Below are 288358 nucleotides of genomic sequence, written 5' to 3'. Positions count from 1 at the left end.
TGGTGGGAGTTAGCCACAGATCCCTTATGACCACCCAGCCCACGCCGTGTACTGCCTTTGCCTATGAACAGTAGTAGTTGACTGCAGTGCCTGGCCGAGGAGGTGGAGGTTCCCTGGGCCCGGGGAGTCCGCAGGACCGCCACTTATATTTATAAAGTTGTTTGTCCTGGGGAGGTGGTAGTCCCGAGGGTGCGCAGGGGCCACGTGGTCTCCCTGCATACTTACAAGTCATAGCAATAGGGGGGTGGCTATGTCCGGGGGTGTCTGCAGGCCCTCTCCTTATATTTACTTAGTAGTTTGCTCCAGGGAGGTGGTCCTAGGGGTGTGGGGGGAACGTGCAGTCCTCCTGAATACTTAATATTCATAGCCCCGGGGATGTCCTGTTTGAAGTGCTGGCAGCCAATCAGATCTCTGCGCGAGATCAGCAGTATTCGCGAAATCGTTGCGACCCTATGTATACAAATTTGGATTTCCTTTTTTTATCCTAAACTACAGAATGGATTTTCATCAAATAAAAACAAGGCTCATCTGTACATCAAAAGCTACCTTTCTGCCAAATTTGAAATAATTCTACAGAGCCGTTCCGGATGCAGGTATGTCTAACGTGTCTATGGGATTAACATGGGAAATACACTTTTTTGGATCCCTCCTTTTTCTCGGACCCCTCTTGTCGGATCATCCCGAAATTTGCCATGCACAACAAAACCTTAGAGGACACTGTTTTTGAAAAACTTTGTGAAGATTCGTCAAATAGTGCCAACAATACAGGCAAGTGAAAAACCTATTTTTCCATGGAAACGAGACCCAAACTATAACTGTCAGAAACCTCTGGAAGGTTTTATATATATATATATGTATATATATATATATATATATATATATATATATATATATATATATATATATATATATACACACACGCATATATATATATATATATATATATATATATATATATATATATATATGTAGCTACAGCAAATACTCTGTTTGGTGTGTTTGTGTGTGTGTGTATATGTGTGTGTGTGTGTGTGTGTGTGTGTGTGTGTGTGTATATATATATATATATATATAGACACAGAGAGAGAGTTGAACTGCTCATACATTAATCTGATTACTTCCACCCACGGGCCGGTGTAGTTCAATAAAGGATATTTTGGTTCATGGCTAGTTTAGCAAAGGAAGCAATAGCACATGGCTACAGAAACAAAGGGGTTCTTTCAAATGCGGAAAGTGAAAAGCCTGCAGGCATAGCACAAATAAGAAAATGTATACACTGCCCACTGGTAGAAATGCAAAGATAAATAAGTTTATCAATTGTAACAGTGATTATGTGATTTATGTTCTGAACTATGTAGGAAGTATGATCTTTCCTGTTAAAAAAGTATTCTGGAACACTATTGAGCTATCTCTATCATTATCCTACCTACCCGGTGGCAAGACACTGGCACAAAATACTTGAACCGAGCACTGAAAAAATCTTTTTTTTCGGTATTGACAGGGTCCCATCAAATATCAGAGGAGAACACAGAGAAAGAATTTTGAGGAGACTGGAATATAATTTTGAGGAGACTGAATATATAATCAAGCTTGGGAGTATGTTCCCTGGAGGACTGAATCCAGACAAAGAACTTCATGTACACTTGGGGTAAAAAAGTTATAATACCTCTCCATGGAGGTGCCATCTACCGCTATGATTCCCCCTATGACTTGCCTCAAATATGAGTTGATTTCAAGTGATGTTATTTTCTTAGGGTTTGGAATGAGGGTTAATAGGTTTCTGTTTTTGGGATAAATGTGGGTTTTGTAAAAGGTTTTTTGTTAATTTTCAACATATCTATACATTTTGTTGACCCTCTTATATCCATGGATATTCCATTAGGTTTGAGATATACTCTTTCTTTAGAAGGTTTTGTGGTTGGATTATTTGTTTCATCTGGTCCTTTGTCTGGGCGCCTGCCAAACAATTACGCAGTGCTATGGAAAAAAACGCCACTTGGCTCTGCAATATATGTGTGCTGTAGGAAGTTGGCTCTGTATGCACTATTTCAAAGTAAGGAATAGTATGCACAGAGGCCAAGGGTTCCCCTTAGAGGTAAGATAGTGGCAAAAAGAGATAATACTAATGCTCTATTTTGTGGTAGTGTGGTCGAGCAGTAGGCTTATCAAAGGAGTAGTGTTAAGCATTTGTTGTACATACACACAGGCAATAAATGAGGAACACACACTCAGAGACAAATCCAGGCCAATAGGTTTTGTTATAGAAAAATATATTTTCTTAGTTTATTTTAAGAACCACAGGTTCAAATTCTACATGTAATATCTCATTTGAAAGGTATTGCAGGTAAGTACTTTAGGAACTTTGAATAATCACAATAGCATATATACTTTTTACATAAAACACATTTAACTATTTCAAAAGTGGACACAGTGCAATTTTCAACAGTTCCTGGGGGAGATAAAGTAATGTTAGTTCTTGCAGGTAAGTAAACCACCTACGGGGTTCAAATTGGGGTCCAAGGTAGCCCACTGTTGGGGGTTCAGAGCAACCCCAAAGTCACCACACCAGCAGCTCAGGGCCGGTCAGGTGCAGAGTTCAAAGTGGTGCCCAAAACACATAGGCTTCAATGGAGAAGTGGGTGCCCCGGTTCCAGTCTGCCAGCAGGTAAGTACCCGCGTCTTCGGAGGGCAGACCAGGGGGGTTTTGTAGGTCACCGGGGGGGGGACAAGTCCACACAGAAAGTACACCCTCAGCAGCGCGGGGGCGGCCGGGTGCAGTGTGCAAACAAGCGTCGGGTTTGTAATAGGAATCAATGGGAGACCAAGGGGTCTCTTCAGCGGTGCAGGCAGGCAAGGGGGGGGCTCCTCGGGGTAGCCACCACCTGGGCAAGGGAGAGGGCCTCCTGGGGGTCACTCCTGCACTGGAGTTCCGATCTTTCAGGTGCTGGGGGCTGCGGGTGCAGGGTCTTTTCCAGCCGTCGGGATTTTAGAGTCAGGCAGTCGCGGTCAGGGGGAGCCTCGGGATTCCTTCTGCAGGTGTCGCTGTGGGGGCTCAGGGGGGACAACTTTGGTTACTCACAGTCTTGGAGTAGCCTGGGGGTCCTCCCTGTAGCGTTGTTTCTCCACCAGTCGAGTTGGGGTCGCCGGGTGCAGTGTTGCAAGTCTCACGCTTCTTGCGGGGATTGCAGGGGTCTTTAAATCTGCTCCTCTGGAAACAAAGTTGCAGTCTTTGTTGAACAGGGCCGCTGTCCTTGGGAGTTTCTTGGTCTTTTCGAAGCAGGGCAGTCCTCTGAGGATTCAGAGGTCGCTGGTCCTTGGGAAAGCGTCGCTGGAGCACTTTTCTTCTGAAGGAGGGAGACAGGCCGGTAGGGCTGGGGCCAAAGCAGTTGGTGTCTTCTTCTCTGCAGGGGTTTTTCAGCTCAGCAGTCCTCTTCTTCGTAAGTTGCAGGAATCTGAGTTCCTTGGTTCTGGGGAGCCCCTAAATACTGAATTTAGGGGTGTGTTTAGGTCTGGGAGGGCAGTAGCCAATGGCTACTGTCCTTGAGGGTGGATACACCCTCCTTGTGCCTCCTCCCTGAGGGGAGAGGGGCACATCCCTATTCCTATTGGGGGAATCCTCCTTCTACAAGATGGAGGATTTCTAAAAGTCAGAGTCACCTCAGCTCAGGACACCTTGGGGCTGTCCTGACTGGCCAGTGACTCCTTCTTGTTTTTCTCATTATCTCTCCTGGACGTGCCGCCAAAAGTGGGGGCTGTGTCCACGGGGCGGGCATCTCCACTAGCTGGAGTGCCCTGGGGCATTGTAACACGAAGCTTGAGCCTTTGAAGCTCACTGCTAGGTGTTACAGTTCCTGCAGGGGGGAGGTGTGAAGCACCCCCACCCAGAGCAGGCTTTGTTTCTGTCCTCAGGGAGCACAAAGGCTCTCACCGCATGGGGTCAGAAACTCGTCTCTCAGCAGCAGGCTGGCAGAGACCAGTCAGTCCTGCCCTGAACAACTGGGTAAAATACAGGGGGCATCTCTAAGATGCCCTCTGTGTGCATTTTTTAATAAATCCAACACTGGCATCAGTGTGGGTTTATTATTCTGAGAAGTTTGATACTAAACTTCCCAGTATTCAGTGTAGCCATTATGGAGCTGTGGAGTTCGTTTTTGACAGACTCCCAGACCATATACTCTTATGGCTACCCTGCACTTACAATGTCTAAGGTTTTGCTTAGACACTGTAGGGGCATAGTGCTCATGCACCTATGCCCTCACCTGTGGTATAGTGCACCCTGCCTTAGGGCTGTAAGGCCTACTAGAGGGGTGTCTTACCTATGCCACAGGCAGTGTGAGGTTGGCATGGCACCCTGAGGGGAGTGCCATGTCGACTTAGTCATTTTATCCCCACTAGCACACACAAGCTGGCAAGCAGTGTGTCTGTGCTGAGTGAGGGGTCCCCAGGGTGGCATAAGATATGCTGCAGCCCTTAGAGACCTTCCCTGGCATCAGGGCCCTTGGTACCAGGGGTACCAGTTACAAGGGACTTACCTGGGTGCCAGGGTTGTGCCAATTGTGGAGACAATGGTACATTTTTAGGTGAAAGAACACTGGTGCTGGGGCCTGGTTAGCAGGGTCCCAGCACACTTCTCAGTCAAGTCAGCATCAGTATCAGGCAAAAAGTGGGGGGTAACTGCAACAGGGAGCCATTTCTTTACATGTGCATATTCTTTTTGTTTCTTTGGTACAGATGTGTGCATTTTATTACCATTTATATCCAGCCACTGGGCTCCGATGGATAAGCTTTGTTAAGTAAAGTTGAACAAATATTATTAATTGGACAATTTTTGTAAAATGCCGTCTGACAGACGAAATAGTAAGTTTTCTTATGCCGGTTATTGTTTCTTGGTTTAAAATATGCATGAACAGTGATTATTATTGAGGCTACTGTGCTGAGATCTGAAACTAAAAAAGCCACTGTGCTCGGGCACAGGAATGGAGAAGATAATGCCGATTGAATAACAAAAGGCTGTATTATAGCCTAGAAAGCGATTCGCCTTCCCCAGGCTTTCTTTGGTTTTTTTAGTGGTGATACATGGTTAGGTACATTCCTGATGTGTTATAATAATTGTTTTGAGGGCAACGAAGTAGGTTACATATATATACATATATATGTATATATATATATATATATATATATATATATACCCCTCTGTGTGTGCTTGAGTGTATGTGTGTATATATATATCTACATATATATATATATATATATATATATATATATACATATATATATATATATATATATATATATCTACATATATATATATATATATATATACACATATATATGTGTGTATATACATATATAGATATACATATATATATATATATATAAATATATATATGTGTGTGCGTGTGTGTATGTTTGTATATATATATACACATATATGTGTGTATATACATATATATAGATATTCATATATATGTATATGTATATGTATATATATATATATATATATATATATATATATATATATATATATGTAGCTACAGAAAATAGTCCTGTTCTTGCCCCCGGCAGTTCAGTAACCACATCCTTGTTTTATATCTGGGCTAAGGAACTAGGCCGCACAGCACTAGCAAAGCAGCAAATCCTTTTTATTTCATTTTCTGTTTAAAAAGTGCAGATTGTGCAGTAATGGTATATATAACACCCAAACACGTGTAATAAATATATATTTGTCTGAGTGGATATAAAAGCATAGGCAGTTTCTAATAGCTCATTCTATTGTGACAGTGGGAGCTACAAAACTAAATAGCAATCTGCATACCTATCCCTGGACTCCACCTGCTGTTGGTCTCCTTCCTGCACATGTTGAACAGTTACAGAGGGCAACAGGAGGATCTTCGTAGAGAAACTGCATTATTATAAAACGTTATGTGAACAAAAAATAAATTCCCCTTTTTGATGGAGAATCATATAGTCTGCCAGGAAAAACAGGTTGTGATAAATATTGATGCATGATAAACAGCTAGATTCCTGTTTCAAAATATCCATATGCGACCTCTTGCTGGGAAATTGGTGGGAGGGTGGCACTTGAAACTGAATCGCGGGATGAAGGATTCTAGATTCTGAATTCTTATTGACGCTGTGGCAAATCATTTGCCTAAAGTTCTAGGGCATGCAAGTAACTGCTCTTGGTAAACTTGAACAGACGGTGTGTGAACTAAGAAAATGTCCATTGCGACAATTAGAAGGGGTAGAACAGTGCAATATTAGGGTTCAACTTGAGTAAACTTACCTTTTGTGAAGGACATTAGAAGACAAGTCCAAGGTGGGCAAGTACACAATTTGATTATGAGTGAGTTCACTCTCGGCCAATTACATTATCACATCTTAAGAAGGATTCTTATTGTTCAAACACAGCATTGCATCAACATTTACGTTTGTTTGACGGTATGTCTGTTAGAAAGCCTTAAGGAGTTCTGGGGTGACTGTCCAGTCCCTACCTCAAAAGTAAATCTCAAACGAATATGCAGTGAAAGATCCTCATTGTGCTTACTAGGCTTGTTTGCAGTGGCAGCCGGCAGCTTGAGGAGGGAGTGGGGCGGGCTGGAAGCACACACACACACACACTCTCATTCTTTCACACACAGACACTCACGCACGCACGCACATCCATTAACAACAGTCATAGCATTCAAACATGCACCCATGCACCAAACATTCATTTTAAAACCACACACACACTCATTCTTTCACACATGCACACACATCCATTAACGCTCACAACATTCAAACATGCACGCACGCACCAAACATTCATTTTAAAACATCACACACACACACACTTACCTTCAGCCTCGAGGTCCCAGGAGGGTTGGGACTGCTGCCTTCTGAGGGAAGGCAGCAGTCCCAGCCTCGTCACAGAGTGGGATGGGGTCAGTGAGACTGCTGACCCCACCCCACTCTGTGACGAAGTGTCACTGATTGACACTCGCCCTGGGCGCTTCAGGGCTTAAACCTGATGCGCCCAGGTCGAAGTCAATGGGTGATGCTTTCCTCATCACCCAGGGGAGGGCCTCGAGGCACCTTTGCTGAGCCGAGGAGGTTACGCCCATAGGAGCTGTGACCTCCTCAGCCCAGCAAAGTTCAGCTCAGGCAGCCAGGAGTCTGCCCAAATCGCGCATGTCTCACTCCTGGCTGTCTGAGCTGAAAATGAAGAGTGTCTGTCAGGCTGACCTTTGTTCAGCCTGACAGACACTCTTCATGAGGGGCAAAAGGTTGGGGGGGTTGCCCCTCTGCCTAAAGGACTGTCCGCTCCTGCTTGTTTGTGACTTTCAGCAGATCCTTTCACAGTTCTTTGAACCAATGCAGTTATTCCACATTAATAGTAAGCATGAGCGTGGAATACTGCATTGCAATCTACATGCTTGAGCGTCCGTAAATGGTCCTTCATCAGAAGCAAAGTTTCACACATGTCCATCTTCTTAAACTGGCTCAATATAGATGTAGAAAACACAGAAGTGATGTGAGAATGCTTGCAAAAGTCTCCAAGACTAGCAATTACTCTTGGCCACAACAAATTCATCGTTTTTAGCAAATTATACCATTTCAGACAAGGACCACTTTGCTTTATGTTATTGAAATTTCCATCTTTTATAATTACACAGAAACATGAGGAGTAACAAGTCAGATACATAAGGTGCAAGAAGATAGCATTGCATCCAATGTGACAGAATTTGGGCAAATGCACCTCCAGAAGACCAGATTGTGACCATCGAATCGAAGACACATGAGGCTACAGAGTGGTGCACCCGAGATACAACCACCACTTTCCTCAACTGGATGGGTTCACCACCAAACGAATGCCACTTATCACATTTTACTTGACAACACCCCATGGGGTACCACATGTCCTAAATCTCCATAAAATCAATTTGCAAGGGAATATCTGCCTACTTCCCAGACCATCAAAATAGGACTTTATAATCGGTGCATCTCAGACCTTATAGGAGATAGGAACAATGGCTGATTTGGCAGGTAGCTTCCACCCACGTGTAGTACCATACCAGAATCTTTAGTATCAACACCAGAATATTTGCAAAGATATTGTCAGTATGGAAAATATGCTCATTATGTCAGAGAAGTGTATCCACCATAATCTCAAATTCAAGATTAATGTCTTGGCAGCAAAAAAGAAACCTTGGTGAACCTAATCTATGAAAACCTTGCAAACTGTTCCAGTTAGGAACATATGTCAAGCAAAGGGTTAATATAGGAAGCTGAAAACAAGAATATAGATAGTTTTGTAATCAAAATGTTTGGTACTTAAAAGGTAGTGGCAGTTGGACAGACTACATGAATTGTGATTCAGAATTAAATGTTTCTCAGCCAAACCTAGGGGCATATTTATACTTTTTGATGCAAAACTGCACTAATGCAGTTTTGCATCAAAAGGTTTAGCACTGACTTGCACCATTCCTGAGCACCAGCCGGGCGCCATGTTTATGGAATGGCACAAGCCGGTGCAAAGGGCGGGCTAGCGTAAAAAAAATGACGTCAGTCGGGTGGGGCAGGCAGTATAGGAGAATGGGGTTTTGCACCAAAAAATGACGTTAGGCTGGTTAGAGGCAAAAAAAAATGCCTCTAACCAGCCTAGCTTCATTTTCAGATGCAAAACCATCATTACCACATGACTCCTGTCCTATAAAAGACAGGAGCCATGCCCACCACCCCAATGGCATGGCCATTGCACCCTGTGCCATGCAGGGGCCTCAAGTTGGGCTCCCAATGGCACTTTTATTTAATTCTTTTTAAAAGTACTTACCTCTACTTACCCTACTTTCCTGGGATGGGGTCCCCCATCCTCCGGTGTCCCTCTGGTGTGGGTGGGGTGCCTGGGGCTTGAGGAGGGAACCTGTGGACCCATTCAATGGTGTTTAACCATGGAAAAGGGTCCACAGGTCTCCTAACACCAGGTGTGACCCAGGCGTTAAATAATGGTGCAAAGCAAGCTTTGCACCGTTATTTAGCCCCTCCTCCCACCCGTGCGTCATTTTAGAACGGGGGATAAATATGGGGCTATGGGGTTAGCACCATTTTTCAGATGGGAACGCCTACCTTGCATCTCATTGACGCAAGGTACGTTCACGCATCTAACAAATGGTGCAAACTCAAATAGACACAGCTAATGTCAAAATATAAATATGGAGTTAGTTTTGCATCAAATTTGGGTAAAAAAAAATGACGCAAATTCGGTGCACATGAAGTATAAATATGCCCCCTAAAGACTGCCTTGTAAAATTATGTCACTTTAAAATCAAGAGTAAACATGCAGAAAACAGGAAGGAATCTTACCTTGAGATCAACAACTCAAAGGAAGGAAAAAAAAGTGCTCCAAAGTTGATCATGAAATGGAATGCTCAAGGAAAACGGATGTAAATTAAAGAAGAAAATGTATATATTATATATTAATAAATATAATGGCAGAAGTTACCTGCAACATTTTAGAAACATTATGAGCACTCTAAGCACCCAGAGGCATATTTACTTAAATGGTGGCGCAGGGTACCACAGCAAGTGACCTTGCTGCACTACCCAGTGCCAAAGTGAAAGGGAAGGGATGCGCCATATTTATCCAATATGGTGCATTTCTGTCCTTCCCACCTGTGCTGGCACCCTTTTTTCTGCCTGAGCCAATGTAGGCACCTTTTCACCATGGTACAATGGTGCCTGCAATGCGGACTGGATTTTTTTTATGCAGGAAAGGACACCTTCCTGCACAAAAACAATCCATGCTGGCCTTTTTTCTCTTTCTATGTGTGATGCAGAATGCAGCACACATAGAAAGAGAAAAAACACAAAGTGAAATAAAGACATTTCTCCTCGTTACTCCTACCCTAGGGAGGCATACGGTTTTGACGCATTCTCAGGTTTACACATCCTTGTAAATCTGGGAATGTGTCCAAACCATGGGTGATGCATGGGAAAACGCACCAAAACACCCATTGAACACTCCACTGATGCAGAGTAAGGCAACACACTGACTTGCGCTGCTTTGCCTCACTCCATATCTATAAAGCCATGAAATGTCACGCAAATTGACTTTGCATGGCCTCGTAGATATGGGTCTGCAGTGTGTCCGCCCTCCAAGCATTAAAAAAGGGATGCTCCAGTGGCTCACGGGGCTTGTAAATATTCGCCTAAGTAACTAAATCTTCCTTTGCATATGATGGGACACCATGATAGAGCAAACCCAGGCAGAGAGAGACGAGCCCCAGTCACCCTATAGCAAGCAGCTGAAACTCTATGATAAAAACTCCGTGTGGAGCACTGAGCTCACCAAAAACTCTGCTACCTCCACCAGATGAGTAGAGCTCACCTGGTGCACACTGCATTCCAGCTATGGACTACACAGTGCAAGCACAGACAGTCTGCGCTGCATAGCCCATAAATGGGCTGCAGTGTGCACCAGCTACGGAATAGGAGGGCCAGGTCTTCCTGTGACAGCAGGGGAGCTGGGTGCAGAAATAGGCTGAGAAAGATCCAGGCCGCTGGTGGAAGGACAACGAGGACACAGGTAAGTCCTCACCTCCTATTTTCCTTTTTTTTGTTGTTTGTGCACACTGGTGCACAAACAAGGACTGAAACTGCAGCATTCGCTGCCTTCGGCCCTGGCCTGAATTCATGCCAGGGCTGTAGGCAGCAAAAGCTGCAGTTTCAGGCCTATTGTGCACCAGCCTGCCCATAAGCAGTGCGCACGGGACAGGCCAGTGAAAAAGAGGCCTAAAACTGCAGCTTTCACTGCCTATGGCCCTCTACTGAATGCACCTGATGTCGGAAGCGTCAAGCAGGGTTTGGCCGGGCTAACCAGGCCCAACCCTGCTTAGCACTTCAAAGACTGGGCGTATTCAGGACTTCGTGTGTCACAGAACTTCACCTCTGTGGAACTCCATAGAGTTCTTAACCAACTCTGAGTAATTCTGTGAAGTCAAACTCTATGAACTCTGCCCAGGCCTACTCTGTGGTAGGAGCTGTAGCCAAAACTCCAGCAATCAACTAGGAAGTTCCACAGCACCCACCCAGAGGAACTTGGCACAAGCTTAGATGCTGCAGGAACCATGTGTGGAGAATTTCTCCATGCCCTTTTGTAACAGGGAATGACTATAGAAGTGTTCCACTGGAATAAAGATATGTTCCTGTACAATGGTGCCAAGGCCAAAGCGTCTAGTCTCTAGAGTCAATGAATCTGATTAAATAGTGTTTGACTAGTGTTCGAATACTACCTTCCACTACTCATATGTAAGGATGCTATGGATTCTGTATGATACAAATCTTACTTTCATTCGCTATGTTAGATATATGGCTAAGAATCTCACCTTGCTACTCTCTCGGGTTTGTGAAATGACTCATTCCTCCACGCTGACTATAGAGTTCATCCCTTCCATTGTCATGTCTCCATGACTGTAACATCATCTACTCCAGACTCCAAAGGCCTCAGAATTGGGAAGTCAAAGTTTGCCTTTATAATTGGGACCACATCATACCTGTCTTTAAAGCACTCCACTGGTTCCCTAGCAAAAAAAGGATAAACGTAAACATTTTGTTGCAATGTAAACATGCCATATCGACTGAGAATAGTACATATATGCCCCAGCCACAGTCCTTCTCTCAATGGATCACCCAATGATCCATTACAAGGATTAGTCATGAAATAAGGTTTCTTTTATATACCTGGTTGCAATTTTAGTTACGCTGGTAAAATTCACACAATTCACGAAAACGTTTGCACTAAGGAAGATTACATAACTTTGTTTAAGTGAGCGTGCATCTCGCATAAAAGAAGTATCACTAAATGCCAGAGGAAGCCTCCTTTGTGCAGGAAATGCCTCCATGAAAGATATTTCCTGCTTGGAAGAGTTCCTTGCCATAGTCTCGTATGGCTTTTTACAAGCGTTGTGAGCTCACATAAAAAACAGTCAGGCAAGATTACAGCAACCCGTATGTCTTTCATAAAGCACAATTTCACTGCATCCTGTTAGTACCTCATGAATTAATGCAAAAAATGCATTTTGGCACTCCCATATACTCTGGAACACCCTCAGGCTGAATTTGAGATTCGAATTCAACCACATGCTTTTCAAGAAACAGTTCCCTGCTATCACATTGTCTCCTTCCCACCCCTGTAATATGCTCTGAAACAGGGCAGGCTTTAGCACTGGAGGCTCCCAGTGCGACAATCATTCTTACCACCTTCCCCCCCCCCAACCCCCCCGAACACCCCTCATGCCCCCCCACACGCCCATGACCTCCTCCTCTGAAAAAGTGCCCCTCATCTCTCCATAGTCCTCCTTTCACATACATTTAATTTATGTTTTAAAGAACTGGCAAAGGCTGGCTTTACTAATAAGAATTAATATCTATCCAAACCCTTTTAGCAGGTAATGAAATACTGGGGAAAACAACATAACGTCCTAACCTATTTTATGCAGTTTGCATGCAGCGCTTTGATGAGAGTTCGTAACAGTCAGTGTCCTATATTAGGGTTGTATCTTATCAACTGCTGTAACAAAAAATCTCTTTGACAAAAGCTTACTCCACTCAGCTATCCACATAAAATACAGACCTGTGATCTGCAGGTACGTGTTCTTTGCAGCAGGCATATTTACCCTGTGTGTTACTTTATGGTGAGTCAAAACTGATACTAGACTCCACTATCTCTCTCTCTCTAGCAGGAACATTAATCACAAGAGATATCTTGACATTTTTGCTGCTGCCTGAAAGCTGCAGCTAGTGGTTTAAAATTGCAAGTTATTGATAAACACAGTGCCCCCTCATGAGGTCAGCACCCCCCCTCCGCAGGTCAGTGCCCAATGCAGCCGCACCAGGTGCACTGCCCTAAAGTCGGCCCTGTTCTGAAGTAATCAACAGAAAACATGTGGCACGTTCTGAAATGTCCTACTGAATTACTAATGAAATAAATAAGCACAAGTGCTTTGGCAGTGATTCCTAAAAAAACCTTTCCCCACTTGATTACAACCCAAAAGGCTCTTTTCAGACTTGCAGTTAAGAATGTGATTGACTTCATGACTGGAGTTCATAGTTCCTGTCTTCTAAAACCTAGAAAACTCCAAAATAGAGACGTGGGTACTCTCTTAGAGAATACAAGAATAAATTAATAGTGCCTGTGAATGATATACCTATTACAGCAGAAACCACACTTCTTTGTTCTCGCTGTGGTGCAGAAACTGAAGATGCTCCAATCTCTAGCTAGCTCTAACATGAGAAGATAGTAGATATTGACTCTATCCCAATGACCAATATAATTATGTTTTCAGGTGAGCCTCTACAAGCATCTTCTGTCTAGTCATTTAAGTGTTTATCAATGTTGGTAAAAGCTAATATCCTTAGAGTAATTATCTTGACAAAACGCTCGGGTCAGTGCTTTAAATGGGAAATATAGAAGTGCATGTACTCACTGGTCAGAGTACCTGACTGCTCCCAGGAAGTGCCGGTAGTCTCCCATTAAAAGTATTGGAGCAGTGCCAAAAAGGGCGGGTACGCTCCCTTTGAAATAAAAGAAGTGCAGGTACTCAGTACACGATGGTGCCTGCCCGTTTAAAGCACTGCTCGGGGTTTACAATATATAGAAAAACAGTGGTGTGATACTGGGGAGGACATGGCAACAAGTACTAGCAAAACAGCAAACTTATAACAAAAAGAGGCACGGTACAAGAACACTCTGAATGATCTCATTCCCTTTTCAGCTGCAATTCTTTCCAAATGTGCCAATAGATTTTCACAGAAAACTTAAACAAACTATGTTATGCATGTCTGGTTACTGTGCTCTAAGGTGTAAATTTTCTGAAAGTTGTACTCGGTACCATGTAAAATATATGATCTTTTGGTCACTGGCCTTTAAGGAGTTACCATGCAAAGATGTGTAGGGTTTGAAAAAAACATGTCTTCAACTTGTGAAAGGCCCAGATAACTCTCAACATTAATTTATCCTTTGGACGGAATTTACACAGTGATCACCAATCAATGACAATGCTGTCTTCTAAGCTCTGATAGACAAACATTTCTCAACACAGATATAAATAGGTGCTATGACTGCTGACCACAGCAAGCGAGGAGTGGGGTTTTTCTTTTGTATTTGACACACAATTGTACTTTATGTAATGGAAACTAACACACATTTGAGCTGCATTTGTATTAATTTAGTGTGTTAATAAAATATATTTATACAGGAAAAATCCTTTGTATGTTACCTAGGAGAGATTATTGCATGTTTGGAACAGATGAAGGAGGTCAACAACTAGTCTGGCGGGAGATTTTTTCTGCATCAGGTTGTGCCAACAACAGACTACAGAACGTGTACTACCCATGGCTTTTCTCGGCACGATGAAAGATACTGGATTATGAAAAATACACATAAAGGTTAGTTATTGCTCACTTGGCATTTTGAATCCATACTAGCCTGGCTAATCCCCTCTAACTCAGGCCCGTTGTTGAAGGAACAACTGGTAGAAATATTTTTAATAAAACTGACGCACATTTCATACTTTACTTTGGGCATCTCGCTATCATCCAAGTACATGCTCGTTGCAACGTGGAAAAAAACGGATAAACAGCTATTCCGAAATGGCTGTGGGGGTTCAGGAATGTACTAACAACTTACACATTGCTTAATAAATAAACACCATACATTTGCATCAACTTTAAAGAACATACCCCTTAGAGAAAACAATCCTTGTCAGCAATGCCGTTCGAATTTCAAATTCGAGAGGGGCAGAATTAGTAATTAATATATATTTTTGTCAATTGTTTTTGTTAATGCCAAATTTTTTACGTTCGTGCTCGAAGTTATTTTTATAATCTTGGTAAAATGAATACGGAAAATGAAAGCGTTTTGCTTCGATGAACGTTTTGTACTTTCATTTGGCAACAATGATTTGGTGTTTTGGGCACTACAAATGCGATCTGTCCCTCTTATAATGTGGCACATCTCCGTTGCGCGGACTCAAACCACAAAGCCTTAAATGGAGAGAGGTTGATGTGAAAGGACCCCAGGACAAGTGCGCTTTGTAGGGCTAGGGGATGCATAGATTGTGTTTTTTAGGCTTTTTTTCTGGCCAGCGCCATGGAACAAAGAAACTCCTTTGTTTATGTTGATGAATACAATTTCTTTAGCCTTTATCATTGCGTGGGCCACCTCGTAGCAAACAGTATGAAACAATTTATGTTTAGTGTGTACACAAACTGTCAGTGTGCAAATTTCTTTTCTACTGCGATTCCTGGAGGTCAATGCAAAGGTCATCCAAGGGTAAATGACCTTTAAGGCTGTTTTGTTGCTTCAGGGCTTTATTTCCTGTTGGTTGCTAGAAAACCTTGCAGAGAATTTAAGCGAGTTTGGTTTATAAGACAAAAGTGACCAAGATCGTGTGGGACGGGATGTCATTAGCAGATGCTTGAAACTCTTCTCATTTTCGAACCTGTGAGGTCGAGGCCATGCCCTCATCAGTGTCCATGGCAAAGACATGCAGGAGAGGGAAGAAATGCTAATATAAAGGAGGGTGAAAAGGGCATTCAAGTGTGCAAGAAGCAAGACCAACCTAACACTCTTGCAGGATTTTGTATGATGCCAGAATAGTTTAACCAAAATTTCGCCTGACAGAAATAGTGTGTCCTAAATATCATATACAAAAATCACGTCCCAGTGGAGTCAAATAATAAAATATATACATAATGGCCCAACACTTTTCTTAATGTTATTCGGGGATCGATATTTTAGTCAGATGTTATGTTTGCCACCTATATTCTGACAGACTATCCCAGGATTCTGTCTGAATTTTCAACCAAAGAGCTTGCATTAAGAAATAATAGTTGAAAACAACTAAGTTGAAGCGGCTCTGGGCTTTCGACATTTCTGGAGAAAAGTCTACAGAATGTCCATCTGTTGCGCAGTTTGATTGTGCTCTTTGAAGAATTCTATAAAAGAAAATAGACACAGAAATAATTTACAAGTCATATTAGTTTAAGTGCCTATATTTTACAGCAATTGTGTATATCTAACACAAAGAAATTGAAAAAGCTGCAGTGACTGCAAGGGTTTCGCTTATCTTACAGGGCTCAAAGTGCATTCTCAAGAACTGATAATGTTTTACCCTCAGTGATTGCACTGTATAACTTATTGCGGCAAGTTGTCATGACCTGTATGTCTCCTAATCCTTAGACACTATAACCCAGTATATCTATTGAACATATAAATTGTATAACATATATAGCCCAAAGCACATAGGTTTCATAGTCCACAGATATCGTCTTACCATCTCATATAATAATTCATAGAATACACATTTTATCAACCTGATTAAGTATAGTTTGCATGGATTATAGGAAACATAATGTATAGGTCTCACAGACCACAGATTTCATAGCTTTTATATCTAACAGTTTATAGATCTTCTATATTATAGATCTCAAAAGATTATAGGTCTCTCAATAGACTAAAAGGCCTATGGATCTCATAGCGTTTATAGCTTATATGTATGGCTTTGCTGATTTCAAGCCTTGGATAAGTCACTCTTCATGTGCATCGTTTATTACCAGAGCTAATTATAACTTGCACCCACCATGCACTGCTTATGACCTCACATATTACATTACTCATGACATGATCTATGGCATCATTTATGACATCACTGACATCTCAAATTACATCATTGATGATATCACTGATGACATCATACAATGATTTTGTTAGTTTGTTTTATCATGTACATCATGGCCGATAAATACCACACTAATTTTCTACCGTATTTTGAACAGCCAGTGTCCAGTTAATGGGTGTAAGTGTTTTCAAAAGGCATGTGCTTCTAATGCATCCCAGGTGTGCAGAGATATTTAACATGTTAGAAATCTTTGAACTGAAGAGTAACTCCGTGTGCAGATGACAGTTGACAACCTGTGTCTAGTATGTTCCACACAGGTTTTTTTGGTTCAGCAGAAAAAGTTTCTAACAGGGCAGATTCTACGTAGTAGATACTAACGGCGAGATGTACTGATGTTATTGTTTGCGATTATCAGTAGCAAATGTTTGCTATTCACTATTTGGTAATTACAAACACAAATGTACTAAGGTGTGTTTAACACTTTTTGCAGTATCCCAGTGGGTCGCAAATAGACCTACCTCATAAATTTTAATGAGGTAGGTCTCAGTTTGCAACCCATTGGGAATGGCAATAATGATAGGGATAATGCCCTGCTGGGGTCAACAGACCACCATGTCTGTGATTGCTTTACCATAAAGCAATCTTTTCTTCTGAAATGCAGCCCATTTTCCTCAAAGGAAAATGGGATGTATTTCAAAAAGAAAAATGAAAACATTTCTTTTAATTTTTTTAAGAGTAGGCAGTGGTCTCTGGGACCAATGCCCACACTTGAAAATATTTTTCCAACCATTCTCAAAGGGGACGGGACCCCTCCCCATTTGCGAATGGGTTGCCAACAAGTGGGTGGTAAAATGTGAATGCTTTGCGACCACATGTTGGTTGCAAAACATTCACACATACCACTGCGATTCGGTATTAGGAAGGGACTCCATAAACATGCCTTTTCCAAATACCGACTCACGAGTCCCATTTGCGATTCGGTAATAAGTTACAAAACTGCAAATAGGGCTTGGTACATGCCAAAAAGCATTTTTATGGTTGCAAACAGCCCGATTCTGCAAATTGGGCCGTTTACAACCAGAAAAATCCTTTGTACATCTGGACCCAATTATTGTAAGCAGCCATGAGTTTTAGAATTGTCTCAGCATGACAATTTTTACATTACATAGAAGACTGTGTGCTAACCTATGTACATGTGCTTCTTTTGCTTCAGGAGATGGCTAGCTGTAAAGTTTTCACTACAGTATGAAAGCTGCAGGTAGTATGATCAATAGAACATTCAAACCTTGGTTATTTTAAGCGACGTGTCTTTTTTGATACGTGTTGCATAGAGTGTTCACTGTTCTTGGTAGATACTTTTTAATACTCTGTAATGTATTTCTTATGAGAGCTTCACTGTCTGCATACAGTGGGGTACAGGGTAAATCTCTCCATAGAGTAAACACTGTTTAGTGTGCCCACTGTTATACTCATAACAACTTAATTTCTCAATGTAGGTTCAGTGACTGTGTGGGTTTGATACAGATAAAAGCTGTCCGTAGTAGAGTATTAATTTTGTAACAGACATTAGGTATCTTGAGGAACTTGGCTTTCTCTGAACAGTTGTATACATATTGAACATTATGTGCCACAAGGGTTTCTAAACCTCTGTGGCTTGTTAATGTTATGAACTAGTTGCTCAATTGAACAATCAGAAACCAGAAAACCTGGTATTAATCCCGGCTTCCCCAATTTACCAAATTGTACAATACTAGGCAACAGTTTGTGTTGGACCTGGCCCTTTTGCAGAGTCATCCCTAAACTTTATGCCTCCTTCCCCCTATTTTTTCTGACCAGTTTTTGTGGGCTCTCGGGCTCCGGGCACTTTACCACTGCTAACCAGTGCTAAAGGTCATATGCTCTCTGTGCAAATTGTATTGTTGATTGTTTTATCCATGATCGCCCTATTTGATTTACTAGTAAGTCCCTAGTAAAGTGCACTAGCGGTGCCCAGTGCCTGTAAATTAAATGCTACTAGTGGGCTTGCAGCACTGATTGTGTCACCCACATGAGTAGCCCTGTAAACATGTCTCAGACCTGCCACTGCAGTGTCTCTGTTTGCAGTTTTAACCTGCCAATTCAACTTAGCAAGTGTACCCTCTTGGCAGGCCTAAACCTTCTCTTTTTATACATGCAAGGCACCCTAAGGTAAGCCCTATGCAGCCCCATGGGCAGGGTGCAGTGTATGTTAACGGTGGGACATGTACTGATTAGCTGTACATGTCCTAACAGTGAAATACTGCCAAATTTCACTGTTGCAAGACCTATCCCTCTCAGAGGTTAATATGGGGGCTGTCTTTAAATATTTTTAAAGTGCAGATTCCTTTTGACAGCAGATAGAAATGTGGAGTTTGGTGTCTCTGAACTCACAATTTAAAAATACATCTGTAAATGAAGTTGGTTTTCACATTGTTAGTTTGACAAGGCCACTTTTAGAAAGTAGGCACATTTTCTTGCTTAAACAATTCTGTGACTCTTCTTGTTTGTGGATTCCCTGTCTGGGTCAGACTGACAGTTGGGCTTTTTGTGAATCACCTCTAGACAGTGACATATTGGGAGCTGGGATGTAGCCTGCACATCCTGATGACCTATCTGAGCTAGAGTGGAGGGACGAGTGGTCACTTACACCTGAATGGGCTGTGCCTGCCCTCACACAATGTAGTCTTCTTCTCCCTGGTGTGTGTCTGGGGCCTGGCCTGGGAAAGGTAGGATCTTGTGAACCACAGAGACTTTCCTTTGATGTTTACCTACTTCAAAGGCAGAAAGGGATATAAGTAGTGGACCCAAAACCCCAGACTTTAGATCAATTTTGGAACCAGGAGGAACCTCTGCCAAGGAGAAGAGTTGAAGAGCTGAGGAGAAGTGCTGTCCCTGCCTGTGACTGTGCTTTGTTGGGCTATCCTGCAGTTGCTGCTTCTGCCTGTGAAAGGGGACAAGGACTGGAGTTTGTTGAGCATTTCTGCTTGAGAAGAATCTTCAAGGGTTTGAATTGAGCTTGCCTCCTCTTTTGAAGTCTCAGGGCCATGAAAGACTTCCTCTGCCAGCACCTGGACTCTCTGCTGAAATTCCTGCCCTGCCAAGTGGTGCCCTATCCAGTCCCTGGGCCCTTAAAAGGTGATGTTGGCAGAACAAGGACTGAAATCCATGCACAGAACTCAGTGAGGGGAAATTTTCAATGCAACATCGGCAACGCGTCTGATAAACAATGCACCACCCGCTTTGCGGCTAAAATCGATGCTCCACCTGCATTGCGGTTGGGAGATCGACATATCGCGGCTGGAGAAACAACACAACACCTTCTTGCGGCTGCTGATAACAACACAAACAACAGGCAGCCTGGTTTTCTAACACCGTGCAACCGGATTTCACATGCATCGTCGCTGGGCATCAAAGTCATTGTGAACCTGCTCGGATCTGAGGTGCCCGTCTGGAAATGGATGCATTGCTCTCTTGCGGGAGAGAAAGACGACGCATCGCCTACCTGACCAGAGAAGAAATGATGTACGGCCTCCCTTGCGAGGAAGGAATGGATGCATCGCCAACTTTTCCGACGCACGCTCGCCTGTGCGGCTTTATTTTTGATCTAAACCAGGTACTTTGTGTAACATCAAGGTTTCCATTGTTTTATATGGAGTAAGACTCTTATTCTTTTGAAAATTCATATCTTGACTGGTGCACGTTGGATTTTTGTAGTTTTGGTCTTGTTTAAATTAGATAAAAATTGTCTATTTTTCTAAACTGGTGTGGTGTCCATTTTGTAGTCTTTTCACTGTATTACTGTGTGTGTTGGTACAAATACTTTACACATTGCTTCTGGGTTAAGCCTTTCTTTTGTGCTAAGCTACCAAGGGGATGAGTGGAGGTTAACTAGGTGTGTTTCTCCTTTGCCCTGACTAGAGTGAGGGTACTTGGTTGGACAGGGGGTAACCTGACTACCAACCAAAGACCCCACTTCTAACAGTAGTTTTATTTCACTTTCCCTCATTTTTCTTCATTATTACATATGAGAGGACCTCAAAATGCATGACTTCAGGATGTGAGCTGTACAAAACCTTCTCCTGCATTTGATTTAATAAACTAAAATGTTATTCACATATAAAGGAACGCAGGCCACCCAAAGCAAATAACTACTGACTTGCCTCTTTAGTTCACTACTGGCATTGTTATTAGGGTAAGGGGAAGAATTAATGTTTCTAAATTCATGTTTAAAACCTATCACTCTTAAATTAATGGAATACTCTCAACGCACTGATATAATCAGTTGTACTAAAGTGAACACTTTCTGCGTGTTAATTAAATACACGTTTTGAATTTTGAAAAGGATGTCATATTTTTACATTTTTGCTCCAAAATGTGTTTAAAAATGAACCTGCTTCTGAAGTTAAGGGGTGCAGGACTCCCTAGTTACTCCTTTCTTTCATAGCAATTAACCTTTAAATAAATGCTTGCCTATTTATTTAACATCATTTCATTGTGAATGCTGAGTCAAGTAAACAGCAGTCCTGTGCTCCTTTTGACCAGGGGGCCCCATCTAAAGGTCAGGAGGGCCACATGTGGCCCTTGGACATTACTTTGAGTATCAGTGGTACAGGGTCAATGTTGCATATAACACATGTTTGCTACACCTAAGGGAGTTGTATCTGTGGTGGCATTAATGATGCTTCATATTATTCTGAGTAATTTTGTACACACTTTCGAGCCTCCAATGCCATACTAATTTATCAAGTAATGTGCACAAATGAAGCTTGGGTGATGTCATCAGTGGTGTCATCAATGATGTCATTTGAGATGTCATGAGTGATGTCTTGTAACGTGGAATTACTAAAATAATTCCACTGCTCCACTGGTGAAATTCATCAGCACTCAGTGCTGAATAAGTGTTTATTCATTGGCACAGAGAGTTACAGACTTGAAGAGCGGTGCAGTGCCGGGAGGTAGGCGCCCTGGGACTGCCTCCTCAATGGAGAGGCGGAATGGCTCATGGAGTAGCGGAGTCTGTCAGAAGTTCAGAAACCCAGCACTTCCTGAAGCCTTGCTTTTGGTGCAATTCTCGGCTGCTTGGTGCCCTGAGCCTTTGGATGCCAAGTGACGGTTTCTGAGCAGGAGAGGTGGGATTCCGGGTAACACGAAAGCTGCAAGCAGCAATCCAGGCCTCCGGGTGTGGGGGCGGCACCAAAGCACGTTTTCCATCATACGCTCACTGGAGGAGAAGGCAACCATGCAGCGGTAGGTAGGACAGACAAATATGCTTCATAGCACCCAGTATGCAGGGCTCTGTGTGCACTCTTCAGGACACCGATTTTTTATTTGTTGTCAAGTTCAAAGTTGTGCAGTTATTTCAGTGCATCAGAAAGGAGTGGCACTGGCAGTGCGCCTCCCCAAACAAACCCCTAACCCAACTGTGACCCGTTCAGAGCTGCGCTTTCAGCCCAACTCACTTTCCACACATGCACTGCTTGCTCTGTGGGAGGGAAGTAATGTCAGCTGACTGAAAAATAAACTGCGTGCACATGCAGGGGGAGTTTGCCAGCTCTGTCTGTAGTGTTGTGAGGTGTTGATGGTACGTCTGCTGTGGAGGACGAGTGAGCGGGGGCTTAGAAAAAAGCCTTTGCACCTATTTTCTCGTTACCACCCTAAAACAACTCGCCTTTCCACTCTGGAAGGTTGTCAGTCTTTGAGGAGACATTATGGTGTCAGGTTATTCCAAGTGCTGGTTTACACGAGGCACACCGGCTGATGTTGTGTTTCCATTTCTAAAAGCTGCAGAGGTTGGATTTTCCAATTTATTCTATACTACTTAGGGAGCATAAACTGCTGGTGCTAATTAGCAGTGCCTTGTTTTGCATAAAGAAATACTTTACAGAAGTGTTTTTTTTTACATAAAACAAACTATGCCGAACTGGACAACATTAATTTCGCAGTAGAAAGAAATGAGATGCTAGATTGTACCAATCATTCATGCCATTGCACACTTCCTGAGAGCATGTCACTGATGTAACACTGGGGAGGTGGTCGTTATACACTGCAGGTCAGTCCTTCTTCCTCAGGAACTACAATGCTCTGTGCTCCACACACTAATTGTAGGGTTCTGAGCAAAGAAACGGCTGCAGACTTCCTGTTAAATAAAAATAACAATTCCATATGCAAACAAATCAGTCAGTATGCAGTGCGCTTAGGTGTGCCAGATCTCTCACAGGACACCGAAACATCTTGTTGCCGCATACCTTCAGGCAAACAGCACAAGTTCCCCTCCACATTGAAGGAAAGTTTAAATCTTTTGGAAAATGACAGCATAGTTTAAACTTAAAGACAATTGAATGTTTGGAACAATTACAATTCATCACAAATTTAGCAGTTTCTTTCACTGTTTAACAAAGAAATGCTGGCACTGAGTGCTTTTGAAATATAATCGAAAACATGGTATCACGTTTTAACGGGTCACGCCTGCAGCTAGAGGGGTGGGTGGAACTCAGCAGAATCTCACAGAGTTTTTATGTAACTCAGTGGAATTCCACAGAGAAAAACTTTCTATTTTCCACTTTTAAATGTTGATGTATTCTTTGCTGAACAAGACTGCAGCTTACACTATAGAGGGTGTGAGAGAGGGGTGTGAAAGTATGGGTGCGCAGAGTGTGATTTTGGAAGAAGAATGGAAGGAGTCCTTTTTGAGGAATCAAAATTTGAATTTGGTTAAAAAATGTTTAAGAATGAATGGCCTGAAGAATGTAAGCTAAGCAAAGGTTTAGCTTTGTTTTCTAAAATAATAAATTAATTGATGACTTGATTTTATTGTGGTAAGGGGTGACAAAATAGCTTCTCCTCAGAATTTGAGGAGGAAAATATTTTCATTAGCTCATCAATGTCATCCTGATATGTATGTTACCAAATGGAGAGTTTGTGAATTTTACTGATGGCCAAGGACTGATGGCATGATTGATGGTTGGGTGAGGGATTGTGTGCCATGTGCCGGTAATGATAATTGATAGGGAAAAAGTGTTCCAGATAAAAGTGTCTGGTTTTTCCCCCAAAATGGCATCCACAAAAGGTTTGCTGTATTAAAGTCACTATTTTCCCAGCTTTCAGGAACACGCAGGGCTGTATAAAAAAAACAGTTCATATTACAGTTTTAGTATTTTTTAAGAGCAACCTATTTTCCCTATTTTTGTGCTCTCACCCAATTTCCAGTTTGTGGTGGAAACCAGTATGAAACCTATAGGTGAACACAGATTTCGGAACTAGATAAAAATTTAAATTCAGCAACGGGTCATCTGTATAGAGTTCTCAAGTTTTTCCTAAGGAAAATAACTGTCGAAAAAAATGGATATGGAAAATGGGTATGAAAAACAGACATTTTGTGACAACATTTTCATTTGTAACTTTTTGTCAAAATGGCAGATATGACAAAAGCAATATAGCATTATGCCCAGTAGACCCTTCTGGTAGTGGTGATATATAGGGTTTGTAGGTTCTCCAAGAACCCAAGGTACCCAGAGCAAACAAATGAGCTGCACCACACAAAGGCTTTTCATTGAGTACTGTGTATAGACCAATTCTTATATCGAAATAGGCAGAGTGAAAAATTAGTATCAAGGAAACTTACGTATTTCGGAACAGGCATAACATATAACTTTTAGGAGCAGTGGTTACATCTATATCACTGAATTTGTGGGTACCCATACTTGCGTGTGATTTGGAGGGTATTTTTCAAAATGTAATCTTTCTTATACACTGGCTCTTAATTGAAATACACAAATGCAGCAAAATCCAATTGGTAATTACCAATGCTCCTACACGTCTCCTGATAAAATGGTACCTCACTTGTGTGGGTAGTCCCAGTAACCACAGCAAGAAATTGCCGAAAACACAACATGGATGCATCGCATTCTTTCCACTGAAAACCGACCCTCTTTTTCCAATGTGCGTAGCTCTAGATCTTGGACCCTAGCTCAGCTGGCACCTAGGGAAATATAGCCAACCTATACATTTTTTAACACTTTACACCAAGGGGTATCCAGGGTAGGCTGACATGTGTGGCTATCATCACAATTTTCCTTGCAAATCTCAAACTTTGACAGAAAAAACACATTTTCCTCATATTTCTGTGATGGAAAGTTTGGGAATATATGAGGAGCCACAAACTTCCTTCCACCCAGAAGTCTCCCAAGTCACCTGATAAAAATTGTACCTTACTTGTGAGGGTAGACCTAGTGCCCGCAGCAGGAAACTGGCAAAACACAACATGGCTGCAGCACATTTTTCCACCGAAAACTGACCCTCTTTTTCCAATGTGGGTAGCTCTAGATTTTGGACACTAGCTCAGCCGGCACCTAGAGAAGCCTATCCAATCTGTACATTTTTGAAAAACAGACACCTAGGAGAACCTAGGATGGTGTGACTTGGCTGGATCCCATTAGTATTTTTTTAGCCACAATGCCCTGTAAACCTCTTCTTTTGCCTGAATTCACACATTTTCCTTACATTTCTGTGATGGAAGCTTCCAGAATTCACAGGAATCTACAAAATTCATACCACCCACAACTGCCCCATTTGTGCCGATAAAACAGCTGCCCCAGTTTATGTGGCCGGGCCTAGTGCTGCGACAACAATGGATCAAACCAAGAAAAATGGGAACCCTTGCGTTGAGACTCATATTGACCTCGGTTGGATACATTCTTGTCACTGGACTTAGGCCCAGCCACACAAGTGGGAAAGAGTGTTTATCAGCACAGGTGGGTCAATGCTGGGTGGTAGGGAGTTGTTTGCCCTTGGTATGAGATGCTTTAGTCTGCAGGGGGAGTAGAAAGCCTGTTGCCCCCTGCAGTTGGGCTGGGGGTATAACCATGCCCACGGTGGTAGGCATCCCCCACCCCTCTATTTTGTTTGTTAATTCCCTGGCGTCTAGTGTGCTATTTGCCCCTTACCCCATGGGGTGGATTTAGGCTAATTATCAATATCTGCCCCTCATGGGGACAGAAAGACCTTGTCCACATTTATTTGGGGTGGGGGCATGGCCATGCCTATGTCCACGGGGGACAGGCCCTAGCCTGCTTTAAAAAAAAAAAATCTTCCTTGTAGTCTAGTGGGATTTATGCTCTCATGGGGGCAGATCGGGGTAATAATCCCCAAAGACTGTGCCATTGTTTGGGGGAAGGTGTGGGAGCATTGCTATGCCCATTCTGGGTACTCTCACCCCTAGATAAATAAAAAGAATCCATGGTGACTAGTGGCCCTTCTGCCCCCAGGGGGGGTGAAAGACTGTGTGTATTCTGTGGGAGAGGTGGGGGTATTACAATGCCTATTCTGGGCAGCCCCCCCCCCTAGATGCATAGAAAAAATTAATCCCAGGTGCCTATTGGGCTTTCTGCCCTATCACCTCTCGGAGGCGGAAAGACTATGCTGATTATTTGGGAAAAGGTGGGATGAGAGCATTGCAATGCCCAATCTGGGCAGCCCGTACCCCTAGATGACTGAAAAAAAATCCCTGGTACCTAGTGGACTTTCTGCCTCCCTGGGGTGGGGAGGGCAGAAAGACTGTGCCATTTTTGTTGGAGGGGTGGGGTCATTGGAATGATCATTCTGGGCAGCCCCCACCCCTAGAAGTATTACAAAAATGAATCTCTGGTGCCTAGTGGGCTGTCTACCCACCTGGGGGCAGCTCAGGGGTGTTGCCCCCATCTCCTGGGTAGGGTGAGCAGAAAGACTGAATATGGACCAAAAAAAACCGGGGGGGGGCAAAAACCCTTGCCCTAGAGGCTGCTCCTCCTCTCTCTGGTGCCTAATGGGTGGATCCCTACTTGAGGATCACCCTCCTCTGACGATCCCCAAGCAGGGATCCACTAGGGAACAGTACCATCAGAAAGGGAAGATCCTCCCCTTTCCGATTATACCTCTCCCATCTGCCTCGGTGGTCAGGGCTGAGATAGCCCCCTAAGCACTGAGGCAGTGAAAGTGAAATGAGCCAATCGGTTAATTTCACTTTTGTTTTCACTGAAATGACATCAGCACGTCTTGGGCGCTGATCATCATTTCAGTGAAAACTAAAAACAGCCTCGGAGGTGGGAAAGCTCTTTCCAAGCTCCTGAGGCTGCTTTTAGAAAAAGGAAATCCCTCTGCTATGAACAGCAGAGGGAGTTGGTGGTCATGTGAGCGCATAATGGTTCCCTCCTCAGCATACCACCACCATGGCTGAGGAAGTAACTGTTAAGCCCTCAGCATCAAACGTGTTAAACACTGTGTTGTTGAAATGGAACCAGTGGAGTGTGCTGAAGGGATGTGGAGAAAGTTGGGAGGAAGTTCTTTGTCAGTTTGTAGTCTTGCCTAAAATTTGCTTTTGCTGTTGTGTTGACAGATTATTTTTCATAATGGCTAGAAGTAAGGATGTGTGAGAAAGTGGATTCTAGTTGTGTCATTGAATTTCCGGGTGAAATGTTTTGCAGAGAAGGATTGCCTGAGGAATTGTTATCAATCAGTGGTTCCCAGTTCACAAGTGAAGGCTTTTGAGAGTTTTTTGGTCAGGTGTGGGGTGGTGCACAAGAGAGTGTCCAATTATCATCCCCAGGCTAAGGGTCAGGTGGGTAGGTTTAATAGAGTGGTCAAGGAATCTATTCAGCTAACGACTGAAAGAGTATTACCTTAGAGGGAAGGAATACAAGCTACATTGTTGTCATATAGAACTTCTCCCAATTTAGTTACCAGTATGTCTCCTTATGAAGTGTTGAGAGGTAGAAAACCTGGAATTAAGCTTATTCCACGATGGCTTAGGGGAAAAATGACTATGATGTTACAGTTGATTTTAAAGAGAGAGTGGAGGCCACCAAAGGATGATGACTCACTCTTCTAGGAGAAGTGGTTCAGCATGTTCTAGTGTAAAAACTGGGGCTCTGGTGAGAATAAAGATTCCTATGTCGGTGAGTAAGAGGTTATCCAAGTGATTAAATCCCATGAGAGTGATTGAGGTTTTCAGCAAAGCTGTGGATGTAGAGGTGGAAAAATGTGGACTGTTAGGAGAGTTTCGGTTTTCAAAGGGAAGTCGGAGAGTGGTGAAATACTGGTACCAAATAGTTGTGAGAGCAATGTGTTTTTGGAGCTACGTAGTGACGCGCCGGGTGATGAAGTTGGAAATTCTATGTTACCGGAAGGTGTGACTGTGAATGTTGCAATTCAGAGAAGGAGTGTCTTGTGACTGACTCTATGCAGCATAAAAGTGTAAGAATTGTATTTAGCAATAATTATGGAAAGTGTTGATTAATCTCTATGTTGTGAAATTGTTATTAGTAGGTGCTTATGGATTTTCATAAGGGGAGGCCAAAGCAATACAGATGGAGGGTGGGAGTGAAGCAATATGGACAGCACAGAGGAGTAAAGGAACAAGGTGGACAAAGCAACGTGGTGGGGACGATGAAGCAGGTACATGAGTGAGACTGCTGGAAAAGATATGTATTTTAGTCAAGTGCTTAAGCAAGAATAAGAAAGCAGCACTCGATTAAGAGGGCAATGGGAGGACACAAGTACTTGGTCAATGCTCCAGTGGAAGAACAAACACAAGAGGCAAAAGAAAAGCCCAGACACCCAAACAAATTTCAAGCGAGGAAATGAGAGTGACAATAAAGCCAAATAATGGTTAGCAACGGGCTAGGTTTAGCAACTTGTATGTAAACTGACCGTGCATGCACTGAAAAATCACATTATCTTCCTGGGTCTTAAGTTGTACACATGTCTTAATAAACTATACGTATGTGTAATGAAAAAAGAAAACAAGCAACGTGCTCTGTAGAGAGCCCTGCTGCTTCTTAGAGGTAGGTTACCCGACATGAAATCTAAAAAATACAATGCAAGGGTAAAGCTGAAGGCGACATATGGCCTGATTCTGAAAAACAGAAAATGCACTGACAGTGCGAATGTGGTGGTCCAATGCTCAGCATCTCTTGAAACGAGAGTGAGGTATTGTGTCTCAGAGTTGGAGACTGTCTTTCCGAACAGGGACTGCGCGCCCTAGGCTGCGTTGCTTCTGTCTGCCACAACAGCGAGCACAGCAATCACGCGTCCTTTGTGCGAGAGGCTGGTCTTCCAATAACGCCCATTTCCTTACGAAAGATGGCTTTCAAATCTTTTTCGTGAGATTTACGAGACTCCCTATTTATTTCCAACCGAAGTTTATGGCTCGTAAAAGTGTTCAGGACTGTCAGCTGTGACACTCTTAGACCACCATTCATCCATATAAAAAGGACAGCTTGGACAAACGGCAGTCTCTCTGCCTCGGTGTCTCGGCAAGTATTGTTCTCTTAGATGATGAAAGAATAAACTTATGGATTCAGATTCACCCTTGTTTCCGTGAGGGCAACGTACGTGCAAGTCGCCATAAGGCACAAAAATTGTTACTGCGCTTGTGAAAGAGCAAAACTGACTAGCCAAGAGGAAAATAGGATAACTGGTGATGGTTATGTATTTTTTTTATTTTATCTTAAATTTGTATGAAGCACACGTTATTTCCATGTGGTTTCTTTGCTCAATAGAGGAAGAAAGCAATGCCTTTCAAACATCAGTAGGGCTGAGGTGGTGTTGTCGCCGTGCAATATTATGTTGGTAATGTGTATGAAACTTTATCAAGCACAAGGTAGGGACTTTCCAAGTCTTCATAATCTACACATTTTACAGATTCTGCATGGACTTCTAAAAATTTGGAAGTTACCCACGGATTTTCTAAATCTGCCAAAATTTTCAAACAGAGAGTACCCGTGCAGAAACATCAGAAAAGGACATATGACGTGGGCCCAATGGGCAGAACTGCAGTGGCAGCTACTAACACCGACTAGTAATCCTGCATGCAGTGACACTGTTGCAGTTTTGCATCAAAAAGTATAACACCAGCTTGAGTCATTACAGAGCGCCAGCCAGGTGCCAAATTTATGGAATGCTGCAAGCCGGCGCAAAGGATGGGCTAGCATAAAAAAATTAGCCGGGTGGGAGCAGCGGTATGGGAGAAGGGGGTTTTGCACCAAAAAATTACATTTGGCTGGTTGGAGGCAAAAAAAATGCCTCTAACCAGTTTACCATCATTTTCTGATGCAAAACCATCCATACCACATGACTCCTGTCTTATAAAAGACAGGAGTCATTCCCATCACCCCAATGGTCAGCACAGGGGACCAGTGTCGCCTGGGCATGGCCATTGCACCCTGTGCCATGAATGGGTTCCAAATTGGGCCCCCGATGGCACTTTAATTTAGAAAATAAATACTTACCTATACTTACCTGGGATCGGGTTCCCCATCCTCCGGTGTCCCTCTGGTGCAGATGTTCCTAGAGCTTGAGGAGGTCACCTGTGGACCCATTCTATGGAATCCAAGTTTTGCACCATTATTTAGACGCTCCTCCCATTAATATGGGGCTATGGAGGTAGCACCATTTTTAGATCGGAATGCCTACCTTGCATCTCATTGACGCAAGGTAGGTCCACACATTCAGAAAATGGTGCTAACGCTAATACTTTGATGCTAGACGTGTCTAGCATCAAAATATAAATATAGAGTGAAGTTTGCGCCAAATTTGCATAAAAAAAAAGGCTGCAAATTTGGTGCAAACATAGTATATATATGTCCTATGTGACTGTTTGGAAGTAGACTGAAGCAGGAACCATTCGGGTACTCTAAGTATGCGGACATGCAAAGGTGAGCCCAATAAATGGTGTGTAAGGGTGCAGGTACTTTGGCATCGGAATACAGAAAAGTTTCTGGAGATGTGTGTGGAAGACTTACACCATCAGGACTTAAAAAAGGTAGGTCTAGAGAGATGTGTGTGATGGGAGCGGAGACCCAATTTATTTTGATTAGCTTGTTTTCTAATCATTTAGGAATGTAGGCAATAAACACAGTGGGTGCAGTTTAAATTATTTAACTCACATTTGGCGTTGGTCTAAGAAGTATTTTGATTTTCACTGTATTTTCTGCAGTTTACATTATTTTCACAATTAAGAAAATATTTCCATATATTCTCACATAATATTTCTGCAGATTGGGACCGTCTTTCCCCTATTGTCTCTTCAAAACACTGAATGGAGCATGGTTGATGGTTAGGAGAGATTCAAATTAGAGATGATGAAAGAAAGGAAGGAAGGAGAGAGAGGGACTGAGGAGAGAGCTTTCTGGATTGAGTGCGCTTCTCCAGAGCTATAGATCCTCACTAAATGGTGTTGCAGTACACAGTGAGTAGCCAGCCTCCTAGTCAAATGTCGGATAATGTTTTATTTATTTATCCCACTTGCTGGCTGACATTTGGACCACTGTCTAATTCAGGACTCAAGCCTTTTCAGTGCATTAACAGAAGCTCCCTGGATGCTTCAGGCTAACATTTTAATTGCCGATGGTTGTGGGCCAGATATATTTTGTGATGTCTGAACTATATCAATTTAACTTGCAATTTTTATTTAACCACTGAATGCATTTTATTCAGTTGAATATACCCAGACCTATATCCAAAAATCCATATTTGCCAAGTGTACGTCCCGTTGTTCTAACTCTGAGCCCTGCACTCAGTGGTCCTGCTCCTTCTATGCCATCTACCCATGCTCCAGATCACCTAGATCTCTTGCCCGACTCTTGCATCTCATGGAAGATGGTTATCCTCAAGGTCTCTGGAACCTCTATGGTATCAAGGTAAGTAGTGGCCTGTCGCTGCATTAGCCCCAAGTGCTACACCTGTGTCAAGAGTTTACCTAAGGTGGCGGGTATGTCGGGGAAGATTCTTAGAGGAGTGTTTTGTGACTTGGGAGGAGCATCGGGCAGACTGCAGAGTTCAGAATTGGGCAAAAGATGTCAAAGTCTTAATTTGTCTCATTGTCTCCATGTGTGAAAGAAAGGTGTATGGCTAAACCTTATGACATGCTCTTTCAAAGATGGCATTCAGGGATTATTGTATGAACTTCCCAATCGAAGATAATACTGACTCTTCTCCTGTCATGTCAGTTCCTGTTTGCATCATATATTAAGTATGTGTTAAGAGGTGATGGACAAATCACAGTGCTTTTATTTTCTTATTATCTGTGATGTTCATCGGCTACTTGCTATTGTTTTTGAACCAGATGTTTATTATTTGAGAGAAATCCTTTTGATCTTCCATTGAATATTCTGCTTGGCTCTTTGCTGTGCTTTTCGGGGGAAGTTGATACCTTGATTGTCTACTTCTGCATTCATTTTCATCTTCAATCAAGGGCTACAAGATTGCCAAGCGGGTGTTTTGTCCTTGTGGCATTTATCTCACAACTGGGATCCTCTTAAGAAGACACTTGACACCTTTCACATGTAGTATATCAGCCTTCACATGTACTGATATGTGCATGATGGTACTGTTGCTACTGGGAAGAGAACACTTTCCTTAGGTAGTCAAAAAGGAAGCTTGACAATATACATTCAGTGACACCAAGGTCATACTGGATTCAGCACTCACAGACCTACCTGGAATGAGTGGGATACTAATGGTAAACAGACTGCTGAATCTACGCAGTTGCCTTCCCTGGTTACTAGTCCAGTATTTACCAGTGTATCTCCCCATGTGTCCTTTGCATGAGATAATGATGTACACAAGAAAGCAAGATATACAAAACAACCACTAAAATGTTATCTGTAGGCAGCTACTGAGAGCAATTGGCTCCTGTTTTCACCTCCTGCATTCAATGGCCAAGTTCATGCAATGTAGAGAAGCGCCTGTGAAAGAAAATGGCAGTGCTTAATTTCTGCTTGTTGTTTCCGGTGCAGAGCACTGGCACTTGTTTTTGAGGGCCAGCACTTATTTATCTATCTCAAAAGATGCATATAGGAAAGACGGAGGAAGAGAAAACCGAACAGCGTCACAATGGGAGAAAGCAGAAAGCTGCAAGAGTGAGCTGAAGGGGCAGGGAATGTCTTTAGATGGATTGAAGAGGCCCAAGATGGTTTCAAGGTTACGGTGCCTCAATATTCCCTGTTTGCACATTTAATTGCAGCAGCCGCATGTTTAAGAGGAGGGCTTTGGGCACCGGCACGTTTTTATTTACAATTGAAGCATTGTGGAATGGGGAACATCCGGAACGACGACTCCGGAACCATGACATCGTGAACGCAAGCAGAACCACGCTTGCGTTAACTATGACTCCCTTTTTGTCTGCCTTAACCACGCATGTGATGAACAATGCATATGCATGGTTAAGGCAGAGAAAAAGGGAGTCAACATCGGGAGAGGACGCGGTCAGGTAAGTGGGGCTGAGGCAGGGTTGAGGGTAGTTTTTAGGGGTAGGGGTGGATTTTGGGATGGGGATGGTCGCGGTAGCTTGTTTTTTTAGGGGCGGGGGTTCAGGGTAGTTTTATTTTGGGGTGGGGTTGGGGTACTTTTGTTTTTGGGGGTGTGGGAATCGGTAGTTTGTTTTTTGGGAGTGGGGGGCAGGAGGTCGGCATAGTTTGGTTTTTGGGGCTGGGGTCATTGGTTTTTGGGGTTGGGGTGGGGGTCGGGGTAGTTTGGTTTTTTGGGGGTGAGGTGGTCAGGGTAGTTTGGTTTTTGGGGTGGGGGGCCAGGGTAGTTTGGTTTTTGGGAGTGGGGTCAAGGTAGTTTGGTTTTTGGGAGTGGGAAGTCGGGGTAGTTTGGTTTTTGGGGTGGGAGATCGGGGTAGTTTTTTGGGGGGGTCGGGGTACTTTGGTCTTTGGGGGTGAGGTGGCTGGGGGTACTTTGGTTTTTGGGAGTGGGGAGGTCATTGTTTTTTTTGTTGTGGGGGTCGGCGTAATTTTTTTTTTAGGGGCAGGGTAGTTTTATTTTTGGGGGTTGGTTGTTTGTAGGGCAGGTGGGGAGCTTGGGTAGGTTTTAGGGCTTAGGGTGGGTGGGGGGTGTCGGGCTAGTTGTATTTTTAGGGCGGGTGTGGGGGATGGCATGCAAAAGTCAAACATGCTGTTACACACATGCCTTTACTAGGCATGCCTTTGCAACAAAAAAGTGTTGTAAATCATATGTGGTAAAGGCATTCCTGGAAACAACGCAGTTGTTGTTCCGATCGCGTTGTTCAGGCATGCATGGTTAGTACATGCGTTGTTCCACCATCATACATTCCTGTGGAATACACACATTTTCTGGACGAGCCTAAGGCTGCAGAAGAACCTATAGGAAAACCTCATTCCTTCCTTACACCCCTACCTCAGGTCAGCAATACCACCACCCGGAGAAAAGTAGCAAGGGAAAAATGAGGAAGGTGTGAGAGAAATAGATACTGGGCACAGTAGTTTCTTCTCAGTGCATTCGGTCTCAAGCAAATTGTTAGCCTCAATTGTTTCTATTGTTTGTGGTAAAGACAAACAGTGTCACTTAATTAGTAAATACATGTAATACCAATAAACAGGTAAGTACAGTCTTCCTTTTCTCTTCTCAGCCTGTCTACGTGCAAATGCAATGAATGTAGGGGAAGACAAGAAGTTCAATCCAACATCCTCTTTGGCTGGAGAGCTAAAACAATCCGGAGTTGCTGACATAAATTATGATTACCATAGTCTAGGGCAGACAGAGAACCCAAAGGGAACTGGAGGGAAAAACAAAACGAAGGCGCTGAAATGGTAGGCTGGGTATGACTTAGAGTAAAGTGCAGATAACCCATAATTTCCTTGAAGCATTACCAGGCACAGAGTCTCTGTATTACTACCTTTGCTCTACCTATTGTAAGGCAGACGTGAACTCCCACCACACAAAAGCGTAATTCTGGCTCCATCTCCTAGTATTCTAAAACTTACATAGCCTACGATGGATTGTAAAGCATAAGTGTATGATGAGCGTCAGGCCAAAGTGCAATTTAACCTTAGATACAATCATAACTGGTCCCTGTATGCCTGACACCTGTGTGTGCACTTGCCTGGTGAGATCATCTGCAATCCTCATCCTCTTTGGTGGTTATATTTGAGTTGGTACCTTCAACACAGCATCCCTTAACACAAATTTCCTGAGATCTTTGGGAGTTTGTGTTACTCCTTTACGCAAAGCATGGTCAGTCAGACTCATTCTGACTCCACACACACTGCCGGTCAGCAGCTTCATAGGACCTCTCTTCATCACAATTTGTACCTATCTTGTTCAAAGTCATCTGCCCACCTACTCTGTTTAACCCTAATTCAATGTTTACCTCTTTGGCATCTTAATTGTCTTCTCTGTGCTCCTGCCTGATAAAACTACATTCACCCACTTATTAAATACTGACTTTATATTTTAAACCGGTGCCTCACCAAATGTTGGGACTCTTACATGATTGTTCCTGAAGTTTCTTTCTAAAAGTAAAAGTCAGTTTTCACCTCTGTAGTCTACCGCTTTGTTCTGGATCCGATTTCTGGTACAGATTTTACCAGACTTTCAACTTCACACTCAAACTTCGGTGTGCTCTTTTTTTTTCAGAATACAACAAAAACGCCTCCACCACAGTGAATAGGTACTTGCTTACCATTAAACCTGACAGATTGCAGTGTATCTAAATGAACACAGCTTGTGTTGTGTTCATAGTTGTTACTAGTTTGCAGATGATTGGCCAAGACCTGAATGCTGTGCAAGAAGACCATTGAGCAGAGAATGTCAGATTATTGGCCAGTAAGAAGCAGTATCGGAAGATAATATGCACGCACTGTAAACAGCCAATCAAAAAGATGTGATGCTCCAAAAAGGGTGCTCGAAGGAGAATTTTCCATTGTGTCACTGAGTTACAGTTCCAAGGAATATTCCCTTTAGGATATACAGACTTCACCCACTGAGGAGGCATGTTTCATCATCGCATAGTGTGACGCATGGTGTGGGGTGTGTAATACCCAACAGGCTCCATGTGAAGCACTTTTCAGAGATCTTTGGTGCATCGATATCAATGTACTGTCAGATAGGGATACTTGAAGATCTTTTTTTTTTTTTTTTTTTTTTTTACACAGGGTGAGTAAAAGTGGCTTCATAATTTCCTGTGGTTAGAAATTTTAGGTAGTTTATTGTTTGTCAGTTCGTACTATCCATGGTAAGGTTAAAAAGTGTGTGTACTTTCAGAAAATAATCCCTCACCACCTGCCCGTCAAGTACTGTGGTGCTTTCTCATGGGCCTGTTAAACCATTATGTTGTCCAGAGTTCCTCTCCAAAGACCAGTGAAAGCCATGTGCTACCATTGAGCAGTCAAGAGTATTAAGTGCAACAAATGCCCACCATAAGACAGTTAGAGGCATATTTATACTTTCTGATGCAAAACTGCACTAACCCAGTTTTGCATCAAAAGGTTTAGCTCCGGCTTGCGCCATTCATGAGTGCCAGCCGGGCGCCATATTTATAGAATGGTGCAAGCCGGTGCAAACGGTGGGCTAGTGTAAAAAAAAAAAGCCAGGTGGGGGTGGCAGTATGGGAGAAGGGGAATTTGCACCAAAAAATTACGTTAGGCTAGTTAGAGGCAAAATAAAATGCCTCTAACCAGCCCATCGTCACTTTCTGAAGCAAAACCATCCATACCACATAACTCCTGTCTTAGAAAAGACAGGTGTCATGCCCACCACCCCAATGGCCAGCACAGGGAACCAGTGGGGCCCCAATGGCACTTTAATTTTATTTTTTAATTACTTACGTATACTTACCCTACTTACCTGGGATGGGGTCACCCATCCTCTGGTGTCTCTCTCGTGTGGGTGGGGGTGTTTCTGGGGCATGAGGAGGGCACCTGTGGACCCATTCCATGGTGTTTAACCATGGAAATGGGTCCACATGTCCCCTAATGCCTGGTCTGACCCAGGCATTAAATAATGGTGCAAAGCAAGCTCTGCACCATTATTTAGCGCCTCCTCCCACCCGTGCGTCATTTTAGCACAGGGGATAAATATGGGGCTATGGTGTTAGCACCAATTTTTAGATGGGAACGCCTACCTTGCATCTCATTGATGCAAGGCAGGTTTACACATCTAAAAAATGTTGCAAACTCCAATATTTTTACGTTAGACAGGTCTAATGTCAAAATATAAATATGGAGGTAGTTTTGTACCAAATTTGTGTAACAAAATTACTCTAATTTGGCGCAAATGGAGTATCATTATTCATTATTCATTTTACGAATCAGGTATATTCTTCAGTGCAGGGGATTACACCATGTGCCAAAGGGTTCTCCTCATATTGCCGTAAATGCCATGTTGCGCCTAGGTATTATAGGAGAGCAGAGTATTGATGTTAAATGTGATTTTGCTTTCACAAGGCTCCAAACAATGTTACCCTGAAATACAAACCAATGTCTTTGAAAAAACTCTGGCTTGCCATTGCAGCTTTGCACAAGCAGCCAGGTTTCCCGCAGATAATTGTCTGCAGTTTATATGCAACACATAGCCAAAACAGCAATACAGTTAAGCGAAAGGGGCTAGGTGTACTAAGCTCTTTCATAGTTGAAAACTCCTCTATTCACAAAAACACTGGGTTTGCGACTGCAAACGGGCTATTTATAATTTACAAAAACAAATTGTGAGTCATATATTTTTTTCTGACTAGTAAAATGAGTTCTGCCACCCATACTGAATTGCAATTTGGAAGGGGCGTGAAAGAGACATCTCTTCCTCTTTGCTTTGTTGACAAACACAATTCGCAGTTACCACCAGTGTCACACTGGTGGTAACTCATTCGCAAAAGGGAAGGGGTCCCCATGGGATCCCTTCCCCTTTGTGAATGTGGTCATAAAAGGTTTTTCTGAGTAGGCAGTGGTCCAATGGACCACTGCCTACACTAAAAATATGAAACCAAATGGTTTCGTAATTTTTTTCATTTTGCAACTCGTTTTCCTTTAAGGAAAACGGGCTGCAAAATGAAAAACAAAAAAACTGCTTTATTTAAAAAGCAGTCACGGAAGTCTGCTGACTTCAGCAGGCCACCATCCCTGTGAGTGCAGGGACTCGCTATGGGGTCGCAAAATGCGACCCACCTCATTAATATTCATGAGGTGGGTCTTTGCGACCCCATAGCGAGTCGCAGACGGTGTCTGAGACACCGTTCTGCATCCGATATTGCGACTCGGAAATTGCGAGTCGCACCGACTCGCAATTTCCGAGTCGCAATATCAGACTTTGCTACATGTGGCCCTAACTCCTCAAAGAAGATAGTAAATGATTTGCAATGGGGAAAAGGTCCCCTATGGTCAACTATTTAGCAGATCCAGGGGAGCAGGCAGTAGTCCAGGGTACCACTGCCTACCCTCTAAAAAAACATACAATCACAGGGATGGTGGCTTGCAAGAGACAACAGATCATCATCCCCGTGATTGCATTCCAAACAGAAGACTTAGGGCCAGATGTAGGAAAATTGCAAATTGCGACTTGCAATTTGCAATGCAGAACGGTGTCTCAGACACCGTCTGCGAGTCGGTATGGGGTCGCAGAGACCCACCTCATTAATATTAATGAGGTGGGTCGCAAATTGCGGCCCCATACCGACTTTAGGCACTCGCAAACATGGAGGCCTGCTGTAGTCAGCAGACCTCCATGTTCGTGACTGCTTTTAAATAAAGGAGTTTTTTTTTTTTTTAAGTGTAGCTCGTTTTCCTTAAAGGAAAACGAGCTGCACTTAAAAAAAAACACGAAACCTTTAGTTTCGGTATTTTTTCAGGGCAGGTAGTGGTCCCTGGGACCACTACCTGCCCTGAAAAAATAGTTTTGGGTCCATTCACAAAGGGGAAGGGGTCCCATGGGGACCCCTTCCTATTTGTGAGTGGGTTACCATCCACTTCAAGTGGATGGTAACTGCGACACCATTTGCTACCGCATATGCGCTCGCAAATGGTATTGCATACCACTACGAATCGCAAATAGGAAGGGAACACCCCTTCCTATTTGCGATTCTGAAATGCATTTTGCGAGTCGGTCCCGACTCGCAAAATGCATTTCTGCATTGGAAACACGCATTTGCGAGTCGCAAATGGCAGATTTTGCCATTTGCGACTCGCAAAGTGTTTCCAGCATCTGGCCCTTATTTTTTTGAAGCAGCCCGTATTCCTTAAAGGAACAGGTGACTCTTTAATTAAAAAAACAGTTTTCCATTCTGGAATATGTTCACAGGGATGATGATCTGCTTTCCCTTGAAGGCCACTATTCCTGTGATTGCAGCCAGTTTCAGTGTGGAGCACAATGTGGCCTGTGATGAATATTAATTAGGCAGGGCATTTTTAACCCATCCCTTTTGCCCCCCACATTTAGTTATTTTTGTGATCCAACCTATAAGTAGTTAAGTCTGTTTGTAAAATACAATTCCATTCGGAAAAAGTTGGAGCTTAATTTGCTACCACTTTTTGGAAATGAAATAATAATACACCTGGCCATTAAAAACGTATAATTTCTATGCCAAGTTAGACAAGATGAATATATTTAATGAGAAAAATGCCCAAAAAACAAAACTCAAATGTGGTTCCAAAAAAAGTATCATTAAAAACAATGCTAAACTAAGCATCCAAAGCTGGTTTATGGGATGTGAAGGGCCTAGTCCCCTATGCAGAGAACGTAGGATTAACTGATGCTAGGTAAAAATAAGTGATTCATCTCCAATGGACCGCAGCCAAGTGAATGTTGGTGGTTCTTCTTGGTCAGAAGTTCCACCAACTTAGGTCGTAGCCTAGTATAGCTCCTTAAGGTCAAACATGTTCTGGGCCTTGCTGTGCAGCCTCAGAATACACACCAAACAGCTCTCAGTGGGAAAAAACGTCCTTAATGTGGAGGGTATAAATTCCTGTGGAAAGGCCCCAGTGCTGATGCCATAGCTTTTACAAAGAAATTGACATTTCTATTTTTGGACTCCAATACTTTTTAGGACTGCGTGTTTCCAACTTGTAATTGAACTTTATCTGCATCAGCACTAGCTTCCTTTGGCAAAAGCAGGCAGAGAGAGAGAGAGACACACACAAACACAGGTGCCACTTGTCTTCTGTGCATCCGCAAGGAAGCCGCCAGCCTCAGAAAAGGTGAGAATCTTGGTTACAGACAAATATACAATTAGCCACTGAGCAAGTACATAGAAATAGCCACGCCACAAATTTTGCATTGAGCATTTCTTACCAAACCCTTTGGTGGACTGCGCTATTTCAAGCCACATAGCAACCAGGAGACAGACATGGAACCACAGGATGCCCGGAGAGCCAGAACATCACTAACACAAGGGATACTGAATTTTTTTTTAAAAAGAGTGAATCTTAACACAGTACTGAGCTGGATGATTCTAACATACAGCAAAATGGAAAGTTTCCAAGTAGGTTCCAAGTGCTAACCTCATACCTAAATACACACTGCCTAGATTGCCCTGGAAATCATTGGCCTAACCTGGAAGCAGGTATACTAACGAGTTAGTGGTCTAGTTCTTGAGCTTAGCTTCCATTGTCTGGTTTTCTCCAGGTTCCTGTCAATATTACAGAACGTTCTTCTGTTATCTGCAAGTGCATCTGGGATATTATTAAAATGGAAGCTGTGTAGAGGAGAGCTGAACATACCAACAAAAGACAATATGGCTAAACTATGATCTCCATAGTAAAATAAGATTACAGACTGAAAGTATTACGGTGGTGCCCACCAAACTGACACCCTTCTACCTAGGGGTCTTGCATGATTGAATGGAAGCAAATGTCAAAGAAGACTATAGAACAGACAGAATGGAGCACAGTATATGTGAAAAAGGCCATTATAAGCCAAAAGTAGTTTGTTTTGTAGATTCTTTATATTTCTTGATGGCTTTTAATCATTCTTGATTGCCATATATTCATTAACAGTCCCTTCGGAATCAGCCAATGCATGTTTCATCCACATTGGCTTTACCACGGCTATTTGTGGCAAATTGCTGTTGGATCTTTAGCAAAAAGACTGGTGTAATCAGTGAATTATGACTTCTAGGTCAAAAGCGATAGTGGATGTCTAGCGATAAGTTAGTTCTGGCCATACATAAAAATAAAATAATAAAACAATGTGTTTCAACAAAAATGGCACTCACATGTTAGTAGACCTAAACCTCTGCCCTAAGAGCCCCAGCCACAATGATATCAGGATCCTTTGTAAAATGTATTTGGTCATGAGTGTACACGGATCATGTGTATACGCCATGACCTAGGCTTGTCTCATGGATTGTGGTCAGGTTAGGGCAGGAGGAGCGCACCACGCGCTACCCTCACAGTGGTGGAGAGCTACCACCCTTACCGGGAGCTGAAGAGCATGGGTGGGGTGTTGGCAGCATACCATATTTATATATTTTTTTGTAAGCAGATTTTATTAACATTTTCAAGATATACAACAGCATTTGTGAACAATGCCAAGCAGTGGTCTTTCAATACTGAAAAGGATAGGAAAGTGGACAGTTACATTTGTCAATAGCGAACCAAGTCTAAAGGTCAGACAAATCCAGGAGACAATTTCCCCTGACTTCGTTGTTACTCTTCCCACCCTTCCACCTCTTAACCCTCCCCCGAGTCAGCATTATAATAGCAACAATAATCGACAGAGTAAATGGATGCAGTAGTTCATGTGGATGGAGTTCCTTCTGTATATAGAGTTTATAAACCCGGCCAGCTATGAAACCAGCCACCCCTTATAAATCTGGGTCTTTCAGGCAGGCAAGTATCAGCTCCCACGACTGAACTATCTCCATTCAGCCTATTCCCTTGCGCGCCTCCCTACGCAGAATAGCCCCCTCACACTCCTCCCATCTCTCCATCTCTCATCAACAGGAAAGTAAGCCAGGCCCCTTGGGATCCTTCAATTTTCTAGTTATCTCTCGCTTAGAGAGTATTAGCCCAGTTCCTGAAACTTACTGGTTACCTTGTTTTTGGAAGTGTGGGGAAACCACTGTAATAGGCAGTGGGCTGGGGTGATGGGTGCCGGCTTTTCTGTGATTGCAGCCAGAAGTCCAGGGACCTCAGTTCACTATGGGGTCATAACTGGGCATGTCCATACCGTGTGTAAAAAGGTGGCCCCTACAGTCCCACACAAGGGGCATGCCGCCTGCGCTGTGTTAAAGTGTCTAATGATCTTTTCTGAAGACAAATATGCCCTTTGTAAAATATAGAAGCTAATGTTTAAATCTTGCGTTTCTGGAGACCCTGGGAATTCTCTCCCTTATGACCTCCAAAGCCATTTCCGGAATAGGGACACCCAGGTCTGCCTCCCATTTGATCCGTAGTCCATCAAGGGGCGAAGCATCTGGATTTGTACATAGCGATAAAGGCAGGTGATTGCCTTGAAGGTCCATGCCACCTGAAGGACAAAGGAGCAACAGAGATGGGAGCGGGGTTCTGCATCCCCCATTCTCCAATGCCTGTGGATGGCCATTGATGCTGCCCCATGGAGCAGGAAATGTCCACCTGGAAAACCAAACGTGTCCCTCAGGGCATTAAAGGGGACCAGAGTGCCGTCTTGGAACAGGTCCCCCAGCTTGGTTATTCCTGCTGCGGCCAAGTTCATCAGTCCTTCCCACATATTCCCACTATTCAACAACAGGAGGATGGTAAGGGGCAACTCCAGTGAATACAGCACTCTAATGCCTTATTTTCACATACATTTCGCCCGGTATTTCTGCATGGTTTTGTGGGCTTGTGTGGACATTCTAGTGGAGTTATTTGCCAGTATCAGTTGAACCTACGTTTTTTGAGCTGGAGTGAATCCGTCAATGGGCCCGTCCAGGTTGCGTCTACTCGCCAGCCATCTAGCCAGCCATTGCAGCAGGGCTGCCAAGTAATACAACCCAAAGTCTGGGACTACCAAACCACCTTGAGACATCGGATGCCGAAGCGTGGACAGCGGCACTCATCGCCGCCCAGCCCTCCATGTAAAGGCTGTATTAAAAGTGTCTATCTCTGCGAAGAAGTACTGAGGTACCCATAGTGGGAGAGTCCCAAAGAGATACCAAAAATTGGGTAAAGCCACTATCTTGAGGAGGGCAACCCTTCCTGCGCTGATAGTGGGAGAGCCTGCCAGAAAGTGACAGTCGGCTTCAAGTTCGGAGCCATCACATAATTCCCATTGAACCTATCATTGGTAGAGTGTACATTTTTACCCTCAGGTATGGTAAACAATGAGACTCTACTTCTAAATCTCAGGGGGGGACTCTCGGGCCTTGTCTTCTCTGAAAGGGAAAACTTATTCTTGGACCAGTTTACCCTCAGCCCAGACACATCTGCAAATCACTCTAGCAAAGATCTGGCTTCCTGCAAGTCCTCCTCCATATCCCATAGAAACATAATGAGGTCATCAGCGTACAGAGCTATCTGCTGCATTGCATCCCCCACTCTAATGCCCTCGTAGCATGTCCCTGATCTAGCTATACCGCTGGAGGTTCCAGAGCAATGCCAAATATCAAGGGGGATAGTGGGCACCCCTGTCATGTGCCCCTCTCTACTGTGAAGCTCTCTGACATGTACTGGCCCGTCTTCAATCTGGCCGTGGGACTATTGTATAGAAGACACGTCAGGCTATAAAGCCCGGGCCTATTCCCATGAGACCCATGACATCGGATAGATAGTGAGATTCAAGGCTGTCAAACGCCTTCTCAATATCAACTGCTAACACAGCAGCTTTTTTCCGATCGTACGAGTCATCTTCAAGGATGGCCATGAGGCATCTGATATTAAAGGCAGTGTTGCGTTTGGAAATGAACCCCGTTTGGTTGTGATGAATCAGCTCTGTCATAAAGGGGAGGAGCTGGGATGCCAAAATCCCACTCAAGATCTTATAATTGACGTTGAGAATGGATAGCGGGCAATATGCTCCTATCTCTGTTGCCGGCTTTCCGGCTTTAGCAGGGAGACTATCCATGCCTACCTGCTAGTTGAAAGGAAACACCCATTGGCTTGCGCCTCATTATATAACTTCACCAACCGTGGGGCTAATTCTGCTTCATAGGTGCTGTAAAACTCGACTGACAAGCTATTTGAACCTGGGACTTTGACATTCTTTTAATTGCCCAAAGACCTCCGGTAATGTGATCTCCTCCCCCATGACGTTAGCTTTTATGGGATTCAGGCATCAATCAATCAATCAAATTTCTTAAGCGCGCTACTCACCCGGTAGGGTCTCAAGGTGCTGGGGGTTAGGGGGAGGGGGTGTTACTGCTCGAAGAGCTATGTTTTGAGGTGCTTTCTGAAAATTAGGCGGTCCTGGGTCTTGCGTCTGGCATGGAACAACAATGGCCCAGAATAACCAAACACATCTTGGTTCACCCAGGGGCAATCGACTGGTGTAGAGGGATGGTAAAAAGAAGCAAAATACGCATTAATCACTTCTTGTGTCACTAGGGACTCACCGCCATTCGTGGTCAATTCTACTATTGGGGAGCCTCGCCAGGCTGGATTAGCAAGCCATGCTAATAGTCGCCCTGCCTGGTCCCTCTCAGCATGCGATCGTTAGGTGTATGCTTGTAGTCGTAGGAGCGAAGTCGCTCTGTGTGCTCTGCGACCTCCTCCCGAGCCTCCAGCAGCCTCTGGTTAAGGTCTGGGTGGTCTGGCCTGTCCCTTTCCAAGGATATGAGTCTAGACTCCGCACGGGATCTCTCATAGAAGGGTGGACAATGTCCTCAGATCACCACCTTAAATGCTTCTCTCTCTGAATGGAAGTTCAAAGCTGATTCCACGTTGTCAGTAAAGTAATTTATTATCTAACGACGAATAGCATCCCTAAATGGGTGGTCCTCAAGAGCCTCCAGATTCCACCTCCAAGTTAGGATTGACGTGACATGCCTGCCCCATGCCAGTCGAAGCAATACTGGGCTGTGATCTAATAGCATGTAGGAGAGGTACCCATTTTCCTCCACCGCAGCATATGCATCTGGGAAGCATAAAAAGAAATTGAGTCGCAACTCATGCATCGATGAGAAGAAATAATAGTCCCTTTCCACTGGGTGGAGGGTGGGCCAGCTGTCTTGGAGACCCCAGTATTCGCACCAATCACATAATACTCTTGCTGTCCGATATATGGGCGAGTTTGGCAAGGGGGGAGTCGGATCGATCTAGGCAAGGATCCGACACACAGTTAAAGTCCCCCCCCGGCAATCACCTTCCCCGCCAGTACATGAGAGAGCCAGGAGGTCAGCTGATCCAAAAAGGCAGGCTGATTAGTATTAGGGCCACACACATTAATCAACAAAAAATCCTGCCAGTTTCATTTGCCCACTATGACCACAAACCTCCCATCTGGCTTTACTTCAGCATGTGCAAGTGAGAAGGGCAACCCCGCCTTAATCCATATTAGCGTCCCCCTATCGTATTCTGAAAATGTTGTATAAAGGAGTTGCTCTTACCAGCGCCGTTGTAGAGCTGCACCCTCCTTAGCAGTCATGTGTGTTTCCTGCAGAAAGGCAATGCTGACTCCTCGCCTTTGCTGGTACGCAAACACGCTATACCACTTGGTCATGGTACGAATGCCCCTTACATTCCAGGATATTAGTTGACAACAGTGCCTCTGAGCCATAAGTAAATCATTATTGGCCCACGTAGAGGTCTCCCCATCCATGTTGTAAGTGGATAGAAAGCCTTTACTCTGAACATAATATTTGTGACCTCACATTTCCGAATAAGTGGGAACTCCAAATATCAGCTAGTAAAAATTCAACCCAACTCCCGCACCCCAGGACAGGGAGAAATACCCCATATATCTAAACTGCATACCAGTAACTAGTTATTTTCATTAGTAAACTTTTGGGGAGATGGCATTGAGCTGCTCCCGGATCCAGAGTTACCGGCCCCCACCCAACCATTCACAATGCTGTACTTCATATATACCTACTCAACTCAATCTCAGGGAAAAAGGATCATGTAGTTTAAAATCATGCCCCAACACCCGTAATACATAGCAAATAACTTTTCCCCAGTTTAGGAAAGTCAGTGACCATTTCCAGGGATTCCATATCAATTCATCAGCTGTCCTGAGGGTCATTTATGGCAATTCTATGCTGGATGAATCTAACTCGCAGGAGTTGTTCTCTGAGTCAGATTTTTCCTCACTCTCCTGCTGTGATAGGGTCCGTTCTCCAGGCGCCATTCCGCCAATTGAGGATACAACTCCGACCCCTCTCTGACGCTCACGTTGGGCCTTAGCCACCGTGGGAGACCCAAACAATGTTGATGGCCTCCGCCATTGGGAGCTTAGGTGGTGTCTTTTCTGTTGGGTGCCTGGCTCCCTGCTCGGGCAGGTCTAGGCAGGCATTCTGACCACCACCAAGCCTCTTGGGGAGAGGAGAAGAATTGCACTCCTGTCTGTGTGACCACCCCGAGTCTGGCTGGAAACTTCATGGAGCACTCCACCCCCAGTTCCAGCATCTTCTTTTTCATCTCACTAAATGCCGCCCACTGACATTGCACTTCTCTTGAGAAATCGGGGAAAGTCATCAATCACTTTGTGGTTCTCGATCATGAGGTTCTCCTTCTTGCGGGCATGCCAGCGGATGAAGTCACTGTCCCTAAAATGTAGCAGTCTCGCTACTACTGGTTGTGGTAGGGTGCCCGGAGGAAGCAGGCGATATAGAACTCTATGTGTGCGCTCCAGTGCAAAGAATGGGGATAGACCCTCTGGGGCCACCTCATGACTGAGACAGGTCTCTAGATAGCACCAGGTTGCCCCCTCCATCCTCTCCGGTAGGCCCACCACTCTAATATTGTTTCGGCGGGCGCTATTTTCAACGACCTACGCCCTGGCCTCAAGGGCTTTTAGGCGAGCCTCAATACTATTTATCCGGTTGCTGGACTCCGCCACTATAGAAGTTGTCTCATAGAGTGCCCTCTCAGTTGAGGAGACCCGCACCAATGGTCATCCTGTAAGAGGCTCAAATCCACACTCAATTTTAAACTCCAGGGCCGCCCTGGAGGCCATGATAGCTTGCAATACATCTTGAAGAGTGGCAGTATGGTGCACCAGCCCCTGGTTAGAGGGCGAGCAGATAGTGAGCCACCCCGCCACTGATCTCCCAGTTTTGTGTCTCTTTTTGGTGCTCATGACCATGTCTATTTCCTATTAGGTGTTTGAATGTCTAGTCTAGTCTCCTACCGCTACAGTATTCCCTTTCAGTGTCTGGCCGTGGGCCCTGCCTTAGATTCCAGGTTTTTCTGGGAGGCTCAACCGCTACCCCAAAAGGGAAAACGGAAGGGGGTACCCCCCCTCGCCCAGTGTGGTCTTCTTAGGGGCTTCATGCCTTGTAGAGTGGCACTTACTGATCCTCAGCTCTGATAGGGTACCATTCTGCAACAGGGGAAGTCCAGGCCAAGCAAAGTCTCACACCGGATCCAACAGGGGGTCCTGTCAATTTAGTCACTGCTGGCAATCTCCTTTACAGCCCCCCAGGTTCAGCAATAGTCCCCACTTCCCCCATCAGGCTCTTCTTAATGTGTCTTCTTCTCTCTGCTGTAGTAGGGGGGAGGAAGGGAGTACTTACCAGCACGTCATCTTGATCACCCCTTTTTCTAACTTTGGGGTCACTTCTAATATGTAGCCAGCAGTCAGCGGGCCCCTCCTTAGGCCCCGGATCTGGCTCCAAGTGCAGTGAGTGGTCCTTTATCAGGGAAGGATAGGAGACGATGTGGGCCCCGGTGCTGCCCAGGTCCCCCTTTGATATCTGGCACCGGCGGGGGTGGTCGCCCATCCACCGTGATGTCTGCCCACCACAAACCGTCAAGTATGAGCAGGCCCCACTGTGGAGGCCCTCTGGCTCACCCTCTGCTCTGTGGGGGATGGGGACGGCTCACTGGTGCTGCTTTCTGACCTCCTCCGCAGTCAGCACCACTGGCTTGGCATCCCAGGCTGCTCTGTCAGCACGGGGTGGGTCTTAGGGCTTCCCCCAAGTTGCGCCAAGGATTTCAGGCCTGCAGCTGCCCCTCATATCTGAGGATGGAAGGTGGCCGCCACATTGCGCAGGCGCAAGTCATCCAGGACCGTCGTTGGATCGCGGCTTCTCATCCTCCTCTGCACCCCGGGCTGCCTCAGGGTATTCTCAAGACCCGCAGAAGCCACTTAAGGGGTGAAGGGTCCCGAGAAGTGCTCACTGATCTCAGGGTAAGTCCAGATGGAATCAAGCTCTCAGGAGCTCCATTTCATTTGCTGCCGAGCCACGCCCCCAGCATTCCGAACTTATAGTGAGTGATCAAGTAATATGGCCAGGCTTTCGAACCTGTGCAATGGAAGTAGGGCCTACTGACCCAGTCACAGAAAGCTCCACTGTTGTGTGCTTGGCTCAACCTTGACCTACAACAGGATGGACAGATATGGGGAGGCAGCGTGTGCATGTTTGAGTGCAGTGCGCTAATGTATACATGATCCACTATGTGCTACAGTACATGGAGAAAGCACATGAATGTTTGACTGCACTGCAATGGTATGTACATGAGTCAGTGTGTGTTACAGTACAGGGAGATACTGTGCGCATGTTTGAGTGTACTGCAATGGTGTGTAAATGAGCCCGTGGATGCTAAGTTTTACGGCGGCAGCACTGCTCGTTTTAGCACATCACCCTGGAGCGTGCATGAGAAGATGAGTGCTACAATACATGAAAGCAGTGCATGCATATTTATGGGCATTGTGTTAGTATGTACATGTGCCCAGGATTAGTACAGTACGTAAAGAGCTAAACACGTTTGCGAGTACCACTATGGATGCATGAGCACCTGTGAATAATACAATACATGAGGTCCTAGGGATTTGGTACGAAATTTGATTACTGGTTACTCTCAGACAACAACCAAACTCCTTGTTAGCGTGAACCGTAAGAGTCAATAAATTAACCTGTGCTTCATCCCTCTGGGAGCTTGGCACAAAAGCAGTTAGACTTAGCTTAAAGGCAATGTGTAGAGTATGTTTGGAGCACACAAACAGCATAAACTAAAAAGACATAAAAAAACAAAAACAATTTAGAAAATAAGAGTACATTTCAATGAATAAAATGATACTTAAATGGCATGCGAACTACAAAAATGGTAAGAACGAGCTCCTGAGGGAAGGGGTGGCCAAGGTCGTGGGCAGAAAACGTCAAGGGGTATCCCCACATTTAGAGAGTAGGAGTAAACATCTCCATAATATGGAAGGAGGAGGGGAAGTGCAGCAGAAGTATGGAATCCTCTTTAGGTGGAGGAGGCATCAGAGGCTGAAGATAACTCAGACTTAGGGTGGAGCAGTTTAGTAAATCTCTATCTGCTCCTAATGCAAAGTTAGCACTTATTGAATGTTAAAAGGTAAGTCAGTGGAGAGAAATGTCTTACCACAGTTAAAAACAACTTTAGGAGTTTTTCACTCCCAGAGCATGTAAAACTTAAGTACATATGTCCTGCATGAAAACTATGCACCATGCCCTAAGAACTGCTAGGACCTACCGTATAGGTGACTTGTAAGTATTACAAAAGCAGGTTTATGCCTGGCAAAGGTTTATTTTGCCAGACTAAAATGGCAGTTTAAAACTGCACTACAGACTGCAGTAGCAGATCTAAGACATTTTGTAAAGGGCTACTTTAGTGGGTGACTGAATGAGCCTTGCAAGCCCACTAGTAGCATTTCATTTAATTTGTAGGCCCTGAGTATATTTAAGATCATTTACTAGAGTATTCCAAGTACAGAGGTGTAGGCCAATTTTGCCATATTTTAGGGAGAGAGCACAAGTGCTTTATCAATGATTAGCAGTAATAAAGTAAACAGAGTCCTAAAGTCAACAAAAACAAAATAAAAAAATGGAAGGGGTGAAGGCAAACAGTTTGGGGTGGCCCTGCAGAGAGGGCCAGGTCAAACAGGGTCCATACTGGGAACCCCATGGTTACTAGAAGAACGTATGGAGGTGTAGGAGCTGCCCAGACAGATTTGTGGATTGCTGCATTGCTGAGAGCTAGTGGGACAAACACTGCAGTAATAAAGAGCTGGGCTCTTTAATATTCTTCAAAAGGGCTCATTGATTCTGAAAGAGGTCACTCATCAAAGGGGCCTGGAAACATATCTGCAAGAAAATGGGATTGATTAAAAAATATAAAGAGTAGCATTGTGGTCTTTGTAACCTTTTAATGCACATTTTACTGAGGTTGACATGCAGGTGTAATCCTCTTGTCACTCCCATGGCCTGTGTTTGGGGCTATCAGAGCTGATGACATGGCTTCTGGGGTATACTGTTCTCTGGAGCAAAAGCAAGCAAAGGAATCAACAGTTCAAAGTGGGCAACACCTAGAACATGTATATCACAGACAGTGACAATAAATCACATTTGTGTCTGGAAACATTATAAAAAGGCAACCTGGCAAACTGAAGTCGTATATCAGTTAGAAAAGCTCAGAAAAAGTTCTCCCTGTTGTGACCAGAACTGAGGACTGTGGGTTTGGCAGTCTCCCATACAGGGTGAGGAGACGTTACTGAGGAGAATCAAGAACACTCGCCTGGAGCATCAGCCTGACCCAAAATCTTAAGACCCTATGAGGAGATCACCTGGAATGAGCGAAATCTAGTGGGGATCTTGCCAAGTGGATCCTGGGAATTGAGTGTACGATTTGGGTCCATTGGGACTGCTACACCAATCAGGGTATTTGTCCATGTGCACCGTCGCACTGATTGAGCTGTCTTCCTGTTAGTGAAATTTGGGCCTCCCTTGCTAGGTAGGAGCGGTGGAGAAGAAAGTGGGGCATCACCCTTGGTGCTATGTTGTATCAAGACAAGGGCAGCTGCCCTGTGCAGAGCCATGACCCAGAGAGGGCTGTCACCATGTTTGTGATGCTCATGACCCCTGCATGCCAGGTGGTGGCCACTGTGAAGAATGGGGGCCATCACCCTGGTGCAGCACTATATGAAGAAGATGGCCGTCACCTAGAGTAGCACCGTACCCTAGAAGGGGTCCTTTGAGGTGGAAGGACCATCACCCCGAACCAGCATGCAACTTTGAAGGAGAAGCAGGTTGTGACCCGTGAAGGATAGTGCAACAATTCAACTCCCAGAATCCAGGAGCAACAATGGCATGCCACTGGAAGCAGAGAGGCACTTATCACCTGACCAGCAGAGAGCCATTGACATGTGCTACCTCAACCACAACATCCTGACTTCTCCTCACTGCCAGACTGCAGACACATGCCCAAGGACTGAACCACCACTCCAATGAGAGTGGGTGAGACTGACTACTGGGCCATCGGTCCCTAAGAGAACTTGCTTTAACTAACGCACTACGGTGTAGTACACATTGACTTTTGCAAAACAATTGAAGAACTTCTAAGACTTGAACTCACTAGAGAGGCTAACTCTGATAAAGGAATCCATTTGCCCCATTCAAACTAATGGTCCATTAAAAAAACATCTCAGGTACAGTTTGAGAATCTGATTAATTCTCTCTGTCTGCAGATGGTAGCTAGTAGAGTTATAATATACAGACCTAATCTGCTTTATTAACTCATTCCAAAAATAAACAACAACCTGACAGCCACCATCAATGATAATAACAGGGAGCCTAGGAAGTCTAAATATGTTTTCTAAAATATATTCAACAATTCTAATACTGTGGGAAATGTTTTGAGGGGTATGTGTGGCAAAGTAATCAACCACCAGCAACAAAGTTTTGTAACTACATGAATCAGGAAGTGCCGCAATAAAATCCATGGAGACGATGGACCAGGCCTATTGCGGCGTATGATGCAGTTGCAACAAACTCACAAGCCCAGTATAGGAATCTTTCATTCTAGAGCCTCCTTTTATGCACATAAAGCATCCTAATGGAATAGCAAAGACCCTTCATTGGAATGATTTGCAGTACCCTCCATTAACCAAGAGGTTTGACCCAACTCTTGATAGCACTGGCAAATCTTGTTGTGAGAGGTGTCATTGATCTGATCCAAAGTGGTGAAAATAATTAATATAGTAGGAGGAGTCCTACTTTCATTATTAGTGGCACAGCAGGCAACAAATAATGGATGGAATGCTACCCAGAGTGATTGCTAGTGATTCAGACTATTTGCAAGCATTCTTCCTATCACCATTTGTGTGCTTGAAGTAATGCCCTATGTGAACAAAGGTATGTCCAGGCATGGGTCTCTTGGGTCTGGAATGTTATCCAGAGTGATAGTCAGTGGTTAGACTACTGATATAATCCCTACCATCACTCCTACCATCGATTTGCAATGCCCTCCATTAGCCAAGAGGTTTGATCCAACTCTTGATAGCACTGACACAACTTGCTGTGAAAGGTGTCATTGATCTGATCCAAAGTGGTGAAAATAGCCAGTATAGTGTCTGATCTAATGTCCCTAGAGGCCAAGGGTATGCTCAGTGATGGACTCTTTGCTTCAAGGGTCAGGTGGATGACCACCTGTTTTCCTGCTTTAGGTACATATCGAGCAGAAGCTCCTCTGACTCCAAAAGAGGACTGGGCTGTATAGGAGCCTGGTCTGAATAGTGATCTAGTGCCTAGAAACCTGCCCTAAGGTGTGGGGAGATGAAGGACTGACTAGAAAGAACTTTCCTAGAAGCTGGAGAAGTCTGCAGGGCCGGGACAAGGTGCTGCAGATTTCCCAGGAAGGCCACACCCTAGGTGGACAAGACAACTAGGATTGTCCTGGTTGAAGCTTTTTGCTGTGCTGAAAAATGTTTCAGCAGGAGGTTATGGTGAAATATGCAGCCTTGTAGAGCTTTCCCCAGCTACAACTTCCAGTCTTGTCCTGCTGGAGGATTTTGACTTTCAAATAAGTGACTAAGGCCCTCATTATGACATTGGTGGTAACGGATCTGTCACGCCGGTAATGGCGGACTGACTGCCACCAAGCCGGCAGTGCGGACCGCCATATTAAAACCACGGTGGCCAACCCACTGAAACCAAGCCAGTTTGCCAACAGTACTGGTAGTGTGGCCAGACCGCCACCGCCGACGGTTGCCATCCCCAGGCTGGCGGTAGCCACTGCACCGCCCACCCTAATATGACACTGCAGGCCGCCATGATTTACACGGCGGGACACCCGCCACCCAAAGCCTGGCGGGAACAGCAAGTACAAAGGGACCCACTCACTGCCAGGGACTCAGATGACTCAGCGGAAGCCATGGAATGCCACCCTGAAATCTTCCCAGTGCTCTTCCTCGCCTTTCTCCTCTATGACCACCGACACCATCGGTGAATACACCTGCAGAGCACACAAGGGGGAGAAGGGTAGAGTGATACACCCACGCACAACAAACACACCATGCACAAACTCCAGCGCACACACACGTGTACACATGCAACACAACACCCATAACGAGACACATGCACACAGAACACATCCACGTCAAACACACATGTCACATACACACATCCCGGATCACAACTACACCAATAGTACCAACAAGCAGAGACACACAAACCAATACAAAAGCACAACACTACATACAATGCCCAAATACAAGAAAGAACAGTGAATCTGAATGAAAAAATGCATAGAAATGCACAATTAATGGCACATGATAGATAGGTGGAAACTCATCAGAGAACAAAAATACTCGACAACTGTATGTGAAGTAAAACAACAGGAATCCGGTATTGTAAATATATACATTTAAATGGCAACAGCAGGTGACCAAGGTCACAAAAAAAAGCATCAAGGACCGTAGGCCAGTCCAAAGTCCAATGGGCACAACTGTTCCTGTCAAAGGCCCCAACCTGACTTCTGACAGCCTAGTGGCCTCCACAAGGTAGGGGCCTCAATGGGCCAGACAGGCACCTCAAGGGCCTGGGGGTGGGAGTTTGGGTTTGGGAGGGGGGTCTTTGGGCTTTGGCTTGGAAGGGGTGGGGGTTTCGCCCTTGCTCTTGACTGAGGGGCAGGGGCCTTGGAACCATGTTTTGGGTCAGCTTTCTTCTTGGGGACAGGGGATGGCTTCTTCGCAGGTGGAGTGGCAGCAGAGGTAAAAGTGGGGTCATGGGAGGACTTGAAGGTGGAGGGACCTGGCTTGGGAGGGAACCATGAGAGTGAGGGGCAACACGGGTGGGACAGGGACAGGGAACAGATCAAGGAGGGCAAGGAAAAGCTTCTTAGGAACAAGGGGGATGGATTGGGAAACAGGTTTGCGAGTGAAGGTAGAGGGAGTGATCGTAGGACGTGTAGGTGTGCTGGATATGGGTGCAGATGTATGCAGAGTATGTATGTGTGAGGTGGAGGAATGTTGAGTGTCTGAGTGTGGGAGTTTATATGTCCTTGGAGGAGGGGTACGAGAGGGTGGGAGTGGGCAGACAGGTCTTGTGGATGAATGTTGGGATGGTGTCTGCATGTAAGGTGGATGTGCTGCATGTGTGAGTGATGGTGGTTTTGGTGAGTGCGGATGTGGTGCATGGGGTGCATGTATGAGTGTTTGCTGTTGTGGTGACTGAGGGCAAAGTGGTGACAGGGACTAGGAGTGAGGATGCAGTGCTGGCAGGTGTGAGCGGTGTTGTGACAGCAAGGGAGGAGGTGCTGGGGGAGTCAGGGGAGGTAGGGGCTGATGTTGTGTCTGCTTTTGTGTGTTGAGTGTGTGCATGCTTGTGATGTGATTTGTGGTGCCTGTGTTTCTCTTTGCGTACCTTGTCTGTTGATTTGGGTGAGTGCTTGTCTGTATGTGTGGCTTGGCTAGGACAGGGCTTTGGGATGCGGCACAGGTAGCAGGAGGGAGGACAGAAGTACTAGGGACACTGGCTGCCATCAATGAAGAGGCCAGAGCCTGAAATGATCTCTGTAGGCCAGTCAAGGCACAGTGAATTCCCTCCAGATAGGCATTAGTCTTCTGCATCTGGGATGCCAGGCCCTGGATTGCATTCACAATGGTTGACTGCCCTACAGAGATGGACCTCAAGAGGTCAATAGCCTCTGCATTGAGGGCAGCAGTACTGACTGGGGCAGGTGCAGAGGTGCTGTGGCGAAGGAGATGCCACCTTCCTGGGTGAGTGGGCACGGGCAACTGGGTGGGGAGCTACCGGGAGGGCGGTGCTGGTAAGGGGTTGGTGGATGAGGATGGTGTTGGGATGGTCCCAGAAGGTGCCGCCACCGCCAGGGAGCTTCAATTAGAGGAGGAATCTGTATCAGTGGTATCAGCTCCAGTCTCCCCCAGGGTGCTCCCCTCGCCCTCCGTCCCACTGGTCCCCTCGGTTTCAGTGGTCTCTGCCTCAGGGGTCCCCTGCGCTGCAGCCTCCCCACTCACCGGTGCCCCTACTTCACCTGCTGATGCTAATGCACACAAGGATAGGATTGTACAAAAAGGAGGGTGAAAGAGATGGGAGCATAGGGTCAATACCAATGCCCATTGCACGTATGCACATTACAACAACATGCCTCTATGTACAGTCGCGAATACGCTCTCTACAACGTCAATGGAAAACTCCTTACACCAACTGTGCATACACTCTGATGTGCATGCACAATCATGATACCACTACACTTGCACTCAGGTACTACTCTACACTGTTAGGGCTCTTGTATACAGGACCATTACTGTGAGTGACATTTGTACATTGTCATACCTGCCCATGTCACCCATTATGGACATGCATAGATAAGTATGGATACCAACTGAAGATCCTGTATGTCGATGTGAAGTCCAACAATTTGGCACTGTAATAATGCCATGTAAACCTGTTTCTCAGATGCTTACCTATCACAGCTACTTCTGTTCACAGAACAACTGTATCCTCCTACATTAACTGTCATACCTACAGTTTACATCCTTGATCCCTTGGCTAACACACCCATCCAGTCCATTGCAAACTGTACAGGACATGTACTATGTCACTCACCCCCTTGTGGCTGCTGTGTTGCCCTCAAACGCCCATCAGACTCCGGGTAGGCCACCACCAGAATGCGGGCCATCAGAGGGGTCAGGGTCCAATGGGCACCCCTTCCTCATTGGGAGACCGTCCCCAACTGGGCCTATGTGGTCTTCCGGGCTCAGCATCTCAGGTCCTCCCACCACTTCCAACAGCGGGTGCTCCCCTGGATATGGACCCCGAGAGTCCGCACTTCCTTGGCAATGGCTTTCCATAAACCCTTATTCTGATGGGTGCTGACCTACATGGGAGACACAGTAGGAAAGGCACATTAATTTAGACCCAACAACCTACGACATTCATAGGCCTACCATAGTACACAAATCAGCATTGTACACAACTTCACACTTCCACAACATTCCTAGCAGTCAAATCCATAGGTACACCTTCCACTGTAACATCCTGCATACATACTATTACACACTTACATACCCATGTAGTAACATACATAACCATTATATGACCTACCTACTGTTCTGGAGCCCCATACAGCTTTGTATACAGGGATAGGACCCCATCCACGAGTTTCCCCAGTTCTGAGGTGAAAGCGGGAGCCCCATCCCCTGTAACACGTGCCATTGTGGCTCCTAGGAAGACGACCCAGCAGGAGGTCTTAATGGCTGGAGAGTCAGGAGTAAAGTGAGATACACTGTAGAAAATGGCGTCACAGCTACAGCGGGCTGCACCGTCACCGGCGGCGATATTCGTCATTAGTCCCTGTATACCATAGACATCAATGTTAACCAATGATGAGTTGCACAGCGGTTCTGACCGCCTACTGCCATGACGGCATTCGCCGATGGAATGAGCTCAGTATCATCTGTCCCCTGCATGCAGGACAGGCAGCAGCAATTTTGCAATACAACTGTAACAAATACATTAATTAAATAAGTCACTACACATTTCCAACATGGACATGTGATGAGTTACGCCCTGGTACAGTGTTAAGTACAATTAGGCAGCATGAACTTGGAGTGTGCACATATTCTGGTAATGACAACATGACATTGTGGGAATGATCTTACATATTGATGGTGACTGTAGACTAGCAGTGAGAGGAAAGCATCTCACTATTGTCATCCATTGTAAATCCGAAATGAATGTGCAACTGACATGGTAATTACGACACCTTGACACATTGAAGTCTGCTTTGCATGCAACAAGTGGCAGCATATGTTATGTTGATCCCCCTTTTGTTACCCTGCAGTAGGATGTATGGATGGTAATCACTGACATCCTTGTGTTATATCCCATGTGTAGATGCCGACCACTGTGGAGGGTGAGGCATGCACCTGTGTATTGCATGGCAACGATGGAAGAATGCCACATCATCTTCCACTATCGACTGAACTGTGCTACAATCAGTGAGATGTGTACCCAGGTGGAATCTGATCTGCTGCCAGCCATTCGACAATCTACAGCCATTCCTTCAACTGTGCAGGTGATCTCTATACTCCATTTCTTAGCCACTGGCACTTTTGAGGGGATAGTGGGAATGGCAACAGGCATGTCTCAACCAATGTTTAGCAATGTGTTGAGGGAAGTATTGTCCTCCTTAGTCAAACATATGGACAGCTACATTCAGTTTCCCAATCCTGTAGATTTGCCCAATGTGAAGACTGATTTCTATGCTTTGGGACATATCCCTCATGTGATTGGGGCCATAAATGGCACACACATTGCATTAATACCACACAGGGCTGATGAGCAAGTTTACAGGAACCGTAAGGGCTTTCACTCCATGAATGTGCAGATGGTCTGCCTAGTTGACCGGTAAATCTCCCAAGTGATTGCAAGATTTCCAGGGTCTGTCCATGATTTGTACATCCTCAGCAATAGTAGTGTCCCACGGTTGATGGAACCTTTACAAAGAGTGAGGGCCTACCTCATCTGTGAGTATGATGAGTGTATATGTCATCACTGTTACCCCAGCCTTACTACTCAGTCTGTATGTGACATTGTGGAATGTAAATGTTGGTTTACCCTATCCACAGGTGATTCAGGTTATCCAAATCTCTCCTGTATACTGACACCGGTGGGGAATCCAAGAACCAGGGCTGAGTAACAGTAAAATGAGGCTCATAGGAGGACAAGAAGGGTGGTCAGACGGACATTTGGGGGGTCATTGATCACCAAGGTCATGGCTGCTGCCAGACAGCCTCCAAAGTGATGGTCCGACCGTGACATTATGACCGTGGCGGTGCCGCCACGGTCAAACTGCCGACACCACCAGGTAGCCTCCAGCCTGCAGCCTGGTGGTCACAGAGTTTGTAATCCGCTGCAAGAGCGCTGCCCTGGGGATTACGAGTCCCCATTCTCCAGTCTGCCATGGAAAGGATGGCGGAATGGGGGACTCGGGCCCCTGGAGGCCCCTGCACTTGGGCCCCCATGCATAGCCCCATCGTGCATTCCACTGCCCGAATTACGGGCAGTGGATTGCGCGATGGTTGCTTCTGCACCCGCTGTACTGCCACATTGCCGTGCAATGTTAAGGCCCTGTTCCCTACTGGGCCGATGGGCGGAAACTGTTTCCGCCTGCTAGCTCAGCGGGGAAGCCATAATAGTGCCGGCGAGGTTCAGGCCGCACAGGTGGCCTGATGGAGGGATGGCATTGGCGGGCGGCCTCCGCCACCCGCCAATGTCATAATGAGGGCCATGGTCTCTGGAAGGGAAGGTTCTGATGTCTGCACAGCTCTAGTAGTTACCTGCAGTACTCACCACAGAAGGTGTGCCAGATTGTGGTGGCATGCTGTATGTTCCACAATCTCACACTAAGGAGAAAAATCCCATTGCTGGAGGAGGTAGGAGTAGGGGACAATCTGGTGGCAGAGGAGGTAGGAAACATGAGCAACGAAGATTGGGATGAGGAAGATGGTGGCACAAGGACAGATCTCATCCAACAGTACTTCAGCTAAGCTTCTGGTAGGTACTTCTCTAAGTTTGACATGTCACATGTTGCTGTACAGATTGGGTGTACTTCATTTTCCATCCCTGTTATCAGTAAGTTTTGAGCCCATTTGGGTTTTAGACGAGTGTATACAGGAGTGGTCTGACAAGTAGGTCTACAGTGCCACTGTGATGTTAGCTAGCCCATCTGTCTGGGTTACAGTTTTCTGTTGTGACAAGGGGTTGTGGGCTGTGTGTGTGTGTTTTATAGGAGGCAGGTGTGGTGTGTGTATGTGTTTCAGGTGTGGGGTATTCGAATTGGCCTATGTAATGTTGTGTTGCAGTGGAGGCTCCATCTTGGCCGCCCTGGTCCCGACCGCCAATAGGTTACTGCTGAGCTATGTCCGCTATGCTGATTTGTGGGTTGTGTTAGGGGGCGCAGTCTTGTTCTGCTTTGGTGGTGTGAGTGGTGGCTCCGCATCTCTGCTGCTGTCATTCAGTCTAACAGTGTAAGCATTCTGGCTGTGTTCTGGCAATTTTGTTTTGCTCGGAATTCGGGAAAGATCTCCAATGTCATAATGAGGGCCTAAGTCCGCAGGTAAAATAGTGGATGGAGAAAGGCAGCATATCCATTTGACCCACAAAATGACTTGTAAGGCTATGAAATCCAGGGGCCCGATTCACAAAGGTAAATTTAGATTTTGTGTCTAAACTTAGATCAATATTTTAAATTTACAACTTTGGGAATTCACAAAGGGTATTTACGAGTACTATCTTTATGTCTGCACTTGGGGTGGATCTCTGCTCCAACTACTTGGCCAAAGCACTGCCCACAACTTATAAGAGTTCTTCCCTGTGCACGTGTATGGAGATCTCTTGCTGAATCATCCAATGAAAGGCCCCAAAAGGGGAGCCAATAAATAACCAGCGTGACACACCTATATCAGAACCATCTGCCGGTATCACATTGTGTCAGATATTAAAATTGACTATTTTTGGTCCGCCCTCTTTGTGGATCACCCTGGTAGGCACTGGCATGGGACTTTGTTTGGTGCAGTTGACAAAAGTGTGCACATTTCATTTTCTGCATTTACGATTACAAGCGATAGCGTTCCTTTTTTTTGACGGTTTTCTCATAATACTCTTGGGGATACTGTCACTTCTTCAGCGATAAGTTTGTGTGTATGCATGTGGGTACGTGCATGCATGTGTATCCTGCAGGTTCTTTCAAAATAACTCAGAGTTTTGTGTTTCTTTTTTATTTGATGAAAGAAGTGTTATTTATTTGGGTAATAGTAGAAGTAAAACAATTCTTCATGGCTATTTAGCCACCTGATTGTGGTAGCATATGCTACATTCTGCCATCAAAGGTACTACGACTAGCACTAGTTGCTGACAACGTTAAACAGAAAATCGTGATGCCTGTGCAAACCTGACTATTTCACCTGCCTATTGGCCTAGTGGCATTGTAGCAGCAAGACTGCGCAAATCCTTCCCTACTCAAGTTAAAGATTTACATTGGAATAAGACGTATGAACTGGATCATTGATCTGGATCACAAAACATTTTTGACTGGTGCTATTTTGTGTCCTTTGTGGTCAGTTGAGGCAGAGTTTGCTCCAAACACTTATCACCACCATATTATGGGATTCTGGAGGTGGTCATCTGTGGCAAGAAAGTTTGAACACATTTGTTCTGTGGCCTTCTTTTGTGGTGGTGATGTGTTCTGTTGATTTTTTTTGTGCTGGTCCGCTTTTGTGCGGCATTATTTATTTGTACTAAATTTTTGTTGTTGTATTGTAGCTCTGTTGCACTGTTTTGGCCGTTTATTATGATGTTCTTTGTTATGTTTTAATTGAGGTGCGTTACTTTGTGTGTACTATTGTATTGTGTTCTGTTGTTTACCTAAGATATATCAATAGATGCTGCTACATTTCCAGTCAGAACCAGCACATGCCTTGAAATTTGCTTTGACGAGTAACCATTTACTACTGTCTAAGGTGGAAAAAATGTGTTACTCCAGCTCTTCAGCTACTTAAGACACCAGTCAGCCCAGAACTGTAGCAGAGACTGAGTCTTAACTTAGCGCTCACATTGCTCACTTAATATGATATGGTTCACTGTGTCCTGAAACTGCAACCTCACCCCAACACTTAACATTTCACCAACAATCATTTATAACAAATGCCAGGGGCATACACTAGATTCCAGGAAAAAGCTCAGAAGAAGGTTCCATTTGCTGGAAATCACTTTGCTTTAAGAAGGAGCCTCTGCCCTGCAATCCATCATCGATAAGAGCCTCTCGAAAGGAGAAGCAACTGCTGGGAGGCGTCCATTATCATGCAGTCAGTTTCCAGGTCTGAGTAGCTTGGTAGTTTTCATCTACTGCACATTTATTAATGACCACTCCATTTTAACGAAGTTGAGTGGCCTACAATAGTGGGATAGGATCCTCCAGGCAAGAGCCTCTCGAGTGTTCTTTAAGCACTCCTTGTTCCACTTACCTGAAGCAAAGGTACAGGGAGAGCTATTCACCAAAGAATAGTTGATTGGATGTGATATGATAGTCTGAATGATATGATACATGAACTTCAACTCCTAGTTCTAAATGCAGGATTTTATGACCACATAACGATCATTCCCCGTTCGCCCAAAGATGTAGGAAAGAAAGCTAACTAAAGCAGTGGAACAAAATCTCAGTGGAAACTAACAGTCAGGGGAAGATGGATTTGGGAAGGGACTAATTACACTTGTATGTCAAAATAATATTAATATTGATGTGTGCATACATGTGCATTCTGGCACTACTGATGTTTCCTTTCTCATGCATTCCCTCTCTCTGCTCAAGTCCTCCTAACCCAGTAGACTCTAAGAGGGCGGTACACTTGGAATCCCTCCCTTCCTGTTTACTTACTAAGGTCCAATGACACACCTCTTCTCCATTGTGGGTGGGAGGGAATATGTAAGGAATGTGAATAGTGTTTCCCATGTTTCTGGTGATTGGAGTTTGAAGAGTTGCGCTCAGCGGTACAGTGCGGGGCCATTCTTGACAGCAGCTCCCTCCACCACTTTGAGGCTGGGGCAAGGTGTCTGAAAACCAGCCTCCAACACAGAGCATGGTATGAGGTATGACACAAGGCCAGAGGGGTGAAAAAACAAACAGTGTCAACGTGTTTGCCCCAACACCTCACTGAATAGCCTACGGGGCCCTTGAGTAGTGGAGAGCAAGTGTGGAGACTGTAATCAGCCAACACAGAGAGAGTCTGGCTGCCCTGCGGAAGCGGCCCAGCTAAGTCTGGGTGCGGTTTGCAGGCAGGTTTGTGTGCTCCCACTTAGCTCCTGCAATCAGCCCCTGGCATTCTTCTGGAACCTCCCTGTTCCCTAAAGGTGCTTGCTGGCTACAGAGTAGGCAGCACCCCTTCAGGCACAGTTGTTCTAAAGCTCTCAGAAAAGACAGTGCACAACGGCTCCAAAGCACAAGGAGGAGACAGAGCAGCAGAGCAGAGGTGAAGCAATAAGTACAGTCACCCAACACGGTGAACAGGTGGGAAAATAAAATCTGTGGCACAGCCCCATAATCCTAGTGAGCTTCTTCAGGAGCACAGTACTGTCTGCTGGCATCAATTGCTGACTAAACACATGCTTAACTTTCAGACAGAGCACGCACGGATGCATATTAATTAGAGACATTGTTCCACTGAAATAAAGAATCCACTGGCGCTCCCATCTATTCACAATTATATGCACATTTAAATTGCACCCAGTGTAAGGACTAAAGTAAAGACCCTTGTGTACCCTAAGTGGCAGGAGTATGCCCAGACATGGGTCTCTTACTCGCTGCGCCACTGGATTCATGCTAGCCTGGCTGATGAAGGGTGATACCCAGAAACTGGTCCCAGGATGCTTGTTTCCTGTCCAGGGAGGACCTGGCCTAGCAGTTTGGGCTGGACTGTTCCCATGGGGTAACTGGGTCAAGACTGATTTGCATATGGCTGGCTCCAAACTGGGGTGACATGGTGATCAAAATAAAGATGGATTAACCCAGATCTGTGACTGGGGGTGAGTGTTTGAAAAGTTTCAACACTCCGTCCATCATTTCATTTTGTTTTGTGATGTTGCTTTGTGCGCCCTAAGTGGCAGGGGTATGCCCAGACGTGGGTCCCTTGCTCGCTGCACCACTGGATTCAAGTTAGCCTGGCTGATGAAGGCTGATACCCAGAAACCGGTCCCAGAATGCTTGTTTCCTGTCCAGGGAGGAACTGGCCTAGCAGTTCGGGCTGGACTGTTCCCATGGAGGGATAGGTTCAAGACTGATTTGCATATGGCTGGGTCCAAACTGGGGTGACATGGCGAGCAAAATAACAATGGTTTAAACCCAGATTGTGACTTGGGGTGAGTGTTTGAAAAGTTTCAACACTCCGTCCATCATTTTATTTTGTTTTGTGATGTTGCTAAAGTAAAGACAATCACACAAAATCTCAGAACATCAAAACCACTAGAAAGTATGATAAACTAAAAAGCTCACCTTTTCTTATCTCCTTCCAGAGCCTCCACAAGCAAACAACACAGCTCAATCAAAATGAGAACTTGCAGTTCCCTTTTCTTAATGGCTCATGACATAGCGCAGAACAGGGTCAAGAAAAAGAAATTAACACACAAAGGATCTTCTACCATTACACAAGGAAACAGAGGAACAAGTGTCCACAACAAACTACTACTCACAACGCAAGTCAAGAGAGGGAACAACTAAACCAACCCAAAGACAAAACAGTGGGCGCAATGACCAAACAGAGTCCAGCTAAAATGGAAAAAACAATACAGGATTATTTTTGCCCTGATAGAAACAAGTAGATCCACCTAAAGGCCACAGTGAAGTACTCTATGGACTTAAGTGCAGACCGCCAAGTCATAAGATCTCCAGGTGACAGTGCAATCACGCAGAACCTGGAAATGGAAAGTAGCAATCTGAAGCTTTGGCTACAAAGATCTCTGCCTGAACACAAGGCTATAAATGTCTTTAATGACCTGGTGCCCCTTTCTCCCCAGCGCTCCTTAAACTAAGGATAATGGTTAACCTCAGAAATTAAGCTAATAAAACATCTGGGGCAAAAAAGCTCCCTTCCTGTATCAGTCGACCTCCACCTGGGAGAACTACAGCACAAATTGACCTCCCACACATGGAAGTCTTCTCCCTTACCCCCACGCTCTTATTAGAAAGGCCCAGTAGTCCATCCCGTCTTCAGACACCTGCAAATCATTAAGACCAATGCCTGCCAGCAGACCAGCAGAGGCCACTTTTACAGCACAGTACACAGCTCAGCATAGATAAGGTCACGTCTAGCCAAGCCTCAAACTCAGCCAAACAAGACCGTCAGGGCTTTTGTCTGCATTAATTCAGGACAGACAGGGTACCACCAACTACGATTCAAACCTACAAGCATTTATAAAGCTATGTGCCCTAATACATCAGAGAGAAGAGTTTCCTATAATGCCGCTTAAAGAGCAGGCAATTAAACCTGCAAAAATCTTGGAAGCACAGCCTAACAACCATTTAGCCCTACTGCCTCCAGGAATCTGCCAAACTGGAAGTACGTCCCCCTTGCAGGAAAGAAGTGCTCAGGAAATTGGGGCCGCCACAACAGTGCTAACAGCTCCAGATCAGTCCACGCTCCCTGACACCATCTCTGTGAGCCAGCGAGACCCTTGTGGAGGTGACCGCACCTCACTAACAAATCTCTGGGAGACCCAACAGGAAGGGAGCGGCCAAAACATGCAATATTCTAATTCACGGGCAAGCTTTAGGAACAGTGGAACAGCCCTGTCCAGCCTCCTATGTGGACAGCTTACTCCTGTCAACTCACGCTACCCCCACAAAAATTGAATTAGAGAAGTGCTCCTCTCAAGCACAAAAGTTATTACTGCCAGAAATGGCTACTTCCTCAGTCTTCAGTAAGGCACCGGGACATTACAAAACACAATCTGAGACAGGCATCATCCGCTTCCTAGGCCAAGCTAATTTTTCGGCCAGCCTATCATTCTTGAGGTCCCTGAAATACTTTAAACAGGTCAAATGTACTCAAAATCTGCTCGACCCTCCCCCAGGCCTCGACAAACAAATAGCAATGACTTGGACTGTGTAGCTTTCCTGCTGCCTGACCACAGGAGAGTAGGGACTCCTCCATAATACGATTTTATGACGGCAAAATCAATGACCCTATTATCCAGTAAAGCAGCCGGCTGGAAGAGTGGGGAATCCATGTGAGCTCCCCAGCACCAGAGAAATATCCTAACTTTTTATCCCAGTTCACCCGGTATACCCATGCTATTACGAGAACCAGCTAATAGGTGTTAGCAGGTGCAAAAGGCATGTTTAGGGACTCGACACAAATAAAACAAAACCTTAAAATCACTTTATCAGCAATACAAGGAACGAGAGGTACCGGTTCAACGCCATCTGACAACACAAGTCTTGATTGGCTCACGGTTGCCCTTCATGGACGTTCCTAGCAGGCACACGCCAAGAAAACTGAACACTTTCCCTAAGAGTAAGAGTGAGTTCACTTTCACTTCATGGAACATCACCAGTGTAAATAAAATCATACTGGACCCTCGAGCTAGAAACCTACTTACGTGCATTTCACTTAATATACCTCCAGGAGACTTGGAATATTGGAGAAAGACACCGGGGGTATGCACATTTCCATAAGGTGGGCTGAGCATTTATGTGACTCTTGACAAAACTATAAATCTAACCAAACTTGAAATAAACTCTCCTCATATGCAAGGACTACTAATTAATAACCTGAAATCTGAGTCTTGGGAAATGATGGTCCTGGTAGTGAACATCCACCTAAACCCTAATGGCGCCTGCAGCCAAAAAGCAATTGCAGCCTTGGAACATGCTTTGTTTAAATTTACTAGCTGGCACTTGTGCACAGAATGGGTAGTGACAGGTGACTTTAACGTAAATCTGGCCAACCACGGCAGATGTAGCACGGAAGCACGTCCCTTGAATGCCAGCTGAAACGTACCCTCACGGGCCTCAAAATATGAAAATCTTGACAGAGATGACCACCAACTGCTGTCAACATGTGAAGCAATGGGTCTAAGGGTATGAATGGAAGGTTTGACTCAGACCGCCCAATGGTGGAGACTCCAAGTCAACAGAGTTTGTGCTAGACTACATATTTGTCTCCTTCCATCTTGTCCATAGGGTCATAGTTTTCTCAGTAGAAGTTAAACGAGAAAGCGACCACCATCCTTTAATGGTAGAGATCATAAACAACAATTATTATGCTGCCCAGAAGTGCAACATAGGTTTCCAAGACCCAGGAGCAATGTGGCATCGAATAAGATGGATGGAAGTCAAGCAAGAAAAATATGAGCAATGGAAAACGCCCAATCTACTAGACAGGTGGGAATCACAGAACCTGGTGGTTGTCCGGGCAAACATGCTAGTAGGATTAAAATAAATCCTCGGAGCAAACAATTTGCAATGTCTATTCCACCAATGAATGGTCAATAACAGATGGTACAATAGCACTCTTAAACAACGGAAGTGGGCCTTAAAAGCATCAAAGGCAAAGCAACATTGGCATGCACTCAATACACCTTCTCCTACATTTACAGAGGTCAGGTAGGAGTATAAGAAAGCTATTTGGGAGGCAAAGTGTGCGAGGAATGAGCAAGACAGGAGTGAAATTGTGCAAGCTTGCAAATCAAAAACCAGCAAATCCCTGTGGGCCCTGATCAACCAGTTAAAGGACGGCTCCACCTGTACTGCTGGAAATAATGGCCAGCAACAAACCTGGCTTGCTCATATTGGATCATTATATCACAGCAATGAATCAGACCTGCTATGTATAAACAGCAATATGGACATTTCCCCCTAAGCCACTATTGTGGCACAAAAAAGGAAAATTAGGAGAAATGGGACACCGGGCCCAAACTGGGTGCACGCTTCAATCTACAAGCATGACCCGGACTTATGCAGCAAAATACTCTGCCAACTAACCAACTATTGCCTCCATGAAAATTCCATACTAGAGTCTTGGCAAGGGACAGTTCTCCACCCAATCTACAAAAAAGGCCTTTACTCGGCCCAGACAGCTTTGCATGATTGCATTACAAGACACTGATGCAGAGATGTTCACTGGCATCCTACTGCAGGAATTGGAAAAACGGTTGGAGGAATTGGACTGGCTGTCACACAATCAAACAGGCTTCTGTCCAAACTCGAGCACAACAGACATTCTCATTGCCCTGTGTATGCTGATATCAAAACATACTCAAAAAAAAAAACAGCTTTACATGTGCTTTATTGATTTTTCAAAGGCCTTCGACCATGTTGATAGGAATTTTGTGTGGCATAAATTGGCATCATGGAACATCCCAGCCAACCTCCTGCGAGCACTACAGCTTCTGTACTTGGGCAAAGATTAGCCTCGGCACAAACAAGGGCCTAACTACAATAATACCATAAAGATGCGGCCTAAAAGAAGGCTATGTTTAAGCCACAACACTATTTAATCATTTAATTTCACATCTGAGTACAGCTCTGAATGAGGCGCACTCACATCCCCTAAAATTGGGATGACAACCGCTGGCGTCACTTCAATATGCACACGATAAAGTCAACACTTTATTGTGTGTTCTTCTGTCTCAACAAAGGAGGCTTAATGTGGAGTACGTTAGTGATTAGCACACAACTGCACTTTTTTAACTGTTTTACTCTGGTAAAAGCCATCCAATTCTTCAGTTTATCTGCTGCACATTTGTTTTTTAGGTAACATCAAGGACAATTACTGAAGAGTCCATGCACTAGCTTTTACCTTGAGGAGATTTGTATTAACAAGGACATTTACTGAAGTGACTTTATGTTTTAGTATGTCATTTTTTTTATCTGCTTCTACACTGATTTACATTGTGTTCTTATAGCATGTAAAGTTTTTAATAACCTATAACATGATTATTAAACTTTGACTTTAATGTAAGGAATGTGACAAAACCGACAGAGAAGGTATCCTGATTTAAAAGAAATATCACTCAAGCCCAATACAACAACATAAATAACTGGATTGTGGATTAAATGCTTAGCAAACCCTCAAATTTGGTTTACAGCACACACAGGACCCTAAATCACAGAGGCATCATACTGATGCTATTGTTACTAAGAAAAAAACCTTGTGTGTTAGCAGTCCTCGTGTAATTCTTACAAGGAGCTTAAATGGAGTGCCCAGTGATGCTTTAAATACCAGTTTCAGCCCCAAGGAGGAATTAGCACTTTCTTTGGAGGATTATCCTGTAGGAAGCAATTTACTAATCTTAGAGCCACCACATATGCCAAAATGTCCAAGAGTGCTGACCACAGAACTTTCAAGATAGCCACAGGTAAAACATTGTGAAATCACATCAATGAATGAAACACTCTGGGATATTTATGAGCCCCTTGTGCCACTGAAGCATTACTTTTTGTGATGCTCAGGCGACGCAAACGACAAAATCATATCTACGAGGCCATGCAAAGCCACTTTGCGTGGCTTTGAATGGCATCATAGATATGGAGTTAGGAACGGCAGACCAAATCGCTGCATTGCCTTACTCTGCGTTTGGAAGGCATTGCATGTGCATTGCAGGGTGTGTTTCCATGCAACACCCATGGATTTTGACGCTTCCCCAGATGTACAAAACAATGTTTGCGGGGATGGGCCAAAAACCTTATGCCTCCCAAGGTGAGGCGTAACGAGGAGAAATAACTTTATTTCTCCTTGTTTCTTTTCTTCTTTCCACGTGGGCTGCATTCTGCAGCACACATAGGAAGAGGAAAACTCCTATCAAGATTGCTTTTGTTCAGGAAGATGCCCCTTCCTGCACAAAAGCAATTCTGCCGACAACACAAGCACCCTTGCACAACCAGCATAGGTGGAAAGGACAGGAATGCACCATGTAAGATAAATACAGTGAATTCCCGCCCTTTCACTTTGGCGTATGGCAGTGCAGCAAGGTGACTTTCTGCGCTTCCCTATGCCAAATCCCCATAATTGAGGGCCACTATTTTAAGAGGGGGGAGGGACAATGAACCAATACCTTTTGCAAAATGTCAAGAGTGAACCAATATCCATTAACAGATGTAGACGTGCCTAGTGGAAGGGCACCTGTTGACTTTCCTCACAGGCCTAACCATTGTAACCTTGCCTCAAACTCCATATTTGTTGTATATTGGAAACAGCAGGGTATGACTCAACTTTCAGTACACAAAATGAACCCTGTGAAGATTTTCCTTTTTTTTTATTTATTAACAGAGCCCAGACCTCCATGCCATAGAACATCTTCCCCTTATCTCATTACCTTTGTTGTTTCCTGTGCTATCATGGGAATTGATGAAAGGTACGGCAGTGCATCTGGGAATCTCTCAAAACTCAGTTTATTCCGGTTTATAACAGATCAGGAACCAGTTTCCTTAACCACCAATGGATCCCAATCAAAAAAACAAATTTAGGTTGAGTGTAAGCGTTTGACCCTGTGTATACTTTTAATATATTTCTTATGGCTTAAAGCCATTTCATTTGTTTGTTGCAGTGTCCTTTAAAAATTCTTGCTCACTTGTGGTCAGTTCTGCATTTTTCTCCCTCCTTTCTGTTTTAGAGGAGTGACCAACTACTGTATTATACTACTTTGGTTTCTTTGTAAGTTGCTGTGACGGAAGAAACACCCAGTCGTTTAGCTCACTGTTCACGAAAGCCACAATATGCCCTTTCTGGTAGAATGTAGCTAAACCTGGAAGCAATGATGTGAAACTTGCTTAGCCTTGCATCGCATCTCGCACACAGGGCATTGCTTATCTCCCTCATTGGGGCCATAAATCTTCTCAGGCTTCTCTGCTCATTGAAATGGGAGGCAAAAATGCTTCCAAGACTTTTCAATCGGTTAAAATAAAAAGAAAATACTTTCCAGCCTTATTTTCCAATTTCTATTCAGACGTTTACACAACGCAAGGTAGTGCAGTCATCTCATCGCTCCTGAAGGGCTTGTATTTGTATTTGGTATTTATAAAGCGCATTCCGGTCGAAGCGTCAAAGCGCTCAAAAGAGAAGAGAAAGTGACAACTGAGTTAACGCGGGAACAGCCAGGTTTTAACAAGCCTCCTAAAAGCCATGAAGTTTTGTTCCTTCCTTATGCACAGAGGGAGTGAATTCCAGCATCTGGCCACTTCCAGCGTAAATGCCTTGTCACCTCATCTGGCTTTATGAGTGTGAGGGACCTGAATCAAAAAGGATCCCGTGGATCTAAGTTGCCGGTTGGGCCTATACCAGCATAGCCTGGAAGATAAATAATCAGATCCACTTCCCTGTATGGCCTTATGGGTCAAAAATAAGGTTTTAAACCTAATTTGATTCTCCACCGGCAGCCAATGCAATTGTTTCAGGCTATCACTAGCAGAGGCTGAGCGGGGAAGATTGAGTGTAAAGCGAGCAGCTGTGTTCTGAATAAACTGAAGCTTCTTGAGAGATGCCTTATCCAGATTAAGCATTATGGCATTACAATAGTCCAATTTAGACATGACCAATGCTAAAATAACAGTAATTCTCCATTCCCTCTGCAAGTAAGGGAGAGTTTTTTTCAACATTTTCAGGATCCAAAAATTAGTTTTAATAACATGATTGACCTGCAGCTTAAAAGAAAGAGTATTGTCAAAAATAACGCCCACATTTCTAATGGCGACAATAGGAGCCGGTAAGGCTCCACAATCTGTCGGCCACCAGCAAGGGTTCCACAATCCCATAGCGGATCCAAAACATAAGATTTCAGTCTTATCGCTATTTAATTTAAGCCAATTTGAACCCATTCACCTATTGACTTCTTGCATACAGTTCTTAAAGCGATCTGCCACTTCCTCCCAATTCTTGGAAACTGTGATAATCAATTGAGTATCATCAGCATAGGAGGTAGGCATAAAACCAAAGGTCCTTATTAGTTTAGCTAAGGGTGCAACATACAGATTGAGAAATGTGGGGCTAAGCAAAGAGCCCTGGGGGACACCACAAGGTAAGTGATAAGCTGGGGATGTAAAGTCCCCACAATTCACTCTAATCGATCTCTCTTTCAGGAAAGATTCAAGAGTATTTAAAACGGTGTCCCTAATCCCTGCCTGATAAAGGCGAGATATCATAATCTGAGGCAAAATGGTATCAAAAGCCGCAGATAGGTCTAGCAGAACTAATATGGGTCCATGTCCCTCATCCACCATTCTACGGATCCTATCCAAGGTGGTGATGAGCACCGATTTGGTGCGATGTGCCTGCCTAAAGCCATGTTGGGAGGGATCTAACCCTCCTCAGGTGATTAGGAAATTGGCTAGTTCCTTGTTTATATGTTTCTCAAAGATCTTAGTCTGAAAAGGAAGTAAAGAAATAGGTTGTAAATTACTCAGATCTTGTCTTTCTCCATCCGGTTTCTTTTTTAATGGAATGACCATAGCATCCTTCCAAGCAGGAGGGTAGGTTCCTAAAGTGAGAACCTCATGATAAATAGGGGCTAGAGCTTCCGAAACCAAGTCCGGGGCAAGTTGTAAAACACAGGAGGTGCAAGGATCTTTAGGAGAACCTGATTTAATTTCTAACATGAGTTTTTTAATTTTCACCGGAGATAAGGGTTGAAAATTTGTTAACAAGGGACGGTCTATGTCTAAGCTGTTGTGCATAGCCTCAATTGGACCATCCATTCCTTCAGAAGACTTAAAATTAGAGTACATTTGAGAATTTTATTTTTAAAAAGAGCTGCAACCTTATTACAAAACTCTTGGGAGTTTTCTAGCTCCAAAGGAGGAGTAGGAGTAGTCAGAGTCCTGACTACCTGAAAAAGTTCTCTGTGGGTATTGGGTGCCTCTTTAATTTTCTGATTGAAATATACAGATTTGGTTTTAATGCTTGCTTCTTTGTAAGTTTTCAAAACGTCTCTTGGAATATCTCTTTCAGCAGAGTTAGGGTTAAGCTTCCATCTCTGTTCTTGTTAGCGGTATTTCCTTTAAAGCATCTTAAGATCCTTAGTAAACCAGGGATGGCCCTGTCTTTTCCCCGCACGTGGAACAGAGGGCTTAGGTGGAGCTAATTGTTCCATGGCCATACCAATTCCCTGGTTAAAACTATCTGTAGCCGACAGGGATAGGTTTTTTGTAGCTGCCCCACCTGCCTTCAAAGCAGGTTCTAGCTGCTCCTTCTTGATACGATTCCAATGTCTGACCGATTTTCCTTTGATACAGGATTGCTGACATGCATGAACCTCAGTAAAATTAAAAATAAGGAGAAAGTGATCAGTCCAGCTTAGCGGGGAGTTAGTCAAATGTAACTGATCTCCAGATCGAGTAAAAATCCCATCCAGTAAATGGCCCACTATATGAGTAGCTGATGTGACTTTCAACTCCCAGTCTAAAGCTGCCATAAAACTTAAAACTCTTCGATATGAGGATTCTGAATGTCATCAAAATGCTAATTAAAATCCCCTTATATAATGGCTTTAGATGCCATAGTAAGGGGTTCTACTAAATTTGGCCAGTGCTGTATAAAATTCAAGTAAGGACCAGGAGGCCGATAGACTAAAAGTCCTTCAAATAGTACAACTCTATAGTGCCATAATTTAAAATACATTCCTTCACACATCTCAGATAAAGGGAAAATACTATTCCTTGTCATTTTGTATGCTCTTTCGGCCTTGTACAGCACCATTTGTTGCAAATTTAGCCAAACACTACATACATTTAATATGGTTGATTCTGCATCAGTATATTTTAAATTATATTTATGGTGCCTTGTTGCTAGATGTCGTGCTCCATTTTTTATTCCTATGTCCAGATTGATTTTAGTATTAAACACACACTTGCACCCATGGCAGTGTTTTTACTTGAGATTTATATGATTTATGTGCTATAAAATGTACGTGCCTTGCTGGCCATTCAGTAAAAGCAGATTCGTATATATCTGAAGTGCAATCCCCGCTTACATTTTACACATTTTGACTTGCTTGCTTACTGGCCCTTGTCAAATGCAATACCACACAACTTAATGCCACACAATTCCACACCACTCAACGTAATTCCATGACACACAATTACATTAGACACCACATATATCCAATACACACCACAAAATTCCACATCATGCTATATAATTCAATGCCATGCCACATAAATTCCCTTCATGCCACTCAACAACACATACCACTCCACATAATTACACTCCATGACACACAATCACACACAACATAATTCTACTACACAAAATGCCACATAATTTATATACACACAATTCCAATACACATAGCTCCACTCAATGCCACATAATTCAAGCACAAACAATTCAAAGCCAAACAGTTCCACACCTCACAATTCCACTCAAACCCACATAATTCCACACCGCACCACATAAGTGCAATCCACACAATATAATTCAACATCATTACAGATAGTTCCAATCCAAGCCACTCCACATAAACACATACAACGTAAATCCATTCTGGTGCTATTAAATGTCAAGTTTGCTTACTCTTCAATCCACCCCTGGCCTCTTCAATCCACTGCCAGACACTCCGTGCCCCTTTAACTCTTTTTTGTGGTTTCCTGCTTTCTTCCTTTGTGAGTTGTGCATTTTTTACTTCCTTCGTCTTTCTCCTTTGTGTGTTTTCCCTTTCTTGCATGCAGAAAATGTCCTCCCACTGGCAACCGCTGGATCAAATTAAGCACTGGGTGCTGCCCCTCGCTCACCAGGTCTGTGCATGTCCAGTGTCTTAAGGTCTCATTCTGATGAGTTGATTTTTGTGTGTGTGTGTGTGTGTATACATATATATATATATATATATATATATATATATATATATATATATATATATATATGTATATACACCATTCAATGTCTTTTTAAGCTCTCTCATGGCTGGCACTTTTGTTTTAAAGCTGAGAATGGTTTGTATTTTAAGGGCCTTGTTTTATATAGTATTCAAGTAGGCCTGATAGGCCTGAAAATGTGTAAGGCACTATGCCCTCTAGGAGTTACATGTATTGTTACACTGCATTACTTTCTGCTAATCTATTTTCATGTCGTTATGCCCTCTAGGGGCTGACTATTTGCTTACATGACCATGTTTCTTACAAATTCTATTTTCATTATGGTGTCCTGAGCGTTCTGAGCGTTACAGTCACAATACTATAATACTTGCTGCACTCAGAAACTTGCCTCATAATGCTTTTCAGGGCATTCCTTTGACAAAACTTTTTTGCCCATAACACAATGTGTGGTGGTCCTAGGACAATGAGACCACCATCAAAATTTTCAGCACGGCGCGTTCTGTCTAGGGCATCTCTGGGTCGCCACACTCGGTTGGGGGGACCGCAAAATAATAACCCCTCTCCCCCCGCCACCAGTCAATGTCTTTTTAAGTTCTCTCATGGCTTGAACTTTTGTTTTACAGCTGGGCGTCGTTTGTGTTTTAAAGGCCTTGTTTGTAATATTATTCTAGTAGGCCTGCTAGTCCTGAAAATGTGTAATACACTATGATATGGTTATACTGCATTATGTTCTGCCATTCTGCTTTCATGTTTTTATGCCCTTTAGGGGCTGACTATATTGTTGCATGACCATGTTTCTTACAAATGTTAATTTTATAGTGATGCCCTCTAGTGGTTATTCTGAGCATTACAGTCAAGATACTACAATATTTGCTGCACTTTGAAACTCGCCCTATAATGCTAATATGGGGCATTATTTTACAAAGCATTTTTGCCCATAACTCACCGCACGATGTGCTCTTTCTGTCTAGGTCATCTCTGGGTCCCCACACTAGATTGGGGGGACCCCAAAAAAATAATTAAAAAAATATAACAAATAACGGCAATATTTTCATTTTTTGCTTGAAGACAGTGGAAGAAGGTAACTAGAAGTGCTGTAATTATATGCAGGGCCAATGATATTATGTGGCAGAGAGGACCAAATTATGCAGGAGGGTTGACCAATTTATGTGGCAAGAAAAGTCCAGTTATGCATTTGCAAAGCCAAGAGCTCGAACTCAAGCAAATGCAAGACCTATTACATTGCAAATGTTTGCTAATAAATCTCGGTATTATGAAAATATGTATGCATTATATGGTAGTGGAAGCTTCAACTGTATCCTTCGACTCACGTTCTGCATTTGTGTTTACCATTGTAGTTTCCATCATAGAATAACATGGAAACACTGTACTCTTAACGCATTTGTTGCAGACTCCAGTGACCTAGGATCTAATGTACTTCTGTAACCACGTGGTGAACTTAAGAGACTGTTGCTGTCATATGACCCTACGCACATAGCTTTGCTGAAGCATTATCAGATCCTCCATCAATTCCAACATGTGCTGGTGAACTACTTTCAAAGAGATCAATTTGGAATGTTGCACCAATAAATTCCAGTGTCAGTGTCAATATCAGGTGTGATTTATTGTGTTCATTCAGTAAAATTGTGCACTGAAGTAATGCACACACATAGCTAGTGCATGGATGAGTGGCTCAGATATGGTCTATGAATCATTCAGTCATGCAGGAATTACTGCACCACGGTCCCCTCTGCATATTACATTCTCTCTAGATGCAATGCCATCGTCCATAGCACCTTCGGAGCGCCTTGCTTAAACTGAAAGGGAGAACACAAAAGTTAAAATTCGGAGCAAATGTGGAAAAGAAAACATTTTGTTACACAGTTACAATGGTATGTTGCTAAGTATGTTAAAGCCTTATTGATATCAGAAATGTGTTTGGTCTTACTGTTGGCATCATCTATTGTAACATTTTCCATCCTGTTTTAATATGTTGGTTTCCCTTTGTTCAGCTTCTTTAAATCCACAACTATTATGAACATACCTGCGACCTTCTGAACCATGAAGATTATTGAGCAGAATTCTGAAACCACCTCTTTGGCCCAAACTAGATGACATATTTTTTGAAAAATGCAAAATCCTCTTCCCAGTGCTTCTATTTCACACCTTTTCTTTGGCCACGGGGCTGGTATCACTTTTAGTTTGGAGAGGGCTGGCGTGAAATTCATTAGGTAGCTCTTGTATTTGACTGACGGAACCCAGTTAGCAGACACTGTCTTCTCTAAATTGTCCTGGAAGGGCCTGACATTCCAACCACTCTAATGTCTGATGTTGGTTTCTGTGAATTGTCGTGGTTGCTGTGCCTTCTTGTTTTCTGACTAAAAGTGAGGTTTTGAAGTGTACGAAGACAATAGCGTTGTTGTTAAGATCGACTCAAATACTTCTTAGATTATCAGAAGTTGGGGAAAAGGCAACTAAGGTTTTGAAACGTTTAATGTAGTGGAATGGATTTGTTTGTGTCATCAAATGCCTTTTTCACACGCCCTCTAGGTCAAGTCCAAAATGAATCTCTCCTTTAAGGGACAAGTTGAGCAACATGCTGCTCAGCATGCAGAGTATGCCACTCTAGAATCCATATGTTATACCACACTGTCAAAATGCTGCAACCCTTTGAATGTATCATTTGTGACCTTCTCCATGTATACCACCTGCTCTTCCAAGGAGGTTTGTGCATTTGGTCTCTTCTTGAATTGCTTCACGTAAAATTGTTAAATTCTTCATCAATCACTGTGTTTCAAATGCTGAATATTCACCTGTGCACATTTCCAACTTCGAATATGTATAAGCAATTTTCCATGTTCCTTCTACTTTTTGATTAACTGATATATGAGAAGCCATGTTCTTTGCTGACAATAACCCTGTGTGATCTACTGGAACTTTATCATGTAGCCCTATTTTAGCCTATTCTACTGGGTACTTTAGTGACATGGTGCTTGGGAAGGGTCTTCTGGCCGGGATCCTTGCTCTGCATAGATAGATGGACTTGAAGATGAGAAGTAGAAGATCAAGGTGAAATAAGTTATCCATTTCATTTGGCTCCTGCTCCTCATGGTAAATCTCCATTTTCCCTTTGTATTCTTCTGGAATTCTTTCACATTCTCTTCTGACATTGTTCTCCTCTTTGCATCTGTTGCCTTCTGTACTTTCAAACTGATGCACAAATATGGGTCTTCTGGGCTCTCTGAGGTTCCAGTCTGTGTTATCTATAGTCCAAACAGTGGTCCTAGAGACTTGAAGAGCTGGCTTGCCTGCAAGACATCACACATGGGTTATTACTTGTAATGAACTTCATCACTGTGGCTCAAAAAGTCGTTACTATAGAAATCTTCTCACTCTGAATGTATCATTTTTAACCTTTTGTACCACTGCTGCCCCTGCTTTGTCTATCTTTGCCTGCAAGGCCATTTTCATGTGAGTGCGGTTCACCAAATCAAATACATTATACCATCTGACCATTGCATTATAGTAACTGACAGTGATTAGTAAATCACCTTCACTTACATAGTAGAACATCACATCATCAATATAAGGATTACAAAAATTAAGGAAATAATTTAAGGGTAATGGATTATTTTAAAAAAGTACACTTAACAAACATAAATACATCACAATTTTAATACAATAAAGAAATAGAAGAGAGAGGTTTGCCCCCAAGAAAATTAAAAAGAAGTGGTAAAATGAATTATAAGAAAGAGTAAATGGAACAATTTGGGTTATTTGTTGTGCAGGATATGAGGCCTGTCCAAGACATTGATTCACAATTGTCTCCTAACTGGGAACCAAGCATCCCATTATAGCATTTGACTATATTTAGGTAGCAAAGCAGAGAAGTCTAAGACCTGCTCACAGAAGGTAGTGTGCGCTGGCAACCTCCATTTGCTGGCATGCAAGAAGAATACTCAATATATCATTGTCCAGTCAGTGTTTTTCCTTTGAAAAAGGAAAAGTACATTTATTACACACACACACACACTATTAATACTACACATTATTTTACAAAGATATAAATAAGGTGGGTGAAAATACTTTTGGTGACATTCCAATATCACTTTTAACCTCTTGTGGATCATGAACTAAATAATCATAAGCCCTGCACCAATACCAGATAGAACATCACAATATAAGGGGATGTCATTTGAAATAAAGTTGAAATAATTTGTTGGTAAAAATAACATATAACGCAAGCCTGTTGCCTTTTTTTAGTGGTTCACCAAATCAATATATGAGGCAAGCCTATTAGCTTTGTTAAAATGTCATCACAGTATAGGAACAATACTCACATGTTAAAAATCATCATGATTTCACTGGAATCGATAACCATATTTAAATGCATTATTGATAATATAATCATTGGCAACAATATGCTTGAAAAAGTGTTAAAAATCACTAGAAAGTGTCTCACACTTTCTTTACACACTTACGGCCACGTAATACAGCCATAGGTCAAACACTAGTGATCCCATCACCCAGGCACAGTAGAGCAAAAGCACTAGTGTCTGGAGTTTTTATATATTTGGTGAAAGGTCTTCCTAGGTTATGCATTCTATGACTTGGGAGAAATGGGGTTCATTTCTCCACTCCACTCAAGGGGTCTGCTACACTCCCTGTAGCCCAACGTAAAATTTGCATTGGTGGTTCCCCTCCTTCTGGCACCACAAGGAAGAACCATATATGCAAATTGAACCCGCAAAGCATTATGATGCGCTCCAGGCAGAAAGCTTAAATACTAAATGAGCGGCCAGAGAGGTAGATGGCTTTGTTTTGTGTTTCTTTTTTATTTTTGGTTATTTGGTTTTCTTTTTGTTGTGGGCAACCTGGTCCCACCTACGGCACCCTGATGCCAACATAGGGAGCTGGGGGGCCCCTATGCCTCATGCTCCCCATGCCCCACAGGGTCTCCACACACAGTTCCTGTGCCACATGTGAGTCACAATTCAGTTGGTGTTCCTGTCCAGTTGGACTCCTGTCTGCAGCAATAGCCATCCAGCATCCCCTGGACAAATGCTAGCACAGCCCACCCCCTCGGGTAAGGCATCTGTCTGCAAGCATGGCTTCCTTGGGGGATAAGCTCCCCGAGGCTGCTTCTCCTTGTGGTGGCCCACTTTGCCTTTGGCCAGAGGCACCTTGGTTGATTTAGGCCCTGGAGGATGGGATCACCAGGGTTGAGGAGGACTCTAGGGAGGGGGATCCATGACCACCACCTTTCCTTTTAAAACATCCATGAAGAGGTTTGCGTCAATCCTTGGGGACTTGGCAGACCCCAGTGGAAATGTTCCAAAATGCAGTTGATTGCTACATGCTCATTTTCACTGTTTGGGCATATTAAACTAGGCAATATTTGAAGGTGAATACATCAAACTCCCTTGGGCCAATTTTACTCATTTTGCTCTAGCCACCAGGAGGATTTTCAGCAGCACTGCTGGCTTCTAAAAGGCACACACTGTGGAGAGCTTGTTTTACTGCCCAGCATTCTCCACTGTTGGTCTTACCTCAACTGGTCCTCAGGGGGCAAGGGGCTAGCGTCACTGGCCCTTGCGCGACTCATCTAGTCCTGGGCGGGGGTTCAGCTGCAAGCAAAGTCCTTAGTCCATCAGGGGTATCAGATGGATTTTCCTTCAAGCTGCCCATGGTATTGCTACTGTCGCCGGTCATGTCCAGGGTCTTGCTCATTCTCTCTCCCTTGTGCAGGGATTGTGCAAAGGTCTAGATGTCAGGTACCCCTGGCCAATCATAGGATGCCAAATCACCCATTCAGCTCTGTCCCAACCCTCCTGCATAGCATTTTGGACAATTCAATATTGCGCTATCAAGTTGTCTATATGCAGAGCTACTCTGAGGGCCTGAGCTCCACCCCTAGCAGACATCACTGCCAGATACTTTCCCACCAAAACACCAAGGGGGCTTCAAATGTCTGGGCTTCCTCCTTTGCTCAGAGAGCCTGGGATGTCCCATTACAGGTGCAGTGTGACAGCCAATGCTGATTTTCATTCCCATACCTTCCTTCTTAGACACTGAATGAAGAACTTATAATTGCTCCTTTTATGTGGGGAGGCCTTTGATCCCTGTGCTGGAGCCCAGCAAGTGAAGAAAATGTCTGAAATTTGATTTTAAACTGAGCCAAAGAAAACTGCCAATTCTGGATGACCCACAAGAAGTACAGGTATGTTATTTGGACCTGCATATTCAAACTTGGTGTGCATGGTTCACCCCCGTCTGATGCCTGAATGAACGGCGTAGGTCTAAGTGGAACAAAACTGCTATTTAAAATGGATTTCACCTATGTGTATAATGGGACATTAAAGATAATCCAGTAAACACTACTGACCTATCAATGAATGCCGACTTTTATTATAAGGTCTACCCCAGGTCAGCACCTACCCTTTTCAGTGTCCCTTCTGTACAAGGCAACCTGTGCTCAATTACCAGGCTGGGCACGATGGTAGTCTCACATGAGCAACCCTCAGAAGTGCCTGTCCACACATGTTAACATGAAACCAGTCCAGTGCTTCTTCCCCTATCTGTGTTGCAGTAGTCTTTTCTTAAACGGCGGACACTGGTGGTAAACACACTCAGTCCAGTCACTAGGAAATTACCATGGGTGTTACTCAGATAAGGAGACTCATTCACAGTAAAGGGTCAAAAACCAAATAATCAAAATAGTGAAAATCTGGGAGTTCTAAATAGGCTGAATCCATTTTGCTACAGTAACTTTTGAAAGAAAAATAAAATTGAATGGAAAATTATAGTTCTTTGAGTCTTTCCAAAGTATTATTAATTAGGAAAGGTGATTTAAAATAAATATGTTTCTGTGTTAGTGTAAGTGAAAATTATTTAGTAAATTTAATAGAATAGCAATTACATTTCCTACCCCTAGGGTTAATATTAGCAACATGATTAGAGTGAACCAAATTATAAAAATAATGAAAATGACTTCAACCAGATTAGGATTTGTATTCAGGTTAGGATAATTATAATTTTTAAATTAATCCATTTCTACAAATAAATATAAAACTAAAAAACAATAAATCAGACACAATGTTAAGGTTAAGACTGAATAATTATTGTAATACAAAATAATAAGGAGATGTGTTTATTTACGGATTAGGACTAATAATCCAGATTAGGGTTTCTATAAAACACTAATAATCAGGATTGGGGTTACAGTAAGGAAAATTGATTAAATAAAATGAATGCAACTAAAATAGATTAAGAATCAGTGAAGTAATAGTTTTAAGAAAATAATTGTAATAATTAGCAAGAAGCAGATAAGGGTGAACAGATTTGCAATCGCTTTTAAGAAAAAATAAGAATAAATTAAAAATTGTTAAATCAAGAAATAAACATTGTAAATGCAGGGTCGATGTCATGTAATCAATGTACTGATAAATTGTTTTATAAACATACCTTGCTGATGTACTGGTCCAAGATGTACTGCTCATGTTGTCATTGTATGATAATATAGTAGTAGACAATACAATAACACAACTGTGGGTAGTTGAGGAGATCATTCTATTCCCAAATAAGTGACTAAGAAGCAGCATTGACCTATCAGTACTCCATCTTTTTTTCAGAATTGTCACTTGATATACCACCCCAGTGGCCTTCTAAAGGACATTTCCAGTTTATTGTAATTACACTTGCCAGCTCAGGTGGACGCAGAGCTTCCCAGCACGTTTCTGTCATACTACTGTGACCTCCCGGTCCGGTGTGCACCCTGAACCCTACATGCCAATGTATCTGCCACCTTCACCATCACTGATTAAAAGAGCATTGGGATTCAAGAAATCCACAAGCATGCAGGGGTCCATGATCACCACCTCAGAGTGAGTGGGACTTTTGCTTTGGTTCTTGCATTTGCATGAATACTGCATGTGCATCATTACTTTCTGATTAGTATTTATTGCGAGTAATGGCCTTTGTCACTTCTATCCCAGAGTCCCGGGAAACATTGTTTATCTAGTGAGCAGTCGAGGAGGAAGCCCCAGGAAGCGGTAGTAGTTTTGAGACTATTTTACACTATGTTAGGTATTGTCACACACTAAACCCAAGGTGCAGTCAGCGCTATTACACATAGGAAATATAGGGCAATTAATGTGATGACCAACAAAACCAACCAGAGCCAATTACCATCTGGAATTGAGATGCTAGACTGTTCTACTAGAGACCTACAAAAGAAAGCACGTTGAGAAACCTTAGTATGGTCACAGGTGACAGTGCAGAGGGGATAAAACACAGTGTCAGCGAGTAAATCTTATAAAAGGATAGGTAGCGCCAGCAGCCCATGCAGTGCCAGGACTGCTGCATCTAAAGCGGATCCCACGTCCAAGTCCAGCGTGTTTTGTTGTATTGTACATTGGCCTGTAAAGTTCGGAGACCCAGTTCCCATAGCCTGGAGAGCCTTTGGAGGAGCCTCAAGAAATACACACCCCTGGGTTTGCTTCATGTAAACCGCCTAGGCATGCAGATACGGTCGAGCACTGGAGAAGGCACATGCCGATTATCCACTCGGGGCGCCTTGGTCATAAAAGGTCAAAACATCGTCGGCTAACACAAGATCATTTGAGGCCAGAGGTAACTTTTAAAGGAATCAGCAATTAAAAGCCAAGAAACAAGCCCTGAGAGTTGCTGGCGCGTGGATCTGCCCAATGACACAAGCAAAAAAAAAAAGTCGTTTCCTATCGACGACCCCGTACCAGGTATTCGTGCTGGGCCAACGTGAGACACCAGTGCCTGTGAACATTACAGTATCTTGCAAATCACAGCACGCCAGCCGCTCGCAATGAACAAATCCATAGGCCGGCGAGAGGCTCTTTAGTTCACTGGCACTTACAAGCAGCGGGTAGTCCGAATTTCCCATTCACGGCAACCTTTTATCAACACTTAACCTTTTCTGCTATTTCCATGACCAGCTCTTATCCGTCTGGAGATCTGAAAAGGCACAAAGCTCTGCTCTCTGTTTTCTTTTGGAGAATAGCGTCTGTTTCAGCACCATTACACCTGGGCATTATGTCTGGGTACCACTAAGCATGCATTGAGCTTCACCTAGGCCTAGACCATGGGTACTCGCTAAAATGTTCCCAGTGGTCAAAAGGTTTGGTCTGTGATGTGACCGAGGGCCGCATTGATGCCAGCACCGGCACTTGGGTGGGAGTGTATGCTGGTAAAGTGGACCTAGGGGAAGTGAAGTAAATACATCTAGTGGCTGAATTGCACAATGAGGGACCAGAAAACCTCAGATTAATCCCTGCGACATCACTTTACCAAATTGTGTGACATTAGACAATTGTTTTATTTCACTTTACCTCTTTATCGTCATTAACATAAATAGGAGGACCTCGAAATACACGATTGCGAGATAGGTGCTGTACAAAACCCTTTCCTGTGTTTGATTTAATAAAGTATAGTGTGGTTCATGTATAATAAAGACCCAGGTCAACCAAAGCATGTACATAACAACTGACTTGCCACTTATTTCACTACTGGCATTGTCATGGTGGAGGGAAAGATTAATGTTTCTGAATTTATGTTTGAAAACTATCATATTTAAAAAGTACTTCCCAATGCGCTGAAATAAGTGGTTCTGCTCGTTAATGAAATACACTTTTTGAATTCTGAAGAGACTTTATCATATTTTTATACTTTTGCGGCAAGATGTCTCGAAAAATGAAGGTGTTTCTAAAGTTAAACAACAACAACGCAGACATCCCTAGTTAATTCCTTTTTTATCATCCATTTGCCTTTCAATAAAAGCTAACCTGTCTATTTATCATCTTTTGAACGTTTAGTGCTGAGTCAAGTAAAAAGCAATCCACTGTTTCTGTTGACCTCTCTTCACTACAAGGAAACAATGGAAGGAGCTAATAGCTAGGGTGGTATAGATGGTTTTGCAAAGTACAACAAGCATTGGCAAAGCCAATAAGTCTGGCTTTTCAGTGCTCATGCATTTAAGCAACGTGTTAGCAGGATCTTTTGCTAGAGATCAACAAGAAATCTGTTTGCCAACAATGCTGTAAAGTTCTGGACCTAAACACAAGCCACACAATGGAATTCTGGATACACTGGAGTCTGGAACAAAGCATGTTGGAAAGGCCCAGGAATACACACCATTTCTTTCAACCAATATGGACTGAATAAAGACATTGTCTGTCATGATACGATAGCTAAGGCAGAATTTATGTGAGAAGCTTCATCTCCAAGAAGAGACCTTGAGACATAGTTAATTGAAGAGCTAACTCAAAATTAGTATCTAACATAAGGCACATATTTTTCATACTATGACAGCACCAAAGTGGTTAATCAGATTTGATTAAGAGAAATGTTATTGATGACCTTTTGCTTTAAAAAGTTAAAAGGCCTGCCCAATCTAATAGTGGTGAGATAGGAGCTTGAGGAGAAACTCGATGATGCTTACAGGGACACTTTCAGGACACTGAGTTTGTGCCAACTCTTTAAATAGAGGGGGTGCAACATAGCCATGAAGTAAGGTTGCCTAATGTTGCCTACAGTAGTTGTAAAGCAACGTGGAAAGGGCTCATCTGCAAGTGATGCTCCAATTAACCATTCTAAGTGGATGTTCATAACACAGAAATGTATTGACTAAGTTCTTCCTGGAGGAAAATATTCAATTCAACTTTGCTTTGGGCACTGTATGTCAGATTAGGCAAAGTGATGAAGATAGAGTGGTTGGTAGATGGGGAAGAAGCAGCCAGGCAGGTCTAGTAGAATTAAGGTCCATCCAGACACTGCCCTCATCCACCTTTGGGTTAAGTTCATCCATGATCAATACAAAGACCAGGGGTTCACTCACATCAAGCTTAAGTTTACCTGTAAAAAATAAAATGGCTTGCATTCATCTGTATATATCAAGCTGAGCAGTCCTATTTTTCTCCAGTAGCAAGAGCAGAAAACTGGTCCCCAGCTGAGTGACAAAACTGAGGATGGTTGCCTACACTTTAGAGGTAGGTCCAAAGAAGAGCCTTTAGAGCAGAGTACCTTGTGCCAGACTCCCATTTTTAAGTCTTGCCTAGACAGGCCTAGATAGAGCTTGAAGTGTATCTTAGAGAGCTCTTGCTTTCTGTCAGTGAGCTTAGAGACTGTTCATTGCTTACCATTGGTTGGCTTCATTGCTTTTCTCATTTACTTATTTCATATTGGTCAGTAGACCTTGGCTCCCTCCATCTTCAGGTGGCTGTCCCTTCCTTGGAGCATAGATGTATTACTTGTGTCCTTTTGTTGCTGCTACTTTTTTTAGTTTAAGCACTCTACCAGAGTCTGCCTTTTTCAGTAAGCTCCCTCGTGTAATTTTCCTCCCTCCACTGTCTGCCTTCTTTTTTCCACTTGCCCTCCTTTCCTCTGATACTGCTTATCCCCACTTGCACTCCCTCCTTTTGTTCTTGCTTGAAACTCCCACCTGCCCTCCCTCCTTTTGTTAATGCTTAGAACCCCCATACTCTAACTGCTCATTGTTACTTGCAACCAACCACCCACCCTCCCTTTTCCCTCTGTTGTTGCTCACCCCTCCACCTGCCCTTCCTCAATCCTTGCTTGATCTCCCACCAGCCTTCCCTCTGTCCCTCTGTTATTGCCTGTCCCTACCTGGCCTCCCTCAGAGTGTTGTTGCCTGCCCCGCACATTCCTTTCCTCTGTTGTTGCTTGATGCCCCTGCCATAAGAAAAAGACAACGCTATGGGGCAGACACTACTGGACCTGTCTTAGCAGCCTTCCGTGTTGCCTATACCCGCGCCCGCACTCCTGCTTCTATTATTGCTTGGCCACTCACCATAACAAAAAAGCACTATGACAGGCAAACCACTGGGCGCATTCTAGCATTTTTATTCCACGCCTGCCCTCCATGTCACCACCCATCCAACACTTGCCTCCCTCCTTCCATAGTTGCTGGCCTAACCCCACTATAAGAAAATAAAGCAGTATGACGTGGTCATTGCTGGCTGTGTGATATCACTTTTTTTAACTTTCAACTATGCTGCACAGCAGTCACGCTGCTCTACAACATGGCAGAAATTTTGACAAAGCCAATACCTCACAAAGGCGAGATCTATTGGCTTCGCCAATGTTTATTATTAAAAGGTGCCAATTTTAAGAGAGCCGTTTATTAGCTAACAGAAAGCTTTGGAAACAATCGGAGCAAGTTCCTATGTATGTTTTGCTAAGCAGGTCTCAAAAGGGGGTCCAATTATGGCTGGAAGAAGTGAAGAAGATAGTAGAATTCCTTTGACTGTAGAAATTAAGGGTTTGCACTTTTTTAAAATTCACTGCTGGATGAAGTTTGAAATTCCTCCCTTGGCATCATCAAGCAAAATTTACAAACTTTGTCTAACTTTGCCATAGGTGAAGTGTTGGAACCCAATGCAGCAGAAGTGATGCATTCTTGCTACAGGCTTTTTAGTGGTTGGTATGTCCTGCAACAGGAAACCAGACTACATGTAATCCAGCAACATTTCCAAAGATACAAGGTGAGGGTGGATGGAGAGCAATGCTGGAGGGTGAGACAGTTGGGAACTTTGATGCTCCCGAAAGTGACCAGTTCAGGTTTTTGTCTCAAGTCTGCGTGGGCAGAGGGAAGAGTGAAAGGAGCCTCAGAATCTAGATTTTCTCAGCAGGAGATGGAGGCTTAGGAAGAAGAGGCATACCTTGCATGACAGTAACCTTTTTTCTAAATCTTTGTAAGCTTCACACTTCACAATACTTGTGACTATTAACCCCTTAGCTGCTGGGCCGTTTCCCCCCCCCCAGTGCTGAGGCCTTTTTTGGTTATTTGGGGTAGTTCGCGCTTAGGCCTTCATAACATTTTGTGCACATAAGCTATCCACGCCAAATTTGCGTCCTTTTTTTCCAACATCCTAGGGATTCTAATGGTACCCAGAGTTTGTGGTTTCCCCTGGAGGAGACCAAGAAATTAGCCAAAATACAGTGAAAATTTAGTTTTTTCCAAAAAAATGGGAAGAAAGGGCTGCCGAAGAAGGATTGTGTTTTTTTCCCTAAAAATGCCATCAACAAAGGGTTTCTGGTGCTGAGATCACCATCTTCCCACCTTTCAGGAACGGGCAGACCTGAATCAGAAAACCACATTTTTCAACACAAATTTGGCATTTTACTGGGATATACCCCATTTTTACTATTTGTGGTGCTTTCAGCCTTCTTCCAGTTAGTGACAGGAATGGGTGTGAAACCAATGCTGGATCCCGGAAAGCTAAACATTTCTGAAAACTAGACAAAATTCTGAATTCAGCAAGGGGTCATTTGTGTAGATCCTACAAGGTTTTCCTACAGAAAATAACAGCTGAAATAAAAAAATATTGAAATTGAGATGAAAACAACAGCCATTTTTCTTTATGTTTTACTCTGTAACTTTTTCCTGCGATGTCAGATTTCTGAAAGCAATATACCGTTTTGTCTGCTGGACTCCTCTGGTTGCGGGATATAAAGGGCTTGTAGGTTCATCAAGAACCCTAGGTACCCAGAGCCAATAAATGAGCTGCACCCTGCAGTTGGTTTTCATTCTATACTGGGTATGCAGCAATTCATTTGCTGAAATATGAAGAGTGAAAAATAGGTATCAAGAAAACCTTTGCATTTCCAAAATGGGCTCAAGATAAGGTTTTGAGGAGCAGTGGGTGCCCATACTAGCATGTGAATTGCAGGGCGTTTCTCAAATATACGTCTTTTTTACACACTCTCTTATATTTGGAAGGAAAAAATGTAGAGAAAGATAAGGAGCAATAACACTTGTTTTGCTATTCTATGTTCCCCCACGTCTCCCGATACAAATTATACCTCACTTGTGTGGGTAGGCCTAGCGCCCGCAACAGAAAATGCCCCAAAACACAACGTAGACACATCACATTTTTTCATAGAAAACAGTGCCTACCTGTGGATTTTGGCCTCTACCTCAGCCGGCAGCTGGGGAAACCTAGCAAACCAGCGCATTTTTGAAAACTAGAAACCCAGGGGAATCCAAGATGAGGTGACTTGTGGGGCTCTGACCAGGTTCTGTTACCCAGAATCCTTTGCAAACCTCAAAATGTGGCTAAAATAACACGTTTTCCTCACATTTCGGTGACAGAAAGTTCTGGAATCTGAGAGGAGCCACAAATTTCCTTCCACCCAGCGTTCCCCCAAGTCTCCCGATAAAAATTATACCTCACTTGTGTGGGTAGGCCTGGTGCCCGCGACAGGAATAGATCACACAACAGTCAATGTTGGTCCTTACATGAGGCAGCTGTTGACCCTGGGGTGATCCATTCCTGATGCAGGCACTAGGTGTAGGCACTCAAGTGGGGTAGTGTTTTTATCAGGACAGGTGAGGAGTCACTGGGTGGTAGGAATTTTGTGGATCCCAGCATATTCCTGTAGTTTGTGTGACAGAAATGCGAGAAAAATAGAGTTTTTATTCAACATTTCAGCTTTGCAGGGTATTCTGGGTAAGAAAACTTTGGGGAATCCACACAAGTCACACCTCTGTGGACTCCCCCGAATGTCTAGTTTCCAGAAATGTTTGGGTTTAATGTGTTTCTCTATATGGCCGCCGAACCCAGGACCAAAAACACAGGTGCTTGCCTTACAAAACCAGTTTGTTTTGCCATAGATCATTTTGATGTCTCCACAATACGATTTGGGTGGTGGAATTTGAAGCTGAACTAAATTGGGGAGCTCCTAAGAGAGCACTCTCTCTCTCTCTGCTTGCCGCCGCATTCACCTGCTCTCTGGGTTGGGCTAACCCACTATTACCCAGTTGCACAAACAGCTTGCGAAGGGACAGCAGGACTGTCCTCATCACCTCCCTCATAATGTACTGGAAGAGGAGTTATCGAATGGGACTCCTCCGACTGAAAAATCACTCCCAGAGTCTGCGCCATTGTCCTATCCCTCAGATGCTGTCTCAGTATCTGATGTCTTAGTCTCTGATCCTATGTCAGAGCTGTCCTCTATAACCCTATAGCCGGCAGCAGTCATCCATCAAGATGCCATCTCTGCTATTGGCTAAACTGTTGCTCTAAAACACTAGCCTACGTAGACAGTCACAAAATCGATGGTGTGTGTGAGATACGTGCAACAGTAGAGGCCACCTTACCTGCGCTTCTTCCCTCAATCAGCACGTTCTTTCAAGACACTCAAAAAACACCTTGTCACATACCATTCGTCACAGTCTTTGGCACCTCCTGCGCCCAGTCCAACAATCATTATTGGTGCTCCCACTCCCTCCTCCTCGGATTCCCTCATTACCACCCAGCAAAAGTGCCCTTCATCTCTCCATAGCCGCCCTCCACCCGCACATACATTTCATTGGTATTATAGAGCAGGTAATGGCTGACTTTACTAATGTACTCAGCTATTTACATAAAATACAGATTTGCTCTTTGCAGTAGGCATATAAACCTTCTGCGCTTCTTTATGGCACTAAAACTGCCACTAGACAAGTCTGACCCTTTTCCCCCCAGGGAAACCACACACATATTGACAAAAGTGATATATATATATGACAGCCAACCACCTGAAACTCAACTCAAGCAAAACCGAAATAATCCTCTTTGGCCCACACAAAAACACCTGGGACCCCTCATGGTGGCCCACCACGGTAGGCCCTGCACCCACCCCCGCCAACCATGCACGCAACCTCGGCATCATCCTAGACTCCTCCCTCTCGATGACCCAACAAATCAACGCTCTCACCTCCTCATGCTTCAACACACTCCGTATACTGAAAAAAACATTCAAATGGATCCCCACAGAGACCCGAAAAACTGTCACTCACGCACTCATCAGCAGCAGACTTGATTACGGAAACGCCCTCTACGCCGGCACCACTCTAAAACTCAAGCGCAAACTACAGCGCATCCAGAACTCAGCAGCACGACTCATCCTCGACCTCCCCCGACACGAACACATCTCTCCACACCTCAAATCCCTCACCGGACTCCCCATTGACAAAAGGATCACCTTCAAGATCCTCATCCTCGCACACAAATCACTCCACAACACAGGCCCTGTCTACCTCAACGAGATTCACCTTCCACACCCCCACACGAAACCTCCGCTCAGCTGACCTCTCTCTCGCCTCTGTCCCCCGCATCAAACACACCACCACTGGGGGCAGATCCTTCTCCTACCTTGCACCCAAAACCTGGAACGCCCTCCCAACCCACCTTCGCAAGACCCAAAAACTACTTCTTTTCAGGAAGGGCCTCAAAACCTGGCTTTTCGAACAGTGATCCTCCCGTCCCCTCCCCCAGCGCCTTGAGTCCCTCACGGGTGAGTAGCGCGCTTTATAAATCTCTTTGATTGATTGATTGATATAGATATAGATCTATCTCTATATATATATCTATCTACATAGATATATTTATAGATATATCCATGTACATAGATATATCTACATAGATATATCTATCTATATATATAGATCTATATATAGATCTATTTTTTTTTAGTTGTTGTATGGCTTCCTTGGGGGCCAAAATGGCCCCCAGGGAAACCCTACAACATCTAAAAAAAATATTGCCCCCACAGGGGTCAATTTTTTTTTTTTTTTAATTCCCCTGGGGGGCGCAATCGCACCCCCCCCCCCCCCCCAGGGGGCACCTACCTTTTTTTTTAATTTCTTTTAACTGTGCTGTGCTGCGACCGGGGGCCAGGAAACAGTTTCAGGTTTCCTGGCCCCCCGATCGCAGCTGTGCTGCGATCGGGGGGCCAGGAAACAGTTTCAGGAAGGTCTCAGAAGAAAGGGGAGAGTCTCCCCTTTCTTACGAGGCCTTCCCGAACGTGGGGAAGGTCGTTTTCCCCATCAGAGCAGGAAGCGACCGCAAGGCTGCTTCCTGCTCCGATGGGGAAAACAACTTTGTAACGTCAGCGCGTCTCACGGTGCGCTGACGTCACAAAGGGGCGGGTGAGGGGCGGGGGGGAACCCGGAAGCTTCCGTGTCTCCCGGGGTTAGGAAAAAATAAATAAAAAATCCTCGGGTGCGACGCACCCGAGGATTTATTAACCCCCTCCCTGGTGTCGGCCACTGGTCGTGACCCACACCAGGGAGGTAGTGCGGGCGTCGGCCACTGGCCGACGCCCGCATCCAAGGGGTTGAAAAAAATTATGAAGTAGTGAATCAGGAGACATTGCATCATTACACACTCCTAGTACTAAATGAAATACTATGATTTTTTCAAAACGATAATACAGCATTTTCAACTGATGCTCTTTAATACATACACGTTGTGTGCTTTCAGCTCTCTGGCAGGTCTATCTGACATGGTGTTATGAGAGAGCTAACACTATCTTTGCTTTCCTGTTTCCCTGTCAGTATGAATCAAAGTGGTAGCTATTGGAGGAAGTATTACTGATTTGAAGTCTCACATGAATTACAGAGCAAACTCTATCCCACCTCTCTCTTGATACACATTTTTCTGGAGAGCTAAAAACTGGCTAGTAGGCACTCTGCCTCCTAGCAGGCCAACCCATGGATTGGAGACCGCATTTAAGGAAAGTTTTCCTTTCCCACATCGAGGATTCATGTATTGAGAATCCTAGATCTCCCAAATATAGTTGGCCATGGTTGACTTTTAACACTGCAAGAATTAGGATTGTAATGTGGTGGGTGACTATCAACCTCAAGGAATAATCACAACTTTACCAGGGTCAGCCACTAAAGTCAATAAACCTGAGCTCAATCCCTTGGTAGCTATGGTACTGAGCACACAGGCTTAACCTAGGTCAATATGTAGAGCATTTTGGCAGCATTAAAACAGTAATAAAGTCAAAATGTAAAACAATAAGAATCCCAAACCAAATTGGAATCAATAGGGTTCCCGGTTTTATGGTATTGTTTTTTTTTAACATTTCCATCTGTATTTATCTATATTTTTTTGGTATCCATCTTATCCATATGTTTTTAGTTTCTGGTACAAATTAAGTTGTAACTTGTATATTTTCATGTTTATTTAACTGATAAATGTGCATACTTTGCTGCCTTTATGGTTTTAGCACATTAAAAAGTCAATAATAATAAAACAAAACACCCAAATGAAAATATAAGCATTATAACACAAACAAATGTTGAGATATTGAGTTATTTAAGGAAACCTCATCCTGTTAAAGGAAATATTATCCTATTTTTAGACTCCCAATGCTGTCAATCTGTATAGCTATTGGCCTGGAGTTCATGAATTATAACGGAGAGAATTGCTCAAAAGAAGCCCAACTACCTGTTTTTTTCCACTTTTAAAAATACATACAGACAGGAAACACACTATTTTCTGTCTGTACTTATCTGTAAAAATCAGTACAAAATGGAAAAATGGGAGCCTTAGGTATAACTTAAGACAGAAAAGGACACCAATATGGCTAACATCTAATAAGGGGAACCAGAGATATGTATTTTTAAAGTTTTAAGTAGGAAGAGTGCCAAGAAGTATGAAGAGCCAATGATAGTCAATGTTTACACTATACCGGGACCTAGGCATAATTTGACACCGATTGTGATGGAGCCCAAGTAGGATTCATCAACCACGTTAGCCTTCTTCAAAGATTTTACCTTCTGGCTTTAGTCCTTTAAACCACAATCCATGATAGGAGTATACGTTTAACGCATTCCCGGGACCCCAGGGAGGCACGTAGAGACCCACAGGGTGTGAGTCCGGAGCCAACAGCATTGTTGCATCCTGCTATCTACTTTTCAGGTGAACAGAAAATTGTTATATACAATCCCAGCAGACCTGTCAAGCAGGCTTTGACACATTTTTCACACCCATTCAAATGCTGATCAGTGACTGGGAGATGTTTAGGACCAAATTCAAATTAACCTTCAGGGGCTCCAGGTACAGAAAAGGTAACTTCCCCAGTGTTGCTTTTCCTTAATATTTATTAAAAATCTGACTTCACCATTGAATTTGAATTTTAATAACTATTCAAATTTGCTGTGTAATTATTTTTCTAGACCGTCCTATTCTAGAGCTAAATTATCAGGATTTTAATCTGTATTCTTTATTCTACATAGGACAGCTTAGCCTACCACATTGGAAACTAGCTTTTGAGTGATAGTCACTGTAAAGACATATTAACATTGCATTTCAACATGTCCTACTTTTAAATATCAAATCTCCTGTTTTGGGGCACTACAGGGCCTACACACGGGTGACTAATTAATATTTAAATGGGCGACTTCGACGGTCAAAAGGGTTTACTTTGACAGGTCAAATATCTGTTTTTACACTGCTAAATTGGTAATGCTGAAGGAGTGTTTGCAGTGCAGTAGATGGAACAATTGGTACTACTATCCACTAGTGGCATTTAATTTCCAGACCCTGGGTACATCTTGTACCATACACTGGGGACATATAGGTATGTTAAATTTACCAATAAGGAATATGTCAATTTGACCATGTTTAAAGGGGGAGAACAGGCACTTTATCACTGTTTAGTAGAGTTAATGTGCAAAGATTTCTAATGCCATAAAAAATATAGGGTCCAGCAAAAGGCAAAACATATGGGGTGACCATACAGAAAAGACAGATTGACAACAAACATGCATCCAGTCTAGCTTTTAGTGACACGAGCTCTTCTGAACATCTTGGTGTGATTTTAACATCTTCCTACAGAAGTGGTCTCTTTTATAGACTAGCTGAATGGGACAAGCGTTCCACTTCAAGGAGAAGCCGGTCTCCAGCACAGACTGCTGGGAGTCACAGAGTAACCCTAGTAGACTGCAGTGGTGGCGGGGGTCTACCAGAGGCAAAGCGAAGGAACAGCAATGGCATGAGTGTCTTATATTCTTCTCGAAAATCACAGATGTAACAAGGCAAACATGACGCTCACAGTGCAACCAGTCAGCATGAAACAATGCACTGAGGGGCCAAGATATGAATCCCTACTTTGAAGAGCGCCTGGAAACCAACAATGTTTGAATTAAGGAGAGACAAATTCGGCATCGATCAAGATGGGAACAACCATATTAATCTTTTTCTTGGAATGAGGAAAGTCATTTGTAGTCAACAGTTGACATGGGCTTGATGTAACAGTATCTCGGATATTCAATTTCTTATCAGAACCTTTGCCAGTCCCTCCTCAAGCAAAATAACTCAATATTCGCACGAGAATGAGACTGTATGGACTCTAATAAATTCTCTTGGTGCAGCGCGTGCCGGCTGCCATAATTTTCGTGCCACAAACGGAATAAGGAAATGTGACATTCATTTTTCGGGTAATTAGACTTTGAAAAATAAGATGTGTGAGTTTCATTAAGGGAATGAAGCTATCACCAGTGGGAATACCGTTTACAAATTCTTGCTTGTAATGGAAAAAATGAGGCGGTTGGCAGTATGAGTTAGGTGTAATATATTTACAAACAGCTGTCAAATTGACCTCGTATATTACCGCGATGTGGCTTTAGTTTCTTCCTTGTGGCGCGCGCTGGAAGTGTCGAGCAGTCTGCGCGTGCCTGGCGCAGAGCCAGCTCTACTCCTGAATGCCTATTTCACTTATGATGTCAGTAAGTATTCCTTTCATCCATGCTCATTGCCCGTAGGTGTCCAGAATCTCTGGACTGGTGGTTCCTTTATTAGGCGGCACCTCTGCTAACTGAAAATCCTCTGCATTTACACCGCTGCTCATATCGATGTTTGGCAATGCCTCTTCATGGCCTACCTTTGCATAAGCTGTACCCTCCATGTACCTCTTCTGACAGCACCAGTGCTTCTTGTAAGTCTGCTCCTGTCTCATTTGCCTTACATCACCCTCCATTCTGTACCTTTCCTCTCTGTATCTGTGATTTTATGTGCCTGTGCTGTAGATCTGTTGCATATATACCTGCTTGGCTATACAGCTGCTGCCTGCAGGTCTGCTGGCTGTAACTCTGCAAACTGTGACATTATAGGCTGCCCCCCTGCTTTTTTATACCACTGCTCTGTGTGCTTATGCGGGCTGCACCTCTCCTGTGCTTAGGCTATGTCTCTGCTGTCTCTACCTTCAAAGGTTGCATCCCCACCCCCACACTTTTACTTGTTATACCACAGTTTATGTACTTCTTTTGGATGTAGCTCTCCTAGACCGCACCGCTTGTGCTTGTACTTCCAAAGACCGGTGCTTAATTTGAGCTGGTGGTTGCTGGTGGGGGGCACCGGCACTTATTTTGGCATGCTGTGCCACTTATTTTTCAGCATCAGACAATTATGGTAAGCAAAAGTTACATATGGGAAAGACGGAAAAGCCTCACCAAGGGAGGAAGCAGAAAGCTGCAAGATTGAGCTGAAGGGGTAGGGAGTGTCTGTAAAAGGTTTAAAGATGCTTGACATGGCTTTAGGATTACGCTACCTGAGTATTATGTGCTCGCCCTTTTAAATCAGAAGAGATCTTTGGGCACCAGCATATTTTTATTTACAAATGAACCTTTTATGTCAATGACTGCACCTCTGCTTTCTTGTACCTCAGCTTTTTTGTATACCTTTTCTGTATTACAGTCCAGCCGAAGACTCGGATCGCTGAATATCTGTTTTTCCTTTATCTTTACTTAACATTTCTCCTGCTTGACTCGACAGCCCGGTTTCTCTGCAGTGTGTTTGTAGCTTCACCGGCAACAGACTTTTCTGGGTTGCAGCTATCCTACCTAGAAAGTAGGTGCTGTGACAAGAACATCTTAAACCTTTATTTGATTTGTCTGAAACTCCACGTTTCTGTTCTTTCCTTTTCACTATCCAGATTTCATGAATTTCTTTTCTCTTTGATTTTTTACTTGATTGCTCACCCTCCTTTTCTTTTTTCATACATCATTACTTATCTTTTTGCTTCCTTTCTCAGTCCCTCTTCCTTCTCTCATGCTTTCCTCATTATTTATCCCTTTCTCTTTCCACATAACATAGGGCCATATGTACGAAAGCTTTTTCCCATAGACACAGAATGGGTAAAATCCTTTCGTGCATCTGGCCCATAGTCTCTTCTTCAGTTTTTTTGTACAGCACACTCTCTGTGCATCTATTTATGGGTTGAAGCCTACCAGACATCACAGCTCTCTGGTTTGCTAAAGACATCTTTGGGAGATTTTGCAGGCTTCCCTTTGAATGAATTCTTCCTGCTTTTTACCATTGGCTTTGTGGTTTGCAACTCACATTTTCTCGCTTTCTGTGTACTGGCTTTTTTTGTTTTAGACTGTTCAGCTTCGATTTGACCCTCCCAAGATGCAAATCCTTTTAATGTATCCTCTACTTGTATTTCCAGGAGTGTTCCTTTCTGCAAACAGGCCTGTTAATCGTGTTATTACCTTCTCACATTTGCTGTGTATTCAAAGACAGACCTCAAATGTCAGGCTCTCTCTTCTGAGGGAGCTTGGTGTTTACTTTTCTTTCTCCAACTTCAAATTGAGAGGATTTATGTGACACTTGCTGGATACTGAAATGTTTTTTTCTACCACACAACAACATTTGAGTGACCAGTTCAAGTACTTCAAAAATATTTCAGAATTAGGCAAGCACAAATGAAGCATGGGTGTGGTGGAAACAAATACTTTAATACGATCAAGATAAATCAATGCACTAGGTGATGCTATTTCCACACATTATTGTTGGTGTGCTGTAAAGTTTTATTAGTTAAAACGGTATGTCTGTGCAAATGTAATGGCCATTTCAAATGAAAATGTGTTGTCCGTTATGACAATATGCTACCAAACCATGCATACTCCACTCTGCGACACTACATTCTATGCCACTTCACTCTACACAGCTCAATGCCGCTCCATGCCACTGCACTCTACTCTGAACCACAATCCATGCTTCTGCACTATATGCTACTCTACTCAGCACCACTCTATGCCACTCTACTCTACAACATTGCACTGTACGTCACTGTACTCTTTGCCACTGCACTCTATGCCACTATACTCTATACCGCTCTACTCTGCACCACTCCACTCTGCACTACTGCACAAAACACCACTGCACAAAACTATGCACCACCCTAATCCACGTCACTGCGTTCTACGACACTGTATCATACACCACAGGAATGCAATGATACTGCACTCCACACCACTATATTCTGCAACAGTATGTGCCAAAGCACTTTACACCAGTCCACTGTACTCTACACCACTCCACACCGCTTTACACCACTCCATGCCACTGCACTCAATTCTACACTGTGCCTCTTCACTCTATTCTTCTCTGCACCACTGCTCTGTGCACCACTGCACTCTACTCTGCACCATGGTACTCAATGCCACCGCACTCTATACTAATGCACACTATGGCACTCTACACTACTACACTCTATGATACTCTGCTCTGCAACACTGCATTCCACATCACTCTAATCTGCACTACTTCATTCCATGCCACTGCATTCTACGGCACTACACTCTGCAGCACTTCACTGTATGACACTGCACGCTGCCACTGCACTTTATGGCAATATCCTCTACTCTGCATCACTCTATTCTACACCACTGCACTCTACACCACTGCACTCTACTATGCAACACTCACATATTCTACAAAGCTGCATTGTACGCTGCTGAACTCTATACCGCTGCACTCTATGCCACTGAACTCTACACTACTGTACTCTGCAACACTCTACACCAATGCACTCTACATCAGTCCACTCTATTTTACACTATTCCATTATATGCCACTCTATGTGACTCCATTCAGAGCCACCGCAATACACAACACGGTATGCCACTCCACTCTACGTAACTCTACTCCACTCTTGGTCATTCCACTCTTTGACACTCCACTCCACTCTCCTCTAAAAAACCAACTTTTAGCCATACTAAATAGCAGCCATTCTGTTGTACAACATGGCTGAAACACATTGGCAAAGCCAACAACTCTTGCATAGACGAGATCTCTTGGCTTTGCCAATGTTTGTTTCCACTTGGTTATCTCTTTGCTACCTCTCTTCCCCTCTGACCACCCAGTCCTTCTTCCTAACACATTCTATCCACCTCACCCCTACTCGCCTCTGCATTCTGTCTATTGTCCCGCACTAATCGGTCTCAGAGTCTGTGGATGTAATTTGTGAATTGGTTTGCTTGGAAACAACAGCACAGCGATTGGGCCTGGGAGACCACCAAGAGATTCCTCCACTTCAGATTAAGCCTCTCAGGTCATTAGGATCCCACTTCACACGCACACACTCAGCATGATGATGAAGACTTGACTTGCCAATGAGTGGACAGCAGAACCAAGCAGCACAAAGCGGTATTCCACCTTCATATTGATTAAAGAATATTGTTCTACTAGAATATCATGGACAAAGTATTGAAGTGAAAAAATATGGACAAAGTTAGTATATAAATAAGCATAGGTTTATTCAACTCCACTTCTAAGTTCCTTAACAATATATATCCCGATATATATTTCTCCTGATGGACTTTTATTGCAGTAGAGAAGTGTGGCACAGAGTCCAGCTATGATGATTTCAACCTCTGACGCCTACCCCAGCCAGAATTCAACACAGGCAAAATGATTTCTCGATCATACTTAAAGTGAAGTCTTTAAAGCTGTGGAAGAAGCCTGAGTTCCATCAGTTTCCCTTCGGATGTATTATATATTCTTATAATTGCTATTCTTTTAAGAGTTATAAGAAATGTATTATGTTTTTTAACAGCAGAATTCGATCATGAGTCAGGACTACTTTTTACAGAAAGAGGTTTTTTACCAAAATGGGGATTGTCCAAAGTATTGTGGTATCATCGGAATTGAGCAATCCGATCCCTTTTTCATCGACAAAATGCAGTACCATATACATTTTCATCAAGCAGGATGATGGAAGAGTATAGGTAAAGAATGGTTCATGTACTTGAAGGAAGACATTAGGTGTCTGTGCTTTGCTTTTTTTCTGCCATTTTTAGTACTTTAAAATGTTGCTTCCAGGCAGAGGGGCATATGGAATTTTAACATAGGGTTGCACTTTGAGTGTCATATGAGCTCCAGTTAAAATGCTTCGATCACGCTGTGGAACGATAGTCAATTCTGATAAACCAAATTTAAATGTACTTTCTGTAAGTTGCTAATTGTACGTCTGTGCAGACCACACCATTATGTACGAGGTAATGATTTTGAACTTCACTGTCAACTTAGGTTTTACCCAAGGATCAACATTAGTTCAATTATGGTGTTTTTTAAGCTCTGTAAGATCCAGGAGGGCTGTATAGTTATGTTCCCCTTGCAATTGTCCCAACTTGTTGGCGTGAAAAAACTCACAAATGTTGTTACAGTGGTTTATGCAAAGTGGTTCAACTGCAAAGACCAAGCTAATACATCCAGGCAGCACTAACAGATTCAGGATTACATAACAGCATTGAGGTGGAAGAACTTGTTTTGGATATAATTCAGTCTATTAGTTTAGTATTAGGGTGTTGCAAAGGTGACTCCCAGGTCTAATACCAGACGTGATTGTGAATGGGTGACCTCATGGTCTAAGGCCAGTCAAACTACTGCAAGGTGAGCACACAAAATATTGTTTAAAGTTTTTTTTTTATTGATTTTATTTCTGTATTATTATAGTGAATGTTGTACATATAGCATTTCCAGAACGATGTTTTAGTGCTACACGTGCAAGTTCACTTTAAAGTGAGCAACACATTTCTGAAGCATTCACAGCTGTACCTCTCAACGTCTCCAGTTACAGTATCTTAACTTACAACAGTCTCAAACCTTAACTATTCAACATCGTTCTTAGCCCTGGATGCCCAGTCTCGCCACTTATTTCTTCAATAGTCCACAGAACCACACCCCGCCGATTCCTTTTACCTAATTATTTCCTCAGCCAATGTCTCTACTTGTTTCACTACAGGTTTTGTTAATGCCCATATCTCCCCGTATTCATTAGTCTCATCGAATGAATTCAGTACCTCCATCCACAAGTCTGCAACTGGTCGCCTGCATTTTCCCCATCCTGCCCTCTGCAATCGCCCATCTTTCCACCTCCCACTGCTGTCTCCTATGGAGCGATCCCTCAGGTGAGCACCAGTGAACACTGTATCTCTCGTAGTGAGCACTAGCACCAGGTCAAGAAACGTGGTGCCCCCTGTTGTTCCTTCAGATGGGTATGGAAGCCCAGCCAGCATACCTTCATACTACAAAGAATAACTCTATACAAAGTTCTTTACATATCAGCTGTGATACCTGGCCACAAGCAGGCTACTGTAGGGCAACACCAGACCAATGTACAGGAAGTCAGCGTCCACTAATGTGCACGTAGGTCACATGTTATTGTCAGTCCCCATACAACAGTCAGCTTGTGGGTGTAATGAGGTAGTCTGCAGGTAGTTAAAACCTGCATACTTGAATTTGGTATTCCGAGACCCTATGTGGATATTCCAAAGCAGCGTTCCTGTATCCCTCGAGCCTCAGCCTTTTTTCTCCTCTCAGCAAACTACATTTAATGATTGATAGGAGGCTCTTGTAAAGCAAGGGTATCGGTCTGTGGCCACCTCAAACGTGAAAAGAACCTTTAACACCTTCTGCATTTGTGGTTCTGATTGGCTAGTTCCCCATGTCTTCCTAATTGATTTCACCACTTCCACATACATTAAGAACTGACCCTTTGGTAGACCATCCTCCTCAATCATGGAGGCCAGATTTAAAAGTACCCTAGTTTCACAGAAATCACCTGTGGTAAATGTCCCCACTTCCAACCATTCCCTCATCCTCCCAGCTGTATGAGGCCCACTATGAGCAGCACAGGGCGTATGTCAGGCAGTGTTCGGTTCTCTTAGCCACCCTCCTTAAACTCCCCAGGGCTGTTTTGAGGAATTTATGTTTCCTCACTGGGACCAGCGGGGGATCATCCAGCAATGCGATCAGTGTGCTCTCCTGCTGCAGTTTGGTAATGGACCTTGCTTCCGCTAGCCTTATCGCATCAAGCCCCTTAGCCATCTATTAAAGTTGAGTAGCTAGAAAGTACAGCCTGTAGTCAGGTACTCCCAAATTCCCCTCCCTGATTGAGTGCTGCAGTATTTGTAGAGACACCCTCTGCCATCTCCCATCCCAAATCAGCTCCCTATGTAATGTGTTCAGTGCTCTAAACCAACGCGGAGGATCCAAATAGGAAGATTCGAACAGGACTCACAGGAGCTCCACCATCTTGGACAGTGCTATCCTTGCCATTATTGACAGCTTTAATGTTGTCCAAAAATCAAAATTACCCTTCAGTGACAGTAATACGCTGTCTAAAGTCCCTTCCCTGATATCATTTTCACTTTGATAGATTTTAAATCCCAAATATCTCAGTACATGTGTTTCCCATTTGATTCAAAATGGATCACCGCTGCTGGTAATTGTGTCATTGTAGGAGACACCGGAAATGCACATGTTTTCGGTCATTATGGTATTAAGGCTAGACAACCTTCCCAGGTCTGGCTTTAAAACCTCAAAGGAAGAGAAGTATGTTGTCTACTATAGTAAGATATTATGCTCTCTTTTTCTCAGAGGGATGCACTTCCGTGACCTTCTGACCTAATGAGCTTGGCAAATGGTTTCACCGCCAATGCAAATAGCGTTGGCAAAAGGGGACACTCTGCCTTGTTCCCTTGAGTGTTGTGTATGTTCTGGAAATGTATTGATCATCATGCACCCTCACCTGTGAATCTGTATACGATATGGTTATCCATTTATCACATTCCTTTCCTAGATTTACTTGTTTCATAACAGCCCACAATAATACCAATGTAAAGTGTCAAACACATTTCTAGGTCTATCAAAAGAACCTCTGACTCCTGGTACTGTGTCAAAGGAGTTTCTACTGAGATCCTTAATAGTATATTTGTATTATGTGGGAATTAATACATTTTTGTCATCGTGGACTAGTTCTTATAGGTAGAGATATAGGTGGCTGGCTAATAATTTACTAAGAATTATTTAATCCAGAGTTAACATGGCTAGTGGTCTGTAGGAGATTACATCAAGATTTTACCTGAGTGTTTTTGGGATGGATACTCTTAAGTCCTGTCTTACGGTGGAAGGTAGTGTACCACTCTGTAAGACGTGGTGACATCAGGGAAGCATATGTCTTTAAAAACCCAACCAATAGGCCATCTGTTCCTGGTGTTGTGCCACGAGAGTTTCCTTTATCTCCACTTCTGTCATAGGTCCCCCAGTGCTCCCTTAGCTTCTTCTTCTGATACCTGATTAAGGGTGTCCTATCAAGGATGTACTGTATATCACCCTCTAGTGCCTGTGTCTGTGTAATGTACAACTCTGAATAATGGTTGAAGGCACTTCATTATGACTCACTGTGTATGAATTATTGCCCCAGGGGGTTTCCTTATTTGTCATAATGGGATACTTGCCATCAGATTGTATCAGTCAAGCCAGTAGCCTACTGGCCTTGTCTTCCTCCACATGACTTTTGGTCATATTTTCCTTGTGGTTGAGAGTAGACAGTCTCCTCAAAGTGGAGGCATATTTTTCCCTTTCCTCTAAAAGCCTGGGTCTAATTAAGGGCCTTACTAAAGCTCCACCCCCATTCACACAGTGTGTAAATATTTTCACACATTGCATCTAATGCCCTCTCTAAGGCCTTTTTAACTACTTTGGTTTCGCTGATACAATGTCCCTGCACAACCTCCATGTAGGCTTCCCACTCAGTGGATACCTGTGCAGTTGTGGTGCGGTTTCATTAGACGTATTCCCTTATGACTTCAGCTAGTGGTTCTCTAAACAATGAATCATGCAAAAAGGAGCCTGGAAGTTTTCAGTTTGGAATAGGGAATGTTTGATGCCCCCATTGTATTGTTAGAATGTGGAAATATGATCTGACGCTGTACGGTTAAGGTACTCCACATGTAGGAATATCTCATTTAGTCTAAAAGAACAAGTCATCTTTATCAAGTCTGAGGAGGAGAAGCTTCTAGCATATACCTATCCTCTCCAATGCCTCTTCTCTCTGATGACCTTCCAACTTGAAGAAAGGCTTCATGCACACCTCTGCACGTCAAGTATTCCAGAATGTTGAACCTTTTAACTATGGATCCCATGCCTCAGATATTCTAGGTGAGGAATGTGTATTTATTCAGATGTTGTGCCATCTTCATGTACTGAACAGGTGGTGGGCAATTGGACTTTCACTTAGTGGGGTTTATCCAGAGCCATACGTCTGCAGCATCTATGTGTTCTATCTTAGATTGTTTGCCATTTAGGTGTTCTTACTGAGCCATCGCAGTTAAACATTCCCCATTTCACATGCCCTGTGTAAGAATGGCAGTGGCACTTCAAGTCTCATACAGCTAAGTCAGTTCTAAGGGGGTTGCAACCTATGCATCGTTTTCACCCTTCCAGCCTAACCCTATCCCCTGTTGAGACTAAATAAACTCCTCACATATAGAGTGTCTGAAGTTTCTTCCTCAGGATCCCACCAAGCCTTAACCTCAGATATTTGTCTTCACCTTCACATGTCCTTGCTTCACCTTTCAGCTGACCAAATGACAGGTGCAGGGGTTCTCAGAGATCATCTGCACCCCTTTGTGTTGGCAGTAGTTGTGTCTGTCTGTCTTATAGCAGGATGTCTGAGTCCAAATGGTTATTGTTAGACCTGACAGCCTTAGGGTAGTCACCCCTAACTTTTTGCATGCCTCCCTCCACTTTGTGGACACTGTTTTTGCGGGTTTTTAGACTCTGCGCACTTTACCACTGCTAACCAGTGCTAAAGTGCATATGCTCTCTCCCTTAAAACATGGTAACCTTGAATCATACCTGATTGGACTATTAATTTACTTATAAGTCCCTAGTAAGGTGCACTTTATGTGCATAGGGCTGGTAAATTAAATGCTACTAGTGGGCCAGCAGCACTGGTTGTGCCACCCACTTAAGTAGCCCCTTTTCATTGTCTCAGGCCTGCCATTGCAAGGCCTGTGGGTGCAGTTTCACTGCCACCTCGACTTGGCATTTAAAAGTACTTGCCAAGCCTAGAACTCCCCTTTTTCTACATATAAGTCACCCTTAATGTGTACCCTAGGTAACCCCTAGAGCAGGGTGCTGTGTAGGTAAAAGGCAGGACATGTACCTGTGTAGTTATATGTCCTGGTAGTGTAAAACTCCTAAATTCGTTTTTACACTACTGTGAGGCTTGCTCCCTTCATAGGCTAACATTGGGGCTGCCCTCATACACTGTTGAAGTGGCAGCTGCTGATCTGAAAGGAGCAGGAAGGTCATATTTAGTATGGCCAGAATGGTAATACAAAATCCTGCTGACTGGTGAAGTCGGATTTAATATTACTATTCTAGAAATGCCACTTTTAGAAAGTGAGCATTTCTTTGCACTTAAATCCTTCTGTGCCTTACAATCCACGTCTGGCTGGGCTTGGTTGACAGCTCCTTGTGCATTCACTCAGACACACCCCAAACACAGGGTACTCAGCCTCACTTGCATACATCTGCATTTTGAATGGGTCTTCCTGGGCTGGGAGGGTGGAGGGCCTGCTCTCACACAAAGGACTGCCACACCCCCTACTGGGACCCTGGCAGACAGGATTGAACTGAAAGGGGACCTGGTGCACTTCTTAGCCACTCTTTGAAGTCTCCCCCACTTCAAAGGCACATTTGGGTATAAAACAGGGCCTCTGCCCTACCTCATCAGACACTTGCTGGATAAGAACCCTGAACCAGAAACTACATCCTGCCAAGAAGAACTGCCTGGCTGCTCAAAGGACTCACCTGTCTGCTTTCTACAAAGGACTGCTGCCTTGCTGTTGGCCTGCTGCCTTGCTGAACTCTTGTCTGGCTCTGAAAGTGCTCTCCAAGGGCTTGGATAGAGCTTGCCTCCTGTTCCCTGAAGTCTCAGGACCAAAAAGACTTCTCTCTTTCACTTGGATGCTCCGTGCTGCGAAAATTTCGACGCACAGCTTGTTCCGTGGCGAGAAAAACGTCGCACACCGACGCTGATCGACGCGACACCCTTGGGCCGACCGAAAATCCAACGCACGGCTTCGCAAGGACAACGCCGCCCGAGCTCTAGAGGAGAAATCGACGCGACGCCTGCCGTAAGATCGTAATTTCGACGCGCAGCCCCGCAGAACGACGCCCAGCTGGAAAACAAGCAGGAAAATCCACGCACAGACCCGGGACATCTGGTAATCCCCGCGATCCACGAAAAGAGACTGTCCGCGTGCCGGAAAACGACGCACGACTTCCCCGCGTGGAAAATAACGACGCAAGTCCGTGTGTGCTGGGGAGAAATCGACGCACACACCCTTTTTCCACGCACCTCTTCTTTTGTGGCCCTCTGAGGAGATTTTTCCACTCCAAACCAGGTACTTGTGCTTGAAAGAGACTTTGTTTATATTCTAAAGACTTAAGACACTGTATATCACTTTTCAGTGATATCCCTACAATTTCCCATTGCAAACTTTATTCTTTTTGACCTACAATTATCCAGATAAATATTATATATTTTTCTAAACACTGTGTGGTGTATTTTTGTGGTGCTATATGCTGGTATTGTATGATTTATTGCACAAATACTTTACACATTGCCTTCTAAGTTAAGCCTGACTGCTCGTGCCAAGCTACCAGAGGGTGGGCACAGGATAATCTTGGATTGTGTGTGACTTACCCTGACTAGAGTGAGGGCTTTTGCTTGGACAGGGGGTAACCTGACTGCCAACCAAAAACCCCATTTCTAACAGTTATGAATTAAGTCCAGTTGTATTTCCACTCGGTGTTTGCAGTGTTGATTTTTTTAAAGGCAGTAGCTGCTTCTACCTCAACTGCCTTTCCTTTTTAGCCTATGTTCTAGAAGGTGTTTGAATTCCTTTGTTTCTGTAGTGCTTCCATTGTAAGCACTTTGACGGTGTCCGGTGTTGCCAAGAACACTTGCCCATTCCTGCCATATGCTTTTCCAGCCATTTCCATGCACCTGCAGGATTGTTGATGAACAATGAGTGACCATCAATCATCATTTCCAGTTTAGCCAGAAACAAGAGCATATACTTGAGATCAGCCTCTTGGGGTCCCCTCTCAACCAGGAACAATGCTCTTCTTCTGCAGTGTATCTTGAACTGACCTGCTGTCATGGCTCGCTGCAGGATGGGGTCTCTACATCAATAGTAAACCAGTCAGGCAACCAACGAGCGAGGAGGCTTTCCTGGAGGGGGGCATCTTGTTAAAACTCTATGTACCCTCTCCAGCACAAACAACTTTGGCAGACCTTGCAAGGCCACTTCAGTGGAGAACCAACCCTTCAGATAGGAAACCATGCAAGGCCCCTATGGCTCTTGACAGTATTCCCACCACCCATACATTGTTTCACCTGCTTCAATCTACAACGTCTTTCCCTCTATGATTCAGGAGCTCAGTCGTTTCAATTAGCTCTTCCATTTACCTTTTCAGTTTGTCTATGGATGGATAACTTGCTCAGAGCGTCCGCATTCCATTTGACTTTGTCCACCAGTCTGCAGTGATCATCTTGAAGTATGCCCATGTCTGTCACCCTCTTGTCTATATTGGTCTCCAGTGAGTCTCTGGGTGTGGTGACTGCCTGGAATATTTGATCCAGTTTATTTCATGACTTCATCATGTGTGCCTTTGTTGCCTTTGTAGAGACCCGTTAGATCTTCGAGTCTAGTAGTGAACTGTCAGGTACTGATTGTGGTCCAACATTCTGGACTTTCATAATCCTGATCCTACCCTTTTTAGTTATCTCTTCTGAGCTCTGGGGGGCTACACAGGCACTGAAAGGAGGCAATCTCCTTCTCAGCTGCTGGTTGGGGCTCCTCCCCAGATGTTACTGTTTCTCAGGACCTTACCATTGCTAGGCTATCTAGTGTTTACCATGCCCCCTCAGTTTCTGCCATACCTCAGGTGTCATCTCCTCTTCAACAGGATCCACTCCTTATCTATACATGGCCAGTGGGGCTGACTGTTCCACAGAGCCCTGCACAGGCCTCCAGTCATGTGTAGGAGCACACCCACACCAATCAAAAGGGAAATCCTTATGGGCCACCCAGCCCTTGACAGCCTTTGGCGGGGCAAAGCTCAACCTGTCACTTTCCAGCCACAGGAGTCCATGCAATCTACTCCTGTTAGACCTGACAGCCTTAGGGTGGTCACCCCTAACTTTTTGCCTGCTTCCCTCCACTTTTTAGACACTGTTTTCACTGGTTTTAAGACTCTGCGCACTTTACCACTGCTAACCAGTGCTAAAGTGCATATGCTCTCTCCCTTTAAACATGGTAACATTGGATCATACCCAATTGGACTATTTAAATTACTTATAAGTCCCTAGTAGAGTGCACTATGTGTGCCCAGGACCTGTAGATTAAATGCTAAAAGTGGGCCTACAGCACTGATTTTGCCACCCACTTAAGTAGACCCTGAACCTTGACTCAGGCCTGCCATTGCAAGGCCTGTGTGTACAGTTTCACTGCCAATTCAACTTGGCATTTAAAAGTACTTGCCAAGCCTAAACCTCCCCTTTTTCTACATATAAGACACCCCTAAGGTATGCCCTAGGTAACCCATAGGGCAGGGTGCTGTGCAGGCAAAAGGCAGGACATGTACCTATGTAGTTTACATGTCCTGGTAGTGTAAACCTCCTAAATTCGTTTTTACACTGCTGTGAGGCCTGCTCCCTTCATAGGCTAACATTGGGGCTGCCCTCATACATTGTTTGAGTGGTAGCTGCTGATCTGAAAGGAGTAGGAAGGTCATATTTAGTATGGCCAGAATGGTGGCATTAAATCCTGCTGACTGGTGATGTTGGATTTAATATTACTATTTTAGAAATGTCACTTTTAGAAAGTGAGCATTTCTCTGCACTCAAATCTTTCTGTGCCTTACAATCCACGTCTGGCTGGATTTAGTTGACAGCTCCTTGTGCATTCACTCAGACACACCCCAAACACAGGATACTCAGCCTTACTTGCATACATCTGCATTTTGAATGGGTCTTCCTGGACTGGGAGGGTGGAGGGCCTGCTCTCACACAAAGGACTGCCACACCCCCTACTGGGACCCTGGCAGACATGATTGAACTGAAAGGGGGCCTGGTGCACTTCTAAGCCACTCTTTGAAGTCTCCCCGACTTCAAAGGCACATTTGGGTACATAAAAAGGGCCTCTGCCCCTACCAACTCAGACACTTCCTGGAGAAGAAACTTGTGACCAGAACCTGCATCATGCCAAGAAGAACTGCCTGGCTGGCCAAAGGCTTCACCTGACTGTTTTCTGTGAAGGACTGCTGCCTTGCTGTTACCCTGCTGCCTTGCTGCTCTCAGGCTGAGGTGAAGAAGTGCTCTCCAAGGGCTTGGATAGAGTTTGCCTCCTGTTCCCTGAAGTCTCAGGACCAAAAAGACTTCGGCGGTCATTCTGACCGCGGCGGTCGCCGCCCGCCAAGCGGTTCACGCCGAAAGAGCGCTCCGCGGTCAAAAGACCGCGGCGGCCATTCCAGCTTTCCCGCTGGGCCGGCGGCCGACCGCCAGAAGACCGCCGACCGGCCCAGCGGGAAAGCCCCTTCAACAATGAAGCCGGCTCGGAATGGAGCCGGCGGAGTTGCAGGGGTGCGACGGGTGCAGTGGCACCCGTCGCGATTTTCACTGTCTGCAAAGCAGACAGTGAAAATCTTTGTGGGGCCCTGTTAGGGGGCCCCTGCACTGCCCATGCCAGTGGCATGGGCAGTGCAGGGGCCCCCAGGGGCCCCACGGCACCCGTTCCCGCCATCCTGGTTCTGGCGGTGGACACCGCCAGAAACAGGCTGGCGGGAAGGCGGTCGGAACCCCCATGGCGGTGCTGCAAGCAGCGCCGCCATGGCGGATTCCCTGGGCCAGCGGGAAACCGGCGGGAAACCGGCGGGAAACCGCCGGCTCCCCTTTTCTGACCGCGGCTTTACCGCCGCGGTCAGAATCGCCCAGGAAGCACCGCCAGCCTGTTGGCGGTGCTTCCGCCGCCCTCCGCCATGGCGGTCATGGACCGCCAGGGTCAGAATGACCCCCTTCATCTCTTCAAGAAGGACTCCTTGGGCAGCAAAATGCGACGCACAGCCTGCCAGAAACGACGCACAGCCTGCACCGCAGTGAAAATTTCACTGCATGCCAAACTGGAATGACGCAGCCTGACTTTGCAATGAGAAAATCGACGCAGCGCCGGTGTAGCAACCGTAAATTCGAGTCACAGCCCACTGGATCAATGCATAGCCGAGCCGGAACAACGCAGCCCAACTTCCAGAGAGGAATCGATGCAGTGCCTGCCGTGCAGTACAAAATTTGACACAACGCCCACTGGATTGACGCAGCTCCTGTGACTTTGTCCTGCCAGCGCAGGAAATCCACGCACCGTCCCCGGGCGTCTGAAAATCCCGCAAAACGAAGAGGATCCACGACCGAGTGCCGGGAAAACGACACACAGCCATCCCTGCGTGGAAACTAAACGGTGCATCGACGCGTGTGGCCCAAGAAATCGACGCACACCCCTTTTTTTCCACACTTCTCCTCCTCTGCAGTTCTTTGCAGAGATTTTTCACGCAAACCAGGTACCTTGTGCTTGAAAGAGACTTTGTTTGCTTTTAAAAGACTTAAGACACTTTATATCACTTTTCAGTGATATCTCTACATTTACTTATTGCATCTTTGATCGTTTTGACCTGCATTTATCCAGATAAATATTCTATATTTTTCTAAACACTGTGTGATGTATTTTTGTCATGCTATACGGTGGTATTGGATGATTCATTGCACAAATACTTTACATATTGTCTTCTAAGTTAAGCATGACTGCTCAGTGCCAAGTTACCAGAGGGTGGGCACATGATAATTTGGATTCTGTGTGACTTACCCTGACGAGAGTGAGGGTCCTTGCTTGGACAGGGGTAAACTGACTGCCAATCAAAGACCCCATTTCTAACAACTCCCCTATCCCCAAGAGAAAGGGTGTCCATTCTAGATCTTGCTGCACTGATCTCAGGCCCACAAGAGTTTTGTGCCTTGCTTCACCTCTCATTCATAGCAGTCTCCATCTCTAGCCTCAGTCCAATTGGCAAAGAGAACAAGTCATGAGGGAGCTCACCAGCCATAGATGGTCAGCGTGGCCCCTCTGCCCCCATAAATACACTAAGACCGAGAAACAAAGCATCCATTTTAGAGACGTTAGTGCTCGTCCAATTGTACTAGAGCTGTTCCTGTACATATCTAAGGCTACACATGATTTAGCTGCAACTCTCCGAGTCCTGCAAGATCCTAAAATGTCACTTGGCATAATCATGTGTATGGTGACCAACGTTGCATATTTTGAGGAAGTCTGTGATGGCCCACATAGGCAGCAGAAGATGATGAGTGACAACACAGATTTGTGGAATGATAGAAAGGATTCTGCTTTACCCTGATGGGTAGAACTGCTGCTGCGAATTCGAGGCCCTCCACCCCCCGCAAGCACCCGCCTGCGCCTCATCCCTGGTGTCTAGTGGGTTTCCGTAAGTATTGCGTGTTTGTTTTGTATTTGTTTTTGTTTTGTGCCATTTTCTGTGCTTTTTTCCTTGTTTCTTAGACTCTTTTTCTTTTTTGTGCCTTTTGTGCCTTTGCGCTTGCTTCCCGCCTGTTTTTGGCTCTTCTAAGCCAGTCTTTTCCTGCCGCTGCGTCCCTGCAGCCCCGCCCCCCCGTACCTGCATTCGTCCACCACTCCTGCCTCCCAGCTGGTCCTCCCTCCCACCTCCCCTTCTTAATGGTGGCCGCTGCGCGGTGCTGAGAGTGACCCCCTGACCTGCTTTTAAGATCAGAGCTCGCTCCACATGCCGCGCAGCTCCACCAAACTGTGCCCGTGCCCTTTACCCCGCCCTCGCTGCTGCCGCAAGTTCAAGGCCCTCCACCACCCGCAGGCACCTGCTTGCGCCTTATCCCTGGTGTCTAGTAGGTTTCCGTAAGTATTGTGTGTTTGTTTTGTATCTGTCTTTGTTTTGTACCATTTTCTGTGATTTTTCCTCGTTTCTTAGCCTCTTTTCCTTTTTTGTGCCTTTTGTGCCTTTGCGCTCACTTCCGGCCTGTTTTTGGCTCTTCTAAGCCGTTCTTTCCCCGCTGCTGCATCCCTGCAGCCCCGCCCCCCTCATGGCACCATTCTCCCACCACTCCCGCCACCCAGCTGCTCCTCCCTCCCACCTCCCCTTCTAATGGTGGCCGCTGCACGGTGTTCAGAGTGACCCCCTGACCTGCTTTTAAGGTCAGAGCTCGCTCCACATGCCGCGCAGCTCTACCAGACTATGCCCATGCCCTTTACCCCGCCCTCACTGCTGCTGCGAGTTCGAGGCCCTCCACTACCCGCAGGCACCCGCCTGCGCCTCATCCCTGGTGTGTAGTGGGTTTTCGTAAGTACTGTGTGTTTGTTTTGTATCTGTCTTTGTTTTGTGCCATTTTCTGTGCTTTTTCCTCGTTTCTTAGCCTCTTTTCCTTTTTTGTGCCTTTTGTGCCTTTGTGCTCACTTCCTGCCCTTTTTTGGCTCTTCTAAGCCGTTCTTTCCCTGCTGCTGCATCCCTGCGGACCAACCCCCCTCGTGCTCCCATTCGCCCATGCTCCCGCCTCCCAGCTGCTCCTCCCTCCCACCTCCCCTTCTTAATGGAGCCCGTCTGCACCCATCCGCACCTGGATCGTGCCCAGCGCCAGACCCCTGGCCCAAGCACTCCCCACACCACCAGATGCTGCTACAGTGCCAACAAACTCCACGCCCTCAACTCAGGCCGCTCCACTGCCTGTGTCCAAGCCACCCCGAGGCACACCCACGGACCCTTCTCCTGTCAGATCTGCAGCTTCACCTGCCACCTAGCCGCCAAGCACCACACCAGAACCACACACAACCACCTCAGCTGTATCCTCCTCAACACCTGCTCCGTCCACAAGCACACAGTCAAACTCTAGGACCTACTCACCTCATCTTCCCCAGACGTCGCCTTCCTCACCGAAACCTGGATGAACACCTCCTCAGAACCCGACATCGCCATAGCCATCCCTGAAGGCTATAAGATCACCCGCGGAGACCGCACCAACAGACCGGGAGGAGAAATTGCCATAGTCCACAAGAACATCATCAGAATCTCAACCAACACCGATGACACCCTTGATGCGGCCGAACACTTACACTTCCAGTTTCACATCAACGTCAACACCACCCTCAGAGGAACCTTTGTCTACAGGCCCCCAGGCCCCTGACCACAATTGAGTGACTCCATCACCGACATAATCAGCACCCAGGCCCTTGCCTCTACAGACTACATTCTCCTCAGTGACCTGAATTTTCACCTCGAGAACGCCAATGACAGCAACGCCACCGCTCTGATCACCAACCTCGCCAACCTCGTTCTCAAACAACTGGTCACGACACCCACCCACTCTGCGGGCCTCACGCTCGACCCCGTTTTCTCCGCCAGCAGCCACGTCACCTTCAGCAATACCATCGAACTCCACCGGAACGACCACCGCTGCGTCCACTTCACATTCCAGAAACCCGCCACTCACCACCGCCCACAACAGATCCCCTGCCGCAGCTGATACAAGATCTCGGAAGAACAGCTGATCTCCAACCTCGCCTGTGCCCACCACCTTGCACCACCGACCCAAACAAAGCCGCCCTCAACCTCAGACATTGGATAGACGACTGCGCCAACACCCTCGCTCAGCTCAGGGAATCCTCCAACAACAGCACCAGCACTAAGGCCATCTGGTTCACCGCCGACCTTCAGGCCTCCAAGTGGGAGTGCCGTAAAATCGAGAAGAAGTGGCACCATGAACAAACAGAGAGCAACCACGCCACCCTCAAGACAGCCATCCTCAAGCACCACCATCTCATCCGGACCACCAAAAGATCCTTCTACAAGGATCGCATTGACAACAACGTGCACGACAGCAAAGAGCTCTTCAGCATCATCAAAGAACTCACCAACCCCAGGTCATGCTCCATCGACCCTTTCCTTCGCAAGACCTCTGCGATTCCCTCGCCACCTTTTTCCATCTCAAGATCACGGACATCCATGGCAGCTTCAACTCCTCATCCCCCACGACCACCGCGGCCACCACCAACCCCAACGCACCCAGCCACACCAACCTCCTGCTTGCCTGGACCCACATCAACGACGAGGACACCATGAAAACCATAAGCACCATCCACTCCAGATCACCCTCCGACCCCTGCCCCCACCATGTCTTCAACAAAGCGAGCCCCATCATCTCTTCTCGGAGAGTTGGAAGCACGCCGAAGTCAACGCCCTTCTAAAGAAGCCCAAAACAGACCCCAAAGACCTCAAGAATTACCGGCCCATCTCCCTCCATCCCTTCCCCGCGAAGGTCATCAAGAAGATCGTCAACGGCCAACTGACCCACTTCCTGGAGGATAACAACACGCTGGACATCTCCCAATCCGTAGGAACCACAGCACCGAGACCGCCCTCATCGCTGCAACCGACGACATCAGGACCATGCTCGACAAAGGTGAAACTGCTGCCCTCATCCTCCTGGACCTCTCGGCTGCCTTCGACACCGTCTGTCACCACACCCTCTGCACTCGCCTCTATGACGCCGGGATCCACCACAAGGCCCTGGAATGGATCACATCCTTCCTCTCCGGCAGAACTCAGAGAGTCCGCCTTCCTCCCTTCCTGTCTGAAGCCACCAAGACCATCTGTGGCATTCCCCAAGGATCATCTCCTAGCCCAATCCTTTTTAACATCTCCATGGCACCGCTCGTCAACATCGTCCAATCCCACAACCTCAACATCATCTCCTACGCCGACACCCAGCTGATACTCTCACTCACCAAGGACCCTGCCACCGCCAAAACCAACCTCCACGACGGACTGCATGCCATCGCCAACTGGATGGAGAAGAGCCGCCTTAAACTTAACTCGGACAAGACAGAGATCCTCATCCTCAGCTCCAATCGCTCCACATGGGATGACTCCTGGTGGTCAGCCACTCTAGGAACCGCACCAACACCCACCACCCATGCGCACAATCTAGGTTTCATCCTAGACTCATCGCTCACCATTACCTAGCAAGTCAATGCCGTCTCATCTTCCTGCTTCCACACCCTCCGCATGCTTTCTAAGATCTTCAGATGGATCCCCACCGAAACCAGAAGGACGGTCACCCACGCCCTCATCAGCAGCAGACTGGACTACGGCAACGCGCTCTACGCAGAAACCATGGCTAAGCTCCAGAAGAAACTGCAACGTATACAGAACGCCTCTGCACGCCTCATCCTCAACATCCGACGCCGCAACCACATCTCAGCCCGACCTCAGGGTCCTACACTGGCTTCCCGTCAACAAGAAGATCACCTTCAAACTCCTCATCCATGCCCACAAAGCTCTCCACAACGCAGGCCCTGCCTACCTCAACGAGTGACTCACCTTCCACACTCCCATCCACCAACTCCGCTCCGCCAACCTCGCCCTCGCCACCGTCCCTCGCATCCACCGAACTACAGCCGGCGAAAGATCCTTTTCCCACCTCGCCACCAAAACCTGGACCTCCTGACCTTCAGGAAACGCCTCAACACCTGGTTATTCAAGCAGTAGCAATCCTTTCTTCCCTCCCCACCCATCAGCACCATGAGACCCTAGCGGGTGAGTAGCGTGCTTATCAGATGCTTGATTGATTGATTGATTGATAGAAAGAAACCGGTGAACTACTGCAAAGCTTGTCACAGTACTGACGAAGAATAATGGCATCCACAGTGTTTAAAGCAGGTATCCCCAGCCTTTTCCATACTAAGAGCTAAAAGGAATGGATTAGGTTAAGGAAAATCAACCTGTGTTACTAACACAAATCATCAGTGTTACAACAGTACCACTTCAAGCAAGGTTCCATTAGTGGCTGAGTAGTGATCACCTTTGCGCATCAGGCAAGAGCAACATTGGTAATGCCCAAAAAGGCTTTAGTAGTTTTCATTTTGAATGCCTCTACGTTCCGTAGCAGTAATATACATAATGCTGCCTGGCAACTAAGAACATCAGTAATCAGACTCCCTAGAGCTGCATTAATTATCATTTAACCAGTAACATTAAATATAGCTTTTCTTCAGACTTCATCAGCTTATCAGTTCTGAAAAAGCACACATTTTACTTTTGAATACCATTTTTTTTTTAGTTAAGAAACATATCTAATTCACCCAAACAGAAGATTTTCATTTACTAGGATGGGCTGCACATAACTGAGCTACTCATAAGTAGTCAGAGAGCGACCAGTAGCTCCCGAACTATTCTTTGAGAAACCCTGATTTAAAGCCACAGAGTTCCAGCAGTATCAATGCATAGGTGTAACCCCGATCACTGAAGGTATTCAGTTCTTCTGTTATGTTCCTGAGTGTGGTTTCAGTCTCTTGCAAACAACAGGACTCAGATTGGAAAATATTTTTCAGATGCATAGAGGTGAAATGTTATAATTTGGAGGATTTTTGGCCTCAGTGGGAAAACAGATATTGTCTGATTGATTGTCAGGTTTCCCAGAGCTCCAGTTGTTATTTTAGAACAGTGATGATGGCATGTGTGATATCTTGGGGGACCATACTGAACCAGAGAAAGACGCCAACAAGTTTTATTGTAAGTGGAATAGAGATTGATTGGCCCAGTTTAGTGGTTTTAAAATGGTAAATGTCATGAGTGTCCTTGAGTTTAGCTTTTTTATTGTTTCTGTAATACAATTTATGAAATAGCTGTAACCCTGCTGGGCAATGTGGAGCAGCATGGATCGCCAACATGGAGGTCAGGCTGATAGGTATCTATGGGGGAGACTAGTAGTTGCAGTTTTATCATTGAAATAGGCTAGATGTTCATCACAGAGGGGATATAATGAGATGATGTAAAGAGTTGCTTTGCTAGCCGTAAATTCCAGGTGAATATACAACAGGGGCCAGATGTAGCAAAGGTTTTCACCCATTCTGTGTCTATGGGAAAACGTGTTCGTACATATGGCCCATGATCTTTTGTCAAGTTAGAGTGAATCTCTATTTTGAATTTAAAAAATGACTTTTTTCACCAGGTGGATGGCTTCTCCGTACATACCTTCAATCGGCAGCACACTAAGGGCCTCATTATGAGTGTGGCAGTCTTATGACTGCCTCACTCGCGGTGGCAGTCTGGACCGCAAGGGAACCGCCAGCTCCACCAGGAGCTTGGATCCCAGGGGTCTGGAGGTGGCGGAGATCCTAATCCGCCAGGGCAGCACTGCCCTGCGGATCATAACCTTGTTCTCCACAAGTTTTTTCGGGGTGGTAACAAGCCATGAAAAGGCTGGCAGAGAACAGGTGCAGGGTGCCACAGGGGGTCCCCCCGGCCCAGCACCATCGCAATGTTTACTGTCTGCTTGCAGCAGTGAACATTGTGAGGGTGTTAGTACAACCTGCTGGCTACAGCATTGCCTCCTGCTCGATTACAAGCCACAGACAATGCTGTAGCTTGTTTCCCACTAGAGTAGCAGGCGGAAACCTAGGGTTCTATCGCCAGCCTAGCAGGAAACTCTTAATGGGTCTGGCGGGGAAGTAGCCGGTGCGGCAGCAACGTCCCCGTCGGAAGTTCGGCAGATAGTGAAGACCGTCAGCTGAACTCCTAATGAGGCCCTAAGTGATCTTCAGTGAAGTTTGGGTTCTTCCGCCATCTTTCAAGAGTTCTTCCTTTCCATTTAATACACTAGACATCAACAGAATGCCATGTTTTGAATGTTGTTTATGTTTACAACAGGTAAAACTATGCAAAGGTGGGTTTTGTGTTGACATAACTCATTCTGTGATAAGGCATTGCTTTTCCTCAGTTGGGTCACCTTTCACCCCATTGACTGGTCCAGGAATTTCCAACTGCTGGCTGCTGCTTTTATTTAACTACACATCTGCATTTTTTACAGAATCAGTAAATGACCTTTTAGCCTATCCATAAAACATAAATATCCTGGGAGAAGTAGCAAAAAGGAAGTGGTGGATTTAATGTTTAAAAGAGCGGGAGAAGGGAACTGGGGAAGAATAAAAACGGAAATAATGGGCACAAAGAGGAATGAGCGTGCTCCAACTGCTGCAATGAAGCAGCAATATTCTGCCGAATAAGAAAGTCTGTAGCAAGTCCTGGACCCCAGTCTGCTTCCAGCTATTTGGACCAGACCAGACGACGGAAGACACTCTATCCCTGGGGCTATTATTTCAAGGTGATTGAATGCACAGTTGTCACTTCCCTTGAGCTACCGAGTCAGTATAAGGAATTTCCCTTCTGTCTCTTCCATACAGTCCTAAACCCATTTATTTTAAGGGGTTTGCAGAAAGTTCTGTTTGTGCTGCACATTACCTATATTATCTGGTACGATTGTTATAGCAATTATAGTATTTTTTAGGTGAAATCATGACCTGATGTCACAGATCAACTCCAGCTCTGTTTTTTTCTTTTATGAACATATTTTGATATTCTGCTTAGTTCACATGTACCAGGATTAGAACTCCTAGAGTGCATTGACATAGTAGGTAAAAGCCTAGGAAAGCAAGTGTGGTGGTCACATTGTGTGGTGTCACTGTAGCTTCTATGTTGCCAATCAGCTAGTTATTTGGCTCTGGTCATAGTTAATACAATACTAATATGTCAGTAGGAACAGTGCAAATTTGATTAAAAGGAATCTGCCCCATTTCAAGGTGTGCACAGGATACAGGGAAAAAGGATTTACCAGGCGTCCTCGATTGCCATCCATCAGCCAAAGGGAGAGCATAAAGAACTCAAGAACTTTACCAGCAGCGTTGAGCAGTAAAGAGCGGAACAGAGCAGCACCTTCAGGCAAGGAAGCCTCGGCTTGGGCCCTGACTGTGCTGTAAGATAGATGTTGCTGCCGATTTCCATTAATTTCCATGACTTGGTGCCCAATGTGCAAATTCTCTTCTTCCTCTCACTAATTTTTATATAGGCCCTTATTACATTTAAAAAAATATATAAAATCAGGAATATGTCAAGAGCACTGTGAACAGAAGAATGTCAGCATAAATGTTTTACTAAAAACACTGTTAATGAGGAAATACGTGTCTAAGGAGGTGACTAGTACCCCGTTCTTTGAAAACAGAAAGAGAGGAAGCCAAATAATAACAGATGAGTTGTTCCATAGTGCTTGGCCTAGAAGAGACAAGGTCCTAAAAAGAGGCGGGCATAAGGGGAACAAGGACTATTTAGAAGATCTTAGGGCCAGATGTACAAAAATAGAAATAGAAATTACAGAATTGTGATTCTTTGTGAATCACAATTAGGAAATCGCAATTCCTAATGGATGAAACTTTGGAGTTCCATTAGCGATTTGTAGTTAGTCGCAAATAGACCTACTGCATGAATATTAAAAAGGTAGGTCGCAATTTGTAACCCACTGTGATTTGCTGACATCACAAGGATGGTAGTCTGCTGGGCACCAGGTCCTTGATTGCTTTTAAACAAGGCAATCAGTTTGTTTTTAAAAATAGCCCATTATTAAAGGAAAATGGGATGCATTTAAAAAGAAAAAAATTAAACTTTAAAGCAGCGTCGGCCACTGCAAATCTCAAGGCAAATGGGTTACAGGGGAAATAAAATACTATTTTTTTTAAAACTACCGTTCCGATGCCGCAGATGCTGCCTGCTGCCTCACTACTCTGCTCTCCTGGTGTCCCAGCAGTTCCTGGGACACCAGCACAGGCTCCCCACATAATCCTGGCACTGCTCTTCTGCTATGCCTAGCATGATAGCAGCGTCAGGATTGGTCTGACTGGCTTGGTGTGCCACTCAGACAGTGCACTGGGGTCTGTGCAGCTTCTCCAACCCGGCTGTGCAACACAGCCAAGTTGGAAAATCCTAAATGCGCATGTCAGTTTGGCCGGCCTAAGACGGCCGACCAAACTGACATGCGCACTTAGTGCACTCCACTCCTCCTCCCCTTTCCACTCTCCCATGACCCAACCCAGCCACTACCTGCACATGCTGGCTGAGCCAGCAGCTGAAAAATAAAACAATAGTAAAATATTGTTTTATTTTTCAGTTGCTGGCTCAGGCACTGGGGCGACGCGCCTTTGCCATTGCAAACGAGCCTCTCCTCCTTTAAAGTTTCATTTTTTAAGAGGAAGCAGTGGTCGTGCTCTTAAAAATACTTTTTCACCCATTCTCAAAGAGGAGGGGGACCCTTGGGGACTCCTTCCCATTTGCAAATGGCTTAACACCAACTTTAGGTTTACAGTAAATTGCAAATGTTTTGCGAGCACATTTCAGTCACAAAACATTTGTACATAACTCTACGATTCAGTATTAAGACTGGACGCCTTCAAAAAGCCATTTCTGAATACTGGATCACACAACCCAAACTGTGATAGGGTGACAAGTTACAGAATGGCAATTTGGGCTTTGTACATCAGAAAAAGGATTTTTGCGGTCGCAAACGGGCTGATTCTACGAACTGTGAACGCAAAATACTTTGTACATTTATCCCTTAATCCGCAGAATGAGGATTAAGAGTTGCCTGGTACAGACTGTGCAAATCTATAAAATGTGGAACTGGGGAGGAAGAAAATGTGCTTCATTTCTACTCTTTGATTACCTTGCATTTATCATAGATGAAGTCTTAATGATAATCATTGTTTAGCACTCTAGTGTGACCAGTGGAGGCGTTCCTTATATCTTGATGGGCTGGCTGCTGTTCTGTTTCCTTCCCTTCACCCCCGAGAAGCTCCATTTTGGAAATCCTTTCTTGTTTCCATACAAGTATTTCTGGCGTGAGCGTGGACATACATGCTAGTCACACTATGTCATGATGATTACTGCATGTTGCTTTTCGTTGCTTCTTGCTTTCTGCTCTGTCTCTTTAAAACCTAAGACGTTGCCAATCTCTAGCAAGCTACTAGTCATCACAGCAGTAGCAGTTTCTATCAGCTCTTTTTTCCCTTTAGATTTCTGCCACCACCACGTTCTAGCTGGTAACTAAGTGCCACTTCTGAATTGTGCCCTGCCTGCTCTTCTCGGGACTGTGACCACCGATGCACTGTTGCTGAGTGCTATGTGCCACTGCACTAGGTCCGATTGCTCCCTTCTGCAGGTTATCCACTGACATCATATGCTAACTAACCAATAGGCGCCATTCCAGCCCTGTGGTTTATTTACCCAGTCCTTTAGGAATTCGACCCATGCTATATACTGTTACTGATCATTTTGTGACCCTTTGTCAGGAACCTGTCCTATCCCTCTCCCGGAGCATAGTGTAATGTCATATGTTGACTGATATCTAGCCGTCACTGCTACGGCCTAACCACCCCCTCCTCAGAGGTGCCATACAAGAAGCAGCATTCCTACACCACTTAACTGCGCCCTGCTCACTGTAGGACACACATATTTAACACAATTCCAAACGTCCCCTTATACATCACATCTTAGTGTGTATTTTGAGTTTTTTTAAATCAGTGAGTGTTTAGGACTGATCGCCTTGATACCACTGGTAAGAACAAAAACATGCAGGGCTCTAAGAATAATTCTCCGTTCATGAATGCCCCCTCCTTGACTTTTACCTGACTCCTTAGCATAATAAGCATAGGCAAAGCCAGAAGGTCTGGTTAGCATTTTGAGCATTGATTCATACAGTTAAAACACATTTATAAAGCTTACAGCATTGAGAAAAACAAAACAAAGGTTGCCTTCTGTACACAATTTCCCTATGAGAGAAAATGTAATGCATGATAATTCTACTTTTGGCATGTAAAATAGTTCCTCATGCATGGCAATGCAAGTACTCAACTGGGTGCGGACTGACACACAAGCAGCCAGTAGCATGTGGTGTGATCAGAACACTATTGTCCTGTATTTATACCTTTTTAGCGCCGCATTTGCGTCATTTTTTATGCATAAGTGTCTCAAACTTACAGAATACAGGGGCATATTTATACTCCGTTTGCGCCGAAATTGCATCGTTTTTTTTGACGCAATTTCGACGCAAAACTAACTCCATATTTATACTTTGCCGTTAGACGCGTCTAGCGCCAAAGTCCATGGAGTTAGCGTTATTTTTTAGCGTGGACACCTACTTTGCGTTAATTATATGCAAGGTAGGTGTTCCCGTCTAAAAAATCGACTCCCGGGCATGTGCGTGGGATTTATACTCCCGGGCAAAAATCACGCCCGGGAGTGGGCAGGTCAAAAAAAATGACGTACGGCCGCTTTTGCGCCGTTTTTTAGTGCCTGCAAAAGGCAGGCGTTAAGGGACCTGTGGGCTCTGAAGGAGCCCAGAGGTGCCCCCCTAGGGACACCCCCTGTCACCCATGCCCACCCCAGGAGGACACCAAAGGCTGGAGGGACCCATCCCAGGGACATTAAGGTAAGTTCAGGTAAGTGTTTTTTTTTTTTTTTTTTGTGGCATAGGGGGGCCTGATTTGTGCCCCCCTACATGCCACTATGCCCAATGACCATGCCCAGGGGACAGAAGTCCCCTGGGCATGGCCATTGGGCAAGGGGGCATGACTCCTATCTTTGCTAAGACAGGAGTCATTTCTATGGTGGTTGGGAGTGAAAAAAAATGGCGCAAATCGGGTTGAGGCGAAAAAATTGCCTCAACCTGACTTGCCCCATTTCTTGACGCCCAAGCTCCATATCCCCCTACGCCGGCGCTGCCTGGTGTACGTCGTTTTTTTTAACGCACACCAGACGGCGCCGGCGGCTAACGCCGGCTAACGTCATTCAATAAATACGGCGCCCGCATGGCGCTTCAGAATGGCGTTAGCCGGCGCTAATTTTTTTGACGCAAAACTGCATTGGCGCAGTTTTGCGTCAAAAAGTATAAATATGGGCCACAATTGTATTTTGTAAGTTTGCGCCGCTTTTGCGTCAAAAAGTGACGCAAAAGCGGCGCTAAAAAAGTATAAATCTGGGCCTCTATTTTAAGGAATTGGTAACTTCAGGCACTACACATAGCTGTGTTGTCAAGCCACGCACAACAAACAGCAGGCTGTTGCATGCCTAAAGGGCGGGCAAAGGGTCTCTTATGACACCATGAAGTGAAAGAATATTTGTTGACACTTGCTTTCATCTTGGGGTTGTGTTATGCATGCATTGCACTTTTCTGTGTTTGCGCCATGGCACACCTTTCAAAAGGTGACCTGGGTGCAAACAGGGACATTGTGCCATATTACAAAGAATACACTGCGTGCAGGGCAGCCAGGAACTCCCTCTACCCTTTGGGGCAGCAGCTTTCAAGTGCAATACAAGCAGCTTCTTCAAATCTGCCCCATGATTTACAGTGCAGACGCCATGACACCTGCACTTTGAAGAGGAGAGAGAGATCTTATTGCAGGTGGGTGCAGTGAGTGACTGCACCCACCTGCAGGGGGATCTCTAAGTGGTCCACAGGACCCACCTTCTCCCCTCCAGAGGGCTGCCTTTAGGAGACGCACTTCCAGTGCCTGAGGGCACGTTTTCCCCTTACTTGCAATCCATAATACAGCGTGGGTGCTGAGGCAAAGTGACACCCTCATTTGCATGGGGCTTCACTCAAAGAAATCTGAATAATGATGAAAGGTTGCAAGCCCTCCCTCAACCTTTACAAGTTGATTGATTAACCTGCAAGTTTCCTCTGAATGTTGCATGAGGTGATTTCAATTTGCGTATTACCCACTTTTGTTTATGGCCACTGCAATAAATATTGTTAAAAATATAGGCGGGAAAATAGATTATCAGCAGCTATCGGAAAGGAGTGAGCCGGGCACCATGCTCCTGCTATGTGTCACACTGAACATTTCCTCCCGGTAATTCATGATAATTCTGTAGTAATGCTAAAATGGACGTTCAAAGCTAAAAAGAGAGTCCTGAATAATGAGGAAAGGTTGCAAAACCTCCCTCGACCTTTGCAAGTTGATTGATTAGGTTGCAAGTTGCCTCGGAACAGTGCATGTTGTAATTTCATTTTGCTCATTACCCATTTTTGTTTATGATCAGTGCAATAAATATTGTATAAAAATATAGGCGGGAAAAATGGATTATCTGCAGCCATCAGACAGGAGTGAGCCGAGCACCATGCTCCTGCTATGTGTCCCATGAAGCAGAAAAGCAATTCAGTCAGTCTGCAGGCTACAGATGAGGCAGTATTTTCTCAGCTACGAATGCAAATGTGCAAAATTCATTGTGCAGTGACGGGAAAATGGACGAGGGAAGGGGGACAAACGACAAGTTCCCAGCTCACGGAAATTCATGTTTAAAACTGGTACACAATCGATTGATTGGGCATCTCTCACTGCACGAAAAATCAGGAAAAGCAAAAAAAAATGGTATCTGTTAATAAAATAAGAATACGGCCATTTCATGTGTACAATTCCACGGATTTCGCTTCCTTCCATTGTGCATAATTTAGGGCCATATGTACGAACACGTTTTCCCATAGACACAGAATGGGTAAAAACCTTTGCTACATCTGGCCCTTAGTCCACAATCTCCTGGCATCAGATGCATTTTTTGATCTTGCGGCTTTCTTAGGCAACCAATACTTTCTACTTACATATTTAATAATTTGAATAGTGTTTGTAACAAAGAGAAAATGAGTATCAGCTTTTGCTTTAGAATGACTGAGAAGAAAATTATTAATGATAATTGTATGAGATAGCAAGAAATGAGGGGTTATTTTAAGTTGTTATAGCGTCTGTTACAGAGGTGTTAGAAAAAAGGAGAACATGGCTCAATATCATGGTTGTGAGGAATATACCCCACACCCTCACGCATCTTATGTATCTTTGATGCAACGGACTACAGCATGCAGACTGCACACATAAGTACGGAGAAGGCCTTGCCATCTTCAACACGTTGCCCTGGTTCTGCACCCTGTACAAGCGACGGCCATTCCTTCAGATCCTTTAAAGACTATGCCATTGAAACCTAAAGTTGCAACTCATCTTTCGCCTTGCCACCTCCACATCAAAATTTAAAAATCTTCTAAAAGATGTCAAAACATTTCTGGGAAAACCAGGTAGACAACCACACTCCACCTAAGACATTCACAATTCACATGCAAGCCAAACTCTTCAGCATACTAGTATTCAAAATGCTTTGCTGGCAACAAACACTCTACCCCCAATGCACCACAGAAGTCCCTCCATGCAACACTCAACACATTTTTTACATCAGCCAAAGCCAAATACTAAACTGACATCCTTAATGAGGCTGCCAATTCAATCAGGCACTGCATCAACCTTCTACTCAACTTCCAATCCCATACTGCATCGTAGTATAGGACACTGTCATCAACCCCTTCTTCAGTGACTAAATATAGAAGATCAGACAATAACAGCCACATCTATAACATCAATCAATCAATCAGTCAATCAATCATTTGTAAAGCGCTCTACTCGCCCACTAGGGTCTCAAGGTGCTGAAAAGGGGGGGTGGAAGGACTGCTACTGCTCGAATAACCAGGTCTTGAGGCGTTTCCTGAAGGTAAGGAGGTCCTGGGTCTGTCGTAGGTGGGCGGGGAGGGTGTTCCAGGTCTTGGCAGTGAGGTGGGGAAAGGATCTGCCGCCGGCTGTAGTTCGATGGATGCTAGGGACGGCGGCGAGGGCAAGGTTGGGGAAACAGAGTTGGCGGGTGGGAGTGTGGAAGGTGAGTCACTCGTTGAGGTAAGCAGGGTCCGTGTTGTGAAGAGGTTTGTGGGCCTGGATGAGGAGTTGGAAGGTGATCCTCTTGGTGAAGGGAAGCCAGTGTAGGTCTCTGAGGTGGGCTGAGATGTGGTTGCGGCGTGGAAAGTTGAGGATGAGGCGTGTGGAGGCGTTCTGTATACGTTGTAGTTTCTTCTGGAGCTTGGCTGTGGTTCCTGTGTAGAGCGTGTTCCCGTAGTCCAGTCTGCTGCTGACGAGGGCGTGAGTGACCGTCCTTCTTGTTTCGGTAGGGATCCATCTGAAGACCTTGTGAAGCATGCAAAGGGTGTTGAAGCAGGAAGATGGGATGGCGTTGACTTGCTGGGTCATGGTGAGCGATGAGTCTAGGATGAAACCTAGATTGCATGCGTGGGTGGTGGGTGTGGTTCCTAGGGTGGGTGGCCATCAGGAGTCGTCCCATGCGGAACGGTTGGAGCAGAGGATGAGGATCTGAGTCTTGTCTGACTTAAGTTTGAGGCAGCTCTACTCCATCCAGTTGGCGATGGCATGCAGTCCGTCGTGGAGGGTGGTTTTGGAGGTGGCAGGGTCCATGGTGATTGAGAGGATCAGCTGGGTGCCGTCGGTGTAGGAGACGATGTTGAGGTTGTGGGATCTGACTATGTTGGCGAGCGGTGCCATGTAGATGTTAAAAGAGAAGAATATCCTTCGGGGATGCCGCAGATGGTCTTGGTGGCTTCTGACAGGAAGGGAGGGAGGTGGACTCTCTGAGTTCTGCCGGAGAGGAAGGATGTGATCCAGTCCAGAGCCTTGTGACGGATCCCAGCGTCGTAGAAGCGAGTGCGGAGGGTGTGGTGGCAGACGGTGTCAAAAGCAGCCGAGAGGTCCAGGAGGATGAGGGCCGCGGGTTCACCTTTGTCGAGCATGGTCCTGATATGTCGTCGGCTGCGGCGATGAGGGCGGTCTTGGTGCTGTGGTTCCTGCGGAATCTGGATTGTGAGATATCCAGCGTGTTGTTGTCCTCCAGGAAGCGGGTCAGTTGGCCATTGACGATCTTCTCGATGACCTTCGCCGGGAAGGGTAGGAGGGAGATGGGTCGGTAATTCTTGAGGTCTTCGGGGTCCGACAACATCAAGCCTGCATCTGACATTTACATCTCTGTGCTGTATCCCACAATAGCCTGACAGTGACAGCACATCAGCAACCTCAGGCCTGCATCTCCTCTGCCACCTACACCTGCTCAGTGCATCCCATAATACTCACCCTTCAACTCCTCTCTCTTATATAGCTTCACAATCCTCAACTCCTTTAAAGCCCCCTCATATAAAGATGAACGAAGATAAAGCCTTACTCTTGTCCTTCATTAAAACCCTTTTCATAGAAGTGCTGTCAAATTTACTAACCATCATCAACTTCCTCACTGGAGGCATTCACCTGCCCCCCCTCTTAAAACACCGACAGCCAGGATACCATCAGACTGAGGGTAAAGAAATGTAAAATAGAATCAACAAGACAACATTTGGAATGATTGAACAATATTGTTCTGTCTTTTGGCTAGATTGGACCTATGCATATACAGCTACAATATACATATACAAAACTTCATTTTTATTGGAGATAAAAAGAGACAGGGACCTTGGGCAGTGTTAAATATCTTGTTATTTACATGGCACTTAATACGATTTCTAAGAAATAGATGTGTGAACTGTTGAAATGTCAGACTAATTGCCTAGTATAGAATTAATTGATAATGGAAATTTCTACAATTTGTGGAGGAAGTGCTCAACACAGAAAATAATACACTGTCTGGATATCCTCCACTACACTGCTTATTTTGTAAAGCAGCTTCTGCCAGAGGGTTCTTCATATTATTTTTCGTTTCATTCAGGAATATTGCCAATCATCTATCGTCATGACATTTTAAATATGGTCATTTTGTATTTCACAAGGACTACAAATTGTGATAAAATCGTGAAGCCTTGTTAAAAGACAAAATTTGGCAAGTCCTCATTTAACAATGTAGCTGGTGTTAGACCTGCCATCCTTGGCTTAGGCTCTCATTACGACTTCGGCGGTCTTGCAAAAAGACCGCCGAAGCCGCGGGCGCCACAATACCGCCAGTGCTGGCGGTATTGGTGGCTCCCTATTATGACATTTCTGCTGGGCCAGTGGATGGAAACAGCGTTTCGGTCCACTGGCCCAGCGTAAAAGTCACATCAACATTGCAGCCGGCTCATAATAGAGCCGACGGCAATGTTGATGTGCAGCAGGTGCAGCAGCGCCCATTGCACATTTCACTGCCCGAAATTCGGGCAGTGAAATGTGCGATGGGGCTGTGCCTGGGGGCCCATGCCAAGTGCATGGGCAGTGCAGGGGCCCCAGGGGCACCCCGAGTTCCCCTTACCACCAGCCTTTCCATGGCGGTGTTTACCACCATGGAAAGGCTGGCGGTTGGGGACTCATAATCCCCAGTGCAGCGCTGCTTGTAGCGCTGCCCTGGGGATTATGACCGCCTGCCGGAAGCCTGGCAGTCAAGTGGAGGGGCTGGCGGTATGGCCGTGGCTAATGCGCCATGGTCATAATACACTAGCGGCACACCGCCAGCCTGTTGGCGGTGTTACCGCCAGTGTACCGCCGGCCGCCAGAGTCGTAATGACCCCCTAAGTTTACCCCATTACTTTTTGCCTACAACCCTCCTGTTTATTGACTTTGTTTGTTCTGGCTTTAAGACACCGTACACTTTACCACAGCAAACCAGTGCTAAGTGCTTGTGCTCTCTCCTTAAAATATGGTAGAAATGTCTAATACCCAATTGATATGTTTAGTTTATCTGTAAGTCCCTAGTTAAGTGACACTACCTGTACCCAGAGCCTGTAAATTAGATGCTACTAGTGGACCTTCAGCCCCGATTGTGCCATACATTTAAGTAGCAATTCAAACATGTCTCAGACTTCCTGAGCAGCCTGAGTGTGTAGTTTTCAGCTGCTATTTTGAGTTGGCAAAAGAAACCTTTTGCCAGGCCTAAGCATTCCTTCTTAATACATATGTCACTCCTAGGGTAGGCCCAAGAAAGCACAGAGGGCAGAGGGCAATATATGTTTTTTAAAAGGACATGCACTTTAAAATTTTACATGTACTGCTACTGAAAAAGTCTTTTTTGTTTTTCACCCATGAAAGGCCTACCTCTCCAATAGGATAACATTGGAGTTACATTATTGCAGTTAATAAGCTGTAATTTCCAAATATGGAACAAGTAACCAGGTCATGTTTGACGTCTTTAGAATTGTAATGAAAAATCTTAACCTATGGCGAAGTCAGATTTTAAGTTACAATTTTGAAGATGCCACTTTTAGAAAGCTGACAATTTCTTGCCATTTAGTACCTGCAGCCGGTCTCTTGGTCACATGACTGGGTGTAGCTGACACTTGAGCTTTGTGTGTTCCTCCTAGAAAGCCACGCAGAAAAGGGAGCGTATGTGTGCCTAGATGGCCCATCAAGGAAAAGCTAGACACAGCCTGCTGCCCTCTTGCTTGGGTGAGAAGGACTCGACCTGCAACTGTTGAAACCAGGACCCAAAAGTGACTTCAAGAGCTAATTGACTGGCCTCCTGACTAGAGCCTCAGGGATAGAAGGCTCCAACAACCTTGAACCCAGCACCTGGACTGTGGCAGGTGTGAGTCTACCCTTCCAATGGTGCCAACCCAGGCCCTGGAGCTCCTGGGGACCTATATAACAAGCACCCCGAGGCACTGATGCTCACTGGGGAAGACCTCAATCTGAACCTGCAGAGAGATTTAGATAGAGTAACAATGACTGGAGAGAAACCGAGAGCAGATACAGGCTTGGCTAGTTTTGTGGAGGTTCTGGGGTTGCTGGACCTTTGGCTGGAGGAACATCCGGGACAGCGCCAGGATTCCCACACAGCCCATTCCAAACAGCCACTGCTCAGGCTGGACTATCTCCTGGCACCACACCATGAAATGGGTAGGTTTAGTCACATAGGTGGTCATTACAACTCTGGCGGTCGGTGTTAAAGCCGTATAACCGCCAACAGGCCGGTGGAAAAAATTGGAATCACGACCGTGGCGGAAACCGCCAACTTTGACAGCCACTTTAACACTCCGACCGCCAAGGCGGTACAAACAAACACAGCGGCGGTAACCGCCAACAGACAGGCAGAGGACAATGTACCGCCCACAGAATTACAACAGTCCAATCCGCCACCTTTTCCGGGGCGGATTCACCGCGAACAAAAAAACGGCGGAAAGAGGACTTGGAAGGGAAAACGCTCACCTCTACACACCCCACGAGGAATCAGGACGACATGGAACCCGAGCTCCAGATTCTGCCAGCCTTTATCTTCCTGCTTCTCTACTAGGAACAACAAAGACGGCAGTGAAGACCACGGTGAGTACTGCACCTACGACACAGGGGAGGGGGGAGGGAAAAGAGAGTGACACACACACGCAACAACCCCACCCTCACCCACGACAACACACACACTAATACATCGTGATACATTACAGTTACACCCCCCAACCCCCCTGGAAGAATGCAAGGATAAAAGGAAATTAGTCGAATGATTGTAATATATTCAAATACATGAATCAAAAATATATTCATATATAAAGATATTCACACTATAAACAAATATATACACCAAGAATACAAGCCCAAGGGATTCCACCATCATAGTCCGTGGACCACTGGGCCCAAAATGCATGGCCGAGGCCCACACTCAATACCCGAACAAGACGGCGAGAACACTGCTGGGGCATCAGATAGAAATAAAAGAGGCACCTCAGGGGGAAGGGAAGGTGGGGCACCTCAGCCGGATGAGTGCACAATGCCAGATCCACGAGGGGGCTCCATGCCCACTGCTTTATCCTGGGGAGTGCAACGCCACAGTCTCTCAAGTATCTCCAGTGGGTGGTTTGCCCACTGCTTTATCCAGGGGAGTGCAAAGCCACAGTCTCTCAAGTCTCTCCAGTGGGTGGGTTGCCCACTGCTTTATCCTGGGGAGTGCAAAGCCAGTCTCTCAAGTCTCTACTGTGGGTGGGTTGCCCACTGCTGCATCCTGGGGAGTGCAAAGTCACAGTCCATCAAGTCTCTCCAGTGGGTGGTTTGCCCACTGCTTTATCCTGGGGAGTGCAAAGCCACAGTCTCTCAAGTCTCTCCAGTGGGTGGTTTGCCCACTGCTTTATCCTGGGGAGTGCAAAGCCACAGTCTCTCAAGTGGATAACAGTCTCCACTGGTTCTGGAGGGGGCCTGGTGCCCAGAGTGCTTCGTCCTGCCAAGGACTGAGGTAGTGGATGTGATACTCCACTGGTTCTGGAGGGGGCATGGTGCCCAGAGTGTTTCATCCTGCCAAGGACTGAGGTAGTGGATGGATCTCTCCGCTGGTTCTGGAGGGGGCTTTGTGCCCAGAGTGCTTCATCCTGCTCGTGGCGGCCTCAGTAGCGTCGGAATCTTTGGCGCTCACTGGCCTGCGGTGCTTGTTGCGGTGGTGTCCTGTTCAGCGGTGCTGGTGGCGGTGGTGTCCTCTTCAGCGGTGTTGGTGGCGGCGGTGTCCTTGGCAGCGGTGCTGATGGCGGCGGTGCCCTTGGCAGGTGCTGGTGGCGGCGGTGTCCTTGGCAGCGGTGCTGGTGGCGGCAGTGTCTTTGGCAGCGGTGCTGGTGGCGGCGGTGTCCTTGGCAGCGGTGCTGGTGGTGGCGGTGTCCTTGGCAGCGATGCTTGTTGCGGTCTTGTCCGCCGTGCAGGTTTTCCCAGACTTGCAGGTTTTACTGTGCCCCTTCCCAACCGTGGATGGTGGCGCAGCTGCCTCCACACTCCCAACTGTACACCTGGGAGCAGCTTTGGTGGCAGATTTTTTTCCTCTCTCCCGCCGGGCACTGGCCAACTTTTTATGCTTTTGAGGTGGGGGACTGTCCGTGTTCTGGCTCCTTGCCACACTGGCTGCCCTGCTGCCTGGCGCACTCCAGAAGTCGGTTACTACTGGCACCACTGTTCCCGCAGATGTTGTGGCTGAGGTGCTGGGTTGGGACCTATAGAGGCGGGCCCTAGGAGACTGAAGGGGTGAGTGAGGTGAGGGAAAGAGGTCAAGGTTGGACACAAAAAGTTTTTGGGGCACACTGGGACGGGTAGATGGAGGGGGTTTGGGAGTGGAGGAAGAGGTAGTGGTTGTAGGAGGTGTACGTTTGCTGACTTTGGGTGAAGGTGCATGGGCTGGAGGCTGTCGTGAGGTGGATGGCTGTTGGGTGGGTGTGTGGCTGCGTTTGTGTACCTTGGGAGGTGGGCTCACAGACACACTGGGAGAGGACACAGGGGATGTGTGAATGGTAGTGGGGGTGGTGAGTGCACGTGAGCGGGGTATGGTGGTGGGTGTGCTGGTGATGGAGGTAGTGGCTGATGATGCAGGTGTGAGTGGAGACGAGACAGGGAGGGAGGAGGGAGATGAGGAGGAGGGGGACACAGTGGAGGCAGTGGACATTGGTATGTCTGCATATGTATGATGCTTGCGTGAGTGCCTGTAGGATGTGTGGTGCTTATGTTTGCCTGAGCTTTCCTTGTGTGTTGACGTGTGTGCATGCTGGTCTGATGGTGTGCTTGGGATCGGCTGAGGTACAGGGGTTTGGGTCTGGGTGGAGGAAGTTAGAGGGGGGAGGCTAGAGACAGGGACAATGGCTGCCATCAGTGCTGAGGCCAGAGTCTGAAAAGCTTGCTGTTGGGCTGCCTGACCAGAATGAATGCCCTCCAGGTATGCATTGGTTTGTTGTAACTGCCTCCCTACTCCCTGGATGGCATTCAAAATGGTAGACTGCCCAACAGTGAGGGACCTGAAGAGGTCAATGGCCTCCTCACTGAGGGCAGCAGGGGTGACAGGGGCAGGGCCTGAGGTGCCTGGGGCGAAGGAGATGCCTACCCTCCTGGGTGAGCGGTCACGGGGCAAATGCTGAGGGGCTGCTGGGAGGGCGGTGCTGGTAGGGGCGGTGGCGGCTGTACCTGTAGAAGCGGGGGGCACAGATGGGCCCGCCACCGCAAGGGAGCTCCCATCAGAGGAGGAGTCTGTATCGCTGGTCTCAGCTCCTGTCCCCGCCGTGTAGCTCCCCTCACCCTCCGTCCCACTGGTGAATTCAGACTCCATGGTGTCGCCCTCCAGGGCCTGTGGGATGCAGCTCCCTCCTGCTCCGGTGCCACTGCTCCTCCGCCTGATGATGCTAATGCACACAAGAACAGGGAGACCAAAAAATGGGGGGGGGAGACAGAAGAAAGACATGTTGAGTGCATGCAATACCGCTACAGTTGGCGGACACTACAGACACAGAAGCCCCATGCACTACACTGTGCACTTGGAGTTCCCTAATCAATCACAGGAACATGGGTTACAAGGCTATGCCCGATTGCTGCACACATGGATGTCACAAGAGCCTGACTAGGTGTAGTTGGCTCTGTACACAGGTGGGGTGGGGTGCCACATGGCCTACCTTCAGAAGGGACCTTGCCTACTAAACTCGCCCTGGCCTAGGGGAACCCACAGCCCACCTCCCCCACCCAGACACCTACAATGCGCGCTGAATCAGCTGAATGAGAGTGTACTCACCCCCTTGTGGCTGCTGTGATGCCCTCAAGTGCCCATCCAACTCCGGGTACGCCACCGCCAGGATCCGGAACATCAGGGGGGTCATGGTGCGACGGGCACCCCTCCCACGTTGGGAGGCCATCTCCAGCTGGGCCTCCGCCGTCTTCTTGCTCCAGCGGCGAATGTCCTCCCATCTTTTCCGGCAGTGGGTGCTCCGTCTGTGGTAGACCCCAGGGTCCGGACTTCCTTGGCGATGGCACGCCAAATATCCTTCTTCTGGTGGGCGCAGGGGAAAAGGAGAAGATATAACCGGCCGCACTGTCACAGTCATTGGCCCGCATCCCTACCCTTGCCATGACGCACATGCACTCACCGTCGTTTCATGCACGCCACACCACTCCAAACAGCCATTGCCCATACAGCATGCTCACAGTGTACTCACCTGTTTGTCTGGAGGACCGTAGAGTAGCGTGTACTGGGGGAGGACCCCATCCACTAGTTTCTCCATCTCCTCCGTGCTGAAGGCAGGGGCCCTTTCCCCAGACACACAAGCCATTGTCTCTTCCAGACTGAGGTCACAGCAGCACTTGCAGCGTAGGTCCTCTCCAGTCGAAGATCAGGTATCAAGTGATTGAACAGAGAGAAAATGGTGGTCACGTCCGCGGCGGTGCATACTGTCACCACCGGCGTACATCGTCATTGGCTCCTGGGACCCATAGGGTCCAATGTTAACCAATGCAGGATTGCGCAGCCAGTCTTCGACCGCCTACCGCGATGGTGTACAACGCCAGCGCAGTTACCTCATATCCCCTTGTCCCACTTTACAGGTCAGGCAGCCGCCATTTCAGGGGCCCACATGGCAATATTTTGGACTGCGTCACACATATCTAGGCCTTGCTTAAACACTAATACAGCCATATGTCGATTTGCAAACATTTTCCGATTATGTTGTGTTTACGTACCTCAGATTTGGTTGACTCTCTGCTTGCTGTTCTCATCCATAGGCAACGTCCGCTGGGGCAGGTGAGGAGATGGCGGCAACTTCCGGTGTACAGACCGCTGGTGCACCTGTCGACAATGGAGGAGCGACATGTGATCATCATCTACAGACTTGATCATACCACAATCCTGGAACTGTGTGCCCAGTTTGAGCCAGACCTGATGTCAGCTATCCGCCATCCCACAGGAATCCCCCCTCTAGTGCAGGTGCTGCATTACTCCATTTCTTAGCAAGTGGGTCTTTTCAAACAACAGTGGCCATAGCATCAGGGATGTCCCAGCCTATGATTTCCAACGTGTTGTCCAGAGTGTTGTCTGCCCTGCTGAAACACAGGCGGAGCTACATCATTTTCCCTCAGGTGGAGGATTTGCCTACAGTGAAAGGTGACTTCTATGCCCTGGGACATATCCCCAACATCATAGGTGCCATTGATGGGACACATGTGTTCTTGGTCCCCCCACGCAGGAGTGAACAGGTGTACAGAACCCGGAAGAGTTACCATTCGATGAATGTGCAGATGGTGTGTTTGGCCGACCAGTACATCTCCCATGTGAATGCCAAATTTCCTGGCTCAGTGCATGACGCTTACATTCTGAGCAATAGCAGCATCCCTTATGTGATGGGGCAACTCCAGATGCACCGTGTGTGGCTATTAGGTGAGGACATTGACCCTATACAGTGTGAATAGGTGTCTGGGTCTTGGGATGTCCCTATGAGTTAGTGTGTGTCTAACAGTTGTCCCTCGCCATTTGCAGGTGACTCTGGTTACCCGAACCTGTCATGGCTACTGACCCCTGTGAGGAATCCCAGGACAAGGGCAGAGGAACACTACAATGAGGCCCATGGGCGAACTAGGAGGATTATAGAGAGGACTTTCGGCCTCCTGAAGGCCAGGTTCTGGTGCCTCCATATGACAGGTGGTTCCCTATTCTACTCACCAAAGAAGGTATGCCAAATCATCGTGGCCTGCTGTCTGCTTCACAACTTGGCTTTGCGACGACAGGTGCATTTTCTGCAGGTGGATGGTCCAGATGGAGGTGTGGCAGCTGTGGAGCCTGTGGACAGTGAAGACGAGGAAGCAGAAGAAGAGGACATAAACAACAGGAACACGGTGATCCACCAATACTTCCAGTGAGACACAGGTAAGAAGACAACACTGCCTGCTACATCTGATTTAATTCTACTACCTCTCATCTCTCCGTCATTTTCACCCAGTGTATGGTCACTGATTTGTCACTTTCCCTTACGATTTCACAGATGTGGGTCCTACTGTGTGACATCTGCCTTGTTTCCGCATGGACTAGAGCAGTGTGACATAGGTATGTTGACAATACAATGGACATTGCTATTTCCCTCAGTTATTGCAAATACACAATTGTGAAAGCACAGACTGACTCCAGATTGTTTTGTGATTTAAGGGTGTTTATTTAAGTGCTAAATAGTGGAGGGGGTTGTAAAATGGTCAGGGGTGATGGTGGAGGAATGTCCATGGCAAAGTCCAGTCTATTAGTCTCACAGGTGCATTGTCCAAAGGGGCATAGGAAGTGGAGCTTGGGCAGTTTATGGATGGACAGGGTGACAAAGTGGGACAGAAGGATGACATTCAGGATGGTCTCATTTCTTGGCGGGGTCTTGGCATTGTTCTCTGTCTTTGTCCTGGATCTCCGGGACCGCTTGCGGGGTGGTTCTCCATCTGCAGGGGGTGGGGTGCTGGTGTCGTGGTCCTATGGCGGTGCCTCCTGTCCACTAGCGCTGGCGGAGGTGGTGGGCAGTTCATTGTCCAGGCTAGTGTCAGGGGCCCCTTGTTGTGCCAGAGTGTCCCTCATGGTGTTGACGAGTTCCTTCAGCACCCCTACAATGGTGCCCAGGGTGGAATTGATGGATTTTAGTTCCTCCCTGAAGCCCAGATACTGTTCCTCCTGCAGCCGCTGGGTCTCCTGAAACTTGGCCAGTACCGTTGCCATCGTCTCCTGGGAGTGGTGGTAGGCTTCCATGATGTTGGAGAGGGCCTCGTGGAGAGTGGGTTCCCTGGGCCTGTCCTCCCCCTGTCGCACAACAGCCCTCCCAGTTCCCCTGTGTTCCTGGGCCTCTATCCCCTGAACCGTGTGCCCACTGCCCCCAGGTCCCTGGTGTTGTTGGGGTGGTGGGTTAGCCTGGGTTCCCTGTAGCGCTGGACACACTGCTGATTGATGTGTCCTGGGGACAGAGGTATGGGCCCGCTGGGTGGGTGCTGTGCTGTTGTTTCCAGAGGGGGGAAGCTCTGTAGTGGCCTGTGCCAGTGTGAGGGGAACCGACTGTCCCAAGTTCCCAGATGGGCTGGGCTGGTCATCTAGATCCAGTTGGACATAGCTGCTGTCATCACTGTGGGCCTCTTCTGTGGGTGGAGTGGACATGTGTGGACCCTCCTGTCCGGTGACGTTGGGTAGGGGTCCTGCAGGGGTGTAAAGGCATGATTATTGCATCTGTGTGTGCCATGGTGTGCAATGGGTGGGTGAGCCTGTACCTAAGTGCTTACATTCCTGTGTAGGACCTTGTGTGATAATGGTTTAGGGGGGTGTATGGGTATGTGCAGTGGACATGCTTTGGTGATGGGTGTCCATGCTTTGGTGTTACATGCAGGGCTTGGGTTTGGGATGTGTGGTTTGTGATATTGTGACATACGTGGAGAGTTGGAGTGATGGGGGTGATGGCGGGGGTGGGGGTATGTGATAGCATGCAGGTGGGTGGGGGATGAAATAGTGAAAGATTTGCCTTACCAGTGTCCATTCCTCCAGCTACTCCTGCGAGGCCCTCAGGATGCAGTACAGCCAAGACCTGCTCCTCCCATGTAGTGAGTTCTGGGGGAGGAGGTGGGGGTCCGGCGCCAGTCCTCTGAACTGCAAGGTGGTGCCTTTGGACCACGGAACGTACCTTCCCCCGTAGGTCGTTCCACCTCTTCCTGATGTCATCCCGTGTTTTTGGGTGCTGTCCCACTGCGTTGACCCTGTACACAATTCTCGCCATAGCTCCATCTTCCTAGCTATGGTGGTGTGCTGCATCTGTGATCCAAATAGCTGTGGCTCTACCCGGATGATTTCCTCCACCATGACCCTGAGCTCCTCCTCAGAGAACCTGGGGTGTCTTTGCGGGGCCATGGGAGGGGTGTGGGTGATGTGTGGGGTGGTGTGTGTTGTGATGTGTGGGGTGATATTTAGAGGTGTGTTGTGTGAGGTGCTTGGATGTTGTGTGAGTGATGGCGTAGGGTGTCCAATGTGGATGTGTTTTGTAAATGTGTATGTATTTTGAGTGCGGTGGTGTGTACCGCCAATGGAATACCGCGGTTGAAAGACCGCCACGTGGATTCGTAGGTCGTGATAGTGTGGGCGTATTCCTGTTGGCGTGACAGTGGAGGTTTTGTTATCGCCAGTTTATCACTGACCTTTGGTGTGGCGGACTTGTGTGGGTGTCTGGATGGATTTTGGCAGATTCCGAGCTGTGGGTCATAATGACCGTGGCGGAATTCCGTGGCGGTGTGTTGGCGGTCTCCTGCACGGCGGTAAGCGGCTTTTACCGCCAATGTTGTAATGACCCCCATAATATGTATGCCACGTGGAATATCAGTCCTTGGGTCCCCGATCACAAATATACAAATGGGTATACCAGGCCTGAGGGGCACTTGGTGACTGGATGCTTAGGAATTGACAGACCGGGGCACTAGGAAGTTGATCACCACTTCCACAGGTATGTACTTTACAGAAAACTATGGGTCTGTCAAATCTGGTATAGACTTGAATTACCATAATAAAGTACCTTTATTTTTGGAACACTGTGTGGTTCTTTCATGTGTGATAGTGCTGTGTGACTATAGTGGCATTGCATAAGCTTTGCATGTCTCCTAGATAAGTCTTGGCTGCTCATCCACAGCTACCTCTAGAAAGCCCTGGCTTCCAAGACACAGTTGATAACACCATAGGTGATCACCATAGACCAGCTTCCCACAGTGGGTAAACACCTATCCTGGCTGGCTAAAAAAGAAGAATAGCAAAGGTGGATCTGGGGAGTCAGGACGGGGATGTTTGTGTTGCAGGAGACCCCTACTGCAACTGTGCAGGCATTTGCCAATTATCTGGAAGACTTATATAGACTGATGATGGATGAGGGGACTTCAAGAGGTTCGTCAGGGATATCCTGACCCTGACTCAAGACAGACCACAGATTACTGCTAGAAGCGGAGATTACTAAAGGGGAGATTACTGACACCATAACCCAATTCGTAGTGGCAAAACCTTTGAGCCCCAGTGGATTTCTTCAACAAGTCTTTAAATGCATGAAATCCAGAGTAGCAGGGCCACTCTGTAAAATGTTCTATGAGGCCCGAGAGGAGAACAGGCTTCTGAAAGATCTTCAGAGTGCAAAAATTGTTTCGACACATAAGACAGGTAGAGCACTTGACAACTGCTACACTTAAAGGTCGATATTGTTATTATATGTGGAAATCAAGATACTAGTGAAATGTTGGCGAACCACTTAATGCAGGTGGTGGACTCCCTGGTGGCCCCGGATCAGTTGGGCTTTATGTTCTATAGTGCTATAAAGCATAATTTGAGGCAATTGATGGGGTGGTTGGCACTTTGTGACTGAATAGATCAACCAGCAGTTCTGCTAGCCCTAGACTCTGAAAAAGCATTTGATTTTGTGGATTGGCTGTACATGTTGGCCATCCTTGGGAAATGGGCTTTGACCCAAACTTCCTGTCTTGGGTTGGACTACTGTATAGGGGCCCTGTGGCCAGGGTCAGAGTCAACGGTGTGTTCTTAAGGGAACTTAGACTGTCCAAGGGTACTAGGGTGGGTTGTCCATTGTGCCCCCTGTTTTTCACAGTGGCACTTGAGCACCTGGCAGCCTGGATCCGTGCAGACGCCCTGAAGCTATGTCCGGATACTCTATGGAGGAAGGGGGTTGGCCCCCCTGCTTCCACAGATAGCAGCAGTTGTTAAGACATGGAAACGGGCAACATTGGTCGTGGGATGGCACGGCAGACATTAAAGACCCCTCTGTGGGACGAGGCTCTCCTAAGCGACCTGTGAGGGCTGCAAAACCCCTGTGAGGGATGGTGGGGCATCAGAAATGGGACTTGGTCAGAATATCCAAACTGGGTGACATCTGAAAAGATGGGGAGATGATCCTGTTCACTGACTTGCAGATAAAATATGCACTGACGGGAAGCCAATTCCTGCAGTACCAGCGATTGTGATACCTCATGGGGACAATGTGCAGCCCTCAAGAATGTGATGATAGAGGAATCCCCGCTGGGTGCTCCCCTGGTCCTTAGCTTGCGCATTAGGGTTGGGTGCACAGATGCCTTTGCTCCAGCATCACTCGCACCCCTGGGCGCACTCGTCCCTTTCAGCTCAAATAATGCAGAATTAGACAATAGAACCAAATAGCTCTGAACAGCATGTCCTTTTTTATAAATGCCAGATTCCAGTCCAAACAATGCAGGTCTTAAGCAATCCAGGTGCCACTCTTTTTAAGCAGGAAGAGTTGCCCTGTTTAAAAATGAATCTCCACTTCTCTTCTTGTTACAGTGTGCAATTATCAATTTTTCAAGCAGTTTTGGAATGCTGGGACTTCCACTTCAATGGGTATTAGGAGTTGTTCAAATTTGCTGAGTGCGCAGTTAGGGGTGAAGCACTTACCCTTGAGGTTAATGAATCCTTTCAATATTTCATGTCAAGGGGTGGTGGTACTTCACTATCTGTCCCCTACACAGACATCCCATCCTCATTGCCAGTTATGTAAAGATGTGCTGATTCGGTAGTAGTTTTAAATCATGCTTTATTTACCTCCAGTTTATCTCTCTTTGTTATGCAGTTCCCCACACATTTCATACCAATTCATTATTTCCCTACATTCCAAGTTCCCTTTTGCATTTTTATCATTCTATCACCTCTACATATACCTACAAGAAACCCATTAATATCCACTGGAGGTACTACAGGTACCTTTAAGAAAATCACATAGAAACTCACAAATCATATCACAAATATTTGTACGGCACTAAAGAACAAGAAATGCCTACTAAGTGCTGAAAGAATTCAGGGTGCTATGCTCCAGAAAATCAAGGGTTTGTCTACTTTCCTTAACTCTATAAGTTAATTGATACCTCTCGCAGAATTCCAGGCTGTGCAAGCAATCGATTGTAAAGCCAATTTTATCTCTTTTTTCTTCCACTTTTATTGGTACAAGATGGCTTTTATTGGTCAATCTTAGGATCATACCTAGAATATAAGGTTCAGATTTCTCAGCCAGATATTTAGGGGCATTCACATGTATCCCTTTGTAGGCAAGCTCAAGGTTTTCATATTTCAAATGGGAACCCCCAAAGGCATTGAATGCAATATTCTCAATGTCTGAGACACATGGTCACACTTTGGAAGATTAAACACTGCTCTGGAAGTCATGTTTTGTCCAACTTGGTAGTTTTCTATTTTGCCTTTGTCACCTTCAGCTCATTGGAAATTTCCATGATCAAACTGGCAGCCAAAAGTAGGCCTAGTTATAACACCTCAGTCCATTTTAGAAAGTAGAAATCGATCCTTACTCCACAACTTTCTACCAAACACACTCACTAACTTGATTGTATGAAACTTTAAAGGAAACGTATTGAGGGCCATTGGGTTTCAGACAATGGTCTCTACCAATGAGCAAGAACTATCCATCCATGTCTTTATTGTGTCAAAAACCTCTACAACCGTTTGATCTGTGGTTGGGTCTTGTGACATATGAAGTGCAGTTTGTTTATCATTTGCATAGTTTTGAAATTGGACCTCAAGGTCTAGAAAGTTTGTTGCAGGGGTTACATTAACAGATTGAAAAGTAGAAGAACACCTGGACTTAAATAAAGACTCAAACCTTTCAGTCTCTCCAGGCTCCCACCCTGCACAACAGAATACTATCATCTAAGGTATTAGAGACTGTTGACAAATCTTGCAGCACAAGCAAAGAAGGATCATCGGATTCAATGATAGTCAAGATAGTCTTTTGGAGATCCATTCAGACAGTTCCTGTATTTCTGTGAGGTTAAAAGCCCAGTTCATTGCCGGCTAATATGTTGTTGGCTTCCACAAATTCTACAGATGCAAAAGTGCATCTATCTTTAGAAGTTTTCACAGCCATTTGGTGTTACGGATAGGTCAAAAACAATGTGTGCCTAAACGATTGAGCTACTCAAGTGGGAAAGAGCTGTTGGTGCCCAGTTCACTAATACCTATCCAGCACAAAGGCAGATGCCTGAGGTTATAACCTCTATGTGACTGTGTGAGATGCAGAAGTAACCCCTTGTGGGTTCACACTAAGTACCCCATCCTTCAAATCACACCTTTAAGACCAAGCAGTTACAGGGGAATCACTACCGTTACATTAGCTGACCAAGATGACAGAGATCATTAAGCAAAGTAAGCATCAGTTTAAAGTGCAGCCAGCAAGGGTCACCATCTTAGCAATAATTGCAAAGTGACCCCATTCTTGGGTGGTCAACACCTATTTGTATTTTTCGTGGGACTCACCTATGGGTAATCTTGGACTCTAACACTGGGACACTGCTTTCCACTGACCAGAGTATGTGATGTGACTCCTAAAACATGTCAAAATTGTTTTAAAAGTGGATTGGCAGATTTATCTTTTATATAAGGCTAAATTAAATGGCACAGAAATACACCCCTCAAATGGACAGGTATAATCCACTTGTGGACTGCAGCACCAACTGTGCCATCCACCATAGTAGCAGTGAAAACATGGCTTGAGGCCTTCCTTGTGTAGCATGGCAGCAGCAACTTGAACCCTATTTCACAGACCTATCAACGTCAATCTGATTTTAAATATTCAATGTCAACCCAAGCACATCTCGCTGTCCTCAAGGTAGGGTGCATAATATTTAAGAGCAAAACAATGCCAGTGATTAGGCTGTAGTTGGCACATAGGTAAAGATAAATATAGATTATGCTCTTTAATATATAACTTTGACCTGTACCAGTTACAGAATCTATTGAAAAACTCATTATTATATTTTATAAAAAATGCAATCTAATTTCTAAAGGTGGAATTTCATTAAATACATGGGAAATGTACCTATTAGAAAGTTACCTTTACCATGCCAGAAGCTGCTGAAGGATAATTAACATTAGATCTACAGTATAGCACCTGCCCAGCCTATCCTTGGCTGATATTAGGTATGGAAGAGGTGTGAAAACTGTTCTCAGAAGATGGACAATGGGAGCGGGGAGATGTTTTCTTCCTCTGGCAGGAAGACAAGTTGTGGTGGGTCCAGGAACTTAATTAACTTCAAAAGTGCCTGCTCTCACAAGCAAATGTTAGGTGACTCTCATAAAGCCCCAGCAGTTTTCCTGTTGTCAGGGTAGTATCAAACCCAGTGTGAGGAAAGTTTCCTCCAGAACCAGTTTTGAGTGACCACAGAGTCTCGAAATTTTTGAGTGAAGGGTACTGTGAGATTATTAACAGTAGGGAAAATAGGAACTACTGAAAAAGTGGGTGAGGTTGCCTCAGGAGCTTTTACCCGAGTGTCCTGGGATCTTCCCCACCCACAGACTTGTGAATCCTACAAAGCTGGACCATCACCCAGTCTTCTTCATAACACTTTCTGGACCGGTAGACAAACAGATGAGGACTAGACCTGTGGTCTGTGACCTATGAGGAGCTCTGAAGGGCTGAACCTGCTATCACATATACACAAGACAAAGAACTAGACTTCAATGGTCAGTAGGCTGACCTCCTATGTGGTGACAAGGACCCAAAAAGCTGCAAGAGGACTTTTCCTTACAATTCACAGCTGACCTGTGGAAAGTGGAATTTGGATTTGACTTTGCTAGTGGCCTCTGCCTGGCATCCTGAGAGCTGTGAGGTGTCCCCCTGATGTCCTGAAGATCTTGGAAGTGTACTCCTGTAGTTGCTGTGGCACCAGGAAAAAGATGTGAAACTTGAAAAAACGTTTACTTCAGAGCTCCTGAGCCAAAGAAACCTACAGTGAAAATTACCCAACAAGTAGTTTCACGGTGTTGGATTGAATTTCAGGTTTGTCCCTCTGAAAGGATGAAGCATCTCTGAAAAAACATCAAAGTACCTTTTTGTTTTGGTACTTAGAAACTTTTCCAAGCAAAAACCTAAAAGTCCTTTTTCGGCTGACTTTGAAACTCTTGAAACTTTTTGTTTTCCAGGTTTTCACCAGGACTAATCCATTTGGTGTGTCTGACCAGGGATCTATTGCGCTTGGGCTGACATCACACCTAGCTCCCAAGCTGCCTCGTCCACAGACTATCATTGGTTCTTTATGCTTTTGGCACTATTTTTAATTACATTTTCAAAATTTCATATCTCCAGCTCCTCTTACTTTCTTTGTCATTTTGGTCTTATTTTACTCATTTTGTTTCTTTATTTTAAAACTGGTTGCAGAAAGTTATTGTGTTTTGTGTGACTTTTCTACTGTGTATACACTGCTTAAGTACTGTACACCTTGCCTTTGATTTAAGTCTAAATGCTTTGATTCACATTACCAGCTGTTGAGAACAAGTTTATTTTATTTATTTGTGTGACATCTAGCTGGTGGTGGTCTTATCCTTTGAGGTGGACACTTGTCCATTCCAAGTAAAAATCCACTTTCCTACAGCAATCATAAAATGTTTTAATATGGGTTTCTCTGCAAGGAAAGGGTTGTAGAATATCATTTTACCAAGGGTGGCACACATAAGTCAGTCCTTATTTTTAAAACCATGGATCATTTTGGAAATGTTGTGGTGGCTAGTGATGGAACCGATCAATGCAGTTAAAAGCCATGGCTACCTAACAGTTGATGGAGTATCTTTCTGTCTGGCAGCTTGTTTTCCAACTCAGTCTCTCAGGCCATCACACTAAGGCCCATATTTAAGAAAACTTAGCGCCACCTTTGCACCAATAATTTTGATGCAAAAGCGGCGCTAACTTAGCGGCATATTTACATTTTGTCGCTGGACCTGTCTAGCGAAAAAATATCAGAATTTGCGTCATTTTTGGGGAGTGTCACCCCACCTTGCGTCGTTTAGCAACAATGATACGCTAGCCCTCCAGTCTGATGCAAAAATGACGCACATTACGGAACCAGAAACAAAAAATGACGTAAAGTCCGATTAGCACCAAATTTGTATGCCTGGTCACACCAGACATTAAAATGAGGCCCACACAATACTACATACGGAAAACACGCAGAAGGAGTATTGGCAATGCCCTGGACAACATGGAACTGTTAATGCTCCAGCTTGGCACATGCCGCAGATGATATCGGTGACAACAGGCCCCACCAGCACCACCGTACTCATAAGTAAACCACCAGACCAACCATTACACGGACAACACACCAAACTAGTAGGACAAACAATACATACACCACACCAATACACATGGACTTGGGAACACAGATGTACGAACACCAATACATATGCCACATGCCACACTATACAGCATTCAATGCACATCACACACACATACACCCATATGTACATAATAGAGCTACAACCTGGCTGGTACACCACGTGAAGGACAGGTGGAGCTCTGTTCCCTTTACATACAGAAGCTAGGACCAAACCACACACATTACACCAAACAAGGAATAGGTCATCAATGTGAATGCCATTGGCCATATCAGTGTAAAGAAAGTCACATATAGGCACAGCCTCACATTTGTCATGGTGTAGAAGCCTCCGGCGGCACCAATATCAAATGCCATCCAGGTGTTGCCATCACCAACCACATATCACCAAAGTATACCAGACATACCCATTGTGTCTACCTTGACCTGTTTGGTGCATTGTGCTGCCCACATGGAAGCACAACATCACCAGCCATGAAAGACCATGTTTAGGGATGGACACCTCACAGCACTCCTACAATTATGCCTGGCAATTCCACAACTCCCTAACATGATACCAGGGTAATAACAGAGCACTGTGGGAGCTGCACTACTGGCAATCTTCTGGGAGAGGCCAGAGATGAATGTGAATGAGGTCACATTGCACTTAGCAGGTCTGATCATGCAGTAGTTTGCAGAAAAACACATCATTCCCTCTTCACACAGGTGTCTGAAAATGCCTGCATACATTACTAAACAAACCATACAATGGTGCCCCACTGTGCCCATGATCCACATCCAGATATGAATGGCAGCCAGCAATTGCTAACAACTAAACTGTGTGCAAGGGAGCATTTCCAAGGGAAAAGTGGTGGGAATCACATGCTACACACAGGGCACAACACCTGTGTCATTTCACACAACACACAAAATAGGTTAAAAGTCCCAGAACATCACTCATCTGCAGGTCAAAAGTTAAGTGACTGAGTGCCACATGTCAGAAATGTGGCACAGCATCAACAGGAGTGCCACTGTAATTGTGCCCCCTTGCCGCACCCTACTGCCACCATGTGCGCCCCGTATGCAATAAATGGCACACCATGGTGCAGAGTAGGTGCAATAGTGTCAAGATAATGGATGCCATAGTTGGATTCTGTAGGAGTATTGAGGACATACCTGACCATTTCATGCACAATACAGAGGGACCCATTCTAAACTATGGTGTGCCCCCCCCCCTAAAGCCTGCTCTGTGCAGGTGTTGAATGTGTCTGTGATAAATCATGTCTAGGAACCTTGGAGAATCCTCTAAACCAATTTTGTTAGTCCTCCTATTGTGTCAATCTCACACTTGTCCACATGCTGCCTGGCACAGGCATAATCTGCCACAAAGGGTCACTTAGTGTAGCACTGCATCTGTAGTGCCACATGGTAACATGGTGGCCTGAGTTTTGCCTTGTAGGGTGTAGGAAGCTGGCTCTGTATATAATCTATCAAAATGGGATATAGGCCCTCATTACAACCCTGGCGGTAAATGCCGCCTACCGCCATGCTGACGGCAGCCAACATACCGTGACCGCAGGAGTATTCTGCTATGGGTATTATGACCCACACAGAGAAATCCGCCACTATCCAGACACCCACACAAGTCCGCCAGACAAAAGGTCAGTGATAAATTGGTGGTACCAAAACCCACACCATTACACCAACAGGAATACGCCCACAGTATCAGGACCCACGAATCACCACAGCGGTCTTTCACCTGCGGTAAACCATTGGCGGTACACACCGCTGAGCTCAAAATACACACACACTTACAAAACACCACCACATTGGACAATTCAAAAAACACACACCTGACACACATACACACACCACACCCACACACCCAATCCAATATAAAACACATCCCCACATTACCCACAACCCTTTCAATGAAAAAAAAGGATTGCCAAAGAGAAAGACACAAGCCAGGAGCACCCACTCAATCTGAGCCACAGAACACCATCACCCATACACCATCCACGCACCTCACACCACACACCCCAACACATCACCCCACACATCACCACACATACCACTCACACCACATCCATGGCACCCCAAAGAAACCCCAGGTTCTCAGAGGAGGAGCTAAGGGTTGTGGTGGGGGAAATCATCCGGGTAGAGCCACAGCTATTTGGATCACAGGTGCAACAGACGTCCTTTGCTAGGAAGAGAATATGGGGGATAATCGTGGACAGGGTCAACGCCGTGGGACAGCACCCCAGAACAAGGGATGACATCAGGAAGGGGTGCAATGACCTACGGGGGAAGGTGCGTTCCGTGGTTGCAAGACACCAGGTAGCCATACAGAGGACTAACGGTGGACCCCCACCTCCTCCCCCACAACTAACAACATGGGAGGAGCAAGTCTTGGCGATCATGCATACTGAGATCCTCGCAGGAGTAGCAGGAGGACTGGACTCTGGTAAGTCAAATCTTCACTACTTTATCCCCCACCCTACCTGCATGCCATCACAAACTCCCACCCCTACCAACACCCCCATTACCCCACCACCTCACACATACCCCACTATCACAACCCACCCATCCTAATACCAAGCCCTGTATGCCACAACAAACCATGGACCCCCATCACAGACCTGCATGGATACCCATCACCACAGCATGCCCATTAGAGAGAATCACCTAGCCCACAACATCACCACGCACACATTCAAATCTGACAGGGCAATCACAACCATACAGGGAAACACACCCATGCACAAGATGGCACATGCAGATACAATAACACTGCATTTGCATCCTCACAGGACCCCTACTTAATGTCACTGGAGAGGAGTTGCCAGCAACATCCAGCCCCTTACCCCAGAAGAGGACCACAGTGATGACAGCAGCTCTGCACTCCTGGATCACGATGACCAACCTGGCCCATCAGGGACCTCTGGACAGTCGGTTACCCTGCCAGAGTCCCAACCCACCACAGAGCCTCCACCCTCAGGATACACTACAACAGCACCCACCCAGCGGGCCCATGCCACTGTCCCCAGTACACGTCAATCAGCAGTGTGTCCACCACTACAGGTACCCCAGGCAACCCCACAAACCCAGGACAATCAGGGACCTGGGGTCAGTGGCAGTGGGCACACAGTTCAGGGGACAGAGGCATAGGACAACAGGGAAGTTGGGAGGACTGCTGTGCGACAGGGGGAGGACAGGCCCAGGGAACCCACTCTCCACGAGGCACTCACCAACATCCTGGGAATATACCACCATTCCCAGGAGACGATGGGCCAGATACTGGCAAAGTTGCAGGAGACCCAGCGGCTGCAGGAGGGAAGGTACCTGGGGATCAGGGAGGACCTCAAACACATCTATACCATCCTGGTCACCATTGCAGGGGTACTGGCTGACATGGTCAACACCATGAGGGAGGCAGTGGCACACCAACGGTCCCCTGACACTAGCCACACCGAAGAACAGCCCTCCACCTCCGCCAGCACTAGTGGACAGGAGGCCCCGCCACAGGACCAATAGGCCACCAGCACCCCACCCCCTGCAGAAGGAGAACCACCCGGAACATGGTCCATGCGATCCAGGCAGAAGCCAGAGAACATTGCCAAGACCCCCGCCAGGAAATAGGACTGATTGTCACCCTTGTGTCCCACTTTGTCCCCTTGTCCACCTTGAACTGCCATTACTCCCCTTCCTATGCCCCATTGGACAATGCACCTGTGATACCAAGACACTGGACTCTAACTGGACATTCCTCCACCATCACCCCAGCCCATTGCACATCCCCCTCTACTTATGAGCACTTAAATAAACACCCTTGGAACAAATTCAAATCTGTAGTCTGTCAAATGATTGAAATATGTATTAATACAACTTTAAAAAAACATTGCAAGTCATATATACATTGGAACAACCTTTAGTGGGCAGCAGTAAACATACCAGGAGCCAGAGTGGGCCACAGAGATCTGAAAACAGAGATGCCAAAGGGTACAGTAAGTGGCCATAGACATAGGAAAATCAGGCTGCCATGTACAATGTCCAACAGAAAATTGAAAAGTAAAGTGAAGTTACAGTTTCTTACCTGTGTGACACTGGACGTACTGCTGTATGATATTACTTCTGTTGTCCACATCTTCTTCCTTGCCTCCTCTTCCTCACTGTCCACAGACTCCACCGCTGCCACAAGACCATCTCCAGGCTCATACTCCTGCAGAAAAGGCACCTGGCATCTCAAGGCCAGGTTTTGCAACATGCAACGATGATCTGGCACACCTTCTTGGGTGAGTAGTACAGGGGTCCACCTGTCAGATGAAGGCACCGGAACCTGGCCTTCAGGAGGCTGAAGGTCCACTCAATAATATGCCTCGTTCGCCCATGTGCCTCATTCTAACGTTCCTCTGCCCTTGTCCTGGCATTCCTCACTGGGGTCAGTAGCCATGAGAGGTTGGGGTAACCAGAGTCACCTGTAAATATCGAGGGACAACTGTTAGACACACACTAACCCTTAGGGAGAACCCCAGACACCTACTTATACTGGGTGGGGACCTTGGGCTCGCCTATTAGCCACATCCGGTGCCTCTGGAGTTGGCCCATCACATATGGGATGCTGTTATTCCTCAAGATAAATGCGTCATGCACAGAGCCAGGATACTTGGCATTCACATGGGAGATGTACTGGTCCGTAAAACACACCATCTGCACATTCATAGAGTGATAGCTTTTTCTGTTCCTGAACATTTGTTCATTTCTCCGGGGGTGGGGGGGACAAATGCTACATGTGTACCATCAATGGCACCAGTGAAGTTGGGGATATGTCTCAGGGCGTAAAAGTCAGCTTGCACTGTGGCCAATTCCTCCACCTGTGGGAATACAATGTAGTTGCACATGTGTTTCAGCAGGGCTGACAACACTCTGGTCAACACATTGGAGAACATTGGCTGAGACATCCCTGATGCCATGGCCACTGTGGTTTGGAAGGAACCACTTGCCAGGAAATGGAGCAGTGACAGGACCTGCACTAGAGGGGGGATACCTGTGGGCTGGCGGATAGCTGACATCAGGTCTGGCTGCAATTGAGCACACAGTTCTTGTATTGTGGCCCGATCAAGTCTGTATGTTAGTTTAATGTGTCTGTCCTCCATTGTTGCAAGGGCCACCAGGGGTCTGTACACTGAAGGATGTCTCCATCTCATATTTATCCTCAGTGTTTGAAGCCTATGGAGGTAAACGGTGAGCAGAGGGTCATATTCACATATCTATTGAAATAATGATGCATCTTTTCCTTTACAGAACCAGTATGTGAATCCGAGAGTCAGTTGCTGTGCCAATGTCTGCTGTGACGCAGTTAGGTGCCATGGCCTGTGCCCCCCTGAAATGGCAGCTGCCTGACCTGTGAGGAGGGATAAGTGGAAACAAGGTAATTCTGCTGGTGTTGTGTGCCGTTGTGGTAGGCGGTCGACGACCATCGCGCAACTTCGCATTGGTTATCATTGGGCCCTACGGGTTCCAGGAGCCAATGGCGATGTACGCCGGTGGAGACGGTACGCTCCGCCGCGGATGTGACCACCATTTTCTATCTATTCACTCACTTGCTACCTGATCTTCAACAGGAGAGGACCTACACTGCAAGTGCTGCTGTGACCTGTGTCTGGAAGCGACAATGGCTCATGTGTCTGGGGAATGGGCCCCTGCCTTCACTGCGGAGGAGTTGGAGAGACTGGTGGATGGAGTCCTACCCCAGTACACGTTACTCTACGGTCCTCCAGACAAACAGGTGAGTACACTGTGAGCATGATGCGTCGGCCATGAATTTATGGAGTGCTGTGTGTGTAAGCCACATGTAGGGGGAGGCTGAGGCGTCCTGGCCAGAGTGCTGCAGGTATGGTGGTCAATGTATGTGCGTCAGGGGATGGGAGGGATACGGTGGGCCATGAGTGTGAAGGTCCGGACGGTTAACTAATTCCCTTTTCTGCTGTCTTTTTCCTGCAGGTCAGCGCCCATCAGAAAAAGGGTATTTGGAGTGCCATCGCCAAGGAGGTGCGGACCCTGGGGGTCTTTGACAGGTGGAACACCCACTGCTGCAAAAGGTGGGAGGACTTGTGCCGCTGGGCAAGGAAGAAGGCGGAGGCCCAGCTGGGGCTGGCCTTCCAACGAGGAAGGGGTGCCCATCGTACCCTGACCCCCCTGATGTTCCACATCCTGGGGGTGGCCTATCCGGAGTTGGATGGGCGCTTGAGGACATCACAGCAGCCACAAGGGGGTGAGTACAAATGCAGATTCATTACTTTGGGGGTGATTCTAAGCTTGGCGGGCGGCGGTAGCCGCCCGCCAAGCGGGAACCGCCAGAAGACCGTACCGCGGTCAAAAGACCGCGGCGGTCATTCTGGGTTTCCCACTAGGCTGGCGGGCGACCGCCGAAAGTCCGCCCGCCAGCCCAGCGGGAAACACCCTTCCCACGAGGACGCCGGCTCAGAATGGAGCCGGCGGAGTGGGAAGGTGCGACGGGTGCAGTCACTGAAATTCTTCGTGGGGCCCTCTTACGGGGGCCCCTGCAGTGCCCATGCCATTGGCATGGGCACTGCAGGTGCCCCCAGGGGCCCCGCGGCACCCCCTACCGCCAGGAGACCCGCCAGGAACAGGATGGCGGTAGGGGGTGTCAGAATCCCCATGGCGGCGGAGCGCGCTCCGCCGCCATGGAGGATTCTCAAGGGCAGCGGGAAGTTGGCGGTACACCGCCGACTTTCCGTTTCTGGCCGCGGCTGAACCGCCGCGGTCAGAATGCCCAGCGGTGCACCGCCAGCCTGTTGGCGGTGCTACCGCCGACCTCCGCCATGGCGGTAATTACCGCCAGGGTCAGAATGACCCCTTTTGTGTGTGTTAAGGTTTGACCTGGGTGGGGATGTGGACTGTGGGTGCCCCTAGGCCAGGGCGAACATGGCAGGGTAGGTCCCATGTTGGGCAGGCTCTGAAGCACTCCAACCCCAATAGTGTTAGTGACCATCTACTACTGGTCAGGGCCCTGTTTGGTTCAGGTGTACAGCTGATGGCGTTAGGCATTGTACCCCATGGGCTGGTGACTAGCATTGTAACTGGTAGTGCATGGCCTAGTGCATAGGGCTGTTCGCTGTGAGTTGTGTATGCCAATGGCAGTGTTGTTGCTGCCACTGACCAAGTGTATCCTCTGTCTCTCCCCCCCTTTTTGTTTTGTCACCCTGTCCTTGTGTGCATTAGCATCATCTGGCGGAGGAGCAGAGGCACCGGTGACGGAGGGAGCTGCATCCCACAGGGGCCTGGAGGCCGAATCCACCGGGGGTGAGGACACCAGTGGGACTGAGGGCGAGGGGAGAGCCACGACGGGGATAGGAGGGGACACCACAGACAGCGACTCCTCCTCCGATGGAAGCTCCCTGGCGGTGGCAGACACCTCTGTGCCCACCCCAACAACAGGTATATTCGGTACCCCCCTTACCAGCACTGCCCTTCCAGCAGCCCCTCAGCGTGTTTCCCGTGCCCGCTCACCCAGCAGGGTGGGCATGTCCTTCGCCCCAAGCACCTCAGGCCCTGCCCCAGTCAGCCCTGCTGCCCTTAGTGAGGAGGCTATTGACCTCCTGAGATCCCTCACTGTTGGGCAGTCAACCATTCTGAATGCCATCCAGGGTGTCGAGAGGCATTTGCAACAAAAAAATGCATACCTGGAGGGCATTCACTCTGGCGTGGCGGCCCAACAGAGAGCATTTCAGGCTCTGGCCTCCACACTGATGGCAGCCATTGTTCCTGTCTCTAGCGTCCCCCCTCCAACTTCCTCTACCCAGTCCCAATCCCCTCAACCCCAGCCTATCCCAAGTACACCTTCAGACCAGCATTCACCCTAATAAAAAAACACACAAGTGACTCAGGCAAACACAAGCACCACACCAAAGGCACTCACAAAAGCACCATCCCCATGCAGACACACCAACATCCACTGCCTCCACTTTGTCCCCCTCCTCCTCCTCATCCACCTCCCTCCCAGTAGTGTCTCCACTCACACCTGCATGCACTACATCCTCATCCACTACCTACATCACCACCACGCCTATCACTACACACCCCTCAATGGCAGTCACCACCCCCACATCCACGCACACGTCCCCTGTGTCCTCTCCCACTGTGTCTGTGACCCCTCCTCCCAAAGTACACAAACACAAGCACCCACACACCCAACAGCCATCCACCTCCCAACAGCACCCAGCCCATGCACCTGCACCCAAACTCAGCCAAAAGACACCTCCTACAACCACTCCCTCTTCTTCCACTCCCAAACCTTCTCCCTCTTCCTGCCCCAGTGTCCCTAAGAAGCTTTTCCTCACAAACATTGACCTCTTCCCTACCCCTCCCCCCCGTCCTTCCCCTCTGGCCAGGGTGGCCAAAACCCAGCCCAGCACCTCACCACCAAATCCACGTCCGCTGTGGTTCCTGCAGCTCCCAGAGGCTCAAAGGGGGCACCCGTCAGACCAGCCAGTGTGGCACCAACCCGAAGGCCAAAACCATTCTGCCACCTGGCAAAGTGAAGAAGGGGACAGCATCCATCAAGGGGAAGGAGCCACAACCACCCAGCAAGGCCACCTCAAAGACTCCAGCTGCCAGACCCAAGATGACACCACCATCTGCCAAAGTCAGAAAGGGGCCCAAAACACCAGCCAAAGCACTGCAGGTGAAGGCCTGGTGGCTACCTGCACAACCGCCAGCACCGCCACCTGCACCGTGGCCAGCACTGCCAGCAACCCCACCGCTAGCTCCACCGCAAGCACTGCCACCGGCACCGCAGCCAGCACCGCCAGTAGCCCCGCTGCTAGCACCGCCGCAACACTGCCACCTGCACCGCCACCTGCACCACCGCAAGCACCACTACTGTCAGCAGCAGCAGCCCCAGTGGGCAGCTGTCCGAGGCTGCAGGAGAAGGGCTGCAGCCTCCACCCACCACTGGCAGCACCAGCACCTGCACCGCGGCCAGCACCGCCACCTGCACCGCTGCAAGCCCTGCCGCAAGCACCATCACCTGCACCGCTGACAGTAGCACCACTGCCAGCAGCAGCAGCCCCAGTGGGCAGCCGTCCAAGGCTGCAGGAGAGGGGCTGGAGAATCCCTTCACCACTGGCAGCACCCTCACCAGCCCTGGCACTACCACCACTGTGCAGCCGTAGCCGCCGCCAGATGGACTCTAGCCCTGCCTCCATGGACTATCATGCATCCTGGCCACTGCGAATCTCCTGGCTCTGACAACCAGGTGAGGGACTGTGACCTGGCACCCCCCAGGTGCTGTATCACTGGGCACAAAGCACCATCCTGAACCAGTGGAAGAAGGCATTCACTCACCCTATCCTTAGCAGGATGAAGCACACTGGGCACAAGGCCCCCTCAAAAACCAGTGGAGAAAGGCACCCACTCACCCTATCCTTAGCAGGATGAAGCACACTGGGCACAAGACCCCCTCCAGAACCAGTAGAGAAAGGCATCCACTCACCCTATCCTTAGCAGGATGAAGCACACTGGGCAGAAGGCCCCCTCCAGAACCAGTGGAGAAAGGCATCCACTCACCCTATCCTTAGCAGGATGAAGCACACTGGGCACAAGAACCCCCTCTAGAACCAGTATAGAAAGGCATCCACTTGAGAGACTGTGGCTTTGCATTCCCCAGGACCAAGCAGCTGGCAAAGCACCCACTTGAGAGACTGTGGCTCTGCACTCCCCAGGACCAAGCAGTGGGCAAACCACCCACTTGAGAGACTGTGGCTTTGCACTCCCCAGGACCAAGCAGTGGGCAAACCACCCACTTGAGAGACTGTGGCTTTGTACTCCCCAGGACCAAGCAGTGGGCAGAGCACCCAATTGAGAGACTTGAGAGACTGTGGCTTTGCACTCCCCAGGACCAAGGAGTGGCAGAGGACCCACTTGAGAGACTTGAGAGACTGTGGCCATGCACTCCCCAGGACATCGCTCTGGGCATGGAGCCCCCTCGAGGAGCAGTGGCATTGTCCCATCTTCTGGCTGAGGTGCCCCCCCTTCCCCGTGCCCCTGAGGTGCCTGTGTGTTTTTGACCTGATGCCCCTGCAGTGTTCTCTCCGTTTTAAGGCAGGAGTCAAGTGTGGCCTTTGCCTATGAATTTTGGCCCAGTGGCCCAAGGACATTTTGAGTGGACAATGTACCGCCTTATGTCCATATTGGATATTTTTGTAAATAGTGTTTTTCAATTTATAACGTATATCTGACTATTTCGAATATAACACTAATTTGACTCAATTCCTTTGTCCTTGCATTCTTCCAGGGGGTTACGGGGTGTATATGTATTATTGATGCATGTGTTTGTGTGTATGGTGTTGGGAGTAAGGGTGGAGGTGGGGGTGTTGCGTGTTGCGTGTGTGTGTCACTCTCTTTTTCCTTGCCCCATCCCCTGTGTGCTAGGTGCATTACTCACCGTGGTCGTTGCTGCCGCCGTTCGTACTCCTGGTAGATGAGAAGATACATCAGCCTGGGGAGGACCTGCAACTCGGGCTCCATGGCGTCCTGGTTCTTCGTTGAGTGTCGAGAGGTGAGTGGTTTCCCTTCCAAGTACTGTTTCCGCCGTGCTTTTGATGGCGTTGGTACCGCCCCGGAAAAGCTGGCGGATGGGCTTGTTGTAATGGGGTGGGTAGTACATTGTCTTCCGCCTGTCTGTTGGCAGTTACCGCCGCGGTGTTTGTTGCTACCAACGTGGCGGTCGGAGTGTTAAAGTGGCTGTGTGTGTTGGCGGTTTCCGCCGTGGTCATGATTACATTTTTTTACCGCCGGCCTGTTGGCGATATTACCACCACTTTAACACCAACCTCCAGGGTTGTAATGAGGGCCATAATGTGCAGAGGCTTGACAGAGGCAATAATAGATAATACTAAGGCTCTATTTGTGGTAGTGTGGTCGAGCAGTTAGGCTTATCAGAGGGAAATGTTAAGAATTTGTTGTACTCACACAAGCAATAGAAGAAACACACACAGTGACTTAACTCCAGACAAATAGGATTTTATATAGAAAAATACATTTTTGTTACTTTAGTATTAGAACCACAAGGCTCTGTTCAGAAGTAAATACTGTTGCAGGTAAGTACTTAGCATAGACATCAATGTAACTTTGTTTCACTTTAGTCAAGTAAACAGTTTTTGAGAAAACAGAGAATATCTATTTTAAAAGTGGACACTGCATTTTCAGAACAGTTCCTGGGGGAAGAAAATAAAGTACAGTTTTAGAGGCAAGTACCTGACTTACAGTTCTAGTCTCTGGGTTATAGGTAGTCCACCGTTGGGGGTTCAAGTCAACCCCAAACACCCACCACCAGTAACCAGGGGCCAGCCGGGTGCAGAGGTCAAAGTTGAGCAATTTTAACGTGGGCTCCTATGGAGACAGGGGGTACTTGGAATTCGGTCTGCCAGCAGGTAAGTACCCTAGCTCAGAGGGCAGACCTGGGGGATTAAAGGAGCACTGGAGGGGCCCCAAATAGGCACCAGTCCCACACCCTCAGCTGCACTGGGGCAGCCAGGTGCAGGGTGCAAACAGGGCATCGGGTTTCAAATGAAACTCTATGAGGAGACCCCGGGGAACACTCAGGCGCTGCAGGTGAGGTTCGGGGGGGGTCTCGGGCCCACCACCGGTTGGACAGGGAAGAGGGCTGCCCATTGATCATTGCTGCACTGGGTATCGATTTCTCCAAGGCCTGGAGGCTGCGGGTGCCATGGGTCCTTTGGTGTTGGTTATCTTCGTCCAGGGCAGTCACAGTCGGGGGGTCCTTGGGATTTCCTCTGCAGGCGTCATCGTGGAGGGGTCAACCCAGGGTGGGCTCTTTGTCGCCGTAGCTTGGGGGGTCCTTTCAGGTCGGTTGGGCCACCTGGACTCGGGCCGTGGGCGTCGGGTGCAGAGTGGTTAGGACTCAGGCTTCTGGAGTGAGGTGGGAGTTCTTTAGAAGGGGTTTCTTCTTTTCTTTTTTGGACAGGGCCACTGTCCACGGACGTTCTTGATCCTCTGTGATGCAGGCAGTCTCTGGAGGTTTTTCAGAGGTCGCTGGACCTGCAGCACGCGTCACCTTTGTTCTGCAGGTTCTATGAAGCAGGAGACAGGCCGGTAGGGCTGAGGCCAACTCAGTTGTCTCCTTTCCTTCTCTGCTGGGGTTTCAGCTAAGCAGTCCTTCTTCGTCTTGTGAGGTCATCAGGAATCTGACTAGCTTTGTTCAGGGAGCCCATAAATACAAGATTTAGGGACGTTTTAGGGGTCAGAGGGCAGTAGCCAATGGCTACACCCTCCTTGTGCTCACTCCCTTTGGGGAGGGGAGCACATTCCTATCCCTACTGGCCCTGATCCTCCAAGCCAAGATAGAGGATTCTGCAAGGAGGGGGACACTTCAGCTCTGGACACCTTAGGAGTGGTCCTGGCTGAAGTGGTGACTCCTCCTTGTTTTTCCTAATTATCCCTCTGGACTTGCCGCCAAAAGTGGGGGCTTTGTCCGGGGGCTGGGCATCTCCACTAACTGGAGTGCCCTGGGGCATTGTAACACGAAGCCTGAGCATTTGTGGCTCACCACTAGGTGTTACAGTTCCTTCAGGGGGGAGGTGTGAAGCACCTCCACCCAGTGCAGGCTTTGTTTCTGGCCTCAGAGAGCACTAAGGATCTCACCCCATGGGGTCAGAAACTCATCTCTCAGTGGCAGGCTGTCACAGACCAGTCAGTCCTGCACTGAAGGATCAGGTAAAATACAGGGGGCATCTCTAAGATGCCCTCTGTCTGCATTTTGTAATACACCCAACACTGGCATCAGTGTGGGTTTATTATTCTGAGAAGTTTGATACCAAATTTCCCAGTATTCAGTGTAGCCATTATGGAACTGTGGAGTTCATTTTGACAAACTCCCAGACCATATACTTAATATGGCCACACTGTACTTACAATGTCTAAGAATGGCCTCAGACACTGTAGGGGCATATTGCTCATGCAGCTATGCCCTCACCTGTGGTATAGTGCACCCTGCCTCAGCTCTTTAAGGCCTGCTAGACAGGTAACTTACCTAGGCAACAGGCAGGATTCTGTGTGCATGGCACCCTGAGGGGGATGCCATGTCGACTTTGACTTTTTCTCCCCACCTACACACACAATCTGCAATGGCAGTGTGCAACTGTTAGGTGCGGGGTCCCTTAGGGTGGCACAACACATGCTGTAGCCCTTAGGGACCTTCCCAGGTCACAGAGCCCTTGGTATCACTGGTCTATTTTACAAGGGACTTATCTGTGTGCCAGGGGTGTGCCAATTGTGGAAACAATGGTAAATGTTTAGTGAAAGAATACTGGTGCTGGGGCCTGGTTAGCAGGGTCCCAGCACACTCTCAGTCAAGTCAGCCTCAATATTAGGCAGAAGGTGGGGGGTAACTGCAACAAGGGCCATTTTCCTACAAAGGGCTATCTTAGTGTCAATACAAATGACGTTATTGTTGTGTAAAGAGGTGATATGTTCTACTAATATTAGGATACAGCCTCAAATATGGACAACACAACACATAATTTGCATGCTCCAACTGTAAGTCCATATTTAATATGACAATCACCAGGTGCCTGATCCACAACCCATGATGGCAATGTTCACCATCACACACCAATGCAAACATTCTACAAAAATGGAATACACACAATACCAGATGCAAATCTGAGTCACCACTTTACTCAAAACGAACATCTGCCATGGCACATATGACACCACAAATATGCATACAGACACATGTTCTCACATTCCTTTGCACCCACCAAGGTTATGGCATCCAGCCATGGGTGATGACTCCTTTTGGCAACCCGACAATGGAGGAAGAGCAGGCTTACAATGAAGGGCACAGAAGGACAGGAAATATGGTGGAGAGGACATTCGGGCTCCTGAACTCAGGGTTCAGGTGCCTGGCCCTGACAGGAGGAAGCCTGTTGTATGCACCACCTCTAGAATATAAGATGATCCTTGTATGTGCAATCTTGCACAGCATATGTATTCAGACTAATGTCCCCTGGGATGAACTGGTAGATGTCCCCTATGAGGAGGAGGACAACAATAGTGAAGCACAAGTGGAGGGGGAACAACAAAACACTGCTGCAAGAGTTTGCAGGAGACAACAAATTGTACTGCACTTCTATACCTAGACACTGTACCAAAAAAATCACCCTGTAAATATCAGCAATAAATCACTTTGCACCAGAGTGAGCAGTGTGTACTCATTCTCTGCTACATTAAGCATTGGAAAGTTGCTCATACCACAGAAAGCAGAAAAAAACAGAATAGTTACAGAGAATGTTGGAACATAGGTTGTGATGTAAGAGGGCGTACATACAGAAGGGGCTGTATCTAAATGGTGTACTTTAAAATAAGGAACTAAACTGTGTCACATATCAGGCAGGTAGCTGTAACGCCTGCACTGAGCAGGTGTGACAAGGGGGAACACCGTTTTTATCAATGGACCATAATGGACTGGTCAGGGAAAGGGATAATAGTTTTAGCCTAGCCCTGCACCCCATATCAATGGTGTAATGTACCATGAGCGCTATTGGCTCCATCCTTGCCACATGGTGTGCTGTCTCACAAATATAGCACACACATGTTGGCTGTGGAGTCTGCTAAGTGTCGCAAGACAAGTGGAACAGCAATGGGTGCTGATCCACTCTCTAAACATATGCCCCATAGCCAGGAATGATCAATAAAACAGGAGAATGCATCAGCACATGAATGTGTGAGTGGAATGTAGGCAGAGTCATAACACCTCCACTGTACATTCTTACACACATGTCACACAAATGTGTTGTCTTGATATATGCCTGCAGCTAATCTGGAAATACATGTGCAGATTGATGTACTGGTGTATGGCCTAGGTAGGAAAGGGTTAGCAATAAACATGTCACAGACCCATCCTAAATTGTATGGGTGAAGAAGGAGACAGAAATGTTGCATGTGGCAAATCAAATATTCATAGCTGAGATGACTTCACACAATAACAATATACATTCATGGTGAAAGTGACATAGGTTGTGTTATGCAGATGTGAGTGCATGCCCATGTACACCAAGGGATGTGGAACAGCTGAGAGACTCCCTCATACACTTGGAGATACAAAATGGGGAGGTCACTTGGACACAAGTGCTGTGGCCGATGTACTGTCATGTGTGTGTGTGTGTGTGGAAGTCATGTAATCTACCAAAGCCTGGAAATAGGAGAGAAACTATCACGTAGCCAGTAGAAGAAGATGTGTACATCTTCAAATTACACAAGTCACACGTAGCATCCTGTCTATGTATGACCGGACAATGTTGCTGTAGATGTATATAAAGGGTAAGCAGCCTAAAGAATGCCAGCTATGTAGGACCAAATCTATTCCAACCAAGATATGCCCATAATGTTGGAGAGTGTACACACCTTGACCAATACGGACTGTGCAACGCAACAATGTTACCATGTCATCACCCGATATTTATTCACATTGGATGTCTATGTCAGTACATAACCCATTCATGTTTGCAACAACGACAGCGAAGTGGTTGTCCATCGCATACTATTCTGACAGAAGGCAGTGACAGATGACATCATCTTTCCCCTGGGTCCGAAAACATAAACAAGTTATGTTAGAAATGGGGTCTTTGGTTGGCAGTCAGGTTACCCCCTGTCCAAGCAAGGACCCTCACTCTAGTCAGGGTAAAAGAGAATCACCCTCAGCTAATCCCCGCTCACCCCCTTGGTAGCTAGGCACGAGCAGGCAGGCTTAACTTCAGAGTGCTAGGTGTAAAGTATTTGTACCAACACACACAGTAACTTAATGAAAACACTACAAAATGACACAGGTTTAGAAATATAGAAAATAGAAAAGACCAAAACGACAAAAATCCAAAAGAGTCTTCATGTTCTTTTAAACACAACGCTAACGCTGTTAGCGTGAAAATGTACCTGGGTCGTGTCAAAATAACCTGCACGGGTGAGTGTGAATCGAAAAAGGTAAGCGATGCATCGATTTCTTGCCCGCAAGAGAGGTTGTGCGGTTTTTCTCCTTCTCCGGTCTGATTGGCGTGCATTGTTTCTTTCCCCGCAGGAAAGAGATGCATAGATCCGGACAAAACACCTCGGGTCCGGGCAGGCTGGCGTTGTTTTTCCGCGCCCAGCGATGTTGCGTTCTAGCAGCCTCCATCAGCGATGCCGAGCGTCGTTTCTCTAGCCGCATGTGTCGATTTCCCAGCCGTGCAGCAAGCGCTGTGTTGATTTCAGCCGTGGAGCCGGTGGCGCGGCCTTTCTTTAGATGCTCTTGGAGGTTGCGTCGGAAATTTCCCAGCACAATGATCTGTGTGTGGATTTCCAACCTTGGTCCATCAGCTTCACCTGTCAAGGCCCCGTAAACTGGATAGGGCACCACTTGGCAGGGCAGGAGTCTCAGCTGAGGCTCCAGGCGCTGGCAGAGAGAAGTCTTTGCTGTCCCTGAGACTTCAGCAACAAGAGGCAACCTCAGTTTCAAGCCAGTGGAGAGTTCTTCACAAGCAGGAAGGCACACAAAGTCCAGTCTTTGTCCTCTTGCACAAGCAGAAGCAGCAACTGCAGGATAGCTCCACAAACCACAGTCACAGGCAGGGCAGCTCTTCTTCCTCAGCTCTTCTCCAGGCAGAGGTTCCTCTTGATTTCCAGAAGTGATCTACAGTCTGTGGTTTTGGGTGCCCTTCTTAGACCCATTTTGCCCTTTGAAGTACGCTTACTTAAAAAAAAAAGTCTCCCTTGTTTGTAAAATCCTGCCTTGCCCAGGCCACGCCCCAGACACACACCTGGGGGTTGGAGACTGCATTGTGTGAGGGCAGGCACAGCCCTTTCAGGTGTGAGTGACCACTCCTCACCTCCTTCCTAGCACAGAAGGCTCATTAGGATATACAGGCTACATCCCAGCTCCGTTTGTGTCACTGTCTAGAGACAAACAGGCAGAGTCACAGAATGGTTTAAGCAAGAAAATTCTCACTTTCTAAAGGTGGCATTTTCAAACACACAATCTCAAAATCAACTTTACTAAAAGATGTATTTTTAAATTGTGAGCTCAGACACCCCAAACTCCACATGTCTATCCGCTCCCAAAGTGAGACTACACTTTAATCATATTTAGAGGCATCCCCCATGTTAACCTATGAAAGGGATAGGCTTTGCAACAGTGAAAACTGAATTTAGCAGAATTTCACTGTTAGGACATATAAAACACATTAGTGAATGTCCTACCTTAAACATACATTGCACCCTGCCCATGGGGCTACCTAGGGCCTACCTTAGGGGTGTCTTACACGGAAGAAAAGGGAAGGTTTAGGCCTGGCTACTTGCCAAGTCAAATTGGCAGTTTAAAACTTCATACACAGACACTGCAGTGGTAGGGTTGAGCCATGTTCACAGAGCTACTATTGTGGGTGGCACAACCAGGGCTGCAGGCCCACTAGTAGCATTTGATTTACAGGCCTTGGGCACCTCTTGTGCACTGTACTAGGGACTTACCAGTAAATCAAATATGTCAATCATGGATGAACCAATTATAAACACATTTTGTATGGGAACACTTGCACTTTAGCACTGTATAGCAGTGGTAAAGTGCTCAGAGTAACAAAAACAGCAAAAACAGAGTCCAGCAGACATCAACAACCTGGGAAGCAGAGGCAAAACATTAAGGGAGGCCACGCCAAGGATGAAAAGTCTAACAAGTTACATTAGAGATACATCCCCTAACCAAGCTGCATATGGAAAATACAAACAATGTATAACTATTTGTGTCAGACCATGCCAAATGATGAGACATGTCCTACACGAACAAGCAGCCAGTCCCCTGTACATGATAGGGCAAGCCTGACATCAAGTACCCCAAAGGAAAAAAATAATTCCAGGCCATGGGATCACATTTGTGCAGGTGTCTGTCTGCAGGGGACTGCACATTGTGCTGCTGTGGAGCTATCATGATGAGGGGAGATCCCTGCCCAACACTCTCTAACTTCCATGCTGAGACTACATTGACTATTGATGCAGTCCAGGGCCTGATTGCATGTGCACAGTGGACTGAGCTGAATGGAGCACTGTCAAACTGAGTCAAAACATGAAACAATGGGTCTGTGTGGGCACACCAAGTCAAGTAGCGATGATGACTACAACCCTGCTACACAGTTGTATGTCATTGTATGTAATAGTCATAACAAATATGTTGTGGTCAATTGTATGTACCAAGTTTGTGGCTTGCACACACATGTCTGAATTCTCAGCACACATGTACCACTTCAATGGTACAGGCCTGGTATTGTGAATTGGAGTATGCACAAAAGTCTACTTTCCAGTAGTGAACATGTATTTGTATCACATGATCAGACATAGACTTAAATTACCTTCAGATATGTTCCCATGTAGGGAAACATAGGTGGCACTGACATGACTACACAGCCATGAAACTATGGCCAACACATGTAAATGCTGGAGGATAGATTTCTGTTCTTTCAAATCACATTAACACACCGCTTTGGCATTCATTACACATATACACTACACATGTCATTACAGACACATGTCACATAACAACTTTCATTGACACATGGGAGTACACCATCTCATGCATCATAGATGCATGGGGAACCATTTGTTACACATGTAGTATACCATCATGAACCTGAACCATACAACACACCACAGTGTGGACACACATTCACTCACGTTGCCATGGGTTACATGAAATCAACCCAGCCGAAGTCCAGTGCATCCTCTGAGAATGATTTGTCAAGGGTATCACATGCATGAACCTCTAATGGACATAGCCCATCATAACTAAAAAGGTGTCATCACACGTATATTTGGAAATCAGACATGACAATGTGGTAGACCCTAAATTATGTGTTACATCACATATGTACACTCCCAATACACATGTGGTGACATGTATGTTACCAACACATGCACAAAAGCAAACAGTATCAGTCATTGCATGCATCACACACACATGGAAACATATGGTAACACTTTCCGATGTTACTGTTTCAATCTGAATGTACATGCACGCACACGTAGCCATTACATACTGACAACATACATGCATAGGGTCTGTAACAAGGTATGTGAATCTGAGTGCACTGTCAGCCTTTCCAACAAAATCCACGCATGAGAGTAATTTATACGCTATTCAAAAAAATACGCCTGGTCCCTGCGCGTCAATCACAAGGCAAAGGGCCTTGTCAGGCTTCATGGGGAGGAATACCACGCATGACTGTAATGCGTCAAAATATTTAATGCAAATGCCAATACTTCATACTTAGCTATTCAACAGAATGACGTCTGGCCCCTGCACGTCAATCGAAAGTCGACAGGCCTTGTCAGCCTTAATGGGGAAAAAAACACACATGACTGTCATGCGTCACAAAAAAACCCGACCCATATCAGAAAACGTGACGCACACACCCAGGAAGTGATAAAACAGGACTTCCTTGCTGTATGTATGGTACAGTGAGTTCACTTTCACTTTTACTTTACAGACTTTTTGACTGTGGGAGGGTGTGTGGAGCTGGCTCTGGTCGAGGAGTGGTAGATTTTAAAGAGTTTTGTGCTGTGTCCTGTTGCTGTCCTGTGCATTTTGTAATTTTGCTGTGTCTTGTTTAGTTTTTTTGTCCTGTCATTGTTACTGTATTGTGGGGCGTTTGTCTTGGGGTAACATAATCTGTTGGGGTATTTGGGGTTACATGGGGTAGTGTGTTATAATTTTTGGGGCTATTGTGATTGTAGTGAAGGGAAACTGCAACATGTCAGGGGAGGATGAGTAGAGATGGACTGGGAGGGTTTCATCTGGCTGGTAAAACACTACCTCCCCATGATGTTGAGATTGGGTGGCCGGGTCATCCAGGGCTACCCAACAGAGGCACAGAAGCTGCGGTAGGGCAAGGTGCTCCGCCACCTATACTGGATATTTGGAGTTGTGCACACCAACCACCAAATAAAGCACTATTGGGCAGACCTAATAGCACAAGAGTGAGATCTCCTAGATCACCTTGTGATTCGTATTGGTGGACCAGTTGGTAAGTACCCCTTTTGCATTGCAACATCCTCACTTGCATGTGCATGACAGGGGGACATAAGGTTGACTGCAGCATGTTTTGTCAAGGGTCACAACAGGAAGTTTAGGGCCAGATGTACTAAACTTTTTGCACGTCGCAAACAGCGAATTTTGCTGTTTGCAACATGCAAAAAGCACATCGCGATGCCTAAACCCCGTTTTGCGATTCAGTAACCTGGTTACCGAATCGCAAAACGGGATCGCAAGTCGCAATTAGGAAGGGGTGTTCGAGACCATAGGACCACTGCCTGCTCTGAAAAAATTTAATGAAAACATTTCATTTTTTTGTTTTGTAATGCATCTCGTTTTCCTTTAAGAAAAACGGGCTGCATTCCAAAAAAAACTGCTTTATTTAAAAGCAGTCACAGACATGGTGGTCTGCTGTCTCCAGCAGGTCACCATCCCTGTGAGTGCCGCGAGTCTCAAGGAGGTCGCAAATTGCGACCCACCTCATGAATATACATGAGGTGGGCCTTTGCGACCCCCTTGCGAGTCGTAGATGGTGTCAGGGACACCATCCTACATTCCGATTTGCTACTCGCAAATTGCAAGTTGCTCTGACTCACAATTTGCAAGTCGCTAATCGGAACCTACCTACATCTGGCCCTTTGTGTCTTAAGCATATGGCATTTAAGAGAGCTTAGCTATACACCGGGTGCGGTCTACTTGCACATTCCTCTTTGTGCACATTGTATGTCACATATACCCCATAAAGTGGCAAATATCAGACACATGTGCAATTGTGCAAGGGTACATGTTTCATAAGCACGAAAGTACATGTCCATTATGGTCATTACAACTGTCTAAATGGGGTAAGTAAAGTTGAAGTGATGGGAAACATGACCCAGGAGTATTGTCGGTCATGGGTGTGTGTGCCGAGAGTCATGTATGTGCAAAGTGACATGACATTTACACATATGTTAGCAGGAGTTAATGCCTCATGATGCTTCTTTAGTGTCTACGTTTTGTCATAGGTAATGTTGACAATGGAGGCAACTACTACCTAACCATATGTAAACTAATTGACAAGTGTTGTGACAGTGTGAAAGGCTGGTGCCATGTGATGGCAGAACCAGGCCTGAGGAATGGAAGCTGTGTATTCCTGTTGTAGGTGGCACCCAAAAAAATTAAACTCAATATCAACTTGGATACACTGTTCCTTCATTGGAGTAAACATATATCTGCCTAAAGCTGGTTGATTACATGACTGTTCCCATGTCATGAAGTAGCCAATTTGCACTTTGCATGTGTAGCATATTCACGCATGGTACCAAGCATGCCAAGTGCAACCATACTGACACGGTTCCCAACATCAGTGTCCTGACAGACACCATAGGGTGCCAAATGTAACATATGGCACACACATGATGGAGGTATGTATTAGTGCTATCTGTATGAAAATAGGCAAGCATCTGAGTGGTTTGCTGCTTCTTCATATAGATCAACTACAAGAATCAATACATTAACCAATGGTCAATATCCTGTCCCCCTATATTGTTATATATATATATATATATATATATCTGAAACATGTACATATGTCTGGCAGGCAAATCTGTGCATGCTCTTGTGTGATTATTAGATGCCACATATGTGTGAATCAGGTGCAGCACCGTGCAGTGCCAACATCAACAGCACTGCACTGAATTTGTAACACAGTCCTGCTCTGTATTACCGAGAGTACGGGGCAGGCCTGTATCTGCACCTGCACTGGCACATAACTCAGCGGCCTGCGCCAATGCAGCCATTCTTGGACCACAGTGCAAATGTGTCTGTGTTGAGGGGAGAGTCCATGTGCAGGTAGGTATCCCTTCCTGGACATAAACAGTCTACAATGGCAATATGCCACTTCTATGTATGCAGCACAATGCAGCCCACATAGTAGTGCCAAGACATCCATTATGTTATTTCGTTAATATGCAGGAAGGGACATCTATGTGCACATAAGCAAACATCCATGACATTTCACCTCTATGGTGTGTGGCTTTAAATGGGGCACACGTATTAGAAGCAAGAAACAAGTACGTATCAATGCATTCCTCAACACTTTGCAATTCTTACACTACCCCTACGCTGTTGTTAGTCTTTTGGCGCAGCCAACAAGTAAGATATCTTCAACATCTGGGGCAGCGTCAAAAGAAATGGGTGTTACAATGGGCCGGTCCCTGCAACAACCATTACATGCCCCTGGTGCAGAATACTGTGTCATGCTGCCCCATAAGTACATGGAAGCTTTATGCTACAAACAGCTGCCTAGCAGATCCTTGTTAATATGGTGCCAGGGCCTCAATTATCTGGCCCTTTGTCCTGCAGACAGATTTGTAATGTTTGGCAGTTGTTCAGTCCTAACACAGAGTTGACTTGCTTACTCAGCTTAACAAGTTGAATGTGTAACAGTTGTCCATGCACATTAATGTTCAAAAATCACTAAGTCATGTGTTCCTGTCATGTCTTGCAGGTGGACCCCAATCCTACACAATTGAAGAGGTGTCACAGTTTGAAGACCCTGATGCAGCCAGTAACTATCACCTTATACGTCACATGTGTCATTCCAGGGTTTTGTGTGAGAGGGTATTATGTGTGTAATCCAATGCTGAAATGGGATGTGTGACCAATGAGATGACATCATCTGAGTTAGGATATAGACATCATGTCTGATGGAATGTTGAGGATGTATAATACATGGATTGTTCCACAAGTGCCAACCTGTGCTGCAATGTAATTGTGGGTGTTAGGGAAAGGGAAGCATGCCCACATACAAAGTGATGTCAGTCAACATATGTGTCAGAGCAGCTGTTTATTTTATTAGCATTCCTGTTGCCAACATATCTGTCACAGCATTTTTTACAGCATGGTGTGCCACACATTGCTTTACGTTACTCAGGAAATGTCACACGTGATGTACATGTGCTGAGGTCTCTAGGGGGCTTACGTAGGAGACACTTGCACGACGGTGCCTTACTACTCTTCAGATATTAAACAAGGCAGCGTCCGTGCAAGTAGCCTTATTGTGCTAGCCAACAGTCAGTTGAGTACACAATGGGAATACAACTCTGCTACGGATTGTAGCAACCTAGATGTGTGCAGATTTACAAACATGATCTATCCATCATGATAATTGTGAGTGAGCTTGGTCACATCACATGTGTATAGGATCTGGATGTTGATTGTATACCTGGTGCTTAGGAGATGTTACACTTGCATGTGCACAGGTTGCTCCATATGAAGGAATATTGTAGTTGCACCCAATGTAGTGCCACTCTTCTTGTGCCCCTTAGGTCACACCGTACCACAGGTCAGGGGGGCAATGGGTACAAAATCTGCAGACAATATAGATGTACTGTTCAGGAATAGGGCAAAAAATATGGGTACTAACCCTGAACTGTACCTAGGGGCCCATTGTAAGCTCTGAGCAGATGTTGACCCAATGAGATATGATTGATGGATTGGCATTCCTTAGAGTTCCCGCTGCAAAAATTTTCAGTCCCCCTACCGGGTAACCCGACCGTGCATCCAGGATGCCTGCCCAAGGCTTGATGTAGCAAAAGGGATGTCAATTGAATACATGCATTGGGCCACTTGGTGATCATGGCACAAGGATTTGGGACTTGTACGGCCACTTTATCCTCACTAGTATGATGACACAAATGTTGCACAAGGCGGCAGTAGTCCACTTGCCTTGGGCCCTAATGGTCAACAATGGACAGCCATTAACCCAGTGACATGTACATGATACAGTAGATGGCTAATAGGAAGTTTAGTCTGGAATTGGAGATTGATATTGTTGTGGATTGTCTGGTGGAGAGCATGTGTCATCTGAGGATGCTGTGTACATTTCATGTTTGGTCTACCTCTACCCAATGCAGTATTTGATGCCATGTTCTCCTCATGTTTCAGCTGCCACTATGACAACAGCACAGAAGTGTGCATTTAAAAAGAGGGCAGAGCGTTTCTGCCACATCATGGAGGTACAGGCAGGGTACCGAAAATGGCCATGAGGTATCGGCGTGAGAAATCTTTGGGGGCTTAACTTGCCTTTCAAAATGGGGGACCTCCAAAACAGGCCCCAACTGTGCAGGGCACATTGAACAAAACATCTGGGATTGGGGGCCTCATCTGGTCAAACCCCCTCAACATCATCAGAACCTTTGCCCACTCAGCCACCACAACAGTCACTTGCAGCAGCCACTTCCTCAAACTTTGAGGCGGTCATGAGGAGGGGCATGGCAGCCATAATGACAAGGTCGGACCAGCTAGAGAAGGGCAATGCAAGGAACTACAGGTTGTTGAGGTTCTGTAAAAAGAAGATGAAGAAGCTCTGAACATGTTGCTGCACAGCCTCCCAGTTTCTTCCCTTCTCCTGTTGTATATTGGTATCAGCTTTAGTGGGTTTTAGGTGGGTAGTGATAGGTTAGTTAAATATATTAGGTAAGTTGTAGGATAGAGTAAGTTGGGAGGTGGGTTTTAGTATTGTTTTTTGTTTTGAGGGTTGGGTGCGGGGTTATGTATAGGGTTCTATGTTTATAAAAAAAAAAAAAATTTAAAGATCTTTTGAATAAATCAACAAAAAATATATGTTTGCTTAGGATATAGGTTAAGTTAATATATGTGTAGCCTTAGTTGATGTTGTCCTAATCGTATCTTGCCTCTTAATGGGGTGGGGGGGCAATCTTTAGTATGTGGCGTTAAATGTTTAAGATACGTTTAGGTTAGGATAGAGAGCTGTAGGGATAAGTTTAGATAAGTTAGTGCAGTTTAGTTTAGTGTAGGATAGTGCATAGGTTTGGTTTTAATAAGGTGTATTGATGTTTCAATAAATCCTGTTAGTTTTAGACAATTAGGTTGATTGAGTGTCTGGGTGTTCTCATGTGTGCACTCGCCAAATTAGAAGAATGCCTTAGGATATGCTTTATGTATTGATTTACAAGTATGACTGTATGTATCCCTTATGACCAAGGAGCTGTCAGTTTGGCTGCAATATGACATCAGATACTCAAAACATTTTTCATCCCCAGTTCCTGACATTCACATTGTGTATGTATACAAATTCTTTCACGGGTAAGTATGGAACTTCAACTGTCATCAGTGAGGTCTGTCAGAACAAATCTTGTAAAGTGTGGCCCATATTTCTGGAACTTATTTGGGGTATGCATACTGGCACACTGTCACTGATCAAATTTGCATCTTCTGTTCCACACATATTAGTTGTACTGGTGCTCTCATCAGGGAAAATTCCAGACACTTGGCTCTGACCCAATAATGCCGTATGTCAACTAGCATGGAAATGTGTTCATTACATGCTTTTAAGGTTCTGTAAGTCGGTTGTTGACCACAACACAATCAGGGCCATATGTACGAACACTTTTTCCCATAGACACAGAATGGGTAAAAACCTTTGCTACATCTGGCCCTCAGTCACCTTTTTATGTTAGAGTCCTAGTGTGTGGCATTGTGTCTGACAGTAAACCACACATGTAATTAGGTTCTGTTCTCATTGACATAGTTTCACACAAAGATTAAAGAGTACTAGTGGTGTAGAATATTGCACCTCCTGGAGGTAGTCACAATGGTAAGAACAGGAGAGTACCCAAGTTTGTGGATGGTGCAAGTGGTCTGTATGCTGTGTGTTGTGGTCTTTTCTGTTCATAGTTTCACACAATGCATACATTTAGATGAGTTGATGGATCACAGTAAAAGTTGACATGTAGATGTGTATATGGAGATTTATTTACATGTGCAAGTGTATTTTTCAAAGCAATACCATGTCAAGTTCACAGACCCCATGAGAGATCCTGAGCCATTTGTTGTATATTCAGAGTCCAGAGGTGAGGGATATGTCATGAGACGTGGGTAGGAGAAGTGTGCATTAGTGAGGAGGTGTCCAAATTGACAATAGGTAGGAATTGAGATGAGGACAGTCTACAGCAGATACGTCCACGGTGGTTGAGTGAAGAGTGCACATTGCCAGCTGTCACAACACTGGCATGATCTTAACCACAGAACTAAGGAGATACTGTCCATGTGGCACAGACTGATGCTACCAGGTTGTTTTCCGAGTTAATGTTGCTCCTTCCACATGTTCATCCTCTGATGTGTGTGGTGCCTTCTGTGCCATTGGTGGTGCTGTTGAATAAGTTGAGGGGGCCTACATACACCTCAGGGGATGGAGATGTAGAATCTAAGGTCTCAGCAGCTGCCATTTGTGGGAACACATACTGTAAGGCAACACTGAAGCATGGAGAAACTGCTGATTTCTCAACATAGCGGCAACATCGAGGTGGCAGGCAGCTGTGTTTTCCCTGAGGGAGGCCTCTTCTCTCTGTATGGACTCCAGGGTATTTTGCATAGCTCCTAGCCTCTTGTCTATCATGCTGCTGCCACTTTGGGAGGGCAATTGTTGAAGCCTCTGCCTCATGACAGCATCTATGTTGCCCAGGGACTGCTGGAGTCTTCATAGTGGGGAGTGGGTGTCTCTGATGGCAGCTGAGTTGTCCTTATTTGGACTGAGGCACCTCTGCACTCCCTCTAGGCTGCCTGCCATGGTCTCCATCCCCACCCGCACCTGCTTGTCCATCTCCTGCTGGACTCCTACCACTGTCCTCTGAAAGGTGGTGTCTGGGTCCTCAGAATCCAGCCCTAACTTTTTGCCTCTGTTTCCCAGGTTGCTGATGTGTGCTGAACTCGCTGTTTTTGTCACTCTGAGCACTTCACCACTGCTATCCAGTGCTAAAGTGCAAGTGCTCCTATGTAAAATATATGTGTAAATTGGCTTTCCATGATTGGCATATTTGATTTACTAGTAAGTCCCTAGTAACATGCATTAGAGATGCCCAGGGCCTGTAAATCAAATGCTACTAGTGGGCCTGCAGCACTGGTTGTGCCACCCACATGGGTAGCCCTGTAAACATGGCTCAGACCTGCCACTGCAGTGTATGTGTGTGCAGTTTTAAACTGCCAATCCGACTTGGCAAGTGTACCCACTTGCCAGGCCTAAACAATCCCTTGTCTTACATGCAGGGCACCCCTACGGTAGGCGCTAGGGAGCCCCATGGGTAGGGTGCAGTGTATGTAAAAGGTGGGATATATACGTATGTGTTTTACATGTCCCAACAATGAAATAGTGCCAAATTCGGTTTTCACTGTTGCAAGGCCTTTCTCTCTCATAGGTTAACAAGGGGGCTGCCTTTAAATATTATTAAAGTGCAGATTCCCTTTGGGAGAAGATAGAAATGTGGAGTTTATGGTCTCTGAGCTCACAATTTAAAAAAAATTGATGTTTTAGTGAAGTTGTTTTTTTATACTGTGTATTTGATCATGACACTTTTAGAAAGTAGGCATTTTCTTGCTTAAGCCATTCTGTGACTCTGCCTGTTTGTGGATTTCCTGTCTGGGTCAGTTTGACAGCTGGGCTGTTTGCACCTCTCTCTCGACAGTGACAAAAAAAGGAGCTGGGGTGTCCTGCATATCCGGATGAGACATCTGAGCTGGGAGGGAGGTGTGGTCACTCACACCTGAAAGGGCTGTGCCTGCCCTCACACAATGCAGTCTCCACCTCCCTGGTGTGTGTCTGGGGCCTGGCCTGGGCATATCTCTCTCTCAATGTTGGGCCCAGGGGTATGTTTGTTGGAGCCATTCCCAGGCGGCATCAACGGTTTCAAAGAATAGAGGGTGGTCGTCGTGCAGTATCTTTCACTGTGCTTTAAATAAGAGGGCATATTTCAGACCCTCTTCTCGGAGTTTCTTCTTCACAGATTGATATGATGCACAGCGCATTTGCACTTCCAGTGTGTAGTCCAGAAACAATGGGACCACTGCATTGGCCACTCTTATAGATGATTTGTTCCTCGCCATCTGCAGCAAATGGTCCTGATCACGGTAATTGAGGATCCAAGCCACTATGGGCCTGAGCGGTGGACCCGTAGGCAGGCGGCATGCTAGGACCCGATGTGATCGCTTGACTACAAATATGGACAACAGTCCCTCAGATGCAACCTCCAACCGAAGCCACTCCTCAATGAAATGCATAGGGTCAGTGTCTTCCTCACCTTCTGGCAGGCCCACTATCCTTATGTTGTTCCGACATGCTCTGCCTTCCGCATTCTCTGCATGGTCATGCAACCTCTGGACCCGCCGCTGGAGGTCAGCCTGGGTGTCCATGTTCCAGGTTTGCTGGGGGGCCAGCTCTGTCAAGGTGCCTTCCACTGTGCGCACCTTGTCTGCCAGCTTCCTGTGATCGTCCCTTAAAATGCAGAGTTCTGTGGCGATAGCGTCAATACAGTGTTCAATGGCCACCCGGGACTCACGGATTTCCTGCAGTATCAGGTCTAATTTGTCTATAGGGGGAGCAGGATTAGTGAGAGGGATACAGTCTCCGGTGGTTGAGCCGGTGCTTGATCCGCAGTACTCCCCAGAGTCTGCCAGGCGGGATTGTGTGCAAACCACTTTGTTGCGGCCCATTGCTCACCCTGGCCGATCCTATTGGCCCACTGGCATGGCCCTATCCTCGATCGGTAGATCCACTCTGAGTGCCTCGGAGTAACTGGCAGACTCCCCCTGCGAGTTCCCGAATGGAGACACGGCATGGCAGGGTCTGTTTGATGCCCCCGCCGGCCTCCGACTCTACCTCTGCTTCAATTCCGGCTGGGTGGGAAGGCTTGCTGCAACACCATGCAGGTCCAACCAGAGGGACCCCACCGCCGGCCTCCAACAGTGAACAGGCCCCGTGGCACCTCCAGTCCCCATGGGGCCATGCTCAGCTCTCCAGAACAGGGCCCACGGCACCTAGTCTGGTCGCCTTTCGTGGGGGCCGCCGCATTTTTCAAGTGTGGGTGCCCTGGGGAGGGCCACCCGGGCCTCGCTTTGCTGCACAGCAAGCTCACCAACTCCGATACTGCCAAGCGTCCTCACTGGTACGTTGTCCCCCTACTGTTCATCACGCTGGCTGGGGGGGTAGGCTGGGGGAGTAGGGAATAATCACCAGGCCCAGCCAGGTGAGTCGCGGATCCTTCAGGCCCCAAGGGGTTGCATGCCATTGCACCCCACCCCATCACATCTCCACCAGGCACGGGGCCTTGCCTGACCCAGGTCCCGCACTCACCAGAGCGCCGAGATGACGCTCGTCTCCAGGTCAGGAGGGAACACCGCAGCCAGATCACAGCCCCGGCAAGCCTGCCACCACCTCAACCGCACTCAGCATCGGTCTGCCTGCTGAGAGCAGAAGGGCCAGACCGAAGACCAGGCCTCAGCCTAGGCCGACACAGGCCACACTGCTCTCGCCTGTAGCCGGTCAGATCCAGGAGTCGGCCATTGGGGTCCTCTAAGTTTCCCACAGGCTCTCGCAGACCTCCTTCTACTGCTCTGATTGAGCTGGGTGTGAATCCGGGCTGGAGCTGCTGGATTAGTTAGGACTCCTGGGCAGGCCGCAGGAACTTAGCTATTCTGTGTCCACCAGGTTCAGTGCTTTGCCACGCCCCCCTGGTCATCCATGTCATCTGTAAAAACCAGGACAGTCAGGTTGGCAGGAGATAAGGCATCATCCTCTGCAATAAGCTATTGAAATCTCAATTTTTGACTGTAGTGGCTGTTGACATGTCTCATCATTTACTTGCTACTGGAGGCTCAGTGACATGTTATAAACCCCAGGTTATAGTTGTTAATTATGTGTTGCATTGTGCATCACACATGGAGCAACCTTTAAAGATATTTTGTGTATTGATCCCACACCACCATCTTCCTTGCGAGCCCCTTGCACCTGACACCATGGTAGCACGTCATTTCCCTTTCCATTCACCATGGTGGACATTCCCACAGTAGTGTCATATTTGTTGTCACTCTTTTGGTGCTTTACTGCATTGGCACTAGTGCAGCAAAGCACAGGTAGGTCCATTGCTGACAATGCATGTGTTACTTTGTCATCTCCCTTTAGCAGGCCGCACACATGTGCTAATTGGATGGCACAGTGCAACCATTATGGATTGTCTGCCACATTAGTTCGTCCCTCCCTACATTTGGGACATTTTCTTGCATGCTGCATATTGGCATATGTTGGTGTAAGGATGTACAAGGTGGATCAATGCATGCATTTTGAGACTTTGTTGATGTGGCACAAGGGGAACGGGCAGCTTGGATCCACATGGGCAACTATTTGTATGATGGTACAGTTGCATTATGGGTTAGTGACATTGTGCCCGTAGTGCAACATTGATGCCACTTGTGCCAGTTCTTACGCATGAAGGTGTCCCTTTATGCACAACACCAACCATTCACAGAGCACAGACATCCTTGGTACATGGTGAAATTGAAGCTACTTGTACTGCAGCACAAATGATGATCACTGAAATGCGCCATATGTTGTATGAATTCACTTTGTGCCCATTCCCAAATGGCACATGTAAGTGTGTGAGAGTTGTTGTTGGGCCACCCTGTGCTGGTTGCGTTCCACGTGTTGCACACTGAGGCCCTGATGTTTTCTTAAGTGGTATAGCTTGGTGCAGCTGCAATAGTAGTTGCACCGTGCTGCACCACTTTTGTAATGCAGGGATGTGCCGTGTTTTCTGGAATACAGCACACCCTTGTGTTTCTCCCAGTACATGTGCAGATTTGTTCTCCCTGCACCAACGCAAGCATCTTTGCACCATAGTACAAGGGTGTCTGAGTTGAGGGGATAGATAGTTTCTATGCAGGAAGGTGTCCTTTCCTGCAGAGGAACAATCTATTATGGTAAGGTGGCATTTCTATGTTTCCTGCGAGATGCAGCACACATGAGAAGGGCAATGACACGAGGAGGATGGAAAGCATTTGCCTTGTTGCGCCATTCTGACACCACCCCTAGGCTTCCAGGCTATGTGCTGGGTGTGTAGGGGCCATATTTACAAGGTGGTGTTAAGCCACAGTAAGTGGCTTAAGATCTCATTGTGTATATGTCGGAGTGTATTGCGCCACCAGAGCGTCACTAAAAGTGAGGCTTGGGTCACGATGGGACTTTTGATTCTGGCCCTATGTGTCCCAATGCTACCCTTTAGCATGCATTCAGTGTGTCCTATGTGCCTCCCCCTTCTGCCATTTGTGAGATTCCAGATAGTCCCCCCCTGCAACTTACCCTGCAATTGTGGTAGTTATTGGTTGTCTGCACTGGCCTGCAATTCTAGTAACCAGCTCCTCTGGGATGACCGCTGCCACCATCTCCTCCAGCTCATCCAGGTCCTCCTGGGGTGCCGGACTTCCACCTCCAGTCTGCAGTGCTTGCTTTCGGTTCCTGGCCAGTTTCTCCTTAGTTCTGCGATTGCAATCGTGCCGGCGCTTCTTGCAATCAGTGACAGTCCTCTTCACCTCTGCCACGCAGTTGACTTTATCTACTATTGCCTGCCATACAGCCTCCCTCCTACCTCTTGGCAATTTGGAGGTGATGAAGAGTTGCTGTTGGTGCACTGTCACCTCTCTGACCAAGATGTCATTCTCCTCCTCACTAAAGCGACAATTCCACTTCCTCTTCTCCCTCTCCTGGGACTGTGCCGGACCCCCTTGGCTGGTACTTGGCTGATTGGGATCTCCCTGGGGTCTCTCCTGGCCTGCGTTCTTTATCTTGCCTTCCTAAATGTTTTTTTCTTGCTTGCACATTTTTTTACGCTGATAAAGTTAAATATCGTGCTAACCCGTTTTCCGTCAAAAAACATGCTGCAAAACATTCTAACGCCACTTTTGCAGCATTAGTGTCATTTTTATTTATGGCATGTTGCAGTGGTTAGTGCCATTTTTTTACCCTAACCATTCCTTAGCATCATTGTGTGTCATTTTATAAATATGTTGCACAGATGGCGCTAGGGAATGGTGTTAGCTCATGGTAATGTTTTTGCCGTACAACTGCGCACGCATGTTTATGCTTATATTTTTTTTAAATGTGGGCCAAATAATTTTTTCTTGCTTGCGCATTTTTTACACGAATGCAGTTAAATATGGCACTAACTTCTTTTGCGTCAAAAAACGTGCCACAAAATGTTCTAATGGCAACTTTCGCGGCGTTAGCGGAATTTTTACTGATGGCATGTCGCAGTGATTAGCGTCATTTTTTTTAACAATAACTATTCCTTAGCACCATTGTGTGTCATTTTATAAATATGGCGCACAAATGGTGCTAGGGAATGGCGTTAGCTCGTGGTAATTTTTTTGATCCAAAACTGCGCTAGCGCAGTTGTGCATCATTTTTCTTAAATATGGGCCTAAGTGCCCACACGAAGGGTTAGAGGTGTAAAAAGATGAGAGTATAAAAGCTCTCCATTGAAGATTAGAGTTAAAAAGGTGCCAAATGTGTACTTATTTTGAGCTCATGGCAGAATTTGTTTGGAAACCTTTTTCACAAACTGCACTTTTAGCAATGCATGGCATTCAAATATTTCAACAGAGGGGACGCAGTTAAGGGTTGGCCATGATTGGCTTTCTACACATTTTAGTATGTAGGGCATACCAGGCTGTGAAAGGTGTCATTCATATCCTCAAAATCTAATCTTACTCACACACAAACATATTATTTAGGAATCAGCTTCCGATCTTGAAAGCACATCACTCAAGGTATACTGGTTGCCTTTGAATTAGGACATTTACCTTGTGGGGTGGAGCCTTTTCAACAGAGTATGGATTCCAAAGAGAGCCTACAAATATAAATCAAAGTGATCACCATCATACCACATATAAATAACAAGCTAGGCAAAAAGTCAAAATATAAGCACTCAAGAAAGGAAGTTTAATTGGAAAGAGTAGATCTTACATCTAGCCCTGAAAACGTAATGATTTGTAAAATATCTAGTGATTATGAGATACACATTCAAGAATGTGTGCTGCCCCAGTGTCGTTAAGTGCTCCTGGTCTGGCTAGACAAACAATTCCTGAAGATGAAACACCTATTGTAATATGGATACCTCAAATCAGACATGGGGGATCATGGCTAACCAGTGAAGACACAACCCGGAGGCTAAGAGCAAACTATTTGTGCTACTGTGTCCTGCACTATCCGGAGCCTCTAAATTAGGCATAAAGGTTGGTCTGCAAACAGAGGATCCATGTAGTCAAAGTGTGTCAACCAAAAGCATGGAGTAATAGTTTATATCCAGTGCTATCACCAGCAAGTGAAGTCTACAGAACCTTTTCAGACAGCAAAATCCAGGCCTGCCAGGGACTGTTACCAAAGTAAGACTATTGAGGCTCCAGCCAAACAAAATACAAAGTTTAAAAACCATGTCAACATTTAGATGATGAACAACATTAATTAAACCTAATCCAAACTGGCTGTCTCATTGCATGAACATTAGGTCAATTGTTTCTGGAGAAATGGGTTGCCGATCTATCGCCATCCAACACCTCACTTCTCTCAAGCAAGTTGTCAGAGACCCAAGGACTGTCTCTTGGATATGTTCTCCATAGGGGTATCACCATCTTTCTTATCACATTGCAGACTGATGATAATGACCATCTTTTGGTGGTAGTCTCCCAAGGGTTTTCTTGCTTTTGCTGAACCCGTTTTTGCTGACTATATGACTTTACTCCTGCTAACAAGTGGTAAAGTGCATGTTCTTTCCTCTCTATATATGCTACAACTAGCATACCCATATTTGGAACATTTTATTTACATGGAGGTCCCTAGTAAATGGTACCTTTGTAATTTATAAAACATGTCTCCAGGCCTGCCAATGCAGACAGACATTTTGTCAGGCATAAACCTTCTTTTACAATACTTATAAGTCACCTTTAAGGTAGACCTAGAATGACCATAGGCATTTAAAAAGTAGAATATGTATATTTAAAGTTTTGCATTTCCTGACAGAGAAAACCCTCCAAAGTTGCTTTAAGTTGGCTCAAGGACTCTTTTTTAATAGTAATTTGATATTTAAATTAATGGTCATGTCAGATTTTATACTATTTTGGAAATTACACTTTCAGAAAGTTGTCATTTCCCTGCCTAAAACCAAAAGGCTTTCCTGCCAGTGTACAGCTGTCACCTGACTCTTGATGTATGCCCTCTGGTGTGATGTGTATTGCTCACAGACAGGTAGGGTACAGGAAACAAAGGGCCATGGGTGTGTGGTGGGGGACTTCTCCCTTGACAGGATGGGCTGGGGGCTGTGCCAAGCCCTTTCCTGAGTTTCAAATGATGTCCACATTCTCATTGGCAGATAAAACTCCCACCTACTACTGCCTCCCCTTTGTCTCACTAGGCACCAAACCCAGTGGGAATATCGGAACTGACCAGAGGGGATTTAGGGGGGTGGACAAAGGCTCCATCCACAGTATGGCACAAGCCATAAAAGTGGATCCTACAGACCTCTCCTCAGAGCACTCCTGGCCCTGTGAAGATCAGAAGAAGAACAGCCCCTACTGTCTCCGACATGAGAGAAGATTGGACCAGCTTGCCTTGAACCCAGGACCCCAGAAGTGACACCAAGGGTCAGTTCGCTGATCTCCTGTTTGAGCAATAGGGATACAACAAGCTTCCAGGCCTCTCTCCCTGCTACTGCCCACCTGACCAGCACCAACTGGACTTCCACTGTCCCCTCCTGATGGGCTCTGTTGGAGTGAGTCCTAATCCCCAAGTGATGCATCCTAGGTTCTAGACCTTTGGCTGGTGTAAGAGTGGACTCCTTCTGTCCCCAGAACTGCTCAAATTGGGATTTATAAACTTTTGGAAAAAAAACAAATTCTGGAAAACTGACAGGGACCGGGGTCATCTTTGAAGCTGCAGTCATCTTTGTCAAATTGCCAGTCAGCCTCAGCTTACTAATTTACCTGACTGAAGGAGATCTGACATCTGAATGTAGAGGGCTTTGGGACCGACGCTGAGCACAGTCTGATTGATGTTTAGGCCATCCTGATCACAGACTTTGGACTTTGCCCATTTTGAGCTTTCCTGTTGTCATTGATGACTGCACTGGGACCAAGCTGTTCAGCAAAATAACTTTAACAGGTCCCTCTTCGGCTCCAGCTTGCCCTGCAGATGACTTGTCAAGGACCTTCAATAAACATTTCTAAGTCAGAAGGTAAATTTGCACCCGGGATGAACTTTTTCCCTGTATCTAACTTGCACTCCATCGCATTCGGCCTTATCATTTGCCTTTGCCCTGATCTAGAATGATCAGTTAATCGTGGTTGGTGCTTTGTGCATTTTAGTGCCAGTTTTTATTCAAATATTAAAGATTCATATCTCTGATTCTACTTATTTGATTTTTGTTGTTTTGGTGTCATTGTATGTATACAAAGTCCCTATTCATCTAATTAGTTTGGTTTTTTTGTGTTGTGATTTAACTTTATTACTGTTTGGGTACTGCAAAAATACTGCCTTTAAGTTAAACTAGACTGCTTTGTACCAAGCTAAAAGAGGGTTAATCACAGGTTTATTTAGTGGCTTTAGTGGTTCACCCTGACAAGGATTCTGATTATTATTTGCGGTGGTTACTCACCCCCCTCAACTAATACTCCAATTTTTTACACAGACCATTAGCTCAAATGATATTTACCAGTCATGCTAAGCAAAGTGACAGGAGAGGCAAGGTTGCAACCATATTTGTCATGTGATAAGACAGTACCAATGATTTAGCAGACCCCTCCTCAAGCTCACCATTGAGCAACCTGAGTGAGTGCACAATTGCCAGACCTCCATACATAATACACGCAGTGCTTAATTTGTAAATTAATATGTGCAGGGCCTAAAGTTTGCTCATGGCTAGCGTTATCAAATGGTGCGGTGGAGAATACCAAGGCTGCATAGTTTTCCTTCTACCTGATGCCTCTTCAATCCAACATCAGACACTCCCTGCTCCTTTATTTCACACCTTATGTTTCATGCTCCTACTTTTTCCCCTTTTCACTGTTTTTCCCATCTTTCTCTTACTCCTTCTTTCCCCCTTTTTTTTTTTCCCTCTCGATCAAGGTCTGCTTTAGAAAAATGAGTGCCAGTCCCCGGAAATGAAAATTCCACCTGAAACCACTGGCTCAGATTAAACACTTAATACAGTCATGGAATATAGCCTTGCGCTTCAGCTCTAGCTCACCCAGGGTGAGGGTCTATACATCTCCTGCTAGCCTCCATCACTCTAACGACCTTAGGGTCTTCATTGTCTGGTCTCACAGCATTGCTCCTCTCTACCCATCAAGCAAAGATGACTCACAGCGTTTGAAGGTTGATGTTGCTACCTGGCATTTTATATAAAAAATTATGTCAGCACCTTGCTCTCAGTAAGGTTTCATCACCACTGCTCCTGACCCCAAACTACTACCTCCATTCTGTTCATTGGCTCTTTTCCCATTCTTCCGTTCTCTCTGTCATTCCCCTTCTATCAAGGGGGTGTGTGAAACTTCACATAATTTGTTTTTGCACTGCTACTGCCAAATTATGCAAAATGCAAATCTATCATTTTGTGATATAATTTAACGCATAAAGCACCCTCACACTAATTTCAGGTGCGAAGATGCAAACAACAGCTGTTCACTTTCTGTTGCTCCTGTGCATTTGTAGTAAATGTTTACTTGATGTACTGTGGATTGTGCCACAACGTGTAACTTTTTACAGTGTACGTGCCTAATAACGCGAAATGGCATAATGGCTTAATTTAGGGAATTTTGTGTAACATGCATAACATGAAATTCCTCAAATTAGCCTGTTGTATTTTCAATTTTCTACTTCTATCCCCTATTTTCGGTTGTCGACATCTTTCACCCTTGCCTTAATATTTATTTTTCTTTGCATCAGTTTCCCTCTTTATACCTCTCCTCCTTCCCAGTTCATTTGACCCCTCCACACGTTCTCTTTTTACGCCTGCGCCTTTCATCTTGCCTGAGATATTATTTCCAACTTGTCTTTCAGCTCTTTCCAACTTCATGCATTGTCATAGCTCCCTCCCCACTGTTCTTTTCCCTGTCTTCTATTTCCTTTTCCCCTCATCCATCCTCAGTTATTTTTCCTTTTTTCTACCGCACAGGCAGGGCCTGCTTTAGCGCTGTGACAGTCCTTTTTGGCACCCACACTCCCATGACCTCCTTCTCCACGAATTCCATCACTACCACCCTCCAGCAGTGCCATCATCTCTCCATAGCCCATCTCTCAAATGCACTTCATTTTTTATAGTGCCACTCATAGTTCACTGACACTCATTTCTGTGATCTGCATGGCACACCCTCTATGCAGTAGGCACATTATCCCTCTGCCCTACTATGATGAGTCAAAACTGCCACTAGAAAAACTTTCGAACTCTCATCAGCAGGAACATAAATCACCAGAGTTATCTTAATATAGGATGTTCAGTGCTTTTAAACCCATAATTTATTTTTAAACACAGCGTCCCCCACCAACGTCACCACGAGGTGCAGCTGCACTGGTCACTGTGCCCTGAAGCCAGCCCTGTCCACAGGCACATTTCATTTTCTGTTCTAATATTCTTTGCCCTCTTCTGGCCGCAACATCCTTTACCATCCTCTATTTTCTTTTCTACTTCCCGAGCTCCTTCGACCCGTCTTATTTTTCCTCAGCTACCTTCCTCTTTCTTTTTCACGTGTGATTTATCCTGGTTCGTGGATGGAGAAACAAAACAAACTTGCTATGAGTTTGTTGAAAAGGTCTTTTTATTATAGGCTCAAGATAAAACTCACATTTTGCATCTTCAGGACCTGTACCATGCATATTAATAATGCTCCTTGCATCGAACTAACACTCTGAGGGCCAGATGTATCAAGCTTTTTTGCATTCGCAAACGGTGCGAATTGCCAAATTCGGCCGTTTGCGAATGCAAAAATGTCTCTCACAATGTATGAAAGGCATTCTCAGTGCAATTTTAAGGAAATGCTAAAATAGTGATTCCTTAAAATTGCGACCCCATTTAGAGATTGCGATTCTCTAAATTGGAAATCGCAAATAGAGAATTGGGCATTTAGGAAATGCAATTACCACAAACTAAAGTTTGGTGGTAACCATGTGCAAATTTAGAAAATACATTATAAATGCATTTTTAAAATTGACATGTAGCGCACACATGCCCCTAAGGCATGTGTGTGCTTCACATGTACGTAAAAATATTTTTGGGGTGCAGCAGAGGGGGTCTTAGGCCCCCAGCACCCTGGGATTTTCATTTCCTAATTTGCGAATTCCTAACTGGAATTCACAATTTGGGTAATGCAAAAACATTCGCAACAGGCCCATAGGTGCAAATGGGGTCAGATTCTCTATTTGCGATTCGGTAATAGCATCTGCAAATTTTAAGAAATGGCTATTACCGAATCTCAAAAATCATACATACCTTTTTGCATTTCTTAAATAGTGATTTCTTAAAATTCGCAATTTAAGAAACGCAAATCGTTTTTTTGATACATCTAGCCCTGAATACCTTGAAATACGCTTACCCTCTCTAAAAAATCACCCCACCCCATTTGGCTTTAACACCCCTATCTTCAACTTTTCATATTAACTAGCTTTAACTCTTCCAGGCCTGTCGGTCAATGCCATCCTCTATTTGTCCCTCTGCCCCCCCATTCATTAATTACCTAAGGTCTACTTGTCCTGCAAAAAGGGCCATATGTACCAACAAATTTTCCCATAGACACAGAATGGGTAAAACCCTTTGATACATCTGGCCCCAAGACCATTGGCATCTATTTGTCTTATGCTTCACTATTCCTTCACAAAATTAGCCGTCCCAGTCTCTGGGCCTACTTGCCCCCTTTGTCCTTCAACTCCAACATTCCAAACTAACTTCTAACCTACCAGCCAGCCTATCCACATTTGGACCAGGGATGATCATCTCAAAACCTACCAAACGTATACCACACCACTTTTATTTTCCATGAGCCTTTTTTCTGCGACCTGTATCCAGCAGCAACACACATTGACATCAACATTCTCTATTCCATCCTGCCATTAAAAACAGCTCTCTACAAACCCATGAAACAAGGAGGGTGTTAGAAATTGAGTTTCTGATTGGCAGTGGTATGAACCCTGTCCAAGCAGGGACCACAATTCTAGCCAGGGTAAGGCACCAACACACTGTAAATTAGCATGTGCTCACCCCATAGTAGCTTGGCACAGAGCAGTCAGACTTAACTTAAGAATCAATGTGTAAAGTAATTGTGCAACACCTCAAACAGTAAAACAATGAAAACACCACACAAAAAGGTTACCACCCCTGGTAAAAATATAGATCTTAATTCAATGAACAAAACGAGACCAAAACAACAAAAATCCAGTCACACACTCTGAGTTATGAATTTTTAAAGAATGTACTGAATTGTAGTGCTTTAAAGCATAAAGCACCAACCGGGGCTATCTGGTCACACTAGACCGAGTCAAATCTAAAAGCTCAGGCTGACCGTGATGGAGCATGGGTCAGATACAGGGACCAATCTTGGCCTGCTGCAAAGTACTTTGTTTGCATCAACATCGAGGGAAATGCACGAAGGAGAGGAGGTGATACTTGGTCGTTGAGCCATAGGATGGAGGGGATGTATTGGCTGCAATTCGTGCAAAGTTGAAGATGCATCAGAAATGGAGATGGTGAGACGTGCAGTCGGCGATGCGATGCAACCGATCCTTGCAATGATGTGCCTGCAATAATGAAGATGCACTGGTTCCGACCGGCGCAACGGTGTTGATGTGGGGATTCTTGCAGGAGCTGCACTTTGTACCCACTTCAAAGAGCCCAGGACTAGATTGACACCACTTGGCAGAGTAAAACTCACAGGTGGCAGAGTTCAGGTGCTGTAGCAGGTGAGTTGGAAGACTTTTGCGTTCCTGAGACTTAAAAAAACAGGAGACCAGCCAGCTGGCTCTTGGAGTCAATCTGGGTGTTTGGTTCAAGTGATGTGGGTCTAGTCCTTCTCACCCAGGCAAGTAGAACAGCAGGCAGGAGGTTAGCACAGCAAGAAACAGTTCTTCTAGAGCAGCAGTCGAGCAGAGAAGCAGTCATTCAGCAGCACAACAGTCCTTTTTCCTGGCAGAGTCTACACAGTTCCAGAAGTGTACTGAGTTGGTAGGGTCAGAAGTCCAGTTCTTATACCCAGTGGGGGAGACTTCAAAGAAGAGCTTTAAAGTGCACAGAGGTCCTCCCTTCCATGGCTCCAGACTCACTACAGAAGGTTAAGCAGTCCATTTGTGGGAACAGGACACAGTATATTCATGTGGAAGTGTGAGGCTGTGAACAGATCCTTCCTCCTATCCTGCCCAGGATGGCCCATTAGGATGTGGATGGCCCATCAAGTCACACCTAAGCAACCTTTGTGTGTGGTTGAATGGAGGGAATGCACAAAGCCCAGCTGTCAACCACCCCAGATGTTTATTGAAGTCAGGCACACAGGGCTAAGAGCAGGAAAATGGCAACATATCTAAAAGTCACATTTTCAAAAATGTGATGATAAATTTGACTTTGCCATTAAATAGGATTTGTCATTACAATTCCATAGGAACCAAACTTGACAGATCCATCCCTTCTCAATTAGGAATTACAGCTTATTAAGTATAATATGGAATTCCCAGTGTTATTCTATGAGAGGGATAGGCCTCACAGTAGTGAGAAACAAATGTGGGAGTTTTTTACTACCAGGACATGTAAAACTTATAAGTACATGCCCTACCTTTTAATTACATAGTGCCCTTCCCTATGGGCTAGGTAGGACCTGCCTTAAGGGTGACATATGTAATAAAGGGGGAGTTGCAGGCTTGTCGACATAGACTGGCATTCAGGCTGCAATGGCTGACCTGGGGAATGCTTTAAAGCACTACTTAAGTGGGTGGCACACGCAGTGCTGCAAGCCCACTAGTAACATATAATTTACAGACCATGGTCACATAGAAGTAAATTAAATATGCCAATTAGGTATATATCAATTAAACCATATTTTAGGAACTGAGCACAAGCACTTTAGCACTGGTTAGCAGTGGAAAAGTGCATAGAATCGAAAGGCAAACCAAAGCCAATTCAGCAAAAAGTGGAGGGAAAAAGACAAAAGGTTTGGGGGATGACACTGCAGAGAGTGACATTTCTAACACAGGGTGGTGGGGTGTGCACAGTGCATGAGGTAACAAAATTCCCTATGCCTATTGAGCTACCATTTCTGACCCGCAATGCAATGGCCATGCTGCTGTGCACATGTTCTTTCCATCCTTTCCCCAAATCCACCAGGCAGAGTGAGATGTGCGATCCCATTTGTTCAGAGCCTGCCTTTTCCTACCTATCCCTCCACTTATGGCTTCCACTGCTTTCCTATAACCAGAGCCCTCAAGCCGAAGAAACTCCATTTACCAACCAACATAATCGCTGAGACAAACTATAAGGATGAATTTCTACAGATTAGAGCAAACATTTTAGGTGACTGCATACAGGTGCTTATACATTTTTAGTTATAACCAATAAATTATTATGAGAATGCAACATCGATTAATAATAATCATTGGCTTCCATTTGAACCACTTGCTGTGAGTGTTTTTGACTCCAATTCTCTTTTTGGTTAACCCTCCTACGGATTCTAAACTTAACTCACGGACTATCAGATATTATAGCACACATCATGGACCAATCGCCCTGAACAGAGAAAGGAACAGAAGTGGGCTATAAGTGATGCCACCCAAACCACAAGTCAGCACGCAAATAAAACAAGAGGTGACTGGGGTCTCCCTGTATATGTGATAGCACTCTGTGAGGCCATGGCACCTCATCCACATTATTCCGAAAATTCTAGTGGCTGAGGTTCCTCTTGGTTCCAGAAGTAATCTAAAAGTCTGTGGTTTTGGGTCCACTACTTATACCCCTTTCTGCCTTTGAAGTAGGCATACTTCAAAGGAAAGTCGCTGTTGTTCACAGGATCCTGCCTTGCCCAGGCCTGGCCCCAGACACACTCCAGGGGGTTGGAGACTGCATTGTGTGAGGGCAGGCACAGTCCTTTCAGATGTAAGTGACCACTCCTCCCTTCACTCTAGCTCAGTTGGCTCATCAGGATATGCAGGCTACGCCCCAGCTCCCTTCGTGTCATTGTCTAGAGGGAATTCACAACAGCCCAACTGTCAGTCTGACCCACATGTGGAATACACAAGAAGGCAGACACACAGAATGGTTTGAGCAAGAAAATGGCCACTTTCTAAAAGTGGCATTTCCAAACTAACAATCTAAAAACCACCTTCACTAAAAGACGTTTTTTAAAAATTGTGAGTTCAGAGACACCAAACTCCACATCTGAATCTCCTCTGAAAGGGAAACTACACTATAAGGATATTTAAAGGCAGTTAACCTAAGAGAACGATAGGCCTTGCAACTGTGAAAAACGAATTTGGCAGTATTTCACTGCTAGGACATGTAAAACACATCAGTACATGTTCCACCCTTAACATAAACTGCACCCTGCCCATGGGGCTACCTAGGGCCTACCTTAAGGGTGCCTTACATGTATAAAAAGGGAAGATTTGAGCCTGGAAAGTGGGTACACTTGCCAGGTCGAATTGACAGGTTAAAACTGCACACAGACACTACAGTGGCAGGTCTGAGCCATGTTTACAGAGCTACTCATGTGGGTGTCACAACCTGAGCTGCAGTCCCACTAGTAGCATTTGATTTACAGGCCCCGGACACCTCTAGTGCACTTTACTAGGGACTTACTACTAAATCAAATATGAAAATCATGGAAAAACCAATAACACATACAATTTCACATAGGGAGCACTTGCCCTTTAGCACTGGTCAGCAGTGGTAAAGTGCCAAGAGAAGCAAAAAATTGGTCCAGCACACAGCCACAACCTGGGAAGCAGAGGCAAAACATTAGGGGAGACCACACCAAGGCTGCCAAGTCTAACAAGTCGCCACTCTCCTTCTGCCGTGAAGCAAAAGCCACCCTTCTTAGAGGGCTCCTGGATACTGCCTCGACTCTTCAGTCCCCTTGTGACGGTAAGACACTTCCACATAATGCCCTCAGTGAGGGAGCCATGCCTTCTCTGTTGATGCTAGAGGAAAATATATTTTTCGGGATTCATCTATTCTCTTCTGCTGAAGAAGTTTGCATTATCTACGCTCAATGAGTATTCAGCGGGTTATTGAATATTGCCAACCTCTGGTTTCTTTTCAATTTTACTTTTAGATACTCAGAGAATTCAGGAAATCCTAGATGTTCTTTCGTCCCAAGTAGTTGCTAGCCGTTCACTCCTATACCCTGGGACTTTAAGCTGCAGTGATCTCGAGGGCTAAACTTAGAAGTGCAAATTCCAATTTGATGGTACTCAGTTTTCTGACTCTCTGAAGGAAAGCAGACTGAAGTACACATTCTGGTGCATCTAAGAGGAGTATTCATACCTGCCTGGCATAAGGGGACCCTCTTTATCCATACTTTATTCTTGGTTGCCGGGGACCATTCGAACCAAGCTCATCAGCTGGCCAATCTGTGAGACCATTACCTTTTTGGCTTCCTTTCAGCTTGGCATCCTGGGCCCATCCCGCACTCCCAGTGCTAAGCGACTTTCACTCCTCACTTTAGGCTCTTTTGTGCTCCTTTGTCCTTGGAGCAAACAGGGACCATTTTGGGAACTTTGCTCAAGGGCCTTTCTGGCTCGAGCCTCGGGGTCCTCACTCTTATGAGCTGGGCCTTCGGTCTTCTTTCAGAGACCATTTGTTTCCACCCCTGCAACTTTTGCGCCTGCCCTGATTACGATAAGAGGCATATTATTCAATTTCTAAGCATGGTGGAAAAGCTTTTCAAAGTAATCATTTGTAAAGCACCTTGCACTGTGATGTCAAATTGTTTTATAGCTGTTTCTCTAATATCTATAATATCCTCTTGCTTCCATCATGGACGTAAACATTTTAAATGCTGATAGTCTGCCTTGTTGGAAAAACAATGGGGAACAGATGCATACATTGAAGAAGCGTTGAAAAAATGTTTTTCTTAAGCCCTAAGCCTGGTTCCAAAATATTTACCAAAATGACATAGAAGCTACTGAAAGTCTCTTTGTGTTATCCTGTTTCTGGCTCCTGCACACTGAAGCAAAATTATCTTTGTGGGAAATGACTGACACGAATCAAACATCAAGAATGAAATGTAGATAATAAAGTGGTCACCTTCTCATCCCATCAATTTCGACAATAGCTCAGAAGGATGGAAACATCCATTCTTTGGGCAGGGACGGCCCCTCCATGTGAGCGGAGGAGCGTCACACCACCAGAAAGATGCCCCCATAACAGAAAAATAAAATGGTGATTAACTTTGTTTATCACCATTTTCTTTTTCAGCACCCAGTCCTGAACCGAGTGTTAGGACGAGTTGGGACAATTGCTGCAGAGTGGCAGCAGGGAGCTGTGCACTTGATTAAAGTGTGCATGTCCCTTTGGCCAGCCGTCTTGCAATGGCTGCCTGACATGCGCACATTAAATATCTCTAGCCCAGCTGTCTTAAGGCACCTGAGTTTGAGAAAGCACAGGCCTCCAGTGCTCTTGTGAGCACTGAGGGAGCCTGTTTTCACTAATCCTAATGCTGCGTTCATACTGATTATCAGCATGAAAGCAGCATCAAGATTGGTTAGTGGCGTTTCCTGGTCTCGCGCGTTGGAGCTTCCAGGCGCAGGAGGACGCCGCAGGGAACACGCCTGAAGGTAAGTGTCTTTTATTAAAAAAAACGTATTATTACTATTGTGTCTTCCTCTCTGACCCCAACCCCCTCCCCCCACACCACCGTAAACATAAGTCAGCCGCCACTGTTCTTTGGTAAGATTTGTAATCAATTTCTGCTTAATTTCTGAAACTCAGTTGTACTTGGGTCACTAGTAAGGCGTGTTTTATTCATCAAAATCGCCCATTGGCGTGGGAGCTTGAGAACACTTCCTTTTTGGCCAGTGCAAAGCTCTATGAAACTGTTGCAGTTTGGCAAAGATTGCAAACTTTTTAGGCTCGCCACATTTGTGAGAACATACAGAATTTTGTGGAGATTTGTATCCCTAACTGTAAACTTACAAAGACAATTCTATATACAGTGGTCGTTATGCCGATACCTAGTCAGATACTATTCAGATAAAGATAAACGAGAAGAGAACAATTCTATACGTAATTTCAATTTTGACTGGGTTTGGATACAATGCACATGATCTCGCAATGCAGTAAAAATGCTCTCGTAATGCACAGAAAAACTTTGCACTGTGGAAGGTGAAGTTAAGCCTGGAAACTCTGCATCGCGAACCGGAAACTTCATAAAATTTTCCAGGTGCAAAAAATACTTTGTTCACCACTAATTGGATAACCTGGAGAAATCTCGGCAATGATTGTTACAAACCTAGGACATTTCTGAATGAAGCTTGTTAACTTTGCCCGTAACCTGTATACTCTTGATGGTTTGATTGGACAGTCTGTATAGCTGCTCCTTTTGCGTGGATCACCACATGACAGGCTACAATCAAAAGCTCTGGAGTTGAAGCTGAAGGCAGTGAGAGTTTATTACAAAACCTCCAAGTGGGTCATAAGGTCATCAAAGTGTTCAGACTGTATGCTCATTCAAACTTTGTCCTTACTGCAGCGTGTACAGAAATATGGTCACGTGTGCCAATTGTAATTACCATTTTATGTGAAAGTGTATAAACGTGGTATATACAGATGTTGAAATATTGGCAGAAGTAAAGGAAAATGCTGTGTTTGCAGGTTATGACAATCAATCAGTAATGACAAAACGTTTGTATGTGTGTGGATGGATGGATGTCATTTAAAGGTTGCCACGGGTCACAGCTGTGACCCCTCTCTTGCCCTTGCAAGCCCTTAGACTGCCTTTGTGACCCCTGACCTGTAGGGGAAAAATTCAGTGTCAAGAACACAGAGGGGCTCACATTTTCAGCAGTCGGACTCCAACCTCATTTTTGTTGCTAATTTTGGTACATCAATAGTGAATACTAGTCTAATATTCACTATAAGTTTAATAAAAGCTGGAGTTGCAGGATCTGAAACTGGACCTTCATGGTATCCTAGGTACGCAAAATATAATGCACTTTAATGTGTATGTGTGTGTGTATGCATGTGGGTGAGAGAGAGTATGTTTGTGTGCACATGTATGTTTGTATGTGAGCTCGTGTGTGTGTGTGTGTGTGAAAGAGAGAAAATATAAGTGAGTCAGAATAAGAGTGAGCAAGACAGTGTGAATGAGTGAGTCAGGGTAAGAGTGAGTGCAAGAGACTTGGTGAAAAGGAATGAGTGAGTGAACATTTGTGAGAGTAAATCGGCGTGACTGTGAGTAAGTAAATTCAAGTGAGCATGAGTGAGTGCATTGTCATGCTTACAAGTCAGCTATTGGACCTGGCATGCTTCTTGATTTATAATGGTACTCCTGGCAAAATGTTAGCCTGGCATACTGTAGGAAACTTGGAAAAAATGATGGCACATTGGGATGCTGGAAGAATTACTTCCATACAGGATCCCAAGGCAAAATACTGACATTGATACATTGGAGATAAATCTTGCTTGGGGCACCAGTGAAAACAAATGCTGTCACTGGCATACTGGAGGAAATTCTTGGCATAGGTGGCTTACTTGTGGCAAACTGCTGGTGCTGCTGCATTGGAGAAAATATTGCAGCATAGAGTAGGAGAGCAGTGACACGTCATGGGGGCATCCTTGACAAATGCTGTCCCTGACAAACTAGATGTAATATTTACATAGAGTCAACAATAGCACATGGACAACAGTATTGGCAGAATTCTAACACTAGCATATGGTATGTGATGTCTGGGCAAAAGGGGAATCCATGACAAAAATATGACACAAGCAATGGAGGCCTTTTTGTTCTGTGGGTCATCCACAGAACATTTTAAAAATATAATGGGGTAAATTTATGGGGACTGTCAGGTTTCATTAGCTTGACACATCATGAAAGACATGAATATTAATGGGTATTTTTTTCAGAGCCTATTCTGTTTCAGCACATTTATGTGAAAATTGTGCTTTAAAATTCACTATTACAGACCATTTTTTCAAATGTCCTTAATGGGGAGAAACCCACCACCATCTGGTCCCCCTTGAAAGATGTCAAAATAACTCTTTTGCTCACTTAGTACAAATCAGGTAAATGTTCCTTTCACATATCATGTTGGCACCTTAATATAGATTATATCTAAAGTAGACTTTTTTCTGCACTGTTATATTAATCATGCAGTTATTATGAAACTTTATCAATGTTAATTAGAGTGGTGTAATTAGGGTTAAAGTCATTCTCTGATGTCATTAAGGTCAAAGAGTGTATGATGTTACCTCCACTACCCCTGACATTTTTGTTGACACCCATGTGATGTGTGTGTGTATGTGTATGTGTGTGTGTGTGTGTGTGTGTGTGTGTGTGTGTGTGTGTGTGTGTGTGTGTGTGTGTGAGAGAGAGAGAGAGAGAGAGAGAGAGAGGGGACATGTCGAAGGAGAGGTGACTCAAGGAAGCATATGTAAAAGGACAATGTGAAAAGACAATGATAAGAAGTAAAGAGATGATATTTGACATATTCAGATAGAGGGTTTTAGAAAGATGTCAGGAGAAAAAGAGCATAAAAGAGCACAAGTTTCTAACAGAATGAGAGACTGCAGAGGAAAGTGGTGTTAAGGGGAGATGAAGAGTGACGGAGACACTCTGAACATCACTACTCCTTCAACAGACTTTGGTTATTTAATTCACAGTCTCATATTTTCAGAATTCAAACATTAAGTTCTAATTTTAGCTCATGTTTTTAAGCCACGCCTATTAGAAAGGATTTAAAGACACACTTCTCTGGCCATGACCCTTTCTGAGACCCCCTAACATTTTCACATTTAATGCACTGAATATATGTGTTGCTTAAGTAATGTATGAAATTTGAAAATATGTACTTTAACCTTTGTTGAAAGTGTCACGGTCTTCTCACCTTTGACTGAAGGGTTTGAAAGAGCACCCGGTCTTCTGATGGTTCTGGATAGACCAAGATAGGGGCGCCCCTTCCTAGTAGCCACGATGCTGCTTGACAGGAAAACACCAAAGCAGACTAAACCCTCCAGAAGGAGTACCAGAGGAAAAAACCCAAAAGAAATGGGAAAAAACCTCAAAAACAGGAACTCCTGAAAAAGAGGTAAAAACAGGAATGAAAACTGGAAAAAAGAGGAATAATTCACAAACAGAAGAACTGGAACTGGATACACACAAGGAACAGAAGCGAAGATCACCACCAAGAGGGAGTGTTTGCAATGCAAGGCAGATCAGGACTGAGTGACTTATATACTGGAAGACAGGAAGTGACAACACAGGAAAAAGAAACCACACCATCTTGGATTGGGAAAAGGCCTATATAAGAGAATGGGAAAAAAGTAGCAGTATAAAAGAAAAAGGGCATGCTGGGAAAAAGGAACAGAAGAAGACGACATGGAATCCTGCAAGAAGGCAGCATGGAGACCAGAAAGAAGAGCAAGACAAGAGCACAGAAAAACAGAAGAAAAAAGAAAAGAAAAAAAAGGGAAAGGAGTCCACCACCAACAGAAAATAAAAATATCACAAAGACAGGTAAGGACGACACGACCGGGAGCATGAAAAATGCTTCCTGGCACGCATCGCAAGAGCTGGGCAAAAACACGGAGGACGGCGCTCCGATAATCGGAGTCGTGGTCCGATCACGGTATACAGAGACCCCGCGGTTAAGCACGGCGTCAAAGTAGGTCCCCTCCCCGACGTCCCAGGTTTGTCAGGGTAACGGGAATAAAAAAGGTGAACCAACTGGGGAGCATGAACGGAGGAGGCATCCTCCCAAGAGCAGTCACTGAGGGTACAACACTTCCAGTGGATCAAAAACTGCAGTTTGTTCCAAGAATATTGGGAATCACAGATTTCCTGTACTTCATATTCAGGATGGCCGTCCACAGAAAGAGGAGGAGGTTGTTGAAAATGTCGGTTGTACAGCTCAGAAACGAAAGGTTTTAACTGGGATGTGTGAAAAACAGGGTGAACTCTCCAGGTATGAGGCAACCGTAATCAAACAGCAACAGGATTCAATACTTGCAGGATCCGAAAGGGTCCATAAAAACAAGGTTTGAATTTGTTTAGGGAAAACCGAGAGGGCAAAAATCTGGAGGAAAGCCACACCTTGTGTCCAACTTGATAAGAGGGTGCCTTCTGACGTTGGTGATCCGCCTTTCATTTCATTGCTTGTTTAGAGGCCAGAAGGGTGGTATGGATTAGGCCTTGGATTTGGCGGATTTGCTGTGCAAAAGAAGTGACTGCAGAAACAAGCAAAGTCTTACTAGGAATAACGGACATGGCACTAGGATGGAATCCATAGGTGCAATAAAAAGGTGTAGCTCTGGTTGCACTATGAACTGTATTGTTATAGGACAATTCAGCAAGGGCAAGAAAATCCGACCAATTACTTTGAGAGGCATTACAGTAGCATCTCAGGTATTGTTGGAGTTCCTGATTCACACGTTCAGTCTGACCATTGGTTTGTGGATAAAAACCAGACGACAAGGACACGTCAAAGTTTAATAAGGCACAAAAAGCTCTCCAAAATCATGACACATACTGTGGTCCTCTATCAGAAATGACTTCTTGCGAAAGACCATGGAGACGAAAAATGTCTCACTTGAATATGCAACTCATTTCAGGGGCTGTTGGTAATTTCTTTAGGGCTGTGAAATGAGCAATCTTGGTGAAGGAATCAATAGTTACCATGATGACATGGTTACAAGAAGAAGACGGTAAGGAACAAATGAAATCTGTGGAAAGGGTAACCCAAGGAGCTGAGGTAACAGGTAAAGGCATCAATAAACTTGTTGATTTAGTTCTGGGTATCTTGGTCTGGGCGCATAGAGGGCATGCTGAGACATAGGTTTCTGTATCGTTCTTAAGGGAAGGCCACCAGAAAGTTCTTTGAAACAGTTCCTACGTCTTCTTGATTCCTCAATGCCCAGCCACCGGAGAATCATGACACATTTGCAATGCCTCAGTCTGTACCTTTTTAGTAGGTAAAAAAGGGGTTTTTGATGATAGAAATAGTCTTTTTCTTTTCGTAAGAGAGGTGTCACTTTATTCCAATCTTCAAGTGGAAGGAGCTGGTACTCCGATTTGACACGATCCAGAAAAGATTGGGTAACCCCTATGATTCTACTGGACTCAATGATATGTGGAGAGGAGGTATTGGCAATGTCAGGGTATCGACGGGATAATGCATCTGCCAAGAGATTCTGAGACCCAGGTATATAAGTTATCACAAAATCATATTGGCTGAAAAAGAAAGCCCATCATGCTTGCCGACTATTACGCACTGGAAGCTTCGAAAACATTGTAAATTGCAGTGGTCAGTCCTGGCTTCAAACGGATCTCTAATGTCCATCAAGAAATGTCTCCATTCTTTACATGCTACTTTGAGAGCAAGTAATTCCCGTTCCAGTACTGAGTAATTGTGTTCTGCTTCTGACAAAATGTGAGAGAGATAGAAGATAGGGTGTTCTAATCCATCATCATCTTGTTTTTGAAGTAGAACCGCTCCTATTGCTCTGTCAGAAGCATCAGTCACTACTATGCATTTTTTAGTAGTATCTGGATGTCACAAAATGGGTGCTTGGGTGAAGGACTTCTTTAGCTCCTGAAAGGCCTGCTCAACACCTTTGGTCCAGATAAACCCCTTCTTCAATTTTTCCTTTTTTATTGTTTGGGTGATGAAACTTTGTTGATGGGCAAAATCCTGAATGAATTGTCGATAAAAGTTTGAAAGCCCAAGAAAACATTGAGTTTCCTTTATAGAAGTCAGTCAAGGATGGCTTTTACTTTGTCTTGGTCCACGGATATTCCTGTTTGATTAATACTGAACCCCAAATACTTCACTTCGGTCTTGTGGAATTCACACTTCTCTGATTTGCAATATAATTGGTTCTTTTTTAGTCTTTCCAATACCTGTAGTACATGTTCAGTATGTTGCTCAAGATTACGGGAGTATATAAATATGTCATCCAGATAGATTACTTTATTGTGGTTTAACAAGTCAGAAAACACAGAATCCATGAATCGTTGGAAAACAGAAGGTGCATTGGTTAATCCAAAAGGCATAACACGATATTCATAGTGTCCGAATGGAGTGCGGAAAGCTGTTTTCCATTCATCTCCTCCTTGTTTCGCAAAAGATGATAGGCACCTCTTAAATCCAATTTAGTTAACATTTTGGCTCCTTGTATGACGTCCAGTATATCCCAAATTAAAGGTAAGGGATAAAAATCTTTGATTGTTATTTTATTGAGTCCACGAAAGTCGACACATGGAGGTGGATCCTTCATCTTCTTGGGGACGAAGAAAAGAGGAGCTCCAGCAGGAGATGAAGAAGGAGTAATTAACCCATTCTTTAAGTTGTCATCCAGATATTCTTTGAGTACCTTTTTTTCTTGATCTGTCAAAGAATACATTCAACCAAATAGAACTATCTTGTTCGGGACCAAAGGAATAGCACAGTCATAGATTCGATGAGGAGGTAAGATGGGATGACTAGGTTTCTGAAAGATGTCAAAATATTCCTGGTAACAATCTAGTACTCTTTGAATCATATTTATAGTGTTACCTGAATTCTGAGAGGACTGATAGAATCTTTTGGGAGACCAATATGAGTTGGTAGAATAGCAATTTTGCTGACAAAACTGAGCTGTTAAGGATGTTGTTCTTGTTTCCCAATTGATATAAGGGTTGTGCCGGGCTAACCAAGGTATTCCTAAAATCATTGTGTGATTAGGCAAGGATATAAGATCAAAAGCAACATGTTCTTAGAGCCTTTCAAAATTCAAACAGAGTGTAGGAGTATAAGCAACCACTGGCCCAGAGGTTAAAGGGGAGCCATCTACTGTGTGTACTTGCTCCGGGGTTTCCTTAGGAATACGTGGAAACCCCTTATTCTTAGCCCAGGTCTCGTCTAAATAGATACCACTAGCTCCACAGTCTACAAGAGCAAAGAGTTGTTCTTCCTGACCTTGAGATCATTGTAATGTGACCAAAAGGGTAAACAAGGTGGACATATTTTCTCTGGAGGAACATATTTAGTACCTCAGCTCCTCCCGTCTCCTTCCTCCTAACAGGGGATTGGAGTTGGCATTTCCCAAAGGCCTGGAAGGGCGAACAGGGCAACAACGAATCAGATGGCCAGCCTTGCCACAGTAAAGGCAAAGACCCTTTCGTCTTCTATCCTCCTTTTCAGACTCAGATAACAGACCACAGATTAGATCAATCTGCATGGGTTCTTCTGTAGAGGATGGAGAAGCTTCAGAATGGACTTCATCAGTTCACCGAGTGATGGTATGGCTAACTCCAGGCTGATATGGTACTCGCATTCTTCTTCTTTCCATCTCACGGTCTCGTAATCTATATTCAATGTTCATGGCTTGATTCATTAATTCCTTTAAGAAACGGGTTGAAGTAGAATGTACTAACTCATCCTTGATTTCTTCATGCAGTCCTCGGCGGAACAAAGTTACAAAGGTGCATTCCACCCAGGTGGTTTTGGCTGCCAACTGTTTAAAGCGGGTTATATACTGCAAAACGTTCTGCTTGCCCTGCTGTATTTCACAAAAGGCCTCCCCTGCCACTGCTTCTAACCCAGGCTTTTCAAACATCTGCTTGAAAAGCTTCAAAAGGCAGGATAATTATTCAGGATGGGCTCTTCTGCGGAAACCAAAAGAGTTGCCCAGGCTAGTGCAGGGCCAGACAAGGCACTGATCAGCTAACCCACCTTACCCTTATCGGAAGACAATTGTAGTGGACGGAAAGCAAAGAAGACCGTTAGGGCATCCAGAAACTCCTTTATCTTCTGAGGATCCCAGGAATATTGAGGTGTAGCAGCAGGTACGGGTGGCCCATCCATTGACGGGGAGGACAAAACTTGTCTTAGTGCAGTATTTTCAGCCCGCAGTTGCTGTGAGTCTTGAGCTTGTTGTTGGACGGTCTGCAGCATGGCTTGTGTATTTTATACAACATCTCCCTGTGGTCCTTCCATGGTCTCACAACGCAGATTATTTGGGCGTTGCAATCTGTCACGGTCTGCACAATGCTTCTCACCTTTGACTGAAGGGTTTGAAAGAGCACCCGGTCTTCTGCTGGTTCTGGATAGACCAAGATAGGGGCGACCCTTTCTAGTAGCCACAATGCTGCTTGACAGGAAAATGCCAAAGCAGACCGTACCCTCCAGAAGAAGTCACAGAGGAAAAAAAACAAAAGAAATGGGTAAAACCTCAAAAACAGGAACTCCTGAAAAAGAGGAAAAAAACAGGAATGAAAACTGGAAAAAAGAGGAAAAATTCACAATCAGAAGAACAGGAACCGGAAACACGACGAACAGGAGTGAAGATCACCACCAAGAGGAAGTGTTTGCAATGCAAGGCAGATCAGGACTGAGTGACTTATATACTGGGAGACAGGAAGTGACAACACAGGAAAAAGAAACCACACCATCTTGGATTGGGAAAAGGCCCATACAAGAGAATGGGAAAGAAGTAGCAGTATAAAAGAAAAAGGGCATGCTGGGAAAAAGGAACAGAAGAAGACGACATGGAATCCTGCAAGAAGGCAGCATGGAGACCAGAAAGAAGAACAAGACAAGAGCACAGAAAAACAGAAGAAAAGAAGAAAAAGAAAAGGAGTCGACTACTGACAGAAAATAAAAATATCACAAAGACAGGTAAGGACGACGCGACCGCGAGCATGAAAAATGCTTCTTGGCACGGGTCGCAAGAGCTGGGCAAAAACGCAGGGGATGGCGCTCCGATAATCAGAGTTGCAGTCTGACTGCGGTACACAGAGATGCCGTGGTTAAGCGCAGCATCACAGAAAGTGAACACATCTGAGTATTATATTGCTTTTGTTGGAGTACAAGTGAACTATTTAGTTCTTGCTTTCGGTCATGATCTGGGTGTATTAATTGTTTGGAGAAAGAAATGTTGTACATATGTTTTGGGACCTCTATATTGTGTTTAAGTCATGGAGGAATTGAGTGCTAAATGTATGCCTCTTACATACTGACTTGACAATGTGCACCCTTGACACTTTTATTTGCTGACATGGGGCACTTTGCATCACTGATGTGTATTTGCATTGCTTTTGTGGGTCACAGAATGACCTGTGTGTTCTGAGCACTGGATCGCTCTGGGAGACACACTACTGGTCCCCAGACCTGAAAATGTGACCCACAATGAGAGCTGACTCTCACACATAGCTATTACAAAAAACAATGGGCCCAGTTCACAAAGGTCTAGGTTTATGACTTTAGGAATTCACAAAGGGTACTTATGAGTACTTTGATCTGGTACGCAACCTGAAATTTTCCATTAAGTCGTTTCACATGTTTAGTAAAGAGTTCACATGTTTAGCAAAGAGTTCACAGGTTTAGTAAATAATTCTATTGTATTGTATGTAAGTTCATTCTGCAATAGCCTTGAATTGTTGCAACACTAGAACATGAGGACTGGAAAGTAAAGCAGTATCATTATTTAAATGCTTGCTCCCATGTGAAAGGAGAAAACTATAGTGAGCCATGGATGTTTTTGGATTGTATCAACTAATGTACAGAATTTGTTAGTTATTGCAGGTATCACACGGAAGGAAAGATGACTTCACACCTACCCTGGGAGAAGCTAGAGATGTGGCAAACCTAATGGGCGTATCAAATTGTATTTGACATTTATAGTTAGACAGAGAAATTTTAAACTTTTAGTCAGTCTTCATTTAATCTTCATTCTGTCTTCATTTGGTCCTCCTCTTGCTAAGCCCTCTCTTCATCCATTTGCTGTTAAGTTCCCACTTAATGCTTCTATTGTTAAGTCCTTCTTGTATTGCAAATTGTCCCTTTGAATTTAATAGTTAACTTCTTCCACTCATGCCCCTAATATGCAGCTTGTGTTCAGCATTTTCCCTGAAGATATTCCTGATGCATTCTGCTAGATCTGACATATTCTGTTGCTGAATTTAACCTGAATGCTGTTTCCGGGAGAGGTATAAAATTGCAATGTTATTTTTTCCCTTGCCTATTTTAATTAAATGAGCATGCTGATACCTGTTTTTTTTATTTTATTAGTTAGTCTGAATCTAACCATAGATGATTCTTCTAAATTATTTTTGCCTTCTTTTTCTTTTGCCCGCATGTGTTAGCCCATTTCCACACATGCTGGTCCTAGTTTGTGATAGCAATAGGGAGAGCCATCCTCATAAACTTTGATGTATTGACCTTTGAATTTGAACTATTGACTGATGTTATCATCTAACAATTTTAAATCTGTTTCTGTTGCACAAATATTTTCATTGCTTGTTTGCATAATTCTTATAGAACAATTAATGGTATTGATGTTGAGTAGACTAAATTTGTTTCGAAAATTTGGTCAGCCTGTGGTTTTCATTTATCTTTATAACTTAATTTTACATGCTATGTACATGACATTGGCTTTGTGGTTGTAATAAAGCTTTGAAACTTTCCATTGATTGATGTTTTGTTTCCATGGCGCAATTGGTTATGGTGTCTAAACTTGTTGTTCTATTGATTGATATTTGATTGAATGTTTTGGGTTTTCCCACACTCTTCACTGGTTCCAAAGATCCCATCGACCTCGGTGCAAACGTTTTCAAATTCTGACCTGGTGAAGAAAACGTGCTCATAAATCTAGTGATCACCAAAATATCTGGTCCATTGTGTTCTAAAAAAACATATTTTTACACTTACTTCCCAAAAATTCTGTGTGAAAAATTGCAAATTCTGATACACTAAGTATTAGGGACTATTTTATTCACCCTAAGGAACAGGAAAGAGCGACTGTCGAATAAGGGTGAGGAATGGCAGAGGGGGTGAGGGTGTCACCCACGGAGTTGGTAGCATATCTTTGCTTCTGCCACAACCCGTGGCAGTCAGCAATGGCTGTTAATTTTATGAGGGACTGGAAAGGGGGAGGAAGAGGCTACACATGCACACATACACCTCACTCTCACCCATTTATTCACACAAGCACTCACACACACTTGTTCATAACACTCACTTACAAATACACATGCATTCATACATGCAATCAGACACCAAACATAAAAAAAACTTACCTCAAGATCAGCAGCTCTAACAGGGAAGCCTCAGAGGTCCCAGGAGGGTTGGGACTGCTGCATTAAGCCAATGAGAGAATGCAGCAGTCCCAAGCCTAGGAGGTCTTAGAAGGGTTGGGACTGCTGCCTTAAGTCATTGGCTGACCCAAGGTCAACCAATGAGGGACGGCAGCAATCACAATCTCATCACAGAGTGGAATAGGGTCAGTGAGACTACTGACAAGGTGTCACTAATTGACAGTCAGCAGTTAGCTTTCCTTCGTCACTTTTCACTGCCAGCTCTCCGGTGTAGAGCCCTACAATGCACTCACATGCTGTGCTGCCTGCCCTATGCCGGAGACATCTCCAATAAATAAGAGCACACAGGTTCTAAGGAGAATAAACTGGTTACTGTTATAAAAATAGAAATCCAAAGTGCTTATTAAAGGGACCCATAAACTCATGAGATGGAATTATTTCCTCCCCCGCGCTTTTAATTGTGTGACCTTTGAAATCATCACTATTTGTGTTAATTGCACTGCAAGGTTTGATCTCCCATGCTGCCACATAAGTTTGCAATCTGTACTTCTTTCAAGGTTTTTGTCTTACTCAGATTGGTCTGCCTTTCTTTGATCCTATGGCCTCATGTACATAGACTGAATTATGTAAAAAGGGTCTCAATCTGTGCACAGACTTTTACTTAATGCAATGGAAACCGGCCTAAGTATTAATAGACCGGTTCACAAAATACAGAATCTTCACACAATGCAGAATCGTAGTGGGTCACAATTGAACCTACATCATCATAAATATTACTGAGGTAGGTCACAAATTGTGACCCACTATGCTCGGCTAAAATCACAAACATGGTGGCATGCTGGAGGCCAGAAGACCACCATGTTTGTGATTACTTTCAATTAGAGCAATATTATTTTTAATGGAGCTGTTTCGTAAAAGAAGAAATGGGATGTATTTAGGAAAAGACCATGACAATGCTTGCAAACTGTTTTTTAAGATTAGAAATGTTTTTCACTATTCATATCAAGCAAGGAGTCCTTTGAGTTGGTGGCAAAATATTATTATTTTTTTTACCAGAATTCGGTCGTAAAACATTAATGTATATATTATAGAATCAGTATTTAAAAGGGATGCCCTTAAAAAGCCCCTTAAAATTAGCTGGGTTTTGTGAATTTAAAAAAAACGTTTTAGAAGTCGCAACCCCTCAGATTTACCGAATCAGAGGATTTGTAAATTCTTAAAGCCTTGGTACATGAGGCCCCTGGTCGTTTATTCAGTACTCCGCTGATACTGGAGCCCTTATAGTAAGAAAAAAACAATCCGTACCACAGAGTTTAATTTGAAAAAAATAAGTTCAGGTGCCCAAAATGTTTGATAGTAGGCTGCAGCCCACTACCACTGCTGGCACACCACTACCAATGCCTTTGTCGCTCTCACTTTCCCTCTGGCAAACTATTCATTTGGGGGCATGAAAAGAGGGAGAGACAAAGAACATTCCAAACGTTTGTTGACTTCTCAGTTGTTTTCACTCGGTTTTACCATTAGTCAGGTGGAAGACCTCAGGCAAGAGATGTGCAGGTTCTGTTCACAGGACCAGTTGCCCAAGGGTGCCTGCATTGGTGTCTGGTGGCCAGCATGGGACAGCTGTAATATGACAGTTGTAGGTGTACTGTGACTGGAGGTGTCAGGACTGCATGCGCACATGCTTGTACTGGCAATGCTAACTTTGGCGTGCACAATGACTGACTTGCATAATAACTGCCCATTCAATGTGCAATTATTTTCAGAACTGCTTCAGTTCAATCTTTCTTGCTGCTTCTACTCCAGGACCAGGACAGCACCCACCTACACCAGTTGGGGCCAATCAGAGTCACAGACTAACATAGGCACCCGCAGCCCCTGTGGTGCGGGTGGGGGGGTGCCTGAGCTCCAGGGACCCCACTCAGCACTGTAGCATGCCCTGAGAGCTCCTAAGTCCGGAGTGGGGCCCCTCTATGTACTCTGCAGGAGCAGGGCTCAATTTTCGTTATGCCACTGAGACCAGTGCTTAATTTGTAAATAAAAAGGGGCCGGTGCTCAAAGCCCTTCTCTTAAACACGCGGCTACTGCAACATGCAACATGTGAACATGGAATACTCAGGCAGCGTAATCCTGAGGCCATCTGAGTCAACCAATTTAAAGCCACTCCTTGCCCCTTCAGCTCACTCCCGCAGCTTTCTACTTTCTCTCTTTGTGACGCTTTTTCGTTTTTCCCTTCACCCGTCTTTCCCATATGTGTCTTTTGCTCGCAGCAAATGCGTGAGGCAGAAGAATAAGCCCCGGCCCCCAGAAAATAAGTGCCGGTGCTCAGCACCGGAAACATCAAGCACAAATTAAGCACTGACTGAGACACAGCACTGTACTGTGACTTGCGATGGTGCACAGCAGACTGGAGGGACTACCTAGCCATGCTACACTGCCTGTGAGCCTTCTTCAGAGTCAGCAGCCAGTGCATCCTGTTGTGCCGGCCTTGCCATGCACAGTCTAGTGAGTGAGTCCGCTGCCTGTGCAGCCATCATCAAACTTAGGGGGTCATTCCGACCCCGGCGGTCAAGGACTGGAGGTGCTCCGCAGGGCATTCTGACCGCGGCGGTATGGCCGTAGTCAGAACAGGAAAACCGGCGGTGTCCCGCCGGTTTTCCGCTGCCCTGAGGAATCCCCCATGGCGGCGCAGCTTGCTGCGCCGCCCTGGGGGATTCCGACCCCCTCACCGCCATCCTGTTCCTGGCGGTTCCGACCGCCAGGAACAGGATGGCGGTGAGGGGTGACGTGGGGCCCCTGCAGTGCCCATGCCAATGGCATGGGCACTGCAGGGGCCCCCGTAAGAGGGCCCCACTTTGAATTTCAGTGTCTGCTTAGCAGACACTGAAATTTGCGACGGGTGCTACTGCACCCGTCGCACCCTTCCCACTCCGCCGGCTCCATTCGGAGCCGGCTTCCTCGTGGGAAGGGGTTTCCCACTGGGCTGGCGGGCGGCCTTCTGGCGGTCGCCCGCCAGCCCAGCGGGAAAGCCAGAATGGCCTCCGCGGTCTCTCGACCACGGAGCGGCCATATGGCGGTTCCCGCCAGAATGAGGCCCTTAGTCTTCTTTCAGCCATCATCAAACTTAGTCTTCGTTATTTCCCTCCGCCCTAACTACAGGTAGTCTAAGAAAGTCCACTGCCTCCCAGGAAGTTTGACCCTCTCTAGATTGTCTGGCTATATCAAAGCACAGGAAGTTGTAGTCCTGTCATGCCACTGAGGCCATTCCGTGCCTTTGGCTCAGCCAATTAGAGCAAAGTTTGCACCAGTACTAGGAGCAAGGCAATGGAGAGAAGTGACCAGGGGGGTAGTGAAATGGCCAGGCCAAGCACTCAGGGAGGCTCAAGGGAGCATGGAAGACCCCCCAGAGGCATACACAGGTGCTGTTCCCACAATGAGGTTGAAAACAGGCCAGCCTATGGAAACATGGGCTGCCTTATATTTACAAAAAAAACTTATTGGAAAGCATGGAGATGTGACATGCCTTGTTCGTGATGACGTGCTGATGACATGAATATCCACACAGCCTGGTGCCATCCTGTCAAGGTTTTGGTGGGGTACAGTAGGACAGACAACCTGGGAACGTATTCAGGACTGCAGCCGATTGGATACAAATAAATGCTGGTGCCCCATACTGTCAACCACATGCTCATACTAACAACTATTATTCAAGTTGAATTAATATATGTTTTTCATTTTTAGTCTGTCCCACCGTGGAACAGGTTTTGCTCCTTTCGTGAGATTAAATGGCGGATGTGGTAGTTCGAAGAGAGATGGCATAAGTAATGAGTGAGTGAGTGAGTGAATTTTGTAGCGCAGCATGGTGAATGAATCACGTGTAGGATGGACAGAATGAACCAGATCCATTCCTAAGGACTCTGAAAACATGGAAAATAAGGTAGCTAAATAATAAGGAGACAATGTGATTTGCTCACCATTTTGGTCAAATAAAGCAAAGATGGTATTAGACCTCTTGGTTCCTGGATCTGCAATGGTCACCTTAATCAAAACTTAAGTGAAGGTGGGAGTGGACGGAAGGGTGATGGGTGCTGCAGGGTCCAATATGAATGATTTACTCTACACCTCAACCATGAGTGGTGGAGCTGAACGGGCCTATAACAATGTAATGATATTTTGCATAATCTTTCTTTCTCTGGATGTATCCCCTTTTCGGGATTATTGCCGGGTTTAACGCATTATCTGTCATTCTTAACAAAGCTCAGTGGGTGAACATCTGCTGCATAAATCTCTACATACCCTGGAGGTTGTGGGTTCACACCTGGGTCAACACAACTAAACTGTTTATCTATGTGAGGTCGTTTTACTATATTAGGTAGTGTGAACGTGGGTCACTTAAAGTTCAAATTTTCAGTGCTTAGAGTGTCAGAAATCATGTTTTGTTTAATTAGGGACAACTTAAGCCTCGTCGCCTATCTTTCAGTGACGTTGCTGTCTAACACGTGACTTAAGCTGCTGTTTATTCTGTGTCATATTAAAGGCTTGTAGATTTCCGAAAGATAGAACAACGGTCCCAGACTGACTAATGTACTATGTAACATTTCTATGGATGGCATAACTGGTGTAATTTTCTCTGGTGTAATTACTCGTAAGTACCTCAAAATTACTCGTAATTATGAGTAATTGTGTGAGAGACGTAATCAAGCATTTGGAGCTACTTTCTTAGTGCAGAATGCACCCTGGCATTCACAATGGGCCAGACGATGCATAAGCAAAAAAATATCACTAGATGCTACAGGGCACGAACTGCAGGAGTCACTCACTCTCTCTTAGTTTGTTGTTCCAGTGCTCCTGCAATAGGATTTTTATCCCATATTACTCTTAATTACTCAATCTGTGGGTAATCACATCATTTCAGTAATTTTGCATCACATGGGTAATATGTAATTACTGAAATTAGTACGGCATATTTAACATTTTGCCAGGACAACTTAAGTCTCATCGTCCATCTTTCCATGAGGTTGCATCTAACACGTGACCTGAACTGCTGTTTATTCTGTGTCATAATATAGACTTGTACATTTTACTAGCTGGAAAGTGATTTCCTGTAGCTCCCTGAGCGGAGTATACTTACCCAAAGAATGAGCAACGACTATGTAACCTTTCATGTACTGAGAACAGATGTTGTAGACAGTAGAACTCCAGGTATTAGAATAGTGAGAAAATCTTCTGATGTATTTTGCTGCAACTGTTGCTCTTTTGTTTGAATTCTGTTGGTGTAGCATGTGAATCACGTTCTAATGTAGTAAATGTGTGAAGCTTTTGTCTAAAGCCCTATAAAAAAGCAAGATTTCTCCATGCTAGAAGGAGACCCTTTCTCATTCTTTGAAGGCAAATCTATGCTGTAATTGACTACTGAATTTTGCTGTATTTTCTATGAATTTAATGCTAATTGATCTAACTTTGATGGCCCACCATGTGCATTTCTGTACTTTAAATAATTGAGTTAAATCGGAGATCCTTGTCTGTTGTTCTTTACCAGAAATGCTTTACTTTTGCCGCCCCTACATTCCCTACTAGCTTAAAAAGAGAGATGGGTCCAGTGGGGACACTAAAGTCCGGCATGGACTTTCCCACTTTTATTTGAGTGCCAGTGCACTCCGGACAAAATTAATGTATGGGTTTGCATACTGACAGATCTGCTAACAGCAGAGTTAATGGTTCTGACTGGATCCGTCAAGTACTGTTCAGATCTGTGTAGGTATATTGGCCCTAGATGAAAGAAATGTACCTTCAAGCTATGGTGGTTTGCTCCCGGAGATGAGATCCAAATTGACCCAGTCCAAGCAACACTGCTGACCAGAGATAGCTGTGAGGAGACCAGAAGACTGATGTGGTGACTGGAAAACAACATGAGTATCAATAGGGACCAGTGTTTATATAAATGAGTGCAGATGACAAGTGCATTTTGGGGTTTGTGGTGTGAAATGAAATGTTGAGATTCAAGGGACGGACTTTGAATTGAACTGTGGTGTAGCTTTGACACTCGGATTCATAGGGATGGTGGTCATTGTTTCTAGAATTTTGGGGGGGATTTTTTAAGTTCCTGCTGTTTTAATTGCTTGTTGGGGCTCAGCATTGATAAAAGGCACATTGGGTGTATTTCGGAGCTCTAACAGGTTATCATAACAACTGCTAGGGTGAGGTGTACTGTGAAGTCACCCCAGGATTCAGGATGATAAAAGGCAGTGAAGATGTCGGCAGGATGTGATTGAGACAGTAGGCACCTACCTGCAATAAACAGTGAACTTTGGGGAAGGACAGTGCCCCTCCAAAGAAGCTCAAAGAAGAGACAGATCCAAAGAGGGATGAGGAGGACACTCTCATAGATGAACTCCTGAGTGCCAGATCACCCCATATAATGCAGTACCAGGAGCAGGAAATATGCCCCAAAATGCCACAGACAACAAATTTACCACACACACGCCACACTGACCCCACAAGAGCAAGTGCATCCCCAATATACACCAAGGCAGGAGGTATACAGACCACATTGGTCCCGAGTAACCCTTTAGCCACGACCCAACCTAGCATGAGCCCCTTGTCAGTCCCTATAACTACGAGTGTCCCTCAAGCTCACCCTGCTCCAAGTGGCTGCAGGGCCCTTAAATAACTTAGTTCACAGAGATCCGATGGGAGGAATCATAGGGACCCCTGTACAGGCCACTGCTCCATCCTGTACGATTTGAAGCTTGTTTATGACAGCTTTGAGTGCTCCCAGAAACAAATAGTTGCCGTAGGCCAGGTGACAGAGGATTAGTGCCCGGACAACTACTGGGTGTTACAGGGAGTAGTAGAAGGATTTTCCAGGAGCATTCTGAGAACTGCAAAACAGCAGGCCGCAAGTTTGGTCGTCTGAGTCTCCATCGAAAGTGTATCCTCCAACCATACGCCAAGACTTTTTATAGGTGTCTTAGGGGTGGGGAAAGGGCCTAAGCAGTCTGGCCAACCAAGGGACAGTTGGAGAGAACTTTTGTTTCCCAGAATCATCAACTCAACTTTATCCCCATTCAGCTTCAAACAGGATGCCTCCAGCTACCTAGTGACTGCCTCCATACATGGCCCAAGAGTGGGCATGGACGGCTCTAAGTCGGGGGTGAGCGAGACCACCAATTGATCCCATCCAGATACAGAATGGAAATCCCCAATTCCAGCCAAATCTCAGGAACCCACAGAGTCCATTTCTCCATTGTTTTGAGAACCCAATTACATTTGAACAGGCCTAATGACGGTACCAAAGGGGGGAGAAGAACTGCATACCTACCTCTTGTGCAAGCTTAATTGTGTCCTATATTGCACACCTCATGGCATCAAGCTAGAGGCCCGTGCAACAAATGCAAAGTTCAAAATTAAAGTCACAAGAGTTCGAAGTCCAATTGTTCCCCATTCTTACCACAGAATATTTCCCCACTGAGTTAAGGAGAACAGTCAGTGAAGAGGTATGGGACTTCATCGTGAAGGACATTGGTTTAACCAAATATGCCACCCCATTAAAAATCAGCCATAGGCCCAATGAAGTTTTTCCCAAAGCACAACCTTACAAATGGACAGTAGATTCCATTGCTGGCATAACAGCAATCATTGAAAGCATGCCAGAAAAGGGAAGTTTGAAGGTGGCCTTTAGTAGTCAATGCAACTCTCCGATCATGGCCTTGTAAAAAGCTAATAAGAAATCGAGGATCGTCTAAGATATGTGAAAAATAAATCAAATAGTCATTCCATGCTATCCTGTGATAGCAAACCTTGCATTGATCCTAATCCAGATTCCCCCGGAAGCTGAGTGGTTTATGGTCATTGATCTCTGTCAGGCATTCTTCTCCATTCCCCTCTACAAATAGAGCCAGTATCTCTTCTTGTTCTGATTCTAAGAGAAAACTCTTGTGTGGTGTTATGCTTCTCAAGGGTCTATAGAGAGTCCCTCATACTTCAACCAGGTCCTGAAGAGAAATCTAGGCATGCTGCAATTACCATTCAGTTCCAGACTAGAGTTGTATGTAGTTTAGTTGCTCGTGGTATCAATGACAAAAAAGAAGCTTGCAGACAAGACACCATAGACCCCCTCAAATACCTTTCTGAGAAAGTGCACAAGATTTCCCCTGAGGAATGAAAGCACTGCCTAAGCTAGGCAAATACTGGGACATAAGATTGAGAAGATAGCCAGGAGGCTATCCCATGAGCAAATTGAGGTTATGCTTACGATGAAATTCCAGACCACACAAAGAGAGATGCATATGTTTTTTGACATGGTTGAGTAATGCTGACAATGAATTACCAACTTTTCCTTTGTGGCAAAGTCCCTACAGTGGCTTATGCACACTGATGTCATTGATCTGTAACCAAAAGATGACAAGAGCACTGAAGCCCTCCAGGAGCTCATAAATTTACATGCTAGTGCACCCGATCTTGAAATACCAGACTATTCCAAAGATTTTGTGCTGTTCTGTTACTCAATAGGTGCACATTGTCTCTGTTGATACAGACCCCTGGAAATTCCAAAAGGACTGTGGCCTACTTTGTCAGTGACTTTTGATCCTGTAGCCACGTCTGAACCTGGTTGTCTCAAATCAGGTGAAGTGTTTAGTTTGAGTATACAGCAAACTGAAGGCATTGTAATGAGCCACCCATTAATTGTCATGATACCCCACTCCATTAAGATCCTCTTGATCAGTAGGAACACACAGCATCTCACGACTAGCCACCTAACCCACTATGAGAGAATTATTTTGGCTACAGAAAATGTGTCCCTACAGCACTGTTATGTTTTCAATCCCACAACTTTTTACCTACCCCAGCCAAAGGAGATAAATGTGAGCAAAACAACAATTGTGTATTGTGTATATGTCACTGAACTGTGCACAAAACCAAGACCAGACATCCTGGATGTGCCCCTTACTGAAGCAGACCAGATCTTGTTTGTTAAAGGCTCATATGTAAGAGACAGACGTGGTATTTTAAGAGCTGTCTATTATGTTTGTACCTTGAGCAGTAGTGTAGAAGCTTCCCACGTGCGCCACGTAACCTCAGCTCAAGTATCCAGATTGATTGCCATTACAAGAGGCTGTTGTACCTCTGATGGACTGACGGTAACCATTTACGTCAATAGGCAGTATGGCTTCTAGATTGTGTATCACTTCAACCAACTGTGGTCCCAGAGAGGTTTTTTAACTTCATCTGGCTCACCATTTAGGAACATTTTGCACATCCTGAATCTGTTAAATGTGCTGCAATTTCCACAAAAGATCACTATGGTGAAACGTGATGAGCATGAGAGCAGTGAGGATTTTGCCACCTCAGGGAACCTATATGCACATGAAAATGCCCTGCTATTTTGCTCTTGAGGCCAGCACATTCAACTTTAATGTAGCTTGTAGAGAATATGCTCCTAAACACTGTGCAAACTTTCAACAAATTGAGAGAGCTACAATATGAGGCCCCTCCAATTAAAAAGATGAAATGGGAAAAGGAAGGATTTATGAAAGAAGCTAGCAACTTTTGGGTATAAAGTGGCTGCAAAACTGTGTAACCTGACTCCATGTTACCCTCCATGATGAAGCACATGCCCGGCCCAGTCAATGTAGGTTGGGGCGGTATGGTCCTAAGCTTCAAATGCTACTGGTTCAATCCCCATTTCTGAAATCTGTCCAAGATCTTGTGCCAACAGTGCATCGTGCACCAGAAACATAATGTTGGCAAAAAGGTTGAGGGAACCATGAGTCATACAGGGAAATCTGATGTGTTCTTTAATCGTTTCCAGATTGACATCTTGGAGATGCTCTGATGCATCCAATTAAGGTATATATTGGTTATTATTTGTTTGTTCTCTCACTGGTTCGAGATGTATCACACCAGGAGATGTGAAAGTCTGTCAGTTGCCAAGCTGCTATTCCCTCGATTTGGCCTGCCAGTTCATCTTGAATCAGATCAAGGGAGTCACTTCAAGAACAAGGTTATGCAGTCATTATGCACCTGCACCACCCTAGGGATTAACTAGAGATTTAATTGCAGTTGCACACCAAAGCATCCAGAGTGGAAGAGAGTGTAAACGAGACGATCAAAGTAAAACTGAACAAGGCATGCACCTCTACATCTCTCAAATGACCCGACACACTTCCCTGCAACTCATCAGCATCTGAAGGACTTCCCAAAGGAGGACAGGACTCTAGCCCCATGAAGTTCTGATGGTGAATGCCTTGAGAATACTTTCAGTTCCAGCAGCTGCCCTTCTGAACAAAATGACTTGGTGCTTGAGTATTGCAAAGGGCTGGCTGATGTGGCAGTTCCTGTCTCTGATCAGGTCGATGTTGCCACCTCTTCCATGAGTCCGGCACCAGGCCATTATTTAAACCCTGGGGACTGGGTTCATGTGAGATGGTATGTTCGCAAGTCGTTCTTTGAAGAACGATGGGGAGGGCCTTACCAAGCCATTCTGAAGACAAAAACAGCTTCAAAATGTACTGGTCTGCCAAACCAGGTGCATGCTTCCCATTTTAAGAGGGTGACGCGAGAAGAGTATTAGGTAGAGTCAACTTCCTCCAACTCCCCAAGTCCAAATTGATTGAAAGTTTTTTACGCCGCTGAAGGAGGGAACAAAGGTCTGTCTGAAGCTCTACAACCTGCAGTAGAGCCGCACCAACCTACACAGCACAGTGAGAGCTCAGAGTATACGGCCACTGAAGCCTCCAGACTAGGAGTCTCTAAACTTTTCTGTAGTGAGAGCTACTACTAATTTGTGAAAATCACTGTGAGCTACCAAAGGCTAAACAACTAGTGCATTGTTACCAGTCACCCCCATGCCCAGCTTCCTTGATTTTAAGCCTAATGTCCATAGAGCGAGATACTGTGGCTTGAACAAAATACTTTGACTAGGTGCACTATGACAGGGCTTCCATGTGTTTCACGGCTTCCATGGGTCTATGAACATGTGGCCATATGGAGCTGATAAATGTGTATGGGAAACTGAGAGCCTGTGTTGTGTGTACTTGTGGCACATGCATACCTTTCGCCATATGTGACACCGTTACATGTATAACACAAAAATACAACAATTTTTTTAAATGGGAGAAATTTCAAGTAAATTTTTTTTCATGATTTGGAACATTTTTCTGCACTTTAAATTTCTCCCATTCAAAAAATGACTGCATTTTTCAGTTATAAATATGGCACAGATTTCTACTGGCCACTGGGAGCAAGAGATCTGCTGTTTGTAAATACAACACTTTGAAAAAAAAATTGAAAATTAAAATGAAAACAACTGAATTATTGGGTACATTTTAATTTTTCTCTGTTTTAAAAGCCTTGATAAACATAATTTTCAATACTAGTTTGGCAAGGACTTTTATTAAGAGTTAATACTTTAGTACTTCAGTTCGTCACCTCTGTGCCCTGGGTCATGAATCTGACTACAGCCGGCCCTGCTATCAGCAGCCTAATGATAATAATGTAAAACAAACACAGCCTTCTCTTAACTTTAAAAGGAAAGATGTGACCCTGTGCTTATTTAAATATTGACTCGAGGCTGTGAGCTATTCTGAAGGGGTCTAGGAGCTACTGGGATCTCGTGATCGACTGGGTAGAGACACCTGCTACAGACTATTACTTTGTATCCGCAGAAATGATTGAAACACTTGTAAAATAGAGACAAAGGGCCCCATAATGAGTCTGGGGGTCCAAGGACTGCCACACTCGCTGTGACGGTTGGACCGCTGCACTCCAGACAGTCTGACAGCCACATTACAACCCTGGCAGGCAGACCAGCCAGGAGACTGCCATCACCACCAGGAGCATCGTTCCCGACTGACTGACTGACAGTGGTCTGAGTTGTACACCGAAAGGCTGATTACAACTCAGCTTTCCGCCAGCCTTTCTATAGCGGTCACCCCACCATAGAAATGCTGGTGGAAAACCTGTGATGGGGGTCATGGGGCACCACTGCATTGCCCATGCCCAGCGGGAACATTGTAATATGCTTGGGCCATGGCGGTGGCGTCCTCCCTGTGAGTTTGTCGGTCGGCTCGTCCGACCACCAAACTCCTAATGAGGCCCAAAGTAGCCTGAAACAACTACTTTAGAGCCTGAGAGCAGAGTTGGAGAGACTGTAACAGAGGACTCTGCTTCCTAAGGCAATCTAGTTGCCCGTGAGTCAGAAATAACCAATTATTCGAAGGAAAGGTGCATATCAAAGAAAGATGCCCAAAGACAGGACTCAGACAGAAGACACTACTAGCCAAGACTAAGACCAGAAGCTATCACTGAAGTTAGTGAGACAGAAGAACAAGAGAACCAAGAACAATCAGAATTCGGTGACAACAACTTAGGGTTGGCAAAATCTAAGAGGTCAAAGAAAAGAGGGAAAGTCAATTGGAAATAGAGGTCCAAAGTGGACTTTCTGCTTAACTAACCCTGATGAGCCTCCAGAACCATAGAGATGTTATCACAAGTTAGCTTAAAGAGCCTTTTGACAAACCAAGAACAAATTAGTGAGTGAGGGCAACAGTCAGAGGGTTGCAGGCCCCTAGGCATCCAGTTGACGTAGTGATGGTCACTGTAGCGTTCAAGATAGGGTAGACTGTAGTGGAGGAGTAGGAAGAGAAACAAGTCTTGGTACAAATACTAAATCTCATTTGATCTGGTGCAAGTTAAGAATGGCTCAAGCGCCCCGTAAAAGTGTCCTGGTAATCTTGGTGATTGCCATAGCTGTTTCACTAGCTGGGTGGATGTTAAACCTCTATCTGTTGGAAGGAGATGCTTTGACAAAGTGAGTTAACACTACCAGTATTACTGCCACTAATGAATAACCCCTGTGAGTAGATTTTCCGATGTTCACCAAGCTCAGTTCTGAATATGGTAAAATTATGAACATTCACAATTGCTTTGTTTGTTCCTCTCATCGAGCTTTTGTAGCGAAGGATGCGGCTTACTTTCAACTGCCACTTTCTTAAGCATTTTCTTGCAGTGTATTCTTGAATTTGTTTCACGGCCACAGTTCAACAAAAAGTTTTATTCAAATTAAAATGTCTGTTAGAAAATGTTCCATTTGTTAGATATTCTAACCTGTATCTTTGGGCAACAAGCGATAATTATATTTTTTTTGAAGCCTTCAAGCAAATCAACATTCATGAGCATATGAAGAAGTTCTTTACCCCATTAACAAATGCCAACTTTACTAACACCGATGCATAGGAACTAACTAGCAAAATTAGTCAAGATGAGAGAAATTTTGTAGATGAGCTAAATGACAGAATCAGTAAGGAGGACTAAAATGTAAGGAAGAAAATTGAGGTAAGGGAAAATGGAAAAAGTGAGAAAGAGGGGGAGGAAAAGAAAGATGTGCATCCGAAGTTGTACTTGGACATGAATAAGAGAGGGTCATTATGTATGGTCCGAAGACAGAAAGTCAATGAGACAGGAGAGGATGTAGGATGGATGACTGTGACTACAGTTATTTAGCCAAAGGTAGAATCTTTTCTGAGCATTAAGGGTGTATACTATATGTGTGGTAAATCAGCCTACTTTCAGCTGCTGCACAATTTGGTAGTAAGTTGTTATGCTGCTTTCATTTTTCCAAAGATTTATCGCACAGATAATTTAGATGTAAGACCTGCACATGTTTGAGACGAAGCTGAAGCAATTTTGGACAGATAATGAGTGACATTTTTGGTGCATTAATACCTTCAGTAGACATAGCATCCAATGATGTTAAGATTCTGAAACTACCAGCCTTAGTAGATGGATTAACAATTACACAGCTGGCACACTATAATAATTCAGAACTGTATTGCGCTTGATATGCTTCTACTAAAGGAAGACAGAGTTTGCAAAGTAACCCACGCAAGGGAATGCTGTGTATAAATTCCCAAAATGGATAACCAACTTATATCATTAACGTAACTTATGAGCTGAAGGAACTGGAAGAGACCAGCACCAGGGAAGGAGCAGGCTCCGTATTTAGCAAATGGAAAGACAGCATAGAAGGAGGAATACTAAAATTCTTGCAAACCCCTCTGTTGGTGATACTGATGGTTGTTGCATGCGTTCTTCTCCTCTTTATACTTTATGAAGAATTTCATCAAATGGTGGGTTAAATTGTGGGGAAAGTATCTGAAAGCAACAACCGGGAGAAAGAGTAAAAGAACTGATGTTGAATGTAAGAGTTTACACAGTAACCTTTATGATGACATGATGGAGCCAGAAGGATGTAGATACAAGAGCCTGAAACTAGTAATGACTGTCCTGCGATGACCATGACAAGAGAGGGTGCTGATTTCAAGAATCATCAGAGGGGGCTTGTGAATGTGGGTTACTTAAATTTCAGTGTTTCAATGCTTAGAGTGTAAGAATTCTTGTTTTCTTTAACTTCCGACAACTTATGCCTCGTTGTCCATCTTTCGATGATGTTTTTGTCTAACACGTGACCTTACTCATATATTTCACTGGGTTGAAAATGATTCACTGTAGCTGCCTAAGCAAAGTGTACTTTCCCAATGACAGAGCAACTGTCCCAGGCTGAATAACATACTATGTACTGAAAACAGATGTTGTGGACACTAGAACAAGAAGTATTAGAATAGTGAGGAAATCTTTGAAAATGTTTTGCTGCAACTGTTGCTCTTTTGCTTGATTTCTATTGGTTAGGAGTGCATGAGCCATGTACTAAATGTCTGAGGCTTTTGACTAAAGCTCTATAAAAGAGTGTGATTTGCCCAGGCTAAAAGGAGACCCTTTACCATTCTTTGAAGGAAAATCTATGCTGTAATTTAACTATACTAATAGACCTAAACCTAATAAGGTTGCTGTATTTTCTACTGAATTTAATGCTTATTGATCTAACTTTGATGGCCCAGCTTGTGCATTTCTGTACTTTAATTAATTTAGTAAATGTTAAGATAGAGATCCTTGTCTGTCGTGTAGTACCAGAAATGCTTTATTATTGCATCTGTACATTCTTTACCCAGCTTAATAAGCGAGACGGGCCCAGCAAGGAGCACCAAAGTCCATCAGGGGCTACTCCGCTCCCACTACGGCACCAGTGCATTCATGATAAAATGAATGTATGGGTTTGCACGCTGGCAGTAGTAATGATGCATATTTTAAGCACCAGAAGACCATTTGCTTTCTGATAATAAGTAGTAAATATTAATACTACAACTATTGGTTGTGAATTCCATCAATGCTTGTAGGCACTGCATATAATAGGCTGTGGGCTGAGTTTTATTTGTTGATCTGGATTCCTATATGTTCATCAATTGTTGCAGCCACCACTATCATAGAAATATTAAACATATGCAATAACCAACTGTGGCATTGTTCGTAGTGCAGGCAGTTGTGAGGCTCTACAATATCAAGATCTCAGAAGGTCTGCATTGGAACTGTGTAAACATTTTATAAACATTACTATGTCAGAGGAGCTGCTAGACTCGAAACACTGACAAGAAATGGGTGTACTGAAAAGGTACCAGAGGGTGTGATGGGTACTCCCTAGTGGAGTACATCACCCACTATAAACTTGTTTGAACATTGACCTATGAGCTTCAGCTTATAGTGCACACTTTTTAGAATAAGACCCATGGACATGTAGTGTATGAGATTCTGGGTACATTGCAGGGGGCATGTATTAAGAGTGCAGTTTTATGTTGCATTTATTCATTAGAGTGAGGGTTGGGTGCATCTGTGGTACTTTACTCTTTGGGGACAGGAAACAATTATTGATCTCCTGTGTGGTGTGGATGGAGAATAAGATGGAGGATGTAGAGAGCCTGCCAGAGGGGATGTAACTTGTTGATAGGAAGGATAGAACAAAATGCCCCTTTGAAGTATAGCAACAGTTTTTACCTACCTCCTGTTTAACTTTTCCTCAGCTATGTTACTGTAGACAGTTTGTGTAGTGGTTATGGCGTAAGGCCTCCCGTTATTTTGGGCCTTTTAATCAGATTCTCTTTTGGGTCATGTGTGATGTTATTTGAGATGTCATCACTGATGCCAAGTATGATACTACTTGAGTTTTCATCAGGGATGTAATGTCTGAAGTCATGAACATTAAATTGTGTTGGTACACATTATGGTTTGTGTGGAGTACCATAACTGCCAAGTGTCAGTGTTTTTTGATTTTAAACCATAACTTCACTTTAACAATAGGTTTTCAATGAATTTTAGAGATTTTATAAAAATATTTTAATGTCTTGTGGGCAAAGGTAACCAAAATTTTGTTTAACAGAATTTTTGCTTTATTGCATACAATCCCATTTTGATGTTATATACTGTACTGTACAGAGCCTATGGTGGCACACTTGCATTTTTGATATGCGGACAGATTTAAAGAAAGCACTGTGAACAGCACACGCTTGTGTTATGTTGTTCCGGTGTGTTGCAGTACGTTTTTACGGCGAATAATGTAGTTATGCAAAGTGGCATAACGGCATAACTTCAGGAATTTTATGTAACACACATACTGTGAAATTCCAAAAATTAAGCAAATAACACCAGCATTGTGTCTGACCTTAATAAGTAAACTTACAAGGGGACGCAAATAAGTCATGAACCTTTTGACTCGCAATTAAGATGTTCTTACCATAGCTCCAGTACATAATCAATAAACAATACAGAATAATCAATAATCATTAGTAATCAATAAATCAATAATCAATGGAGTCAGTAATTGTCACGCGCCATGACCTTTCAGTCATGAATAACCACACCTTTAGTAAAAGTTTAGAATATTTATTTCCCTATATTAACAATGCTCAGGTCATGTAGATTAATCTCAAAATCAAATGAAACACATACAGAAACAGTACTGGTTGTCCAAAGCGGCGGAAGAAACGCAATCTAATCAAAGCTTGAACTACAACACATTCTAAGGTTAAGGTGCAAATCAATAGCAAAGTCAACTGAGTCAATAAAATGAAGTACATGAAGTTTAGCAGAGAAATTCAGCAAGCATCAGTCCGTATTATCATAAGTCATTAGTGAGAATCCTTAGCTAACATCAAATTAGCATCAGCATGTTGGGCTATATACAAAACAATTTCGTAACACCAATTTGGAAAAACATTTAACTATGGTTCTATCAAAATAGGGCAGTTGGTACCTAGAGAGAAAAAGCAAATATGCATAATAGTCACAACTCCGACCATACCTATCCTCAGGGTGGATCAGCAAAGCAGAATCGGTCTTCTTCCTCAGGACATCAGTCGATCAGCAAGGCATCAGACTTTAGCATCAGAAATAAAAAAGGGCAAAGTCTTTAAGCACTTAAAGTTAAGCATGTCTCTAATCAAGACACATAACAAAGTAATAACCTCTCGATCAGAAAAATGGTCAGTAAGCTGTCTTCTCTCAGAAGGAATGAACGTCTTCCCTCTGTGTACTCTTGTTATGTCAAAACTGTTAAAACTATCCCCTAAATCCCTATTAGTCAGTTAATCGTATGTTCACACTGTCCAATAAAACTAAAATCCCAAATCTATGAATTCTAACATTTCTCCGTTCTCATATTGTTGATTGGTTTGTCTTGCAATGTCCCCATCATCTAGCTTGTCAGGTAACAATATTGTTGCAGCTTCTACTCTAGTTAGTATCTTCATTGATCTCGTCCTGGGAAAGTCTGTCTCACACACATTACACATATAATGTTGCATTAGCAAGAATATCATCTTCTAGCAGTCGGTTCACACAAAAAGCTTCTGTTATGAGCACAATTAAACAATACAATAAAGATTCACAGTTTTAACTCACTTGGTCAGCATTTTTTTTAAACGCTAAGAAATACAGCTCTTACATGAGGCCCAGCAACTAGGCCAAGACACTTGCTAAATTAAGGCCTACAATTAACAAAGCTAAAGCTTAATTCATAATCCTTATTATGACATTTTACTGTATTAGTCTAACATATATTCAACATTTCATAATATTTACTCATTGATTAGTACATTTTGTTAACATTGGTGGCCATTCTTCGTAAATCCCATTTCCAAATGTGTGCATTGTTTTTCTACAATATTTTATTTTCCACATAAACTTATTATTCAAAATACATAAACACTCATTAATAAAACACCTGTGCTAGTAATCCCTCTTTTTATGACTAAATATGCCATCACACTATTACCCACATCTTTTCGCACCAGCTAAAATTCTACACTTCAATTTCTTCATAATTTCGTCTCCCCCTTGAATTTTCCCTGTAACATTTTTCCCTTTTCTTTTCTTCCCTCCTTTGACCTTCTCAATGTAATCTTTTTGCATAATTTGGATAATCCCCATATTCCCAATAGACAAACCAAATCAATTAATATCTCTTGTAATATTTTCAATAGAATCCCATTCCAAATGTTGCTGAGCCAATTTCCCACTGAAGCAAACCCTTTGATAAACTTTTTCCAAAATACCTGGTTCTTTCAATTCTTTCAAATCAGCACTTGCATTAGTCAGATTAGTAGGTAAATCTCTTATATCTTTACTGTTCTCAGGTATATACGAACAACAATGCCTAGAATTAATAATTCTGCAGACTCCACCATTCTTCGCTAAAAGAATGTCTAAAGCAAGATGATTTTGAAGAGTCATAGCTCTATTAGCAGCTAATTCAGTATCTATCAGGATTATGGCCCCTGAATAATTTGTCAGCATGTTATCCACAATAGTAGACAATTTTTGAATCTTTATCGAATTCAAAATGACTCCCACTGAAGGAATCACTGCTCCAAATATATCTCCCACTATAGCAGAAGAGGACTGCCTCCTGTGTCTCTTATGATGTAATTCAGTCACTTTCAGAAACTTTTTCAGATCCTCCATTTGATAAGTCTTTGGGAAAACTATTCCCAAATAACATGCCCCATACCATCCTCTTGGAAGACGGTAATAAGCATTAAGTCCACAGATGTAGTAAATCCCTGGAATTGCAGGATCCTGTCCATTCAACATAAATGTCCATTTACTCTGAAACAAAAACACATGCCTACATTCACTTGTTTCCACAAATAAAGTGTCAGTGAGCGTTTTAGGCCTATATGGACAAAGCTTTCCTATGTGTTGTGCATCTAAAGTTAATTTCCCTTGCGTTTTAATTGCACTATAAGCATAATCATTCTTGTAAGTCCTTTTCTATAAGCCTTTTTCTAATTTCTCTTTTAATGTTTCCTGTCATCTGTGTGATCTAAGAAGCTTTTCTCTAAAGGTGTAAGCAAGCATGTCAAATTGTTTCTATGTGCATAAACTGTGCCAAACGTCAATGTAGGTTCAAAGAAACCTCTATTACTATGTCATTATCTTTAGCTACTTTACTCCAATACCTAATTATAGGAACAAACGAAAACACAACATTATAGTTAGAATAAAAGTAGTGGATGTACTTCTGGTTATAAAATCTTGTTAGTAACAGACTACAACTTATCCCATAGGTTAAAGGCAGGCTATGATAGGTGACTCCTTTCTCGAATGATGAAGGAATCTGTCTACACACAAAGCAATTCTTCGCATCCATCCATACTCACTCAACAAGCGATAGAAAACATTAGAAGAAGGTTCTTCCTGCGCACTAGTATCCTCATGCAAATATTTCTCATCAAACCTAAATTTCTTTAATGCTGTTAGTGCAGTAGTTATTTCAAAAGCAGAAGTATGGTTGGCTTCTTTCTTATCAAGAACAGACATACCCACAATCAACACCAGAAACAATATCCCACACATAATCGCCAAGCTAATGCTCATATATTTACAGCGCCTAGAGTCTCTACCATGTTGACTAAGGTTATTCATGATTTGTAAAGAATCAGAAAGCAAAAATAGACAACTCTTCTTTTAGCAGTTCAGTTTCACTTCCAGGATCCCTTGTCAAAATCAGTTAGCAGCTTTGTCAAAATCAGGTTTCAAAAGTCAAATCAGGTTATCAATTTCTCTTCTGGTTACTTTCAACAGTCTCTTTCTCAAATCTTCTCTCAGATTGTTTCAACAGTTCAATTCATTAGCTCCCTTCACGTGCCAAAATACTGACCCGGAACTTCTCTGTCAAAACAAAAAGACATGAACTCTTGCTGCCATTCGTACGTAGTTGCATACGCCCATTCAGGACTTGCTTATCTTCGACTTGCTATTCTCTTTCTTTTCAGTTTTCGATCACCATTCAGCTCTCCTTCACTCAGATCTTCTCTCCTTATTGTATTTACTTCTTCCTCGATTGTTGGTTCAAGAACCACCTCTTTCCCTTTCGGCACTTGTGACTCCGGCCACTTATCTCCTTTCAGTGGACCTTTTGTCAGTGTTCTCTTCAGAGTCGAACTTGAACCTTCGCCTTGTTCTGTGGTGTTTTCTCTTGACGGACCTGCAACCGGTTCAGGAGGAGTCAGATCACATTGACTTTGATCACCTCAACTCCTTCACCTTCTGGGTCTGGCAATTGCTATGTTTGTCTCTCAAGATTGTCTGCTTCTGGGAAAGCCCTCCTCTGACTAGGCTCACCTGCTGCTTCAGTTGAGATAGGCTCTCCATCACCCTTCTGGATGTCTTCTCCTTTGTCTCTCACAGGAATGACTGAACCGTCCTCAACAAGCTCAGTGCCGGTCTTAGTTCCCCTTTGTTCTCCTTTCGGCCCTGAGACTTGTCTCACTGTTGTTGGTACTCTCAACAATGCATCTTCATGATCCAGTGGACATGCCACTTTCTTCGTGTGACTTGCGTGAAGCCAGTTTGGAATTTCAGCACACTTCACAGCTGTGGTAGTTGTCACAACTACCTGATATTGTCCCTTTCGATGAGGCTCCAAACACGTCTTTCTCATGTGCTTTTGGATGACAACCTAGTCCCCAGCTCTCAGGTTGTGCCCTGGGTCATGGATCGGTGGCAGTGTGGTGGTTTCCACCTGCTGAGAAAAAAAGCAAACTACATCAGCCAGACCTTTGCAGTAATCCAACACCATATCATCTTTAAGGTTGAAAAGGGCATTTGCTGGAACCGCTGGCAACCACATGGCTTGGCCCATAAGGATTTCATGCGGCAACAATCCTGTCTTCCTGTCAGGTGTGTGTCTCATTGACATCAACACTAAAGGCAATGCGTCAGGCCATTTCAAATTCATGGACGCACACATCTTTGCAACTCTTGACTTCAATGTACCATTCATCTATTCCACTAGTCCTGATGCTTCAGGGCAGTAACTACAGTGCAATTTCTGATCAATGTTCAATGCTGCACACAGCAATTTAATTACTACATTGTTAAAGTGACTTCCCCTATCTGATTCTAAAGAGATCGGAAACCCGAAACGCGGTATCAGTTCCCTAAGCAGTAGTTTCGCTACTGTGAGACTATCATTTCTTTGTGTAGGTTAAGCTTCAATCCAGTGACTAAAGATGCAATCACCAACACATATCTCAAGCCTCCACACACTGGCATCTCAATACAATCCATTTGCATTCTGCTGAATGGACCTCCCGCTCTTCCAATGTGGCTCAAATTAACCACTGTCCCTTTCCCTGTGTTTAGATATTGGCAAATGACACATCGATGGCAAACTTTTTTCAGCAACTTGTCTAAACTTAGGGTTGAACCAATCATGTTTGAACAAACAAACCATGGCATCCCTTCCAATATGTGCTTGACCATGATAGTACCTCACCATTTGAGACAACAGGCTATTTGGCAAAACCAACTGACCCTCCTCAGAAACCCACAATTCATTTCGTCTTTGTACACATTTCATTTTGCTCCATGAACTTCTCCCTGTCAACATTATTCTGCAACATTTTCAGTTCTTCCATGGTGTCAATTATTTTCAATGCATAGCTTGTAAACATTTCGTCTTCTTCAGGTAACAATTCCCACTTGTCTTTGAACAATATACAATTCAATGCGCAAAACCTTGCGACTTGATCCGCATATCCATTCCCCAATGACACATAGTCCTGCGATTTCAGATGTGCACTGCATTTCACCACGGCAATTTTTTCAGGCATTTGAATAGCATGTAACAATTCTTTAATCCTCTCACTATTTCTCACTGGTAAACCAGAAGAGGTCAGGAAACCTCTTTTTGACCACAACTGACCAAAATCATGGACTATTCCGAATCCATACTGGCTATCCATATAGACTGTAACTTTCAGTTGAGCAGAAACATGACATGCTCTAGTAAGGGCTTCCAGTTCCGCTACGTGGGAAGAATACACTCTGCAAAGCATGGAAGCTTCCAAGGTACCTGTAATTGTGCACACAGCATATCCTGCTCTCAGTGTCCCTGTATTGTCTCTCAGACAAGAACCATCAACAAAGATAATTTGGTCATTTTCTTCCTATCGGGTGTCTCTAATGTCAGGTCTCGGTTTTGTGTACAAGTCAGTTACTTCAAGACAATCATGCTCAACATCTTCCTCTTTTTCAATTTCAGCTTCAGCATCTTCACTTGGAAGTAAGGTTGCCGGGTTCAGCACTGTACATCTTTTCAATGACACATTTGGTGACCCTAGAATACTCGTTTCATATCTAGTCAACCTTGCACCAGACAAGTATTGGGTTTTCGTCCTTGTCAGTAGAATCTCAATAGAATGAAGGACCATTACAGTCAAGGGATGTCCCATCACAATGCCCTCACTGTGTAAGGCTCTGACCAACTGCGGCAACTGCACACAAACAACCCGGTAAGGCTGCTTCGACTGGGTCCAAAGTAGCTGAAAAATATGCTACTGGACGGTTTACACCTCCATGGACCTGTTTCAAGACAGACAAAGAACATGTATCATGCTCATGGCAAAACAATATGAAAGGTTTTGTGTAATCAGGCATACCCAACACTGGAGCCCTGCAAAGACTCTCTCTCAATTCAGAGAACGCTTTCATTTCATCCTGGTCTAACACTATGGGATCAGTGACTTCCTTATGAGTCAGCTTCTGCAGTGGTCTGAAATGATTGAGAAATTTGGAATCCATTGGCGACAATAACCTACCATCCCCAGAAACATCCTGTCATCTCTCTGTGTAGTCGTGGGATTTATCTGCAATATGGCTGTAATCCTTTATCTTGATATTTTTCTTGAACCCTTCCTTCTCAATCTGGTAACTCAAATATTTCACTACTTTCTGACAGTACTGCAATTTAAGTGGAGATACTTTATAACCATTCTTTCCCAAATGGTTCAGCAGGGCAATCGTATCATACTTGCACTCGTCCCTTGTTTTGGACGCAATCAGTAACTCATCAATGTACTGCACCAAGGCCAATTGGAAAGGCAATTCCAAGACTCCAAATTCTTTTTCACGATCAGATTGAATATGGAAGGTGACTCTGAAAACCCTTGAGGAATTCTGCACCAGCAATAGACACGATCCAGGAATTTGAAACAAAAGAGAAATTCCCTATCCTCATGAAGAGGTACGAAAAAGAATGCTTGTGACAAATCGATAACAGTGAACCACTCGGCATCACATGTAATCTGAAACATTATCGCAGCTGGATTTGGCACCATGGGACAACATTTGACCACAATGTCATTTATTTTTCTCAAATCCTGAACAATCCGAACCTTCCCACAGGGCTTCTTCAAACCCATTATTTGTGAGTTACATGGGCTGCTCAATACTTCTTTCAGAACCCCTTGCTTTACAAAATCTGCAATTATCTGAACCACTTTCATAAGGACATTTTTCAGCGTATGGTACTGTGGAAGTTGAGGAAAAATTGCATTTGGCTTTACAGTAACTTTGACTGGCTCCGCGCCCTTTATCAAACCTTTTCCTGTCAAATCCCACACCGTCTCCTTTACCGCTCCCTGCAAATCAGTATGGAGCTCTTTCACTGTGAACATTGGGAACAAATTCAATCAAAGGGTACTTCTCATTTGTATTCAAAAGGCCAGGGCACTCGTATGAAATAAGATAAGAGTCTGTACAGTTAGGTTCTTGGTCTTCGGAAAATCAATATACAATCCAAACAGAGTTAAAGTTCAGTGTCTTTATTCTTGTGCGAGGTTTTCATACATGTTCATCACATCAGAAAGATTCCATATGTGGTCATCACAACAACATCCAACAGCCAACACGTGTTTCGTCTCCGAGAAATTAATCTCATTGACTTCCTCAGGGCAAAATATAAGTAAGGTGTTAACATGAATAGATGGCTTATCCTAATCAAGTAAAACTCTTCAAGATAATGTACGATCAATAGAGAAAGAGTAGTGGGAATCACGTGTCGGGGGCAAAACACTATTATCCCCGAGTCTTCATGTACCCTACATGTTCCCCTACATGGAACTGTGCCCTATGGCCATGTCCAGGGGACAACAGTCCCCTGGGCATGGCCATTGGGTAGGGGGGCATGGTTCCTGTCTTTGCTAAGACAGGAGTCATGTCCATGGGGTTTGTGCATTAAAAAATTACTCTAGTCAGGTTAGAGTCATTTATTTGACACTAACCTGACTAGCGCAATTCTTTCTAGCACAACCTCCAGTCTTCCCTACACCTCTTTGACGCTAACCGGGCCTTAGCGTCAGCTAGCGTCATTCCTTAAATATGATGCCCCACTGGGGTTAAGGAATGATGGTAGCCGGCGGTATACTTTTTGAAGCAAACCTGCATTAGCGCAGGTTTGCGTCAAAAAGTATAAATCAGGGCCCAAGTATCTCATACACTTTTCAATATACACCGGAGTCTTAGACCACGCAGGGTCCGTACATCAACAACCATGTGGACAATTTTTTAGCACAAAGCGCCACACACATGAAGTTCGACGACTTCCCTACTCTCACACTGCGGAGTACGCACACTCCTACTAGAACTTCATTTGGAGTACGCAAACGCCCTAAAACCCTCACAAACCTCACAATTCACCTGCGATTTGCATAAGCTGTGCAAGCGCAACCTATTTCACACACACTATCACTAGAATGCCGAGAACATCCTCACACAACCATTAGCAGGATCCAGGATCTGGGAAAGTCATTTCTGGAGTTAAGGGAAAATAATTTTCTCTTCAATTATCATCACTGAAAAACAAAATCCAAATCTCAATAATAATGAACTCTCAAAGGACCAAGACCTCAAGCTACTACCATCTCTGGGAACACCTCTTACTGTGTACTGCACATCTAATATACGCTTTTAAAGAGACTAACCATCAGTCTCTCTTACCACCTCTGTTAACACCTGTCACTCTCTACAGGACGTCTATTACAAGCTCTTAAGGAGACGAACCATCAGTCTGTTACCATCTCTGTTAGCACATCTGATCTACAAGGGGACGCAAATAGGTCGATGAACCTTTAGACTCGCAATTAAGATGTTCTTACCATAGCTCCAGTACATAATCAATAAACAATACACACTAATCAATAATCATTAGCAATCAATAAATCAATAATCAATGGAGTCAGTAATTGTCACGCACCATGACCTTTCAGTCATGAATAACCACGCCTTTGGTAAAAGTCTAGAATATTTATTTCCCTATATTAACAGTGCTCAGGTCATGTAGATTAATCTCAAAATCAAATGAAACACATACAGAAACAGTACTGGTTGTCCAAAGCGGCAGAAGAAACGTAATCTAATCAAAGCTTGAACTACAACACATTCTAAGGTTATGGTGCAAATCAATAGCAAAGTCAACTGTGTCAATGAAATGAAGTACATGAAGTTTAGCAGAGAAATTCATCAAGCATCAGTCCCTAGTATCATAAGTCATTAGTGAGAATCCTTAACTAACATCATATTAGCATCAACATGTTGGGCTTCATGCAAAACAATTTAGTAACACCAATTTGGAAAAACATCTAACTATGGTTCTATCAAAATAGCGCAATTGGTACCTAGAGAGAAAAAGCAAATATGCATAATAATCACAATTCAGAAAATATCTATCCTCAGGGTGGATCAGCAAAGCAGAATCAGTCTTTGTCCTCAGGACATCAGTTGATCAGCAAGGCATCAGACTTCAGCATCAGAATTTAAAAAGGGCAAAGTCATTAAGCATTTAAAGTTAAGCACAACTCTAGTCAAGACGCATAAGAAAGTAATAACTTCTCTGTCAGAAAAATGGGCAGTAAGCTGTCTTCCCTCAGAATGAATGAACGACTTCCCTCCATGTACTCTTGTTAAGTCAAAACTGTTAAAACAATCCCCTAAATCCCTATTAGTCAGTTAATCGTATGTTCACACTGTCCAATAAAACTAAAATCCCAAATCTATGAATTCTAACATTTCTCTCTTCTCATATTGTTGATTGGTTCATCTTGCGATGTCCTCATCATCCGGCTTGTCAGGTAACAATATTGTTCTTGTCCTGGGAAAGTCAGTCTCACACATATTACACATAAAATGTTGCATTAGCAAGACCATCATCTCCTAGCAGTCGGTTCACACGAAAAGCTTCCGTTATGAGCACATTTAAACAATACAATAGAGATTCACAGTTTTAACTCACTTGGTCAGCATTTTTATTAAACGCTAAGAAATACAGCTTTTATATAGGGCTTGGCAACTAGGCAAAGACACTCACTAAGTTAAGGCCTACAATTAATAAAGCTAAAGCTTAATTCATAACCCTTAATATGACATATTATTGCATTAGTCTAACATATATTCAACATTTCATAATATTTAATAATTGATTAGTACATTTAGTTAATATTGGTGGCCATTCTTCGTAATCACATTTCCAAATGTGTGCATTATTTTTCTACGTTGTTTTATTTTCTACATTAACTTATTATTCAAAATACATAAACACTCATTAATAAAACACCTGCGCTAGCACATCATACTCAAGCACTATGTTGTTCCAATCACTTCTAATGCAGCGATGTTTTAGTGTAAATGTTCCCATGACACATTTAGAATGCCTGACCCACACATGACCCACACATGATCCACACATGATCCACCCCAGCACACTGTGCCATTACACCAAAGAAGATATGCTATTTCACTCCCCTCACATTTAAGTCTGTTCTTGACACGACAGAGTGCCGCTGGCAGGTCTAATCATTTTCTACATGGCCTCTTTCTCTGCAAGCTGTGTGGCCTTAACCTGCTTCACTCACCTTCATTTAACCCCCACAGCACATCCAATTATCCTTCTGATATGCAATCTGCTCCATGGTACGACCCAATCCCCTTGGCATGCTCAACCTCAGAATCACCATATGCTTTTGCACATGGCCTGACAAAATGACCCATCATGTTTCACGAGACCTGTTACACTGGGCCTGTGCTGACTGCCCTACCTAAAAACAATTGTCCTACCCATGACCTAAATGCCAAATTCCACATTTTACACCTATCACCTTATATGGTGCCTTACTGAGGCCACTGTGTCCATCCATGACACCAAATTATCCCTTAGGCTATATGTGCTTCCTTGTAATACCATGCCCTGCATTCTAAAGATCCCTGACATCTCACAATGTTCCCACCAACTTCCCCACAGTGTTGTGCATGTATGTTCTAACGCAGTTCTGCAATTTCTACTGTGCTAGAATATTGCTGCTGCTCTAGAAGATTGCTTGTGATAATCTCTATTTAGCTCTATGTGTTCTCTGTTCACATTTATTGCATTTATTACATGAATTGCCTATCAGGGCCTTACTGTTAATACCATGTCTATTTGTAATCATTGTGGAGGGCTACTGACCTTCTTTTTTGCTTCCATTGCTTCCATTTCACTGCTTGCATCTTGCAAGTGATATCCACTGTCCAGTACTCCAAACCTCTCCTTTTCAGATTTTTCTCCCATCCGGAGAACATTTCTGCTACCCATGACCCCCACCTCTATCCCCAACACTTGCTGTTTCCTTCTGCTCTCCCCCTATCCTGAGTCATGTGACACCCATAATCCCCCATTGACTGCATCACAACCTGTGGCCACGCATTATACCATCCCCCTCATAATCCCTTTGTTTGCCAATGACTGACTCTAACACCATCTTGCTTAAAGTGATTTCCCTGAACCTCAAGGGACTCAACCACTCCGTGAAGTGAAGAAGACCTTCTGAATGCTGCCATTACTGCCACTCTTTTAAGAGTGACCAAAATTGGCTATAAAGAAGAAGCACTCTCCCTCTGCACAGGATGGGTATCAGACATTGCCTGCTTCCCCGCTATCTCCAAAAACATGGGGTCCTTATACTGATTTCCAAGAACTCAGGCCTTTCAATTATCTCTTCTGAACCAGATAATGACGGTAGATGCACAACTACAAAATTAAACAATGACAATCCATGCAGTGAATAGATAAGCCTCCACCAGAGGCAACCCTAAATTTTGGGATTCCCTCTCTGCCAAAATTGCACTCTTACCCCCGGATTCCTGGATCATACTTGGAGGTTACTTCAAACTCCCAATGGACCCCCTCCTGGACAGGCAATCGGCCTTCAGACATAAAAAACCCTAAATCCCATAAAGCGCGTCATTCCTTGTGTTTGGCTTACAAATTAGCATCTGTCTGGAGAGTCCACAACCCCACTGGCAGCAACTTTACCTTTTTCTCACCCCCACATAACACTTTCTCCAGAATTGACTATCTCCTAGTTGACTCCACTCTCCTTCCATACACCGCTTTTTCCTCTATAGAACGGATTTCGGACCATGCTGCCATCTCAATACATCTCTAGCTTCTCCCCACCTCCCCGAAGTCAAAGGCCTAGTGTATGAATCTAGGGATCCTGGAAAACTCAACCTCAGTCAAGGAATTACATAATGAATTACCCAGTTCATTCAGATTAACAGAACTCTGTATCCTGTTCAGTAATTTTGGACTCCTTGAAATGCTTCTGTAGAGGCCAAATCATAAGCAGAATGTCATGGAAAAACAAACTTATTAAGTCATCACTAGACCAATTGACTGCAGAAATAAAAGCTAAACAACTGATTTATTGGCAAAACAATGACCCAGCTACCCTCACATAGCTAGAGTGGCTTAAATATGAATTTAACTCTATAGTCAGTAAACACTTGTATATTTGGGTCCATGCTCAAAAAGGTAAAAAATGTTCTTACCCTAATAAGGCTGGAAAATGCCTAGCAGCTTACCTAGAGTTTAAACATAACTCTAACTTGATCCAAACGATCAAAGATGAATATTACAAAATACAAACATCAACTTAAATGATACTTAAAGTCTTCCAATAATTCTACGCCAAACTATACACTTCCTCAGTCAATACACCTATTGGTGCGTCCTCAAATCACCTGAAGTCTCCACCAACTAAGCAAACCTCCAATTCGGATAGAACCACGTTAGCCAAATCAATCACTAGAGAGGAAATCTCTCAAGCTAACAGAAATATCCCATCTGGCAAAGCACCTGGACCGCATGGTTTCCAGATTGAATTTGATAAAACCTTCACTCTTTCGATTATCACCATGTGAGAGAGGACTCTCACGTCACTACCACTGGATCAGGTATCAGGGACCACGTCTGACGCCACCATTGTAGTCATCCCAAAGCTGGAAATGACCACTCCGACCCCAAAAACTTTAGACACATTTACCTCATCAAGATGGAAGCTAAAATGTACACAAAAATCCTTGCTAACTGTGTCACCCCCCTGATTCCCAAACTAGTCCACCCCACTCAATCCGGTTTTATCAAAGGATGCCTAGCTAGTGACAACATCCACTTGTTCTTCCAAATTATTGAAAAAGCCTCCAATAAGCTTCCTCCACTGGCAGAACTCCACAGCCCTAGACGTGGAGAAGGCCTTCGATAAAGTTTCATGACCATACCACAAAACGCTTCTTTCAAGACATGCCTTGGGTAAGGAGTTGGTCCTACACTCCAGTGAAAGAAGACCACAATGACGGTTCTGGTGCACTCTCTTCGCACTCTGTTAAGTTCCCACCAGAAAGGGTGCTCACTCACAGGGTCAATTGTCAAAAAAGCCCCAGAATAAATAATAATTATTAGGAGGAGGGAGGAGCACCCATATCAATATTTTCTAGAAGTCTCTTTCACCAGAAAAGCATAAGTAAGGTCTAGTATCCCATATAAAGAAAAGGCATCAAAATGTGTAGCACTTTATTCAATAATAATGAAAACCACTGAACTGGTGTAGACCTATGCATTCATTCATTATTGCTTGTTTGCAATGAACATGGACACAGTCTTAAAATGCGAACACGGACACAGACAATGCGTTTTATCTTGAAACATAGGGACTTTTTCAGGGCCCCATAGTAGTGATAAGGGAATACCCTAATATCAATCTTTACTCATATTCTCTTAAACATAGTTTCCAGATGGCTCACAATGCCTGGCCAAAATTGTAGGCATGAGATTTGTTAAGTATAAAGTGTAAATATAGTCCACTGACCGCTTGGAAGGTCGATTGAAAGATTGCATTTACATGTATAAATGTCATATTGATTATACATATCTTGACAGTGTTAACTATACTATTTCATTTCCTCTTCTCCCACCATGTTTTCTCTGTTTGTTTCTCTTCTTATTAAAAATGCTTATTGTTAGACCCGACAGACTTATGGTGGTCTTCTCACAACTTTTTGCCTACCTCCCTCCATTTTTCTGACACTTTACCACTGCTGACTAGTGCTAAAGTGCTTGTGCTCTCTCCCCTAAACATGATAACATTGGCTCATACTCAATTGGCATATTTAATTTACCTTTAAGTCCCTCATAAAGTGCACTATATGTGCCCAGGGCCTGTGAATTAAATGCTACTAGTGGGCCTGCAGCACTGATTTTTCCACCCATATAAGTAGCCCCTTAATCATGTCTCAGGTCTGCCATTGCTAGGCCTGTGTGTGCGTCCAGTTTCGCTGCCACTTCGACTTGCATTTATAACTACTCACCCAACCTTAGATTCCACTTTTCTTCCATATAGGTCACCCCTATGATACGCTCTAGGTAACCCATAGAGCAGGGTGCTATGTCAGTCAAAGGCAGGACATGTACTTATAGGTTTTACATGTCCTGGTATTGAAAAACTCCCCAAATCGTTTTTCACTACTGTGTTAGGCTGCTCCTCTCATAGGCCAGCATTAGAGATTCTCGTATAGGCTTTTAAGTGGTAATTTCTGATCTGAGAGGAATACTCTTGTTATATTTGGTAAGGTTGGAATGGTACGAAGAAATCCTACTTCCTGGTGAAGTTGGATTCGACGTAGCTATTTCAGAAATGCTACTTTTAGAAAGTAGGCATTTCTCTGCACTTACTGACATCTGTGCTGTACAGCCTGTCTCCAATCCACATCTGGTCTGTGCTGGTTGACAGCTCCCCTTGTGCATTTCACCTAGACAGCCGTAAACACAGGTAACTCAGCTGCATCTGCATTCATCTGCATACAGATGGGTTTCCCTGGGCAGGAAGGGTGGAGGGTCTCTCTCTTACATTTCAAAGTCCAGTGGCCTGCCCTCACACAAATGACTAATAACCCCCCACAGGGCTCTTGACAGCCAGGGCTGGTTTGAAAGGGGAACTTGTGCACTTCAAAAAACCACTCTTTGAAGTTTCCTTCCCTTCAAAGGCACTCTTTGTTATATAAACTAGATCTTTGACCCCACCAAACCAGACACTTCTGGACCTACAACTGCACTCTATCAGAGGGATTGCCAGGCTTCCCAAAACACTCATCTGGACGTCTTTGCTGTAAGGACTGCTGGCCTGTTTGTTGCCTTGCTACCTGATGACCCCTGACTCTACTGGAAGGACTCTGCCTTCCTCCTCAAGTGCTCTTCAAGGGCTTGGATTGAGCTTGCCCCCTGTTCTGGAGTCTCAGGGCTATTGAAGACTTCACCAAAGAAGAGAAGCACTTCCAAAAATCGACGCAATGCCTGCAAAATTCAATGCAATGTCTGCCGGATCAATGCAGCACCTGCTCCGGGGCTGAAAAATAACCTCATCGCCTGCTGGTTCAACGCAGTGCCTGCTCCGCAGCTGAAAAATCACCTCTTCGCCTCTTCGCCTGCCAGATCAACACAGCGCATGTTGCCACTGCTAAACTCATTCTGGGTTTTCCACTCATCGTCGCTGGGCATCAAAATTTCCCGACATCGCAGTGAGGAACCAAGGCTGCACTCCTGGTAAACAACACATCGCCTTACAGAATGGAAAGGAATGATGCATCACCTTAGCTGCACCGGAAGAATCAGCACATCACTTTACTTGTCAATGCATCTCCTCTTCTGCAGCCCCTCTGCATTGTTATTTTTGACCATCCCAGGTACTGTGTGTTAAAAAGATACAACCTCTGATTCTAACACTAATAAAATACTTTGAACACAAAAAATAAGGTAGAAAAGAAAAATGTAGAACATATTGTCACCTTGAATAAGTCATCTCAGGAAACATTCTTCCAATACAGTAGACTTCAAGAGTGGTCCTTTATTAGGCATTTTGATAGATCTAAGTTAGATATAGTTACCTTGATAGGAAATAGAAGCTTCTTTGGGGATAGCCTCAACAACAAATAGTATCGACCAATGACCTGGCTGTGCTTCGAGAAAGAGGGACACTTGTTGTAGTCTACCACCCACACTTATATTACCATTTAATCCACAACCAATCATAACAATATTATAGGTCTATTTAGACCTGTAAATGGAGGGGTATTTTTCACCAGATAGTGTGTAACACCCTCTTTGCAATGTTAAAATCAAGAAGGTTATTCGCTTTGTTCTTCTGCTCAGTGTGTTTCTGACTAGAAACAGAGGCTATTAATTTACACGTGTTAGACCTGACAGCTCTTGGTGTGGTATGCCTTGTCTTTTTGGCTTCTGACTTCCAGTTTTTGATCCTGTGATGAATTTCGTTTTTCCTAATTTTAGGACTTTGGGCACTTTATCACTGCTGACGAGTGCTATACTGCAAGTGCTCTCTGTCTAAATTGTATTGGTAATTGGTTTACCCATGATTGGCATATTTGATTTACCAGTAAGTCCCTAATAAAGTTCTCTATGTGTGGCCAGGGCCTGTAAATCAAATGCTACTAGTGGGTCTGCAGCACTGATTGTGCTCCCACAACCCACATGAGTAGCCCTGTAAACATGTCTCAGACCTGCCACTGCAGTGTCCGTGTGTGCAGTTTTTACTGCCAGTTCGACCTGGCAAGAGCACCCACTTGCCAGGCCCAAACTTTCCCTTTTTTTGCATGTAAGTTCCCCCTAAGGTAGGGCCAAAGCAGCCCCATAGGCAGGGTTCATTGAATTTAAAAGGTAGGACATCTACTGGTGTGTTTTACATGTTCTGAGAGTGAAAAACTGCTAAATTTGTTTTTCACTATTGCAAGGCCTATCTCTCCCATAGGTTAACATGGGGATTGCCTTGAATATAATTTCCCTTTGAGAACAGATAGAGATATAGAGTTTGGGGGCTCTAAACTAAAAATTCAAAAATACACCTTATGGTGAAATTGGTTTTTAAATTGTAAGTTTGAAAATGCCAGTATTAGAAAGTGGGCATTTTCTGGCTTAACCATTCTGTGCCTCTGCTTGGCTGTGGAATACATGTCTTGATCAGGATGACAGTGGGCCTGTTTGTGAATTCACTCTAGATAGTCACACGAAGAGGGTAGAGGTGTGTCCTGCATAGCCTGATGGGTCTCTCGGCTAGAGTGGTGGGAGGAGCTGACACTTGCATCGGACTAGGGCTGTGCCTGTCTTACACAAAGCGGTCTCCAATCCCCTGGAGTGTGATGAGGTGCCAGAGCAGGAAAGGCAGGATATTGTGCTCTACAAAGACTTTCCTTTGAAGTTTGCCTACTTCAAAGGCAGAAATGAGTATAAGTATTGGACCTCTGAGAACACAAAGTTAAAACACTTCTGGACTGAGGACATTCTGCCAGAAAGAATGACCAGATGCTGTAGGAGGGGCTGCCACTCAGCCTGTTGCTTTGTTGTGGTTGCCTGCTTCATGCTCCTTTTGTCCTGGGAGTGAAAGGACTGGACTTTGCTTTCTACATCCTGCTTTGCAAGGTTCTCCAAGGGCTTGAATTCCTGACTTGCCAAATGGTGCCAACTCCAGTCGCTGGGCCCTTAGAAGTATAAGATGATGACCTGAAGAAGAAAATCCATGTGAAGATGCGTTGTGGCAGGAAAAACCGATGCAACACCTGTCTCGCGACTGCAGAATCGACTCAGCGCCTGTTTCGGCACAGCTCCATCAACAAAGTGCGTCTGGATTTTCCAAGGATCGTCTTTGGGGAGTCAATTTCTCACCAATCCCACACTGCAGTAAGGAACTGAGACTGTGCGTCACAAAAGCAACGCATTGTTTTTTCTTGTGAGGAAAGAATTGATACATCACCTCTCCTGCGCAGTAAGGAACCAACGCATCGATTTGCTTTTCGAAGTCTCACCTCCTCTACAGCCTGCATCGTCTTTGTTTTTGACACATCCCAGGTACTTTATGCTAAAAAGATATTACCATTCATTCACATGGATTAAGACTCATTGACACCTTTAAAAAGAGATATCTTTGCTTGTGTATGGTGGATTTTTGTTGTATCGTTTCACATTGTTTTACTCAGATAAATATTTGCTATTTTTCTAAACTAGTGTGGAGTACTTGTGTGGTGTTTTCACCAACCTACTGTGTGTGTACAAATACTTTACACATTGCCTGTGAGATAAGCCTGACTGCTCGTGCCAAGCTACCAAGACGGGTGAGCAGGGGTTATTTTAGCTGTGTGACTCCCTTACCCTGATTAGAGTGAGGGTCCCTACATGGACAGGGTGCAAACCAATGCTAACTAGAGAAACTTCTAACATCATGCATTTCTCAGGACGTTTGGGCGGTGTGGAGTACACTGCCTATTTTGGTTAAGTACACACCACAGGGAAAATGTGTGTTCTTTGTTTGTTGCTTGCAACAGTCAAGGTGCACTCTTTGAATCAATGAAAAACGAAAAATGTAGTAACAATTTACTTCCTACCAGCCATCACACCTCTTCGATTCGAGATGAACATATCTGCTGTTTCACAAGTGTTTCAACCATCACTTCATATTACAGCAGCTAAATTTAACTGGATTATCTGCCGGAGTGTGCTGAGCAAAGCCAATCCTGCCACCCTTGCAAGTCCCGTCAACCAGGACAGAAAATTTTCTGTGGAAGCTGCCACATTTTGGAATGCACGTCCTCTTCATCTGCACCCTAAGATTTTTTCCTGCGGTTTGAGGGAGCTGCCAAGTCTTGGCTGTGGTGCATGTAACCTGCCCCCACTTAAGTGTGTTGGTAGTGTTGTGATCGCTACTTTCTGGCGGGCACTTTACAAGTAACAATAACATAACCTAATATAGAAAACATAACCACTCAAATTCAAATATATTTGTGAACGATTAAATTGAAATATATTTGTTTCAAATATACATCCCATCAAATAAAACAACTTCCAAAGAACATGCAATATAAAAAAACACATTTAATAATAGGTATCAGATCCAAAGTACAATAATGCTACCAGGACAAAACAGCAGAACTTAACTGAGTACAGAGAAACAAACACATGTTGACGCCAGGGGTCAAACAACCTAATTCTCCATGTGAGCATTCTTCTCTTGTTTACCATGCACATATGAACGTTTGCTTACCGTGCTATTCTGTCTGGTGTCCTCATGGTGCGATGGGAAGAGATGCCTAACTTCACAAACAATTACTGGAAAATCACTTTGCATGTTTTATGTTGGAAATGCAGGAAGATTTCTGTTGGATGAACTTCATCGATAGATAAGAAAAAAATTGTATAAACTATACAAGGCTTTTTCCTGACAAAGTGATGCTGAGTATAGCAAAATACATTGCCTTGATTAATTACTGGTAATCATCATCACTCCATTTCTTCCTTCCTCTTAAGGTGCTCACTTGACTGGTGTTTTTTCCTCTTCCCCTCTGCTGTACTATATCCAAACTCACGCAAAGACCCTCTCAGGTCTGCTGACCATCATACCACCAGATGCGTGACCCATCTCTGGGCAGAATGTATAGACGTTACTATTATAGACATGAAGTTAAATGTGGGGCTAGGAACCGAATTGTCTTTTTGTACACAGATTTTTTTCCCGATGCAGCCAATTCGTAATGTTGTGACTGATTTAAGTCAAAGGCAAATCCACATGTTTAAGAGTGGTTGCTGGTATCAGCTACCCCATGCAGCACCTCGTATTAACTGTACTTATGTTCAGTATCAGGAGACAGACAGTGTCAGCTTGTGCAGTTGTGTTTTCACTGTTTTTCGAAGTCAAAAGTCTGTGTATTATTTCCTGGGAGTGGGATTAAAGAGTTAAGTTTCCCCTGTACCCTTGGTTTGCAATATTTTGTTAGGGTCTTTTTATCAGACTGTGAATGCTCTCAGATAAGTAAGAAACTGAACGAGGAAGGAGACGAGGAGGTAATGACTGAACTACTTATCAGTAATGTAATATTTAAAAAGTAGGCCCTCATTATGAACCTGGCGGTCTTCTGACCACCAGGGTTAATGTGGCGGTATTACCCTCAACAGGCTGGCGGTACATACCACTGCAGCCAACCCGCCACTTCTCCAGTCATACCGCCATGGCAGTATGAGCCACCGGGCCGGAGATGTCTATCTCCAGCCCAGCGGCCGACATAGTACAGCCCATGGCATTATGAGCCGGCCTTCCATCATAGTTTTTGTGGCATTAGCAATGCCACAAAAACAATGGCGGTAGGCCCTACTGCTGACAGGGAATTACCTCCCTGTCACCAGTAGGCCGTTCCCCCACTCCCCCTAACACTCAACTAATGCCTCCCATCCCCCTCCATCCAAACTCACCCACCCCTGATACACACACTAAACCCTAGCCCGATAAACATACCAACCCCCACCTCCCTCCGATCCACTCACTCACCCCCACCCGCTCCCATACATTCACACACCCCCACCCCCATACATGCACACACCCGCAGACACGCACACAGACACCCACACACACCACGCATACACCCATTCACTCACACTGGCATACACGCATTCATACACGCATACTTTTAGACATACACACATTCTTACACACAACCACACTTTTAAGTTTTTGAAAACTGGGGAACCTTGGTGTATTTACTAGTTCTTTAGCAGTTTGTGTGAGTTTTTTGTATGTTTATAACATTGTGCAATATTAATAACATGCAGAATGTGGATCTACAGTTGAATTAACATGTATACACTTACATGATGCTATTGCTTTTGAAAGGATTTTGCTATGGCCTGTTAATGTGCCTTTTCTTGGCTTATGCTAACAAGGGCTCAGTGATCAATGCCATCTTGTTCAAAATGGATGTCTCACCCTGCACTTTCAATGGTAATTCTTTCTGCTGCACACAGTCAAGCAAAGTCATGTTTGTTTATTTCCATTGAAGAAGTGTTTGTGAAGAAATTCTTCTAACACAGGCTAAGTAAAGTTTCAGCTGCTCAAGGTCTCTTCCATCTACTCACTGTATTGCAGTCATTCATAATACTTCACTGATGTTTTGGGGTTAGTTTGTCCTGCTTTCTCTGGATGATTTCAGTCCCTCTAGCTGAATCAATATTCATGTAATGGTTGTTGTGCTTAAATGGTAAGGCAATATGACGTTTAATATTGCTGTGCTCTGATTTGTCAAAATTGTATTCTTTTAGCTCCTGCCATGATGAATTTGCAGCTTTAGTTATGTCCTACGAGAGGATCTAATATGTATACACCCTTAATTTTGGGAGTGAGACAGAAATACTGTGATGACTTTTAAATGCTACTAGGGGTGCTGTCAGATTTCTTACTGATTTTACTGCAGAATTTAGATTATTTTTAATTTTGGCGGCAATTCTTTATTGACCTATTACTAGCAACCTTCATGACAATTACTTATCCATCAACACCTTATATTTTTTGTATTGTACCCTTTGAATTTGTGTAATAAATATTTATAAAATGTCTATTTCCATCCTAGTACTCACTTATTGAGTATGTCTTTACTTTATTGATTGTATTTTTATTATGCTGTGTTGTGCCTTATCCTGGGAAACATTGTCTCATGAAATTGTAGTTTAACACCGACCCATCCACCCATTTGAGTGCTATTGAGGTGTCTTTTAGGGGTGTAACAATTTAGGGTTTCTCTGTGCCTACAATAGCATACCTGCCATGTAAAGACACAGAAATGAAGAGTCAACTTAAGGAGCCATGTACTCTAACACTGTATATTTTAAACTGAGAGATAACGTTCACAGTCAGTCAGATGCAATTACTTATAATATATTTATTAGTATAACACTGTACTGTTCTGGGTTGAACGCTTACCTGTAATCGAGATCTGGGACTTCCACTACCTGAGGTAAGGGTGACTGTTTCCAGAAGCCACAATCTCACCACACAATGGAATATGTGATAGGCAAGTTCCAGCAACAAACAGCCAACTTCTCAGAAGGAAAAAGCCGAAGGCATAAAAAACACTTCTTTGCTGATGGAGTATTCACAGGGTTGAGGAAAACCAGAAGTCAGGAATCCGGACAAGGATGGCCCAAGAGTGACGATCAGAGTGATCCTGTAATGCACTTGGCCTGACGGAGCCATTTCAGGGGCAACCGCCACAGGCTAGTATGCGGTGTTTCATGGCGTTTATGTCCAGGGTGCCGGGAGAGTGAGAGCTTTGGAGAGCAGCTGCAGCCTCATACGTCTAGTCAGAGGTCGCAGTGCAGCTTTGTTGTGGATTCGGTGGGCCTGCTTTGGAGTTGCAATGCCGCAGCCCTGAAGTTTGTCTGGCGATACAGCAAGGTGATTCATACAGCTCATTGTGGTGAATGGTGAGGGTCTGTGTGGGGGGGGGGGGGATGCTAATCTGTTGAAAGGAGCTGAGTGGAGAGATGGTCTGAACAAATGCAATTCGGATCTGCGTGTTGCCGGAAACCCACGGGGGTACATTAGGTTTCCCGAGGGTGGTCTGGGCAGGCTGGTAGGACTGCGGAGGTGGCTCACCTAGGAGCAGGTGCAGCTTGTGATCCCCCAAGCTCTGTTGTGAATTAGTGACACACGCTGCGCACACCACCCCCTCCCTCTCAGGACTGCAGTGCTTTGCAACCCCTGTCCAAGACTGAGGATCTAGCACGACAAGTAATAAGTAACTAATAGGGTATTTATTATTATACTTTACAATATGCTTGCTGTGTGATTTCTAAGCGCTAAAAGGTATTTGGACTCATACTAAATACAAATTTGCTACAGACTTGTTCCTGGCGGTATTGCTGGTATTTAGTAAAAGCCTTTATCTGTTTAATTTCCTTCAGCCATAACCCCCCTAGGGGTGGTGACTTAATGAAGAAGGGTGGGTTCTGGGATTTTTCAGAGCGAGGGCACGCCGCAGGAAAAGCCAAGAAGGCGTGTCTAAAATCTTGAAAATACACCATAAAGCCTCAGAGGTTTACAATATGAAAGCTACTAAACAAAGTCTCAGGGGGCCCAATGATGAGGACCCTAAGCCGGGGCCCAGGGTGGAACATCTGGCATGCAATCAGTGGCATCCAGTGTGTATTACTCACCGCCACAGGACCATGGCTTACAAAATTCACTTACGTCAGTTCAGGCGGAGAGGTCTTTGGAAAGTGGCAAAAAACAACTTCTTTATCCTTTGTTCGGACCCAAGACAGTGGGCCCTGTGCCAGCTGAAGAGGTGGCATTGTCTACTCTGCCTGCACCCGAAGTCAGGGGTACGGGGGAATCATCTCAGTCCATGCCCTCAAGTGTTTTTGTAGATAGCTCTCTGGGGGTCATACCGATATCAGATATTGCAGAGGGTGTGCAGAGTAAGGTGGCATCTTGGCTGACGATGTCCCAAAGAAGCAACAGCACTTCAAATGAAATACCAAGCAAGTTCGGAATTGATACTTATTTGGAGCCCATGCTGTTACAAATTTTGGGTGAGCTAAGAACGCTGAGGGCAGCTCACAAAAAGGCCCTCTTAGAAGTTCAGACACAGTTGCGTCATATCAACCAGAGCTTAGCCAAGTCAATTCTAGACTGATCCTGGCAGAACTGTGTATATCAGATCTCAAATATTCTCAGAGCCGTATGGAGCCTCAAATAGGGAAATTTTAATGAGAGATCCTTGAGACACAAATTAAAATGGATGATTTGAAAAATCACACCAGGTGCTCCAATTTACGCTTCGTTAGAATTCCAGAGGGCTCCAAAAATGGTAAAGGCCCATTAAAATTCATGATGGACCTGGTCCTCCATCTTGTTTTTCCCCAATGACTCTTCTGCACCAAAACATATTCACTATTATGCAGGCCGCCTGTGTTCCTCCAACTCAACCTATAAACGTTAGGTATCCCCGGCCTGTTCTGGTTAACTTTGGAGATTTCAGGGTTAAAGAAGCCATTCTATCGGCTACGATTAGATCCAAAGGTTTCCTGCTGCCTGATAGCGGTTGCTTCAATGTTTTTCCAGGTTTGTCTGCACTGGTACCTCGTCGTCAGAGAGAATTGAAAAGGATGACTGAACTTTGAAAAAACAAGACATCCAGGTGGCTATAGTTCAGCAATCCAAATTTAAAGTGTTGATGGAAGGCCAAATTTGTGTCCTACAAACAAGTGAGCACGCAAAAGATTTACTCAAGTCTCAGAAATAAGCCGCCTATTTAAACAGGGCAGTGTAACGCTGGGATGAGGGGCATTGAAGGAACTCAACCCTTTTGAATGAAGTTTTTGGTGTTTCTGTTGATTGCTGTCCTTGTCATAATGATGTTCATGTTTCCATATGCAGCAGATTATGATTCTCATAGGGGGTGGTTGGTAGGTTTGTAATACGGGCGCCATAATAGGCCACACTTTCTTTTGCATATCGTGGTCAGTGGCTGGCCCCTGAAGATGGCTTTTGGGTGCTATATCAAGGCATTGAGCCAAAGGGCAGGAGAAGGGAGGGTTATTAGGTGGGGTGTCCCCTTTTGAGAGCCCCAGGCAGGATGGGTTCTCTGGGCCTTTCCGCCTCAAGAGTGGGGGGTAGCACTGTGTGCTGGGGGCACGGTGGTAGTGGTGGGTGGAAGGGGGGTATTGGGTGTTGGGGCATGGAAGTAGTGATGGGTTGTGTGGTGGGGTTCAGATTTCAATAAACCTATGTAACAGTGCATTTAAAGGTTTACAAGTCAGCCAGTTATCATGTTTGGCATGGCAGGTAATGGAATCACCCTGTCATGAGTCTTAGTCCGCTCACTATCTTGTCTTGTAGTGTGAATTGGTTTAATAATCAGCTGAAGCAGAAAGCAATGCTCATGTGGTTCAAAGCCTTGAGGGCTAATATAATTATTTTACAGGAAATGCACTTGAAATTAGCAGCAAACTCGATTCAATTTCCTGGTTATATTCAGCAGGTTCTCTTAGCTTCAGCTAATGCTGCAGTTCGCAGTGTCACTAATATTGATCTGCAAAGACATTGCCGCTGAGATAATTAAGGTTAACAAAGGCGCAAATGCCAGATGGGTTTGGGTTCAAATGAAGCCTTATAATCTAGTGATTAACCTGGCCAGTTTTTACGGTCCCATTGAGGATTCCACAGAATCGCTGTCTGCTCTTTATAATTAAGCTAAGGGTGTGGTGGGTCCACTCGTAATAGGTGGTGACTTCAACATGTTTTGTGATCCAACAGTAGATTGTTCACAGGCAAATAAAGCCCAGATGAAACCAAACTCTGTTACTGCAGACTTTAATGCGCAATTTCACCCTGATCGCTGCCGGACAGTGTGATCATCCCACGTACAGAGGGTACACCTATCTTTCCAAACGATTCCGTTAATCGCCACATATTGATTTCTTTTTGATTTCACATTCTTTTGTCAGAACACAGGCAGTCATTATGAACATGGTGGTAAATCCCGTTCCCCTCCATGGCGACGCTGAACAGAATCCCGCCATTGGCAGGGCACAGAAACCTTCCATATAAAGAAGCAAAAATCTGAATCCGCCAAAATTTTCACAGCCACCAGTCACTGCCCGACCTTGTCGGTGGAAATGCAGGACATCCCACCCCGCCACCGCCGAGCACACAAGCTCCCCGCCCTCCAAATAGTGATGCACAAATCACTGCGGCCGTCAGTGGAAGTCGAACTACCATTGGCGGTACAGACCGCCACAGCCAGCAATGGAACCCAACAGTAAGAATTGCACACATTTGCAAGCTTGAAACCCACACACCTGACACACATCCACAACACTATAAAACACTCACAGACACACCCCACAATCCTTTGCATCGCCAATAGGAAAACTGAGGTAGAGAATACCACAAGCAGACACTGAACGCCATAATACACAAATCACACACCCAACCACACAACAGCACCCTCACCTCGATCCACACAACACCCCACTCACAGCACACACCATGGCACCCCCCAAACACCCATGCTTCACAGAAAGGGAGCTAAGGACCCTGGTGGATGAGATACTGAAGGTCGAGCCACAATTATTCGGGGCACAGGTCCAGCACACACAGATCGTCAGGAAAATGGAGTTATGGCAGACAATAGTCAACAAGGTAAACGCAGTGGGACACCATCCACGCATGAGGGACGACATCCGCAAGAGATGGAACAACCTTAGTGGGAAGGTGAGGTACAACATTGCAGTCCAGAAGACTGGGGGAGGACCTCCACCAACACCACCCGACTACACTGACTGGGAGGAAAAGGTGTGAAAATGACGAAATGTCCCAGTCACTGCGTACCTCCTCTTGTGGAGGAGATTTATTTGGGACAATCCTCAGACGATGTATTCTGTCCACTTTTTTGATTTTTTCACCACACGTTCTATAACTGTTGATGTTTTGTAAATTTTATTCCTTGTGTTATGTTCTGGCATAATTGGGACATTTCGTCATTTTGAGTGTTTTCTTTCTTCGTCCGGCTTGATTATGTGTGAATAAAGTTTGCAAAGAAATCACTTTCCGAAGAGAGTATTTATCACTTCTCTTTGTAGAAAATAGGATAATTAATCCCGACTTTTTGACCAATTCCATGATATAACACGTTCTCTTACCCAGGTCAGGTAGGGTTTGTTGGGTAAACCTCTTCTTCATTACAAGTTCTGGTCCTGGAAATGGCACAGGAAGCAGGGGAAAGGGCCCCAGCCTTCACGAGCGAGGAACTGGACAAACTCGTGGACGGGGTCCTGCCCCTGTACGCCAAGCTCTACGGTCGACCAGATGTACAGGTGACTAGGTGGGTTGGGGCACAGATGTGTGTAATGTTGGTAGATGGCTGTAGACATGTGTGCACATTTGAAACTGTACAGTCATCGGATTCATGACATACTGCGTGTGTGAGGTCGTGTTATGCTGTTGTAAGTGTTCATCCCATAGGGGACGTATAGCCAGCTGTATCTATTGGGGCATTGTCTGACCCCTGTGTTACTTTTTCTGTGTGTCCCATTTAGGTCAGTGCCCATCAGAAAAGGGGACTCTGGCATGCCATCACCAGGGAGGTGCGGACCCTGGGGTTCTACAACCGGCGGAGCACCCACTGCAGGAAGCGGTAGGAGGACCTGAGGCCCTGGGCGAGGAAGACCTGTGAGGCCCAGCTGGGGAAGTCCTCCCAACGAGGAAGGGGTGCCCGTCGGGCACTGATCCCCCTAATGAGGCGCATTCTGGCGGTGGCGTATCTGGACCTGGATGGGCCCTTGAAGGCTGCACAGCAGACACAAGGGGGTGAGTACAGAAACCATAGTATGCCTCCTTGATGGATGCGTGAGTTGGCTGTGGTATCTATGCTGTCTAGTGGCAGGGACTCTGACTGATGTCCTTTTACTTAATGGCCCCCGTGGAGAGTTGGGTTGTAAGGGTCAGGTCTGCAATACTTCAGGTCCTTCATTGATGTAGAGAATGGCTGTAGAGCATGGTTGTGGCCACTAGCCAGGGGCATAACCATGTGTATAGAGGTAGGTGCTGCATGGTGGAATATTTGCAGGGTGGGTGTATGTGTGAACCAGTTATGTATCTCCATTCAGCTATTTGCAAGTGTCCCTCCTGTTTTGTCTCCCCATCCCTGTTCTCTTGTGTTGTCTGTGTACATCAGCATCATCTGGTGAGGGAGCTGAGGCACCGGCGAGTGGGGATGCAGCGGCCATGGTTCAACAGAGGCAGAGTCGAGCGATGCCAAAGGGACCAGTGGGTTGGAGGGCGAGGGGAGTACCACAGGGAGGCAACTACCACTGGAGGTAGTGACTCTGATACCTCCTCCGATGGGAACTCCCTGGCAGTGGCGGACCCTGGTGGGCCCACCCATTCTGTGTCATCTTTCGCCACCCCCCCCATACCATTACCGCCCTCCCATTTGCTTCCCACGAGTTCCCGTGCCTGCTCACCCAGAAGGGTGGGCGTCTCCTTCGCCCCAGGCACCTCATTCCCTGCCTTAGTCAGCCCTGCTGGCCTCACGGAGGAGGCTATTTACCTCTTGAGGACAATGCCATCCAAGGGCTAGCATCAGAGGTGCAGCAGACCAATGCCTACCTGGATGGCATTCACTGTGCCGTGTCTGGCATACAGAGATCTTTTCAGACTCTGGCCTCCTCTTTGACGGCAGCCTGTGTCCCTGATCATTCCGTCCCCCCTCCAACCACCTCTACCCCTTCCTGCACCCCACTCCCTTCACCCGTCCCAAGCACACATTCTGACAGCCATGCACACACCTCAACACACAAGAAGTACACTGCAAAACACAAGCACCACACTTCCCACCACAGGCATACACACAGCCAACATACAAAGGCACACACAACAACATCCACTTCCCCCAGTGTGTCCACGTCTTCCGCCTCGCTGTTTGTCACCTCTACATGCACACTCACAGGCACTGCACCCTCATTCATTGTTGCTGACCCCATTCTTGCAGTCACCACAAAATCAGACATCCATTCATGCACCCCAGACACCACACCTGAATTTGCCACAACGACTTTGGTTGACACATGCAGCACAATCACTAAACTTGCAGATACACAGACAACATACATTTACACTGGCAGCCTGTCTTTTCCCACTGTGTACACCCCCCTCCTCCCAAGACACTCAAACGCTCCAAGACACCCACCCAACAGACATCCACCACACCTCAGCATACTGTACAGTCACCTGCACCCACGTCACGCACACATACACCTGTCAAGACCACTCCCTCTACCTCTACTCCCACGCCTTCGCCAAGGTCCACCCCGATTGCCCCTAAAAAACTTTTCCTATCCCGTGTTGACCTATTTGAACCCACTGGCCCACCCCGTCTGGTCCATAAACGTGCCCACCTCCTTGCCCTGTCCACTCCTCCCACATCACAGCCCGCCCCCGTCTGCCCTTCCCATTCCCGTGCTACCTCACCTGTGAGCACGAGACCCCATGCTAACCCAGGAACATCTGCTGCACCCCAGTCCCAGGCCGCTCCACTGGCTTCTAAGACCAGACCCAAGCCCCCTCCACCTCCCAAACTTAAAGCCAAGCCCCCCTCCCAGTCATAAGTCCCCACTTCCTTCACCCCATGCCCCTGATCCCTGAGGTGCCTGGATGCCCCATTGTTGCCCCTATGAAGTGGAGTACCTTTGCATTTGTGGGAAACAAGTTGGGACCATTTGGGCCCATCGGACTTTGGAATACGGACTGGCCATTGTCCTTCTGTTGGACTTCTGTTGCTCATGGAGCTTCATTAAAGTTTGTGTGGCCAGTGCTGGTTTTGGCACACTCAGGATCCATGGTTCATTGTTTCTTTGTGTGGGGTGTTGTGCACATGTGTGTACTTTGGGCAGGTTTAATTTGCCTTGTGTCGGATAAGTATCTCTTGCAGTGGGGTGTATGGCTTGTGCTGTTGTGAGGGGTTGTGGGTGCGTTGCGGGGTGGGTGGGTATGTAACTGTGCCCTTTCTTCCCTTGTTTAGTAGGTTGCGGTACTTACCGTCGTCGTCCTCGTCGGTGGTCTCGGTCTTGGAGGTATGTGGCAAGGAGCAGGGCTGGCATGATTTGCAACTCTCTATCCATGTCTGCTTCGGCGTGTTGTGTGTGCCTACCGTGAGTGTTTCCTTTTATTTGGTTCATTTCCGCCTGGCTTTGCGTGGCAGTGGTTTCCGCCCCGAAACTGACGGCGGTCTAGTGCTTCATTATTTGATGGGCGGGTAGGGCCTTTCCGTCGGCCTGTGGGCGGCACTCCTCTGTTGGCGGTGAGTGGTTTTCAGGCTGGTTCTTTATTCGGCGGTCCAGACTGCCTGACTATTGGCAGTAGTTACCGCCACTGCCGGCGGAGCGGTGTTTACCTCCATGTTCATAATGAAGGCCACAATCTGCTATAATGGCAAACCCCTTTTCAGATCATGCAGTGATCACTCTTGATCTCAATATTTCGAAATCAATTCAAGGCACTATCATAATGGATTTTTGATAAATCCCTACTAGCAAACGAGACATGGGATACCCAGATATATCTAGCACTGCAAGAATCCTTGAAGTGTAATATCAGCTCTGCCTCAGAATTTGCAGTATGAGGGGCTTTAACAGCTTTATTCAGGGGAAAACGTATAGCCTTTAGCATGCACTTGAAACAATCAGAGAGAGCTGCCTATCAGCAACTACAATTGACATTTAATCAAACAATGGCTGCTTATTTAGTTGCTCCAACGCAACAGGTCAAGGCTAAGCTGACTCGTGTTCAACATCAACTGAAGAATTATTTCCTCAGTAAAGAGATAGTAAACCATAATACAATACTGCAACAGAGTTAAAAAGAAAACAAGCATACTGGAAAGTACCTGGCTTGGTCGGTCAAGCGCAAGGCACATGTGAATAGCATTACACTGGTCTATGACTCAAATATTTAAGCATCTACAACAGTCCCACTAGAGATAGCCAAGGTCTTCCTTCGGCACTATAAGGATCTGTATTGCAACATTTTAAACCCGTCCCCTGAAGAGATCGCTTAATTGTTAGAGAGCATTACTATTCCAACAATCAAGGCTGATCAGGTGGCATCATCACTGATTAGTCCCATTACTCTCACAGAGGCAGTGGCGGCCGTCAGATTTAGGAGGGAGGGGGCGGGCGAGGCACACACACACACACACTCATTCTTTCACACACAGACATGCACGCACGCACATCCATTAACAACACTCATACCATTCAAACATGCACACACGCACCAAACATTCAGTTTAAAACATCACACACACTCATTCTTACACACACGCATGCACGCACGCACATCCATTAACAACATTCATACCATTCAAACATGCATGCACGCACCAAACATTCAATTTGAAACATCACACACACACACACACACACTTACCTTCGGCCTCCAGGTCCCAGGAGGGTTGGGACTGCTGCCTTCCATCATTGGCTGACCTTAAGTCAGCCAATGAGGGAAGGCAGCAGCCCCAGCCTTGTCACAGAGTGGGATGGGGTCAGTGAGACTGCTGACCCCACTCCACTCTGTGACGAAGGAGGTCACGCCCATAGGAGCTGTGATCTCCTCAGCCCAGCAAATTTCAGCTCAGGCAGCCAGGAGTCTGCGCAATGCGCATGTCTGGTCCTGGCTGCCTGACCTGAACATGAAGAGTGTCTGTCAGGCTGACCTTTGTTCAGCCTGACAGACACTCTTCATGGGGGCAAAAGGTGGGGGGGCGTGACCCCTCCGCCCTAAAGGACGGGCCGCCACTGCACAGAGGTGAAGCAGGCAGTTGATTCTATTCCTAATATGAAAGCATGTGAATCGGATGGGATCCTAGCTCAAATCTATAAGTTGTTCGCTCCCCAGTTGAACCAATTTTTAGTTGTTTTATGCAACAGCATTCTGAGGAGAAAAAGGTTCCGGATACCTTCCCTCAAGAGGTGGTAGTTAGTTTTTTGAAGAAGGGAAAGTTTGCACAGGATGTCCACTCATACTGCCCAGTCAGTCTATTAAATGCAGATTATAAAATATTCATGAAGATTCTCGATCGCCTTTCTCCCATGGCAGCATCAGTTATACATTCGGATCAGGGTGGCTTTCTTGTTGATAGACGCATGTGGGCCTGCAAAGTTAAAACTGTTTGTGGAAAATATGCCACTTTATTTAATTTATTTGGCTGGCGATAGGGGCAATATTAGGGGGGAATTGCTAAAATTAAACACTTTACGGCGATTGGGAGTAATACAATAAATCATTCAAAATCCAAGGCTATACTGTTTAATAGTTCCCTTTAGATTTTATCTAGTGCCATACAAGCTCACTATTCGCCATCGGAACCCACAAGATATCTGGGGGTTTGAGTTTCATCCAAACTCGAGGAGTTCAATGTACTCAACCACAAGAACACTCTGCAGAAGATGCGTACATTACGTAATCAATAGAAAGATCTTTCTTTGTCAATTATATGGTGGGCAGCGATAATTAAAATGTCCATAGTCTCCCTATTTCTTTTTTTATTCACTAATATTATGATTAAAGTTCAACAAGATTTTTTTGAGATAGTCGACAGGGAAATGAGGCAGTTCTTATGGCAAGGTGAAAGACCAAGACATAGACTACAAGCTCTACAGTTGAATCCTGAGGAAGATGGAATCACATTGTCTAACGTAAAAACATACGATCAGGGGTCGATTGGTCGGTTAGGTCCTCCTGTTCGCCATGTCATACGGCAAACTTCTATCTATATCTCGTGCTACAAGAATCTGAGATTGGTTTGTTTCTCTTCTTGAAACTCCCCAGGTTGCCTAAGAAATCGTGATATAAAATCCATGTGTGATTTTTGACAGGTTCCAGCAAATTAATGTACATTATGGGATCCCCAGTTTCTATGGGGGTCATTCTGACCCCGGCGGTCAGAGACCGCCGGGGCCAGGGTCGGCGGGAGCACCGCCGACAGACCGGCGGTGCCCCGCAGGGCATTCTGACCGCGGCGGTTCGGCCGCGGTCAGATGCGGGAAACCGGCGGTCTCCCGCCGGTTTCCCGCTGCCCTGCAGAATCCTCCATGGCGGCGGAGCGCGCTCCGCCGCCATGGGGATTCTGACACCCCCTACCGCCATCCTGTTCCTGGCGGGTCTCCCGCCAGGAACAGAATGGCGGTAGGGGGTGCCGCGGGGCCCCTGCAGTGCCCATGCCAATGGCATGGGCACTGCAGGGGCCCCCGTAAGAGGGCCCCACAAAGTATTTCAGTGTCTGCTATGCAGACACTGAAATACGCGACGGGTGCCACTACACCCATCGCACCTTCCCACTACGCCAGCTCAATTCTGAGCCGGCGTCCTCGTGGGAAGGTTGATTTGCCCTGGGCTGGCTGGCGGCCGCCCGCCAGCCCAGGGCAAATCCCAAAATACCCTCAGCGGTCTTTCGACCGCGGAGCGGTATTTTGGTGGGGGAACTTTGGCGGGCGGCCTCAGCCGCCCGCCGAATTTTAGAATCACCCCCTATGTCCGGCTGAAGTTCGTAGATTGTATTCCACTGGGATTGTGAGCAGGTGTGCATTTATTCAAGCGCTGGTCGGATTTGGGTCTTTCTCTTCATGGCATCACCTGCCGAGTCGCCACAGTAATCTAAGTGCTTCTCTTTTTTTCAGCTTCATCCAGATTAAGAAGTTCTGTTCAGGGTATATGGGTGGTGACAAAACGATAGCTGATAAACTGAGTCAAGCTTATTTTATCTCCTTGCTGCAGGGTATTGGCAATTGGTATAGGGAATTGACTGCAGTGAAAAATACAACTCTAATTCCAGGACATCTCCAGTTGATGGCGAGTACCTCAGGTTGCCATGTGGATGCCAAGCAGTGGCAATTCTATAATCAAATTAGCTGCAAGGCAGTGAGAGCCGATAACTTGCAAAAAATCACTTTGTTTAGTAAATGGATGTTATACCATACTCCAGCCAAACTTCATAGCATGTACCCTGGGGTCGCACCAGAATGTTTCAGGTGTAATCAGGGCAATGGTGACTGGTTGCACATAATTTTTAAATGTCCACTTTTGAAAAAGTTTTGGTTAGGCTTCTATCGGGAACTCCGGCTTAAACTGCAGCTAACTTTTTCTCTTGATCCACAGATTGCATTATTTGGCTGGACGAGGGCACTACTGGGTCTGACAACTTGGCAACAACAGCTAGTATGTATTGCAGTTGTAGTGGCCAGATCCTTGATTCTAACTAACTGGAGGTCGGCTACAATTCCATCAGTCGCAGACTGGGTAACACAAATTAGCAGAGTGCCTCTTAAGGAAACTTAAGGAAACACTGTCTGCCAAGAGGCTGGGATCCTCAGCCAGGTTTCATGGAATTTGGTGAGATTGGCTCAAGTAAACATTTTCGATGTGTATGGGTAAGGATAGGCGGGAGCGTGGTCTGTATTTATCAATGTCCGCAATAGCAGGTCGACCAAGATTGATAAATTATTGGTATTATTAAGATGATATGTGTTATTTATTAGATATAACTAAATGTTTTATTTTGTAACTTTGCTGTATATTTATGTGTTGCTGCTACAGCATGAAAAAAAAGAAGAAAAAAAAAGGGGGATGTCCCAACAGTGAAGAATCAGGACCACCACGTGGAGGGAGCGAGGAAACAAGGAAAGAAACACAGCTTTATTGTATCACACACACTAATCAGATTGAGGCCTTTAAATAGTAAAAGAACAGGAAAAGTGAAAAACCTCAAACACCACATAACAGGTGTTGGACTTAGCCCTTTCTGCAGGGTCATCCCCAAATATTTTGCCTTTACCTCCTGTTTTCTGAACACACTTTTATTGCTTTTTAGGACTCTACACACTTTACCACTGCTAACCAGTGAAAAGTGCTGGTGCTCTTTCCTTTAAACATAGTGAAATTGGCTTACACCTAATTGGAACATTTAGTTTACTTGTAAGTCCCTAGTAAAGTGGTAATACATGAACCCAGGACAGAAGTTGGCCTGCAGCACTGATTTTGCCACCCACTTAAGTAGCCCTTCTTAACCTGTGTCAGGCCTTTCATTGCAGCCTGGGTGTGCAGTTTTAGACTGTTATTTTGAACTGCAAACATAAACCTTTTGCCAGGCCTAACCCTTCTATATAAATCACACCTATGGTAGGCCCTAAACAACCCAAAGGGCAGAGTGCAGTGTATTTAAAAATTGGACAAGTACTTTTATATGACTTGGTAGTGAAAACCCTTAAATTAGTTTCTTACAGCTCCCAGGTCAGCCTCTCCCATAGGATAACATTGGGTTACCTTGTTACATTTCGTAAGTGGCAACTTTTAATTGGGAGCATGAAGGATGGTTGAGTTTGGGGTCTAAAGAATTGTAATTTAAAACCCTCCTTAATGATAAAGTCAGATTTTAAGTCACAATTCTGAAAATGCCACTTTTAGAAAGTTCTCATTTTCTTGTCCTAACCATTTGGTGTCTGTAGCCTGTATCCTGGGTCACATGACTAGGGGTGGCTGAGAGTTGGTCTTTGTGTATTGATCCCAGACAGTGAGACAAAGGGGAAAAACGTTTTGGCAGGGTGGGTCATCCCTGACTTCACAGGGGGACCCAGCTGTCACCTACTACACTTCCATATCACAAAGCCTGTGCCTCAGCATACTAACAGTTTATTTTGTGCCCTCAGACAAGCTGGAACCAGGGTATGTAGGCCGCAAAATCCAAGCTTCTCTGGGGTGGAACCTTCTCCTACTACAAAGCCGGCACCTAGTATAAATATTGGACCCTCAGACCCAACACTTCAGTACACCTCTGGACATATGTATCCTGCAGAAAAAATACTGCTGTGCTGTTCTGCTGCAGGAAGAACTACTGATCTGCTGCCCTGCTACTCTGCATCTCTGCTGTCAGCTGCCCTGCATGCTGAGAAGGAAGACTGCAACCTTCACCTGAGGATAAAGTGGCTCCAAGGGTAGCTAACTGACCTCCATATCTGAACTACAGGGACATAACAAGCTTCAGATGCCTCCTTGCATCTGCCTAGCTCATCTGCTGCCTGGACCTGCTAATGGACCTGCCTGAGCTCTGAGCCTCTGCTGGAGTGAGTTCTTGATCGCCGAGAGGAACCCGTCAGGTCCTGGATCCTTGGTGTGGCATCAAATGAGCTTCCTCTCCAAGGAAAAGTGAAATCCTGAAGCTTTGGGCTCTTCATAACCACAAACAGTAACAACATGTGATGGCACACGTTAGTATCAAAGAATAAACGTAATTACATAATGCGAGTCAGAGTAAAGTCCAAATTATGTCCATTTTCAATTTTAAAAGAACATTTATTACAAACGAATTGTTACGATCCAGATAATAACTGCAATCTGCAAACTCCAAGAGAAAGATGTAATCCTATTTTCAAAGTATATTCACAAATCCAATAATTCCAAAATGATTTCAGATTCCACTTGTAATTCAATCGTGTTTCACATTGACAATCACAAAAGCATTCTTAGGATTTCACTTGCTTGTCAACACGTGTTTCATCCGGGGAGTGCCCCAGGACTTCTTCAGGACCTCCTTATACTTCCAAATATTGGTAATTAAATCCTAATTTGAGATCTAAAACTCATATCCGTTATTCTTTCCCAATTTATATCAGGTATTTAGCTCAATCCCAATATGTTGTCTCATAAGTATTACGGCCAGTACGCCAACATCAAAACAATCGGCACTCCAATTGTTTTGATGTTGGCGTACTCGCCGCGTACGGATTTTCAGGCATCTGTAGAATATCAGAAACTCATACAGGATACGCTGGCCGCAATACTTATGAGACAACATATTATGATTGAGCTAAATACCGGAGATAAATTGGGAAGGAATAACGGATATGAGTTTTAGATCTAAAATGTTATTCTATTTTTGTAATTCATTTGGGGATTTTTATTGTTTTGTATTTTAATTTTATTAATGTTTTAATACTGCAACAGGTTGCATTGGCAATTCTTGTATTTCCCCTGTGTGGTTGCTGAAGGACTATGCTTTTGTCTTACAAGACTTCTGTCTCTGGATTTGTTGTGGGTACAGTGCCTACCTCATACTGGATTTTGGTGTTAATTGTGGGGGGAACTCTGATTACCACCGTCCACTCCCCTACATAACTCCAGTCTTCAGAGTACAAGTTTAGTGCGGCTAAAAACTTCAGCTATCTTGGCATTGCCCTGCATTGCATTTTGGGCCTGTTTGCAGCAATGCAAACAGGAAGTACTGCAAAAAATAGGTAGGTCAGGGCCTGAGAAAAATTACTCCATTGGTCAAAGTGGAACTAGGAGTGCCTTAGAGTGTTCATCACTGTAAGAAATTGGGTTCTTGTTTGACTGGCGTGTGAGCACTGGTCAAGCAGCAACCACCAATGTTATCAGGGTAAGGCACGCACAGACCTTAAATTAACCTGTGTTCAACCCTCTGATAGCTTGGCACAGAGCAATGAGGCTTAACTTTAGCTAATGTGCAAAGTATTTGTGAAAAACTTACAGTGATAAAGTGAACACACTGCACAAAAAAAATCCCACCCCAATATAGAAATATAGAACTTTCTTTAATAAATGAAACAAGACTAACATGACAAAAATGCAAAAGTAGAATCGGAGCTTTGCAAGTTTAAATATAGACAGGCCAACTACTGGGACCCAGTTAGGCCTGCTGAACAGAGAACCTAACATTCTGGTTTACAGAGCATTGTGAGGATCCTCATTGAAGATGCGTTGTGCAGCTGAAATGAAGCATTGGTTCCGAGATGTGGTAAGGCTGAAATACAGGGGCCTGCATCATCGCCAAGTATCCTGTTGACGGGGCTTGCATTCTGATGTGCAGTGTCACGGTGCATTGGTGCCATGGAGCAGTGAGGCTTTGTCCTCGAGGCTGCCATGGATGTGTCACGCAGTGGTGGTTCCGATAAGCTGCAGTGCAATGTGGGTCTTTGTAATGGTTCCAACCCCTGTAGCAGTGGTAATGTGTTAGTTCTGCTTGAATTTGTGTCACACAGCAGATGAGATGTGTCAGTTCCACTGGATCCACAAAGGCTGGCAGAACACCTTCAGCACACACCCAAGAGTCCAGGACTGGGGTGACACCATTAAGCAGGGTAGCCTTGCTGATAGCAGAGTCCATGTGCAGGTTGTTGAAAGCCTATTGTGTCTCTGAGGCTTCAGATCAGGAAGCCAGTCAACTAGCCCTTGGAGTCACTCTGGGTTCTGGGTTCCATAGATGCAGATACAGTTCTTCTCACTCAAGCAAGAAGACAGCAGGTCAGCACATCAGGGCAGCAATCGTTCAGAGAAGCAGTCCAGCAGACTAACTCTCCTTTCAGCAGCACAACAGTCCTTCTTCCTGGCAGAGTATCGACAGGATCAGAAGTGTACTGTAGAGTTGGTATCTGAGGTCCAGATTTATACTGAGTTGTGCCCTTGAAAGTGGAAGGAGGTTTCTGGAGGCATGCTTTTGAAGTGCACAGGTGCTATGCCTTTCTGGCCCTGGCTCGAGTCTAACTACAGGGGGTATGCAGCCCTTTGTGTCGAGACAGGATAGAGCGTTTTCAAGTGAAAATGGACTCAGCCCAGCTCCTCCTTCCCATCCTGCCAGTGACATCCCGTACAGTCACACCGAAGCTCATCTTTGTATCTGGCTTTCTATGAGGAATACACAAAGCCATTTATACCCAGACATGTGACCCAGAGACAGGCTGCAGGCCCCAGATGGCTAAGGTAAGAAAATGCAAACCTTCTAAAAGCATCATTTCAGAACTGTACTTTAAAATCTGACTTCACCATAAGTTAGGATTTTTCATTCCAATTACAGAGACACCACACCTGTACTGATTTACCTGTTCCCGTTTCGGGATTATACATATAAATTGCAGTAAAACTTCAATGTTATCCTGTTGGGGCGGTAGGCCTTGCAGCAGCGAAAGCCGAATTTAGAAGTTTTTCACTAGCAGGACCTTTACAACTGAAAAGTATATGTCCCACTTTTTAAATACATTTCAGGGCCTTTCTTACGGGTGGTACTTATAATTATTAAAAAGGACGGTTTGGTCAAAAAGTTTACTTTGCCATGTCAAAATGGCAGTTTAAAACTGCACACATAGGCTGCAATGGCAGTCGTGAGATATGTTTAAAGTGCTACTGATTTGGGTGGCACAAGCAGTGCTGCAGGCCCATTAGTAGCATTTAGGCCCTGGGCACAGGCACTGCCATTTTATTAGGAACTTATAAGCAAATGACATATGCCAATTAAATAAAAGCCAATCTAACATGTTTTAAGCAGAGAGAACTTTAGCACTAGTTAGCATTGATAAAGTGTACAGAGTCCTAAGGCTAGTAAAGCAAAATTAGCAAAAACAGGAGGTCTGAAGGCAAAATGTTAAAGGGAAAAACATGCCAAGGATGCCAGGTCTAAAACCCACCCATAGGCTGGTGAACCCTATGAAGCTGTAGCCTCACGCAGCCTTCCTCATATCACGGCTGAACTGAAGAGGTTGAATGTTGGACTACTCATAAGGCTGGTCCAATGGGGCTCCAGTAACATAAAATAAATCTGAAGAGGACATTGTGAAGAATCCCAGTTGATCAGTGGCAACTGGACCGGAACTGGACTATGCTATTGCCCTCCTCCTGACACCCCAAGTCTCTCCAAGAGCTCCCTTGAGGACTTGGGGCTTTAGGAGTGTATTCCTCTGGACTTGGGCACCAAACATAATTTGCTAACATTTTCAAAACTTTTTGCTCCAGAGTTTCAATGGGACTGACTGTGAAAACTATCTGACCTGCAGTTCCACTGTATTGGATTACATCATTTCTGGTTTGTCCTGTGTGGAGAAGAAAACGCCAAAGCCCCTTTTCAGTTTAGAACTTAGAAACTTTTATGAATTTCCCTACTCATAGGCACTTGTTGCACCCAATCAAGGTACTATTGTGATCAACCTAAAATCATACCCAGGTCCCGGTCTACCACAAACATTGACCACTATAGGAGCTTTGCACTTCTTCTAGCTATTTGCTCTCAGATATTTTTTTAAAATCACATCTCTTATTCCTCTTATTGACTTTTTGTCATTTTGGTGTCATTTTGCTATTAGATCTTTCTCTATTTTTATAAATTGTGTTGTGATTTTTGTACATTGTATTTTCAACTTTTCACCTGTTTTGTTATTTCTAAATGGTTTGCACCTTTTTTGGTAAGTTAAGCATTCCTACTGTGTGCTACAGCTAACGTAGGACGAGATCAGGTTTAAATTACTGAAGCCTTTGACTGGGGTGATCATTGTGTAATGGAGTTTTCTTCAGTATCTTGTAAAACCGCAGTTGATGAATTCATGTTATATTCCCTTGCATTAGATGTGTGGTTAAGAGCACATATTGATAGAGTGCAAACTTATTAATTTATGTAGAATTTTTGTAAAGCTACCTGTGGCCTTTAAGTTACTACAGAGCTCTTTCAAAGAAGATAAAAATGCAGCATAATGAAAGTTTGCAGACAATAGGGTCCACTTGGATAAGATGAGTAACTGTGTCAAATCGTGTAACATCACGACACCTGTCCATCTCTAAATTCACTTGAAAGTGAATCTAAGCAGTCCCAGTTTCAAACCTTTCCTTAATTATCACACATTCGTTCTGCTCTCAAGTTAGGGTTGAGGGTGTTCCAAGATTTGGGCCCTTGCACCCAAGTCAATATGCCACTGTTTCACCCACTTGAAAGATTGTTGTTTAATCAGATGGGTGACTTCTGAACAAAGGTTTCTGGATGAGACATAGGTGGTCATTACAACCCTGGCGGACGGTGTTAAAGCTGCTGTAATACCGCAAACAGGCCGGCGGACAAAAAAAGGGAATTATGACAGTGGCGAAAACCGCCAACATAGACAGCCACTTTAACACTCCGACTGCCACGACGGTACAGACAAGCAGCGCAGCAGTCACCGCCAACAGACAGGCGGAAGACAAAGTACCGCCCACAGTATCACAACCCGCCAATCCGCCACCTTTTCCGGGGCGGATTTACCGTGGATAAAAACACGGCGGAAACAGCTTTTGCAATGGGAAAATGCTCACCTTAACACACTCCACGAGGAAGGAGGCTACCATGGACCCCGAACTACAAATACTCCCTGCGCTTGTCTTCCTGCTCATCTACGATCACCAGCAACGTAGGCGCCGAAGACAATGGTGAGTACTGCACCTACGACATAGGGGAGGCAAAAGTCAGGGGGACACACACGCAACACCCCCACCCCCAACCCGACCCTCGCACACTACAACACACACACCAATGCAGTTCCAAACAACACAGTAACAACCCCCAACCCCCCCGGAAGAATGCAAAGACAAAACGAAATCAGTTCAAACATTGTATTGTATCAAAATACAGTAACCTACTATATACAGATAGATATACACTTTCCAAATATATACATCACGATTAGTATTGCAGGTATGCACATTTCAATGTCCGTGGACCACTGGGCCCAAAATGCATGGGCGAGGCCCACACTCGATACCAGATCAAAACAGAGAGAACACTGCAGGGGCATCAGATAGAAATACAACAGGCACCTCAGGGGGAAGGATGGTGGGCACCTCAGCCGGATTACAGAACCACGCCAGATCCACGACAGGGCTCCATGCCCATTGATGTATCCTGGGGAGTGCAAAGCCACAGTCTCTCAAGTCTCACAAGTGGGTGGGTTGCCCACTGTACTATCCTGGGGAGTGCAAAGCCACAGTCTCTCAAGTCTCTACAGTGGGTGGCTTGCCCACTGTACCATCCTGGGGAGTGCAAAGCCACAGTCTCTCAAGTCTCTACAGTGGGTGGCTTGCCCACTGTACCATCCTGGGGAGTGCAAAGCCACAGTCTCTCAAGTCTCTACAGTGGGTGGCTTGCCCACTGTACCATCCTGGGGAGTGCAAAGCCACAGTCTCTCAAGTGGATAACAGTCTCCACTGGTTCTGGAGCGGGACTGGTGCCCAGAGTGCTTCATCCTGTGAAGGACAGACAGAGTGGATGCAGGTCTCCACTGGTTCTGGAGGGGGACTGGTGCCCGAAGTGCATCACGCTCCCCGTGACGGTCCCTGTTCCGTCACTGTCCCAGCTGCACATGGGCTAACGATGATTGATTTGGCGGTGCTTTGCCCTGTTCAGCAGTCTCCACCATGTCGGTCTTTGGCCTGTTCAGCGGTGCTTTGCCATGGCGGTGCTTTGCCCTGTTCAGCGGTCTTCACCATGGCAGTGCTTTGCCCTGTTCAGCGGTCTTCACCATGGCGGTGCTTTGGCCTGTTCAGCGGTCTTCACCATGGCGGTGCTTTGGCCTGTTCAGCGGTGCTTTGCCATGGCGGTGCTTTGCCCTGTTCAGCGGTCTTCACCATGGCGGTCTTTGCCCTGTTCAGCGGTGCTTGCCTTTGCTGTCTCTGACCTGTGCAGCGGTGTGTGGCATTACGGTCCCTCAGTGCCCAGCGGGGCTGTGGCTGCCGGGGCCCTCCAGGTCACTGACGCTGGCAGTGGTCTCCTGACCTGTGATGATACTGGTGCCCTCCAGTGCACTGACTCCGGCGGTGGTCTCCTGACCTGTGACGATACTGGTGCCCTCCAGGGCACTGACTCCGGCGGTGGTCTCCTGACCTGTGACGATACTGCTGGCGGTGGCGTCCTGGCCAGCGGGGAGGATGGCGGCCTTCTCCGCCGTGCTGCTCTTCCCAGACTTTGGAGACTTCATTTGCCCCTTCAACACCTTGGGAGGAGTCACAGCGGACTCAGCAATCCCCCCGGGACCCTTGTGAGCTGTTTTACCGCCAGGAGTCTTCACCCTCTCCTGTCAGCCACTTTCCAACTTAAGGTGCTTTACAGGGGGTGGACTTGCAGTGCTTTGGCTCCGTGTCACACTGGCTGCCCTGGTGCCCGGTGCACTCCACACACCTTTAACACGCACCACTGGTACCGGACTTTTTTTAGCTGAGGTGCTACTACGGGACCTATGAATTGGAGGGGTGGGGGTGGTGGGAAAGAGTTCAACATCACTGAGGAAGATTTTCTGACGAACACTGGGATGGGTAGCTGGAGGGGGTCTGGGAGTGGAGGAAGAGGAGGTGGTTGTGTGGGTGCCCGCATTTGTGTACTTTGGGAGGGGGCGTCACAGACACACTGGGAGTGGACACAGGGAACGTGTAAATGGTAGTGGGGGTGGTGAGTGCAGGTGAGCGGGGTGTGGTGCTTGGTGTTCTGGTGCGAGTCCTAGTGCCTGTAGATGTAGTGCATGCAGGTGAGAGTGTAGACGACACTGGGAGGGAGGAGGGAAGACGACAAGGAGGGGGACACAGTGGAGGCAGTGGATGTTGCTGTGTCTGTATGTGGGTACGTGAGTGCCTGTGGGATGTGTGGTGCTTATGTTTGCCTGAGCTACTTTTGTGTGTTGGGGTGTGTGCATGCTTGTCTGATGGTGTGCTTGGGATAGGCTGGGGTACAGGGGTTTGTGTCTGGGTGAAGGAAGTTGGATGGGGGAGGCTAGACACAGGGACAATGGCTGCCATCAGTGCTGAGGCCAGAGATTGCAGAGTTAGATGAAGGGCAGCCTGACCAGAATGAATGCCCTCCATGAATGCATTACCGTGTTGCAACTCCCTTTCTACACCCTGGATGGCATTCACAATGGTAGACTGCCCAACAGTGAGTGACCTGAGGAGGTCAATGGTCTCCTCACTGAGGGCAGCAGGGGTGACTGGGGCAGGGCCTGAGGTGCTTGGGGCGAAGGTGATGCCCACCCTCCTGGGTGAGCGGGCACAGAGCGAAGGCTGAGGGGCTGCTGGGAGGGCGGTGCTGGTAGGGGGGGGTGGCGGCTGTACCTGTAGAAGTGGGGGGCACAGATGGTGCCGCCACCACAATGGAGCTCCCATCGGCGGACGAGTCTGTGTCGCTGTTTGGTCGTGGAGAGTGGGTTCCCATGGCCTGTCCGCCCCCTGTCGCACAGCAGCCCTCCCAGTTCCCCTGTGTTCCTGTGCCTCCGTCCCCTGGACCGTGTGCCCACTACCACTGCCCCCAGGTCCCTGTTGTTGTTGGGGTGGTGGGTTATCTATAAGGTGTATAGCCAGTGAAAAATGTGTCAGCATGTTATCCACAATCGTAGACAACTTTTGAATGTTAATTGAATTCACTATGACTCCCACTGAAGGAATCACCACGCCAATTATATCTCCCACTATTGCAGAAGAGGTTTCCCTCCTCTGTCTCTTACAATGTAATTCTGTCAATTTCGGAAACTTTTTCAAATCCTCCATCTGGTAAATCTTTGAGAATACTATCCCCAAATAACACGTCCCACACCATCCTCTTGGAAGACGGTGATAAGCATTAAGTCTACAAATATAATAGGTCCCCAGAATCGCAGGGTCCTGCCCATTTGACATAATGTCTATTTACTCTGAAACAAAAACACATGCCTACATTCACTCGTACCCACAAATAAAGTGTCAGTGCGTGATTTAGGCCCATATATACAAAGCTTCCCTATGTGTAGTGCATCTAAAGCTAATTTTCTTTGCGTTTTATTTGAAGTGTAAGCATAATCATTCTGATAAGTCCTCTTCTCTAATCCATTTTCTAATCTCTCCTTAAGTGCCTTTCTCCTCTCGTCAGTATGATCTAAGAAGCCCTTCTCTAAAGGTGTAGCAAGCATGTGAGGTTTTTCTTATGAGCATAAGCGGTCCCAAACACTAGTGTGGGTTCAAAGAATCCTCTAACTACTTCTATGTTATTATCCCTAGCTTCTCTACTCAAATACCTAATAATAGGAACAAATGAAAACACGAGGTCGTGATTGGAATACAAATATTGAATGTACTCTTGATTATAGGATCTTGTTAGTAACACACTACACCTTATCCCATAGGTTAGGGGAAGACTATGGTAAGTGACTTCTTCCTCGACTGATGAAGGAATCTGCGTACAGACAAGACAAAAATCGCCACGGTCATTCTGACCCACAACACAGAAACCGCCAAAATACCGACACCCACAGAAGTCCGCCACACCAAAGGTCAGCGAGAAACTGGCGATGACCAAACCTCCACCGTTACGCCAACAGAAATACGCCCACACTATCACGACACACGAATCCACGCGGCGGTCTTTCACCGCGGTATTCCATTGGCGGTACGCACCGCCGCGCTCAAAATACACTCACTCTTACTAAACACAGCCACATTGGACACTTCAAAATACACACACCTGAGACACATACACACACCACACCCACACACCCAATTAAATATAAAACACACACCCACATCACCCACAAACCTCCACTCCTAGAGAATCGGCACCACGCACAGAGAAATAGATATCCGAGCACCCAGACGCGCATATTACATCCACCCAGCAATATTACCACGAACTTCACACAACACACCAATACACATCACCACACTTAGCACCACACAATCCACCCCACACATCACCCACACCACCCCATGGCACCGCAAAGACACCCCAGGTTTTCTGAGGATGAACTCAGGGTCATGGTGGAGGAAATCGTACGGGTAGAGCCACAGCTCTTCGGAACACAGGTGCAGCACACCTCCATTGCCAGGAAGTTGGAGCTATGGAGCAGAATAGTCGACAGGGTCAACGCTGTGGGACAGCACCCAAGAAATAGGGACGACATCAGGAAGCGGTGGAACGACCTACGGGGGAAGGTGCGTTCAATGGTATCCAGGCACAACATCGCGGTTCAGCAGACTGGCGGCGGTCCACCACCTCCTCCCCCAGAATTAACAACATGGGAGGAGCAGGTCTTGGCGATCCTGCATCCTGAGGGCCTCGCAGGAGTAGCTGGAGGAATGGACTCTGGTAAGTCTCATCTTCACTACTTCAACCCCCCCACCCCACCAGCATGCCAACTCATACCCCCACCCACACCCTCACCCCCATCACACCTACTCCTTGCAAATGTCTCACCATCACAACCCACCCATCCCAACCCCAAGCCCTGCATGCGACCACAAAGCATGGACACCCATCACCAAAGCATGCCCACGAGACATCCCCATCCCCCCCCAAACCACCGTCACAAAAGCCCCCACACAGGAATGCAAGCACTGGGGTACACGGGCACCCACCCATTGCACGTTATGGCACACAGAGATGCACTAACCATCCCTTTATACCACTGCAGGACCTGAACGCCACGTCACCACGCAGGAGGGTCCACAAATGTCCACTCCACCCCCAGAAGAGGCCCACAGTGATGACAGCAGCTCTGTCGACCTGGATCTAGATGACCAGCCCGGCCCATCGGGGACCTCGGGACAGTCGGTTCCCCTCAGACAGCCACAGGCCACAGCAGACCTTCCCCCCTCTGGGAACACCAGCACAGCACCCACCCAGCGGGCCCATACCTCTGTTCCCAGGACACGTCAATCAGCGGTGTGTCCACCACTACAGGGCACCCAGGTTAACCCACCACCCCAACAACAACAGGGACCTGGGGGCAGTGGTAGTGGGCACACGGTCCAGGGGACAGAGGCCCAGGGAAACAGGGGAACAAGGAGGGCTGCTGTGCGACAGGGGGGGGGGGGGGGGGACAGGCCCAGGGAACCCACTCTCCACGAGGCCCTCTCCTCCATCATGGGAGCCTACCATCATTCCCAGGAGACGATGGCGACGGTACTGGCCAGGTTTCAGGAGATCCAGCTCCTGCAGGAGAAACAGTATTTGGGGCTCAGGGAGGAACTACGAACCAGCAGTTCCGCCCTGGGCCCCATTGTAGGGGCTCTGAATCTTGTAGTCACCACATTGCGGGACACTCTGGCACCACAAAGGGCCCCTGACACTAGCATGGACCGAGAACTGCCTACCACCTCCGCCGGCGCTAGTGGACAGGACCAACAGGCCACCAGCACCCCACCCCCTGCAGAAGGAGAACCACCCCGCAAGCAGGCCCTGAGATCCAGGAAGAAGACAGAGTAAGATGCCAAGACCCCCGCCAGGAAAGGATACCTCCCTGATTGTCATCCCACTGTCCCACATTGTCACCCTGTCCATCCTTAAACTGCCCCTGCTCCACTTTCCACAGGCATTTGGACAATGCACCTGTGATACAAATAGTCTGGACTCTGCCATGGACAATCCTCCACCATCACCCCTCACCGATTTGCAACCACCCACCAATATAGAGCACTGTAATAAACACAGTTATTGCACAAAACAATCAGTAGTCTGGCTGTGATTTTGAAAAAATTTATTAGACATTAACGTGCCAAAATGCTTGTTTACATTGTGATGCCAACATACCAATGTCACACAGCTGTAGTTCATGGGGAAACAAAGCAGATGTCACGCAGTGGGGCCCACATCTCTGAAATCGGAAGGGAAAGTCACAACTCTGTTAGCATACACTGGGGGAAAAGGACAGACAGTAAAGAGGTAGTAGTGTTTAAGTATATGTAATATGCCGGTGTGTATTCTTACCTGTGTGTCATTGGAAATACTGCTGTATTACTGTGTTCCTGTTGTCTATGTCGTCTTCTTCGGCTTCCTCGTCTTCACTGTCCACAGGCTCCACAGCTGCTACAACCCCACAATCTGGACCATCCTCCTGCAGAAAAGGCACCTGTCGTCGCAAAGCCAGGTTGTGAAGCATACAGCAGGCCACGATGATCTGACACACCTTCTTTGGTGAGTAGAATAGGGATCCACCTGTCATATGGAGGCACCTGAACCTGGCCTTCAGGAGCCCGAAGGTCCGCTCGATCACCCTCCTAGTTCTCCCATGGGCCTCATTGTAGCGTTCCTCTGCCCTTGTCCTGGGATTCCTCACTGGGGTCAGTAGCCATGACAGGTTGGGGTAACCAGAGTCACCAATTAGCCACACAGGTTGCCTCTGGAGTTGACCCATCACGTAAGGGATGCTGCTATTCCGCATGATGTACGCGTCATGCACTGAGCCAGGGAACTTGGCATTAACATGGGAGATGTACTGGTCTGCCAAACATACCACCTGCACATTCATGGAAAGATAACTCTTCCTGTTTCTGTACACCTGTTCACTCCTGTGGGGGGGAACCAAAGCCACATGGGTCCCATCAATGGCACCTATGATGTTGGGGATATGTTCAAGGGCATAGAAGTCACCCTTCACTGTAGGCAAATCCCCCACCTCTGGGAAAACGATGTAGCTGCGCATGTGTTTCAGCAGGGCAGACAACACTCTGGACAACACCTTGGAAAACATAGGCTGGGACATCCCTGATGATATGGCCACTGTTGTTTGAAATGACCCACTTGCAAGGAAATGGAGCACTGACAGCACCTGCACTAGAGGGGGGATCCCTGTGGGTTGGCGGATTGGTGACATCAGGTCTGGCTCCAGCTGGGCACACAGTTCATGAATAGTGGCTCGGTCAAGCCTGTATGTCAGTATGACATGTCTTTCCTCCATTGTCGACAGGTCCACCAGCGGTCTGTACACAGGAAGATTCCGCCATCTCCTCGCATGTCCCAGCGGACGGGGCCTATGAAGGACAACAGCGAGCACAGAGTCAATCAACCCACAGGTACGTAACCACAGCATGCACATAACACGATTCTCACTCCATTGAACGCTTTGTATGAGTGTTGATGCAAGGCCTAGGTATGTGTGACGCAGTACAAGAAGTAAGCCATGTGGGCCCCTGAAATGGCGGCTGCCTGACCTGTGAAGTGCGACAATGGGATGTGAGGTAAATGCGCTGGCGTGGCACACCGTGGCGGTAGGCGGTCGAAGACCGCGGTGCAAAGCAGCATTGGTTAACATTGAACCCTATGGGTCTCATGAGCCAATGACGATGTGCGCCGGCGGTCGCGGTACGCACCGCCGCGGGCATGACCGCCATCTTCTATCTGCTTAATCACTCGATACCTGATCTTCGACAGGAGAGGACCTACACTGCAAGTGCTGCTGTGACCTCGGTCTGGAAGAGACAATGGCTCATGCGACTAGGGAAAGGGCCCCTGCCTTCACAGCTCAGGAGTTGGAGAAACTTGTGGATGGGGTCCTCCCCCAGTACGCGCTACTCTACGGTCCTCCAGACCAACAGGTTAGTACTGAGGGAGCATGCTTTATGGGCAATGCCTGTGTTGAGTGTGGTGGATGAAAGATGGTGGGGAGGGGAGCGATTGAGGCATGCATCAAACGACGGTGAGAGCATGTGCCACATGGCAAGGGTAGGTATGGTTGGCCACTCACATTGAATATGCAGAAGGTGATGACTATTTTTCTCCCCCTGTACATTTCACATAGGTCAGCGCCCACCAGAAGATCGAAATTTGGCGTGCCATCGCCAAGGACGTCCGGACCATGGGGGTCCACCACAGACGGGGCACCCACTGCCGGAAGAGATGGGAGGACATCCGCCGCTGGAGCAGGAAGAAGGCGGAGGCTCAGCTGGGGATGGCCTCCCAACGTGGGAGGGGTGCCAGTCGCACTTTGACCCCCCTGATGTCCTGGATCCTGGTGGTGGCCTACCCCGATTTGGATGGGCGCGTGAGGACATCACAGCAGACACAAGGGGGTGAGTACACTCTCAATCTGTTGACTTTGCGCGCAGTGGAGGTGTCTGGGTGGGGGAGGAGGGCTGTGGGTATCCCTAGGCCAGGGCGATTTCTGTAGGCTAGGCCCCTCCGTAAGGCATGGCCCTGTGCCCCCGCACCCTACCTCTGTAGGGTGCCTAGTACAGCTATTCATGGCCCTGTGTCATCTATGTGTGCAGATGTAGTCCATAGGCTTGTAGGCCAAGTCACACGGATTGAATAGTCGACCCCAAGTGCGCGGCGTAGTGCAGGGGGCTTATGTGTCTGTCCTGTCCGCCAACGGTGTCGCCAATGCATGCACTCAACATGTCTTTATTTTCTCCCCCCCCCTTTTTTGTGGTCTTCCTGTTCATGTGTGCATTAGCATCATCAGGCGGAGGAGAAGTGGCATCGGAGCACGAGGGAGCTGCATCCCACATGGCCATGGAGGGCCATGCAACGGACTCCGAATTCACCAGTGGGACAGAGGGCGAGGGGAGCTCCACAGCGGGGACTCGGGCAGACATCAGTGACACCGACTCGTCCTCTGAAGGGAGCTCCCTTGTGGTGGCGGCAACATCTGTGCCCCCGCAACAACAGGTACAGCCGCCACCCACCGCACCAGCACCGCCCTCCCAGCAGCCCCTCAGCGTTTGGCCCGTGCCCGCTCACCCAGGAAGGTGGGCATCTCCTTCGCCCCAGGCACCTCAGGCCCTGCCCCAGTCACCCCTGCTGCCCTCAGTGAGGAGGTCATTGACCTCCTGAGGACGCTCACTGTTGGGCAGTCTACCATTTTGAATGCCATCCAGGGTGTAGAAAGGGAGGTGCACCAGAGTAATGCATACCTGGAGGGCATTCATTCTGGTCAGGCTGCCCTTCAGCGATCGTTCCAGACTCTGGCCTCAGCACTGATGGCAGCCATTGTCCCCGTCTCTAGCCTCCCCCCTCCAACTTCCTCCACCCATACCCTATCACCTGTACCTCTGCCTATCCCAGACACACCATCAGACCAGCCTGCACACACCTCAACACCCAAGGGAAGCTCAGGCAAACATAAGCACCACACATCACACAGGCATTCACCCAAGCAACATCCACATACAGACATACCAACACCCACTGCCTCCACTGTGTCCCCCTCCTCCTCGTCTCCCTCCTCCCTCCCTGTCACGTCTCCACTCACACCTGCATGCACAACATCTTCAGCCACTACGTCCCTCAGCAGCACACACACGTGCAGTCAGAGAGGGTGAAAACACCAGGGACTAAAACCCCTACCATGGTTCCGGCAGGAAATGTGGAGACAGCTGGCACACCGCCCAAGGTGGGGAAGGGCCACAGGCGATCAGGGAAGGCTGGGAAGGGCAGCACGCCCGACAACACCGCCATAAGCCCAGCTGGCCAGGAGGGCCCCGCCAGCCCCATCCCAGGTGGGCAGGAGGCCACCAACAGACCCGGCACAGCTGCCCAGGAGGGCCCCGCCAGCCATAGGACCGATGGGCAGGAGGGCCCCGCCAGCCACAGGAAAGGTGGCAAATGACCTACCCGCCATGGCCGGATCCGCTGAACTGGGCCCTGCATCTCAAGCACTGCTGCACTGGGCACCGCCGTCTCAAGCACCGCTGAACTGGGCCCTTCATCACAAGCACCGCTGAACTGGGCACCGCCGTCTCAAGCACCGCTGAACTGGGCCCTACATCACAAGCACCGCTGCACTGGGCACCGCCGTCTCAAGCACCACTGCACTGGGCACCGCCGTCTCAAGCACCACTGCACTGGGCACCGCCGTCTCAAGCACCGCTGAACTGGGCACCGCCGTCTCAAGCACCGCTGAACTGGGCACCGCCGTCTCAAGCACCGCTGAACTGGGCACCGCCGTCTCAAGCACCGCTGAACTGGGCCCTTCATCACAAGCACCGCTGCACTGGGCACCGCCGTCTCAAGCACCGCTGAACTGGGACCTTCATCACAAGCACCGCTGCACTGGGCACCGCCGTCTCAAGCACCGCTGAACTGGGCACCGCCGTCTCAAGCACCGCTGCACTGGGCCCTTCAACACAAGCACCGCTGCACTGGGCACCGCCGTCTCAAGCACCGCTGAACTGGGCCCTTCATCACAAGCACCGCTGCACTGGGCACCGCTGTCTCAAGCACCGCTGAAATGGGCACCGCCGTCTCAAGCACCGCTGAACTGGGCCCTTTATCACAAGCACCGCTGCACCGCCGTCTCAAGCACCGCTGCACTGGGCACCGCAGTCTCAAGCACCGCTGCACTGGGCACCGCCGTCTCAAGCACCGCTGCACTGGGCACCGCCGTCTCAAGCACCGCTGCACTGGGCCCTTCATCTCAAGCACCACTGCACTGGGCCCTTCATCTCAAGCACCGCTGCACTGGGCCCTTCATCTCAAGCACCGCTGCACTGGGCCCTTCATCTCAAGCACCGCTGCACTGGGCCCTTCCTCACAAGCACCGCTGCACTGGGCACCGCCGTCTCAAGCACCGCTGAACTGGGCCCTTCATCACAAGCACCGCTGCACTGGGCACCGCCGTCTCAAGCACCGCTGAACTGGGCCCTTCATCTCAAGCACCGCTGGCCCATGAGCCGCAGGGGCTGGCCCGCATCTGTGTCGGGCAGGGCTGCACGAAGCACTCTGGGCACCAGGCACCCTCCAGAACCAGTGGAGACTGTTATCCACTTGTGAGACTGTGGCTTTGCACTCCCCAGGATGTAACAGTGGGCAGCCCACCCACTGTCTGGACTTGTGAGACTGTGGCTTTGCACTCCCCAGGATTGACCAGTGGGCATGGAGGCCCCTCGTGGATCTGGCGTCGTGCACTCATCTGGCTGAGGTGCCCCCCTTCCCTTCCCCCTGAGGTGCCTGTAGTTTTGCTATCTGATGCCCCTACAGTGTTCTCTCCGTTGGAGTCAGGTATCCTGTGTGGGCTTTGACCATGTGATTTGGGCCCAGTGGTCCACGAACAATGCTTGCTACAATGCTTGGACTTGTACATTTATGTATCTAAGAGTTTTTTATGAGTATATATATTTTTTGCCAGTAATACAATATATTCCAATGTTTAGAATCATTTCCTTTTGTCTTTGCATTCTTCCTGGGGGTTTGGGGGGTGTCACTCTGATGTGTTGCTGTGCATTAATGTGTGTTGTAGTGGGTGAGGGTGGGTGTGTCGCGTATGTGTGTACCCGTAATAAGTTCCCCTCCCCCCTCCCCCCATCCCTGTGTTGTAGGTGCAGTACTCACCGTTGTCTTCTGCGCCAGCGTTCGTGCTCCTGGTAGAGGAGCAGGAAGACTATCGCTGGGAGTATGTGGAGTTCAGGTTCCATGCTGTCCTGATTCCTCGTGGGCTGTATGGAGGTGAGCGTTTTCCCTTCGAAATGGCTGTTTCCGCCGTGTTTTTATCGGCGGAGCTACCACCCCGGAAAAGGTGGCGGATTGGTAGGTTGTGATACAGTGAGCGGTACATTGTCTCCCGCCTGTCTATTGGCGGTGACCGCCGCGCTGTTTGTTTGTACCGCCGTGGCGGGAGGTGTGTTGATGTGGCGGTCGCTGTTGGCGCTTTCCACCAAGGTCGGAATTCCATTTTTTTTCACGCCAGCCTGTTTGCGGTTTGGCCGCCGCTTTAACACCGACCGCCAGGGTTGGAATGACCCCCATAAACTTGTGTTGCTATTCGTTTGTAGTTGCATATGTCCATTCAGGACCTGCATATCTTCGACTTGCTATTCTCTTTCTTTTAAACTTTCGATCACCACTCAACTCTCCTTCACTCAGTTCTTCTTTTCTCGTAGTGTCTACTTCTTCCTCTATTGTTTGATCGACTATAACCTCTTTCCTTTTCTCCACTTGTGGATTCGGCCACTGATCTCCTTTTCGTGTACCTTCTGTTAGTATTCTCTTCAGGATTGGACTCTTTTCTTTTTCTGTGGTGTTTTTTTCTTGCTGGACCTGCAACAGGTTCAGGAGGAGTCAGATCACTTTGACTTTGATCCTGCTCAACTCCCTCCTCTTTGTGGTCTGGCACTTGGTCTGTTTGTCTCTCAAAATCGTCTTCTTCTGGGAGAGCCCTCTCAGTACTTGACTCTCCTGCTGGTTCCATTGCAATGTATTCCTCTGCTCCCTCCTGGAGGTCTTCACTTTCGTCTCTCACAGGAGTGATAGAACCTTCCTCAATTAGCTCAGGTTCAGCTTCAGTTCTTCCTTGGTCCTTTTCTGGTTCCAGTGCTGTAATTTGTCTCACAGTTGTTGGTACTCTCAACAACACTTCTTCGTGATCTAGTGGGCATGCCACCTTCTTTGTGTGACTCGCGTGAATCCAGTTAGGGATCCCTGTACACTTCACAGATGTCATAGTCGTTAAGATCACCTGGTAAGGTCCCCGCCAACGAGGCTCCAAACACTTCATGCGTACGTGCTTTTGGACAACAACCCAGACCCCCGGCTCTCAGGTTGTGCCCTGGATCGTAGACTGGCAGCAGTGTGGTGGACTCCACCTGCTGAGAGAGAGTGAACCACATCAGCCAGACCTTTGCAGTAGTCCAACACCATATCATCTGTTATGTTGACAAGTGCATTGGCTGGAACTGCTGGCAACCTCATTGCTCTGCCCATGAGAATCTCGTGGGGTGACAATCCTGTCTTCCTGTCACGTCTGTTTCTCATTTACATCAATACCAAAGGCAACGCATCTGGCCATTTCAGATTTGTGGCTGCACACATTTTTTGCAATTCGTGACTTCAAGGTACCATTCATCTGCTCCACTGCTCCTGATGCTTCAGGGCGGTAACTACAATGCAACTTTTGCTCAATGTTCAGTGCTGCACACAACAGATTGATCACCTTGTTACTGAAGTGTGGTGCCCTATCTGATTCTAAAGAGATCAGAAATCCGAAATGTGGTATCAGTTCCCTAAGCAATTATTTTCCTACTGTGAGGCTATCCTTTCTCCTAGTAGGGTACACTTCAATCCAGTGACTAAAAATGCACACAATCACCAACACATATTTCAGACCTCCACATGCAGGCATCTCAATGAAATCCAATTGCATTCTGCTGAATGGACCTCCTGCTCCTCCAATTTGGCTCAAATTCACCACGGTCCCTTTCTGTCAGAGTCACCAGATCCTCGGGGTCTGTGCACGTTCCCAACACTTCCACCACAAGACAGCTCCAATACTCTGATTAGATTTATCACAGAGTCTAAGAGAGTCCAAGTGGGGATAAGGGGATTAGGATGGGACCAGCTGGGAAGGAGACCTGTAGGAAGCAAAAGGTTAAAACACAACATCAAAATTACATCTCATGAATTCAGTACCATGCTACAACTCTAAGCTTCGTCCTTTTTCCGAAAAACATGAACAACCCTAGAATAGTCCTAAAACTGACTAGGCTTTAGATGACCGAATACATGAGGAGGAAACAGGAAAAGTTAAATAGGACTTTCAGATTCGAATACTTTCTTTAGCAGGAGAATCAGGAAACACTCTGAGCAATTTCTAAACAACCATATGAATCTCCTTTTAAGAATACATATCAGGAACACACAGCATTACATCTAGAACTCAGGTATTGTTGTGTTCTTCTCAGAAAAAACATTGGGAAGTGAATTGCGCACATTGCAGATTTTTATATGAGTATTAAACACCATAAAGGAATGTGCACCATGAAATCACACAACGTAGATTCAAGGAATAAATCACGCAACGTGTCAACTTGAAATGCTACCAAAAAAATGTCTTAGAATAGTAGCGCACAGTAATTTACATTATTTATACACGAGGAAAGAATTGTGCGTCTTGCCGATTCAAATGCCACCATACAAATGCCAAGAAAAGGTAGAGCACAATGAACAACATGAAAAGCACTCAGGGAAAGAATTGCGCGTCTTGTCGATTCAAATGCCACCGTGCAAATGCCAAAAAATGGTAGCGCACAATGAATAACATGAAAAAACACTCAAGGAAAGAATCGCGCGTGTTGCCGATTCGAATGCCACCATGTAAATGCCAGAAAATGGTAGCGCACAATGAACAGCATGAATTACACACGAGAAGTGAATTGCGCGTTTCGCCGATTCGAATGCCACCATGTAAATGTCAAGAAAAGGTAGCGCGCAATGAACAACAAAGTTAAATGCTCATGAAACGAGTTGCACGTCTTGCCAACTCTTAAAACATCATGTAAATGTCAAGAAATATCAGCGCGCAATGAACAACAATGTAATAACGAAGTCAAATCTTTATGGAATAAATTGCGCTTCCTCCCTATTTGCAAACCACCATACAAATGTCAAAAAATGGCAGCGCACAAGTAATCTGTTATTCATTTAAGAATTAAAGTCAACAATATGAAAATTCTCAATTACTGTGTTGGGAAATGTCCAAACACCGTCTTACCGCCTGGAAACAGTGATCACCAATGAGAGATGAGTGCAGAAGACTGGAAAATCCAAATAGGCCTCTGGGACAGGAGCTCAGGAAGAAGCTGCTGCTCTGCACCGGGACCTCTGAATAGTGAGCACTGGAAGTTGGGCTGACTCTCTTTTATAGAGTCTTGGCCCAGCCTAGAACCACGCCCAGGCATGTGCAGGGAAAGTCTCTAGAAGGCCCCGGAAAGGGACCACACCCTAACACACTCTGAATGTCTGCAGCAATACATTGCAAATGTACAGTATTTATAAGCACCTTAAAAATTAATCTTTTGGATGGAATTCTGCAATGCAAAAGGTTAAACAATAACATATCATCACAATGCATAAATTACATTATCTTGCGAGTGTTGGGTTTTTGCATTCTAGATGCCCGTTGAGCGCGCACTGTCCTGGTGTTGACACTTTCACTGCATTTAATTGCTGACAAATGACACATCAATGGCATACTGCTTCAGCTGCTTGTCTAAACTTGGGATTAAACCAGTCACTTTTGAACAAATGAACCATAGCATCCCTCCCAATGTGTGTCTGACCATGATAATACCTTGCCATCTGAGACAACAAGCTATTTGGCAAAACCATCTGACCCTCTTCAGATACCCACAGCATATCTGGTCTTTGAACACATTTCAGTTTAATAGATGACCTTTTCTCTTCTTTGTCAACATTACTTTCCAAAGTTTTTAACTCTTCTAATGTATCAATCACTTTTAATGCAAAGCTTGTACATGTAGTGGCTTCTTCAGACATCAATTCCCACTTGTCTTTGAACGATATACAGTTTAATGCGCAAAGCCTTGCGACTTGATCCGCATATCCTTTTCCCAAGGACACATAGGAGGTCATTACAACATTGGCGGTAAAAGCCGGGTACCGCCGTGCAGAAGACCGCCAACACACCGCCGTGGCTGCGGAATTCCGTCACAGCTATTATGACCCACATCTCGGAACCTGTCAAAATTCAGACACTCACACAAGTCCGCCACACCAAAGGTCAGTGATAAACTGGCGAAAACAAAACCTCCACCGTCATGCCAACAGAAATACGGCCACACTATCACGACACACGAATCCACGCGGCGGTCTTTCAACCGCGGTATTCCATTGGCGGTACACACCGCCGCGCTCAAAATACACACACTCTTACAAAACACAGCCACATTGGACAATTCAAAATACACACACCTGATACACATACACACACCAATCCCACACACCCAATACAATATAAAACACCCACATCACCCACAAACCCCTACATCAAAAATTGAGAACGAAGCACAGAGAGAGACACCACCAGCAAGTACAACAGCATCCACAGGCACACAACACCATTACCCACACAACTTCCACGCACCTCACACAACACACCACTACATATCACCACACTTATCACTACACACACCACCCCACACATCACCTACACCACCCCATGGCACTGCAAAGACACCCCAGTTTCTCGGAGGAGGAGCTCAGGGTCATGGTGGAGGAAATCGTCCGGGTAGAGTCACAGATATTTGGATCACAGGTGCAGCACACCTCAATTGCAAGGAAGATGGAGCTGTGGCGAAGAATAGTGGACAGGGTCAACGCAGTGGGACAACACCCAAGAAATCGGGAGAACATCAGGAAAAGGTGGAATGACCTACGGGGGAAGGTGCGTTCCGTGGTCTCAAGATACCACCTTGCGGTTCAGCGGACTGGCGGCAGACCCCCACCTCCTCACCCACAGCTAACAACATGGGAGGAGCAGGTCTTGGCGATTCTGCATCCTGAGGGCCTCGCAGGAGTAGGTGGAGGAATGGACTCTGGTAAGTCAAATCTTAACTATTACATCCCCCACCCTACCTGCATGCTATCACATATACCCCACCCTCGCCCTCACCCCTATCACTCCAACTCCTCACAAATGTACCAATATCACAAACCACACATCCCAACACCAAGCCCTGCATGCAACAACAAAGCATGGACACCCGTCACCAAAGCATGCCCACTGCACATACCCATACACCCCCCTAAACCATCATCACACAAGCTCCCACACAGGAATGCCAGCACTAGGGTACACGGTCACCCACCCATTGCACTCCATGCCACACACAGATGCAATAATCATGCCTATCCACCCCTGCAGGACCCTTACTCAACGTCACCAGACAGGAGGATCCAGACATGTCCACTCCACCCAGAGAAGAGGCCCACAGTGATGACAGAACCTCTGTCCAACTGGATCTAGATGACCAGCCCGGACCATCGGGGGCCTCGGGACAATCGGTTCCCCTCACACAGGCACAGGCCACCACAGACCTTCCCCCTCTGGAAACACCAGCACAGCACCCACCCAGCGGGCCCATACCTCTGTCCCCAGGACACGTCACACAGCTGTGTGTCCACCACTACAGGGAACCCAGGATAACCCACCACCCCAACAACAACAGGGACCTGGGGGCAGTGGCAGTGGGCACACGGTCCAGGGGACGGAGGCCCAGGAACATAGGGGAACAGGGAGGGCTGCCGTGCGACAGGGGGCAGACAGGCCAAGGGAACCCACTCTCCACGAGGCCCTCTCCATCATCATGGGAGCATACCACCACTCCCAGGAGACGATGGCAACGGTACTAGCCAAGTTTCAGGAGACCCAGCGCATGCAGGAGGAACAGTATATGGGCATCAGGGAGGAACTCAAAACCATCAGCTCTACCCTGGGTACCATCGTAGGGGTGCTGAAGGAACTACTTAACACCAGGAGGGACACTGTGGCACTCCAAGGGGCCCCTGACACTAGCATGGACGATGACCTGCCCACCACCTCCGCCAGCGCTAGTGGACAGGATGCCCCGCCACAGGACCACCACACCAGCACCCCACCCCCTGCAGAGGGAGAACCACCCCGCAAATGGTCCCTGAGATCCAGGAACAAGACAGAGCACGATGCCAAGATCCCCGCCAAGAATTGAGACCACCCTGATTGTCATCCCACTGTCCCACTTTGTCACCCTGTCCATAATTAAACTGCCCCAGCTCCACTTCCTATGCCCATATGGGCAATGCACCTGTGAGACTAATAGACTGGACTCTGCCATGGACACTCCTCCGCCATCACCCGTCACCATTTAACTTCCCCCTCCAATATTTTGCATTTAAATAAACACACCGAAAGCACAAAATGATCTGGAGTCTGTCTGTGATTTCAAAATAGTGTATTTGCAATTACAGTGACTGAATGTTCTTGAAATAGTAATGCCAACATACCTATGTCACACAACTCTAGTCCATGAGGAATCTAAGCAGATGACATACGTTGGGACCCACATCTGTGAAACCGTAAGGGAAAGTGACAACTCAGTGACCATACACTGGGTGAAAACGACAGACAGTAGAGAGGTAGTAGTGTAAAAGTACATGTAGTATGCAGGAATGTATTCTCACCTGTGTTTCACTGGAAATATTGCTGGATCACTGAGCCCCTGTTCTACATGTCTTCTTCCTCTGCTTCATCCTCATCACTGTCCACAGGCTCCATAGGCTCCACAGCTGCCACAACACCGCCATCTGGACCATCCTCCTGTAGAAAAGGCACCTGTCGTCGCAAAGCCAAGTTGTGAAGCATACAGCAGGCCACGATGATCTGGCACACCTTTTTTGGTGAGTAGAATAGGGATCCACCTGTCATGTGGAGGCACCTGAACCTGGCCTTCAGGAGGCCGAAGGTCCTCTCGATCACCCTCCTAGTTCGCCCATGGGCCTCATTGTAGCGTTCCTCTGCCCTGGTCCTGGGATTCCTCACTGGGGTCAGTAGCCATGACAGGTTGGGGTAACCAGAGTCACCTGCAAATGGCGAGGGACAACTGTTCGACACACATTAACCCGTAGGGATAACCCCAGACAACCATTCCCACTGTCTTGCTTCCAGGGGCTCACCTAATAGCCACACACTGTGCCTCTGGAGTTGACCCATCACATAAGGGATGCTGCTATTCCGCAGGATGTAGGCGTCATGCACTAAGCCGGGGAACATGGCATTCACATGGGAGATGTACTGGTCTGCCAAACATACCATCTGCACATTCATCGAATGATAACTCTTCCAATGGGGGCCATCCCCAGCTGAGCCTCCGCCGTCTTCTTGCTCCAGCGGCACGCAAAATATCCTTCTTCTGGTGGGCACTGACCTACATGAAATGTACAGGGGAAGAAGAGAAGTCATTACCAACTGCACCGTCAAAGTGAGTGGCCCCCATCCCTACCCTTGCCATGTGGCACATGCACCCACCGTCTTTCATGCACGCAGAACTCTGCCACCTTCCTTCTTACATCCAGCCCTCTCCATACAGGCATAGCCCAAACAACATGCTCCCTGTGTACTTACCTGTTTGTCTGGAGGACCGTAGAGTAGCGTGTACTGGGGGAGGACCCCATCAACGAGCTTCTCCAACTCCTCCGATGTGAAGGCAGGGGCCCTTTCCCCAGACGCACGAGCCATTGTCTCTTCCAGACTGAGGTCACAGCAGCACTTGCAGTGTAGGTCCTCTCCTGTCGAAGATCAGGTATTGAGTGATTGAACAGATAGAAAATGGCGGTCACGTCCGCGCCGGTCACGTCCGCGGCGGTGCGTACCATCACCGCCGGTGTACATCGTCATTGGCTCCTGGGACCCATAGGGTCCAATGTTAACCAATGCAGCATTGCGCCGCGGTCTCCGACCGCCTACCGCGACGGTGTACAATGCCAGCGCAGTTACCTCACATCCCATTGTCCCAGTTTAGAGGTCAGACAGCCGCCATTTCAGGGGCCCACATGGCCAAATTTCCAACTGCGTCACACATACCTAGGCCTAGTCTCAACACACATACAGGCCACCTTTTGTGTATGATTGGCGTTCTGTGTAAACTGTGGGTACGTACCTCTGAGTTGTTTGACTCTGTGGTCGCTGTTGTCCTTCATAGGCACCGTCCGCTGGGACATGTGAGGAGATGGCGGCATCCTCCGGTGTACCGACCGCTGGTGGACCTGTCGACAATGGAGGAAAGACATTTGATAATCACCTACAGGTTTGACCGTGCCACAATCCAGGAACTGTGTACCCAGTTGGAGCCAGACCTGATGTCAGCAATCCGCCATCCCACAGGAATCCCCCCTCAAGTGCAGGTGCTATCCGTGCTCCATTTCCTTGCAAGTGGGTCTTTTCAAACAACTGTGGCCATGGCATCAGGGATGTCCCAGCCTATGTTTTCCAACGTATTGTCCAGAGTGTTGTCTGCCCTGCAGAAACACATGCGGAGCTACATCGTTTTCCCTCAGGTGGAGGATTTGCCTACAGTGAAAGTGAAAGGTGACTTCTATGCCCTTGGACATATCCCCAACAGGTGGCTTTGGTCCCCCCCCCCCACAGGAGTGAACAGGTGTACAGAAACCGGAAGAGTTATCATTCGATGAATGTGCAGATGGTATGTTTGGCAGACCAGTACATCTCCCATGTGAATGCCATGTTCCCCGGCTTAGTGCATGACGCCTACATCCTGCGGAATAGCAGCATCCCTTATGTGATGGGTCAACTCCAGAGGCACAGTGTGTGGCTATTAGGTGAGCCCCTGGAAGCAAGACAGTGGGAATGGTTGTCTGGGGTTATCCCTACGGGTTAATGTGTGTCTAACAGTTGTCCCTCGCCATTTGCAGGTGACTCTGGTTACCCCAACCTGTCATGGATACTGACCCCAGTGAGGAATCCCAGGACCAGGGCAGAGGAACGCTACAATGAGGCCCATGGGCGAACTAGGAGGGTGATCGAGAGGACCTTCGGCCTCCTGAAGGCCAGGTTCAGGTGCCTCCACATGACAGGTGGATCCCTATTCTACTCACCAAAAAAGGTGTGCCAGATCATCGTGGCCTGCTGTATGCTTCACAACTTGGCTTTGCAACGACAGGTGCCTTTTCTACAGGAGGATGGTCCAGATGGCGGTGTTGTGGCAGCTGTGGCGCCTATGGAGCCTGTGGACAGTGATGAGGATGAAGCAGAGGAAGAAGACATGTAGAACAGGGGCTCAGTGATCCAGCAATATTTCCAGTGAAACACAGGTGAGAATACATTCCTGCATACTACATGTACTTTTACACTACTACCTCTCTACTGTCTGTCGTTTTCACCCAGTGTATGGTCACTGAGTTGTCACTTTCCCTTACGGTTTCACAGATGTGGGTCCCAACGTATGTCATCTGCTTAGATTCCTCATGGACTAGAGTTGTGTGACATAGGTATGTTGGCATTACTATTTCAAGAACATTCGGTCACTGTAATTGCAAATACACTATTTCGAAATCACAGACAGACTCCAGATCATTTTGTGCTTTCGGTGTGTTTCTTTAAATGCAAAATATTGGAGGGGGAAGTTAAATGGTGACGGGTGATGGCGGAGGAGTGTCCATGGCAGAGTCCAGTCTATTAGTCTCACAGGTGCATTGCCCATATGGGCATAGGAAGTGGAGCTGGGGCAGTTTAATTATGGACAGGGTGACAAAGTGGGACAGTGGGATGACAATCAGGGTGGTCTCAATTCTTGGCGGGGATCTTGGCATCGTGCTCCGTCTTGTTCCTGGATCTCAGGGACCATTTGCGGGGTGGTTCTCCCTCTGCAGGGGGTGGGGTGCTGGTGTGGTGGTCCTGTGGCGGGGCGTCCTGTCCACTAGCGCCGGCGGAGGTGGTGGGCAGTTCATCGTCCATGCTAGTGTCAGGGGCCCCTTGGAGTGCCACAGTGTCCCTCCTGGTGTTAAGTAGTTCCTTCAGCACCCCTACGATGGTACCCAGGGTAGAGCTGATGGTTTTGAGTTCCTCCCTGAAGCCCATATACTGTTCCTCCTGCATGCGCTGGGTCTCCTGAAACTTGGCTAGTACCGTTGCCATCGTCTCCTGGGAGTGGTGGTATGCTCCCATGATGATGGAGAGGGCCTCGTGGAGAGTGGGTTCACTTGGCCTGTCTGCCCCCTGTCGCACGGCAGCCCTCCCAGTTCCCCTATGTTCCTGGGCCTCCGTCACCTGGAACGTGTGCCCACTGCCACTGCCCCCAGGTCCCTGTTGTTGTTGGGGTGGTGGTTTATCCTGGGTTCCCTGTAGTGGTGGACACACAGCTGTGTGACGTGTCCTGGGGACAGAGGTATGGGCCCGCTGGGTGGGTGCTGTGCTGGTGTTTCCAGAGGGGGAAGGTCTGTGGTGGCCTGTGCCTGTGTGAGGGGAACCGACTGTCCCGAGGCCCCCGATAGTCCGGGCTGGTCATCTAGATCCAGTTGGACAGAGGTTCTGTCATCACTGTGGGCCTCTTCTCTGGGTGGAGTGGACATGTCTGGATCCTCCTGTCTGGTGACGTTGAGTAAGGGTCCTGCAGGGGTGGAAAGGCATGATTATTGCATCTGTGTGTGGCATGGAGTGCAATGGGTGGGTGACCGTGTACCCTAGTGCTGGCATTCCTGTGTGGGAGCTTGTGTGATGATGGTTTAGGGGGGTGTATGGGTATGTGCAGTGGGCATGCTTTGGTGACGGGTGTCCATGCTTTGTTGTTGCATGCAGGGCTTGGTGTTGGGATGTGTGGTTTGTGATATTGGTACATTTGTGAGGAGTTGGAGTGATAGGGGTGAGGGCGAGGGTGGGGTATATGTGATAGCATGCAGGTAGGGTGGGGGATGTAATAGTTAAGATTTGACTTACCAGAGTCCATTCCTCCACCTACTCCTGCGAGGCCCTCAGGATGCAGAATCGCCAAGACCTGCTCCTCCCATGTTGTTAGTTGTGGGTGAGGAGGTGGGGGTCTGCCGCCAGTCCGCTGAACCGCAAGGTGGTATCTTGAGACCACGGAACGCACCTTCCCCCGTAGGTCATTCCACCTTTTCCTGATGTTCTCCCGATTTCTTGGGTGTTGTCCCACTGCGTTGACCCTGTCCACTATTCTTCGCCATAGCTCCATCTTCCTTGCAATTGAGGTGTGCTGCACCTGTGATCCAAATATCTGTGACTCTACCCGGACGATTTCCTCCACCATGACCCTGAGCTCCTCCTCCGAGAAACTGGGGTGTCTTTGCAGTGCCATGGGGTGGTGTAGGTGATGAGTGGAGTGGTGTGTGTAGTGATAAGTGTGGTGATATGTAGTGGTGTGTTGTGTGAGGTGTGTGGAAGTTGTGTGGGTAATGGTGTTGTGTGCCTGTGGATGCTGTTGTACTTGCTGGTGGTGTCTCTCTCTGTGCTTCGTTCTCAATTTTTGTTGTAGGGGTTTGTGGGTGATGTGGGTGTTTTATATTGTATTGGGTGTGTGGGAGTGGTGTGTGTATGTGTATCAGGTGTGTGTATTTTGAATTGTCCAATGTGGCTGTGTTTTGTAAGAGTGTGTGTATTTTGAGCGCGGCGGTGTGTACCGCCAATGGAATACCGCGGTTGAAAGACCGCCGCGTGGATTCGTGTGTCGTGATAGTGTGGACGTATTTCTGTTGGCATGACGGTGGAGGTTTTGTTTTCGCCAGTTTTTCACTGACCTTTGGTGTGGCGGACTTGTGTGAGTGTCTGAATTTTGACAGGTTCCGAGATGTGGGTCATAATAGCTGTGACGGAATTCCGCAGCCACGGCGGTGTGTTGGCGGTCTTCTGCACGGCGGTACCCGGCTTTTACCACCAATGTTGTAATGACCTCCTATGTGTCCTTGGGAAAAGGATATGCGGATCAAGTCGCAAGGCTTTGCGCATTAAACTGTATATCGTTCAAAGACAAGTGGGAATTGATGTCTGAAGAAGCCACTACATGTACAAGCTTTGCATTAAAAGTGATTGATACATTAGAAGAGTTAAAAACTTTGGAAAGTAATGTTGACAAAGAAGAGAAAAGGTCATCTATTAAACTGAAATGTGTTCAAAGACAAGATGTGCTGTGGGTATCTGAAGAGGGTCAGATGGTTTTGCCAAATAGCTTGTTGTCTCAGATGGCAAGGTATTATCATGGTCAGACACACATTGGGAGGGATGCTATGGTTCATTTGTTCAAAAGTGACTGGTTTAATCCCAAGTTTAGACAAGCAGCTGAAGCAGTATGCCATCGATGTGTCATTTGTCAGCAATTAAATGCAGTGAAAGTGTCAACACCAGGACAGTGCGCGCTCTACGGGCATCTAGAATGCAAAAACCCAACACTCACAAGATAATATAATTTATGCATTGTGATGATATGTTATTGTTTAACCTTTTGCATTGCAGAATTCCATCCAAAAGATTCATTTTTAAGGTGCTTATAAATACTGTACATTTGCAATGTATTGCTGCAGACATTCAGAGTGTGTTAGGGTGTGGTCCCTTTCCAGGGCCTTCTAGAGACTTTCCCTGCAACATGCCTGGGCGTGGTTCTAGGCTGGGCCAAGACTCTATAAAAGAGAGTCAGCCCAACTTCCAGTGCTCACTATTCAGAGGTCCCGGTGCAGAGCAGCAGCTTCTTCCTGAGCTCCTGTCCCGGAGGCCCATTTGGATTTTCCAGTCTTCTGCACTCATCTCTCATTGGTGATCGCTGTTTCCAGGCGGTAAGACGGTGTTTGGACATTTCCCAACACAGTAATTGAGAATTTTCATATTGTTGACTTTAATTCTTAAATGAATAACAGATTACTTGTGCGCTGCCATTTTTTGACATTTGTATGGTGGTTTGCAAATAGGGAGGACGCGCAATTTATTCCATAAAGATTTGACTTCGTTATTACATTGTTGTTCATTGCGCGCTGATATTTCTTGACATTTACATGATGTTTTACGAGTTGGCAAGACGTGCAACTCGTTTCATGAGCATTTAACTTTGTTGTTCATTGCGCGCTACCTTTTCTTGACATTTACATGGTGGCATTCGAATCGGCGAAACGCGCAATTCACTTCTCGTGTGTAATTCATGCTGTTCATTGTGCGCTACCATTTTCTGGCATTTACATGGTGGCATTCGAATCGGCAACACGCGCGATTCTTTCCTTGAGTGTTTTTTCATGTTATTCATTGTGCGCTACCATTTTTTGGCATTTGCACGGTGGCATTTGAATCGACAAGACGCGCATTTCTTTCCCGGAGTGCTTTTCATGTTGTTCATTGTGCTCTACCTTTTCTTGGCATTTGTATGGTGGCATTTGAATCGGCAAGACGCGCAATTCTTTCCTCGTGTATAAATAATGTAAATTACTGTGCGCTACTATTCTAAGACATTTTCTTGGTAGCATTTCAAGCTGACACGTTGCGTGATTTATTCCTTGAATCTACGTTGTGTGATTTCATGGTGCACATTCCTTTATGGTGTTTAATACTCATATAAAAATCTGCAATGTGCGCAATTCACTTCCCAATGTTTTTTCTGAGAAGAACACAACAATACCAGAGTTCTTGATGTAATGCTGTGTGTTCCTGATATGTATTCTTAAAAGGAGATTCATATGGTTGTTTAGAAATTGCTCAGAGTGTTTCCTGATTCTCATGCTAAAGAAAGTATTCAAATCTGAAAGTCCTATTTAACTTTTCCTGTTTCCTCCTCATGTATTCGGTCATCTAAAGCCTAGTCAGTTTTAGGACTATTCTAGGGTTGTTCATGTTTTTCAGAAAAAAGACGAAGCTTAGAGTTGTAGCATGGTACTGAATTCAAGAGATGTAATTTTGATGTTGTGTTTTAACCTTTTGCTTCCTACAGGTCTCCTTCCCAGCTGGTCCCGTCCTAATCCCCTTTTCCCCACTTGGACTCTCTTAGACTCTGTGATAAATCTAATCAGAGTATTGGAGCTGTCTTGTGGTGGAAGTGTTGGGAACGTGCACAGACCCCGAGGATCTGGTGACTCTGACAGAATAGTGAGCCCACAAATTATTATCCTCCTGGTTTGTGTATGTTCTCAGCATGGCCACACTGGACGAGCTAGTCAGGGCTATCACCCAGCTCCAGTCAGAAGTGGTATCATCAAAGGATTTGACAAATAGTCTAGCTGAGAGGGTGAGTCAGTTACAGAATAAGGTTGAGAAGAAAGAACAAAGTCCCACAGGTGTGTCTTGGCCAGGTGCTTCTTCTCAGACTTCTGGAGGTAATCCGACTAACATTTCCCTCAATGTTCCTTTAGCTCCCCCAGAACGCTTCTCAGGTGATCCCTTGACAGCGCAATCTTTTCTGGTTCAAGTGGAACTTCACTTCACCTGCAGACCACATACTTTCCCCGATGCCCAGTCTAAAGTAGCTTTCTTGTTGTCATATCTGTCTGGAGATACAGCTACCTGGGCTATTCCTCTTGTGCGTAAAAGTAGTCCCCTATTGTACAACTGGATTTTTTTTTTCGTGAATTTGAGAGAGTTTTCGATCGTAGAACTGTAACACAGTCAGCAGATCGTGAATTATTAGACTTACACCAAGGGAATCAGGTCTTAGGGGGTCAATCCAACCTTGGCGGTCGGTGTTAAAGTGGCGGCTAAACCGCCAACAGTCTGGCGGAAAAAAAAAATGGAATTCCGACCCTGGCGGAAACCGCCAACAGAGACCGCAACTTCAACACACCGCCCGCCAAGGCGGGACAAACAAACAGCGCGGCGGTCACCGCCAACAGACAGGCGAGAGTCAATGTACCGCCCACCCCATCACAACCTACCAATCCGCCACCTTTTCCGGGGCGGTAGCCCCGCCGATAAAAACACAACGGAAACAGCCATTTCGAACGGAAAACGCTCACCTCCATACACCCCATGAGGAATCTGGACAGCATGGAACCCGAACTCTACATACTCCCAGCGATTGTCTTCCTGCTCCTCTACCAGGAGCACGAACACCGGCGCAGAAGACAACAGTGAGTACTGCACCTATGACACAGGGGAGGGGAAGGCAAAATCCAGGGACACACACACGCAACACCCCCACCCCCACCCTCACCCACTACAACACACACACTAATAGATATCTCTACATTATGGTTACACCCCACAACCCCCCCGGAAGAATGCAAAGACCAAAGGAAATGATTGTAACCATTGTCATCTATTAAAATACAGTACTATAAAATATATATACAATATAAACAAATATATACACCAATAATACAAGTCCAGGTATTGCATCATTTATAGTCCGTGGACCGCTGGGCCCAAAATGCATGGGCGAGGCCCACACTCGATACCAGATCAAAACAGAGAGAACACTGCAGGGGCATCAGATAGAAATACAACAGGCACCTCAGGGGGAAGGGAAAAAGGGGCACCTCAGCCAGATGAGTGCACAACGCCAGATCCACGAGGGGGCTCAATGCCCACTGTTCAATCCTGGGGAGTGCAAAGCCACAGTCTCTCAAGTCTCTACAGTGGGTGGTTTGCCCACTGTTCAATCCTGGGGAGTGCAAAGCCACAGTCTCTCAAGTCTCCCAAGTGGGTGGTTTGCCCACTGTTCAATCCTGGGGAGTGCAAAGCCACAGTCTCTCAAGTCTCCCAAGTGGGTGGCTTGCCCACTGTTCAATCCTGGGGAGTGCAAAGCCACAGTCCCTCAAGTCTCTACAGTGGGTGGGTTGCCCACTGTTCAATCCTGGGGAGTGCAAAGCCACAGTCTCTCAAGTCTCTCCAGTGGGTGGTTTGCCCACTGTTCAATCCTGGGGAGTGCCAATCCACAGTCTCTCAAGTCTCCCAAGTGGGTGGTTATCCCACTGTTCAATCCTGGGGATTGCAAAGCTACAGTCTCTCAAGTTGATAACAGTCTCCACTGGTTCTGGAGGGGGACTGGTGCCCAGAGTGCTTCACCCTGTGAAGAACAGAGGTGGTGGATGGATGTCTCCACTGGTTCTGGAGGGGGACTAGTGCCCAGAGTGCTTCATCCTGTGAAGGACAGAGGTAGTGGATGGATGTCTCCACTGAGTGCATCACTCACCCCGTGACGGTCCCAGTTGCGTCAGTGCCCCTGCCGCTCATGGGCTAGCGGTGCTTGATTTGGCAGTGCCCTGTTCAGCGGTGCTTGATTTGGCGGATCCCTGTTCAGCAGTGCTTGAGTTGGCGGTGCCCTGTTCAGCAGTGCTTGAGTTGGCGGTGCCCTGTTCAGCAGTGCTTGAGTTGGCGGTGCCCTGTTCAGCAGTGCTTGAGTTGGCGGTGCCCTGTTCAGCAGTGCTTGAGTTGGCGGTGCCCTGTTCAGCAGTGCTTGAGTTGGCGGTGCCCTGTTCAGCAGTGCTTGAGTTGGCGGTGCCCTGTTCAGCAGTGCTTAAGTTGGCGGTCCTTCATGGCCCAGCGGGGCTTGTGCTGGCGGTCCTTCATGGCCCAGCGGGGCTTGTGCTGGCGGTCCTTCATGGCCCAGCGGGGCTTGTGCTGGCGGTCCTTCAAGTCTCCCAAGTGGGTGGTTATCCCACTGTTCAATCCTGGGGATTGCAAAGCTACAGTCTCTCAAGTTGATAACAGTCTCCACTGGTTCTGGAGGGGGACTGGTGCCCAGAGTGCTTCACCCTGTGAAGAACAGAGGTGGTGGATGGATGTCTCCACTGGTTCTGGAGGGGGACTAGTGCCCAGAGTGCTTCATCCTGTGAAGGACAGAGGTAGTGGATGGATGTCTCCACTGAGTGCATCACTCACCCCGTGACGGTCCCAGTTGCGTCAGTGCCCCTGCCGCTCATGGGCTAGCGGTGCTTGATTTGGCAGTGCCCTGTTCAGCGGTGCTTGATTTGGCGGATCCCTGTTCAGCAGTGCTTGAGTTGGCGGTGCCCTGTTCAGCAGTGCTTGAGTTGGCGGTGCCCTGTTCAGCAGTGCTTGAGTTGGCGGTGCCCTGTTCAGCAGTGCTTGAGTTGGCGGTGCCCTGTTCAGCAGTGCTTGAGTTGGCGGTGCCCTGTTCAGCAGTGCTTGAGTTGGCGGTGCCCTGTTCAGCAGTGCTTGAGTTGGCGGTGCCCTGTTCAGCAGTGCTTAAGTTGGCGGTGCCCTGTTCAGCAGTGCTTAAGTTGGCGGTGCCCTGTTCAGCAGTGCTTAAGTTGGCGGTCCTTCATGGCCCAGCGGGGCTTGTGCTGGCGGTCCTTCATGGCCCAGCGGGGCTTGTGCTGGCGGTCCTTCATGGCCCAGCGGGGCTTGTGCTGGCGGTCCTTCAAGTCTCCCAAGTGGGTGGTTATCCCACTGTTCAATCCTGGGGATTGCAAAGCTACAGTCTCTCAAGTTGATAACAGTCTCCACTGGTCCTGGAGGGGGACTGGTGCCCAGAGTGCTTCACCCTGTGAAGAACAGAGGTGGTGGATGGATGTCTCCACTGGTTCTGGAGGGGGACTAGTGCCCAGAGTGCTTCATCCTGTGAAGGACAGAGGTAGTGGATGGATGTCTCCACTGAATGCATCACTCACCCCGTGACGGTCCCAGTTGCGTCAGTGCCCCTGCCGCTCATGGGCTAGCGGTGCTTGATTTGGCAGTGCCCTGTTCAGCGGTGCTTGATTTGGCGGATCCCTGTTCAGCAGTGCTTGAGTTGGCGGTGCCCTGTTCAGCAGTGCTTGAGTTGGCGGTGCCCTGTTCAGCAGTGCTTGAGTTGGCGGTGCCCTGTTCAGCAGTGCTTGAGTTGGCGGTGCCCTGTTCAGCAGTGCTTGAGTTGGCGGTGCCCTGTTCAGCAGTGCTTGAGTTGGCGGTGCCCTGTTCAGCAGTGCTTGAGTTGGCGGTGCCCTGTTCAGCAGTGCTTGAGTTGGCGGTGCCCTGTTCAGCAGTGCTTGAGTTGGCGGTGCCCTGTTCAGCAGTGCTTGAGTTGGCGGTGCCCTGTTCAGCAGTGCTTGAGTTGGCGGTGCCCTGTTCAGCAGTGCTTAAGTTGGCGGTGCCCTGTTCAGCAGTGCTTAAGTTGGCGGTGCCCTGTTCAGCGGTGCTTGAGTTGGCGGTCCTTCATGGCCCAGCGGGGCTTGTGCTGGCGGTCCTTCATGGCCCAGCGGGGCTTGTGCTGGCGGTCCTTCATGGCCCAGCGGGGCTGGTGCTGGCGGTCCTTCATGGCCCAGCGGGGCTGGTGCTGGCGGTCCTTCATGGCCCAGCTGGGCTGGTGCTGGCGGGGCCCTCCTGGGCAGCTGGGCTGGTGCTGGCGGGGCCCTCCTGGGCAGCTGGGCTGGTGCTGGCGGGGCCCTCCTGGGCAGCTGGGCTTGTGCTGGTGGGGCCCTCCTGGGCAGCTGGGCTTGTGCTGGTGGGGCCCTCCTGGGCAGCTGGGCTTGTGCTGGTGGGGCCCTCCTGGGCAGCTGGGCTGGGGCTGGCAGGGCCCTTCTGGGCAGCTGGGCTGGGGCTGGCGGGTCCCTCCTGGACAGCTGGGCTGGGGCTGGCGGTGGCCTCCTGGGCAGCTGGGATGGGGCTGGCGGTGGCCTCCTGGGCAGCTGGGATGAGGCTGGCGGTGGCCTCCTGGGCAGCTGGGATGGGGCTGGCGGTGGCCTCCTGGGCAGCTGGGATGGGGCTGGCGGTGGCCTCCTGGGCAGCTGGGATGGGGCTGGCGGTGGCCTCCTGGGCAGCTGGGATGGGGCTGGCGGTGGCCTCCTGGGCAGCTGGGATGGGGCTGGCGGTGGCCTCCTGGGCAGCTGGGATGGGGCTGGCGGTGGCCTCCTGGGCAGCTGGGATGGGGCTGGCGGTGGCCTCCTGGGTAGCTGGGATGGGGCTGGTGGGGCCCTCCTGGGCAGCACGGATGGGGCTGGTGGGGCCCTCCTGGGCAGCACGGATGGGGCTGGTGGGGCCCTCCTGGGCAGCACGGATGGGGCTGGCGGTGGCCTCCTGGGCAGCGGGGATGATGGCGGTCTTCTCCACCGTGCTGCTCTTCCCAGACTTGCCGGGTTTCTTGTGGCCCTTCCCCACCTTGGTAAGTGTCACAGCTGAGTCCACGAGTCCACACTCCCACCGGGACCCCTGGGAGCGGCTTTGGTGGCTGGAGTCTTCCCCCTCTCCCGCCGGGCACTGGCCAACTTCTGATGCTTCACAGGGGGGACTGGCTGTGCTGTGGCTCCGTGCCACACTGGCTGTCCTGGTGGCCGGTGCACTCCCCATACCTGTGACTACAGGCACCACTGGTCCCGGAGATGTTGTGGCTGAGGTGCTAGTTCGGGACCTATGAGATGGATGGGGTGGGGGAGGTGTGGGAAAAAGGTCAAGGCTGGACAGGAAATGTCTTTTGGACACACTGGGACGGGTAGCTGGAGGGGTTTTGGGAGTGGAGGAAGAAGTGGTGGTAGTAGGAGGTGTACGTTTGGTGACTTTGGGTGCAGGTGCATGCGCTGGAGGCTGTTGTGAGGTGGATGGCTGTTGGGTGGGTGTGTGCCTGCGTTTGTGTATCTTGGGAGGGGGCGTCACAGACACACTGGGAGAGGACACAGGGGATGTGTGAATGGTGGTGCGGGTGGTGACTGCACGTGAGCGGGGTGTGCTATGGGTGTGCTGGTGAGGGACGTAGTGGCTGTAGAGGTAGTGCATGCACGTGTGTGTGTAGATGAGACTGGGAGGGAGGAGGAAGAGGGGGACACAGTGGAGGCAGTGGATGTTGGTGTGTCTGCATGTGTGTGATGCTTGCGTGAGTGCCTCAGGGATGTATGGTGCTTCTGCTTGCCTGAGCTTCCCTTGTGTGGTGAGGTGTGTACAGGCTGGTCTGATGGTGCGCTTGGGATAGGCAGAGGTACAGGGGATTGGGTCTGGGTGGAGGAAGTTGGAGGGGGGACAATGGCTGCCATCAGTGCTGAGGCCAGAGTTTAAAAGGCTCGGTGAAGGGCCACCTGACCAGAATGAATGCCCTCCAGGAATGCATTAGTTTGTTGCAACTGCCTTTCTACACACTGGATGGCATTCGAAATGGTAGACTGCCCAACAGTAAGGGACCTGAGGAGGTCAATGGCCTCCTCACTGAGGGCAGCAGGGGTGACTGGGGCAGGGCCTGAGGTGCCTGGGGCGAAGGTGAAGCCCACCCTCCTGGGTGAGCGGGCAGGGGCGAAGGCTGAGGGGCTGCTGGGAGGGCGGTGCTGGTAGGGGGGTGGCGGCTGTACCTGTAGATGCGGGCCACAGTCTCTCAAGTCTCTCCAGTGGGTGGGTTGCCCACTGTTACATCCTGGGGAGTGCAAAGCCACAGTCTCACAAGTGGATAACAGTCTCCACTGGTTCTGGAGAGGGACTGGTGCCCAGAGTGCCTCGTGCAGCCCTGCCCGACACAGAGGCGGGCCTGCCCCTTCCGCGAATGGGCCAGCGGTGCTTGAGACGGCGGTGCCCAGTTCAGCGGTGCTTGAGACGGCAGTGCCCAGTTCAGCGGTGCTTGAGACGGCAGTGCCCAGTTCAGCGGTGCTTGAGACGGCAGTGCCCAGTTCAGCGGTGCTTGAGACGGCAGTGCCCAGTTCAGCGGTGCTTGAGACGGCAGTGCCCAGTTCAGCGGTGCTTGAGATGAAGGGCCCAGTTCAGCGGTGCTTGAGACGGCGGTGCCCAGTTCAGCGGTGCTTGAGATGGCGGTGCCCAGTTCAGCGGTGCTTGAGATGAAGGGCCCAGTTCAGCGGTGCTTGAGACGGCGGTGCCCAGTTCAGCGGTGCTTGAGATGGCGGTGCCCAGTTCAGCGGTGCTTGAGACGGCGGTGCCCAGTTCAGCGGTGCTTGAGACGGCGGTGCCCAGTTCAGCGGTGCTTGAGACGGCGGTGCCCAGTTCAGCGGTGCTTGAGATGAAGAGCCCAGTTCA

The 288358-nt window shown here is 46.0% G+C and overlaps 1 long non-coding RNA gene across 1 annotated transcript; it reads right to left on the bottom strand.

Moving 5' to 3' along the window:
• Positions 1–74749: 74749 nt before the first annotated feature.
• On the bottom strand, positions 74750–216317 carry LOC138301979 (uncharacterized). The gene is made up of 4 exons (XR_011205200.1): positions 215996–216317; positions 190622–190811; positions 175360–175406; positions 74750–76431 (listed from the first exon to the last, which is right to left on the bottom strand). It is a non-coding gene; the product is annotated as an uncharacterized lncRNA (long non-coding RNA).
• Positions 216318–288358: the final 72041 nt, after the last annotated feature.

This window comes from Pleurodeles waltl, chromosome 6 (assembly GCF_031143425.1).
Source record: "Pleurodeles waltl isolate 20211129_DDA chromosome 6, aPleWal1.hap1.20221129, whole genome shotgun sequence".
Taxonomy (NCBI): domain Eukaryota; kingdom Metazoa; phylum Chordata; class Amphibia; order Caudata; family Salamandridae; genus Pleurodeles; species Pleurodeles waltl.
Note: the sequence above shows the minus strand (reverse complement) of the source record. Positions and strands in the feature narration are given on the sequence as shown.